At 44.1% G+C, this 288,358-nt stretch overlaps 3 protein-coding genes across 9 annotated transcripts; 1 reads left to right on the top strand and 2 right to left on the bottom strand.

Moving 5' to 3' along the window:
- Nucleotides 1–3,314: 3,314 nt before the first annotated feature.
- On the bottom strand, nt 3,315–14,297 carry prdm1b (PR domain containing 1b, with ZNF domain). Of its 2 annotated transcripts, XM_076105746.1 has the most exons (6): nt 14,127–14,297; nt 10,426–10,545; nt 8,694–8,934; nt 5,920–6,839; nt 5,670–5,798; nt 3,315–5,187 (listed from the first exon to the last, which is right to left on the bottom strand). In XM_076105746.1, exons 1-6 carry the CDS (start codon nt 14,295–14,297, stop codon nt 4,612–4,614), a joined length of 2,157 nt encoding a protein of 718 aa, XP_075961861.1. In that variant the 3' UTR covers nt 3,315–4,611. The 2 variants fall into 2 exon arrangements, with proteins under 2 accessions (XP_075961861.1, XP_075961862.1); XM_076105747.1 differs by lacking the exons at nt 10,426–10,545; nt 14,127–14,297 and adding an exon at nt 9,276–9,372.
- A 13,371-nt stretch (nt 14,298–27,668) lies between these two features.
- LOC142965046 (prolyl endopeptidase) lies at nt 27,669–39,160 on the top strand. 2 transcript variants are annotated; one of them, XM_076105744.1, is made up of 16 exons: nt 27,669–27,901; nt 29,129–29,203; nt 29,296–29,429; nt 29,541–29,671; nt 29,786–29,995; nt 30,117–30,238; nt 31,262–31,367; nt 32,485–32,676; nt 34,525–34,722; nt 35,239–35,342; nt 35,625–35,761; nt 36,128–36,222; nt 36,374–36,505; nt 37,584–37,740; nt 38,044–38,366; nt 38,996–39,160. In XM_076105744.1, exons 1-15 carry the CDS (start codon nt 27,860–27,862, stop codon nt 38,336–38,338), a joined length of 2,130 nt encoding a protein of 709 aa, XP_075961859.1. In that variant the 5' UTR covers nt 27,669–27,859; the 3' UTR covers nt 38,339–38,366; nt 38,996–39,160. The 2 variants fall into 2 exon arrangements, with proteins under 2 accessions (XP_075961859.1, XP_075961860.1); XM_076105745.1 differs by lacking the exon at nt 27,669–27,901 and adding an exon at nt 28,789–28,824.
- Nucleotides 39,161–48,439: 9,279 nt separating this feature from the next.
- Nucleotides 48,440–188,700, bottom strand: epha10 (EPH receptor A10). 5 transcript variants are annotated; one of them, XM_076105724.1, is made up of 20 exons: nt 188,618–188,700; nt 167,256–167,272; nt 153,011–153,075; nt 150,286–150,958; nt 100,443–100,598; nt 94,992–95,321; nt 77,806–77,930; nt 75,254–75,542; nt 73,062–73,170; nt 67,461–67,589; nt 63,944–63,999; nt 58,186–58,311; nt 57,239–57,424; nt 53,992–54,053; nt 53,312–53,428; nt 52,892–52,978; nt 51,787–51,939; nt 49,224–49,414; nt 48,954–49,118; nt 48,440–48,554 (listed from the first exon to the last, which is right to left on the bottom strand). In XM_076105724.1, exons 1-20 carry the CDS (start codon nt 188,698–188,700, stop codon nt 48,440–48,442), a joined length of 3,234 nt encoding a protein of 1,077 aa, XP_075961839.1. The 5 variants fall into 5 exon arrangements, with proteins under 5 accessions (XP_075961839.1, XP_075961840.1, XP_075961841.1 ...); XM_076105725.1 differs by lacking the exon at nt 167,256–167,272 and having other exon boundaries at nt 188,622–188,700; XM_076105726.1 differs by lacking the exons at nt 67,461–67,589; nt 167,256–167,272 and having other exon boundaries at nt 188,622–188,700.
- Nucleotides 188,701–288,358: the final 99,658 nt, after the last annotated feature.

Raw genomic sequence — 288,358 nt, 5'->3', positions numbered from 1 at the left:
GAATTGAAATTTCTATACATTTTGAAGATATTTCACCGAGTTGCTGGTGTATGATTTTAAATAATAAATTATTATTTCTATTTTCATTCATTTAAGGGTCATTATAACTGACAATAATAATGATAATAATGAGTGTGATATTTATGAAACAACAATTTCCTGAGCATAAATGACTTATAAACCCTGTTTGCTCCTTTCTTTTCTTTCTTTGTCTTTTGCCTTTGTGTCTCTCCTCCTCTCTCTGTTGCTGTCATAGAATGATTCACTTCAGTATAGTCATTATTTCTGAGAAACGGATCGGATATGATGTCTGGCAGGTGCTGATGTTGATTATGGCAATGCTTCTAAATATCCTGTTAACATAATGGTAATGACACATTGATCTGTCCGGAATTGGTGAATTGCAGTAGCATTAATTCAGTCTGATGAACTCCTCCTGCACTCCTCCTTATCAGTTGCAAAGTTCAAGCAGGTTGGACATTGGGCCACGCACCAGAATCAGGGATGTCGCCGTAGCATCCATTATATGTTAACAAAAAAATAAAATTGGGGACGGGGTTTAGTCTTCATGGAGCACAATACGCTCAATGTGGCTTGTGGCTGGACTGGACTGGACACATGCAAATGAGGAAAATGAGACTTAAAGCTCTCTGTGCGAGTGCCTTTTGCCCCGAAGTTGCATCGTTCTTTGGAATATTGAAAGCAAAAGAAATTACGCCAGTTGGACATGTCATCGTGCTGTAGAGCTGATGATGCTTCCTGTAAGGGATGTACTCAGGACTCTCAGAGTACATTTTCCTCAGAGAAACTGGAAACTTCATTGGAGTTATTAAGTGTCAAGAGAAGAAGCTCTTTACATGCAAATTAGATGCATGATGCGATCTGAGACCAGATAATGACTTCTCTGGAAATTTCCGTTGGCACCATCTAATGTGTACTCAAGTCAACTTCCTTGTGAAGAACACACCAGATAGACAGCACGGTGCATGCATACAACAGTCGACATCCCAGTGACTGTGAAATGTGAATTTGTGAAGAGATAACTCACAACATGTTTTTACATTTACTTGATTAACTGTCACAATAATGAGACATGCTTCGGCATTACACCAGCGCGTGTGTGTGTGTGTGTGTATGTTTTTCGGTGTGGTGTGTTTGGTGTGTTTCTTTAATTTTTGCCTGTCAACCTACCTATGTGGCAAGTTAAAGGATGTCCTGTTGTGATTCTCAGGGTCTGCGTGAATTACTGCAGAGAGGAACTATAGGCTGTCTGTTTTCGAAGAATAAGAGGAAGAAATTAAAAACAGGATGTCTGCTTTGCATTAGCCCTGTCCTCTCAACAACAGTTCTCCAATGGCCATGTTGTTTAATTACTGACAGTGTTTCTAATTTATTTGGTTTTGTCTAATTATGATCTTTTCTATTCGCCTTTTTTTGCTAATTCACATCAGTCTCTCCGCCCTGTACAACAGACACCAAACGGCATTCTTCTCCATGTTTCTCCCATGTTTTCTTTGTTGTTTAGTGCACCAATTTCCCTCCAAGGACAATAAAAATGTATTGAATTGATTTGAATTAGAGCTGAGTGGATTATTACGAGCAAGTGCTTATACGAGGCTGTCTGCAGTTTGAGTTTTTCTTCTGTTCTCTCCTGCACTTTATCAGAACAGCACACAGGTATTTGACAGTGTCTCTCACGCTCACCACGGCTTCTGCTTCTGTTGCTTGATTGCGCAATAGAGTGAACGTGTAGCTGGCAGTGCAACTGGCTGCCTGCCAGACATTGAGGATTTCCTGTCACCACTGCAGTTTGACTGTGCATTTGAAAGGTCTGAGGTGCCTTTATTCTGGTCAGAGGCGCGTAGGTGTTTGCTGTGGGGTTCTCCCCCACACAGCTCACAAAAGGAAACACTGCAGAATGAGAAGTTGTCGGCAAAAGGAAAGTGGTTAAGACAAGTAGAGAGAGAGGGAGACTGCGAGAGAATTACTGTAAAGAGCAAACCTTGCTGACAGTAACTTTGCTACAGATTTTGTAGATTGAAAGTGTGTCTCACTGTCATGGGACGACAATGATTAAGTTAGAATCATCTTTTGGGGTTTCATGTTCGTTTAGGTGCCTGCTGTGCCCGTAAATCCGTCACACTGTTGTTGAGAAACGCAAAGGATAAGATTCAGGTTTAAAATCTACAAAGGTCGGGTCTGAGAAGAAGGTGCTCTCGAGGCAATAATCCGTAACTTTGAGCGAATACGATTTCTGACCTCAGAGCAGTTCTTCCGATGGATGTCTTTTAATCAAACTCAAATCTGAAGCTGAAGTGTTAAAGAATCAAAACAGGTGATACAACCCAGCACCTGCTGTACGTAATGACGGAGTTGGTTAAACACTGCAAAGTTACTTGACATTTAAGTGACCACGGTGAAACAGCAGGATCTATTGTCACACTCATTGATTTTGTGAAATAAAAAATGATGTGACGTAAGCAGTGTTTTTTCTGAGTTTCATTGGTGACCGGCTAGTTTCATTTCCTGTATTTTCAAGGAAAGAGGGCCTGAAAAGTGAGCAAATCAGGGGAATGTAGCGTGGGACTTCCTAGAGTTTATTACCAGCAAGAGAGGGGTAGTAAGCAGGATGTCGCAAGGGCGTATGCATTGTGCTCCTGCCTACAATACACAGGTCCAGTAACTAGTTATTGTGTTCATGGAAAGAGCGTTTTGGTAGAATTTCCACATGCGTGAATATCTGGCTACTTTGTTATGAGATGTCGGTAATAGTCTCATATCAATTTACCAGATAATAAGAATTTAAAAAAGAAGACAAAGAAGAGACGAGGCTTTTACAACCTGGACTTTAACACGGTGGTTCTCAAAGTTTTGTTGACTAAGTGACAATTTAGGGAGTCAGCATATGATTGAGAGCCATGCAAGAAAAATGCACACATCAAACTGCAGAGTTGTCAGATCATAACAGTAACAGTAACAGTTTTTTGCATAATGCTGATGGAGGCGGCAGATAAAAAAAACAAAAAACTCTTTAGTGTGTCGTTCTGGGCGTGGACTAATAATGTATTTTGTCATTTAATTTGGAGGACTTGTGTTGCGGAGGGTTGATGATTTCTTTTCTGCCATCCCAGTTGCTATATTTCATCCCCTAATCAAATCTTATACCGGTATGAAAACACACGCAAAATACAGGATGTATAGAAACAATATCTTTAATATGCTACATCAAGTAAATATAAAAGTATCATCAAAATAGTCTCTCACATATAAATTCTTAACATCTCATATCATGTTTGCAAAAATAAACTACATATACAAAGTAAAAAAAACACTACCAAAATCATAAAAGAAGTACATCACTGACTCAGTAGTACAATTCTTAAGAACAGTACCTGCTGGTTTTGGGGAACAACCAAAAGCACACAGATCTTGGCATTTTTGTCCAGTGCCAAGTGAGAAAAATATTAACAATGTTAGAAAATTGTGCCCGTGTTGCTCGTTTTCGTCGGCCAAAACGTTCACAGTAAAGCTTTGTACGTAGGAAATATCTGAAACATTTGAATCCAGTAAAAGCTACACAGCGATCCACTTAATTTGTCAGTGCTGACATAAAAAACGTTGCAACAAGAAAGACTAAAAGACATTTTCAAAGGATTTTGTGTACATATTTCATTGTGATACTGTGATCACATTGGATTTGTTGTTTAGTTTCTTTTGGTGGTATTTGGTTTTGTTCAGCACAGTGTGTCTTTGATACATTGATATCTAAATTACCTGCGAGAAGTTGCTGAATAATTAAGAAAAAAGTCAAGGTTATGCTTTTTTTCTTAACCTCTTTCTTCACTAAGTTGAATAATGATCCAAAAAACATTACTACACATTCATGTTCTTTGATTGTAGTTTTGGCAATTGTTTATTATCACACAATTTGAAGAGACCTGATTTCTTTTCCCTTTTTAAAATCATAAATAAATAAAATAGTTGCAAACAGTTAAAGAGCAGGAATGTGGTTTGTGCCATCATCACTGTGCCCTGTCGTTCGTATAAACTTCCACTCGTTGTACGCATGCACCCAGCAGCTCAAACACGCTGTCACACAAAGCAAAACACTGCACAATTTAACAAGTGAAGACTCAATCCCGGGTTTGTGCCGCATCATTGTTCCTGAGTCTATTTGTGGTTTTCCTAAGAGATCACATCTCTGAAAGTGTCAACACACAGAAAAAAAAAACACTAACAGAAAAAAAACTATTATACAACTAAATAAATAAAGATGACTTCAATTTTAAGAAAAATAATAAGTTAAAGCACAATAAAAGCAAACAATTCTCTACCTGAGTGAAAAGAGTTTTCAATACTTCACAGTTTGACACTATCGTCCTCCATTTTCATTTTTTAAACTGAGTTTTGGGAGGAAGTACAATCACTGAATACCCTCGCCCAGTCTTTGGAATGCTCTTGTTTTGGTGCTGCGCTCATTTGATTATAAAAAGTTTCCCTTTAATGCCCTTCATGGACTATTTAGGGAGTTTTATTTGGCGAAACGTCTGTTTTCTTGGTTTCTGGTATGCTGTATGTCCTTTTCAAATTCCTCCCTCCCTCCATTCCTTCTCACTGTCCTTCTGACTTCACTGTTGGCCGTTGGTGGAGGTGAACAACGCTGGCCCTCTCCTGATAGGCCAGTGGAGGGCTGTGATGTGACGCGGGTGTTGCTGATTGGGCCATGGGCATAGCTGGCGAGTTAATAGCCGCCATCAGTGCTTTCAGCAGTAGGGTTGCCTCCTTCTGGTACTCCTTTCCCTCGCCCTCCAAGGTGCGCTCCAACCAACGCTCCACCGCTTCCTCCACCTGCGGTGCCGACGCCGCCTCTGTGAGCATGTCAGCCTCTTGGCTGGCGTCGAACCGCTCCACCATCTGTTTCATGTGTACGTTGACGGACGTGTTGGTGTTTGCCAGGCAGCAGCTGCACTGGTGGATGCCGAGGGAGAAGCGGTGGAAGAAGGCCTGGGCGCATAGCTGGCAGCGGTAGGGGCGGTCGCGGCTGCTGTGGAGGCGGCGGTGCAGTTTGAGGTGGATGTACTGGGTGAACTTGGTGTTGCACAGCTTGCACTGGTAGGGTTTCTCCCCGGAGTGGAGGCGGAGGTGTGTTTTCAAGTTGCTGGTGCTACTGAAGCATTTGTGACACACCTGGAAAGCATGAAGGGAAAGGTTAAGGCTTCTGTGAGCAACATTCACTTGGCTGATTATTAACACGTTTGGATTGTGTTTGGGATTATTCTGGAAAAACTGAGCAACACAGTATGATGTAATCTTGATGTGTCATGTACAGTATAGTATAAGGGTTGACCATGTTATTCCAGTTTTGTGGGGTACCTCCATAAAACATTTCTTTCTTTGTTCTGTCCTCACTCTCAACACTCACACCCACGGAGTCACACTATAGTCAACAATTACATGACCAAGTGGGTAATGGCTGACTGAACACTAAACAGACACTGCCTTACCAGGAAGGTATGTGAGTCAGAGAGCATTTGGGTGTATTGTGTTTACAGTGTGTTTCTATTTGTGTCTTACACCCTCTCGGTTTGACATTCATGTTCAGATCGGCTCGTAAGAAGCATGTAGTGCGAGAAGAGGACCCACACTTGTGATTGTGATTCTCAACATACCTGACATTCATGTGGCTTCTCCCCCGTGTGGACCAGGTGATGTTTCTGGAGGTGGGCCAGCTGAGTGAAGCTCTTTTTACATAGGTTACACTGGAACGGTCTCTCGCCACTGTGCACTCGAAGATGGACCTACAATTACAAACATCATACAAAAACAAAAATCATGAGCACTGGTGTCAACCGGTGTGGAAAAATTGGAACACAATGAATACAATTTTCAAGCACAAGATAGAGGAATTGAAGCCGTTACCTTGAGGTTTGACAGCTGTCCGAAAGTCTTCGAGCAGATATTACATTCATACTTGATCTTTCCGTTCTGCTTCTGCAGTGGGTAGGGCAGCGATTTGTGGCCGGGGCCATTGCGTGTCGCTGTTTTGCTTCTGATCGTAGCCAGGCTTAGATTCATGGCTTCCTCAAAACCAGAGGGAGACTGCTCGGCAGAATGGTGCTGACTGTCGGGCTTGGGGAGAGGGGAGAGCTCCGGGGTGGCTGGTGCGCCTCGTGGTGGCGACACGTTTGCTTTGAGTTCTTTCAGACCTCCCTGTAAAGACGGAGGGTAGGGGAGGGACACTGGCAGCAGATTAGGTGGGCCGATTGGTGGATACGGTAGGCCGTCGGTGCCCAGGTAGCTGCTGTATCGGAGGGATCCTCTTGAGGGCAGCATACCAGGAAAGGGAGGGGAGTACGAGGGGAGGAGGAGGCGAGGATAGTGCGGGCCGTAGGGAGGAAGGAGCTGGTAATTGGGCTGGAGGGGTCTGGATTGGGGGTAAATGGGGTAGGATGAAACACCTTCCCTGTAGAGGCCGTGGAGGTGAAGAGGGAGATTTCGGTGCTGTGATGGGAGCGGAGGATGGGGATCCGGTAAGTACCGGTGATTTAAGCCCAGACTAGGCTCTCTGTGTTCGGGCTTAGGGGAAGGAACGATCCCCCGGTCTTCTGGATCTCTATCGCTCTCCTCCTTCTCAACCTTTTTGCTGAAGTCCATGATCTGGTCATCAGGCGTGTCAGGCGGTGTGTCTCTCTCCAAAACCTCCACGTCGATATTCTCCTCTCCATCTTCTTCCCTCTCTTCTTTCACCTCCTCTTTTGTTCTGTCCGTAAGCCATGTCTGCTGAGGTAGGTGCTGTTTGGCGTACTCCGGCTCTTGGTCTTCATCCGAACTCATGTATTCTGTAAATAAATTAAATCAAAATTGAGTATTGTCGCAGAGTTTGATGTGTGAATAACAGCATCAAACAGGGGAAAAAAGCTCATTATAATATCTGGTTCAAATTAAAGTGCCTCACACACTCACACACCCATTACCCACAAACGGCACTCCCTCTTATGGTAAATGATAGTAGTTTCAGTTTGACTTGACGTGTAAATCATAAGGTATAGGTTTCTGTTTGTCAATCGCAGTAGTGATTTAGATGTGTGAGAATAAGTTAAGTGGTAAAGTGTGTGGGAGTCCATGTGTCATGTCAAGAGTTTCATTTGCGAAACCTTTTCTAGGTATAGCTGTCGTACTCGCCACAAGATAATGTGAAACGGCTCTTCCTTTTTCCCTTCTCTTTTTGTTCTCTTTTGAGAATTTGTCCCCATTACTGACTGTTTTTTCACGCATCATGTTATTGTACCGTGTTAAGTAGGTGAAAATTCACACAGGGTCATTTAAAAGGCTGTACCAGTGTTTTTGCACGGTTTAGCTCATCAACTACGATTGATTTGTACTTCATAGCTACAGTTGGTAACTTTAATAAAAACTACTTTTTGTCATATTTGCTCAAACTGTCACCATATCGTAATCTGTGAAAAAAAGCAAGTTCCTCCGTTTCCTTTTAATGCCCCTAATGGCAGTTGCAAGATTCCACAAAACAACCAATTACGAGCTTAACCAGCACCGATTGGCATTAGAGGCTCCTCAACGCTGTTTGAATATTATTAATATATACAATATTGCAAATGCCATTAGGGGCACTAAAGGAGGCAGAGAAACCATATTTTTTTTTCATAGATTATTTCCCTTATGTACCACTGTCAGGATCCAGTGACAGTTTGAGAAAAAAATGACAAAAGATTATTGTTATTTAAGTTACCAAATGGTTAGTTACCAAATAGCTTCAAATCACACGATAATGTAGTACATTTCTACATGCGATTTGAAATGCAGCCACTGGTTTCCTTTTTCCTCTAGCTGAATATTAAAATGAAGTTTTTAGTTTTTCTGGCTTTGTGCATACTAGCGCTGCCGCCCGAAGCTTTAACAGCCAGTAACTGAGTTCCCAAAGGAGACGTAGACGTAGATGTATCAGGAAATCAAACCCCGGGAGGTAAACAACGAGCATACCTGAACTTGAAAAGAATGCTAAAGCTTTAAAGATCCTAAACGTTGATAAAACGTAATGATACCGCCTTAGAATTAGTCACCAGGGTGAATGGCGAACCATCTGGTGTATCCAGTTGGTATGAGTCATCGGACTTTGTGGCAACAGACAATTGTTTAGGATGATGACTTGCCGTGCTAACAATGGCTGCAAACATATGACTCACAAAGATACTTTGACCAGGCATTATTCCTCTTAGATTTCTCCTCTCGCCTTGAAATCTTACGTCATTCACCACATCTACGGAGATTTGTTTGGTCTACGTGTCTTCCCCCATGATCTTGCATAGATATTTGCCTCTCTACAGTCAGCCAGACAGGAAGAAGTAGCATCAAACCAATTATCTCTACTGTTGGTAAAAGATAACATCAGGTCTTATTCACAAGAAGGAAGAATAACCGTGTCTTTATTCATCTTGAGGACATATCATTTTGCTGATAATAGATATCATCTCCTGACGCAGACTTTGTGCTATGTGTTTAGTCATGGCCACAGATGTAAATCTGTCACTTTGTCAGATCTAGTGTGGCATTGTTCTGCGCTACCTCTAAATCATTCCTTCCTCTGCCTCAAGATATTTGTTAAATCTTGCCGGGGAAAAAAGACCACCACATCCTGATACAAAACTAGCAACGCCTTCCCCTCCTGCTGCACTCACTCTGTTTGATGTCAACTTGCTGGCCGCAGAGTCTCTGGGCAAACTCCTGGCTGTACCACACCAGCACCTCCTGGTTGGGCTCCACCGGTCGGATGGTGTAGAAGTAGATGTCCCGGCCGTTCTGGCACGCCACCAGGTTCTGTTCGGCCAGAGAGCGGGCCGGGTTGACGTAACGCATCCAGTTGCTCCTGTGGACGTCATGGCCATCAATGAAGTTTTGGAGCTGCCCACTGCTGTAAATCTGCAGGACAAGAAAGAGAGAGACGATGGGATTAAAACATGTACATACTTGAAGCAACTGATTTGTGTGTAGTCCTTAAAATATTAAATTTCACATTTCACGTTTCACATTTAATATTATAAATAGCTCCATTAATTATATTGCTTGACCATCTGTTGTTCACATGGCAGTGGCCACATGCACCATTGATAAAGACATTGCAGCATGCGATGCTCGAATTTTTGAAATTTGACAAAAGCTGATTAAAATCCACATAAAATCATCATCTTCATCACATTTTTTTTTTAAACTACAGAATTTAAATAAATCAAGATTATCAAGGAAACAGTCAGAATGATCACCTCTGCCATGTACAGTTAAATATCCTTCAGCTGTCAGTCACAGTATATTGTTGCTCTTTTGGCCTGCTGCACCCAACAGCTCTGCTCTGTGTGTCCTGCGTGTGTGTTTGTGTCGGTGCGCACTGTATGCTTATGAGGATACATGCCTCACCGCCTACTTAGTAGGCGGTGAGGCATGGAGGCGTGGTCGATCACTCACCGCAGTGGCTGTCTCTTTCATTTCCTCTCTTTCCTCCTTTTCTCTTTCTCACTTCTTTGTTGGAGAATATTATTCTTGTTCCTGTGTTGTAATTTAGTTTAGTGCAAGTGGAACACTTAACTATGATCAAAAAAGTATGCCTTTGCTTATGAAAACAAAGAAGTTGTAATTGGTGGCTGTTTGCCAGCACCTGTCTGTCAGGCAGCCAAACACAATCGCAGGCATGCCTTTGGCAGCACGTCCCTCCACCTGTGTCATGAGGTCGAAACATAATCGCTCCCAGAGAACGTCACACTTTCACTATTGCACCGCTGCAACGCCCCTTGCACAGGTTTACAGGAAATACAGCCGGAAAGGAAATACGTACGATGGCAGAAAAAACTCCTTATTGGAATTGACTCAGCAAGAATAGAAAATTTCCTGAGTGACATAAGCTGTATCTGGATGAGAGAGAGAGAGAGAGAAAAGAAACAAGAGACTTGAAGACTAAACGGGGGGGGGGGGGGGGGGGGCGAGGGTAGTCTGAATGTGTGTCCGGGTATGTTGAACAATAGTCCCTTCCTTTGTGTATGTGACGGTAAGACTTTGATGACTGTGTGAGATTGAACCCTTTGTTACGTGCTAGCGACATTAACTTCCTCTGAAAGTTTGACCAAAATCCCTGTACGGCAGTGGAGTGCGCGAAAGCATTATCTTCCCCTTATTGACGTGTGGATCTGGACTTGATGGGAAACTTCTGAAAAACGGATGTCTCTCTTTTTTTTCTTCTTTGTCCCCAGTTGCTCCTCAACTGATCCCAGGGTCATTTTCTTACTCCAGATTTGAGACTTTCTCACGTTTTACGAGTATCACACTGAGCTGGGTGGCAGTATTGATGCATAAATGCGATTATGTATAGAGATTGCGTATATATTGTATATATATTTTCATGTCCGTGCGCGTTTCCCTTACCCGCCAGAAGTATTTCCTGTTGGCCTGTTTGGGAACGTTGTCTTTGGTGTAGATGACTCCTTGCAGAGGGCCAAAGCGAGTCCCCTGGGGAATGTACTCTTTGCTGAACACGCCCATCACCTGGAACACAGACCAAATACATCATTAGATTCATCCATTTCCCATCTTTCCCCTCTTGTGAGGAATATTACACATCAACACGTTTAAATCTACATATTGAATAGCGCAATACGTTTGTTCCTCCATTGTTTGTGTCCAGCAGGTCGTTGGCCTGAGCTGCAATCGTGGTGGCTTCGTCATGTTGACCCAGATAGCTCTTCATCCAGGTTAAAACCCACAAGGTGAGACACTTTCGACACTAACTAGCTAATCGAATGAAGAGAATTACACTTTCTCTGACCTACTCCACTGATCTCTGACCTGCGGTCGTCAGAAACTCCAGAGAGAGCAAGCCTTGTCACCTGTTTGTCTTGTGAACCTCGTGAATGCTGAGCTCTCATTTGTCAGGTGTTTTAGCGGTAATAAAGGACAATACTAGACTTTTGATTGTAAAACCACAAAGACGAAAGCATATGAAGCAATTAAAGGTAATAATATTGACTCTGCTTGCTCGTTAGACCGGTTGCATCAAAACCTAAAAGGCCTGATTATACAACGTGTACAATTAGTCACAGCTTTGTCTTTCGTAGGATACTCTGGAATAGGTGTTTCTAAGCATGCCCAAACAAAGCCTTGAAAAAAGAAAATGTGCCTGAGGAAGCCCATTTTTTTGTGTTAAGAGCAAAACCTGTCCTCTTCTGCAGGTGATTGAGTCATTTCTGACCTTTTGAGGGGAGTTGGAGAAGATAACCGTGTGCTGGCAAAACTAAGAAATCTAAAGCGAGGACGAAGAGGATATGTCAGTGTCCTCTTCGTTGTGCAGAACAGCTTCATGATTCACACTTTCATAGAAAGTGGACAGGCTTGGGGTCAACCCCTCTCAAAACGAACCCAAACACACACACACACACACACACACACACACACACACACAAGCCATCCGGCAGCAGCATCTGTGGCGTACGCACAGTCTCCGTGTCTTGAGGAGCTTTGTATTCAATCCTTAAATACCCCCCCCCCCCCCCCCGGCCTTTAACCGCCCCCCCCCCCCTACCATAAATAAACACACACTCTTTCTTCTTACCACTAAGGCATTGTAATTCAAACTGACCCTCAAAAGGATTAAAGGTCCTGTTTAAAGGTCAAACCTGAGCAAACAAAAATGGCAAACACCTGAACACCTAGCAATTGTTTATCAGACAACGATGGAAGGAGTCGGCTTTTGCAAATTATGTAAACGCAGTTCATTAGAAGAACAACAGGTCACGGAGGGCGGCAAGAGTGTATGTGTGTGTGTGTGTGTGTGTGTGTGTGTGTGTGTGTGTGTGTGTGTGTGTGTGTGTGTGTGCGTGTGTTTGGGGGGGTCGAGTGGCCATGGAGGCGAGTGAGGTGATTCCTGGATGCGATGAACCAGTGTGACAGGGACATTGTGCTTTGCTGGCGTTGCGTGACTAACGAGTCGCTGTGGCCGCCGCCGCAGCTTAACCGCTCAGTTCAGCCAGGTTGGGAAGATAGGAGAGAGAGGGAGGTTTGGGGTGAGGGGTGTGGCGGGGGATGCGTGTTGAAGAACGGAAGAAAGGAGGATGAGCATTCTTAAATGGACCCACTCTATCACACTTCTGAACGCCCTCCTTTTCTCCTGCCTTCCCCCAATCCCTTGTCTTTTCTTAACCCTCTCGAAATAGCTTGTGGGCCTGCCAGGTTGAGGCCCAGGCGGACGCACGAGCTGCCTGGCTGGCTGCCTGTCCCCAACGAAAGTTAATCATCTGGTTTTAACCTAAATCCCCCCCCCCCCCCCCCCCCCCCCCCCCCCCAGCACACCACCCTCCTCTCCCTAGCTCACCCCCCACAATCCATCCCCTGTGCTGCCCTCTCTCCCAGCTCACTGGCTAACAACCCCATCTGCCACGTGCCCCCTCCACCTTTCTTTGCATTTCCTGGCACGCTTCGGGATGAGAAAAAGGAGGTTTAGAAAAAGTGTGGCAACGTTACGGAATAGCAGGATGAATGGCATCCCTCCTGGTAGCCAAGCAGGTGCTGAAGTATGGATAGCGTGGGCATGTGCATGATGACATGTGTTGACTACGTTCTCAGTTTTAATACACTCTTTCAATTTGACTCATCTGCCAAACTGAAACAAGTGCATCAGACCTGTGTTTAAAAAAATCCCTTCCTAACCTTCCTGATAGCCACGTGAACTGTGCCTTACATTTAAGGTCAAACATGTACGTGCGCCTGTCCACACAAAGTAGCGGCTGTGTTTCATGGTCACTGCAGAAAATTTATTTCCCAACTTTAGCTTCAGCGAGTCGAGGAGAAGGATTCACACGAAACCGTCTTCAGTGAGGGAAACCACTCAATGAACAAGGGCAAGTTTAAGCAAAGCTGATTACCGGCAAGCATGTGAGTCTGTGCCTGTTTTCACATTATGCACACACCTACACCTAATTGCTTGATGTAGTACTGATGCATGTGAGCACAAACCAAATGGCGGCTGTCACTTTCGGCTGCGTCGAGTGCGAGTGTGTGAAGTGTTTGTAAGATGTGTTGGACGGTAAGCAAGGGCTGGGGTGTTTGAAAGCAGCTCTTAATTAAAGTGATTGTTATCACCTTAGCTTGCATGCTTTTCTCTTCCTGCAGCAGCAAATGCTGCACAGAAAGTAGGCAGAGAGAACTAGAGAAGGGGAACGACGGCAGAAAGTGTTGCCTGGGACAGGACAGAAAGAGGAAGGCGACAGCGAAGTCAACCGCAAACATCACAGTGTTGTCGCCAAAACAAGTGAGTGTGACATCTCTCTCTCACTCTCTGTCTTCCCTTTTAAAAAAGAGCATTCTCTCTTCAGTTACAGTACAAATTGTGCTTTTACAACCCTGCTTGAAGACATAATTGCGGTGCTTTACAGTAACACGTCCGGGCAGATGCCGGATCCTACTGCACTCCAAGCCAAACAGTCAGCTGATGGAAGTAGCTCAGGGGCCTTGCGTCTGCTCCTCCTAACTCACCTGAGCGGGAGAGGAGGACGTAGGAGGTAAATAGGAAAGGATGACGTGGCGGAAGCCAAGCTGATTCCTGGCAATTTACTCTGTGTCTACATGTGTGTATTCTGAGGAAGAGAGTGTCTGCATGCGTGAGACAGAAGTGCAAAGAAGCTGCACAATGGCTGAAACATTGGGGTGACGTAATGGAAGTTAAGGTGGCCAGGAGACATAAAAAGGCCTCTGACCTCAAGCTGCCAGTGGCCACGCCCCCACATACTCATTTGCGTGCTGTATGTGCGAAGAGCTCATTAGTCAGCAGATCTTTTGTTCCAAGGAGCCCAATGCAGATGGCCCAACAGAATCTTACACAACACAGAATTCATATTTTGAAAACTTTAATCTGACAAAACTGACCATTCAAGAACGGCATCTGGGATTGAGCGAAGGAGGGTTAAAGTTGTAGCGGTTTGTCAGATTAGAATATGAGCTTTTTCTTTATTCTATAGCATCAGTGGGCTGCTTGGCTGCCAGAAAATGATGTATATTGATTTTATGAGATTTGATTTTGTATTGTGATTACATTTATGAGTACTCTATTCTGTATCTCTTGTAATTGCTCTTACCTCATTATCTGTGCTGTGTTCAAAGGTGAGGTTGCGTGGGATGGAGGTCATGGCTTTGGGCAGGTTGAAACTGGGGTCCGACACCTGGTCCGGCACAATGTAGGTGCAGTTGAGGACAAAGTCCACCTCCCGCCACCCACTCATGTCTCCTGGTGTGCTTTCCAGCTTCATCTTGACAATATAGAATATACAGTAGCTGATGGACTCAGGCTTTATAGAGCTTTAGTTTGGTTGGGCTCGGTTTGGTCTTGGTTGCTTTGGTATAGAAGCACTTTGGTTTGGTCGGGTAGGTCCCTTGTCTTAGGTACGCTGGTTAAAGCTCAAGATCTTGAAAAGAAAGAGAGAGAAAGAGATTTTAGTGCCACAGAAATCAACTGTTATCAATTTGAGTTCGAGGCAAAGTACATGTTTGGATAGAATGAAAATATGCAGTGCAGGACTCTTCTTGTAAGGCCTGTTTAAGCCTTTTTATGTGACTTATTTCTATAAGTCAGACACAACTAGAGTAGGTTGAATACAAGTAATCTCAGTATCCAAAGTCAACTATAACTGTTTGAAATCCATGCAAATTGTTCAATATTTTATATTATTTAAAATGCCTCCTGGCAGCCATTCATTGTTCAGGCAGCCGGTTCCATTCATGAAAAGCCAAAGTTTATTGACACTTGTCCAACGTCCCATGCAGCACTCTTCATTCAGTTTAACCAGTCATTTCTTATGAAGCCAGCAGGTCATCTTGTCCTTTTCTGCTCATTCTGTATCATTGATCCATTTTGTTATCCCTGTCAGCAATAAAAATAAAAATAAAAAGGAGACGTGACTTACTTTCACACATTCCTTCAGCTGTAGGATCCTCATGTCTTTGGCTATGTCATCCCTTGACTGTTTTGTATCCGCTTCCTCCTCTTTATACTCTCTCTTCTTTCTCCCGTGTTTTCTTCAGGGATGCCTGTCAGTTAGATCCTCTGGGTATCCACTCTTGCTGCGGCCACTCTGTCACCATCACCAGAAACTCATGAGCCTGGATTGCGCCAACCTTTTTTAGCTCAACGCTCCGGCCAATCACGAGCCACTGTGGTCATGTGATTGTGCCATCTGACACACAACTGTTGGCTTTGGACAACAACATCAGTGACGTTGTACACTTGGCCAGCAAGTGGCTGTTGTGATGAATGCTTACACATTGATACACACCCACACACACACACGTCCACGCGCACACAAAGAAGACATGTTAATGAATGAATAAAGGGAGAGCAGATGGCTGGCCTGTTGCCACTGAAAAACACACTCATAGACTTTTGCTTGGTTTGGCACTTAATGAGCAATCTGCTGCCACTGTATCTCCTTGACCTACATCTCACTGTAGAACATCTTTAACTAAGAGTCTTAAGACTCCTGCAACACACACATGACAAAATGAATCCAGAACTTATACAAACACACACTGAACGCAATATTTTTTCTATATTTTGAATCAGGGAAAACGTAGAAATAAAAAGGTAAAACAAATAAGAATAATGTTTTCTTTTTCTTATGCAATGATACGTGCCCTGGGCTGGTTGGTGCGTTTGCTCATTCACAGGTACAGATGTAGGGCAGGTCATCCCCGCACGCAGGACTGACACGTGTCTAGTGAGCATCCCCTTTACTTTCAGACACACACTCACAGTCTAATAATACAGAGCTCTGGGTCACCTTACCTGGCGGCCTGCATATAGATAGCAAGGACAGGAGAGAGCAGTTGAAACATGTGGACTCTTCTATATTTGGCGATGCTGCCTGTTAAAGGGAGCACACGTATATATAGTATGTTTTCATTTGCGGAAATGCCACAAAAAATACAAATGTATCACAGGTGAAATAAATCTGTTTTTCTTGACATAAAAAACCATATGTGGAATCAAGTTTTCCACTTGTGATGTCTTGACATTTTACAAATAAAACGCCTGTAGCTATGACACACACAACTGTGAAGAACACAAGTAACTTCTCCATTTAGATTGTGCTACTGTAATTCACATTCAAATTAAATTATCAAATGTTACATAACCCGCAGGCTAAATGTTAAAAATGTCAAAATGACGGATGCAATGCTGGACTCAACTCCCAATTTCTTGTTCTTTGTTTTGTATAATATAACATTTACCACAAAAGCCACAAGATGTTTGACTTCAGGACTCACGTAATAGCTAAAGAGCAAAGGAAAATGTAGTTCACGAATATTGTTAAAGTGCAAAGAATAGAATATATATTTTTACATGGTTGTAGCCAAATATTTATTTAAACACCAACTATATTTGTGTCCGTCACAAATACCCCGCCTCCTCTCCCCCTTTCTTTCCTAACTTGGCTGGTGAAACAGTAAATTGGCTGCCATATGGCAAGAGTGGAGCTTTACTGCCCGGTGTGGCGTGGGGGTTCATGGTGATGGTAGGAGTGTGTGTGTGTGTGTGTGTGTGTGTGTGTGTGTGTGTGTGTGTGTGTGGAGAGGGAGGGTAAGGATTTGGGCTCTTTCACTGGCCTGCGCCTGGCTTGGCTAATTTCTCTAATTTGCAGACAGTCTGGGCTCAGGCTCAGGGCTCAGAGCCTAAAGACCCGGCACTCCAGGATAGCAGCCTAGTCGACTCATCTCACACTGGACACACATCACATCCGGGATATTAGATATTGTCAGACACACTTTTTTATTTTCCAGGGAGGGAAACCTCACATGCAGGGCATGCACAGAAGGGGAGGGAGAGAGATAACGGCACCAGGAGAGCCGAAAAGGCTAAGTGGAGGAAAGACCCGAGGTCGGCTATACTGAAGCTGTCTGAGTCAGAGAGAATGAGACAAAGTAATGTGGCCGAAGACGTGATACTACTTAGCTAATGTTACCTCGGTGTTTTGTAATAGTCTAGTATAAATGAACACCTGTTGCCATGCAATAGTCTAAGTCTGTACTGCTGTCCAGTAACCGTGCAGAGAAAGCTGCCACCTGTTAATGTTGATTATACAGTCAAGTTTTATTAACTGCTTGTTAAAAGAGGTGTTCGTTTAAAGTTTTCAAAATTGCTGTGGTAAAGGAGACACTGTAAAGTATTTCATTAGACTAAAGGTACATATACACAAAAGGTCGTTTGGGTTATCCAACAAGAGCAAATCAAAACCTACTGTGACTACTGCTAATGTAATAACATTTCATTTCTCATGTTTGGACAACCAACATAATGTGTTCTAGGGTCCAGTGAACCCATATGAATAGGGCTGGGCGATAATTCAATATAATAATTGATCGTCTTTCATTGGTGTCATATTTATTACGTCGTCTAAATTGATAATAACAAGCATATACTAACCTAAATTGGCAAAAATTCTTGATTAAATAACAAAATACTCAGTAGTTTTATTGTCATGCATTTAATTCACACAAGAGTTTACCAGCCCATGTGGTTTTTCATATTGACTAATCATTTATTGAATTACCAAGAACATTCAATATCCTTATCTATATTGTTATCGAGATGTGAAATGACCTATATCGTGATAGAAGATTGTGGCCATATCGCCCAGCCCTATATATGAATAAACATGATATACCATGTGAAATAATGTATTCATTATCATAGAACAACAAAGAACTAATGGTCCATTTGGGACGTAGTTCATCTGTGTCAATATGCTACAAGAAAGCAAATAGGGCAATTAGGAGTATAAAGTAAATAATCCTATTGTTTACCCATCAATAACCACGGATTCCACCAACTAGCAGCACCCTGAAGCCTCCGTCCACATGTACCCAAACCAATGGGCAACCAGCTCATAACATGTGTGTTGTGCAGCTGTACCTTTGCCTAATTGAATCCAAGTTTGATGGTGTCGTTTAAACACAATTCAAGATACAAGATCAAGATAAAATGAAGGAAATGACAAGGAAAGCTGAATATGCCCTATTACTTTAATTTTTGAAAATTACAACTGTATCTATATATCTAATCATAGGACTCCTTTGACAAAAACAGTCATTTTACCTGACGTTGGTGTTTTGAAGGGTCATACAACAACACACCAGCATTAGACCAGCAACTCCTGTATTCTGCGAGGTAAAAATACTGTTTTTGTCAAAAGGAGTCAGCAGCTTTTAAGACAGCGAAGAGTCAGAAAGGGCTGTGTGGCGGCAAGGTAAAGCAGAGAAAATGTTCCAAGTATAGCAAACAGTTAAACTGATATTGATTTGTTAGGCGAGAGTACATTTTTGCGGCTTCCCCAGTTGACAGGAGTAGATTGCTTTTCTCCAAGCTGAGGGCATGCTGACTACTATCTGCTGTGGGTAAGACACCAAGTACCTCATACAACCCCACTTCAATACATCAAAAACTATCCCTTTAAAGATATAAACCTTATGCTTTATTACATACTGTAAAGTTAACAGGTAATCTATAGTTTCAAGTCCAGGGACATGTTTGTCTTGGGGTGACAATGAAAGTGGAAGCAAACCAGTCATGCAAAGAAATGTGACTGCTCACGTTGTTCATTTACTTCTTGTTGCTTCTTGGCAATGAGTCAGTCCGTCTGTAGAGGAAACATGCCCCAATATACTGCATATATGAAACGTATGGATAGGTGACGACAATGCTAACATCCCTCACTCTATCTTCATTATGCTGTGTGGGCCCCAATCCTTCTTATTTTACTGGTGCTCCCCTCCCTTGGTGTTTTTCCACTTCCTCCATGGTAAACAGTAAACAGCTGAGCGGCAGAGGATTATTTGGCTGATAATGCATTGTTACTGTGCAACTGTAGATGTTGTCCCTAGCAACAATCACGTTGACTTTACAAGGAAATGGATGGCCTATAGGAAGTAGCCCTAGAAACATGACTTTTCAGGGGGTTGTTGTTTACTGAGCCTGGCCAGCTTAGTTTTACATGAGATCCCTTTAACCGGAGGGATTATCCCCGCTGGCTCAACCTTAAATATGTAAGATTACATTATTGCATTTCAATACCAACAAGCATGGGCAATTGTTTTCCTGGAGGCATCTTTGTTTTTTAATGGATAGAGGTCTTCAGCGATTGGAAGTCACGTTGTTATCAGTGGGTGAGTGGGATACCCTAAAGTCAGAGTTTGTCCCTGACATGCTTTTGTTTTCATGAATCATCTTTAAACTCTATTGTGCAACCAGAAGATGAATTTTCATATCGATTGTTTGTAATGTCAACAGAAAGTTTAAATGCTGTAGGGCAGGGGTCTCAAACTCAAGGCCCGCGAGCCGATTCCGGCCCGCCGCGTCATTTTATGTGGCCCGCGAATCCGCCAGCAAAAATTTAAAAAAAGTTTTAAAAAATAAAATAAAAAAATAAATTATGAGATAGAAAGTCGAAGTTATGAGATAGAAAGTCATAATTCTGAGATAGAAAGTCAAAATGATGAGATACTTAAACACACAGTCACAGAAGCAGCTCTTTGGCTGGTTACTGTACACTTGAAATGTAAATGTATTGTGAGTACATTGAAGACTACCTTAAACGTGGCTTTAAAACACATGAAATACTTCACGTGGGATTGTGCAAACGCACCCTTGAAAGGATTTTAAGCTTTGAACAAAGTTATTGTAATAACATCCATCAATTAATTCTGAACTTGTCCGACCTGCTTATGGCTCCAGGTGTTACAGGGAAATTCGCTGGAAGAAGCCTCTGTGCGGCAACAACAATACGTAGCGCTTCCCAAGCTTATGGAAGCAATCGTGTAAATATATGGGGGGGGGGGGGAAATCCTATGTGGCATCTATAGGTCAAAGGTTGTCAACATACATAATCCAGGTATGATTTGAAACACAAAAGCATGATATTAATCTTGAAGTATAATCTTTGTCAGTGGGCAACTCCGGTGTTCTAAGATGTGCTGTCAAATGCTTGTTTCCTTAAGGAGGTTAAAAAAACAAACAACAGACTAAAATCTTTTCTCCTTATCTCCTTATCCGTCTAAAGATTTGCGTAATGTGCTGGACATTGTTTTCGTCGGTCATAATCCACCTCATTGCCTTCTTCTGTTCTTTTTGTAATGATTGTTAAATTCTGTGGAACTATGCGTCACTCTTTGGAAACGCAACCAACAAAACAGTTGAAAAACGTCACACATTTGGAGCTACAGCTTTAACACGAGTATTTCATGTGAAAGCTGCAGCAATTGGTATACATGAAAAAAACTAAAACAGGTTTGTGGCATCGAAATGACTTAGACTTCTTGTCTTATTTCAACTTTCTTGAACTGATCGCTGCAATATTGACTCGGTGGTACAGTGATGAAGGGATGCACGGTACAGATTAGAGATGAAATTTACTTCTCGTCCGTGAGCCAAAGCGGGACTATTATTAGCCGACAACCATTGCATCACTCTGTTGCAGACACATTGCTTTGCAAATTGAGTTCCCGGCACTGGACATGCATTTGCTATGAAAACCCTTTCATCCACGACTCAAAGCTGAGAAAGATGACACTGCAAAAACTGAAATCCATTCTTCTATAACTGTGCATGCCAGACACACTATAACTCAGCCACAGCACAATCAGTCAAAATCAACACAAATTCAATAGAGGAGCATGTGAACTTAAATCAATAAATCAAACAAAAATACGTGCAACTCAAAGAGCTTTACAAGACGATTCGAAAACAAGACGAAAATGCAAAGAAGGTGAAGAGGCTAATGCACACCAAATAAAGTTAAGAGAAAAAAACTAACAAATGAAAATACAACACTGAATAAATTGATCATGGTAAAACAGTAAAAAAAAAGAAAAATGTCGTTGCCTGCCTTTTGCATGTCTGTTTATCCTAAAATACGTACGTGAAGTGAGAGCTCACACTTTCTCACCATCATCTGTTGCAATATGCCAATGTTTCTCAGAGGCTGACTCCGACAAACCAAAATAACACATCTCATTTTCACACCTCCTCTGGATTGCACGCCATCACAGAGGAGGAAGGAAGAAGACGGCCATAGGCCCCAACAAGCAACATCCTTATCTGCAATCATCATCAGTATCAGTCTGTTTACCGTGCATACAGTTTTGCCCACTTCTAATTCAACCTAACAGCAGAGTATATCTGGTATTTTGAAGAGGTGTTGTGAATTGTTTTCTATTTCGTCATCCACATTCTACATGAAATTGCTTCTAAAAGTAAATGTATATATTTTCTCTTGTCTTCCCACTCTGCTTTGAGGCTGTATAAAATCCATGCCCCACTGCAAACGCATCCTTGTATCTTTCCGTGATACCAGATGAGGCAATGAGCGAAATGCATTGCTCTTAAAATGTGCTCAGTGTCCGGCACTACCACAAACATTGGCGGATTATTTTTCTTTTCCAAGTAGTGATGTTCATCTTCCTGTTGTTACTGGCTACTCTTGTTCTGTGGCACAGTCTTCTTCTTCTTTTTCAGAAAACACAACGAGCCTTTTAGCGCTTGCCTTCTGTGCGTGTTATGCGTGTTATTTGTCGCTAAAATTTTTTTTTTAAAAAGACTCAACCAAAGGATGCATGTGAGACGTATCTCTAAGTTGATGCTGTGATTCTCTCAGTTTAGACATGTGAATGTTCACACTTGTAGCAGAAGGGGAAACACATGCATGGTGCAGCACAGGACCAGTTGGGGATATTTGCACACTATTTACAACACTTCTCTGTGAAAAGAAATGTATTTTACCAGCTTGTATGTTCTTTACCTGACGGGGTTGGATTGATTTTTATAACTGCATTCAAATGATCGTCATTGTATTAGATTAGATCAGATTGCAATCTTTGTTCCTCAAAAATGTGTGTCGAGTCAGACAAAAAAATGTAGCACAGTACAAACAAACGATGCAGACACTCTGTGTTGGACATCCAGGTACATATACACATATCACATTATTACACCTGGCCTACTGTAATGAGTGCCTGTTCTCTGAGTCATCACATTTGACTGACTGTAAAATGAATAAGCTCCAAGACCCCGTTCAACCTGTGGAACGTTGAATCTTCTGCTGTTCTTCCGTTACCTTGTTACATTATTATTTTGACATAAAGCATGATTTCTTTCTATTCTTAAACAAGTACTTTTGTTTTGTTTTGCCTAAACCTAAGCGTTGCACAGCACAGCACTACGTGTCATTGTGCATTTCTGCAAGCGTGATATGAGGCTGATGTGAATCGTATTATTCAAACGCCCGTGGTTTGAAGAAATGTACAATGCCGCTGTGAGGTTGCTCGATTTTTAACAATACCTTCTAATTCATATTGGGTTGCTTTAGCTTGTAATCTGTGATGTAGTATAAAAATAGAAGTAGTTGCAAATGGAAACACTCAAGTAGTCCAGGTCCCTCAAAACTTTCGGTACAGTATTGGAGTATTGGATTAGATTGGGGGGGGGGGGGATATGTATTGGTTTAAATATCTCTGTCTGATTGCTCCAGTTAACCTCAGTTAAAGGTAAATAACATATATTGTAACTTTCTGCAGACGTTATCCATTTCTGCTGCTAGGAACGGCAACTTACAAATGACGCCTGGTTTATTAGCCAGTGTATGGTGGCTAATTTGGGATTTTGAGAGCTTGCATATGAGACTCTAATAGCCTGAAACCCTAATTATTGCTAACTCTAGCCATGCCCTACACAGTATGTACAATTACTATCTAGCAGGCCCAAATTACAGGAGCTCCACCAACAGCAGAGTGAGGGGCTACAGCGGGTATTTGGAGACTTAAAGATGTTGTGATGGGGAGAATAGGGATAAGAAAGGGGCGATATAAGCGTGTAGCAAAATCTGCACGCTTCTGGCTTGTGGTCAACAGGTGGGCCAATGCACCCCCCCCCCCCCCTATCTCACAGAACACCTGCCAAAGAGGAAGACTTTAGCCAAGATCTGTCTGGCAGACAAAGAAGGGGATTTCAGGACCAAATCCAGCGGATCAATACAAAATGTCTGCTAATTAGGCCCTCCAGAAAAGGAGGTGGGGGGATGAGAGTGAGACAGACAAGGGAAAAGAAAAACATCAGATCAGCTAGTGCTGATTCAGAAGTCTAGACGGATAAGGAAAATCCCCAGACAGGCGTACCGCTGTGGAAATCAGGTGAGGCACACTAGGTGACGGATCACCTCGCTCTTTGGATCAAGCCAAGGTTGCCAGGAATCAGGCTGGCCCTCCCTCCCTCCCTCCCTCCCTCCATCACTCTCTTCCTCAGTCAGAGGCAACCTCCCAGGCTACAGCGATCAGTTTCTCTGACCCCAATCCTTCCTCCTCCTCCTCCTCCTCCTCCTCCCACCTTTTCCCTGCCCCTCCTCCTTCCTTCCTCTGGACATCACCGCTTTGACCTAAATCCCCTTATTTAATCTTCATCTTCTTCTCCTCGTCTTTTGGATAACAATCAACCCCCTAATTGTCTTAATCTCACTGGTCTTTTATTGTCCCCGGGGCGTCAAGCGTACTGCAGAACAAAAACATTAACGACAGATCAATACTTGGCATCAGGCTGCAACTTCCACCGCCGTCTTTATTGATTTTTTTCTTCTCACTAATTTAAGATTAGGCTGCACTGCTTATGGATTTAATTAAAACATAGAGGAGCTAGGGCATTTCAATTTTGATAGAGAAAATAATCTTTGTCTTTTGTCAACGAAAAATCTCATATATCTGAGAGGATCTGATATCATTCAGTGTTTCATGGAGAGCAAAGTTTAATAAAGAGATGAATCGCAGTAAGACCTGAGGTGAAGGACAATATATTTCAAATTTTGGAAATGTGAAGCTGATATCCACATTTTGTGCATCTGGGGATTAAATCCAGCTTGGAAGCAGCAGCACAAGCCAGCAATTGTAAACACCTTCAAATCTTCCCCAAGCCCTTTTGTTATGCTCTCTAAATAAAACAAATCGGAACATTGTCAATTTCTAAAATGAGAAGCTTATGGAATAGCACTCTCAGTTATATTACAATAAGGCTTTGGGCCCTGAGCCAAAGATATTAGCTTCAGAGCAGCGGTAAGCCCAGGATCAAGCGAAGGTTAGGCGGTGATTTGTGTGTGATTTTGAAATGACAACCGGGATGATAATCATAATATTCAGAATAATAACGGATTATCTGTTTCAGTGGCTACACTCTGCACCATCTGTGAAGGAGTGGGGCAGGGGGTGATTCAATGTGTGCACTTGTGTGTGTATGTGTGTTTACATGTAGGCACATGTACATTTTTTGTAATATGCATATGTGTGTAATTTTGGGTCCATTACAGTGTTTCAAGATGTTGTGTCCACTGAATAAGAATTCTCCTTTTTCTTTTACCCTCATGTATTTTCAACTCACTCCTTGGCACATAGTTTTTATTGTTTCGTTTTTTTAAATGTAGCCTCTAATAACACACCTTTATTAACACAGTTTTGTCATCGCCATCCTTGTTTCCCGTCTTACAACATCAACAGCTCAGCCCCTCCCTCCGCCTCTCCTCTGTCCCTCTCTCTCAGTGGGTGAGTCTGGAGCTGCGTAACAGTCAGATGACATGGTCTGACTCGGCTCTGCTGTAATCCGACATGGCTAATCTAATCTCTCTGTCTTCGCAGATTGGCAAACTACCTGGGTCTTTCCAGCCAATTATGGCCCATCTGTACAGCACGCCATGCAGGTCAAAGCCAGCCACCGCGGAGGCCCGGCAAGCCAAGATGGGCCGCTGCAGGGCTCAGGCTGTCTAGGGCCCAATATAGCTGCTTCCATAACAGCCCATCTGCACGTGGCTTGGCCTGGTCCACTTTCATCCCCTGTGGCCCAAAGGATTAGGGATCCTCCCCTAACTTAACTGCTAATTAAAGCACTTGTTGCCATACAGTTGTAAGGCAATTACCAAAGCAATGTTTCGTGGCTAAATGGGCTACTTTGGCACCAAATGTCTCCTTATCAATATTGCTTCTACAATTCAGAAAAGGTTCCTTTTCTACAAAGTAGGATAACATGACATTTCACAACGTGAACTTTTAGCATTTACATTTTTAGATGCAGAAAAAAACCATATAGCAGTACAGGTTCTTCAAACAACCTCAGACGGTCGGAAATAAGTAACAAGGTTTAAACTCATATATGCAAATTTTATCACAATCTATCATAACATGAATTAGGTGTGGCTATTATAAGTATTATTTTCATAATATTTGTATTCAACATTTTAAAGTCTATGACCTATTGAGCATGTAACATGCATTATCTCATTCTTTAGGACTGATAAAGATGCTTCTTTGCTTTTTTTATTTGTAAATAAAGTAGAAATAATGTGATCTAATAATTATTTCGATTTTTTACTTATAAAATAAATTGTATTGTCCGTGCATAAGTTGTAGATGTACTCGTTATTTTATATGGCGTCTGTCTGACGAGACGGAGAGGTAAATACACCGACACAAGGTCAGAGGCCTTCTAACAGCTTATTTTCTCATCAAGCCAGTCTCACTTAATCACCTTAGCTAAATTAGTTTGAAATTAGCCCTCTTTCTAACTCCCTGTCCTCCATCTTTCCCCTCCTTTCCACCCCAGTCATTTTTACAGCTTTATGGATTAGACAGATTACTCGTCTGAAACTCTGTTTTTGTTCTTTCTCTCTGTTTCAGTCCCCGTCTTTCCATCTCGAGGGGTGTTAAGCTAGGATGGAAATTGTCTCAACTTGTTGTTTTGCCTTGAAACCTGTTACAGATGAGTTTGTAACACATAACACGTGTCTCTTTGTGGTCATTTTGTGTCTGTTTGTAGTTGTTTTGTGTCACTCACTGAAATTGTATTGGACTTTTTATGTTTAGTTGTTTTGTGTGTCTTTGTGGTCATTTAGTGTCTCTTTGTAGTTTGTTTGCGTTTCTTTGTAGTTGCTTTGTCTCTCTTTGAAGTCATCTTGTGTCTCTTTGTGGTTGTTTTGCCCCTCTTTATAGTCATCGTGAGCTTCTTTGTGGTCTTCTTGTGTCTCATTGAGTTGTTTTATGTTTCTTTGTGGTCATTTAAGTATATCCCCGGTTGTGACAAGTCTCTTAGACTTACATTTGGCGATGCCCAGGGGGGTCCCCCCCCCGCGCTGGGCCTGTGCCCGGTGGTGCCCACTGGAATGACATGGGTTCATGTTTATGTTGTGAGACAAAGCTGCCACTATTTACCTCTACTGGGAAAGCAGATATGGAATAAGTGAAGCTCAACTGTGTAGCTACAGAACCTTTCAACTCGTTTGGGAATTATTTTCAGTGGTTTGACATTTAGGAGTGGCAAAGTGACAGACTCATCCGTACGACAACTAAATAACATGGAAATGCCATCATGGCACTGAAAATTTGTGGATGTTCCCCAACACAGGAACACATATGATTGTGGTTTTCAGGTTGTATGTGTTATTTTGTGTTCTATTGCCAGTTAATCCAGGTGTCACAAGGGCCTTCGTTTTGTTGTCAGATGACTACTCTATAAATATTGATTTGATTTGTCATCAGAAATACTACTCTAGGCTACCTTCCCGAAAGAAAAGAAGAAAGAAGCAGGGAAAAAAGAGAGACAGATGAGTAATCATCACATTATTTTTAATCACTCTACATGTTAATCACAGGTTGAAGTCATAATTAATCTGAAACACCTTTTACCAGGAAAACACATGACGTGTTCACTCTATCAAAGGAATAATGACAAAGCCTTTTTGTGAAAGCTCTAGAACTGCAATCGTTGTTTAGTCGGTTGTCTGGAAATAATCAACTCTTTTGACAATCAATAAATCATTGAAGTGAAATGTCAAGAAAGAGTGCCAAACATTTGGGAGCGGCTTCTCAAATGTGACGATATGCTGCTTTTCTGTGATTTCTGTCCATGTAAATGAAATATCTTAAGGTTCCAGACTGATGGTTGGACAAAGCAAGACATTTAAAAACGTCATCTTAGTATCTGGAAAATTGTGATGGGCATTTTTCCCTTTTTTTTTTTGAACATTTTCGAGATGAATTAAACAATCAGCAGAACATAGGTCCTAGACAACTTGCCAGGTTTTGAGAGACACTGGTTTACCAAATGTTTTCTGATGACTGGATTGTCAGTAAGTAGTCAGTAACTCTCATCTTACTTAGGATCCAACAGGCTCAAAGTGATTATGCCTTGTCACCACAAGCCTGTAGTTTCTTTTGTTTTAAATGTACAACTTCCTCTTGCTCACGCTCTGTCACCAGTGCTTGCATGCAGACCTGTTTGCAAACACATCCCCTTTTCTTCGTTCAGTTTAGACTCTCAGTTGATTTTAGTCAGTTTAGTGTAGATTGAGGCGTTTCTGCTGTGCCTTTTCTACATAAAAAAAAAAAAATGTTTTAGCAGTTCTACTTTTTTGGACACAAATTATATGGCTTGTGCATCCCCAAACGAAAACGAACTATTTTCCATATTATTATTTTTTTGGGGGGGTGGGGGATGTTATAAATTGCGGAAATGATCCTCTAAATAACAAATGCACGCGTGCATAGGTACTACGGCTGTGCCGATATGCCGGGACTTGTCTCGGATGATACATCATTTCCTGTTTGAAGAGCAAGCGCGAGCGGGTTGTACAAAGGCGTGTGTGGGTTCGTGAGTGAGAAAAGAATTCTTTCACTTTCACTTCAAGGCGCCATTGATTCGGTGGTGACGCTGCATTGAGAACAATTAAAAACAACACAAACAAACAAAGTAGCAACAGAAAATCAACTCAGGGAGACAGAGGAGCACATTAGGAAGATGGCGTTTGAGTACCCGGCTGCACGAAGAGATGAGAGTAAGGTCAGTGTCGAAGTCCTGCTGCTTTCTCTCTCTCTCTCTGTCTGTTCGTCTTTCCGTGAAATGATCTGGTGGAAGCGCACGAGCAAGAAAAGCGAGACCAGGAAGCGGCAGACACTGGGCTGAGGGTTAGAAAGGCCAATGGCGACTGACCGAGAGAGAATCAAAAACAAAACTTTGAGAAGTACCGTTAACTGTTTAATGTTGCCTCCTCGTGACAAATGAGTCAACATTAGCGCCCCACGAGACACTATCCCAGCGGACAAATGTGGTCATAATGCGAATACAAGACGGAGCTTCATTGAGGTGTGTCGCAGTTAAAGTAGCATATTGCTTTAGTCTTCCTAACAACTACTCTTCTCTGATAATGCACTTTTGCTTTGTATGCAGGGCTGTAGTCAGGACTTTGCCGAGTCACTGTTTCCAAACATCCCCAGCCACGTAAAAGCATTTCGATAAGGCCCCAAATAACAGAACAACACCATCCCCCTCAGCACCTGATTTACTTACTTATTTATTCTACTGATTAGCTTGGTTTTCTGAATTTGTATTATCTGCCAACAGGCTGGTTTAAAGGCTGTTTCAAAGAATGAATTACTGGTCTAAATATCTTTAATATGAATTCTGTAAAGATACTTAATTTGCTACCAAAGACAACTAAGAGCACCAGGGAAACAAAGAATGTTGGGCTCTTAAAAATTGCAGGAAAACAATTATAAAAAGTTGTTGCTTCTGCCAAAAATATTTTCAGCTCTAATTGAATGAATAAATGACTGATTATTGATATTTATAAATTTTTTTTTGCCTGTAATGGTTAACGCAAGAAACGGATCCTTTTCAAACCCACCATACTGTAAGTCACCTCACTTCTGTGTAACCGTAGAACGTACACTCCTCTGAAGGTGATGACTCCAGTGTCCTCAATGGTAAGTACGGCCCTGGATATATATACGTTTTTGTCTTATCTGACTGAAACCTGCCCCTTTGCCACAGCATTTTATTGGGTGGGCGTTCAGAGTACACCATTGTTGCAGCCCTAAGCCGACAAGCCACAATATCGATGAGACGGTTGACAGAAGTACGCATGCTCTTCAGTTCCGCACAAAATAGTTTTTGGAGGGAAGTTACAACCACTGCACAAGAGAATCCTCTCTGTCGAGGAAAGTCCAGTCTGAATGCTGAGGATTCAATGCAGCTGTTTTGTGTGCGTTGTTCTTGTCTAACTTGTAGGTGGATGACCACCATGGAACTAAGATCTGCGATCCCTACACATGGCTGGAAGACCCGGATAGTGCAGAAACAATGGTATGTATTGATCTCCTGCAGAAAGCTGAAGCTGTGTTTTTACCAAAATCTCTGCAAATCCCGTCGCTCCTCTCTCTCCTTCTGCATCTCAGGCCTTTGTTGAGGAGCAGAACAACCTGACCATGCCGTACCTGGAGCGGTGTGCTGTCCGGGCTCAGTTCCACCAGCGTCTCACCGAGCTCTACGACTATCCCAAATACAGCTGCCCTTACAAAAGAGGGAAGAGGTACTAGTTGAAATTGAAAGAATGGGCACTGCACGGACTGAAAAACACTTATGAGAGGGACTAACTTGAATTTGAAAAGAAAAGAAACTATACTTGTCATGTTATTTCCAGGTACTTCTACTTCCACAACAAAGGTCTCCAGAACCAGGATGTGCTGTATGTGCAGGACTCTCTGGATGGAGCTGCCACTGTATTCTTTGACCCCAATAAACTCTCTGAAGATGGCACTGTGGCACTGAAGAGTGAGTCAAACCGCAGAGCACACGTGCTGCACTTTATTGTGCACGGACGCAAAGAGTAAAGATGTTCAGTGCTGAATCCCTCCTCCTCCTCTTTGTCCCTCTCTCTTCACCCAGTGGGCCGTCTGTCAGAGGAGTGTGAATATTTTGCGTATGGTTTGAGCAGCAGTGGTTCAGACTGGGTGACGGTGAGTTTCATGAAGGCGGACGATCTCGCTCTGCTGCCCGATGTACTGGAGAGGGTTAAATTCAGCTGCTTGGCCTGGACTCACGATGCCAAGGGCATCTTTTACAACTGCTACTTACGCCAGGAAGGCAAAACTGACGGTTAGGAAGATTCACTGTACTCGCAAACGCATGCTCCATCCAGGAGACAACACCTTTGCTACAAGCCTATTACAAATGCATTCAAGACTTAACCCCTCCTTGTTTTTCCCCCCCACTAAAGGCACAGAGACCACCTGCAACATCAATCAGAAGCTCTTCTACCACGTCATCGGCACCAAGCAGTCGGAGGACATTCTGGTTGCAGAGTTCCCCGAACATCCCAAGTGGCACAGCTCAGTAACCGTAAGTCCATAGTAATCTTGAATCACTCATTATAATCACCCGTTTGTAATCAGGGCGGTGATGGATGAGGTTTTCAGATCATTTACTTAAGTATAACTACTAATACTACAGTGCTGCTTTCAAATATAATCAAAATAACTTCATTTATCCGATAGGAACTGCATATAAAACCGTCAAAGACGACAAAGAGTAGACGACACACAAGTGCAGCTTAAAACCGTTTATGATGTCCACTAGTAGGGCGCTTTAAATTCTGTATAAATGAATAATAAATAGGATCAAGCACACGAGTTATCTCGGGCATTAATGAGTGAGATGGAAGCTATTTGTAGTCCTTTCATCTGCTGTAGATGCTAATTAGTGGTTCTTGGTTACTGTAATGGTGACTTTCTAGATCTGACAGTGGATCAGATCGCTGCAGCTGATTCAGAATGACATCTTTACTCTTCCTAAAAGAGGGTGTATCCAATGTCTCTTTTTGCTTTCATTCAAAGCCCCTTTTGAGGTTTTTGAATGAAGCTTTGAATGTCTGACATCATATTTTATCACCATAGAAAATAAAAAAAAATGTAATGAAGTGATTCATCGTCTTTTTCTTATAACATCAACTTTTTTTAGTGAATATAACTCGTCAAATACGGACTGAAGCAGAATGTATCATTAGACATTTATCTTAAATACATTTTGACTTTTGGACTTTACAAAGCTCCGGAGTTATTTCAAATGTTTGACTCACACAAGTCAAACACATCTTACCCAGCCATAACTGGAATCTGATTCTAGAAATAGTATAATACGAATGATGTTAGTGTGGCCGAATATTTATCTGCAACCGTGCAGAAATAGTGCCTTTTGAACAAAAAAATTCCATCTGCACTTAAACAATTAGTCACTTTTGCACGTGTGCCATGTCCAGTAATAGTAGCTGTTAAAGTTAAAAGTTGTCATAGCAAAAGACTACATGCCTCTCTTTGTCTTTCTCTGCTTCCTTCTTTCCCGTCTTCATTCCTTCCCTTTTCCCAGATATCGGATGACGGCCGATACGCTGTTCTGTCCATCACTGAAGGCTGTGAACCTGTCAACCAGCTGTGGTACTGTGACCTTCAGCAGCTCCCCGATGGCATCGCAGGTCTGTGAACTTGTGACGCGCTCCCAACTGACAACAATTCACGTTATTTTCTAAGTGGGATCACAGCTGCAAGTTATCCTTAGGTCTGCTTTGGCATGATTGTGACTTCTGTCTACACGTATGATATAGTAAAATGCCCCATCTATTTACCCCAGCAATCCCCTCCCTGCTCACAAAAACAAAATATGGTTGTGACTCTTAAATTGATTTTAAGTTGATGTAAGCTGTCAACCAGGTCGTCAAAGTCCCCAAGTATTGATGAATATCGATCCCCAAATTAAGATATCTTTGTAGAATAAAGCATTTCGTGAGAAGTAAATGTCTCTGGAAAAAGGCATCATTATCAGAAGTATCTATTTATTTTAAAGGGCGTTCTTTTTTTTATTAATCTGCCAGTAAAATGTTTTGTCCAAAACCCAAAGTTATTCACTTCAACAATAATATATGTGAAATAAATAAATACAGCAAAACCTCTTCCACATCTAAGCTTGAACCAGGAAATGAGTGAATAATGAATTATCAAAATAGTTGGCGATTATTTCTCTGTCCATTAATTAATTCATTCATAAACTAGAATTCCAATTGTTTTTATTTCACTTGTTAGTAGCACCCGAGCTGCAGCATTAAAACAAAGTTATCTGTCAAGTTTGGGTCACTTTGATGTTGTTTTGCTATGAAGTATTATCGCATCCTGGATATGATTGAGTGCTGCTTCTCTTGAAAAGATTTGCAGAAAATAAGTGTAATTTCCCAAATTAAACATTCTTGGAAAACTACACCTACCGATTTCTAAGGTACCGTTTACCTCTGCAGCTTCAGGGCTCAACACAAGCGAGGCCGGTGACTCACCGGTTACTTCACCAGTTGTTGAGATTTCGAAATTCACTTTGCAAAATGTTTTCTGGTTTAAAAGACGATCTCCCACACGCAAAGCAATGTGGACACTTTCTAGTCTTTACACACCATCATAATTCAGATGGACAGGTGTGGGTTTTGGCTTTGCTAGAGGTTTAGATAACTGCAACTCATACCGGTCAAAGATAATAATGACAGGAACATCATGCATCTTTTATAATGGCGTTTTTGTTGTTGTTGTTTTATTCATCTTCTGCTCCAGGTCTGCTGCCATGGGTCAAACTTGTAGACAACTTTGACGCCCAATACTCGTACGTCACCAATGAGGGATCCGTGTTCACGTTCCGCTCCAACTTGGATGCTCCTCGGTACTGTCTCCTGAACATAGACGTCCAGAAACCAGACAGGCAGCACTGGACTACCCTCATTCCACAGCATGACAAGGATGTCCTGGGTGAGAGTGAGAGGAAACCTCCGTAGAATATGCTGTAGTGTAGACGACGTACGTCTTGAAGTCCAAACAGCAGTTTGGCGATTTTGTAAAAACAGACCTTCGTTGGCGCGACAGCTGTGGGCTTGTGTTAGAACTTCTGGGGAAAAAATCTTGCAAAATAGTTTTTCACAGAAGATCTGTCCTAATGTGATGACAGTCCAGCCACAACAACTGGGAAGTTCTGTGTCTGTGGTCAGAGACTGTCGTCAAAGGGATGTCTGCTCAAAAAGTGAAACTGGGCTTATGTGTCTTTGTCGTCATTTTTATTATTATTATGACTCATTTGAATGATGGTAACGTCACCAAGACATCACTGAAACTGCAGTAAATGTCCAAGTTTCCGCTAAAATATGTGCTACACACACACACACACACACACACACACACCATCAGAAATAACAAAAGGTACAAACTATGTTAAGGAAGATCATTTGAACGTTTGGGCAACACTCTATTTTAAGTCCCCCTGTTTATGATTTATAAACAGTGTTTAAACATTCAGTAGATGTTTTATAGCACACTAAGTATCATGATATCATATAATAAGCAATGAATGACTTCATCTGCGGCCACCAGTAAGTCTGGGCTGGTGTATAAACAGATACTGAATGGCACTTCTGTCTACATAGTATAATTTATAACTGCTGACGATCATTGTACTAATAAGCACTTAAAATGACCTACTAGCTACTTTATCATGTGCTATAAAGCATTCATTTAATTGAATGTTTGGATACTCTCTAAATGTGGTTAAGTGTAGCAGTAAAGTGTTGCATGTTAAGTGAATGATGGTGATATCAGTGATACGCAAGTTAATGATCTTTTCTCAAATTTCACTTTTTGACCAAGTTTTTAAATGAATAGGAATTGAATTATGTTCATATTCATATACAATCAATATTAATGTATAACATTTTGAAAAGTAGTAGTCCATTTACTGTTGTTTTTACGGCATGCACGTAAGCCACAGTAGGGAGTTGACAGTTGTGTCTGATAACATGTCCAGGCGATGGTGCGTTGAGAGTTTTGTCATCGGCGCCTTTCTGAACTGACAAGAGGGCTTTGTCTCCTCTGTCATAATATTGTCTTGGGCTCAGCCCCTACACTAGCCTTTTAACTGATCTAAAGTACGAAGTCACTGATTCATCAGTTCACTCTTCATTGTCCTCGTCTTGACACTGACGACTCTCAAAGGCAAAAGGCCATATATGGATGTGTGCTTGCTGTGTGTACTAAACATGGTAACCGAGAGGAGCTTGACGGCATGTGTAGCCCCACTGACTCCTACCGAGCAGTATGGCCCGACTTGAGCAGTATGGCCCGACTTGAGCAGTATGGCCTGACTTGAGCAGTATGGCCCGACTTGAGCAGTATGGCCTGACTTGAGCAGTATGGCCTGACTTGAGCAGTATGGCCTGACTTGAGCAGTATGGCCTGCATTTATTGTGTCTTAAGACTGCCTCCTGCTGGCAGTCGATGAGATTTCATCACAGTCCACAGTCCATACCTGTATTAACTCTTTGCTCTACCTGTGCAGTAACATCTGAATTAACTGAACTAATCAATTTGGTCATATTCAATGCATAGCCATTATATTTGTCTTCATCCCAGGATCATGAGAGTACTTCTTATTTTCGAGATATATCGGGATAATTAGCAGAGAGGAAGCGGACATCGGTAGTAACAGAGAAAGGAAAACAGACGACATGTAGACCGTTTCCCTTGGACACGGTGTTTTTAATAACACCAGGCAGCTTTCACATGTTATGTTCACTTTCGATCACTTCCTTTTTCATAATCCTTCTGCAGGCTTTGTCTCCTGTGTGAACCAGCACCACCTGGTGGTCAACTATCTGCATGACGTGAAGGACATCCTGCAGCTGTGTGAGCTGTCCACCGGCCTGGTGGTCAGGGACCTGCCGCTGGACGTCGGCTCAGTGGCCGGAGTGAGCTGCAAGAAGAACCACTCTGACTTCTTCTACAAGTTCACCTCCTTCACTACACCTGGTGACTCCTCTCTTTCCTTTCAGTCCATGAATTGTATTTTAGTTGTCTTCTATTAACAAAATGAGAGAATAAAAAAGTAGCGAGAAAGCTACGAATCCCACAACAGAACTGCAAAAACAATTACCATCAGTGCATACAAATAATTAGGGCGGCACTAATTATTTTGATTATTGATAAATAGGCTGATTCTTGTTTTGATTAGTTAGTTTTTCTACAAAAATGTTGAAAAATGGCCATGGGGCCTATTTTCAAATTTGTCGTTTTCTCCATCAAGCAATCGAAAATCCAAATAGTATTCAGTCTGCTAACATGTAAAATAAAGAATATTTGGAAAATTCTCACATTTGAGAAGCGGGAACCAGGGAATATTTTGCATTTCTGCTTGACAAACAGTTTTATTGTTTTCATCAAATGATCTCACTGCATACGAACTATCGGTTATTGAAATATCCCCATGCAATGAGTTAAACACACGGTGACCTCTAACCTGTGTGACCGTTGTTCCGTGGTGGCCAGGTATCATTTACCACTGTGATTTGAGCGAGTCCAACCCAGAGCCCAGCGTGTTCAGGGAGGTGGAGGTGAAGGGCATCAAGCAAGACGACTACGAGACCAGCCAGGTGACGCCCTGCTGTTTTATCTCTTCTACTTCTCCGTTACCCTTTATGTTGTATTGTTTCCCGTCATCTTACAGGTTATTCTTGTTTGTGTTGCTTCACTGCATATTTATATCATGATTCAGATTTCCCAGAATCCTGTTCACTGTGGTTGAGGAAGTGGTAAATGTTTTTTGTGCACAGCTCATCTTAGACTTAATTTGTATGAACTCTGTCATTTTATAACACTGACGTCAATTATGTTTAAAAGAAAATATCTATATATATATATTTTTGCATTTACAGGTATTTTATCCCGGTAAAGATGGAACCGAGATCCCCATGTTCTTAGTTCACGCCAAGGGCCTAAAGAAGGATGCCACTCGTCCCGTCTTTCTTTATGGCTACGGGGGCTTTGAGGCTTCCATCCAACCGTACTACAAGTAAGTACAACGGGACCACTCTCTTCTGTTTTTCACTGACACAGATGAACACTAATCCGTTCCAAAATACCTCAAGTGTGGTGTGTAACAGAGTAGAGGGTATACCAACTGTCTATAAAACAGAGCTGCCATGTTGGCTCTGCACAACCCTCCTCTGCTCTTCACCTGATCCTCTCTGCTGGCTTGTCACTTCCATGTTGTGTGTGATGTAGAATCAAACATTGTGATTTTAAAGTCATATTTTAATAGGTTTTACTGTATCCTACTTAAACTACATTTAATATTTTTCATTTATGCTGCTATTGTAACATTGATTGTACTTTCATGGCTGTATTTCCTCTGTCTGTCTGTCCTGTCTGTGCTCAGTGTTGCTTACCTGCTGTATGTGAGACACCTGGGAGGCATCCTGGCAGTGGCCAACATCAGAGGGGGAGGAGAGTACGGCCTCACCTGGTACAAAGGTACAGACATCCAAGGAATAAAGCCATCCCTACCTGGAACAGGCTGTGTGAAGGGGGCAGTAGCCGGTGTTTATTAATAAAAATAATTAAAGCTCTTCTAAAGTCTAATTCTGTGTTCGCTGAACTTCTGCTGATTATTGTGTTCGTGCAGCTGGTACATTGGGGAACAAGCAGAATTGCTTCGATGACTTCCAGTGTGCAGCAGAGTATCTAATCCAGGAGAAGTACACCACAGCCAGCCGCATCGCTATCAACGGAGCCTCTAATGGAGGACTGCTCGTGGGTGAGTACAGGACCAGCTGTGTGCCTCATGTGTTTGTGTATTTAGTGTGAAAGCCGGAGATGGAGAACAAGTAAAAGGGTTTTAAGGGTACATCCTGGAAACTATTATGCAGCCGCTGTACATCATGTGTTACATTTAGGGGTTGGGATTTTGAAAGTGGGGAAATCTTACTTTTTATGTTGTAAGTCTGCTCTTTAGTTTTACAGAATATGATTTCAGAGGGCAACATAAAATGTTCAGACAAAGGCTGTGATATGTGTAAATGATAAAATAATTATTCAACAATAGCATGTGTTGTCTTTAAGCTTTTTGGGTGTTATCTATGGTGATGCTCCAAAAATGTTTCTAAGTCCAAAAAACCTTTCTTGAGGGAGAGTTATCCTCCACAAACATAAAAAAAGCTTAATAATGAGCTAGAGAGGCAGAATGATTGCTTATTGCAAGATCCACCAGTTAAATAAGCAAAAAGTAATATAATATATGAGTGCGTCTATGGTCAGGCCGTGGTGGTGCTTTGTGTGTGCCGAGGGATAGATGTGGATGCTGCGTATATCGTTCTGCTTGTTGTCCCTTTGCCTTTCACATTCCTGCTCAATGGAGCTTTATTTCTACTTCCCCCTCATGTTAACAGCTCACCTCCCACATCCTATACACCTTCAAGGCTACTAACAACACTGCTACTGTACATGTCCATGTTTTTACAGTTTTATAAAAGCAAACTAAGAGCCAGCTGAGATCACTGGCCCATTGCAAGTCTCCGCTGCGTTGATCACAATGCGTGCTTTCTATTACATCTTTGGCATAATTAATAATGTAAAATGAATTCACCAGTAGTTAGCTGCTTAGCTTCAATTCATCTCGCTATTAAACAGCACATTAAACAGAGCTTTGTCACATCATTTACCAAAAGGCTGGCTGCCATATGGCGTCGCACAAACCCAACTAATGACTTCTCCCCTGGTGTGTAAGTGGCGATGTAGGAGTGATCGTGTCCTACCGTGTGAAGCAAAGGGGATGTGTGTGAATTTGAAAAGCAAAATGGAATGTTTTACGCAAATTTTGAAATGCACACACACAGCGGCATGCGTGAACCAGCGTCCAGAACTGTTCGGCTGTGCTGTGGCAGAGGTGGGGGTGATGGATATGCTGAAGTTCCACAAATTCACCATCGGCCACGCCTGGACCACCGACTACGGCTGTTCAGACGACCCGGAGCAGTTCAAGTGGCTCATCAAGTACGAAAAACACAGACGCAACACATCACTAGAACATACTGCTGCACGAGAACACGTTCCTCCGGGATCCTTCGGTCACTGCGCATGTACTAAATGTTAATAATTATACAACCGAAGTTCCGGAGCCCAAAATATGGTCTTCGGGACAGCCCTAATAATCTAAAACCTACCCACATAAGTAATAAAATAGCAGCAAAGCATCTGATTCACACATTTCAGCTCACAAATCACTCCCATATTCTCTCTTCTCTCGGATTCCCTTCCAGTTATCCTCCCAACCTGTCTTCCTCGCCCTCTCTCCAGGTATTCCCCTCTCCATAATCTGCCGCAGTCGCCTTACTCTGGCCCTCCCTACCCTGCCATCCTGCTCCTAACAGCAGATCACGATGACCGCGTGGTGCCTCTCCACACCCTGAAGTACTGTGCGGCCTTGCAGCGCGGAGTGGGCAGCAGCCCTGTGCAGCGTCAGCCTCTGATGGTCAGGGTAGACACCCGGAGCGGGCACGGTGCCGGGAAGCCCACCACCAAGGCCATCTTGGAGGAGGCGCACATCTTTTCCTTCATCGCTGAGACACTTGGGCTGAGCTGGATCGATTGAAGAGATGATGATGATGACGCACAATGAGGTGGGGCTTTTTAAAGGATGAATGATTTACTGTCTTATTTCTGTGGAAACATGCTTTTACTATTTAGTGAAAGACCGAGGAATGCACTGGTACAACTAGAGTAGACGGTTAGAGAAAGATGTAAGAACAACAGATGAATTAATATCACTGGAAAAATAATAACTACCAACTACTGAGATACTAACTATAATGCCTCTATTGAAACAACTCTTGTAGATCTGATTTGTTCAGCATCATTGGTGGAAGAAGTATTGAATAAAGTAAATGAAGCACTATCTCAACATCAAAATGTTTTTTTGTTTTTTTTCAATATAACATAAAAGATTGACTTACGAAAAAGGACAAAAGTTCATCAGAAGTTACTTTTAAGTATCAAAAGGTGCCGTGGTGACATCGGGGTTTTGGGTGCAGTCTATCTACTGCTACATCCCCTGTTTATTGCGTGACGTTCTCCACTTCAGTCAACTATCGAATGAAGGCGTAAAATGCCAAAAAATATATAACTAACTAAAATGGCCATTTTCCCCGAGTGTTATGTTGTATATTTGATTATATTGTTAGTGCTGAATTTGATTGTTGCAGCTGATTGAAGTAAAAAAATAATTGAAACTGCTTTCTTTATTTGCTAGGTGGTTTAATCTCCAGTAAATCTGAAAAGAATTAGACGAGACCACTCTCCACGAGACCCGACTGGCTTTGAACAGATCTTCTTATGAACGCAGTATATCTTGTTGAGTAAAATATCACCATTAAAAGAACCTGTGACCTGCTCAATAAACTGTTCCTCCACAAAACCCCTTGTGAAAAACAACCAATGATTTGTTGAATAATAATTTGCTTTGTATATGCAATGTCTATCTGTACAGTAACTTTAATTGTCAAATATATTAGGAGTTAAAAGTATAAAACTTCTCTGACATGTAACGCAAGTAGAAGTACCATAAAATTGAAAAACCAAAAATCAGGTAAAAGTACATTACTTGAGTGAATTTACTTGCCGCTGTTGACTCAAGTCATGTCTGTAGGGTGCAGTTCTCATATAGTTCAGCAGGTGGCAGTATGGGACCACACACAAACTCCCTGTAGGCGTCACTGTGTACCAAACACTTGAAGGTGAGTTTAGTGTCATTCTGCTTGAGGGCTAGATGCACTCTGCTAAGTCCTTCATGTGGTCGGTCTTCTGGTGGATTGAGACAAGTAGGATACGCCCGCATGAAACGACAGTAGTAGGACACACAAGAATGAGCGCTTGTATAAAGGGGTGGACCGGGGAGACGGAGAGAAGGATGGGTGGAAATCCTTTAACGTGTGCAGAAAAGCCGAGCGATGACAGACGGCAGATATATGGCGAGACAGTGAGAAGCAACAAGCGGAGAGAGACTGAAAGTGCACTTATGGAGAGTCTCGGGACAGACGGGTGTTTAAACTGTCAAAAAAAAAAAAAGATGGAAACACTCTGCCGGCCAATCACAGACGGTGAGGGAAGTTGTCCATTCGGTCACTCAGAGTTTAATCTCTGCTCAGTGGAAAGTTGTGATTTGGTCAGACTGAATCCCGGGCTTTATCTAAGTACCCTCTCAGTGGATAGATAGGATGGGAAAAGGAGAGAGGGAAAGCAGAGAAGGCTGCAGGAGGAGGATTTGCAGACAATGACTCTTTGCCACTGGGGCAAAGTGGTTGAATGAAGGCGGAAAAGACAAAGCCAGTAATAAGCTGGACATATGAGACACGGAGACAGAGGTTTAAGACCATGCAGGAACAAAAAAAAAGACTGGCGCTCTGCTCCCAGGAGTGTCCCAGAGGATTGAGCCGGCTTTTGCTGCTTCATTTCCTTCATTCACATCACTCCCCCCACCACCTCCCCGTTCACACATGTTACAAGCACATGCAGCGTTCACGGCTCTTTTTCTCTGGAGGAACACAAGCTCTTACCTACAAAAGCCCCACCGTCTCACACTCGCACGTCCCCATCCTGGCCTCCTGTTTGTTTACTTTACCCCCCCCATAATGCAGGGATTAATTTCCCAAAGCCGATTTGAGCTGCGGCACGCTTCGGCAAAGAGCGGAGAGCAGAACTTTTGTGCTGAGGGGAAGTTTCCCCTTCACACTAGCTTAGAGGTGGACTGCTCTCCCCTTTATGCCGCTCGCTTTAATCTTCACACGGAGCAGAGGGATAGAGGGAGGACAAGAAGGGGAGAGGGATAGAGGGAGGACAAGAAGGGGAGAGGGCTCTCAACACACAGCTGGGAATCACTAATGTTGTTACAGAGGTGTCGTCTGCTTTCCCATGTGCCTCTTTGAATCCTTCGGCTTCTTCCTGTTCCCTCTCTGGCATTTCTTCCGCTTACATTTCTGGACTCTCATTTGTTCTTTGCCTTTCCAACTTAGAAGGTTTCTTTTATTATGAGGTCGTGTCTTATAGAGCTAATGGCGGGTTGGCGTAATGCCCAGGGCATTATGTAGAGTGTATCAGGGAGTTACTGGTTTTACAGTTACTGGTTCCTAGAACCAAAGGTGACGTCTTTAAAAATGTTTTTCCAACCAACACTTCAAAATGTAATTGTTTCGATTAAACAAAAGGACATTTGGCATTCTTACTTGATAATTGACTCAAACATTTGATGAAAACTGATCAGTCGATCAACAGAAATATTTATCTGTACCAATTTGTCAACTGATCATTTCAGCTCTACCACAATTATTTGGCATTTCTGAAAAATCTGAATTGTCGATTAATAAAGTGTTTCAGCACTAGAGGTCTAGATTCTTGTTGTAGTATTCAAAAAGAAAAATGTAACGTTTTGATTCATGGTTAATATTTAGTTTACATCAACAATACAATATACTTTTGTCAACTGTATATGTCATTATATGCAAGTATTTAACATACACTGTAAGATAAAAGTACGTGTGTGTGTGTGTGTGTGTGTCGCGTCGCCAGGACAGGGCTCCATCTCTTAGTGGAGATGCATTTTCAGAGCCTTGATATGTATGTAATCCTCTCCATCTGACAAAGGGCCTGCACTTTTTGAGTCCATGCATTGTATGTGGGAGGGTCTGGGTTCAGCTATCTACTAGTAGTTGTACGCTTCAAGGTTGCTCTAAGTAATATATTTAAAAAGGTTTTTCTCGGCCCTCCCACCCAGGCCTTTAGGTGTGGAGTTTGACACTAACAGGAAATCTACCAGTTATTTGAAGGCCTTAAACACATCTTGAGTGTGGTCTTGATTCTGAAAAATACTATCTATATTTTGTAACACAATTTGCTTTAATCTCTTGGAAGAATCCCTGCCCGTCTCCCTGTCCCAGTCTCATTTACAGTGAATAAACAGGCAAATCTGATTGAAGATTTACACTCAAACCGTGAGAAGCCTGATCAAATGCCAACTAAAACAAACCCCCGACACCACTGAGAAGAGTTACTGCGAGTTATGTTGTTTGCATACTAAGATGTCACACTTAAACTAATGGCATTTATTATGTTATACCACAAGAGAGCAGAATGCAGAATGCTATTCACTTCATTTGGCATGTGTGCAGCTGCAAGATGGCTCATGACCCCAAAGCAGGCAGGAGTCAAGTGTCGAGGCTATTAAGATATCATGATGTATATTATGTAGATAAGAGCCGATGGCTTTATTTAAGACAAGGTTTTACATTTTATTTCCCAAATAGAATGGCACTGTGCAGCATTGCACTTACTACACTTTTGAATTCGTATCCACGTTTTATTAGTTCTAAATAAATACATAAACGTTCTTTAGAGCCGCACAGTTTCATTCTCATACACATAATCTTGATGAGCCTGACATGTAAGCTTCTTTTGTTTGTTTTCTCCTTCACATGTCTTGAAAGCATGCAAGAAATTCACGATAAGCTTCCGATAATGAATTATTAAAATCCGGTGTTACTGTAGCAGGAGTTCAACTGCTGCTTACCCGGGGTCTGCTAAGCAGCATCTGAAATAGGTGATGTTTGCTTGCGTGGGAGCTTTAGAAAGCTGTAGCCAGCGATGGCTCCGAGATGAAACTCATTAAGTCTCGAGCTCCAATCCTCAACTCCAATAAGAATTTAATATAAAAAGTATGGATTGCTGCTGCAACTGTATGAGATAAATAAAAAATCTCATTCTCAAATGCATGCCCATGGACTGTCATTAAACTTGAAGTACATTTGCACACGCATGATATGCACATACACACCTTATTGCGCACACACACACTGACTTGTGCGAGCAAGCACTGAGGCACATACGGCACACTCACTTCTACACACCCGCACAGTTGCCCACATCAAACCCAGGCTAAGTTAATTTGCATTTACAATAATTTCCCATACGCACAGTGCTAGTCTGAAGGTGGGCGTTTTGTAATAAATCCTGAGTAATATAACCTCAGTCCCAGAGAGAGAAACTTAAGTTCACACGAAGAGAGAGGAAAAACCACAAGCCTCAAAAGTAGGCTAGGAGCGAAAACCAGAAGTTCAATTCTGTTGTAAGAGGAAACATGCATTAACCTTGTACACGTAGATAAGTAAGTAGTACAAGATGCCCAGGTAGCCTTAAGGTTAGAGGACTAAGTGAGCTCTAAAGGCCGTCGGTTCATTTCTTTGCGCCAGAGGAGTTTGTTTTCAACCGCATTCACTTAGAATTTAGCTGCTGAATGCATCTACCCTGTTCCCTTTGGCAAGACACTGAAACCCAGAATCTACTGTGAATGTCTCTTTAAGGGAGGCACAAATCTCAGGTGGATAGCTCAAAACTTTGCGAACCTGAGCCGGATGGTGGCTAACTTTGGCGCTAACCCCCTCACTTTTATCAGCAGGTGACAAGAAAGACATGGAAAGTTGGCATGGGTCTTGAGGAGTTTTGTTTATTCACTGACAGCCTAAGTTGTACACACCTTGCACCACTACGTACACAGCAATTAAATTACTCACCCAACATCATACTCGCGCGACCGCAAACTGCCGTTTGCTAATGTAGTACAGTAGGTAGGGGTGGGGGAAAAAATCAATACAGCATAGTATCGCGATATTTTATCGATACACGGACGCCAAGTATCGATCTTTTATTATATAAACTATTCAATAGAAAAATCAAATCAATTACTTTTTCAGTCCACTAGATGGTGCTGAGTTATTTTCTGGTGAGGTCAGCAAAGGTCCCGGGTCAGCGTGAGAGAGACATCTGGCCTCACAACGGCGTTAAATCTGCCAACAGTAGCCAGGCTCATGGGGAGAGTGCAGCGCATAACTGTCTCTCTGCCCTCGACGTCCACGCATCGCAAGTTATACTGAGTTATACAACTCTTATATCCTACTTATATAAGTTATAGTTCATATCCTGAGTCCACATGTTTGCATTCAGTTAGGTTGGACTATGTAGTAATACAAACAGTTCAGTTTGTCAGGTTCATGCAACATTTATGACATTGTTGGTCAGTCTGTCTGCTTGACAATCCTATTTTGCTGCAATAAAAATGATTGAAGTGAGATGAACAGACTGAAAACTTTATCTTATTAGATAAAACATGTTGACACAGTTTTCCTTTGGGAACATAATTTGAAGTTGAAAAAAGTAATAAATCGCACTATAGGCCTATGGTATCGCAATACTCAGAATATCGCAGTATCGTGATAATATCGCAGTATCGTGACCCAAGTATCGTGATATCGTATCGCGGGACCTCTGGTGATTCCCACCCCTAACAGTAGGTAAAAAAAGTTATAGTATAGCATGTCTAAATAAAGTCATAAAAGAGTAATAGTATATATAGTACTTGGAAAAGTCATAGTATAGCATGTCGAAAAGTCATAGTATAGCATGTTGAAAAGTCATAGTATAGCATGTCGAAGAGTCATAGTATAGCATGTCGAAGAGTCATAGTATAGCATGTCGAAGAGTCATAGTATAGCATGTCGAAGAGTCATAGTATAGCATGTCGAAGAGTCATAGTATAGCATGTCGAAGAGTCATAGTATAGCATGTCGAGAAAAGTCATAGTATAGCATGTCGAGAAAAGTCATAGTATAGCATGTCGAAAAGTCATAGTATAGCATGTCGAAAAGTCATAGTATAGCATGTCGAGAAAAGTCATAGTATAGCATGTCGAGAAAAGTCATAGTATAGCATGTCGAAAAGTCATAGTATAGCATGTCGAAAAGTCATAGTATAGCATGTCGAAAAGTCATAGTATAGCATGTCGAAAAGTCATAGTATAGCATGTCGAAAAGTCATAGTATAGCATGTCGAAAAGTCATAGTATAGCATGTCGAAGAGTCATAGTATAGCATGTCGAAAAGTCATAGTATAGCATGTCGAAAAGTCATAGTATAGCATGTCGAAAAGTCATAGTATAGCATGTCGAAGTCATAGTATAGCATGTTGAGAAAAGTCATAGTATAGCATGTCGAGAAAAGTCATAGTATAGCATGTCGAAGTCATAGTATAGCATGTCGAGAAAAGTCATAGTATAGCATGTCGAGAAAAGTCATAGTATAGCATGTCGAAAAGTCATAGTATAGCATGTCGAAGTCATAGTATAGCATGTCGAAGTCATAGTATAGCATGTCGAAAAGTGTCATAGTATAGCATGTTGAGAAAAGTCATAGTATAGCATGTTGAGAAAAGTCATAGTATAGCATGTCGAGAAAAGTCATAGTATAGAATGTCGAGAAAAGTCATAGTATAGCATGTCGAGAAAAGTCATAGTATAGCATGTCGAAAAAAGTCATACAAAAGTCATAGTATAGCATGTATAGTATTTTGAAAAGGTCATGTAAAAATGTCATCGAATAGTACATTGAAAAAAACAAAGAAAAGTCATAGTATGGCGAATAACAGTATCGTAACCACCCAGGGATAGTATGTGCACTGTTCCATGTATTTGTGTATAATGCTCATGTTCTCTGTTGTGTTGTTGATCTCCCTCTCTGGTGTGTGATGTGCTGCAGGTGTGAGGTTGGCTGATGGGCTGAGTGGATGATTGTTCGTGTGTCGGTTGTTCCCAGGAGCGGATTGGTTCCAGCCTCCAAGCTTGAGGTTCAAGAGGCCGGCTTCCCTCAGCCCCTGCAGGACTCTTATCTTGTCTTCCAGCAAAAATGCCAGTCAGCATGTTCTCTGTGAAGTGTTCATAGTCTGTCAATTGACATAAACAGCCCAGGTTTCTGAGGGGTGGTTAGCATTTTGGCTAACCCCCTTTTCTCCTTTTAGGAGTTAGGTTAGCGACTTGTCTTGTTTCATATGTTTTGCTGTTGCATCACTCTGAAGCTGCAAGTTTTAAATATACTATTAAACACCTTCATATTCCTGGTTGCTGGTGGTTCTTGGAAACGGGGCAGAGGAGATTCTCATGTTGTGCCAGCTTTAACCCTAAGCTGGGTCGTAACAAATAGTATGTAGAAAAAAGTTTTAAAAAAAATCACAATATAGTATGGTGAAAAAGTCATACTATCTAAAAAAGATTAGTATAGTATGTCTGAAAATAAGTCACACAAAAGTCATATATAGCACGTCAAAAAAAGTTATGCAGTTATGTATAATTATTGCATTTTTTTTGAACCCTCAAATATCAGCCTCACATTTTGTATTGGTCGGGTTGTAGTATTGTGGATTTAGTTTCAAGGTTTACACTCAATCCTAAAATAGAAGACAAGGACAAAAAACATTTGCCTGGATTGGAGATTTTTTAATAACACGTTTCAATATTGCAACAGCCATCAGATTTTCTTTTAACAGGTAAAAATCATCAAAAAACTAACAAAAAGAAGATTTTTTTTTTCCACTTTTATATTCCAAACACCAGAGTTTCTTGGCTATGGCCCTAAATTCAAACAAAAAAAACCCTTACACAGTGAGCATATATTATATTCCAACACATTGTTCGTCAAACAAATTATAAAAATAGATTTCGCATTTTCAAATACATATTTACAGTATTAAACATATATCATAATGGTCACAGTAACAGAGGGGGGGGGGGGGAATAGAGATGTGAAAGTTTCATTCATCGTGGTGAGTGTCTTTGTAGTCTAGTGTGTGTGTGTGTGTGTGTCAAAGAGACCATCAGTGTTTCTTCAGATGTTAACATGTGCGTGATAACATCTATAAGGACATGAGTTTACTAATTTGACAAAACGGTTACAGCGAGGAGAGTACAAGGGGAACGAACAAAAACTGATTTTGCACCAAAGATAAAACGGTAACAATATTCCAGTCAAAAATGTATGTACCTTGTTTTGTGAAAATGTATGATGATAATCAAATAATGCCCCGATAAACGTCGTCCTTTAAGTCTCCAGTATAGAATTGGTCAGAGAAAGGGTGGGGGGGGGGGGGGGGGGGGCAGATCACTGTACAGAGAGTATTTTAGGAGTTATCTGGGGGAAAGTGCAACCATGTAGTATGACAGCATGATATTCACAGCAACATAGAATATAAAATTAAACATGATAATCTAACAGCTACAAAGAGAAAAAAAAAGTCCATTAGACATTCCTTAATACGGTGTCCTTACTGCAACACACACGCACACACACACACACCATAGTGTATACAGCAAATCCAATGATTATGGACCTAAACTTAACTGTACCAACTCCAGTGTTCAGGAAGAATACACAGATACTGTGTGCTGACAGTAAAAACCCTCCAGTGTTCCTCTCACTTCCTGTGTACAAACAACTAATTTGTTCAGATATAAACTCAGTCACATACAAATCAACTAAACAGAAACAAAACACGAGGCCATAACTCCTTTGCTTGACTTTTTTTTTTTTTCTTCTTCCAAATACCATAAGTTAAATAAACGCTCCTCACCTCTTTTCTGCAGAGCTGTGTGCTGCAGTCTGTAAACATAAATAAATATCTGAAGCAGGCCATCTTCCAGAGGTGGCCCGTGCTCAATGCAGAGTATTAAACATGGTCGTGAGAGAGGCTTTGGAGAGGAGGATTGTGTTACCCAGATGACATTCAGCAGGCTAAAGGGAACGGTAGATGTTTTAAATGCAAACAGAAACAACCGGATACAAAGGAAATAAGAAGATACAATGATGGAGTGTAGTGAAACAGACAACATACCACAAACTAATGACGATCAAACACACGTCCAACCTTTACAATTGTATCCTGCAGCAACCATCAGTAGCCCCAAAGAAGAAGAAGAACACACAGGTTGACATTCCTGAAAGTACAGTATATCATCCCCCATAAGCTACAGTAGCTTTGTCCATCACGTCAGCACACTTTATACACCGACTATAGGACTGTACTGGATGCTAGCCCCATTTCATTGAGCCTCATCCAACTCTCATCACCTCACTCTTGTCCCTTGACATGGGACAGCACAGTCTTCTTAAGCTACTGCAGCCATGTTTCAAACATGTCTCTTTACCATCTGATATGAGATCAGCTCTGACGTACAATGATATGATTCTGTATCCGCTTAGTAAATCACTTCCTGCTTGAATCAGCTGTGCCAGTTCTATGAGAGGAGAGTGATTTGATCCAGGACCAGTACAATCGCTCCTGGCTTTGGCGACTTGAAGTTTTTAGTGAATCAATGCTGTGATAAAGGGAAATTCCATCCAAAATGTTAACGTGTCTTTGAGCACCAGTCCATAACCGGCGTGTTTGCAGCGCACTGCATCCGTGCCCGCCTCCTGCTCAGAGGTCAGCTTCAGGCAGAGCCTCTCCTGCTTGAGACAACATTTCACGTGTCTTTACGCACTGATCCAGAGCCAGTGAGGTGGAGCTGACAGTTATTGAAATGCAGATAGAAGTCACAAAAAAAAAGGTCAGGCGACGTCACTCCTCTGCTATCCCTCAAACGCGACAGTAACGCCGCTCGTCTCTGAGGGGATTCATAGAAAAAAAGGAAGTAAGGAATCAAGGAAGGCATGAGGAAGCGTGGGAAGGAGGAGTAGATAGAGCGCAGTTGAGCTGGAAGATCTGCTCATCTTTCCTTCAGTTTGGAATAGGTCTCTCTCTCTCTCTTTCTCTCCCCCCCGTCATCCGTCTGTGCACATGAGTGGGTCTGCAGCAGCAGTGGCAGAGTAGGCATGTCGACTGCTTGTTAGACCTGCACACCGCGGCCGTGCATTTGGATCACCTGGGCTCTGAGGGTCTGGATGGCAGCCAGTATCAACTTCTGGTGCTCAAGGGAGGTGATGCCAAGACTCAATACATCTCTGTGGAGCAAAAAGAAGGAAGGAAGATAAACGGATTGGACTATATGTCATTGGCTGGTAAGACAGCCCAGCACAGGTATACAATTGGTGGTGTTGCAGTCAAGACCAAGACATTTTCTGTGAACAACAGTGATATCCTCTGTTACCCCCATGACCTCACCCAACAGTGATGTCATTGTGTACTGACACAACCAATCAATGATCTTGTTTAATATCTTTAATATAAGCAGATGTTACGCAGAGCCTTGACATCACGTCCGGGGGAAAATGTCAGTAAATTAGAGTAAAATACAGATTTCTACTCGAGGTCTACTGGTAATACTAGTCCATCTAAAGTTAGAGTTTCTCTAAAACAGGAAATGAAAGGTCACTGCTACACAGACACGTAAAGCCACTTACTGTACAGTCATTCGTGCCACAGACTCCAAGTAGCAGTATCCTGCAGCGGTGAAGTTGTCCTTGTACCGGCCCATGTCCACCGCGTCCAGCCACTCTCCCACCGAGTTAAAGGACGGGAAGGAGGGCAGAGGCCTCTCTGCTAGAGTAATGGATGAACTCAGGGTTCTGGAGAAGAAGAAACGGGGGTTTGGTTGCACGTTGATAGGAAATCTCTTGAAATGACCGCGCACAGCCATCCATTCACTGAGCCGATGCACTACCGGGCCGTACCTGCGTGCCAACGTGGAGGAGCCGATGCCGTCGGGGGAGCGAATGCTCTTGCTGAGGGCCGAGTGGATCTGGCTGAAGCTGGGCCTCTCTGTCCTCTCCTTCTGCCAACAGTCCAGCATCAGCTGATGGAGATGCGGAGGGCAGTTAACCGGAGCCGGCAGCCTGAAGCCGTCCTCGATGGCCTTGATCACCTACAGGACATGCAGACGAAGGCAAATAGTTATGTCAGGTTAGAAAATTTGAAATTAGTGTTGGGAATATCCAGTACTCATCATACTTGGAATTGGATAAATTCCCAAAGAGAATGTATGTGACTGGTAGAGTGAATAAGAATGTAAAAAGTGTTGTCCTACTTTAAAAAGTTGAGGACGGTATTTAAAACCTGATTTTTCGCCGTTTCAGAGGCTTAGTTGCCAAGAATAGAAGTCTTTGGACAGAACAGGATAAACAGGAGTAGAAAAGTGCTGGTGCTTTTGTTTCCTCCCGTCACTAACTGCACCACCTACAATGTTCCATTGCATTGTTTTGCTCTTCGTTAATTTAACTTATTTCGAGGCAGCATCCTTTAAGGTCACCTTGCGAGTCAGCACCAGCTGCAAAATAAACAGAATTTCACAGAGAGATACTGCTAATCTAAACAATATGAGCAGACTACAAATATGCAGCGATGTCTCGACTCAAAGCGACTCCTACAACAAAAGAAAAAACTAGAGCCGTACAGCGAGTGTGCAGCTGTTATCGGAGAGAGAGAAGAAAGGTATGCTGGCAAACTGACTGTCTGCGGATTGAAAGGTCACTTCACAGGATATTTGATGGGGTATCACAACAGCTGGGCTGCTATCAGCGGAACATTTTACTCCAACATTTTAATTTCCTATAATACCAGTTGTCTGCCAGTGGATGAAAAAAAACAAAAAAAACAGAAGAGAAATTAAAGAGACGAAACAAACCGACCACAAAAGCGATTATTTTCTTACCCCGGACCCACTCTAAGAGATAAGCTACTAAACACAACGAGGCAGACAAAATGATTCATCTCAGGTCAGCATTGTTAATCCAACCCCGTGAGACCTCACAGTCTTCAAATAGCAGAGCATGAAAAGCGTCCCTCCAGACTTCCTCACTCCTCCATCAAAACTAATGCTGTCCCCATTCAAAGCCCATTCACTGCAGCAACACCTCGCAGGAGACCTCCTCTCAGTGTATCCAGGGACGTGCGATACGTCCTCCCTCCTGCATCGCTCTAAGAGATACAATCTCCTGAAAGGAGGAAATAGTCGGAGCATAATCACAGAAATGACATCCATCAGCGGGCATTATTTCCTAAAACGCTCTTTCTTCTCTCTGCCCGCCCACGCGGCGCCCCACTCCACCACCGTCCTCTCAGCCCCTTAAGCTCCTCTCTCACTAAAGAGCAGTCATAAAAGCCTTTTCAGCATTTGACATTTTCCATTTAATCAAAGCCGGTAGGTAAAGGGCACGACGGATCACAGGTGGACGGGGCCGACCAACAATTCCGTTATGATATAATGTATCAATTTAAAGTGGACTAATATCCCCGGCGTTCTACAAGCTTGACCTTTGGCCTCTCAATTGGAAAGTTTGATAATATGAACCGGGCTGAGAGGAAAGTTTCTCCTGCCTGGTGAAAGGGCACCAGCGGGGGGGAAAAGGCAAAACAAACCAATCTTGTGCCTGCTGAATAACTCATGCATATCAATTTGGCACATTCAAAAAAGAAACATGCAAATAATCGGTTGCTTTTGAACTATGCACCTGTCTGCACAAAGAAGAGGCATTAGTTTCTGATGCCAGTCACTTGAGAGGGCATTGGCATGATGAAAGATAATTATCCTTAAAATGGTCCTTTTACTGCCCCGTGTACTGTCGGCTTAAATAAGAAGAAAAATAGTCTCAAAGAATAATCTGCTCTCTTGCCTCTTCAGCAGACTTGCATCACACTTTCAACTGCACTCTACAAGCATGACTTCCTGCACAAAGTCAAATAAAAAACACCTTTTTGTGAAGGACAAAGCGGTCGGAGTGACGACAGCAAAACCGAGCACCAACACACATCGACTTGGAAATCATAGGTTTCTGGTGACAAGCGGCAGGGTCCTGTCGACTGGTCGATCTCTCCAACCCTTCATATTTACATGAATGAGGAATCTTTTTTTCAGAGGGATTTTTAACACCAGGATGGCACTCTGGGACAGGCGGGGGGGGGGGGGCACTAGAAGGGGGTCAATGCGTCCTTAGGAGAAAACAGGATTGGTCATGGAGCTGACGCAGACTTAAAGAGGGGGACTTAGGCTCGGCAAAAGCTTTCAGAGGTACTGTGGCTCTTTGGCTTTCTTTTAATAACATCCAAGCTGGGCATGAATACGGAGTTCATTGAGAGAGGGAGGTGAAAGAGGGAGGGAGACTGCTAAAGTGCAGATATTCTCTAAAAAAGGAAGGGAGGGAGAAATATAAAGGACATGAATGGGAAGATTAATGGAAAAGCAGCCTCCTATCTCTAAGCTTTTCTCACACACACACACACACACACACACACACTTACGTCCTGGTTGCCCATATCCCAGTAGGGTCTCTCTCCATAGGACATGACCTCCCACATGACGATGCCGAAGCTCCAGACATCTGAGGCCGAGGAGAAGCGATGGTACTGGATGGCCTCGGGAGCGGTCCACAGCACCACGCTCTTCCCTCCGTGCTGCAGCAGAGAAGTAAGACGTGGCGTGAAAGGGTGTGGAGAGTTCGTAGAAATGAAGCTTTAATATTCTCTTTGAACAGCTTTTGAACATATTTTCAGCAGATCAAAAGACTCTTTAGAGGAGTTGGTTCACCTTAAGTGGAACCCAAAAACATCCGTGGAAATAAAGCACCCGAAAAAAAACGTTTTTCTTCCTGAGAGCTTAATTATATGACCTCAGCTGAACCAACTCTCATTTGGTCCAAGGCTCATTAAAAATATCAGCTGTACATGTGTGACCAACAGGCTTTGTGCCACTCTGAAGGTCATTAATTAGGAAAGTAGAATCTAACAACCTGAACCTAAAACGTTTCTTCCGTGATTTCTTTGGTATCACTTTCTAAGACACACTTATGATGCTTTATAATCTGCTTACTGTATAATCAAAGTTATCAGCACTCATAAATATCCATAATGCTTAATAACAACGACCATAGCACATACTAAAAGATTTCATCATGACTTATTAGGTCAAATATCACAATACTTTATCATTGCTGGTCACTCAGTGACACTGTTCAGGATCCTAGTGTGTTATAATACATTGTATTCTTTTTATAATGCATTATAATTACTATTATAACTGAAAATGAATTCTACATTTGTGTGTTGTTCATCTTTATTTAACGCAAACAATGACCACTTGGAGTTACTAATAATCATACTATAATAATTGTTATTATATTATTATAACAGTTATAATAATGTATTACAACTATGTGAATTATAAAACTATGATACTTCAAAAACAATGTCAGTGAGGGACCAATAGTTGATTATTGTCATAAAGTATGAATATTTATGAGGGCTTATAACTATGACCATACAATGCTATAAGCAGGTTATAACACATTATAAGTATAATGCACTTTACACATGAACTTGACAGAAAGTGTTACCGTTCTGTTCTTACCTGTGTGGTGTAGATGGCCTCTATCTTGTCCTCCTGAAGAGGTCTGAAGCCAGAAACCTTGCAGCCCAGGTTGGAGTTAACCAGCACCTGAGAGGGGCAGAACAAACTCATTAGCATCGGTTGCATTAGGAGAGCAAACGATCTCAGTGTGGGCAAAGCTCTTATCGCACCACGGACAATTGATTGTTTACGACAACAAATTGAGTTGTCCTTCATGTTTCTGCAACGTGACCACCGCCATCTGGAGGTCCGACAGACGGGCTCTTTTAGGGAAATGCCACACAGTGAAACCCGAATGTGACAAAACGATTTTCGACAGTGTTGTCTCATTTTCAGTTTTGCGCATTACTGTAACAAAAACCTACAGCCAAAAGTGATTGTCAAAGACGTTTGCATCACTCCTCCCACCTGCTCCCGTACCTTGTGTGCGGCCAGCCGTTTGTGGATGAAGCCCATATCGGTGAGGTACTTCATCCCCGATGCCACACCAGTCAGCAGATCCATCAGCTGCATTACACTCAACTGGCCTTCGTGCTTCTGAGGTTATTGTGAGGCGAAAGGAGAGGAAGAGAGGCGACGGAGAAGGGAAAGATGACCAGGGAGGAGGTGAATGGAAAAGGAATGAAAGAGGAAGAGAGGAGAGTTGAGAGGATATATAGTGTGGATACAGTGATCCGAAAAGGCGGCACATCTGTTACTACAGTACAATGATGTGCTCACTGGGCTAAATCCCTTTATTTGGAGGATAAAAAACAAATAGGCCATTAATTCATATCATTATACACCACGCCGCAGTGGTTCACAGAGCAGAGGGGCACAATAACAGTTTACAGAAGCTTACAGCAGAAACACTCCATTTGTGCTGTTAATTATGGTGCATTTCCCTATTACTGTAATAAGTGCAAGTACAGCTGCCCCAGGACTGCACTGTAATAATAGTGCATTTAGGATCATTAGAGCAAAATGCCTTGTTTGTAAAACGGCTCCGAAACGGAATAATGGCGGGGCTTCATTTTGTTATGCGACAATGAGCAAACACGTCTGCATAAGTGCGTTTAAGATAAACGCATAAACACGCATACAAATTGCGCAAAACTTACCCTCAGGAAGGAATCCAAGGCCCCGTTTGTCAGGCTCTCCACGATGATCATCATGGTGGTCCCTGGAGAAAGACAAGGAGAGCAGGACAGGAGGAGCAGATGAAGACGTGAAGTTGAGGTGAAATGGAAAGAATCAAGGGGGGGGGAAAGGAAAGTGAGAGAGAGGTAATAGAGACAGAGACACCGAGAGGGAGGGAGGGAATAAAGTAAGTCTAGTCCAGTTGGCAGCACGGCAGGCATTGTGCAAAGCCATTCCTCACCCAGTGAACTGTGGTGAAGCCAGGAGAACCTGTGTGCTGCCCTGGCTGTCTCAGCAAGTTTAACGACCCTCAAACACTCACTCGCACACAATCCGTGCACGCACGCACGCACGCACACACACACACACACACACACACACACACACACACACGCACGCGCACAGACCTATGTGGCCCGAGGCGTGCGCGTTCGTACACACCACACACACGCACGACAGATACATACGTACACACTGTGGCCAGGCACAGATGGCAGGGATCCAGCAGTGCTATGAAGTGCACAGAGGAGGAAAATGAGACTGCAGCAGTTGGAGTGGAGAGGAAACGAGGAGAAAGGGGGAGCAGATTACGGGTGCTTGAGAGAGTAAAATAAACCTTCACGGATATGTAAGCCGCTAAGAATACAAAGAGCTAGATATGTACAAAATAAATGTGATACGCAATCAGTCCTGGCAGTTTATGCAGGCACGTTACGAAAAACGATAACTTGGCATTGGGACATCCACAATTCACGGTTTGCCAGAATCACTGGGCTTTCAGGAAGCCATTTGGAAAAGGTTACCAACAACACGAGGGAGCTGTGAGTCGGCACAGAGACACTGCCACAATACGGCAGCCAATCACGTAATTAATGCGAGTTGGAGAGTGAATCGGGGGTTTAACTGTGTGTCGGTGGGTTGCTCAGGGCGGGAATGACAGATGCATTTAGCTACAAACGAGGAGCTACTTTAAAAAGGATTATACAATTTGTGTTACGTGATTACCTGCGAAAACACGTCGTGTTTCAGACCATGTCTGACAGAAATGCAGAGGGAGGAAAAATTGATTGTGTGACAGAAACAGGGAGCGGGTAATAAGCGCTTTCTGCTTCCTCTTACAAATACAAATTCAGACAAAGTCAAACTCACTTGTAAGTCATAATTTGAATACATATTGAAAAGCAAATCCTGCTTCAGAACAGCGTGCGGCAAAACTACATCTCGGCTCAATCAGGTTGCCAGAGGAGCCGAAGAAGATTGAAATATCCACTTGAGGCGAAAATATCCCATAAAAGAGGACAAACATCATCAGAGCCAATCACACTTGATAACGCTGCCTGGTAGACCCTGATCTTTATCACTATGCGCTGAAATAGCAACCACAGTGGATTGGATTCACAGCTCGGTGGACCTGCACACCGACGGTTGAGGGCAGGAGGTAAGAACAGTTCCTACCCTGAGATGTTGCGTGTGAAAACACTCCTGGTAGGTATCAAATCACCTTATTATACAATCAGTGGTGGAAAGTAACTTGAGACATTTGCTCTACTACTGTACTCCAATTTTAAGGTACTTCACTTGAGTATTTCCATTTTCTGTGACTTTATACTTCTATTCGGCTGCATTTCAGATGGAAATATTGTACTTTTTACGCCAGTACGTTTATCTGACAACTGGACCCACTGGTAACTTTATACATACAGATTATATATTAAAACGTATGTAAACCATGGCAAACTCACTATTCATATTTGTTAATACATATTTAGCAGTTTGAATAATGAATACTGGGCATTAGTAAGCTTTCAAAAGACATTTTAGTGACAATTGCAAATTACATATAATTGTCTTATGGTGTTAAAGACCCCCCCAAAAATGATGAGTTGATGGGACGCACCTATATTTTCACGTGGCCTTGAATTACGGCGAGAGGATGCGAAGATTAGTAAGGAGGCTGCCTGCAGGTGGGCGAGGTGTGGGGGAGGGGATGGGAGAGGGCTGATTGAGAATGTGGTGGGGGGGGGGGGGGGGGGGGGTAAGTGATGTAAAGCAGGTGATTTGTACCCTAACAGTGTGTGGGTGTGTGTGTGCATGCATGTGGGATTTCAAGCCAAGTGAGGAGGCAAGCAAGTGTGTGTGTGTCAATGAAAGAGAAAGTGAGCATACGGGACTGCCTTTGTATGTGTGTGAGGTAGCATGCACGTGAGTTGTCAATGTGTGTGTGTGTGTTTGCGCACGTGATGGTGGGAGAGATTGGAGTGGATCTCAGTGCCCCGCTGGGTCTCTAGCACCAATTACTGTACCCTGCACATCTGCTGCCATCCTACTGAGCACAGAGTGCGTTCGGGCACCGTGCCACCCACACACACACACACACACACACACACACACACACACACACACACACACACACACACACACACACACACACACACACACACACACACACACACACACACACACACACACACACACACACACACAATCACTGCGGCAGTAACAAAAACTTCACAAACTCTTTAAAGCTTCTCCCTTCACCTGCCATTCCCATTAACCTCTACCTCATCTTCTGCCTCTCACGTCTCTTTCCTCCGTTTCCTCCCTTCACATTCCCCCCCCCCCTCCCCTCCATCCCACTTCTTCCATCCTGTTTTCGCTCTAGGACCTCAATTGCTATCCGTCAGCGGAAAATGAGCCTCGATGTCGCTCAGCTGCTGGCGTATGGCATCCATCCCGCAACCCTTCTCTCTACTATTCAACCTTTTTCTTCTTTTCCATCCTCCCGTCCCGCCCTCTACGCTGTGAGCGTTGACCCGACCCCCCCCCCACGCGTGTGGTATTGAAGTAGAGTATCGCAGTGTTCATCCCGATCCTCTCTCCTCCTGTCCATGCTCCTATTCCTGTTTTTTTTCCCTTTCTCATCTCTCTCCATAGTTACCAGAAGTGGTAACCCCCTGAGCATGTGTGATGCTGAAATGGTCAAACTCCAATTCCTGTTCTGCTTCCCTACAGCCTCACTTCCCTTTCCCCACCCCTGCCTCCTCGGTAATGGAGGTGATGAACCCCCTTTATGATACTGGAAGTGGTCAAACTATTCCATTCCTCCTTTGATCCTTGGATACCTGGGATTTTTCCCCCTTCTGTGCTTCTTTTTCATCTTCACCCGCTCGCCTTCCTCACCAAGCTGCCTTTCGCGTTCTGCTTGATCTCCCTCCCCATCCTCCTTACCGGTGGTGATGACGCCCTCCAGCCGGATGATGTTGGCGTGGTCGAACTGCCCCAGGATGCCGGCCTCGCTGAGAAAGGAGCGCCGCTGTTTGTCAGAGCAGCCGGCCCGTAATGTCTTAATGGCCACCGGCAGCTCTCTCTTACTGGGGAGCTTCAGGCAGCCGCGACACACCTCCCCAAAGTCGCCTGTAGGGGGGAAACGGACAAACAGAGGACATGATCCCTCTATTGATGATTGATTGATGGGACATCAAGTACGGCCGAGGCAAACAGTGGAGCTGGATTCTGGCAGAGCAGTAAGTTGCCCGACTGATTGAACTGGTTTTTCCAATTTGTCTCAAGGCAGGTTGAGGTAAAGTGCAACTGCAGCTGTTGATGGTTCTCTACTCCGCTTGCTTCATTTGCCTCGTCTTTCCATATTTTACAATATAAATGGTTTTGCTTCTGGTGAAGAAAAAGGGAAATGCACAATTTCTGCTGTGCCATGCACTCATATTTATTGTATCTTTCTATACCCAATGCAGTGCTTAATATCCTGCTGTGAATTCAAAGGGGCAGAGTAGAAATTGTACACACCAAGTTTAAACTAGATCATTTTACTCGTCACAAGGAGTACTACTCAGCCAGTGAAAACTAGTGGAATGGCTTCTGTGTCTCTCTTTCTAAAGTCAGAAAAAAAACTGGATTGGGCTTGAAACTTCAGCTTTGTAACCTTGGGATGTGGAGTTTGAAAGACATGGGAATTCGCTACGCAGGGAGGGTCTAACGAAAGTTGCCTTCTGGGAAACATTAAGCGGAGTGTATTAGGAGCTTGACCCAATCAAGAAACTCAGGATATCTCATCTTTTGCTGCTTTGAATGCTGAATGTCGAAGTACCCCTTTAAAAAGAGCAACATCAGAGATTTGATCATGCGTTGTTACCGTACTGTACAGTACAATCACGTACCTGTGTGCACAATTCTCTCTATCTTGATGCTCGAGTTGTCCAGCTCTTTGGCAAAGGCATGCACGGCCTGCAGCAGGTCATCGCAGGTCTCTGGGTCAATGTAGGTCCTCCGTGTCGGGATCTTAACTGCACACACAAACATGCAATACGAGTCATTCCTCACAAAAATGAATTGCACTGGCGAGACAACATTAGGCTTGAACATCGGTGCCTCCAAAACCCAAGTGATGTGCATTATTGCCACTCCAGACGCACCATCCGATCACCTACCAAGTATCTTTCTGAAAGGGCCTCCCCTTCTCCAAACAGTGTCTAATGACGGTTCTGTGTAACAAACTATCTTACTAGTTTGGACTCCATCAGAAAAGAGGAATCGAGGTCGGCCCAGACGTGGACCGGACATGGACCGGACATGGGGCGAGGCAAAGCTTGCATTCCCCATCAGGGACGAAGAGGATTAAGAATAACAGAATGGTGAGGTCGTTCAATAGTCCATAAAAATCAACAAGGACAGCAACCCATGATTTGTGGTCCGCATGCTTGTCTGCACAAAGAAATACATTAAAAGATAAAAGTCGGCACTAGTCCCAGCGGCAAAACGTCCACATGAGGCACGATCCAGATAAAAGGAGCCACTCTCAGATTGAGATAGCATTAATACCATAAATACGGATAGCTGACCAAAGAGAGACGTCTGTTGCCTTGGCAGTGCCGCTCGCTCGACACAAAGCAAAACATTTCTCATGTCTGCATCGCTTTGTGCTCCATTGAGGCTACAGTCAGTGGAGAAATTGGTATCCCTGCCTCCTTCGATAAAGAATTCCTCTCTGTGTGTGATTGTTGAACATAAGACCCAAAATGTCCATGCTCTTTTTTTATCCAGAGACTGAAATCAATACCTCAGTTTTACCAATGATGTTTAAGACAGCTGTAACAAACCACGCTCTGACTGTAGGCCTACGTTAACCATCTCCGTTTGACACGTTTAGCCATTCATCTGTGATTATAATAAGTGAACATAATCCAAAATTAAAAATACTTTAAAACAGCTGATTTTTGGGTGACTTCTTTTTTTTCCATTTAAAAAGATACAAAATGCTCTCGTTTATGTTTTCATAACTTGACTAATTCTCTGTTTTTGTACGTTTTGACCTTGCACGTCTCCAGAGGGAGAGGAAAAAGCAAGATCAAAGGCTTTGAGTGTTCAAATCTGACTTTGGGTTTCCTCCATGCGGCTTTAGTCAGATCACAGGGCTCTTCCACCAGGCTTTTTGTCTTTCCTGCATGCTTCAAAATGTTATCTCACTAAACACACACACGTATGCAAAATAACAGGCCCAGACAAACGCAATATAATCTTCAGGCTAGACAGTCAAATTCTGAGGCTGAAAACCTTGAAAGTGCCACGGCACATAGGCTTGCTTCTTTGTTAATAGCATTACTCTGTGTCCTCTATCCATCATGTGACATTTGATGAGTAGCAAGTGATGAATTGTGGGCTGTACAACATGTTAACACACAACAAAAGGGTTTAAAATACAAACCTAGAGTCTTAAATTCTAAAAAGATGAATTATTTCATATTGCCTTATCCAATCCTCAAAGGAAAGAAAAGGCTATTATGAATGATTACCAGGGCTAATGTCTTCCAAGAACCTCTACAAAATCTCTTCCGTGACACTGATGAGACACAGCGATTGCAAATTTCGGCTGACATTTAAAACTGTAAGTGATATTGACCCCGACTGTTTGACTGTACACAACAAAACAAACGCACTACCGGATTCCTCCATTCGCCTCTGGGTTTCTTTATCAACTGCCAATTGTATTTACCGAATGCCAACAACTAGCAAATAAACTAGCCAGCAGATGGCCAATAACCATTAACCGGTGAACTACAGTTCTCAATTAGATGACCTTTGACCGTGGTTACGGCATGTTAAGGCTATCCTTCCAGGAAAAGGGCCGGTCATTTTCCAAAAAGCCGGGACGAAGCTCCGAAATGTGATTACAGCTCGAGATCGACTTGAGGGATATACTGGCTGCCTCATAACGGCTTATTGATCCAACACATACACACACACAGGTTTGCTTGTGTGTACACACACACACACACACACACACAGGTTTGCTTGTGTGTACACACACACACACACAGGTTTGCTTGTGTGTACACACACAGGTTTGCTTGTGTGTACACACACACACGTTTGCTTGTGTGTACACACACACACACACGTTTGCTTGTGTGCACACACACACACACGTTTGCTTGTGTGCACACACACACACACACACGTTTGCTTGTGTGCACACACACACACACACACGTTTGCTTGTGTGCACACACACACACACACACACGTTTGCTTGTGTGCACACACACACACACACACACGTTTGCTTGTGTGCACACACACACACACACACGTTTGCTTGTGTGCACACACACACACACACACGTTTGCTTGTGTGCACACACACACACACACGTTTGCTTGTGTGCACACACACACACACACGTTTGCTTGTGTGCACACACACACACACACACGTTTGCTTGTGTGCACACACACACACACACACGTTTGCTTGTGTGCACACACACACACACACACGTTTGCTTGTGTGCACACACACACACACACGTTTGCTTGTGTGCACACACACACACACACGTTTGCTTGTGTGCACACACACACACACACACGTTTGCTTGTGTGCACACACACACACACGTTTGCTTGTGTGCACACACACACACACACGTTTGCTTGTGTGCACACACACACACACACGTTTGCTTGTGTGCACACACACACACACACGTTTGCTTGTGTGCACACACACACACACGTTTGCTTGTGTGCACACACACACACACGTTTGCTTGTGTGCACACACACACACACGTTTGCTTGTGTGCACACACACACACACGTTTGCTTGTGTGCACACACACACACACACGTTTGCTTGTGTGCACACACACACGTTTGCTTGTGTGCACACACACACACGTTTGCTTGTGTGCACACACACACACGTTTGCTTGTGTGCGCACACACACACACGTTTGCTTGTGTGCGCACACACACACACGTTTGCTTGTGTGCGCACACACACACGTTTGCTTGTGTGCACACACACACACGTTTGCTTGTGTGCACACACACACGTTTGCTTGTGTGCACACACACACACGTTTGCTTGTGTGCACACACACACACGTTTGCTTGTGTGCACACACACGTTTGCTTGTGTGCACACACACACGTTTGCTTGTGTGCACACACACGTTTGCTTGTGTGCACACACACACACGTTTGCTTGTGTGCACACACACACACGTTTGCTTGTGTGCACACACACGTTTGCTTGTGTGCGCACACACACACACGTTTGCTTGTGTGCGCACACACACACACGTTTGCTTGTGTGCACACACACACACGTTTGCTTGTGTGCACACACACACACGTTTGCTTGTGTGCACACACACGTTTGCTTGTGTGCACACACACACACGTTTGCTTGTGTGCACACACACACACGTTTGCTTGTGTGTGCACACACAAGTTTGCTTGTGTGCACACACACGTTTGCTTGTGTGCACACACACACACGTTTGCTTGTGTGTGCACACACAAGTTTGCTTGTGTGCGCACACACACGTTTGCTTGTGTGCGCACACACACGTTTGCTTGTGTGCGCACACACACACACACACGTTTGCTTGTGTGCGCACACACACACACACAGTATGTTTGAGAGACGGACACTCACATACACAACGACAAATACAGTTCATTATGAGACAAATTAAACCTTTTCTATTCAAGGCAAGGTCTGAGTGAAGGATCCAAGACTCTTTTCTGTCAAACAGGGTTTTCAAACACACTGTTGTAGCTTACAACCAGCTGTGCAGTCCATACCTGCACACACACAGACAAGAGGGGGCGCTCACATGTCTCATATAGATGACCAATATCGGCTGAAAATGGCTACAAACGTTAAGATAAACGTATGACACACACACACACACACACACACACACACACACACACACACACACACACACACACACACACACACACACACACACACACACACACACACACACACACACACACACACACACACACACACACACACACCATTGGCTCTGTGGCTGATTAGTTTCAGGGTTAACTGTGTCACTGTCATGAGCGATTGAGGGGAAACTAAAGCATATTCACACTTGGCTGCATAAATCTTCAGTGGACCACAGAGTGAGCGTTTCCAGCCTCATATATTTTCATTCTAAACAAAAGGCCTTCATCACGCCTCGCTATCTCTCTCCATTCATTTCCCCGGACACGTCTCTCTCCGTCTGTCTCTTACATGATATCGAACTCTGGCTGCTATCTAAATGTGCTCTATTAACGGAGATTGCGGATGAGTCTTGATCCGTTCCTCCTCTGTAAATGGGGATGACTGTGTAGAAATGGCTGTAATTCCTAAACAGTTATTGTGATTTTTTAGTTGTATCCATTGAATTAAAGCTGAAAGTCTACACTTCAACCACATATTGACTGATTAGTTTCAAATCCACTGGAGTTGTGTAAAGAGGCAAGATTAGAAAAATTGTGTCTCAGTCCAAATGCTTACGGCCCTGACTGGATATGGTGAAGGGATGTGTTTTTAAGGGTCTAGCGGGCTAACAAATGGGAGGAGAATTTTTCACTACATGGTAGACCTGCAGCTCCGTGAGAGCCTGTTGCACTGAGTCATGGAACAGGAAGTGGACTCTAGAGAGTGTGTGCTGGATAGAGAGGACACAAAAAACATGTCTTTGTGCCTATTTATGTAAGTGTCCGTGTTCTACAAAAAAGTAGGCGTGTATGTTTGAAAAGCGGGCCAAAAATGAAAAAGCGTGTGTGTGTGTACATGTTTCTGTGTGTATTGCGTGCTTGTCAGCTGTTGACATGTCTTTGTTTGGGCAGATTTCATTCCCAGCCGCATGGCTCCGGCTCATTATTTATCAGGCATAGAGCTCCAAACCTCTCCAGAGGGCTCAGCATGCTGGGAGATTAAACAACGCAAATGAGCACGCACACACGAACACGCACACACGGGTACCCTCCCTTATATACACACACACACACACACACACACACACACACACGGGAACTCTAAAATAACACTTTCATCCACCACACTAGCAAAGCATTGGCACGCACACTTACACACAAACCGGAAGAGAGATGTCAAACTGCTTCCATTCTGTCGCTTTTAAACAAAAAAGCCTATTGAGAGCTTTGTGAGTGGAGTTAAACAACAACATGTACAACAACAACATTTAACGTCTGTATTGGAGGTGCAATCTCTGCCGCTGCCTGCCTTGTTCTGGAGCTTTAACCCGTCTTCTCCCCTCCCCCTTATCTCTCCTCTCCTCCCGATTTCAATCTCTCCCCATCAAACTCTGCCGCACACACACACACACACACACACACACACACACACACACACCATCTAATGGAGTGCGTCAGCGTGCTCAGAGTTGGCTGATCATGCACTCAGAATTAAGAATTAATGCCGTGGCACTTCTTAATGCCTCAGAAGTCAATGTGTAATGCACGCAAATGCGCGTGGTGACATGCATTCCAGCACGTGGAATAGGACAGATAAAGCATTTATTGACAGCTTTCACCCCCCGCCCCCGAACAAAAACACCCACAGTGTTATACAGTAACAGAGTGATCAGCGCTGTCACTTACACTGGAAGTAAAGTTCCTCGTCTCCCTCTTGAGAAGCTTTGCTGTAGCCGCATTGTCTGCAAAGAGAAACAAAGAAAGGCATCAGACAGAGTTCTTTTCCCACTAGATTGCAGACACAAACAAATACAAGCATCAGACGTTGTTTATCTGGCAACGCAACAGATTACATGAATGTGCAAAAACTGTGAGATGAGAGAAGACGAGAGTATTGACAGTGGAGATGGAGAGGATACGGAGAGGCGTTCCGAAAGACCCCCGATGCGACGGCGCTGATGAGCAACAGAAGGATCTGAGACTGAATAAGTGCAAATCCTGCCTGATTTGACTGAGCGAGTCACAGATACACACCGATAGGCCGCGAATTGATACGCCATTGTTGTTTCACCCTGATGGAGGTTTTAGGAAAAAGACGAACAAACACATGCACACAAACAGCGGCGCTTTCTACACGCATGTGCACACACAGTTATCTCTCATCCCTTGCCACCACATGGGGTCTAAAGAGGAAAGAGCTCTCTATGATCTGACTGCTGATGGCTTTTCGGCTTAGAGGGAAACTTGGCTTTTAACACACACACACACACACACACACACACACACACACACACACACACACACACACACACACACACACACACACACACACACACACACACACACACACACACACACACACACACACACACACACACACACACACACACACACAGTGAGAGATTAACAAGTGATGAACGGACACCATGCTTCCTTGGATTAGAGAGAGGGATGGAAAAACAAGACAAGAGGGTTGCAGTCAAGGAATTGAGTTTTTAGTGCATCAGAGGTTCTACTAACAAACGTGGCGCTGAAATATTTTCACAATACAGCCCAGATATATATGAACATAGAAGGTCAAAAACACTGTTTTTAATTTTTCTCTAGATACATTCAGAAAAACTTTGCAGCACTTGAGCATTTTAGTTTAAATAGTCTAGAGGTTAATGATATGTTTGTACATGGGTTTACATGGGTGTGATTTATGGTGGGACTGTGGGGGTACGTCCCTACCACATTTCTGAATACCAACAATTGTTCGCACCACTAGTATGATATTAATTGCAAAAGCATTTTAATCAAAAGATTAAACATTAAATAACATTAAATATGAAAAAGTGGATCTACAGGAGAATAAATATTTGAAATAATACAGAATGCCTGAGAACCATACTGTATTCCATTTCATTATACGATTACATTTTGTGTTTTCTTTTAGACAAATAAAGACATTTCCACCATTAATTGAGCCATTAAAAATCAAACCAATGCAGAAAATGATGTTTGATGTTCAAAATATCCCGGGGGAGGACCCACAGACCCCCCTCCATCCCCCCCCTCCATGTTGAAATGCCCCTGTGTGTATATAATTGCAAGCATCATATCAACAAGTGACCGTGTAACATAAATAGTTGTGGCTGGTTATGTTTTCAGGGATCGTAGACGACAGGCACAGTCTGGCAAGTGAGCTTTGACTGATGACATTGAGGTGCACAGTCCGTAAAGGGGGGAGTCAACGGGTGAGGTCGTCCATGCATGCGTCTACGGACCTGGATGTGTGTGTGTGTGTGTGTTCAATATAATATCTGCCCAGGGAGCCGTGCATTAATGCGACTGTCTGAGCACATCAGCACTTCACACAGAACCAGTGCACAGCTGAGAGGGAGTTCACAGAGAGCCCGATGCATGCGTCTACTTTACGAGTATGCACATGTGAGTAAATGCGCGCGGGGTTATGCACATGTACGCGCAAACGCTTGCGTTTGAAGGATTGGGTTGTTGTTGTTTTTTGCATTTGATGTGAGTGTTTGCATTGGGGGTACGTGATAGGCTGACACATCCCTCAGACTGTGCAGCAGCAGGGTCTGAGACAAGGTCAGGACCCTGTCTGTCAAAACACACCAGCAGACACATGCAGCACAGATCCTCAGGGCAGGAGATACCAGACAGGGGAGAGGAGACAAGAATGAATAGATAAGAGGGCACAGTGGTTAGGGGGGAGGGGGGTGGGGGTGGAGGGAGAAAGATGAGGATGGAGGGCATGGCGGTACCAGGAGAAACAAGATGCAAGAGACCAACTGGGGGAGAGATGTAAGGTAGTAAATGGTTAACATGACATGAGGATGAGGGCAAAGCAGGAGATAAATCATTGAGAAGAAATGCGAGGAAGTCGGGAGACGGAGAGGCAGAGGAAATGACAAGAAAATAGGAGGTTACGGATAAGAGGATAATTGGGCAGAAGGGTAGGAAGGAGACATAGTTGAAGAGGCACACAGAATAGCCCATAAAGTACACAGGGAGGGGCAGAGGAAGAAGCAGGGAGGGAGAGGAGGAAAGGATGGTAGTGCAGGGAAAGGGTGGATGCTGGAGATGAAGCAAGGGATGAGTTAGGTGGAGCTAAACAGCATGCAGAAGTAGAGAAATAGTAGATTTAAGGGGACAATTTCAAGTGACATGAAGGACGTGAGGGGACAAGGAGGCGACTAAGCCTTGGAGAAAGGAAAATAAGGGAGAGAAAAAAAATAATTGGCAGGGCTGAATGAAGGCAAAGTCACGTGACTTCATTTAATTTCTTCTTTTGAAATGTCACAGATTGAAATAGCAGATGCAAAGCAGGTATTTTTGGAGGGGGGCTCTTTTTGGGGTATGAATTCAACGGTAAGACTCTCCATCACATTTTCAAGATCATTCTGTGGTAGAGCACAGTACTGAGGAGATATATATATATATATACATATATATATATATATATACACATATACATATATATATATATATATATACACATATACATATATATATATATATATATACACATATACATATATATATATATATATATATATACACATATACATATATATATATATATATATATATATACACATATACATATATATATACATACATATATATATATATACACATATACATATATATATACATACATATATATATATATACACATATACACATATACATACATATATATATATATACACATATACATATATATATACATACATATATATATATATATATATATATACACATATACATATATATATACATACATATATATATATATACACATATACATATATATATACATACATATATATATATATACACATATACACATATACATACATATATATATATATACACATATACATATATATATACATACATATATATATATATATATATATATACACATATACATATATATATACAGTATATTAACATGGAATGGCCAAACGGCTCGACAAACGGCTCGACAAACGGCTCGACAAAAAGGGAAGGAAAAGGGGAACTGGGTTTGGCTTATTATCATTCTCTTGGTATGAAGAAAGCTCGAGGAAGAAGAAAGAGAAGCGCAGAGGTAGAGAAGAGATGGAAGGACAACTGGGAGGAAATGAAGAGAGTAGAAGAAAGGTTAGGGGAGGGAGGAGAGTAGGGGAGTGCAGGCATGCCAGTGTACCTGGGCATCAGCTGTGTGAAGGGAGGAAGAGGAGAAAGAAGAGGAGGAGGAGGAGGAAGAGTGGAGAAGGAGGTCGAAAGCAGCACCACGCTAGCAGGAGTTACATTGGAGGAGCTCGAGCAGACGCTGCTGGGAAAAAAACAAGGGGAGGGGAGGGGGAGGGCCAGTGTCAATTCTGGCTCCTCTCAATTCTTGAAAAAGATGGTCAGTCAACACAACTTTGGATTGATGAACAGAATCCTTTCTCCCAAATCATTCTAACCAGTGGAACATGATGGCTGCTGCCAAGAAAACAAGCAAAAACTATGAAAACATTGATTCTCTATTTTGAAAATATATCCTGTCATTTATTTTTTATAAAGTTTAATCACTTTCGCTGAATTGGCTTCCAATTTGATGCTCTTGACCAATTTGAATTTCACACTTCTGAAGAACCAGATGGCAGGAAGAAATGCAAAGACGCCAAAAACGCTGAAGATCCCGGCCAAATTCTGTCACTGTCAGCTCAGCCTCATCAAATGTTAAATTTGGCACGAATTGTCATCTTAGTATCGGTCTTTGTGCCTTAGAGAGTTTTGTAAGCGTATTTTATTTTGAATGCATAATTGTAATTATTGGGATCGGTAGATTTACAAAACATAAGAGGAACATTTTCCCTAAATAGCAATATTAAACAATAACGCAAGTCAAATTCTATATTTTTGTTAGCGTCAACAAATCCCATAGAAAGTTGCCATCATGGTTTGGGCTGACACAATTAGCTCGAGCTCTTTTCTACTTATACACGATGCATCTCAACGAGTGCAGGCACATTAAAGCAGAGAAAGGGAACGGATGCCATGTAGATGAAGCCTATTCACTGCCTGCTCTTTCCTACACCCGACCTCTCCTCCTCTAAAAATAAAGTGCAGTTATGGAAATAAAATGCATAATAGGTGAGACAGCGGGAATGGAATAGTAGATGACAGGTGAGAGTGAAGCAGAGAGGAATTAGGCCAGCAGAAAGGTATGTAGGGCAAAATACATGCAAAATTGGGGAATTTCACAAAACCACTAAGTTTTATTCCGTCATATGACTTCTGGTTTATAGGATTCAAAATGGTGACACTTTTGTTTTCTTTTATTACTTTGGGAGCTGCTGTGATCCCTGCTGAAGCACTTCCTCCCTTTTCTTGCACAAAAGGTAAAGACATCACAGCTTTAGCTTTGGCTTAAGAATCAACAACGATAAAGTGATCCCTTATTCATTCGTGACCTATGAATAATAACTGGCAACGTATTACCAAAAACTGACACAGAGGCCCTTTGGAATGACTGCTTTCACATTTAAAATGGAAAATGTCCGTGTCTGCTGGTGAGGGGCTTCTTGAAACACGGAAGCACTGATCTGTACGAGAAACACAGGAAACTACACCACAGTGCTCGAGACCTTTTCTCCTGGCATGCCCGTTTCTCCTTCGTCTCATTTCTTTCCTCTTCTGAACCCCACTGTTCTTTTTTCTTTGTCCCCGTGTCGCCAGGAGCGAGTGAATGGCCCTATGAAATGACCCTCTGCTTTACTTCCCGCCTCTATCTTTCTTCTTGATCTCCTCTCCATCTCCCGCTGATAACTTGTGTCTCACTCGCCAGACGCAGACATACAGGAAACCCACTCGATCAGAAGACGCACACACATGCTCGCCGGTGTGGCCGGTGAAGGGTGAACAATCCCCACACTGGCCAGTCAAGCCTGGGCTTCCTGGAGAATGTTTGGGCAATGCCCTGGAACTCTGGCTTTATCAAAGTCTGTCAGGCACCAATGGACTCTGTGTGCGCGTGTTTGTGTGTTTGTGTGTAAGTGATGGGACAAAGTGTCAAGATGAGATTTTTTTTTTTGTCCCATCGTAATTTTGCTCCACGTTTATTCCCAGAATGATTAAACGTTGGACGTGGCAGCTGTAGCATCAGAAGTGCAACGGCACTCCAACAATACACAACGTAGTATTTAGAAAGCTGCACTGGATGTTTTGGGTGTTAATCCTCTGGACTTCGAGTCAGAAGAGCCATTCCCTCAAGCTAAGAAAATGTCTTTAAATATTAGGGCTGCACAATTAATACAAATTTTGTTTTGAATCGCAGGGGCGTGATGATACTCGCTAAAGATAAAATGTGTGTCAAAATACCATTTAAAATCAAATATTGTGATGCTGCACAGATGTCCTGGCCTACACATCATATTCTAAAGACCTCCGCAAAACATCGCATCACGATTAACTTTTATGTTTTTCAATAAAAATAAGAATGTTGTTGTACAAATGATAATTCCCTCTAATATTGCAAATCATACCGCAATTGCAATATTAGTCATGAGCCATCGCAATCAAATTCGTTTAGCCCCGTTTCATATTATATCATTATAAGGCTGAGACTGGTGCCTTGTAAAGGTCTGGACACTGTCATACCTCAATAACTGTCCCCCTTGTCCACTATCACAGGTATGAGACCCAAGTAAAAGACATGATACTGCAGCACCAAGCAAGATAAGAAGTCAGTGCTGAAGCCCGGACGCACCAGCTGAAGAAGCATATCTGAAAAAGATGGCTACCGTTACTCCTCCGAATAGGACTACGGTGCATTCTGTCTCACAAGAGACAAGTAAGCTGCTGGTGTGTTTTGGACTACAGGGAGAGAAATGCTTAAAAAGGACGCAGAGCAAACCTGCCGCCGACGCAGACCTTCCATCAAAAGTGAGCCACATGAGCCAGCTTTACTGATGAAGTGTGGCTGCCGTCCATGCGAATGCATGCCTCTAAATGCGCGCGACCGCCCGTGTCCCCGCCTTCACGTGTGTGCTGAGGGGACTCATTTGCATGTGTCTGTGCGAGCGGGGCAGATGGATGTAACCGAGACCCCCCCAGCTGTGACCGGGGGCTGGCTGTCTTTGCAAACACCGGAGCATGGTAATTGAGGCATCAAGCCATTCCCTCTTTGTCTCTATGCAAAACATGACGAGTGAGTTAATGGTCCAGCAGGGATGAACAATGCCGACCGCTTTCAATGAACGCAGCGATGGAAATAAAGGAGGGAAAAGATAAGCATTATTATTCATCACTAGCCTGTGTGCAGGGGGTGACGCTGCCTTCCCACAAAGTGTGTTTAAATACTTCTGTGTGTGTGTGTGTGCCGAGAGTGAGCACATTTTTGCATATTCTGTGTATTTCTACTGCAATGCTGTTGCCTTCAGTGCTGCATGCGTGTACATGTATTCCCTTTTATTCCTTTGCAGATGCTTGACTGACAGCACTGGTTTGTATGGGGCTGCTGGTGGTGAATGGAACCAATTTCTACACCCGGTTGACTCCATCATCGGACCGTTTGTGTTTGTGTCGAATCGGTCTGCTGGTCTCTATATCGCAATCCCCTCTTTATAGAGGAAGGTAGGTGCACCCGTGGAATCGGCCTGCTTTGCTTCATCGGGATGAGAGTTGGCACCAATGTAGATCTGTGTGTGTGTGTGTGTGTGTGTGTGTGTGTGTGTGTGTGTGTGTGTGTGTGTGTGTGTGTGTGTGTAGAGGACAGAACAAGAGAATGCACACAAACTATGCAAACAAATGCTTTCACAATGTATCCGAAACATCTCCCATGACAGATATCAGTTGACCGTCAGCCAAAGGAAATGAAACAATGAAACAAACAAAAACAATTGTTTTCTGGCCATAACTGTGGGGGAGTAGCAGATATGTGCTCCTCACGTATGTGCTTGCATGTGTGATGGTGTGTACACCACATACTGTGCAAGTATGTGTGTGTGCGTGTGTGAGTGTGGGCGTGTGTGAGGCGAGCTGGCAGAATATAGAATTGGACAGGAGTCAGAGAGCAAAGTGGTTGGAACGGCGAGCAGAAATGCACTCCCACCCCGTTTATCTGCACGGCTGAATAAAACATGCAAGTATAGGGCAAGATATACTCAGGGCAATAAACAGGACAATAAAACATGCATTAAAGCGCCGGAGATTACGCTGAATGTCAGCATTGGATTGAAACGAGGAATATATTGAGTATCTGGTTGACTGATTGCATGTGACTTTCAATTTAGTAGGATCATAAACCTCAAAGACGGATTCTTTTATGTGATACTTGACACAAAGACCGACAGAAGTAAAAACAATTCGATTATCTGATCACTACCGGCACTGATTTGCAAGTTAGCCCCAACACAAACTTTCAAATTAGTGTAACATGGGTAAATGTTTAAATGTACCCACAGCTAATTCTACTAACCGAAAGGAGTCAAATTGTGTGTGGCTATTTAACCTTAATAACTGCTGGCCTGGAAGCCCTTTCAGGTGACACATTGTGATTCAAGGCTCTAGCTAGCTACAATATCGGCAAAGCGTTTCAGAGATGGAGCGAAAATGTTGCAAAAAGTTTAGTCTATTGCTAACTGTAGCCAAAGGATTAGCAACTTTTTCTGCTGAATCAGGCTTTCACCATCCGAAGCGCATCTGCGTTCGTAGAACAGCCAATAGCAACGCCCCTCGCTCTGAAGTGACCTGTGATTGGCCAAAGTGTTCCGTCACGGGCTAGACTTTTTAAAGCCAAGAGGAGGTGCAGAAGTCTACTTTTCTCTCAGATCCCTTTAATTACATTATGCTGAAATGTTGTTATGGAATTTTTGCCCAATGACGCCAAAAACAAACCGCCTCCCCCAGCTTAATAAAGCACCAGCCGAAATTCTGTCGGTTGTCTCTTTTGTGGTTGATTCCCTCTCTAGCAATGCAATTTAGTTATAAAATGTACCCAAATTGAAGTGCTGCCACTTAATAAAGAAAAGAAGCTTCTCGCACTTCCTGCCGCAGTCTCAACGGTCACTTCCTGCCACCACAAAACTCTCCCAATTGAAAGATTCGTGATTTGATAAGACCGAGCATTATGTTGAAAAATGAGGTCACATTAATAGTGGAGGAAGTCGTGGTTACATGCAACTCCAAGCATTTGCTTTCAGTTAAATGCTTTATCTGTCTCATCTTCTTAAGATCTTCTTTTTTTTTTTAATGGAGTGAAATAATGAATCTCTCCACTCTTATTGTAAGCAGCACAAACGCGTTTTGAAAGGCAAACATATTGGTCTGAGTAAACCATGCGTCAGCTGTTATGCAAGTGACACTGCTTTAACCTCTCTCTGATCCTCTTTGCAGTTTCACAATTCCCACTTATTTATGTGAAAACTAATGAGAGAGCAAAGAACTATGAACTCCTCGCCAAGAAAATGATCAAAGAAGTCTCTGACCCTGCCACAGACAGCACCATTATCGTGCGGACTTCTTTATGTCGCATATTAAACGACTTGTTATCGTGTAATTTCAGTCATTCTCTCGTCGCTACTGCAGATTCTTTTCACAGAGGGATTTCCTCCTGTCACTGGATTACTGTAATCTGGATTAGAACGGAGTATCATGTGACAGTTGACTGAATATGTGATTGAATCCGTGATCGAGTGTTTGCACACATGAGCGCGTCAGTGTGCGTTTGAGTAACGTGCCGAGGGAATTAGAAGTCGACTGAATGAATGAAGTGTAAGGTGGATAAAGCATGTTTTTACGTCCGTGTTTAAGTATCTACCTCCTCCAGATGAGCAGGCCAACTCCCATGGAGAGCAGCATGATGAGGGCGGCCACGGACACGACGACGATGATCACCACTGGACTCTGTTCACTGGACGCCAGCGCCACTGGAAATGACAAAACACACCGATTACAAATATGGGCAAAAACACACACCTTACCTGAAATGGGTGTGCAACAGTTAGCTGGGCAAAGAACCGCAGGCATCACACCATTAGAACATATTTTCTCACACCAGCATGCGGTGCACGTATGTTCAATTACTGTATATTCAGACCGTCCTTCCCAAAAAAAAAAAACACGGCTGCATAGGTCCTCTGTGCATGCAGATTTTTACGACCCCTATTTTCGTTAATTGATAAGCAGCTGAAGTACTTCCCTTACATCACGTACGTTATATAACTTACATACGTAACCGTACTTATGTAGCAAACACTTATTCACAGTCAAACAAAGGCAGGACTTTCACCCAGAAGACCACTGTTCGTGTCCCATGTTTCAATTTACGTAGGTAAATTTACTTGCGTTATGGACTTAACTTCCATCACTAATGTCACATGCGTAACATTACCTAAGTAATGTAACAAATGAACATATTTTAACCCAAACAATGATCTTTTCCTAAATTGAACCAAGTAGTTTTGTTTGAAATCCTAATGTTTGCCACGCGTATAAAAGTGAACCCTTTGAACAACGTGAGCCTTTAGCTGATGCTCTCTAACGGTCACACAACCTTGTCAAACAACCTGTTCTGTCATGTAGGTATGAAGACGTGTTGGTATATTAAATGCGAACAAGAACAGGAGATGAGATCAAATAATAAGGCGATGACCTGCAGGGTCGAATGAATTTCATAAGAAGTTGATTAGAGTGGAGGGTAAACTGATGCTTTCCAATTCTCAAAAGAGTCGCCGTCCCCAAGCATGATTAATATTAGACTTGACCCTCCTATATCACACCGTTTGCTTCACTAAAGACTCAAAGGAACAGAAATTACACAATAATATAAGACACCATTTGGTTCAGCAATGCAAATGATACTTTAATAGTCTAGTAATAGTCTAGTAATACTACTTTGAAAGACATTATCTTCATCAGCAGATGGCAGTTTTGCCAGTTGTCATAGTATTGTAGATTTTTTTACAAGCAATTCAAGGACTTGTCGTCCATGTTTGTTTAAAAATTACGGTTTTTGTTGACTTGCACAATTATTGAAAATAGCAATAGTTTTGTCATCTGCTGTTTCCAAGGTCAGAACTTAACTTTGAACTTCAACGGATCCGCAAAACTATACTATCTTGGCACACAGCACAGCATCCAGTGGCCATTTGATTTCTTCACAAAACTAAATATTAATCTTCAACCCCTCTGTATTGCAGCTGTACACCTGCCAACTCTTAGTGTTTCCTTACAATCAACCTAAAAATACCTATACTTGATGAATGCATTATTCACTTGACAGTTATATGTACCAATCACACGATTGTATTGTGAATGTTGCTTAAAATCTGTTTGCGTTTTGCACGCGGCCACTAGAGGCTGCTGTGTTGCTGCCTTGTGAGTGTGTCCGGTCATCATTTGACTCTTGATCCAGCCTGAGGGCGAATAAAGAAAACTGAATATGCATTGTCCAAAAAAAAAGTTATCTTGCAACTAAGAGCCCTCACCCTGAAGCAAAACAAAGAAATACGAGACGCCTTCTGCTTAAAAATGAATAAATAATCTTTGGTAGAGCTGGTCTTTGGCCAACTGTACAAGATGGTGGTCTCGGGCGAGTTACACTGTGAACAAATCCCTTTCCTGGGTAACTAAAACACTTTAAAACAAAAGGATTCATGAGAAGTACAAGGCTTGAAACCCAATTGCACACAAATAGACACACACACACACACGCGCAGAGTCCCAACCAGACCCAGAGGTACACGGCATCAACACGCACAAAGAAGAACCATTTCACAGTTTACTAGTAGAATCTTGCATCTTCACACATAATCTCAGACCGTCCCCTTCTCTCCCCATCTCTCTCACTCTAGCAGCACACTTTATTGTGTGGGCTGGCCAGGTGCCTGCACAACACAAACCCCCCCCCTATCCCATTGTGCCCGGCGGTGCTGAGAGGAGGGAGTGAAGAGAAAGTGAGGAGGAGAAGGGATGGGGGGGGGGGGGGGGGGCCGTAAAACGGCTACTCACATTCGCCAAGTGTCTGCAGCTCCAGGGGAGCGCTGTACGCTCCGTAGTCGATGGGTGGCGGAGAGGAGGAGGAGGACGACAACAAAGAGGAGGACAGCGACGAAGACGAGGAGGAAGTGGCGGAGGACGCAGAGGAGGATGATAGAGGGGAGGAAGACAGGGGTGAAGAGGGGGCCGGCGTGGAGAAAGGGCGGATGAGGAAGACATATGTGGTGCCAGGTTTGAGGTTGTTGACGCTGATCCGTGTGGCGGCCGTCTTCACAGTCGAATAACTCTGATCCTTTTGTTCCTGCGGAGACAGAAAGTGCAGTGAGAGGCAGAGAAAACTACAAAGAAAGAGAGGGGGGGGGGGGGGGGGGAGAACAGGAGGAGAAGTGAGACGAGTAGGTGGAATCCATTTGTGTGATGCCTTGTTCATTTCCATGGCACAGCATGTAGTGCTGGGAGCCGTGCGAGACAATTCTGTAACCGAATCAAGGGCTTTGGTAATGTTTCACTTATTGAGACAGCGGAACAGAGTTGCAAAGAGCCAGACAAAGTTTCCAGACAGTTTGCCAGGAGTGAGACTTCTTTAAATAAAGAAGTAACACGCTTTTGGAAATACACGATAGAGAAAACGGACTGTAATTAATGCACGGCTCTATTCATGAGAGAGATCTTAAGAAAATAAATCAAAGAAGGTGCTCGTTTGTTTCTCTCTGCGAGAATGACTCACTCACACAAGTGGACACGCTGGGGTCAAGAGAATAGACGACGCATCAACATAATTACTCCACTCGTTGTCTGATACGTTTGTGTTTGCACCGCTTCGGTGCAATCCGCCGCTTCCGTCTTTGCACGTCATAACTCTGCACGTCAATAAGATCACTCCAATTGAGCTTTGATGATAAATCAGATTTTTTTTTTTGGGGAGGGTGCACAATGCTACTTCCATGATCCTTTATGGCTTTAGGAACAGCACGGCACGAAGAAAGCAGAACGAACGAACGAACGAGAGAGAGAGATGCAGAGTGAGACAAAGAGAGATTTACTGAGAAAGTGAATGGCAGCTACTTTATAATGAGTGACTCCTGTGGAGTGAGCTAATATAATACGTGACACAGAGAAGAGACGGACAGGGGAGGATGGAGGGAAGCAACAACAGAGTCAGAGATGACACATTGTGATATCGCGTTATGAATGAACGGCGAGTGAATCGTCGTTAAGTCATCGTCGGTGCTGGTCACCACTGCCGTCGACAATGTGTGTGATCCCGATTAAAACACTGAATGTTTAACAAGGGGTTTTAGAAATATCAGTATTTGTGGGCCCATAAATAAATGATAAAAAAAGGAGGAAGAGAGAGGCAATACACGGACTAAGTAAAGCCATTTCATACTTTAATAGGCTCTTTGCTGCAGTGTAGTTGTATTGCCTTTTCATTTCATGGCCTGTCACCAATTTTCCTGTCTCACTCTGTTATTCTCCATCTATCCTTTGCTCCCTCTCTCCATTCGTCTGCCTCCCTCGTTCTGCTTTTCTCCTCCATCTAGCCTCTTCATTTCATTTCTCTCCATCACTCTGCTCTTACAAGCATCATTCCACCAAGTCATCTGTCCCTAATACCCTCTCTAACCTTTTCTCTCCCTCAGTTATCACACAGGAATCTACTGTATACCTCTTGTTATCTCTCCTCTCTCCTCGCCCCATCCCTCCTCTAAATCTTCCCCTATTTCATTATTATTTGTTTTTGTAAATCAGTGGGAGTAGAGCAGTGAGGAGCAGGGCTTTATTAAATATGGTGAAGCATAGAGAAGAGGAGGAGGTGTGAAAACGGGTGCGAGTGTGACACAGACAAATACAAAAGGCCTGGCGTCGCCAGAAAACGCAGCGTATGAAAATGTAGACGTGTGAGCGCGACAGCTGTGATTTACGTGCATGACAGATTTACTGTGAAGACTACGGCTTGTTGACGGGGAGGCCGCAATCCGACTAAGTGCTATGTTAACTTAGCGCAGTAAGGCCGATGAAATTACAGTGGTTATCCATAAAAGCAAAACTAAATGTGGCAGTAATATGAACTCAGGGTTTTACATAATTGGCCCTTGAAGCTTACGAAAATAATACAAGACTTTTTAAGCCGTTTGTCAGTAGTTGGCGGTTCAAGACAATTATTTAATCCCACGGGAAGGATTGTAAAAATACCACCTTCTCCAAAGTCACACAACAAGTCAGGATATCACATCCCGTAGTTCTCTTTGTGGTGAGTTTCTATTGTCCTAAAATGTATCATTTTCCAGTACATTAAGTATCACTCATTGCTCACTCGGTGCACCGAGGAAAAAGGAAACAAACGGATGATTTTGGCGTCTATGTGGTCACCACATGTGGAACCCGAATGATGGGTCTACAGGATTGTCAAGTCCGGTGCCGATACTGATAATTGAGAGTTAAAGAAAATATCAAATAACTATAAAAAAAAACAACATTGGATATTGTATTTAGAAGAGTTGGTTAGTGATAGAGCAATGAAAAACAATAATGTGGACTGACTGATGAACCAGCGGATTTACCTTCTCATAGTATTTGACCTCGTACTCAGTGCGGCTGCTGTTTGGGTAAGAAGGCGACCTCCACACCAACGTTATGCTCTTCTGCTCGATCTTCTCCGCTCGCAGCTCACTGATCAGAGACGGGGCTACAAAGAAGAGAAGAGAAGAGAGAGGGAGAACGAAGAGAGATGAGTTTGGGGATTCCAGTCTCATTCAATATGAATACAGGAGCATGAGGAGTTTCCTCAGGGGCATCGGAAACAGTCTTTACTCTCCTGTATTTCCAGTTTTCACACAAAGGGAGGGACGAATGCTGCAAATTGTCTTTCAAGGAGGACATTGGCAGACAGCAGGCATTGATATGTTGATAAATTCATATTTGCAGTATGCCATACTGTATTCATCTGGGGTGAGAGAGCAATAGAAGAAGAAGTGACAGCCTGGGGAAATCCAACAAGGCTGTTAGGAGAGGAGAGGAAGAAAGAGAGTGAATGAACAAGGACAGCAGTAGGTAGCAGAGAGATACCGCATTCATTATTGAAGCTGATCTGTGTCAGAGCAGACGGCTTCATCGCACTCCGTGAATGGACAAGTGCTGCGTACCTTCTTTGTCTGAGTGTGTGAGTGGCATTGACCAGTGCCCAGGTCGGTACGTTGGCACTGACAATAGATCAATACAGATATGGATTGACTGACAAGTCTATCTACACGAGACTGCGAACGGTTGGAGAAGCTCCTAATCTGGATTCCCCGTTTCCTCTCCGAGTCTCTCCAACCTCTGAACTTTTTCTGACTCAATCTAGGGGAGCCGCGGTGTAATTGAGCCCGACAGATATTTCATCTCTTATTGATCACAACAGAGGGAACAAAATTGAAGATGGATATTGCAGTGCGAAGCTTTCCATATTTAGATGCCGTGTGTGACGGCGTGGGCCTCGCTAAGCAAACAACTTAATTACCGGGGAGAAGACCAGTTCTTTGTTTCTCTGCCAACAAAAGACAGGCAGCCCCAAAGTATGATACTCAGCAAGCACCACCCACTCTTGACTAAGTGCTAATTATGCCATGTATAATTAAGTAGCAAAATGGGTTGTCACTCAAAAATACTAAGAACAACAAAGGGCTGTAGTTAGCTTAGTCAAAAGGCCTTTATGTCTGGGAGGAGCGCTGCCATTAAGGCCATTAGGGTTCAATTTAGTGGCATGGGAGTGTGAGGGGCGTTTCCTGTCTACAATTATCTCCACTAGGAGAATCATGCAGTCGCTCGCATTTGTGCGTGCGTTTGTGAGTGACTGTGCATCTCTCCGTCTGTCCACAGCTCATCTCGCATTCTGCTGCAACATACTGCTAAATATTTTTGGATAATATTATGGCTGCATGCTCAAGGACCACTCGTGGTTGCGGTGACATTTATTGCGTGTTTTATACTGCCGCTGACTGCTTGCTGACTCCTCACTCACTACTCTCAACCGGCCCGGTAGGGGCCGCTAGTGATAGCACAGCTGACTGCGTCACTGACACACAGCCACTGCTCTGCAGTCAGAGACACACTGGGGGAAAGGCGTTGACTGCATGTCTATGGGGAAAACAGTTTGTCCACTTATGTTGTTTTGAACGGTGTGTTTGAACAGCTGACTGAACTACCAGTACACACACTGTTGAGTGCATTGCCGCTGCTCAGCTGCTTCTCTGCAGCCAGAGACACAGTTATTCTGGGCCTTTTTATTGGTCATTGATCTCACATTTCAACGCGTACTGTCAAAAAAAAAAAATAGACTTGAAGCCTTGAAGGTGCCTACTCTTAACCAATCCCCAGCTGGTAGTGGTTGCTAGTGATAACAAAGCTGATTGCATCGCCCCCACTCAGCTGCTGCTCTGCGGCCAGAGACACAGTTATTCTGGGCCTTTTCATTGGGCATCAAACTCCTGTTTACACGCGTGCTAAATTTGAGAAAATTGACTATAAGCCAAAATAAACACTTCAAGTCGCAGTTACGACGTGGGACGAGCACATGCACAGACCAGGTGCCGACTGTATAGAATAAAATGAGAGCCTATCTGTTGAGTGAGACGTGCAAATGAAAAATGGCGGAAACATTTGCGGTCTAGGTGGGGGGACCAATTGTGGATTGTGTTCATTCAATCAAACATTACAGAAGTGGTTGCTGCGGACACTCAGCAGAGATCTGCACCCTACTGTCATTGCTGGTTTTTGACTTAAACACCTCAGGATTTTCTTTTGTGTGTTTTTCACTTCAAATAATTATACGGTTGCAGAGCACAGGAAATTTTTTTTGATAAAACAAAATAATCAACAAAACGGATTATATAAATATAAATTCATAAGATATAGTTGACAGTTGAACTGATAAATTCAAGTAAGAGGATACATTATACAAACAAAGAGAAACACTTGGGGGGCATAGATACACACACACATTTGTCTTATTGCCACATGTTAGAAATGTTGTATTGTAGACCCCACCCATTTATTCCCATCTTTCTTCAAATATATTAACTTGATTTTTAATTCTCATGGTTACTTTTTCCATTCCATATATTATTTACAAGACCTTTGATTGATTGATGATTTGTTTAACCCAATTCCTTGTAATTTACAGAGGATTCCTAGTACTAAAGGCACTCTGGATTCCTAGTACTAAAGGCACTCTGGATTCCTAGTACTAAAGGCACTCTGGATTCCTAGTACTAAAGGCACTCTGGATTCCTAGTACTAAAGGCACTCTGGATTCCTAGTACTAAAGGCACTCTGGATTCCTAGTACTAAAGGCACTCTGGATTCCTAGTACTAAAGGCACTCTGGATTCCTAGTACTAAAGGCACTCTGGATTCCTAGTACTAAAGGCACTCTGGATTCCTAGTACTAAAGGCACTCTGGATTCCTAGTACTAAAGGCACTCTGGATTCCTAGTACTAAAGGCACTCTGGATTCCTAGTACTAAAGGCACTCTGGATTCCTAGTACTAAAGGCACTCTGGATTCCTAGTACTAAAGGCACTCTGGATTCCTAGTACTAAAGGTACTCTGGATTCCTAGTACTAAAGGTACTCTGGATTCCTAGTACTAAAGGTACTCTGGATTCCTATTTAATTCCCCTTTTCCTAATTTCTTTCCATTTCTCTCTGTCCCTGATTTCGTTACTGTTTGTCTTCTATTTCCATTCCATCCGTTCTCCTTCTCCCCTCAGTCACCTCATCAGTTGACGGCTCCTCTTCCTTGCTCATCTCTTTCCTGACCTTTAAACATCAATTCATTTCTTTCCTCTGTGAAAACAGCCACTCTAATGAATATGTTGTGCCTGTCACTCACACATGAGTGAAACCAATGGGAGCACACATGAGTGAAACCATGGGAGCACACACACAAGTACTCCACATACACCCACACACACGCAAAGCATCTGTGCAGCTCCTTGAGTCCTCCTCTCCAACCGTGGGATAATGCAGTCATTTTAGGCAGCGGATCAAAGCCACACTCTGAGATCCTACTCTCACTGTGTGTGTCCATCTCCATCCGTCTGTTTTTTGATGTCGGAAAATACAGGTATTATCTATTATTCATGGTGACTTCTGTGAATGTCTGTATCATGGCATCCATCATTGCATTTTAGGTCTGTCCACTCAAGCTGAATGGAAGAAATTCCAGGCAGTATGATCAACCAGCGTGTGTGTGTGTGTGCGACTGTGTGTGATTGTCTCTCAACTTGTGTACAGTAGAAATGTAGCTCTGTCCTAAAATAAATATGACTATTTCCTTTGAGACAATGTAGAATCTAGTGGGCAGGTTAAAAATTCAACATGACATTTCTATTCAAAATAATGATCATAAATCCGTTAGATTCAATGAGCCTTTGCAGTTAGTCGTCATTGTGCCATTTATATTCTATTTTCGTACTAAATATGAAAAATTTAAATAAGGAAGAAACATTAGAATTAAATATAGACACAGCACCTAAGTAGACCGAATGGATCCCGAGTGGTTGGACATTTGTCCTGTGTTTCTTTGGTATTTCTCTCATCTTTTTGGTGCCCATTATAATTTACAGAAAATCTGAAATAAAATAGTATACACACACGTACAAATGAAATTGTGATACATTGCAATGAGGCCCATACAACCTCAGAAGATAATTGCTTTTGTTTAAGGTGGCCCAACAACAACATAAAAAGCTCTAAAACACACCAATTCAATTCCTGAATGTGAAAAAAGAATAGTAATTTGTTGTGTTTATTTTAAAGTGTTCAGAAGACGCTTCATGCCAATTAATTGCATTTTGAAAGTGTAAATACTTTGCTTTGAGGCATCAAGTCATTGTAATAACCCGACATAATGCAACATCAGCGACAGATGCTGTCGGTGAAAGTGAGAACGGCACTGAAGGAGAAGGACAGATGCTAATGAACAGCATACAGGAATGTAAATAAACACTCACAGAGAAATTACACTTAGTGATTAATAAATATATACAAGCATTAATTATATACCGTAGAGGAAATAAACTGCAGCCTGGCTCATTAGAAAATAAAGCAATTACTCCCACAGTACATGAGAAGCAGCCACCGGCTCAGATTAAAGTTATGAGTGAAAGAAAGTTCTAAGAGACACCCCACCTTCCTCAAAGTCCCTTCCACCCAAACACAAAGAGAGCATACTAAACCAAGAACAGTGTCAACTAGCCTTCTGCAGGCTATTGTTTGCTTTCCCCCCTTCCTTCTGTGCTAAATTATGCAGATAACTGGTGCCAAGCTCCAAACCAACCAAACATAACAGCTCAATCCAACACGTACAAAACAAGTAAGCAGGAGTTCTATATCTATATACACACACACACACACACACACAATCCCCTGAAGGCTCAAATATAAAAGTGCCGGTTAAAGAGATTGTTTCCACCTCTACAGCTAAAAAGAAGTGGGTTCAAACATGTGTTGCAAACAAACGAGCAGTGTCTGAACTGTTAAGATGTCTAAAGCTTTGAGGCGTTCACTATAAACTACGGTATGTGTATACGACGCAGTATGCAACATGTATAATAAATACGATGTATGACCTTTCCTAAGGCCTTTGTAGCTGCTTTAGCAAAGTGCACTCAGAGTGCAGATCTCCGCCAGGAGAGTCTGCAACAACCACTGCTGTATTGTTTGATTGAATAAATACAAACCATGATTGCCCCCCCCCCGTCTAGACCTTAAGTGTATCAGATGTGTTCTTCAGATACACTCATTTTAATCTATGCAGCTGTCTGTACAGGCTCCGTGCAGCTACACTGCTGCCGCAGTTCTCCGGCACCCTAGTGAAACTGTGGCACCGTCAGCCTCCGTGTGAATTCCGACTTGCTCCTAAAGTAGTGTTACGGTGTTACCACTTTTGCATTCAGCGGCTCACATTACTGCAGTCTTGGAAAAGGTAGGAGTTACTGGAGGCGTATTAAGCACACCGCAGGATTCTGCTGATATGTTAAAATTTTCCAAACAGCCATCGTCAGCCCAACAACTAGCGACCAAAAGGGAAGCGCTCTGTTGTAGTCAGTGCTCCGTTCAGTTTGTGATTTGCTATGTGATAGTTAAACATACATACATACAACTGTGTTACCGTGGCATAGAAATCAAGAGACGAAAAATGTCTAATCCGTAGCAGAAACAAGATTCCAAACCGAACCATGTGTTGATCACTTGCAGCACCTACCGAACAGTTTAGAGGGGTGAGGGGTCAACAGCCAATGACGGTACAAAACAGTGAATAAAATATGTTTTCAAAAAGTGTGAATTACCGCAACTACAAGAGGTCCAAGATCACACAGTTATAAATGAGCACAAAGAACATTAGGCTGATGGGTCCAGCAGTATGCACACTCACGCACCCACCAGACCGAATACATAATCTCCTGGCAGAGATACTGGAAACAAATACGCACTGTATCATCTCGAAAATGTCCTCTAGGAACAAGAAGTCACAAAGAATGATGAGAAAGGTTCGATGTTTTCAGGACCATCAACTACATTTCTGTCAGAATTTGCCTTTTACCATTCCACATTTCAAAAACAGTTTGTGTATCTATGGGGAATATGGAGACAACCATGGATAAATGGTCACTGTGTGGATATAATAGCTTCCAAGACATACTGACACGTTCAGCTGGCATAAGTGCAGATACTGTGCGCCCACCACTTCAACACACACTTGAGTGTATGGCAGCAAATGGCGGGTAGTGTTGGCTTTGGCGTTTGTATTTGAGAGGATGAAATCGATGCCGACTGCCGTCTGAAATGGCTTTTGTACTCACACATGTACACACACGGACACAAAAACACACACAATTGCGCAATGATTTTCACAAGTAATACAGGAGAGGTGATGGCCTTGTGGGCTATAAGCCTCTCCATCTCTGGAAGTACGCAGAAGACGTTTTCAAAGCCTCATCATACAGGAAAAAAAAAAAACACATGGCAGACACACTGATAGGCACTCGTCACGAAGACATACAGCTCCTGATAAGATCTAGTATGAAAGCTTTTCTGTACACATACCAATCACTGCCAGAGATAATGATCTACAGACTTCAAAGGGATGCTATGATGAGAGCGAAAAAGTGAGGCATGAGGGAAGTTATAATGGATGGAGTTTGGCACAAAATGGCAAACAGGCAGCACGCAGCTGTGCCTCTCAGTGATTAAACTTCCATAGGCTGTGAGCGCAGGCCAAGGCTGGGTATCATTTAGGTTTTATAGACTCCCGACTCTGCTCATGAGTTCCAGTATTTGTCGAATACGAACTGAGGATACATTTCTACACCCTTGAGACATTTGTCACAAACTCAAGGCCAGACAACTCTGGTCAACACGTCATTCAACTCATCAAATACCAACGCTTGGTCAGCGGCTTCAAACGTTGGCGCTCTAGTTACCCCGCTAGCGTCAGTTTTGGACTCAGGGACAGCGTGTCAAGTTAGATGCATTGAGTGCATTTTCAAAATAAACCTCCAATGTAGGTTTTACTTAGTTTTTAGGTTTTCTTTTGCCACAAACATACTTTTTTTTGGTTTGGGTTCAAATAAAGTAAGTAAAATAAGTTCTGATCCTTTTTTAGTTCATCCTTTTTCATGAATGATTTTATATTATAACAACTTGCTTGGTTAAAAGATATCATATTCTCTATCTTGCAAGACACTAGTTAAGTTTGGATGCACAGTTTGTCGATTGTGCTAAATCGTGACCATCACCGCATAAAGAAATGCTTACACCACACTGCAGTACATGCTGCAGTACGTTAGCACAGGTGGCCCTAAAAGCTTTATTGGAAAGCTTATTTCTTAACAAATCCTTAGGGTTCCTATGAGTTCCAAGTCAGACCCGATTCTCGATACCCAATCCTGCAGGCACTGGGGGATACGTGGCAGCTCGACGCTCAGGTCTCTATGGCAGGTGGATCTATGAATAGACTGTGGCACAAAATGGCAGCCCCTGCTGGAGGCTTTTGCATCCGTGTGCACAGAGGCGGCTGAGGTGCAACTGGCATCTCTGTGTCGTTATCAAAGGAGACAGGCACGGGGAGCTGCTCTCCCCAGGGGCGTCGGCACAAGCAGGGCTGAACATCTCGAAGTCATCCTTACTTTTTCCCTCTTCCTCTTCCTCACTTCTATGGGTCCTCTCTCGCTTTCTCCCGTCTCTGTTCTCGGGGGAATCCGCTGTTCCCCGCAGGCCTGTTTGTGCCTCTGCTGAGATGACATCCATCTTCTCAGGAGGGGGGTTTCATTGTTCTACTTCTCACCACGTTCGCCTCGCATTGCAACTTTTACACGCACCCGTGTGCCTTCGCATATTAAAGAGTGAGAGGCTGCATGCGTGTTCGGAATGAGGAGGCAAGACGGTAGAGTAGCTATAAGTCGTATAGGCGGGGAGGATTGAGAGAGCTGTATCTGTCAGGCCTGTTCTTGTTCAAAGGGTTAATGGGAAGCAAGAGTGTTGTTCCCTCTGGGCACGGCACCTGGGGTTAAACGGATAGTGACTGACGGCAGAGGAGAGGGAACATTTAGTTGCTTTTGGTGCGGCTGTCCCTGGGGCTTTTTATACACCTACTGCCACAAGCATTTCTGTCAGTGGTTCCAAAATCCCAGTGGAGCGTGCATTTACATGTGCAACACACTAATAAAGTCTTTAAAGTTTCAAACGGCCGAGAAGTTGGGTGGTTAACTTTTGCAAGTATTTTCTTCATATGTCATAAGTTGACAGTAACGTGTGTTGTGATCAGTGTAAACACTATGGTGACGCTGAGCACAGCAAATACACAAGCAAATGAAGACATCTTTACTTAACACATGAAAACATCAACTTCAAGACACACAAAAATACTTTTTTGTCAACTAATCTCCAATTGGAGGGTACCAATAGTAGTTTGAGAACTTTGCCTGTGTTTGAATTGGCAGTCTAACAATAAGCTAAAGGCTAACACTAGGTTAACAGCAGATCTGCAATCTTTCTAAATGCTACACATGGTGTTGTCAGATTGGTGAAGATATATCTTCATTTGCTGGTGTTGTGGCTATTTGCAGTGTGTTTAGCTCTCAGGACCACCATAAAGAAAAGCTAATCAGGAAATGAGTTATGCATCATTGCATTTATTTGCATTCCTCGCCGGATTCCACTGAGATTACAACTATTCAAATATCCTGCTGACAGACACGTGAAGCCAGAATACTGCTCCACACTTTCAACTATCATCTGTGCGGATACACACTGCAGTATCCTGTTCGATGGTAACCATAAAGCAATGCTTTCCTTGCACTGACTGAATTAAAAGCACACAGGTTATCAGCAGCTCTCTGATGTAAGAAAAAAAAGACGGGATTGCAGAAATACATCTGGCCGTCGCCATGAAATCACTAACAATAAAGAGTGAACATGCTTCAGATTCAAACAGCAAACAGTGAGAGTAAATACAATTTCGTAGCTTTAAATCGACCTATTGAGGCATTAAAGAACAGCTTTTTATCATCTTTCACAAAAACACACAGGTGACGTTTCTTTCTTTAAACTGAATCACTATGAGATCTGAAAGGGGGGGGGGGGGGGGGGGGGGGTGGCTAAAGTAAGGTGGCATGTATAAACATTTGGACGATTCCAACCGGTTCTGTTCAAAGTCTCAAGATCATTACGTCACGATTCACCAGGTGGTCATGTGTGCATGCATGTGATTGCACCCGAATCTAATGATGCTGTATACAGGAGCAGCTACCCCACCCAGGTCTCGCTATCTTGCAACGCGTCATGCCGGTTCAATCTATGGCTATCGCCCTGCCCCAGCAGCGGAGCGCTATCTGGCAACTTGCCCCCTACACGCCACTCAGTCTAATCTGCCCCATCAGCATCCAACCGCCTGGACGCCTCGTTCCAAATGCAAAATAGTACACACGATTATTCAGGTACTATATGCGGTTATTATCAGAAGGAAAGAATCCTTGTCTAGGTGAAACACGCACACACATTTTGATGCTTTTTGTCTGTAAGGGGGAGGAATGGTGCAGGAAAGACACCTGGATAGAGCACATTTCCATCTAAACCACAAGATTACATGTTGCAGGGACTTGATCCACCTCGGCGTGCGTGCATGTCTGCATGTGCGTGTCTGTGCAAAAAACAGAGGAGAGTCTCGCTGATGGAATGATTAAATGTGTCAGTCAGTTGGTGGGTGGGCGAGAGAAGGACCAGAACGGGGAGCGAACAAGCAAGCGAGACAAAGAGCCTCTCGCTGCATGACATATTCAAAAGGCCTCGATCAACATAATGCAGCTGTGCAAAAACACCAGGTCCTGAGTATCAGCTTTCAATGAAGAGGCAACACAATTCTGCTCATGCACACAATTAAAGTCAAATGAGAGGATGTCTGCTCATATTTGAGGCAGTGGTAGACCAGCAGCTTTCGTGTGCTGCGAGGTAAAATTGCTGTTTTTGTCCGAGGAGTCTCGTGTCTTTGAAGAGTGCGTAGATTCATTTCACAGCTTTATACCAACCACACTTAAAAAAAACAAAACTATCCCTTTAAGTTAGTATAGCAATACTGCCGTCAAAATAAATATCTCAATACTAGTAAGAGTTCCTTAGTAAAAATATCAGGTCAAAGTAAACAAGTACTAACAGTGTAATGTACTAAACACATCAAAAAAGTACTCATAATTCAGAACAATTTATGAAGAATAGGGGAAGAATAGAAGGGGGGGGGGGGGGGGGGGGGTGAGTACAAATACACAGTCTTGCACAAAAACATGCTGTATGTATTGTTTTGAAGACAGCTGATGAACGACAAAGAGGTGTGCTCGTGTCTGTGTGCGCGATGGTGGTCTGATGAGCTGAGCTGTCTGTCACCCTCCTACTGCTGTATCAGAGAGGAGTATGCTGTCATTCAGAAAGACAGCTGCATCTCTGCACTCCCCCCCCCCCCCCCCCCCCCCCCTTCTCTCTCTCTCTCGCACAGCATGGCGCCGCCAACCTCCCCTCCCCTCCGGCAACAAACCCCACAAACAGAAGATGGCACGCGCACACAAACACAGCCAAGCTCTCTCAACGGAGGCGCGATAAAGACCTCGCAGGGTAGAAAATGACAGATGAGAATGTATTTTGAAGTTTGAACTTCTTCTTTTCTAGTCTCTCCGCGACAATAAGAGTCCTGTTTTTCTCCCCTCCTGGGTTTGGCGAAAGAGGTTCATCAAAGACGGCCCTCAAGTCTTGTCCAGCACTCTGATTATGAGGATAACAGTGCGTGTGTGTATGTCATCAACTCCCTCAAAGCTTTGTTTTTGTTCCTAAGTGAACACCACGATTCCCCCAAACAACCACAACTGAAAATCCACATACAGAGCACACATACTAACGACCCTGAGAGTGCCTCTTCATAGACTCCAATTATAAGCCAAGAAGTAGGCAATTAAAATTCCCATCACAGGGTGAAAAAGCATCTTAAGTGGCTGGGCTATAGTCCTGAAAAGTAGCTTGATGACTCTATTCATTTGCTGCCTGCTGAAGCTTCACCTTCACATCACTTCTAATTAAGGAGGCAAAGAGGATCCAAACGGCTCTATGCAGAGGGCTGGAGGCGGGAGAAGGTGGAGCGGCGTGGGAGGGAAAAAAAAGAGGGTATTGGAAACGAAATGACAAAGAAGAAGAGTTCTGTACGGTTGATAGATGAGGAGCGCTCATTAAGTGGAGGAATGAAAAGAAAAAAAAATGTTACCTGACAGGGAAGATGCGATCCCAAATTTATTTACGCTCAAACTTATAAATATTCAAACAGTCAAACTGAAACGTGTACTCAGAAGTCAATCAGAGTTCTTAGAAAACCAACAGAGTCAGAGACGACATCGTTCTGTTTGGCCTCTCTTCTTACCATTCAAACACCCAAGAGTCTCTTTCCCTCGATGCCTTTGACTCTACAGAAAACAGCATAACAGGCGCTGGTGCAGAGTCAGTATATCTATGCAAATACTGTACAATAGTACAACATGTCATGTTTCAGATGCCTATGAGTTAACCCTCTCCAATATAAGAAGGAATAGAGACACACATTTCTCCTTTCCTACCCCATGATGACAACAATATAATAATGTGCCAATTTTCTTAAATTGTACTTTCTATTTTAAGTACATTTAGCTGATAATACTGTCCTTTTACTAGAAAAAACTTGCGTGTTTCCGAACACCAGAATCCCTTTAGAATACCTCTCATTTTACGGCAGCGGGGTCTGACAGTCTGCCCCGCACAGTTCTGGTTCTCCTGTGCCTCCCTTCCCTCCGGCGGGCCCAAAAATACAACCTTGGTGGCCAGATGCATTTAATTATGTAGGTCATGTAGAGGCATCGGTATTATTTGAGACAGTTTCATTACCAGTTAAAAGCTCCTCACAGTAACTTTCAGTTGGATTTTATAGTAAATGCAGGACTTTTACAGTACTTTTACTTCAGTAAGTGATCCGAGAAGTTCTTGATTCTACCACGTTCCCTCCAATGTCTGCTTCCCTCGACTTAACAGCTTCATTCTCCCGTATCCCTACACCGTACAGCCTCTGCAGCTCATCTCACTCTTCCTTGCTTCTTTCGTCTTCGACTCTTTATGCTCCTCTTCCATTTCCTTCCTTTCATCTCAAAACCTTCCTGTTCTCTCATCTCCTGTCTTAAATCCACACACAAAACAACTCTGTAAATATACATTACATTTGTTTAAAGCACCAGATAGTTCAGACCAAAAAAAAAAATGCTACTGTCTGCACAATATTTTTGAAGAAATACATGTATTCTCGCTTTTGATCTTCACCACGTGTTTCCCCTTCACCCAGAAGACATTCTGCTCACAATGCTACACCGCTCACCTTGCTCCATCTCTCCACTCCTATGCTCATCCCTCTCTCCTCTCCTCCCTTTATGCATCCACCTCTCAGGCCCATGTAACTCTGCGGGGACCAGCCATCTAAAGCCAGGCCAGTAATCCTCTCAGGATATTGAAATGCCAATCCTTCCTCCTCCCTGACCCGCACCTCCACAGCCTCCCCGCATCCCTCTCTTCTTCCCTGCCTCAGCTAAAGCGCTTTGGATGTACCACTGGGGGCCAAGACATTCAACCCGAGTGTGTCCTGATCGCTCACACACACACACACACACACACACACACACACACACACACACACACACACACACACACACACACACACACACACACACACACACACACACACACACACACACACACACACACACACACACACACACACACACACACACACAAAATATGCCATTATCGCATCCTTTCGTGCCCATACACAAATCAAGCATAAAGCACGCACATTGAGATGCCCCCATGCACCTATGGCCTGGTGCACGAAAGAGCAGACACTCACACATGCATCCCTAATCCACAGCTGGATAAGGGGCCCCATGAGCCCGGGAGCAAAAACTGATCCCCCATGCCCCGTCTCCTCACGCGACTCCAGTCATGTTTCTATCCCCCCCTCCTCCTCCTATTCCCATCCCTTTATCCATCCACCCATCCTTGACATGCAACACCCTCCCCCCCCCTTCCCCTTGGTGGCCTGGAGAGTCCTGATAAAACCCCATCTGTCTGGGAGCAATCCACTACCCCCCCTGTGCATGTGCAAGCATTTGGAAAAGAGAAGAATTCAATTTGTATTTGGTTAAAATGGAGGGCTTTTAATTTCCCTAGATTTAAAATGCTTTTCATCCACTAAGAAACAAAAAACTCATAGCATATGCATAGATGTAAATTGTCCCCGTGTCTGCGTTTCTTTTTGTTTTTTTTGGCCACAACATAGCACCCGTTAGCACCTTGGCTCCCCAACACAGGCTGTGCCCTTAAATCCTCGGGCTTTCTTGGCCCTCAGCTGCCAGCTAAACCGGGCCACCCGCTGCTAACAAGCTTACCGCGCCCAGAAAAACAAATACGGTACAGTAAGAGAAGATGGGGAGAGAGTTGAAGAGAGGATAGGGAGAGGTGAGGAGGAGGAAGAGGGTAGCTGTGATTATGTCAAGACAGGCGGCGAGATTTAAAAAAAAAAAAGGGGGATGATGGTGGTTTTGGATGGAGTGGCAGCATCAGGAGGGAGGGAGAGAAATGACCATCTAAGAATAGTGAGTTTAACAGGAAAGGATAAGGTCGGGGAAATGAGGAAGGAAATAGAAGGTATAAAAAAAAAAAGGAGATCGGAACACAGAGGGAACGAGGCGGTATGAGGGGAAAAAAAAAGGTAATAAAGAGATGATGAGGTGGCAAGAGAGAAAGGGAAAGTGAGAGAGCGTGTGTTAGCTTTGTTCCACATCCCTGCTGCAGTATTCATAAAGGTCAGTGAGTTTTGATGGTGTAAAGACTCGGTGTGGAGGCTGCACTCGCATGTACGGACACAAGGTTGAGGTTTGTCCACGGATGGTTTTATTTCTTTTCTTTTTTTTCAATTCTGTGCCTGACCTGGCTGCACAGGACTTTCTTTGACTGGGTGAGCTACAATGTTATCTATGGGGCTTATCCTGCAGCAACACTATGACACACATTTGAGGCAGTGGATCATAAAAAGGGAACAAAAACATTACGGGTCCATCACCGTTTCTCTGAGTTTTTCTCGTCTCCTGTGGCAACAGATAACCCAACGCTGAAACGTCAAGACTTAAGAGCGGAAGTGGTGTTAATGTTTATGATTTAGATATGGATTAAGATTGTTTACTCCTTTTTTAAATATATTTTTTATATTCTAACCGACTGCAAGACCAGTATAAATAGAAACAACAAGAAAGAGACCGGGAGATGAAGTGCGTTTCACGTGTGTGCACGGGCCACAGTCCTCTCTGGCGTCTGAGCATTAGTTATTAGAAAATGCATAGTTTTGTGTAGGTTATTAACATTAGCAGTGATGCAATAGTGCAAACATGTGATGCAGATAAGGCAACAGCGTTATAGTCTTAAACCTGCAGTGTTTTTGACGGATTGGTTCGACTTCACTTGGCCCGAGGGGAGAGGTGTCCATTGAAGAGAGCGGGCAAGAGGGCTCGGGTGACCTTTAGTCTGTTAGCTGTTGATCTGAACCATGCTCAGCCGGCATTGTGTGGAAACCACAGGGCGCTTTAACTAAAGCTGACGCGCGACTGGTTAAGTCAGGAGAGGTAAGACAAGATGCACGTAGTGTAATTCTAAAGCAAATACCTGTCTCCCTCACATTCTCACACACACACACACACACACACACACACAGCATTAAACCCCCCACACCAAATGTCAGGCTAAATCCTCCCTGACACAGAAAGTCTTCTGAAACCTCGGCAAACACACTCCCCTAACCCCTTGTCCAATCCCTCTGGATGACACGGTTAGAGGGACGACTCGCAGCCTAATACCCCATAATAACCACAAATCAACGCCGTGGCAACTGCTGACGAGACAGACGGACAGAGAAGAGGGGAGATAAAAGGGAGAAAGGTTGAAAGAAATGTGGGGATGGGAAAAAATAATCACCGCAGGTTTGTCCTTTTTCTCATACAGCGTCCCTAACCTTGGAGCTCGGAGGGTTTTTGGTCACCTAAATCCCCTCAGGGAGCTGGAGACTGCTGTGTTGGGGCTTTTTTGCCATGTTCGCGTCAGCCGGGCTATCGCACATTTCAAGTGATGTCACATAAAAGGTGTCAAGTATGACACATCTGGTAAAAGAAGCTTTTTCTCAGGATGTGGTGCACTAAACAAGACTCAAACGGAAAGTTCACACTGGATTGAAGGTAACAGGTGGACAGGAATACGACTAAAATAACATGACCATGATGTTCCTTGTCTGCTGGATGTGCAAGAAGGCAAATGTTCGCTAAAAAACCTTTTTGCGTTTTATAGTCTATTTTATCTCTAACCCCGACAAATATTGCTTAATGCAGCTTCAAGTTCTAAAACACTAAGTGGAATGCAAGCATACTGAAAGGGTGCACAGATTGTAAAGCCCTCTGAGGCGGATCACAGATTAGCTTAAGAGGGGTGATTTTGGACTATAAAAATAAATTGAATTGAATTGAATACGAGGTTGTTTCTGGTAAGGCTTTCTTTCATGTGTGGTGCTGTTGCAAATGGTCCACAATGCAAAACTTTTTCTTCAACACTCATGGTTGCACAAATACAGACTCAGTGCGCATCAAGTCTGGGACATTTGTCAAAATATGTCGGGGTATTTCACACACTGGGCACCAGCTAAAATCCTGCCTAGGGCACCACGTAGGTCTGCAGCGTGGCACAGAGATGCACATTAAGCCGTCTTCTTAGGCTCTCACTCACTCTATGTGGTCCTGATGTCCAGATGTTACTCTGACGTAACATTTACAGTTGGCCAACAAGAAAATCTGGGCCACTGGGAAGCACACTCATCCATTATAAATACGCCCAACATCAATCTCCATCTCCATCTCCAAAGCGGCCATCTTTGTAGCCAGCACAGAGAGGCACAATCTCAATCATGAACCCCACTTTCAACATCTGGAAAAACGCAATTTATGTTTTTTTACACATGCAAAACTCTTACTTCCTTACTGTAACAATGTGAGAGTTTATCGTAAACACAGTGTTATAGCTCAACTGAAACTAACCCGAGACCCACAGTGCTGCTTCCCCCTCATCACTCACATATGACTAACTGTTCTCCATTCATTATGCAGCTCATTTCTTCTCAGCTAATTCTCAATCAGTGGCAAAAACCCACACCGCCGTTCTCACTTTCTCATTGTTTCTCCGTCACCTGCTTCCACGTGCAGCACCTTTCAGTCCCTCTGCCCCCATACATGCCTCATTATGCCATCACTCCGGTCAGACTAATACTTATTTCAGCCAATAAGCAGTAAACAAGCTTTTAAACAAAAAATGCACATTAGGTACGACAGGTATTTGTGTATTAGAGAGTGTTTGTCAGCGTTCAAGCCCAAAATGTGTTCAGTGTGTGTGTTTGGTCTTTTCACACTTGAGCGCCTCCATATAGTGCCGTTGCAGAGCTGGTTGACAGGGCTAGTTGGCAAAGTGCTTTTCAAGCCCCTGGCTAATGGCCTGCTGAAGACTTCTGCTGATGAAAATGAGATCACCTCAACCGGGCGAGACATTTAGCTCCGTCTGCAATGGCGGGCAGAGTGTGGGGGAGGGCGCCTGCGTGCGTACACACAAACAAAGAGTCAGTCTGCTGGATGGACATTTGCATTTGTGAATGCCTCTCTGTATGTGTGAACAGGACCCACCCGCTGACGCATGCATGTTGAAAATCTACATGGATGACGAGCGTATTCAAAGGTCACCGTGTGTCTGAGAGTGTGCATGAATCTATTTATGAACAGAGGCGTACGCGGCACCTGCAAGTCTGCACATGCACCTGCGTGTGTGAGGCAGCCAATCCGAGCTGAGTTCCGCTGACGTTATAAGAAATGAATGTGCTTTTACGAAACAAAACCTTAAAAATCGTATTGCGAAGGTCATACATTTATTGTGTGAGGCTATTTTTATGTTTTATTTCTTTTTAGGCTGCCTTGTAACGGATCACAAAAGATTACATCCTGAAAGAACCAAACTCACTTGTGAAGTTAATATTTTTTAAAGATTAAGACTAAAGAATAAAATATGGTTCTCACCTTGCGCATGCTGTCATGTGCGGGTGTTATTAAAAGGTCTAACTGGCTAGTGACTCACCTGGCAGGCTTGTGGACACGTTGACCTGGGTGTAGAACCTCTTGCTGGGCAGCAGCTCCGACACGCCGTTCAAGGCCTCGACGGTGAACGTGTAGTTGGTGTTGGGGAGGAGGTTGACCACGGTCACCGTTCTTTCCGTCAGGCCGACCTGCTGGGGCACGAAGCCGACGCTCGCCCCGCACGGCTCGCACTGCCTGCCGACGCACCTCCGGCAGCCCACGCTGTAGGTCAGATCCACCCTGCCTCCTGCGTCGGACGGCGCGGCCCACTCCAAGATCAGCGTGGACTGCTTCAGGGTGTAGACCAAGTCTCTGGGCGGCGAGGGGGGCCCTGCAGAGACAAGAGTAAGAGAGTTGCATTTTGGTTCATTGTTCATGCATTGTTGCATCCCTCTTTTTTGAGGACAAACAAAGACAGAAACAGCTGTTATAAACATCAATACTTAATCAAACATATCCTCGCTTGTTACGCAACAATTGAAATTGACAAAAGGATTTTACTTTGTCTACTCATATCACGACTACACGCCATGCCTATTATACACACTGGAGCGATCACAGCAGCAGCCTTTCTTTACTCCCAAATGCTACACTCACTTCCCATCATCTACTTATTATAACCTCTGTAACTGTTAATGTAAAGCTGGGCATTTCTGGAAAAGGGGCTCGTATAAAACTTCCCAGGATAATTAAAAGCAATACCATATTTAACTGTAACATGCGCAGCATTTCCACAGCGTGGTACGATACTTTACTCAACTCAACCGGCTCTTTTTTTGTTTTTTCTTTGGCAAAGAGTTGTGGATAATACCTGGTACTCTTTTTTTGGTTCCAAGGTTCCAAGAGAGCTGAGTCGATACTACGAGGTGGAGATAAAAAAAAACTACTGATTGGTCAGAGAGAATCACTACTAGTGCGACATGGGAAATCCTGCCAAAAAGCCGCTGTTTTAAAAAAAAAGCCAAGCCACTATCAATAGCAACCGCAAGTGTGTTTATTCGCTCGAAACAGATATATATATATTTTTTTAAAAGGAAGTCGAGTTGAGCCATTCAATAGTCTACTCAAACATCATGTTGCTGAAGCGCGACGTCTCTTCTCATGACTGACGCCTTAAGTGCATTGGGTATTACGGGGTGATTGCATGGGCTCAGTTTGCACATCATGCTACGATAATCCTGCTCCATCCAGGATTTGGTGATGAGAAACAATTGGTTTGATGAAAACCATTTGACCCAAATGGGAGTAGGCGATTGGAAATGTGGAGTTGTTGCTGGGATACGACAGTGTATTGCTGCACTATGTTTGGTTTGGCGGTGGGAGGGAAAACATTTATTGGATTGGGCTTGAGGAGGGATTATTGATGATGCGGGGAAAACCACTTGGGAATGAGACGAGGACTAAATGCAGTAGCCGTGTGTTTCGATGGCTTAAGAGTACCTTTTGTCTGAACATGTGCGTGCGTGTGAGCATGGAGAACAAATTTGTCCATTATGTATTGTTCAACAGTGCTGCGTGGAACAAATCCTCCACTTACCATCAGTAAACAAAAAGGTGAGTGACCATGGAGAAGGCTTTTAGCTCTCCCAGAACATCGCTCTCATTTCATATGAGGATTGTGAAATGCCAGACGCATAACGAGAGTCTGAGCCGCTCACTGTAGAGGCTGTGTATGTCACGATGTGTGGTGGGTTTGCTGAAAAACATGGGACTATTCTATGAACACAACACTGCCTGATGCACAGGGCTTTGTGTGCAATTTAAAACCTCAAGTGTTTTAAAATCATCCACCACATGTGACGAGAGCTCAAATGTAAATATATAGTCCTGTATTTAAAAGGACTGTATCTCATCACTTAGTCAGCGTCCTGACTGACCTCTGCCTTCTCTTGCAGGTCCTTGCACATGCCGGCTGAATGAAGCTGAGGTCCATTAAAGGCCATGAATTTTATACGTGTCCCTGTGTGTGTGTGTGTGTGTGTGTGTGTGTGTGTGTGCATGTGCCGTGTAATGAATAAGTGAAGGTGTGCGTGCTGTCGAACGCGCCGCACGTTGCAGATGTGTCCCGCTCCCAGACACACATGGACTCACAGAGTTACATAAACCCGGAGAGCATTCGGCGTGTGAACACACCTACTCGCAGATGAAACGTAGACACAGCTGGGCCTTTCGCGCCTTCTCGGCCCTGTGCTCCCTCTTCCTCTTGAAGTTTCCCATTTTTCTCTCCGATCCTATTAAAACCTGACCTCCCAAACCATTTAGCTCCTCTCTTTCCCATCTTCTGCCCTCCTTCACTCTCCATCCGTCTTCAGAGTCCCCCTGTCCATCCGAATGACTCTTTGACTCCCGCTCCACTGCTCCTCCAACATACTGAATCACAGCAAATCAAAACTTGCTCTTGATGTTGTATTTAGAATAATGCCATTAAAGCCTATGAAGAGTCTGCATGTATGCATCTCTCTGAGCCACAAGCTAAAACAAAGTGGAAGATTTTAATGACTCAAAAAATGATGCCATTGTTGGACACCATTGTCCATGGGGGACAGTAAAAGTATGCGTTGTAGCAGTTGCGGTAGAGGGACAGTAAACCAGCAAAGTCAGTTTTTTACTGTGTACAAAAAGGATTGAATGCAGGTTTGGTTTGACTGGAGAAGTTTTGAGACGATATGAAAAACGATGTTTGTTTTGAACAAGCAAGAATATAATTGCAATATATCTATATATGTACTATGTTGGCTAGCATGGTTAGCTAGCTAACTTTAGCCAGAGACAGAGATTTCTTCAGTAGCCTGTATCTGCTCCCCCCTCTTAGAAAATAATTAGATCACAGACGTGTAAGATTTGTACCGTATTATAATGGAGTTAAGTATCATGACCAGAGATTCACATGTACAGTGAACAACATGTACAGTGAACACAGTGAACAACATGTTCATTCTAAATAAGTTCAAGTTTGCATTTCTCAAAGTCAAAAGTTAAAACTGTTATGCTGCAACTTTATTCTTCCTCCTGGAAGGCATCGGCTCCCACTGTTTTCAAAAATCCATTTGCAGACACGCACATTGACAAACATTATGCATTACTTGGATATATATATATATATATTTTTTTTCTTATAGTTATTATGCTACAATCATTACCACTGCGGCCCTGTCAGCGGTAGTTCCACTCTAAAAACAAAGACATGTTTCTGTGTCCCCAGTGACACGTTTTCTTTCACTGCTTCCAAAGTTGTACTTTGCCTCACCACTGCCACATCGAAAAATATCTAATGTGCTGTAATGGAACATTTGTAAATAGTCGTCATTAACAATGGTAATTAGTCATGTCGGGGAGTATTAAAAGCCGTATGTTTTTTCACCGGTTTCAAATAAAACCATTAAGAGTTTATTATTTCAAAGAGAGAGCCGACACCGTAGGATGTAGGTACTTCAAGGGCATTGATGGCAAAGGGAAAAGAATGAAACTACACCGGTATTATTCCTTAATTGCTGAGATCATAAAGTGTGCATATTAAACCTCATTCGTCTAACAAAGTCTCCCTTTTTCTTTCATTCTTCGAGCTCTAGATTCTTCCTCTCTCTTTTTACGTCCGTACCAGGCAGTGGATTAGCCAAATCTGGGGATGATCATAATTAGCGAATCAATAGTGTAATTAATGTGGTCATTAGGCTGCGATAAATGTTATCACACCGGGATCAGAGAGCTCGGCGATCAATATTGTAATTACACCTCCTCCAACGCAATTACCAAAAAAGACAGTATGACCACACACACACACACACACACACACACACACACATAAATATGTACACGCATGCGAGTGTGAATGCACACAAACACGCACGCACAGACCTTGTGACCCCACGGTTTTACTGCCCTGCTCACAGGCTATGGAGCCCATTATTCCTCCATCTAATTACTAAGCCATATCAATAGGCTGCTCTCCATGCAGGAATCAATAGGGCTACACCCTGCATGCTCTTTGTCTTATCGGCCTTGTAGTGCATCTTTATTGGTATGTGAGAAGGGGGGTGAGAAAAGGTAAGAGATGAGGGCTGGGCGGATAATGCGCGGACATTCAGAGGATGAGATCATGGAGTTTGTCGCTTGAGGAGAGAGGGACGAGATTTCCGTTTGACGGAGGGAAGAAGAATTGGGTGATAACACGCGCGGACGAAAAGCCTGAAGAGGGAGGGAAATGCAAAGAGCCAGTCGGCAGGAAGAGAGTGATGAGCGGTTAAGTAAAGATGGCAGATCGAGAGAGAGAGACGGCAGGGAAATGCGTGGTCAAGGGTCAAAAAAGAAGAGTGTGGGGGGGGGGTTTGAATAAGACGGGGTAGTCCGGTGGAGGGGGGGGATAATGGATGTACGGCAGAAAATGGGTCTGTAATGTCAGGGTGAAAATGCGGTGGAATATGGAGTGAATGTACAAGGTTGAGCAAAAAGATGGAGAAAACGCGGGTAATAGGCTTTTTGGACGAATACATAATGTGGACTAATGTTAAGAGGGATGGCAGGAGGGGTTGAATGATGGGCGGGTGCTAAAAGGGATAAAGGCTAAGAGGCAGTGGATGGACACATAATGTGTGTATACACTTAGATGAAAGCACAGGTCAAGAGGGGGGGGGGGAGTCCACCTTAAAATATGAAATAACGTGCACGATCATGAGGATGTTTCCCCTATGGAAGATCCACTCTGAAGATTTTGTCAAACAAGAACTGGATTTATCTGACATCCCAAAAATGTGCAACATCTGAGACCGATTACTCAAAATAAATCCCCACTTTTTAACTCTCGCTCAAACAGCAGCAAATGTTCTGTGTTTACTGATGCAATCAAGAGGAAATGAGAGGAAAAAAATCCTTTGAGCTTGTAGCTGTAAAAAAACTCTTTGAGCAACTCACAACTTTATCATCAATAGAGCAGCACAAGGCACGTCTCCTGTCTCTAGTTTTTGATTCCGGACTTGTTCCAGGGATGATTAAAGGAAGCAGCTGGCGTGTTTTTTGGGGTGGATTTTTCATCCTGAAAGGGATGCAATAGAGGAGAGGGTACGAGCGGAAGGAGAGGTGACGGTTGGGTGAGATGAGACATGGAAATGGGATGATGAGGACGAGCTGGAGAGATGGGAGGATGAGGATAGATGGCGAGACAGAGGACAGGGGAGGTGGGTGCAGGTCAGACGAAGAGGCGACGAGATGAAGAAAAGGGGGGGGGGGGGGGATAAAAGGATTCGGGGTGAAGGACGGGTAAAAGTGGTCTTTAAGGATAAAGAGGCAGACGACAAGGGCAGAGAGACGAGAGGCTGAACAGGTGGGCGTGATAATGATTGGCTCACAAACATGAAATTGCTCACTTAATGCAAAACATGTCTCGATGAAGGAGTGCGCGAGTGATGCGGTGCGATAGAGATCCACACACAAATATAAACACATATAATCTTCTTACTTGTGCATGGTGCCGAGGGGGTGTCCATGGGGGTTCTGAAGTGGTCCTCCTCACACACACACACCACAGATCCTTCCTCCTCTGAGACGCTGTTGGCCGGGCAGGGAAAACACTCCTGCTGCCTGGAGGACATCTTGTAGGAGCCACGGGGACACGCTGGTGAAAGAGCACACAGAAACACAGCACATTAGATGTGTGCAAAAAGAATGCGATTAATCGATGATTCCAGCTTCCCCGAAAGGGAAACCCATTGAAAGACATGTTTTCAGGAGATTTCTGCACAGGGGATGAACGCATTAATCACCCATTATTGTGTAAAAGAAATTTGAGACCATGAGATATTTCCGAATGTCCTGAGAGGAGTGTGAGAAAAAAATATTCTGGCGATCCATCTTCTAAGTGTGATCTAAATTGTTTCTCTTGATGACAAGTTAAAAAAAAAGCTTTGCAATGATAATCTTTTTAAGTAACTTATTTTCACCTGTTATTTTGTCAGGATAATGAGTTTGTTATTGTAATACAAATTTTCGGCCACAAGAGGCTGAAGTGCACCACTACCCAATGTTCTAAATTGGACGACAATAACTTTTAACACAGGGTGCATGTATTGTTCGATAGCAAGTTACGTAAATTTAAAATTGCATTTTTTTTCACCTTTTTTTTTTTTTATAGATGTCAAAAATGTATCCTGGCAATTTTTATTCTTTTTTAGCCGTTAAGAATTTAGCTCAGACTTGCAAAATGGATTTTTTTTTTTTTCCTCACTTGACCCTCGGGGCTTCCGTAGGTATATATCTCGACAGTACAGCCAACACTCATTCTCAACCTCTTTAAAAGAAAAATCCAAAGCATTTTTTATATAACTTGCATTTTCACTTCTTGGCACAGAAGCTCCAGCACAACACCAAGCACGGCAGCATTTTAAAGCCTCAGGAAAAAAATCTCACTTTCAATTCATGAGAGAGAAAATTAAGAATGAATGGGGAGGAAAGATAGAAAGCGAGTCCAGAGGGAGACGAGAAAAAAATGATTAGAGGAGAAAAGAAGTGGATACTTTGGCTGAACCCATGTGACAAACACAATTCTCACATTACGTGTGCAGCGGCCTGCCACTGGACTGAACCGGCGAGGCGAGCGAAAACAAGCGCAGGCAATTTGATTTGGGGTCAAATTTGATTTTCACATATCCAACTTTATTTGCCAGTTTTGAAAAGCATCTCCCTCTACAGCCATCAAACTAATCACCATGCAGTATGAGAGAGGACACGAACCGTGAGAATGTGGGCGGAGCAGATAAGCACTCGTGATCTTACATGTGCAGCACAAAGAATGCACACCGAGCAACAGAAGCCCCATCAGTGCATGCGTGACACGCTTACGTAAAAACACACTCACAAACAGGTTATTTTACACCCGCCCTCTACGCACTTTCATTCTGCGTTGGAGCAGGTGATAATGGGTGTGAAATCAGGCAGCCGAGGCTCTGTTCTCCTCTCTTCTGAGACTGTATTCTAAACAGCGGGGCTACATTAACAGCTCTGGTTTGCTCTCGCCCTCTTTGCCTTCCTCTCCTCGGATCTCTTTTCTATTCTGCCAATAGTCTCTCTTATCCCTTTCCCACTCTTAACACTTATTTTTCTCTTCTGATTGCATTCTATTTTTCTCTCCTCATCTGCACCGCTCTTTTTTTTTTGTTCACTCTCCGTCCTCTTAATAAAAACACACAACCTCCAACGAGCTTCCCTATCCGTGCAGATATCCAGGCATTTGATTGGCCATCTTGGCCATCAGGCATTTGATTGGCAATCATCTTTTGATTGGTTTTGTTACCATCTCATTATTCAGTCGTGGCTTCTTGTGAGGTGGTTTCTGTGACTTGGGCCTGATGCATCCTCTTAACAGAGACTAGGTTAGCGAGTTTACAGTTAGCGTGTTAACTTCATCAAGTTTATAAAGAACGACAGTTGGTAATGAGAATCCATGTTATTCACCAAAAGATAATTTGATTGTTAAATAAGTGACAATGCCCAATGAAGTGACGTGATATAAGAACTCAATAAATTAACGCAGAGTTGAAGACTTCTACAACACAAGAATCCATCTGTTCCCTCTGGGAGGACACCTCAAGGAGCAATCTCACTACTGGACACTTGGAACCAAAAGACAAAGAGAAGACAAATAATTAAAGGGCCAGTGTGAAGCATTTTAATGGCTCTATTTACAGAAATGGAATATAACATTCATAACTATGTTTTCATTAGTGGATAATCACCTGAAACTAAGAATGGTGTTTTCATTAGCTTAGAATAAGCCCTTCATATCAACACAAAGAGCTGGTGGAGTCTGCCTTGTTGCACCGCCATGTTTCTACAGTATCCCATAAGGGACAAACCAAACACGGGCTCTAGAAAGAGCCTTTCAATTTGTAGATCTCTGACACTCTTGTGAAACTGCGGTACTGAGAGCTGCAGAGCAACAAACTGTGGTTACCGCTGGACGCCTGACTTTCGTTATTAACGGTAAGGACGGCCTCTGAGCGAGGCAACGATGAGGCTGCCCCTTCCGGCTGGCTAATATCCGCAAGCTAGCCAACTGAGTTGCATAAATCATTAGCTAATGTTAGCAATGCGAGTCACCCATTTGAATTGTGTGACAGAATTTGAGGCGTGAGCAGAGATTTAGAGGTCTGGAACTTCGGCTAAACAGCGAGTGGAGTTTTGTGGAGAAAATATCTCTCCCACCGCTGGCGCCGTGTCACACTAGAGCACAGTCAATTATGCGGGGAGGAGACGAACAGAACAGTGTGTGAGACGGGACGGGTGAGGTATTCGCACCGGGTGTAAAGACGCACACAAAGCTGCTGTTGGCTTACGAACGTTCATCAAGACAAAAGGACAATAAGGAAGGGGGCCCTCTGTTATCCCATCTCCTTTACAGAACACACACACACACGCACAAAAGGCCTGCCATCACACATCGATTAGCAGGCCTCGTCAGCCTCTCCTGGCTCACAGTGCGTGTGCGAGTGTGTTTTATGCGCCCTGTGTACGTGTGCGTGCGCCTGCGTATCCGAGGCTGTAAGAACCTTGTAATCGACTTTCTAATGTCTGTCATTACACAGAGAAAAGCCTCTCGCTTTCAGCTCACAGCATAGCCAAGCATGGGGACATAACAGAAACACACACACACCCTGTGAAGCAGCAATGGAGTAGACTCGCTTTATTCCTGACCGTGCTGCCACTATCCTTCCCTCACCACGCCAAGGACATCAAGCGTGAATAGCGCCCGAATCAAGGCAGAATTATGCATAGATCTATGAGGACAGAAATGGGTTTTTACATTCCCTACCCATCATGCTTAAAAGCAGGCTATAGCTGGCCACGGTCCTGACTTATCTCTTCAATTCAGCATGGATACACGTTTAGCCAGCCCACCTTGGAAATGTGTGTCGAATGATAAGGGTGTATCAAGACAATATGTGCTGCTCAGATAACAAAAGGAGCTGGCTCCGCGCGCTGCCCATCACTCTCAGCGGCAACATTCGAAAGGCACGGCAACAGCCAGTGCCAGGCAAGGTCGCGTCAGTCAAAATGGGCCAGCGGCCGCCCGCCAACGGGAGGATCTCTCAAATGCGTCCAACAGAAGGAGGAAAAAGACGCTTGTAAGGGAGACCACTCCAATCATTCGTTCATCCCATCTTTGCGATTTCATTGCCAAGGTACGCGTACCAGGGAAACTGGAAGTGAGCGCGTCGGGGAGAGAAAGGGAGAGGGGGGGGGGGGGGGGTTAGAGAAATAGAGAGACAGAAGGAGAGATCTGCCAGGACAGCTGGCAAACCAACTGATCAATTTGTCCTATGTGCCAACAGGGAGCCTCGATTAAATGGAACATGGCAGCACACACATACACACACACAGACATATTTCTTCAAGGTGTAATAATGTAGATATGCGGCGACATGCCAAGTGCTATGGACTATACGGGTGGTGGGGGTGGAGAATGAGGCAGGAGACCAACTGGTGAGAGAGATAGTTAGGGGAGACGGCGACACCGACAGACAGACAGATGGTGTGTGAGAGACAAAGAGACGGTAGGCTACTTAATGTACGAAGAATGGACATCAAACAGGGAGGGGGGGGGGGGGGGGGGATGAACTCATTCGGCTTGACAGAAAGTCAGAGTCAGAAAACAGATAAGCGGTTAATTAAGACCTGAGACGCATACAGATGAGAAACACAGTTAGTAGCAGTGACGGTGAGTGAGACTGAGATCATCTATAGTGGGAACATATGCAACATTGTCCGGCATGTGTACTTGCCGAGAGACTGTGGGTGGCAGGATAAAATGAGAAAAATGAGACTTGGTATGGAATCTAATCAGATAAATGAATGTAAAATGCTCATGATCAAAATGACGCTTTGAGATATGCCAACAGCTTCACCAGCTAATGAATAAAAACGACTAAAAAAGGCCAAGGAATCCGCATTTCAATGAGCTCACAAATTACTTTAATAGACTTTTGTCTTTGCAGAGCAATCAATTTATGGTTTGCCCTTCCCTTACTTTCCCTTCCTTTTCTTTCCTCTAACCTTAAACATGCCCATTAATAAATCACCAAGCACTTAATACAATAAATGTGAGCAATGAATTGTTTCTTCGCCTCCCTGACAGCACACATTAATTAATATTAATAACACTAAAAGAGGTTTGCTTTAGACATTTGCACACACACACACTGAGGGATAAACACAAAGATGCATGCAAAACTTTTGCAAATACCAAAACACACAGACGATATAGTCCTTCATTGGTTTCTGGCTGCACTTTTTGTTCGTTTTTTTGCAGAGAAAAGAGGAAAGGAGAGAAAAAGAGGTGATAGCATGAAGGAGAGATACAATGGAGACGGGAAGTGATCCCAGTGGGTGGAAATCAATAATTCAGAGGGCTTTAATTCAGATCAGTGCCCTCTGCGTGAATGATGCTGATTCTGATGCTAATTCCTTCAGCTGGTAGGCAGCTTTAACATCCACAAAATGAATACTCATTACCATCAAACTGTTTGAAGGTCTCTTTCACACACACACACACACACACACACACACACACACACACACACACACACACACACACACACACACACACACACACACACACACACACACACACACACACACACACACACACACACACACACACACACACACACACACACACACACACACACACACACACACACACACCAGGTCAGATAAGTAGGCGGGTTGGAGAAAAATGCCTGATTGAAGTGTTTCAGGTTGGGTCAAATTATGAAACTGTGAAATGGTGAGATTATTGTGCCGAGATGAGTCTGACTGAATTGGACAAGTTGAAATTGGATTGAACTGGATGGATCCAGACCCAGCCAAAGTCCCAGTTCTAACAAATGGGACTTTGGCCGAAGAAGATTGGATTTGGACCACACTGGACGAGGAGACATAGTTAGATATTAAAGGCGGTAAATACGAGATCAGAAGCATATCTATTGCCTCTAAATGGCTCTCAACATGGCGACGGCTAAGCCAGCAGCTTACAACCAACGGTGCTAACAGTGGAAACGACGGCAACAGCGCTGACAGAGATAACAGTGTTTACCTGAGGGGGAACCGGAGGGTGGGTGCTACGTTTCCACGTCGATCAGCTATTGCTTCTATAGTGGCATTACAAGATAGGACAGGCTGGGGCTCATTTCAGTACACATCTGGACAAAGTTTTAGACTAAGATTCTGTCCGCATCTTAGACATTGCACCTTTAAAGTATTGTTATTTTCCAAAATGAAATGTACAGGACGTCAACGCATTTAAGTGTCGACAGGGGATCAGTTCGTTCTGTGGGAGACATCGATAAAAACCAACATGTCAACCTCATGGTGTCACTATGAAAAGTCAAGGGATCATGAAAGTCCGTAAGGCTTCGTTCTCTGGGGACAATGGGTGTCTCTACAATGACTCATGGCTCATTCAAAAGCATGCATCATTAAATTGAGAGCATGACTCACTTATTTCCCCCTCAATGACCCCTGCCAGGCTTCATACGAAACAGTGTACTTGGAAAAATGTTTCCAAGTCATTACAGTTTATATGTGGTTAAGTACCACATCACTCTTTGGTTTTCTAGTGCTACAGGCTGACATTAAGTGACTGATGAGAAAAAGCAACTGCCTTTTGAAGACAACTATTTTCTCCCGCCGCTACATGCAGTGTCAGAACCTGTCGGCGCGTCTCGCTGCTGTGAAGATACGACCAAGCCCTGAATTACAGCATAAATGCCTGTTATCAGCTCAAAGTAAAAGACCTCATTCAAGTCTACCCACTGACTGGCTGCTGCCTCACAGTGTAATCGGGGCGAAAGCTCTGAGCCATGCCATTCAGGTCAACGCTCTGCTTTATCATTTCATTCTCCCGTTCTGCCCTGGTTACCGCAGACTGACATCGCGCAGGGAACACAGGAGGATAACTAGCGAACAATGCCGCCAGGGGTATTAATGTCAGCGGTGCTGTGTGCGAGCTTAACGCCGGGGACCAGTGTAATTCTGCCAGCGCCCAACGTAGCACGTATCCACAGCGACAGCTACACCCACACACAATTATCGTGTGAATGTAAACACCCACAGATTCAGACGCTGGCGTTCTCACACAGGCGCACACTCAGACACAGTACATCTAAAAACGCCAGAGTGGTTACATCACAGAACAGACACAACAAAGAGCTGCTGTGTTACATCACAGCACCAAAGTGTAAGGTCTGTGCTGTGTTTTTTTTTAATAAATCAGACAGAAGGTGCAGACGGGAACAGACAGGCAACCACCCAGACAGAAGAACAAACACGAATGCACCTGAACCAGGTGAGGATCAAACACAAAACGCACTCAGCAGGATGCAGGCGTACATCAAACTTGTCCGGACGCACAAAAACAGACGAGCAACTGAGGGCACAGGAAATAACCAAAATACAGCACAACGCATCATTGGCTTTTGGGGTATTTGGTCATTAACCAAAGTATTGGTTCATCCTCTGGGGACCACGAACGTCTGTACAAGATGTCATGGCCGTCCATCCAATAACTGATGTTTTGCCACTCGCATGGCTATACTGTGTGTGTGTGTGTGTGTGTGTGTGTGTGTGTGTATATATATATGTATATATATATATATATATATATATATATATATATTATGGCATTATGATCAATATTATGCATTGATCTTTCTTTTGAATTTGAATGTCAATTGCCAGAAGTCTGACAGCTCCATACATGGTATGTATTGTATTAAAGTGGTATGAAAAAAATAAAGTATGTCTCATGTACTGTATATACTTGATGAGCGGAGGATGCGTCTCTGTATATTACCAACACACGCTCAGATTATACAAAACGCGACACACGCAAGCAAATACACACAGAAGTCGATCCCTGACTGTTGACAGAGCCTCGTCTTCCTTTTATCTTTTCGCCGTTCTCTCTAATACCCGTGTCACTGACGTTTACCTCTCTCTCTCATCTCATCTTCTCAAATGGCTCTTAGCTCTGCTCCCCGCCAAACACATGTCCACCCCCCCCCCTGTCCTCCCTCCGCCATGTTTGCTCTCTGCCATCCTCCCTCCCTTTCGGTCTATTATTCGCCATCCCTTCTTCTGCTCCAGCTATCACCTTCACAGGATTTATCAGAGGCCGTGGAACAAAAGATTGAGATGGAACAATTTAAGGATATTACCGCAGCCTCTGCCGACCTCACGGACACACACGTGCCCTGTTCGTTTACATTTCAAGTGTGTTCTTATCCAGAGTGAGCGTCAACGGGCTCATATGTTTGGGGGTTTGACCTTGAGACGAGGCTGACCTTTGTTCTTTCATTGTATGTCTCCTGCCCATTAACCTGTTATGCTTTCCTCACATGCTTTCCTCACATGCATGGGTTTTACCATCAATTTCAGACTCTTGGAACATCCTCCATATTAAAAAAGTTTGATTCCGTTCACCTCCACTGTATTGGAGGCTGAAATCTCAGCGACAGACATCTTCATAGACACAAAAGGGTTCAGCCTTCTGCTGATTGTAGTCATCGTGGCTGCTGCCCCGCAGCCTCAAACCTGCAGACTGACTTTGAAATCATCTTGAGACCCTTTTTGGTGGGAATAGTCACCCTTGTCCAGTGGTCGCGGCGTTGAAGTGCGCCGTGTTTTTGTTTCCCCGTGTGTGAGATTGATGGCTTCCATTTAGCTCAACCACGCAGGCGACACATATATGTCCGTGCCTGTCCTGGTGACATGGCACCTGCATGCAAGCACATCGCGTGTGTGGAAAAACAAACAAGACACATTTGGGTCGCACACTCACTCACATCACGTCTCAAAATACTAATGCGTGTACGCAGACACAAACACCCTGCAGACTGCACAGCAGCACCGGTGTCTAAAAATCCAACATCAAGTCCAAAGTGGAGCGACAAGACATGGCTCCTCTGGCTGAAGGACACCGATGAGGAACAGGTGAAAAGAGGTTTGGGAGAAAGACGGTAAAACGCTGTAAAAAAAACGAATTAAGCGCGGAACGGTGTGTGTTTGTGTGTGTGTGTTAGTGTGTGCACTTGAGCAAAAGTAGGGAGCGTCCCGGCCAGTTACATTATAACCACATCAGCTGCAAGTCAGCAAACATGTTTGCATGTGAATGTCAGGCAATTTAAGGTCGAGCGCTCGCAAAATGAGATTCAATGTTCTGCTCTTTTTGAACTGCCATGCTGTGTGTGTGTGTGTGTGTGTGTGTGTGTGTGTGTGTGCGCGTGTGCACGCATGTGTGCACACCGTCTCTCCCGCCTGTCATACTTCACCAAAAACACAATTCCTCCCTCAAACTGAGAGCGAAGATAAGCTTAGGTAAGAGAAGTAACATTGATTTGCAACACTGCTGAAGGTGATACTGTACACACGGCAGCCTTTTAGACACTTACATCTCTCCTCATTTGCAGTGGCAATATGTAATGTCATTCTTCACTACGTGCAATTTCTTTTCATGTTATAAAATGTCGACAGCACGTCTGCACTGCGAGTACAACCACAGTAATGAAAAATTGAATGAAAATGCTGTCAATGTGTGTGTTTTTATGAGGGATGCGAAATAAAAACTAGAACCCAGAGGGAGAGAAAACAAAAAAAGAAATGTGCTTGTTGCAGTCGAGTCAGATCATAATTCACTGTGACACGTACGCCTAGATCTTACATTCCCTAAACATCTGATAAAATATGCAAGTGGAAGCTAATCACATTCACTGGTGGAGGCATTAGGGAGGATATGGAGAGAAGGACATGTTTTTTGTTTTCTTGCAGACCCCTTATTTGTGTGTGTGTGTGTGTGTGTGTGTGTGTGTGTGTGTGTGTGTGTGTGTGTGTGCTGAATGTGGCCTGGTTATGGAAATTACCAAGCATAATCTCCAGCCCGCAGTCTGTTGTGACACGCCGATTTCATTTGATTCTTTAAAATAAAAATCTGCTATTCAAATCTGGGATGTGAACTTGAATGATTTGCGACTGCTAATGACGTTCCATTTTCATTTGCCTCATCCGAATCAGCCATTCTCACAAAGACCGTGACCCAGATATAGACAAAACGGCCTGATCAATTTCATTCCCAAGAGTGCAGATGGATGAGCGCTGCTGCGTATCCTTAAGTACAGCGCAGCGGAGGAGAACAGAGAGAGAGAGAGAAGTTCATTCAATCTAGTGTCTCGGCCAATTGTTAAACGACAGGAGGTCAAGGGTAATCGTATAGCTCCTCCACTCTGCAAGACACACCTATTAGAGTCACTTAGAGGGGGCCAGGATAGGGAGAGGTGTATATCTTTGTGTGCTTGTGCGGAGTAATTATGTATACGAGGGCGCTGTGCATCTTTTACAGCATATTAGTGCCAAATGTGTGAATGGAAGAAGTGTGCGCTTACGCCGGCACACCTACACACAGTAGCGAGGGGATTAGAGGTGCAAATTCTAGCAGCAAACGTTAGTCTTCCGACAGACTCTATGGAGAGCGAACCACCATCTGCTTATACTTGTAATGCGTTCCGATACAGCAGTCTTGCAATAAATACAACCTTGTGAAACTTACAGATTGTGTTTCTTGACACTGTCCTCTACAATTCTTTTGCATATCATGTTCTGCCGGTTTTTAATTATTTTGTAGGGTGTTTCTATCATTTTTGTTCTTCCAAATATGCAAATGAAGAATAGAACGTGTTAGAAACACGTTTTAAAGCGATGCAGTCCAATGCACATCATTCACAAAGTCACCCGCTTCGAAGTGGCCATCATCATGGGTTATCAGCCTCCTGATACGATTCAGAAGGGGCCTATTGATCACCTGTACGAATACAAGAAGACGACGTCAACCTCTATTGGTCGTACTGATTATGTTGGGAGCAAGGAAGGAAGTCAGTTTGTATCCCCTGTGAAGCCAAAAGCAGGCCTAGACTTATATTACCGTACTTTTGTTACGTTACTTACATACTTCACTAATGCCAACTCACATAGGTCGTGTAACAAGGATACTCATTTGAACTCAAACCACAATCTTTTCCTGACCAAGTCGTTTTGTTGTCTGAACCTAAAATCCTTTTGTTTCACTTTCACACCGTGCAGTTTGAAGCATCACAATGGTCGTGATGGCCGCTGATAACAGCCATTCAGTCGGCTGATCGCATTCAAAGTGGGTGACTATTTTGCAACCGGAAGTTACAATAGTTGGAAAACGGAGGAGTGACGTAGTGACGCCGTATACGGCTCTGGTAGCAGCAGCGACCTGTCAATCACAGTAAGCCCGCCCTAAAGCATCCCCTGCTTTATGGTCTGCTTGACTCTAAATGGACCATAATGTACTAAATGAACATCATGCTGTATTGAAGAAGACTTGAAACTAGAGATTGAGACCATAAACTCATGTTTACAATGTTTACTGAGGTAATAAATCAAGAGAGAAGTAGTCATTTTCTCATAGACTTCCACACAATCAGACTTCTTTGTGCAACCGGAGACATTGGAGACACTTCTGCATCGGCTTCACTCGACAGAAGCGGAGGTTGCCGCCCGTTCAAAAGGCACCAGTCAAGACAAACAAATAGTGGCAGTATTTAATGCAGAGCTATTGCATCGCATTGTGTTGCATCATAGGTGTTTATTTTTCCCGTCACTCAGTTTGAGTTTGCGTGACAAAGTGAGCATTCACCTCACTTCTCGGTCTACCTTTTTGTTTTTTGCTCTGCTCTGTCATGCACGCACTGGCAAACAAACGACTCACTCCATTCACCTGCCTGACCCTCATTCGACACCTGACCTGTATGTGTTAACCAAAGCCATGAGGTCAGAGTCTCCGAGAGTCGATCGTTTTTACATTTCATGCCTACACAAACAAGTTATTTCAGCAGGCATTGTGTTTGGTTTCTCAAATCATAGGATTTGTTCTATAAATGTCAAGTAGCATCAATTTCAAAATACTTTTTAAAGAAGTGAAGCCATAAAGAACGTAGGTTCTGCTCTCCTGAGGCATGTCAGAGGGTTTAGGGAAGAACGCATTAGAAGATATTTTACAATCTTGATTATGTGTGTTGGCGTTTGTCCCAAATAGCAATAGGGATCCTTCTTTACGCTAAACTGGCTAAAACACTGAATAACAGATCAGCACTCTAACGACATGAACTATTCATTTTAGATGTCACAGGCACACGTTTCGCCCGTTGTAAAACGTTATGTCCGTTCAGGTTTCCATGACTTCTGCACTGTGAAGTCCTGTGTTCAGCTGACCATCTAAGGCAGACCTAGTCCCTGATCATCACTCATTCCCTGCGACATTTGAGATCCAGCGTCCTGATCCAAAGTTATTAAAATGCTGAGCGGCTGCAGAGATGGATGGAGATAGCGGTAGGGGGGTCACTTGGACCATAAGGCTGATTAAGTGTCTTCACTGGAGTGGTGGTGGTGGTGGTGGTGGCGGGGGGGGGGGGGGGGGCGTCACGGTCAGAGCATACGACGGTTAAAATGTTTTTGGAGGGTGTGTGGATATATGTGTGTGTGCAAGACCCCATGTGATGAGGAACAGTTGGTCTATCAAGGAGAGCGATGAGGTGGGCCGATTGTCCGACCCCTCCCACTGGTTTCAATGGCCGAGCTTCATGACCGGGATCAAAACAGGCACACACAAACATGGACGACACACTTTAAGAGAGAGATCCCATCGTTTTTTGGCTTTTACCGACTTCCAGTGAACAATGGCCAAATCTAAATTGATTTTCACCTGCGTTGTTGGTCTCCCAGCATCCAAAAACGATTGTGTCGCTTGCTGCAAAAACAGTGATCACAGCAGTTTACAGGCAACAAGGTCTTCCTGTGACAATCACGGCTCAGAAAATACTTCCCCTGATAAAAAGGCGAGAAGAAATGCAAATGAGCCGCTGATTATGCACCAGAGTCCCTCTGAGAAAGTAAAAACAAACAAAGAAGAAAATCTGTTGTAATGTTTGCAATGCCAATTGTATCTCTAAAATCAAATTTTCACCTAGATTTCTTTATTATTGGTGTTTCTGTGCAAGTTTCAGCAAACATTATAATAATCAAAATAAACAGCCAGATTCTCAAATTCCAAAAAAAGGAGTTTGCTTGTGCATAAAGACATGCAAACACAAATAACACACACAGACACTTATGCACCTATTCTTTCCTTAAACAAATGATTGTGTCTATATGTACAATGTATCCAAACCCTGAATAATAAAATACACACTTGTTACAAACACAAACACACACACACACACACACAACGCAGTTTAGTCCGCTGTTTGAATTAAAAATGAGGGCCTGCAACACAATCAGGGGCCGCAATTAAGCTGTGAAGGTAAAGCGGCCTTGACCTTGTTGTGTAATTAACGGACTCTTCTTTCATTAATCCCAGCCCCCCCCCCCCCCCCCCCCCCTTCATTCACTCAATGCCTCCCTCCTTCTAAGCAGCCGTTTAATTAAGACATGCAAGATGGCGTCACGTGGAGTCAGGGGATGGACGTTAAGCAATTAAGGGACGGCGGGAAGTAGGGATGAAGAATGGGGGTGCAAGTTAACGAAAGAGGGGGGGATTAGAAAACGGGAGACGGACAGAAATTTAAATCTTTGTTCCTCTTTTTTTTTTCCTGTCAGCCTCGCCCCAACACATTCGCTTTTGTTTGGATTTTTTTTTTTGCATCTTGTTTGTTTTCCCCCCCCGACAGAAACTCTTTCCTGTCACAACACACTCTGTTCTGAACCCCACCCCCAAGTTCACAGAGGAGAAACTTCATCTAAAATATACATCTTTGAATGACTGTTTGTTTGTGCAATCTCCCTCCTGGCATGGGCGCAAACGCGTCCACACGTGCATACGCACACGACTCTCGGAATACTCCGCCGAGGTCTGAGCTGGGAATTATGGTCCAGACGCTGCAGCATGTGGAGACAGACTGAATCAGACAGTGCGTCATAGAGTAAAGTGACTCAAGAAGCATTACATCGCATGTGTGCATTCCTCCCGAGTGTGTGCTATTTGTAGAGGAGAGCGATGCTTACAGTCTGTGCTTTAAAAGAGGCCTCACTGCCCAAAAGCAACCGGTCAAACGGAGCAGAGAATCACGCTGAAGATGCAACAGACGTTGCGAGACTCGCTTTGCGGCGCTCCGTACCGCCCCGCTTAGCGCCGTCAACAGCCGTCGCCCGATACAGGCAGAGAGCTGCGGTGAGTCTCGGCTTGGAGCAGGTAGGCGAAGTAGACTAACAGGTGGCCGGAGACTTGCTGCACGGTCGGACTGTACTTAAAAAATGGTGGGCGAACAATCAAAAGGAAAGTGCTGAGGCTGTAAAGTTTGGATACAGCAGTCGTGAGTGCAGCGAGAGCGCATCAATCTTTTTTCGGTCCATAAAAGCTTTTTGGTTCATCATTTCTGTCATCGTGCCAGTGCAAAACCGGGGTGATCCATGATGAACACTATCCGACTCATTAGCTTCTTCTAATCAAGTGCCACAAATCCTTAATACCCTGGTCGATACATTTCAGAGACTTCAGTTTCAAACATAAGACTTGTCAGACAGCCCGCTGACAAGGCAGTCACTTAGAGGCATTAATGGCACAGTGGCTCATGTTACCATCCGCTGACCAGACAGCCACGCCGCTGTGGCTGTCGGCACCGGTTACAGTCAAACACGGACACGAGGCGCTCCGGTCAAACTGGCCTGTAACTCGTTCCTGCTGCACATCCACAACGCTGCCGTTACCACTTCGTTGGTAAAAGTGTTCCTCGACTGCCTCTGCTTCACTTCATTATAAGGTAATGTTCTCCATCAGGACCGCTAGGGATGACCCCAAATAGTCAACTATTCAAGGATTCGATCGAATGACCCCGACTTGATTTCCAATCTCACAGTCGAATCGCAGCGGTGGCGGAAAAGTTACGGTTCTGAAGAGAAGATCATTCCTACAGGGCTTTCTGGGGCTGCTGAATTGTTACCGATAAATCATGATGCACGGCCTCTTCTGGTTAGATACAATCTAGAAATGTTGAAATAGGCTGTTGAACAGCAGTCTATTAATAATACTATTTAATGAAAATAAGTCGTGCTTTTAATCAATCTCCTTTGTGTGCGTGAATAAATCACCATGTGGACTAAGTTGCACAACCCGAATTTGTGGGACCATCGGAGCAGCATCTTGGCCTGCAGCTTCTCTCTCCCCCTCCTTCTCTCCCTCCCTCTCACCCCTTCTCTCCCTCCACCTCCCTGTCGGGGTGGAAAAAATGGAATTAGGGCTGAAAGTTCACGTACAACCACGAGAAGCAAGAAGGCTAAGAAACAGTGTCTGTCACTCCGTTTCAGCACTTTGGACAGCGCTGTGTGTGTGTGTGTGTGTGTGTGGCGCTGTCCAAACCATGTCTGTTATTCTGAAACAACAGTTAGGCAATAGCCACATGTATCTCAGCCAATCGTACTACTTTTCGAAAAAAGGTAAAGCTTAAACGGAGAGGGAAAAAAACTAAACACGATGGCTACGAGTGAACGTTAAAATAATTTACCTTCGCTGGGGAGCGAAATCTTCCCAACTGTTTTTCCCGTTCAGAAACGTGCAAAGTCAGGAAGTAGACTTACAACAAATACAACTTACAATATTATACATCAGAATCAGGAGTTTTCAGTCTGAGCTGTGTCATGCAAGACTAATCATATTTTCCCATTTATCTTAATTAATCCGTACCTGTACGACTGTCAAGGTCTAGGCCGCTAACGAGAACAGCAACGTTTATGCCCGGCTTGTACTGTTAACAGCCCGCAGTGAAGTAAATAATCATTGGCATCGACTCATTTCAGGTATTTATTCATGAATAAATGACTGAAGGCAAATGACTGGAAAATCATGCGCATTTCCCAACTGGACAAATTGATGAGGGCTGTGTGAATGCACCATGAAAGTTCGGCCGTTGGAGTGGGACAGCATTGTAAACAGCAGCATTTTGATGCATTCAGTGTTCAACTACAGACTTGGTAAGGTTCAGACGCAGCAGCTGAAACACCAAGTTCCTCTCCGGCTGCCTCGTTGCTGGCAGCGTGAGGGGGGAAAAGGCTATTTATCTAAATAAACGCTGGCATACAGTCAAGTTTCTTTGCAACAGCCATTGGCCACGACTGGAGCTAAAACTGTCCAACACTTAAACATGCAGCTTTACTGTACCAGCATGTGCTGCAGAACCACCGACTGCTGTGTGTAATCGATACCGCACCTTTGACCTTCACATAGTGTCAAATGTGCTGCCGTATTGTGACGAAAGATGCGTTTCCCAGAGCAAACCATGTGCACACATCAACAGATTGAAAGTGTCAATTTTGAGCCAAAGAAAATAAAAAAGAGTCCTTCAGCAGTCTCACCAGCGAATTAAAAAAAAATGTAATAGTTAGAAAACACTCAGAAAAAATAACGTTTGGAAAACAAACTATTGTTTTAATTTTGCAAAACAAGAATAAACTCTTCCAGACAGCGTGTAAAAGATGACAGAGGTCACCGAGGGAGAAGGCAAGACAAACTAGCAGCATTATTTCGCTGCTGCGTGGGAGTGTTGTGTGTGCGCGAGCGTATCGATTTGTCCTCCCCCTGAAGCGCTGCAGCAAGCAGCCCTCCCTTTGCATTTGTTGTGCTTTCCTCTTCACTCCCCCCAGTCCCTGCTTTCCTGTTGGCTCGCACCCTCCACACTCGGAGCTCTCTATTGCTGGGAGGCGAGCCGAAGTGGACTGCGAGTGTAGGTGTGTGTGCAGAGTGGTTCGATATCTCCCTCTCTCTCTCCCTCCCTCTCCCTCTCTCTGTGTGTTTCTAAATAAGCCTCGCTGTGGGGGCACCGCTGGAAGAAAAGGCTACAGTGATTACTACACAGTTCAAGTCCTTGTTCTCCGTACAACCAAAACTGTATGTGGTATCGATCCGACACCGTGCTTCACGGTGATCTACTTTGGGATATTTCTGTGCTCAGTACAAAAATAACTTGATCATAAATGCAATACACAAAGTCGAGAGAAAAAGGCCCAAGAATTCAGCCAGGAGAAATCTTTTCATTGTTCTGACCTCAACGCTGACATGTTATATGCTATCTTGTAACTTTAGAAAGAGTTTTTTTCTTCCCCATCTTATAAGACACATGTTGATATTTTGAGACAATTACATCTGTGGTTTAGTTTTAGGAAAACAATGGAGCTCTATGGCAAAGAGGTATAAGACAGATCAGGATTTGGATAGAAATAAATCAATTCTTTGTTGGTTTTGGTCTTTCATGAGAGGTTTTGGTCATCAAACTTGTCTTTTGACATCATTTTAACTCGCGTGTCGTCTGTACTGACTCCGTTCTACAAGATCTGCTCTCTTCTGACTATCAAGACTAAAGAATAAGTCTGTTAGTGGACAAAGACAGCGTGTGCGGTAATTGGTCTTTGTGGGATTCAGTGATCTCAAGGTCTGTCCACACATTTCTTTTCCCAACAATTACGCACTCAAGTCATCCGGAAGCTGCACTTCTAAAGCCTCGGCTTCTTTTTCGGAATATTGTCTGGCCCTGTTCTTGGAACAAATGTCTGGAAAAAGAAGAAGTCCTGCGCTGCTGGTTTTGCATAGTCGATGCCTCTGTATGGTTGACTGAGCTCATTTAGAACCCCCCTTAACTTTACTGTTTTGGATCTCACACACACACACACACACACACACACACACACACACACACACACACACACACACACACACACACACACACACACACACACACACACACACACACACACACACACACACACACACACACACACACACACACACACACACACACACACACACACACACACACACACACACACACACACACACACACACACACACACACACACACACAATCTCTTTCTCCACCTCTCTCACTAACTTATTCCGTCTCTACTATTTTCTACTTTTACTGATAGGGGTCATGTATGGCCTGTATTAATTATCATCATAAAGGCAAAAGAGTGAAAGATGAGCACATGGAAGAGCAAGAGAGAGAACTATTTGAAACTGATTGAGAGGTCTGGAAAGAAGAAGCGAACGAAGACGCTGGAGAGACAGTGAGTGAGAGCGATTTTATTACAGAGATGAAACTACCGCATGATTGCTTTCTGGTGGGGCAGGATAGGTCATTACTGGCAGTTTCTGCGGTGGGCCAGTGGGGGGGAGGGGGCGGCATGCTTGCCAAAATACCTTCCCATCTGGATCTGAGCCTCCGTCTCCTCTGCCCCTCTTCTTGCCTGCTGTTGATCTGCATCGCTCTCGAAGCTGACCTCGTCCGCCCACTCTCCTCCATCCATCCATCCATCCATCCCCCCCCCCCCCCGTCACCTCTGTCCATCCATCTCTCCTCTCATTCTAACATGTTTTCTCCCGCCCGCTCGCTGTCTTTCCTCCCACCACTCTCTCCATTAATACCTCTCGCTGTCTCCGTGCCCCGAGGACAGAGCAGCAAGTGAGTGGGATCACTCCGCCTCTGTGAGGAGCGGCCACGATCCAAGTCAAAAATGAAAAACACACACACACACACACTGAGTTGGGACCCAGCACATGCACAAACACACATGCACACAGTCTTCCAGACACCCAGGAGCAGTAACACCCACCACATATCCTTCTACTACTTCATAATCTGCAGGCCTTCTCCAAATGTGGTTCTAGCGTTCTTGTTGGCTACTCTGAAAATATTCGGAGTTGGCAGTTTGCTTAATGTAATTTCCCTTTTGCTAGCTTGCAGCCCGTCCATTTCTATAAATTAGATGAAATAAGTATGCACGGTTTGGTGTCACGAATAATACACACTTTGATGGAATTGCAAGGGAAGTTTGTGAGTTTTACACATGTTGCAAAATAATAATGATCCCTGTTGAGCCTTGGGGGATTGTGTGCGGAGTGCAGTGAGCAGTTACCGTCGTAATGAGGGAATCAATCGCAGTGTTATGGCTAAAACTGTACAGGCCCTGAGCACAGATCATTTTAAAAGGGGCCGAAAGAGCAACTGAGCACAAGGAATGGTTTCATTGGACAGATGCTCAGTGAGTAACATCACACTAACCCTTTGAACTACAGGCTGGTATTCTTTTATTTACAGGCATCAGTATGCCAGATATTAATATGTCCAGGATATGTTTGACTACTCAGAAATGCTTTCCATTACCATGTCAGTGGTAGTATACATTTTCCATTTGCAAACAAGTTCCAGAACTCATGTGTTGGTGTCTTCTGCTCGTGACATTGATCCGTCACAGTGAACATATCCCGCTGCTATCGCATTAGTCCTAAATATCGTAAGCACTACGATCTCAAGCAGATACCACATTGCATCACAGCATGTTGTCGGAGGCAAACGGTTGTTCAGGACTATTTGTATTTCTATCATCAAACACTGCAAACCGGTCTGTAATTTGTGAATTACTGAAAGGATTTCTTTGGGTGAGTCTAAACCCTGTTCATGGTTTACTTTTCTGGATATTGGTAGTAACAAAATAACTGTCCTGTTGGAACTTTAATCACCGACTAATTGTTAAAATAGTGCTTTTGTTTTGTCTTGCACCACTTTTCACAAAGACGCATAACAAATGCTATGCTGTGGATTTCCCAGTGATATTTTATGAGATGTTAAAAAAATGTTTGTTTGCTCAAGAGTGCAATTAGCTTTCTGGAGAAACTCAATGTCATTGGGTTTTCTCATTCAATTCAACAATAATTCAATACAGATTGCTTTTCTGTACAACAAACTTATTTTTCTTTTATTTATGAGAAACATATTTACTCAAACGTACCAACATAATCTACTTTATTTATATTTGACTTTAAAGTTCATGTTTTGTCGTAATACATCTCAACTGCTTGAAAGTTGGAAGTCAGATATGCCCCTTTTGGTCAGTTTGTTATGTTTTGCAGATCACGGTCTTGTGCAAGAAATATATAACGTTTAGTGGGTATGAGTAATGTTTAAGCAGCGTTGTGCATGTGTTAAAATATGAAATGCTGCAAGGCGGTCTCCAATACTTGAACAATGTTAACAACACAATAAACCAGACTTGAAATGAATAGTTTGACATTATCAGAATAAAGCTTATTCTCTTTTTTATGCTTTTCAATATAAAGTTACGACCAGCAGCCAGTTAGCTTAGCATTAAGACTGGAAACAAGGGGAAAGAGCTAGCATGCTCTGTCCAAGGTAATTTGCTTATCAGCACCTCTAAAGCTAACTTAGCCACATAGTCAGAGGTGCTGGAAGAAGGATTAAGTAACGTTTGAACAGAGCTAAGCTAGCTGCTTCCCCCGTAGCCATTCTTTATGCTAAGCTAAGTTTAACGGTCTCCTGAGTCCAGCATTGTATAGAACACACATTTATTTACTCAAAGACGCAAAATATTGCGAAAAGCAATAGCCACCGTTTGTTTTCCCTCGGAAGAATCAGGCTGTGCAGGAATATAGCGCCCTTAACTAGCAGCCAACAACAACACAGCTGCAATAGCTAAGTCCAGCCAGTCCATTCCGGTGGTGTTGGGGGTGTCGAGAGAGCCGACCCCCAAAAAAAGATTTACTGCTGATTCGCTGCATGCATACATTTCTTTAACGCACACGGAAAGACCGATGGGAAATTTGCTGAGGTAGTCATGTCATTGTACATGCAAGCAGACGCAGAGACTAGACTAAATGACAACCATCATCGCCGTTTGACGTATGACAAACACATGAGCCCATGTTGTTCTTAAGATTTGTACTCAACTTTTCAATAAATCCCATTTTTTAGATCCTTTTTTTCCAAGTAATTTAGCAGTAGTAATGATACATAAGAGAAAGGGTTGCATGACAGAGGGATCAAATGCTATCAAATGTGAAGAAAAGAGAAAAAAAAAAAGAAAAATCAAAAGGCAATATATCTTCATTTGGGAGTATTACGTTCTGATATTTTGGCCATATGGTTTCCATCATTCTTTGGATCGTGGGCTACGCACCTGGGCCTTGCTTACAGTTTGGTGAATCTGCACCATGAAGGATAAAATCCATTTACCGGCTGTGTTCTGACACGGGCACATTTTTGACGTCAACAGGGGTATTGGGTAAATTCAAGAGTCAGAACAAGAAGTAAGTAAAGCATAGATGACCAGCTTTACTAGCTTTGATGTGCGACACTAAAGCTCGAGACTTGCTGAGTTTTCCGCACCTGACTTTGTGTCAGAACAAAGCGTGCCAGCATCGTCTGGAGCCTCAAGGCCACGCTGTTGTGTACAAATACTAACTCTGGCACACCAGCCCACACGGATATCCACGGCAAGCAAAGAAAAAGTTGTAATAGAGGCCGCTTTGTATGTGTGTGTGTGTGTGTGGACTGCAAGCCGAGTGTTCTAAACAAGTCAAAGAGGGATGCTGAGAGAGACAGAGACACAAATTGTTGGGAGCTCGATGCGACACGACCACAACATGACCAAAGGGAATTGAGCCGGTCTGGATCGAATCCCCCGCGGAGTTTAGCTGCATCTAGGAAAGAAGTGGTGGGCAGGCGGGCGGGTGGCTGGCTGGAGAGGAATACGGAACAGGAAGGAGGAGGTAATAAGAGGTTGGCTGAGGGAGGAAGTGTCGGAGCATGTAAGGATACCTATTATGAGTCCCTCCGGACGGTTTTCTTGTTTAGCTTGCAGAGTTTTATGGCATTTAATGTTTTCCTTTCTCCGTCTCGCCCCTTTGAATTTTTCGTTCTCTTAGTCACAGAGCAGTGAAAGCAGAGACAAGTACACCGCCTACAAGGACAATGCCAACCTTCATATGAAGGACTATTTTCTTCCCTGCCAAGTGCGAGACAGCAGTTTTGTCACCAAGTGTTCTTGTGTGGATTTCAGGGAACACACACACACACACACACACACACACACACACACACACACACACACACACACACACACACACACACACACACACACACACACACACACACACACACACACACACACACACACACACACACACACACACACACACACACACACACACACACACACACACACACTTCAGGTGGGTTGTAGGCACACAGGTTTTTTGCACTTTTGCAGACATCCTGCAGCGTGTATGAGGACAAAGTGAAACCAACAACAGTGATGTGAGAGCAGTAGCCCACGGGAAAGTTGAGGAGACACTCAAACTCAAAGTATCCCAGCATGCATACTCCATGTCTTCATCCCTTCTCACTGATGCGCCTGAATCCGTCCAACTGAAAGAGCCGAAACGGCAGTAAAAAGATTGTGAATGATGCTGGCACACACACTTGTTTACCTCCTCCCTGCAGGCAATAACAACAACCACAAAAGAAAAAATGTATACGAGAACTGCAATATCTCAAGGCTTGCGATAAAAACAAATTCAGAAAAAATGAATCTCATGTAACAACTATTAAAAAGCTCTGGAACAGGAAGAGATTGAATTAAAATATTATAGCTTCAAGAGATATATATATATATCTATATATATATAGATAGATATATAGTTTTACGCATTTGGCTAATAATCCCCCAAAAATTGTATATACACACACACTAGTGTTCATATTTATGTTTCATATTTAGTAATCTTATTTAAAAATTTCTAAAAAAAAATCTATTAGGTGTATTACACATTTTCATTTAAATTTCAATTACCTCCCGTGACGGTTATACGTCTTTGTTTTGCATTTGTTCCTTTTTTTTTTGCTGAGTTCATACTGACTCTATTCTGGATACAGTCTGGAAGCTTCTTATATTTTTACATTATACATTAATTTTGAAGTCATAAAGTCCACCAAATCTCCAAATCTGAGAGCATGAGAGTTTATAAGCAATAAAATGGTTGAGCTGAAGAATTGGTAGTTTGCTGCTCGACTGCATACAATAATAAAACGAAAATCTTAGTTAAAGGGGCACAGTCTTGGAAATTTGGTTGCAGACTGCAACCACACTGTTAAATCACACACTGTCCCTTTAAATCTTTGTCACTTACTAATAAACTGCTCTTCACATACACGGTCAAATATAAGGGAGTGGAGTCAGTGGGCTACCATTGGTCACAGTCAGTTACCAGTTGTTAAACAAGTGGGACTGAACCCGTATTTATAAATTGATCTATGAAGAGAGTCACAACGCTAGATTGCAATTTGAGAGATCAGCTGGCAGAGTTTGTGTGTGCCTCGATGACGTGAAGAGTTGGTTGTATTCCCGGGGCATTTTCTAAACCTTGGATCGAGATGACGGTGACGAATGACAAAGCACTCACAAAGACAGACTGTAATGGAGCTCAAAAGCCTGTGTGGCCTTTGATAAGTTGACAAACCAGCTGCCAGCAAAGATTGGATTCGCAATTAAGCTTTTAATAACTGGCCAGCGTCACATGATCACTTCAGCATCAAGTGCTAATGAAGCTTGACCGAGGATCTTTTTAGCATGCAGCATTGCTCTTAAAGAAATCAATAGGTAGCAAGACATGCAAAGTAGAATGCTGACCTTGCTGAGCTGGTGCTTTCACAGTTCCCTATTTGACCTACATATACAATATGTTGTAAGTTAATGTCTGGACTGGACGTTAGCATAGCCTTAATTCTAAAAATTAATTTAATTTGTAATTAAATTGAATTACTTGGATCATCATGATCATTCTTATCCTCAGATGAACAGAAAAAAATTAATTCAACATTTCCTCACATGCAAACATACTGCAAACATACTGTACACACACACACACACACACACACACACACACACACACACACACACACACACACACACACACACACACACACACACACACACACACACACACACACACACGATCCGACAGTGCCAGCTGGGCAGATTAGACGGCATGACAGTTTATTAGAGAGGAAGTGACACGAGCAAGACAGGAAACAGCGCAGACATCTCACACACACACACAGCCAGGTCCACTTCTGCTCAACGCAGAACATGCACACACACATGCACTCGCACACACACACACACACACTTCAAAAGATGTCAGCTCTGTTACACCCCAAACACACAGCGACTTCAGAGAATCCTGCAATATGTGCATCCCCACAAAGATGCGTCCATGTGACAATTTTCCAGTTTATGAAACATTTATACTTCTTAAGTATTTGAAACCTGTCTTGACAGTGTCCCATCTTTTCCACAAGTCATTCCACCGCAACGGTCTCCTTATCTCGTCTCTAAATCAACATTTCTATATGACCAGTAACAAATGCAAAAGTCGACTTTTAGTTCCACAAGAACAGCGGTGTCCTGGGTTTGTTTGAGCCATCCTTGCCCCGGACCGCAGGCTTCTTCAAACGCATATCTATGAGGCTGCTAACTGCCGATAACGTCCAATCAATCAGCTGGTAACCATCGCAGCGGGTGAAAGAGAGGTATCCAAGTGCAGACTGCAGAAACATTGCAGTGCAACAGCAATGGCCACTGAGCAACAGAAACATGGCAAAGGCAAAGAAAGTTGCTCTCTAAAAGATGTTTTTTTAAAACTAAGACGCGAAGTGAGGGTGACGGTACAGCGCTCCGAGGGCAGACGGAGGGCCATTCTATTATCGGGGAGGCGTGAGGATCAAAGCTGGGTGTCAGTGACCATTAGAAAGGAGTAGGGCCAGCCGAGCAGCTGGTAGGGGCAGAGCAGGGATCAAAGGCTGGTGTTCCGGTCTGGCCCGCAGGCCTGGAGCTACGGAGCTGCCTTGTACGCCAGCAGCGGGGTTTTGAGTTCACTCTCTCTGGCAGACAGCAGTGGGACTGAAGAAAGTGAGCGGCGCAGGAGAGATGTTTTCCTCCGGCCTCGGCGTATTACGTCACAGTTGGCCATAAGTGGAACCGGCAACAAACACAAACAATTAGCACGAGCGGTGTTGCTAGCAGAACACGTTACGGCAGATTAATTCAGACAAATTCAGTCCAACTTTTCCAAAACACCCACAGAGGAGCCCACAAACTGTAAAAACGTACATGATCATCAGTTATACATGATTAAACCCTTTCCAACAGCTAATACTTCGTTGAGGACTCATTGTTCGTTTATTGGATGAATGACTTCCAGAACTGCTGTCGCTATGTAATGAGTTGCTAACTGGAGTTGCTAATTCAATTTCAATTCACCCCAGCTATGCTACTCCGTGTACCAAAATCTTTCTTTCTGCTTGGTTGGTTTGCGCTGGGGCATGCGTGCGTCCCACTGTGCCTATGAAGAGTCCTCATTAGTATTTCCTCAAGACACTTGTTGTGCTACAATGATATCTACCACCGAGAGCCGGCATAATTGGACACTGCTATTCGAACGGGCCGAATGGGCCCCGCAACCGTAGTTACCAAGCTAAATGGCCACAAAGCCTGCTGGGTAGTATTCGAACAAAAAGAAGGCGCGCGTCGGTGATTGGATACAACAAGAGCAGCACCTTTTGTCTGAATTAGTCTGCTTGTTCTGCAGCCGACACGGGGCCAAGCTGACACGCAAGCACACACAAACGTGCCGAGCACAGCGCAAGAAAAGAACGGGGAATAGGGAAAAAATAGGAAATGCATCATATTGTATTCTCTCACTGACACGGCAAAATAATGCATGACCTTTGATTTGTTGCAAAACCACATCCACCCCCCCCCCCCCCACGCAAACACACAACCGCAGAAAGACAAAAGACCACAACATGCTGAGATATAATACACAGTGGTCAATAAATGACAAAAGCCATTCGTTCCTCCATCCTTCCTTTTATTTATACCTCTCATTGAGTGATTGGTTGCTGGTGGGGGGGGGGGGGGGGGGGGGGCTGAGCCAGACGGAGCTCGCCAATTAAATTGATCTTGGAATGAAGGGGTAAACAAAGGTTGTCAAGACAACAGTTGGCAGGGGGGATTGATAAAAAAAAAAACATGGAATCTATTGGAGTCTTTTTCACTCTGGTTAGAGGTATGAGGCCAGTCTGTGCTGGAGAACACACAAAGTACACACACACACACACACCGTTGAATCAATAACTGATTGAGATGCTGAACATTCTGATCAATGCACGGACAAGTGCAACCCCCGAAGCACGCTCTCGCACACAAAGCGCATCGCTGAGATCTGGAGATATGAGGCGGTGCGAGGAGGCCGAGTGTGTTTATGTCTACATTTCTAGCGTTACAGATGGGCCTGCAGGTAATCCATCAGCTCTTACTACGACAGAGCTCCAGCTCAGTGTGATAATGCCTCGAAAGTGTCTGCATACCTATCGATTCAGCACCGGCGCACAAACACGCGGCGGCAGAAGGAGACATGTCGATATACAATCTGGAGAATTCGCACCTAATTGTGTTTGATCGGTGGGCCGCTGCGGATCAATAACGGCAGACGCCAGCCACATGTGTTTGTACACACACATGCGCGGAGGGCAGGCAGACGACGGCACCCGTTATTGAGACGACACAGGAGCCTCTTTGATTAATCAATTAAACAAGTGGTCAATCACAATTTACCAGAGCCCGCGATGATTTCTTCGCATTGATTTGTTCGACCAGCGGTCCAAAAACCAAAGTTATTAGATCACAATGTGTGGAGCGAGAGCGAGCGAGACAGAAGCAAACGCTCAACTGTTAGAGGCTGAAAACCAGCAGATGTTTGGCATTACGGCTTGAAGAATTAACTTTCTGTCAATCACCTAATAACTAGACACGGTGAGATGAAGATTGAGTATCAACAAGAAATCATACAGCTAGTCTGAACATACGAAAAATGCGAACGCGACCGAGACAGAAAATGTGACCCGGAGGAGAAACTGACTTCAGAGAACCTTTAGACTAACTCGGGCACCATCCTCAACCTCCCCCACCACGCGTGTTCAACCATGCACGCATGCCGAGGCAATATACCTCAATGTACAGATGCTGCTGTGTGGAGCATCTAATGTGTGAGTGAAACATGCTGACATGGCGTGAGACTGATTGTAGGTTAGCGCCTAGCAGCAGGATCAGACAAGGACAGAGGACTGGGAATTGAGGGGGGGGGGGGGGGGGGGGGGGGGGCGCAAATGAGAGAGAACGAGAGTAAAGGAGAGAGGGAATAAACATGCTTCATGAATAATTCAATCTGGGCCATAGCCCTAGAGACATTGACTTTAAAACACACGCACACACGCGCACACACACACACACTCCCTTTGGGCGGGTCACTTGTAATGGAGGGATTACTGCGCTCTCGTGACAAGTCAGATCTGATCCAGAGGAGGCGGCCTCAGGCAGAGCAAAGGGGGCAGAAGGATGGAATTAAGAGGAGAGAGCGTGTGATTGTTTTGATGTCGTGCAACATGCAATTGTCTGAACTTGAGGGGCACCGCTTGTAACATCAGTCACTGGGGATGTGAGCGCTGACGTTGTGTTGTCCATCGCTAACCGCCAGCAAATCTGGTATTATGGTAATACGAGGGGCTGAAGTGCAACCAAAAAAAAGGATCTTTCATCTTCTTTCGGTACACATGGCGGCGAGCGACCCTGGCTCGGTCAGAGGCGCTCGGATCTGCTGGGACGGATATTTCATAGTCTGACAGCTACTTGAAAGTCAGATGACATTTCCGAAGCGTCCCCGTCTCTCCCGCCGGACTCCCTTCATCTCAGGGTGTTACACGGTCACTCGTGTTCCTCTCTTTTATCTGTCTACTTCAGTTCTCTAATAACAAACAGATCGTATTAAAAGGGGTTCATTTCAAGTGCGGCCCGAGCACAAACAGATGTTTGTGTGCTGCATGGACAAAGGGGGAGAAAGAGCACGCAATTAAAGAGGCTGGTTCAGTCGGGAGCAGCGGGGGGGCTTGTCTCGCTCGGTGGGAAAAAAATCGCTGCAATCTAACCGGCAGCACTCACAGGGAACCGGTTGAAGCACACACGTAAAAATCAATGAATCTGTCAATACACTACCAAAACCAACGCCCCTCTGCTGGTGTGTGGCCGACCCTGACCTTTGACCTCCCCGTGGAAGCCTGGGTGTAAACGGAAATGTGATCGATAAAGCGCCACATTGCGATTATTGTTATACGACCAACGCTAAACTGCCACCACCATCTGATCCATAACTGCTTATATGAAGTGTTTTCATGCATGCACAACTACAGAATGCATGTATAAATGAACTTACATCGTAGTGCTGGGTGGTATTCTGGTTCAAACAGTATACCGTGTTTCATTTACCGCCATTGCTGCGAAGAGCGCTACGGTCAGGGCAAGCTGTGAGTGGATGGAAATGCATGACGGTTACAACTTTATAACAGAACAATTAATAACTCATCTAAATCTCTCTTCAACAGGGAAAGAAAACATGGCACACAACAATTTCTGACACATGAGCAATTTGTAAAACTAGTAATTGCACATTTACAAATTCACACTGCCAAGCGGCATGCTGGGTAACATTACAGCGGCTAGCTAGCAGCATGCTAACCGCTGGGAGAGGCTCCATCGCGTTCGACGTGGTGGCGGGGATTTGTTGCCGTTCAGCCACGCGAGCACTAGTGAGAGTCAGACTCTGATGTTTCATCCCAAAGGTTTTCGATGGGGCTGAGATCAGAGCTTTGGGCTGTCCAAACTCAGAGCATTGTGAAACCAGAGGAAAGATTAGGAAAGAGAGAAGGACAGAGCCGATAAAAAAGAGAGTGAGAGAGAGAGAGAGAGGGATCAAAAGATGACAATGTGAGGTGGGTGTGCGGAGGGAGACAAATATGAGAGATGAAGCTAGAGCTAGACAGAGAAATCTATACAGGAGGAGGAAGACGGAGAGACGAGTGTGTCCTTGACTAGGGCCGCTGTAATCTTCACGCTGTATCAGCGCTGTGCTGACCTGTGCTGCAGAGGACAGACAGGCGGCCATACGACATGACTCTCATCCCAGGGACGTTATCGCGGTCTATAAACCTTGCGTTCACACAGCCGAGCCTATTCTCGTGCGGAGCCGGGCGCAAATGGCACCGCCGCCGATGACGACTCGATGCCGTCGCCTAGGCCGCTCCTTGCTTACTGATGAAATGCACGGTGAGCCACGGGGCGTAAGGCATTCCTTTTGTTGTCTCACAGTTGAGGATGGAAGCTCAGAGAGGGGGGGGGGGGGGGGGGGGATGATAATGATGCTGCTTTAATCAATTGAGAAGAGATCAGTGAGAGTTACAAGCATAGAATGGAACCCTCCGGCCACAACCCGAGCCCAGTGATGAGCTTTGTTGGCTGTTTTGCTCCTCAAATTGAGTGGAAAAGCAAATGCTAAAACCCACTTATTGTTCTCCCCCTCGCGGAGCGCTCCCGCGAGGAGCTAATGATGGTGTTTTTCCTGGGAAGATTTCACTGATGCCTGGGTGAAGGGATCGTGACGGGGCCCCATGCGCGGCTCCGAGGGGCCTACGAAGACGGGGTGGCGACACTGTGAATGCACGGCTGGATTGGGACTACAAGCGTGCCTTTTTATTGAATTAGATTTTTTTTCAAGTATGGATGAGCTGTGTAGCTGGATAATTGGCAGGCTACATGTAGAGGAGGTGGGGCGATTCCCTGTGCATGCTTGTATGCTGATCTGCAGCGCGTATACACCACATGCCATTTTGTGTCTGTTTTTTATGTAGCGTGTGGAATATGTATGTTGTGTATGTGTGTGCACAATTTTGCCCTTATGCTGCGCCTCGGGGAGGTTTTTTGCTATAGGAGGAGATCTAGGAGGATGTTAGTGTGTGTGTGTGTGTGTGTGTGTGTGTGTGTGTCCATTGGGGACTCAAGCTTGCCAAGGCCTCTTCCTTTCTTCCTCTTTTACAATTCCCACCTTCCCGCATTCCCCCCGATAGCCTGAAGCAGTGCACACACACACACACACACACACACCTCATCTTAATGTTAATGTATAAATGCTACACAAGCTCAAACACACAGTGATGAATTAAATATGTCATCTACTCTGGTAGGTGCATGGGAGGTAAGGGGTGCAATGAATTAGTGATGCCCAAAGTGCTGAGAGAGATAAAGAGCAAGAAACAGAGGGACAAAGATAGAAGAGGCGAATGAGGGAATTAAACTGGTGAGCGCGCTCAAACGACAAAAAAAAAGTATGTTTTCTCACACACCTCAGGTGATATTCAGCTATTCTGCCTCCAAAGGTTGCTGAACATTCGCGAGCAGTTTACCTGACATTGTAATCAAGCAAATATTGACAGTAATCATGTATCCTTTTTTGATTTAGTCGAATCAAGGGACCAGTATATTGTTATAATACACTACGAAACGGCCAAGTGTAACCAGCTTCACTGTCGCCAAGTCGCCATTGCCGCTCAAGCGCTCGGTGACGCGGCTATGTCGTTTAATATCACTGGGATCTGGCTAACGGCAAAACTTTTTTCCCATCTTTTAGACGTAACTGAACAGGAACTGGGAAGAGGGAAGGAAACTCCAAAATGGTGAAACAAAAAACATGCTCGGCCGCCTCACTGGAGCGCTGAGAAAAAGTTGGGGCCAAGTCAACTGTGATTGAGTGTCGGGCGTCAGTTAGTAGCTGCATGTCACCAGCTTCCATTGAAAGTGACTTGTCGCCTGTTGCTTCGCCGCTCGTAGTGTCAACACAGCATTAATCAAGCTAGCTATTGTAGCTTACTAGCTGTCTGAATACTACTGTTTTGAAATTCCTATGGGAACTTATCGTAGATTTGAAGTGGTGAAACTTTAAATTGAACCAATCTGACAGCTAGTCTACAATTATGTGAATCCGGTTTCATTGTAAATGTGCTAATATATATTTTTCCATACCTCTGGTCTAAGTTGTTTATGGTATGTTATCTTCTTCTCATTTATAACCACGATGTTATCTGCTTGTGTTTAATGGAGGTTCATTTAATTTAATTATTTTCGTAGGGAAAACTAAGAGGCATGTGCATTATCCAGTGAACCGCTGACACATGGTGGTAAATTTCTATAAATATTTTATTAATCACTTTGGGCCACAAATTATTCTACTCACATAAATTGTATATAGGAGTGGAGGCAGAATTACGTAAGCATGCTTTCTGACCTTGGGTAACTGCAAATGTGCCAGTTACTGGATGGAATACAGAACGCTGAGCATGATTGCGAGCATGGAAAGAGCTTGAGAATAAACTCGTGAAATACTGGAATGAAGGGCCGCAGCCCTGAGAGCCGGCGAACAGGGAGAGCTGGGGAGACCGCGATTATGTGGCGTTGGGAGGAGAGGCGAGGGGTGAAGTGTGAAGTAATGAGGCCAGAATGAGGGCTGCAGCTGTGGCGTGTCCAGGAGAACACACACACACACACACACACACACACACACACACACACACACACATGAGGGCAGCCAGCCGTGGGGACTCCAGAATGACAAATGACAAAGTGACAAATGTGTCTTTAGGGAGCAGGGCAGCAGGAATTGAGAGTTCTGCAGGGTTAGAGGAAAACACAAACGCCGCACAACACGAACGCAGATAGACAAGTAAGAGTCGACAGAGTGTGTCAAGACACGGAGAGAGTGATGGAGGGGCTGAGCGGCTGGTCACGCACACTGTGTGAATGTCCCGTTTTCTGCATGTGCAGCGTGTGTGTGTGTCTGTGTGTGTGTGCGTGATCTACATCTGTCAGACGTGTCGATGCATGTGATCGAGGAGTGACAACACGGACCCAAACAGCATTTGACAAACTGCTCTCACTCAAACACACACACACACACACACACACACACACTCTCCCGAGAGCTCGATCGTGTCAACCAACCGTGTTCTCTCTTTTATTGATTTGTTCTTTTTTCTCACTTTGTGTGTTTTGTTTGGTTCCTCTTACCAGGGGTGTTTATATGGCGTCCTCTGGACCAAAGACACACACGAGTGGAAGCAAGGGAAGAGACAGAGAGAGAGAGAGAGAGGGAAAAGATAAAGAGTGGAGGAAGAGAGGAGAGATAAGAGGTTTGCCACCAGGGGTTATTGCTTTTCTCACACTGTGTATTGACTCGCCCTATCGGGGGGGGGGTGGGCTTTTCTGGGTCGCCTTGTCGAAATACGCCCCCCCCCCCCCCCCAACACACACACACTAATCTTACTGACATTTTGCGGTTGTATGTTTGTTGCGGTTTACAGCGAGGAGCCGATCAAGCGGGAAGTCGTATGGAGCGCACGTCACACGGCGGCTGGCAGCCAAAAGTATTCCTGTGCCCCGAGCAGTAATTGGCATCTTCCTCCTGCGAGATGCAGGTAGGGCCTCGGACAGACGCGCACACGTACTGGCACGCACCGCGGCTGAAGGACACGGGGGCACGTGGGAAGGCCCAGGCGAGCGGGGAGAAAAGCGAAGAGGAAGCAAAGGTATCGATCAAAGAGAGGGAGCTGGTGTAAACCGGCGGAGAGCGAGACAGAGAGATTCAGGCGGTATCGGAGTGTCAGTTAGAGGGATGGGGGAGCGATGGGGATGCAGGGGGAAGACAAGTCAAGGGGAATGCGGAGAGAAGAGAGGCGTAATCCCCCCATGCGGAGTGAAATGGTTCGGCCCCAGCGGTCGAGGTCGCCGGCGGGAGGCCTGAAGACGGATCGATCCAATCCCTCAGACAAGGGGTGGAAAACTTTTCGTCTTTGAGAAAGAGCGGCTGAAGGGTGGAGGAGAGTGGTGAAAGTTGGTGCAAGGGTGAGCGAGCAACCATGCGAATAAGAGAAAGAGAGAGAAACGGTGGAAGAAAAAGTTGAAAGGACACTGGAGGTGAACAGTAAGGTGTGGTGGGAGTAATAGGAATTAGCTCTGTTATGCTGTTTGACCATGCAGAATGCCTGGGCGATGCAGAGAGCGAACACGCTGAGTGCGTCACACCAGAGGTCCAGTCAAACTGCAATTAGAGCTGCAGAGTTCACGCGTGCAGGAATAACCCCGTAGTGTGGGCTGACCCACCTCGCGTGGTTGTTGGAACCTATTTCAATGTAGTATTTTAGGGGATTCGAGGATAATTTCAACATGGGGTTGTGCGACAAAATGCCGTTGTAGCCCATTTGCTACACAAGTAAGACATGACAAAAGCAGCAGCTTATGTCAGCGTGTGTCGCTAGAATGCTTCAACGTTGTGATGTTTAAAGCTTAAACAAACTCAGCGTTAGAAGTAAAGGAGCTTGTGGTGGTCATGTGCACTAGACGGAGAGGAGCAGGAAATACTCCAAGGACTCTATGGAAGAACAGCCGCATGGCTATGATTATATTACAGCTTCCACTCATATTTAAAAAAAACTTTACAAAAGGCTTCACAATTTAGAACAAAATGGAAAGACTATTGATATTATTCTAAATCTACGATGAGATATGTCCACGGTGCGTGTATAGACGTTCCCATCGCGGTATACCAATCACAAAGAGGTTTGCAGTGAAGCATTTATTGACCAAACAGTTCGACACAAGCACGGGACGGTAAATCGACCAATGCCTCAACGAGTGATGAAAGCTGATCGTAGCCAAACAGATGCAGGGAACAACTAGCATCAATGAAGGGATGAGTTTATTGCATAGTTTATAATAAATAGGTGATGTACATATTATATTATGTACATCGTTGGTTGGTAGGTTGTTGAGTCTGGGACACAGTAGAAATGGAGACAGTAGTGGGACAGAAAGTGCAGGCCCTTATAACATGTGTATGACATCTGTGCATTCCATCTTGATAGAGTTGTGACTCTGAAAAGAAAGCAGGAGATACCCAATGCACAACGCTTCAACGGGGTGCTATGGTTTAATGGAGACGCTGCTCCCACAGCACACCTAATGGCAGTTTCTATCCCACGCAGAAGTTAAAACCACAAACGCACAACTAAACGGCATTCTCTCCCAGTGGATTCCAGCAACCCCGCCATCTTTCATTTACAGTCCTTTCCCTTTACGGATAACATTTCCCCCCATCCTACCCATCTTCCATCACTCACTTTTTACCCCCCCGGTGTAAATCACATCAGTGAGCAGAGCAGAGAAATCCCTTCTTTCTGAGGGTGGAGATTAGGAGTGGGCACAGACAACTGGATTTAAATAAAGATCGCCTTCCCTATGGGGCTCATCCCTAAACTGGGAGCGAGGACGGACCCACTGCGGACACTCGGTGTGTGTGTGTGTGTGTGTGTGTGTGTGTGTGTGTGTGTGTGTGTGTGTGAGGGAATAATAGTAAGAGAGGCAGAGGTGGAGAGAAAGTGCACGTGTACAAATGTGTGTGTCATGGTGATAACTGCATTATAAAAGCAATCTGCACGGAGCATCTCAACCGGAATATAAAATGAGAATTTCTTCAGAGAACAAATCACACGTGCACAAACACGACCCACACCGGCCCGATAAACATGCAAATACCGACAACCGAAGGTCGGCTGCGGCTCTGTCCCGCCGAGCTGTAATGCATTGTGGGAATGGGCGGATAATTTACCGTTTGGTCCCCGAGCTGGCCTTATCGGAGGCGTCACACGGAGTGAACTCCCACCCCCACTTTTCGCTATCTGGTGTGGCTGTAAATTTACCGCCTCCGTCCCCGCTCCCCCACCAACCTGAGCTCACGGTCATGCCTGTGTCATGACTGCCAACATGGCAGGTAACAAAAAAAATACCGGACCCTTTTATAGGGACATAAAGTGTCCAGGTGGCAGCGTAGTGTCTCATAAGAAGTGACCATGGCAGCAGAGACAACACACATGGATTCTTCCATGTGTCATCCCATTTGCATGAGTCAAGCAAAGAGGAGTTCAGCATCAAGCTACCTGCTGTACCTACCAGTGGCTGGTTATAGACGCCCTGCAGGCACATTTTACATTCATAAAAATACTTTTGAAAAGTTGTTGTTTTTTCCAAAGAAAGTTCAACTAACTAGTTAACAATTCAGGAAAAACCAATTCACTCCTTTCTCCTCATTAAAAAACAGAATCTATGAATATGCAAATATTCTATAGTCTCCTACTTCATTCAACCTAGTTGTCTCATCACAAAGTCATGCTCAAATGTACTGTACACATCTTAAAACTTATATTTGAAGTTTCTCTATATGGAACGTGAGCATATCTATTGCTCTATCTATTGGATGCCAACATGGCGACGACAGAAGCTATAACGGCGTTGTCAGTCGTAATCACAGAGTGAGTGCAGTGCAGTGCGGCGGCCATTAGCTAGCCACTGGAGCCCGCTCGCATGCACTAACAGGCACGCACAGCAAACAAACAAAAAACACTCCTATCCTGACTCACACAAACAAACACAACTAAAAACACCCAAACTTTGTACTCAGGGAGGGAACAAAGGACCAAACCGTGAGCTAAAATCAGAACACTTAACATGCATTATTGATCGTGTACATTGGTATTCCCCGGATTACAGGCCAGAACCCAAAATGAGTCCCAGGCCAGTTTTCGGGTGGATTGAATTCCTATCTTAAAGAGTATGTTTTCCATATGCACACATCTGCCTCAGCGTGGATGTCGTTGCATAAGATGATTTACAGTGTATCCCATATTTAAGTAGAATCCCTTATCTTTAATTAATCATTGAGGCAGTTTCTGCACGCATTTAGAGCCTTACTGCATACTTTTCTGAATGCCACCCTATTCATTCTGCTCTGTTTACATCGGCTTAATGAGCACAAGAGGCAATTTCTCATCCCGCAGTTCTCTCTGTGGTGGAGTTTTTTTGTTTTAATCCATTGTAAAATAATCTATCTAATTCATTTTTCGTGTCCCGGGGCAGAGCGGGCTTTGTCCCGACCCTTTCGGTGGTGGCAGTGTATTTGCCCGGGAAAGAGATGCATGTTTTTTTGATGAGACATTTCCTTCGTCTAGGGAGGTAGGGAAGGGTGTGTGGGGGGGTTGGGGGGTTGGTTGGAGCTGAAGCAGACCTGAAATGTTGAGGTCCCGGCCTCAATCAAAACGAGGCAGGTAAGAGGAGAGCAGTGGCTCGCCAGAGCTTAAAACCCTCATCTTGACTGAAGTGGTGGAGGAGCGATGGTTGGAAAAGGAGTTGGAGTGCAAGGGTTAAAAAAAAAAAAACCCATCTTGATTAAAAATGATACGACAGGAAGATTTGGGGAGCACATAGACACAAAGAGTGAGAAAATAAAAGCGCTGGTGAATACTGCTTCCTCGTGGACCTGCAGGCAGTAAACAAGAGCGAGCCCCGGAGGTTTTATCAGAGCGCCACGACTCCGGACGTGAAATAGAGGGGGAGAAGGGTTTATGCAGCGGAGGAACGAGGAGAGGGTGTTAAGTAAGTGAAGACCCACAGAGAAGCAGAGGAGGGGGACAAAAAAAGAAATAAGCGGAGAAGAAGGGGACGGATAGGAGGAGAAGGGTTGTTTTGCTCGCCGGCCCGGTCCTCCTCCGGCCCATGATTCATTGCAAATGAAATGTCACCCTGGCAGGCAGTAATGCAGGCCGGCCCCCCTCCCCTGCAGCCTAATTGAATTTTACAACCATATAAACAACAGTCAGCCAGCGGAGAGAGGGAGGGAGGGAGAGACAGAGAGAGAGGCAGAGGTTATTGATGCTTGTGTTTACAGGTGGAGGCTTCTGATGTGCCATCAGAGAGTGTGTAAGGGCCTCTGGGGAACCATAGCACAAAGCACACAGATGGAGGGGACGCCGAGCAGGCCCGCCACCAACACGACTCCCTCAAGACGCGAGCACAAATGCACATATAACCACGGCACTAAAGCCGTCTGCGCCTGGAGACGCAGGTTTGCTAAATGCAACGACACGCTTCCGCCACATTCTCCGGAGCCACTGGTCAAAGCTCGGCGACGAACGAGGATGCAGTTTGAATCCGCTGTGCTTCTCGTAAAAACACTTTATTCATGCGTTATTATATTTTGAATAACTTGCTGGAAAAGAGCAGATGTGTAAGGTTCGTTTTGTGCCATTATTCTGCACACAGCAGCTGAACATGCAAACATAAAAGAAAAATCAAGCATACAACTCAACGAAATGGAGAATAAAGTCTGAATGGATCCCAGTCCCTTTCCCCCCCCCCCCCCCCGAGTCAATAACAATTTGGCTGCTCTTTCAACGACGCACATTTAGTTTGTGTACCGTCTCTTTAAGAAAACATTTACATAGTTCTTTCCAGGAAAATGTGTTATTTTGGAATTAAAAAGACCCATGAAGAAGTTACCCACTTTATAATTTGACATTTGAGTGTAAACTAAGCTAGTGTGTCTCCTCCCTTGTCGGCTAAGTAAGATGTGCTGGCAGAGCTTCTTGTTTTTTTCTGCAGTTGACAGCCACTGAAGACGGTATAGGAAGAGTCAGCAGTGTCCACTCAGGCAGCCCCGGGGGCCAGGTCAATTTGTGCTATCCTGATAGAGGACATCACCTCGGTGACAGCCGGGCACGGAGAGGCATCTGCTGCACCGGTACGGACCGACTCCTGCAGCTCTCGACAATTTACTTACAATTAACAAATCAAATTGAGGAGATAGAAAGCAATTTCCTCTAATAGTGCTATTGAATATTGAGTAAATACAGGGCATGCTTGGAGTTTATTTCATCACTAAGGGGTATACCACTTTAATTTCACTGAAATCAACCTGCTTTGTTCATTCTGAAAAGTAGCAGTCCCTAAGGGTATACAGGATAATCACTTAAAATGTTTAAGCAATAAAGGCACAATTAATTCAGCGAGCTCAGCAAAGGCAAATGTATTTTGAGAACCGACAAGACAAAAAAATATATAATCTCTTTAGGAAAATTGTAAAAACTGACAATGGCACTAGTTGTTCCCACTGGAATATCAACTCCCGGGTCAGTTTCATCCCGAGGGATACGGGCGACTGGAGGATGAAGAGAATATAAAAGAGGACGAAGAGGGAACCTCCAGTTCATTTGTTGCCACCTACAGCTGTGACACAGATGCAGGCCTCCCTGACCAGCGCACCTACAGATACCTTACAGTGAAGCAGCCTTTCACAAAGCTGTAACTCTAAAGCTGTTCAGGAAATAGTGAGGGAACTCTGCCTTTAGTCACTGCCTGCCTGAGTGGGATTTTAACTGCACTTTTCCAGTCAAAAGAAAATGTAAAAAAAAAAACAGTGAACGCAGTGGGAGATGAGGAGAGACCAGTGGATTTTATGCCTGAAACCTCAAAACAAACAAATCTGCTATTTTTAGCGTTTAAAGCCGACCGTGCGATTGCTTCGGCCTCCAGAGTAGCTCCACTTTGAGATTTGGACGCGTAGCCAAAATTCCAACCTGCTTCCATTCCGTCTCCAACATGTCGTGCAACATCTTCCTCTTTCCATCACACAGCGAGCAGTCGTCTGTCCCTCCTCTGCCCATCTGTCTCTCCGTCTAATCGTTCACCGGCTGCTCCACCTCTCTCCGCCTTACAGTTGCTGCCTCATAAAGCGGGAGCAGATTTATCCTCGCGCCGAATGAGAATAACGACGCGGGGGAATAGATGAGGCTGGATGGATGAGATGGCACGGGGAGGGGGGGGGGGGGAGAAATAAAAACAGCGAGGAAGCACGGCCCGCTCGCATACCTGTGTGTGTGGGAGCGGTGCATTAGGACGGTGAAAGCCTGGAGGTATGAGCTGGCGAGTTCATCGGGGAGACAATAAGTGTCCATCACACGCCTTCGTAACGAGCTGACACCTCATGTCTTCTTAGTTTTATTTTCTGTTTGAAAAGGTAACTAATGCTCGTCAGTGAGTGACAGAAGATGTGGGACTATTTTCGGATAGAAAAAGCGGCCCGTGTGTGTGTGTTTGTGTTACGTGTCCCTGGCTCAGCAGGACTTGAAGCCTCCCTGCTGACTATGACCTTCCCTCCAAGCAGGCGGTCCTGTCCATCCCCCCCCATGCCGCTTCTCTCTCCATCCCTAGATCCCTCCGTTCTGCTGTCTCCTCTTTCCCTTCAGCCATCCATCCTTCCTCCATTCCCTCCATCCCCTCCATCCTTGCCTGTTGTCACGATGATCCACCCGTCCCTCTTTCAAAGTCTCACTGGATGATGCTCGCAGTCCTTGATCCAGCGCATGGAAAGGGGCTTTATAAATACGCCATCCATCAGCGTCAGCAGGTCCCGGTTAAAACCACACAATGCGCACAATATTGATTCGGCCTCTGTGTGTGTGTGTGTGTGTGTGTATTCTCGGCGCCACGACAACACATACACACATTTATACGGTTGAGACAAACAAAAAAGGCAAAGCACGAGCATTCATCTGTGCTTATGTACACACATCACTTGACTGGAGTTTCCATGTGTGATGAGAAGGAGCGTCCGTTGCTGGCAAACGGTGTGTTTGTGTGTTTCCATCCAGGTATCATACACGCACACAGAGACACAGCCCACTGCACCGCAGACATGCACGGATCCAAGCAAACGGACTACAGCTGGGAGGAGCCCAAACTGTGTCCACATGCATGTTGTGCATGAACAGGTCAAGCGATAATTCCTCGTTTCTGTGCACACACATGTGTATGTTTGCGTGTTGCCCGGCAAACAATGCACATGGGCAAGGCACGTGCGGACTCATGTTTTTTTCTTCCCCCCCGTGTCAGATTTTCCAATGTGTGCAAACACGGCGATGGTTCACTGCGCCGCACGGACTCAGTGTGCCCTGTGATGGATGATAGGGAGGGAAAATAACTAATTCAACAGTAGATTTACATTGTTCTGGATGGCGAGCTGACGCAACACCGCAGAGAAGCACACAGTGAGAGGGGGAAATAAGGGAGGAGGGGGAAGTCGAGCACATACGCCACCTACGGATGCAGCGGTTACACGCTGGTGTTTATTTGTGCGTTTTGCATCGCTTGAAGAATAAATGATGAAAATAGCGGTAAGGAAGAAAAACATGGTCTTTCACGTCACCCGCAGACATCTGGGGGGATGTTTTGAAGCCTCGATTTACTGGATCCAGAAGATCCACATCTGGAGCTGCTGCAGGTAGTGGGCCGATCACGTGTCGCGTCAAATCGAGGAACGCTTGCGGTAATTGTGTGTAAAACCACACAAATAGTAATTTTCTAGATCTGGGTAGAAATAGGATCGAATGCAGGTATCGTTTGACTGGAGAGGTGTCGATACTACTATAGTATTACATTGGGATATTTCAGTGGATACCATTGAGTATTGCATACCGGGGCTCCCCGGTATCTCTCCTGGTTGAGCGGGGGTCTTCTGTATGGGTTCAAATCTATACTACCGCCCTTCGCTGCATGTTGTCCCCTCTCTCCCTCTTCTGTCCTAAAAAAAAGGCTGCTAGGAAACAAGGCAATAACGTGTAATCTGTGTGGGCTGTTACAGTATATATATATATATATATATATATATATATATATATATATATATATATATATATATATATATATATATATATATATATATATATATATATATATATATATATATATATATATATATATATATATATATATATATATATATATATATATATATATATATATATATATATATATATATATATATATATATATATATATTTTAGCAGCAGTTTGTCATGCGTTTTAATAAGATCGTCAAGATCATTTAGAAATCAGATGAAGACAAACAGCGGGGGGGGGGGGGGGGGGGACACAGAGAACCACAAGAGAGATTCAGGCGCTAGGAGTTTGGTTTTATTTTTCTATTCTTTGGAGACACTTCTGAGAAGATTTGATCTTCTATTCACAGGCCAGTTTTCCTCTTTGTTGCTCAGCGTTGTTGGGACATCACAGGAAATTAAACCGCATAAATAGAGAGGCACGAAAGCTGTCATCTCTCAATTTATGTGCATTTGTGGGCAGTGCTGCTCTGCTATAGTCTCGAGAGAACCAGTTTAAAAACAGCTTCAAGGTAATCTAAGGAAGTCCCATGTGGTGTTGTGGCGATCCCTCGTCTTGTCATGATGAGTAGCTTTAAGGGTAAAATGTGTCTCTGCCCACATGCATGTACAGTATATGTGATAACCCATCTGTCTCTCTCTCTCTCTCTCTCTCACTAGCTCCCTCTCCGTCTGCACCCACCTAACGTCCCCCCTGTCCCTGTGGACCGGGGGCTCTGCAGGAAACCTCTATACCACAGCTCAGTGGAAATGTCAACCGCAACACTCGCCTCAGGATGCCAATCACTTCACACCGCTCCCCGCGGCGTGTGTGAGTGCATGAGAGAGGGAGAAAGGGAATGCACCAGAGAGAGAGACCAAGGGACACGTCCATGTGTGTAAAGAGAGCATGTAACGATTATTGATATAGTGTGCACACAAAATCCCCCACATCTCTACCGGATTTTTAAAAAAACAAGATTTAGCCAGAGTGTATGTGAAGATTTATGCCGACGGATTTGGGAGCGTTCCGAGGGCCTCTGTGTGCTAATGAGCCCGTCCATCCAAGGGGATTATGGGTTGTCTAGTCAATATGAGGACTACAGGTGTTTGTGGGACTATGCATGATTATACATCAAAACAATCAGAGTGTGTGTGTGTGTGTGTGTGTGTGTGTGTGTGCGTGCTGAGTGGTAGGCAGAAGACAGAAACAGATGGAGTGGGTTATGGACAAATAACACACATGAGCCTGTGAGCGAGTGGGAGTAAGCCTGTGTCTGAGCGTGCATATGTGGCGTTGGTTTGTTGCTGTGCGTGTGTGCGTGACCAAGAAGAGGTTGCGCGGTGTGCATTTACACGCATATGAGAAGGTGGGGAGGGGGAAGAGGGGCGGGGGATTTGGAGCACAGAGGCGCAGGTGTCCCCTTGGAAACGCCATCCCTTTTTCCATCGGGATGTGTGGATTCCGCTTTTGAATGTGTATCAACGTGTACGAAAGGGGGAGGGCGCGTGATGGGGGAGGGGGGGAGGGCGATGACAAATGACAACAAAATGAGGAAGGCAGGGGGATGGAAAGCCGAGCTGGCACAGGCTGGCGTGGCAAGCTCGCTGTGCAGCCAGAGGGGAAGGGGGGGGGGGGGGGAGGGGGGGGGGGAAGGCCCCTCAGCCGAGCTGTGGATACAGAGACAACAGCCGGCACACACACACACACACAGTCCATACGCAGAGTGGCAGCAAACAGTGATGGCATTGCAGCCTGTCACATGCAAACACAAACCTTTGTACAATTGCACAAATAATGGGGGACAGGTTTGTGATATCCAAGGTTTAGTTCTAATAAATGACAACTGCACAGTGCAATGACTCTTGTAATGACATGTGGACAATGTAAACTGGTTAAATGCCCAAAAAGTGGAACTGGTTGAGCTGGTCCAACGAGTTCAACAAAGAATCTTCAAGTCGAATTCTGCAAATCCATTCACCTTTGACTTCGCACTTCGAGACAAAATATCCCAATATTATTTTGTAATTTCCCTCCTGTGACCGCGGTGACACCTGCGTGGCAAAAATGATTACTGCTTCAATGCCATGCCTGTTAGGACGTACTTTTGAATGAGGGTGCGCGTGCGTGCATCGGCGTGCTCGTCGCCTTTTGAGCACTTCGAGCGGAATAAGTGCGTTTCTCCGGGGTTAAGTGGGGGCAGACAGATCTATACACTGATCCCACATCAATTTTGAGCAGATGGAAAGTTATTACTGGAGGCTGAATGGGGATGGAGAGAGGTGATTGCGGGACGGCGGGGCAATTGCTCGACAGTGCCCTCTCACCTAGAATATATCACTTTTAACAGGACGAGGGACGCACATGAATGGCAGCCAGGTGGCATGCAAACGTGTGGATCCGTTAGGGCTGCTCGATTATGAGAAAAATCATAATCAGGATTGTTTTGGTCAATTTTGAGATTACGGTTATTTTATTATATCATTATTATATTTTCTATGTTTTTAACAGCAGATTTCCTTGAAAATTAAAATATAAATGTAATTAAATGAGAAAGAAATATATACATGTATAATATAAAATAAATAAATTATAAATGAATTAATTTGATCACAATAGATGAACAACCTACTGAAAACACCCAGCCCTTTGTATCCGTGCATGCGTCTTCGGTGGAACTCCCAGTGTCCCCCCTCTGCTCCCATGCAGCCCGAGAAAGAGAACTACATGACACACTTTCTTGCACGCAAGAACCCAGAAACACTTGTAAGCCGTCTTGGGCACCGGCGTCGCTCTGCTGTGTCACTTCAGGACACAGCAGGGTAACACAGGGCGACAATATTCAGACTGAGAATGTACTTTCAGGCTCAGAGGCAGCGTGTCCTCACCCAAACCCTCGGAGTGGTTCACCCGTGATTCACAACCTGCGCCTCATCAGCAAGCCCGAAGTCACCAGTGTGAACGGTCATTTGACTCGACATGGGCTGAAATGAATGATCTCGTATCGGCCTTATCGAACTGCAACTATTGCACTTTTTACCCCCATCACCCTCCACCTTCATATGCCTTTACATCAACATGGATGTTGTCCCTCACTGTCCAGTGAGAACCACGTATTTACAAAGTCACCACTTTGTATCAGCTAAGAAAAAAAACCCTGTTTTTTCACATAATCCAACAGGTTTTTAAATGGTTTCGTAAAAACATGCACAGTATTGTTCAGTGAAAATGATCAGCAAAAGTCAGGTAAAATACCTCTCCTGTGATCTTCCGTCATTGTTCCATTTTGATTCACACGCTATTGTCCCCTCTGTATAGGACTTCTGTTTACTGCTGAATAACACAATTTCCCGACAGGGATGCGTCCACATTCCTCACAATGCTCGGTTACATTTGAGGTTTTTACCTGCTGATCAAATCAAAAGAAACTAAAATGAGAGCAAGTAATTTCAACTCCCCAACCACATGTGTTGGTTCATTGTGGCAGTATCGTAGCGCTCCTAGAAGGATTAAAAAAAAAAAAAGGGGAAAGAAAAGTCTGTCTCATCTCTTTTTACGCCTTCCTAACATCATACCCGTCACTTACTCAGCCCACAGAGCTCCTCTTTCAGGATATTTCCCCTCCTTAACTGAATGTTGGACTCAGCTCAGTGGTCGCGAGTGAGGCAGAGAGGAATGAGGCCGTCCTGTCGGATGAGTTAGCAACATGATTAAGCTGGATGCCAACCTTTTCCAACTTTGATGCGTTCGTGTCGGCTGTATTTAATTCATGAGTCTGGTGTGAGAGATTGAAAGTGGCGAGATGGAGGCAGCGAGGAGCGGGACGGACGGAGGTTGTAATTTGCGGGTTTATCCCACCGTCTCACTGACTCTGCCTGTGGCCAACCCCCCCCCCCCCTCATCCTTTTCTGTTCCTGGTTTTGCTTCCTTCTTCTCCATTCTCTGCTACTCCTCATAACCCCCCCGTGACTTGCACTTTTTCACTTTTTCCCCCGCATCCTTCAACTTCCTCAGTTTCTCGCTCCCAACCTCCCCATCTACATTACCCACACTCCCCTCTTTCTTCTCTCTCATCCACCTCCCCATCTCTCACAGCCATCTCTCCACACCACCATTGTGTGCGTTTGAAATCATCCTCCGCTTTTACAACTCATATTTTATGAGTTCGGCTCTTATGCGCAGCAAACTGACAAACAGCGACCACTGGAGTCCTCTGACTGCTCTTTTGTGCAACAGTGGGTGTCCCCTTCCTCCCTCATCTTCCTCTTATCGTGTTCGTTTCCTTCCATACCCAGAATGGACTCTTTTTTCCCTTTTGCAGCCGTCCTCCCTTTCCTTGCCTCATTCTCCCATAGGTGGAACAAGGCAGGGGGAAGGATGAATGGCGAACGCTTGGCCTCCCTCCAGCTCACATTTTCAATAACCGAGGGACATTTTAATGGTCCTTCTGCGAGTGAGCGCGCGTGTGCCAATGTTTGTTGGTCCGAGTGTGTATTCGCGCCGTCTCGACCGTGTTGGCCGGCTAAATAAATACGTCAGACGCCGGCCTCAAAGGAACACATTTGTCTCCCAGGAGAATGTGAATTATTTAAAATGCTGGGGAAAGAGATGACTAAGAGTAGCGGGTGACGTGGCTGGTGAGGAGAGAGAGAGATGGAGAGCAGGAGGGAGGGAGGGGGGAGGAGGACCAGATGGGCAGGGGTGGCACCGAACCAAGAGGAGCTGGTATAAAGTAAAAGGGGCACACAAAAAAAAAAAAAGGAGTGTGATAAAAGACAGAAGGGGCATGAAAGAGGAGCTGGAGAGGGAAGGTGGGGGGCGGTAGGTGATAGCGGCTTTGAGAGGCTGTCGTATATAAAAGAGGCATAAATCGGTTGGAGGGAAACGAGGAGAGGGAGGTTTAAGGAAATAAAAGTCAAGGGAGAAAAATAGGAGGAAATGTCTGTGAGACAAAAAAAGCGTGAGGGAGGGTTGATGAGGACATGACAAGAAGTGACAAAAGACGGAGGAGGGGAGGAAACGAGCGCGACAGAGGCAGCGACTTCAGAAAACATATGATTGGGTGCTGGGGCCAAATTTTGAGCACACGAATGCACACAGACACTCGCTCTCTCACACACACACACACACTGGATGAATCTCCAAGCTTCTCCAGCAGATTTCCGCCTGTATAGCCCGTCTCACCCCGACACATGGTCTCCGCAGGGGGGGGGGGGGGGGGGGGGGGCAGGGTGAGAGGGGTGGAGAGACAGATGCAGCGAGTTCGAGTGGATATCGAAAGTGAGGACGTAGAGGACAGGAGGAAGGAAGCAAACTAACAACAAGAGGTTTAGGAGGAAGTCATGAAGCACCGCTGAGATCGGTAGCATTAAAATTAAGCGCACACTTCTTCGTAGAATAAGGGAATGCATGGGGGGTAAATGGGTGAGGGAAATAAAGAAGAGGGGGGGGGGGGGAGTAAAGGGAAGAGAAGGGAGGCGTGGAGTAAATTACAGAGGGAAGGAGAGCAATAGGAAAGGAATAGCTGGGTGGCGAATGTGCCTGGAGCCCGGATTGTGGAGCAGCAAACAGCAGAGATAATAAGAGTCTGCTGCAGGCGCGCGCCACACGCGGTAATTATATAGAAAGAGCTGCCTGCCTTAATTAGAACAGGATGGAGCTCACGAGTGGGATCGAAAAAACACACACGCACAACCATGCATGAAACATAGCATTTGCGAGGTGAATTACTACATCATTTATTCCCCCATCGGCCTGTTCCTGCTGGCGGCGCTCCGTAATGAGACTGGAGAACATGCGCACGTGCGTGCGTGGTCACCGCTGCAAGTACGCGGTGCGCAAATTTGTGACTGCATTCGGGGTCGAGATGTATAGTAATGTATAGTTTCTTCTTTTTTTTTCGCTTCTCCACCTTTATTACACAAGAGGAAGCTGAGTGGGCGCATATGCTAATTTTCAATAACAGCCTCCTTCACATTTACCCTCCTCTTCACGTTCACAATTTGAATCTGGTCGAGTGCCGCCGCAGTCTCCTCAGCGACAGGGATTAAGTGTCTCATTCATTTTAGACGCCATGCTTTTATTTCTTTCTATAGTTTATGGAGGATTGAAAAGCTCATATTGCTCACAGACGTAAATCCAAAACCACTTACACTTTCAATGACATCCATGTCTGTAATGCATTATAATGTGATTAGAAGTTACTCTAACCGTTTGCTTCAAGTAAAGAGGAAATTCATTTTATAATGTTTTGTGTGGTTCTTGCATCGATTTCTTCACCTTAAAGTAAACAACGACCACTTAGAGTAACTCGTGATCACATTATAATGCTTGAGAACAACTTTATAATGTATTACAACCATGGGAATCATAACACTATGATCTTTGCAACAACAAGATGTCAGTGAGTGACCAGCAATAATGAAGTATTCAGATACATGACCTTATTATTCATTACAAACTTTTAAATCGTTTGTTATGAAGCAATATGAATAGTTATGAGTGATAATAAGTAGAATAGAGTGCTATAAGCTGATGACACATTATGAGTAGGTTTATAATGCATTGAAGATGTATAGAAAGTGTTACCCCTCTTTTTAATGTTTCTTGTGCAGGTTGTTTGTACCCAATGGTTACTACGCATTTGTGTTTGCGTCAGTTCTGCTTATTTATGAAGAACATAAACATGACGAGGCATGTGGGAAAGAATCCCAGCATATATCAGGGGAATGGATTTAGGATCGTGTTTGTTGTGCTCAACCAAAGTTCCACATTTCAAATCAGTTGTAATACAATTATTTATCCAGAGTGAAATGGGGTTCAAATGATTGTGCGGTGGCGCCCCCTTGCAATGTGTGTCGTATTTATATATTAAAATATTATATATGCTGAATTATCCCTGCCTGTGAATCCCATAAATATAGAGGCAGTGTAAAAACACATCTTTGAAAAACCTGAACAAAATATAGGAACATTTGTGCCTGTGAACTACAAAGTCATTCTTCAGCTTACTCCATACCACATAAATATGCAAAATAACATAAAACCATCATCTCATATTTACAACGTGGGAGTATTTGGGGAAGTATCACAAGCAAACACAGGCTTTGCCTGGACTTTCTGCTGTATCTGCTTGTTAAATTAAGCTAAGTCCAGTCAGTCAGCAATCGAACAATGATGCCTTTATCTGCATGAAAATAGCAGAAAAGGTCAGAGATGGTACAATACAGCAACAGATTCTGTAATCTGAAGTAATCCGGTGTTGCCTGGGTCTGGCGTGATCGTTACATGGCGTGTGGAAATAATCCTCTCCTCTCCTGCACGACACTATCTGCTTACACCATTATCAATAGCTACTCACCGGCCGCTCGATACCATCGACCTGCGCCGAGGCGCTTAGTGTATTTGCATTCACTCAACTTACACAATTAGCCCCGGGAGTAAATAAGACGTAGTTACGAACACACACACACACGCACAGGAATTAGCTGAACATTACGGGGTTATGTTATTGTGTCTCCAGAGGCGCGTACGCGAGCGTGATTGTGACACAACGTTCATAAAACACACCGCTGTTATCGCACTCAATGTCTTTCTTGTCCACACACAGGGTGAAATCAACCCGTGTGTGTGTGTGTGTGTGTGTGTGTGTGTGTACCGCAGAGCGCCACTGAATGTGTGCATGAGCAGTCCCAGCGCAATTCCTCAGTTTAGTGGAGCATTACGGCTGATCAATAGCTCTGGTGCAGTGGGAGATGTCGGGGTTGGGGCTGCATATTCATACCATTACGGCTGAACTGGGAAATGAGGCACCAAATGAGAAGTATGTGTGTATATATTAGTGTGTGTGTGTGTGTGTATATAGATCTTAGGGGGACAAGACAGGCCCTATCACCTAGGAGACCAGCCTGCTACTCGCTAAACGGGAAAGACGAGCACCAAAGATGCAGCATGAGATCACTTTCTCTCTCTTTCTCTCTCGACTTCCTGTCTTCATCGTTGCCGTCACAGGACTTTACCATCCTTGTCTGCTCGCTCCTTTGGCAACAAGCCCGGTCCGTCCTCTATTCCCCCTTTAGTCCTGCTTTTCCTATAAACGTTTTGCATTCTCCTGTCACCGTTAGAAATCACACAGTCTCCTCTCCTCACCTCCGTCCCTCCAGTGTTTCCTGATCGTTCCTCTGCTCTCAGCGTCTGTTGGTTCTGTCAGATGTTTATCGTGCCCAGCTCAGCTTTTATTGTAGACAACGCATTGTTGGGAATTACAAAAAGGATAGAGGCAGTTTCAATACAATGAACAGCGAAGAGGCAACTTTTTCTCTTTCCCTTGTTCTTCTTTCGTGTTTGAGACGCAGCGGGCTGTCAACTAACTCCAATGTAAACCCATCCACGTCACTATTAGACTAGAATAAACAGCGAGAAAGTTGTCGTAGGGCTATCCAGGGGGCTGGTTGGATGTATCAAACAAACACAGGACTTACACCCAGGAGACCGTGTTCGAGTCCCACGTGAAACCAAGTCATGTTGACGTATTTTACCGTACTTTTGTTATGCAACTTCCGGACTTTTACCAACGGCAGTTATGTAATAGTTATGTCATGCAGCAAACCCCAACCACAATCTTTTCTTTGGCTTAACCAAGTAGTTTTATTGTGTACGGAAACCTAAATCATTTCCAATAATAGCAATTAACCACAAGTCTGCTGTCCAGTGACCACAACACCCACGCTGCATTGCACAACAATTGCAAGATGGGGTGCGAAAGCTAACGGCAACAGTCAGGTGGTCAAACTGCTGCTGTATGAGCAATGGCTTGTGACAAAAGGTTTTCAAATAGCGTCCCTCTGTGTTTACGTCAGAGCGCGACACCCCCCGCCACCCACCGGCTGTACACAGACAATGCATCACGCAACTCTGTGTGTGTGTGTGTGTGTGTGTGTGTGTGTGTGTGTGTGTGTGTGTGTGTGTGTGTGTGTGTGTGTGTGTAGGTCATTCAGACTACATGCAAATGTTAGAGGAGAGACTGTGGTGTTAAACTCAATAGGGCACAGCCATCTGAAGGAAGAGTACATTAGTCACTGTGTTCACACTCACACACACCAAGGCGTTCAGACGTTGCAGCCTTTACGGTTCACACACACCATGCCTCACATGGCGATATGTGTGATAACACTTCTTTGGACGTACGCGTGAAACAAGGTAACATGGCGGACGGATCAAGGCCCTGAGCATTGATGTCATTGGCAGTGAGAGAGGCTTTTCTCTACTTCTATTGTCTGTCTTTTCAAAAGAAAAAGTGGAGGTCCACACTGCATCTTTCTCCTTGTCTCGACACTCTCTTACATGCAATCTCCTTCCCTCTTACAGTATCTGCTCCATCTCCACAGCTCAATCTTTCCTCTCTCTCGTCTTCCTTCTGTTCTTCTACTCACTCACAACGTGAACGACCTCACCTCTCATTTCCCACGTCTCTTCTGCTTCCCCTCCTTTCCCTCGCCCGTCTGCCTCTCCTCTGCTTCACTGCAAAAACCTCCATCTTATAAAGCAATTGTTGTCTGTCCTTTATTGGAGTTAGAAAGAAGTGATCATACGAAACCTCTCATTTCCACAAAAGTCTAAAACCGTTAACATGAAGATTTATCACACTGTGCTGGCAGATTTTTGCAAATGTTTCAAGAAAAAATTGAACTTCCCAGGCTCAAACACACAGCAGTTCATTTAAAAAGCTAGATATTTCTTCTCACTGTTCTCACTTCTGTCTCAAACCGGAGAAATTGTTCACAGTTTTCATTCTGGCAAAGAACTGAAAGACATCAACGGCACTCGATGTAGTGAAATCAACCGATTTCCTTTTCTTCCGCTACCTTCACATCTGCTTTGCAAACATTTTCTATTTGTTTTTTGAGTTCTCCTTTTCCTCACACAATCCCTTTTCACAATCCCCACCGTCTACTCGTTTCACTTCCTACCTTCACAGCTGCTGTGTCCCTCCTCGTAGCCGGCGCTGCAGCTGCACTTCCCAATGGGCACCAGCCACTCTCCCTCGGCGCTGCAGTGCATCCTGGGAGGGCTGTCGGCGTCAACCTCGGAGTTGTTGACGCAGGCGCCGCGCACCTCCACCAGCGTGGCGAAGGCCGCCTCGGCCACCGTGTCGGGGAACACCGCCAGGTTCTGGACGGTGGCGAGGCAGCGCTTGTAGTACACTCGCACGGCCACCAGGGCCACGCAGGCGCCCACGTCCTGGAAGGCCAGGTGGAAGCCCTTGCGGTTGAGGTGGCCGATCTCGCGCACCTCCGTGTTCAGCTTCATCTTCCGCTCGCCCAGGTCGCCCTGCGTGAAGCTCTCGTCCGCCGCGATGGTGTCGATCTTGGTGTAGCGGTCCTCGCGGGTCACGCCGCCGAGGTCCCGGTCCGTCTCCACGTAGAGGAGGTTGAAGGTCTCCTTGCACGTGCCCGCCACGCCGGGGATGCTGTTGCAGTCGCGCAGCGTGAACTGGAGCTCCACGAAAATGCGCTGGCCGCCGCGCCGCGCCACCCAGCCCGTCTGCAGCCAGTTGTTCTGCTGCGTGGGCTCCATCACGTTGCACACCTGGTACGTCCGGATTGGCTTGTACTTCTCATCTACGCCGCTTATTTCCTCCCACTAAAGAGATGGAGGCAGGGGCGGAAAAGAGGATTAAAAGGTGGAGGTGTAGTGAGGAGGATGAGAGAAAATATCCAAGAGGAAAGGAGAACGAGAGGTCGGGCGGATGGCCATAAAAGATGGTAAGGTTATATAATTTAAACAAGGAGGAAAAACAGTGAGTGCAGTAAAAATACGGGGGAGTGAAAAGGCAGAAAACAAAGTAAAGTGAGGTGGGCAGCAGGCAACGAAGATAATGAAAGAAAGTCAAAAGTCAGAGAAAGAAGGAACACAGTCAGCGCAGGTTAACAGTCTAATGACATAATCTGATGAGTGGGTGTCTGCAGAAGCATCGGCACTCAGATTCTTCGATATCGTCACAGAGAAACTGACCTCGGCCATTACATCAGCCTCGGAGTGCTGTGTCTGAAACTACGGGTCAGACCGTGGTCGCTTTTTCAGCCCGTGTCTTTTTATCTCCACCGCCTTTGTCACTGAAGGTAATGGCATTTGAGAGGAATGCTTTATATTCTATATTATAACATTTTCGCCTCCACGCTGATGCTTTCACTCCTTATAAATTGCCTTTGAATAAACATACAGCAAGAATGTTCCCATTTGCTCTGAAAATGGTTAATGAATAAAGAAGTTGTTTGAAAGTAAAATAAAATTGACGAATTTAGGATTCAGAGCAGCTGTAGCGTTCCCTCTAGATACATACAACAGTTAAGGGACTGTACATGAATGATTAAGAGGGGACTGGCTCAGAAAGGGGAGGGATTTATACAGAATGTTTATTTTTTAATGAATGGAGGGTAGTCGTACTTCTTTTTGGTTCGAGCACTTTTCATTTCAGATTTAGATTTTATTTCATTTCTCTCTTTTCTTTTCGCCACGGGTCATAAAGGTGTGTTTGGCCACAACAATCCAACAACAACAATCTTGTCATAGTTTTAACAATTGGCAGCTGTATGACAAATATTGTTTCATTAACATAATAAAGATTTAAAGTGGATTAGACCATCTTTAATTCTATGCCCTTTAAGCCATTCATAAAAAGTGAATTGTACCACTATTCTTATATTAGCTTAGGTTATCGGGAGAGGGTGTTACAATTGTTCTGTTATTCAAGGGAGGGTGGAGTAAATGTACTGAGGGCCTTGCTTTTTAAGTTCAGCACACCAGCCCCCGTCACCACGCAAATAATTGACTTACAGTCCCTAAGTATGTCCAACATGGCAGAGTTAATACGATTGATGTACTTTCAATCTGATATATTATTTGTTCAGTGGATGAATGATCACAACTGCATGTCACTTCTTGAATTACAGAGAATTACTCTGACTTGACAGAAGTCACTCTGATAATCTGTGTGTGCGTGCGTGCTTGTGACACACACACGCACGCACGCACGCACGCAGTGAAAATAGATTATCCGTGATGGTAATGTGATAAACTGCACTACTACCAAGATACAGTGTGTTCTCTCTCGGTTCTATTGGGGATCGTAGGTGAGTCACAAGTCCATTAATCTTAGATTTAGCTTTGCATGTGGTCTGACTGCCACCTCGAGCCGACTCAAACTATAAACTAAACAGTGCGTATGTGTACACTGCTGTTTATATAAATAGACACCTTGGGTGTGTTGTGCACGTAAAGGCCAGCCTCCAGGTGGGAAGTGGGTGACAAAGTGCTTTGGCAGAGTCTTTAGAAAAAGAAAAAAAAAGGGCTCCTGGCTTTGTCTTACAGTCATAACTTAGCGCTAAGCTTTTTTTTGTTTACGAGCGATCGATACTGAGAGGAATATCTGTGTGACTGGTTTGGACACCGCAGTAGCCTTGCCTGCATAAGCACCATCGATTAATGATAATGATGAGCTCTGGACTGGGAGAGAGGAGACGGTGTGAGAAAGGAAGGGAACGACGAGAAGAAGAAGTAAAAATAACAAGGGGGGGGGGGGGTGAGGTGGTGTGGGCCAGCTGTTAAGCAAGCAGCTGTGTTCTGTAGCCGAGCGCATGAACGAACAAACAAACATACAGACTGCAGGTGAAAAATGCAAGTAAGCACACTTACTCCGTTGGGGGGATAGGACGTCCAGCCCAGCTCCGCCTGAGTCTCTTTAGAATTCAGCAGCACCACTGCAGGAAATAAAGGGGGGGGGGGGGGGGGGGGGGGGGACACACAAACAGAAGCATAGAGGTCAGTTTTGGAAGGATTTAAGAGCCAGTCTGCATATATTTTCTCTCGTCAGTATAAATAACTTTGTCAACAGTGTGCCATGAGTGCATGTCAACAAAGCACGCTAAAGACTAACTCAGGCCTGTCAAAACCTGGCGTGGGTGAACGTGTCCTTTGATAAGTGCATTAATACCATCTGTTGAGGACTTAAGCTGGACAAAGAGCTTTCCATCATCCGCTGGCTTCGGCAGTAAAAACAGACCAGGGGCCGCAAGCAAAACACAACCGCGGAGCTTGCAAAACAAGTCGAAACAGTAACGGTACCCTCTGTTAGCTTTCAATTTGACAGGGAGCAGGCGTGAGCTTTGAGTCTGTTTTCAGGAGCATGGACAGGGAGCAAAAAGACAGATTGTGTCCATTTTCAGGACCATGGACAGGGAGCAAAAAGACAGATTGTGTCCGTTTTCAGGACCATGGACAGGGAGCAAAAAGACAGATTTGTGTCTATTTTCAGGACCATGGACAGGGAGCAAAAAGACAGATGTGTGTCTATTTTCAGGACCATGGACAGGGAGCAAAAAGACAGATTGTGTCCGTTTTCAGGACCATGGACAGGGAGCAAAAAGACAGATTGTGTCCGTTTTCAGGACCATGGACAGGGAGCAAAAAGACAGATTTGTGTCTATTTTCAGGACCATGGACAGGGAGCAAAAAGACAGATTGTGTCCTTTTCAGGACCATGGACAGGGAGCAAAAAGACAGATTGTGTCCTTTTCAGGACCATGGACAGGGAGCAAAAAGACAGATGTGTCTATTTTCAGGACCATGGACAGGGAGCAAAAAGACAGATTGTGTCCGTTTTCAGGACCATGGACAGGGAGCAAAAAGACAGATTTGTGTCTATTTTCAGGACCATGGACAGGGAGCAAAAAGACAGATTGTGTCCGTTTTCAGGACCATGGACAGGGAGCAAAAAGACAGATTGTGTCCTTTTCAGGACCATGGACAGGGAGCAAAAAGACAGATTGTGTCCGTTTTCAGGACCATGGACAGGGAGCAAAAAGACAGATTGTGTCCGTTTTCAGGACCATGGACAGGGAGCAAAAAGACAGATTGTGTCCGTTTTCAGGACCATGGACAGGGAGCAAAAAGACAGATTGTGTCCTTTTCAGGACCATGGACAGGGAGCAAAAATACAGATTGTGTCCTTTTCAGGACCATGGACAGGGAGCAAAAAGACAGATTGTGTCCTTTTCAGGACCATGGACAGGGAGCAAAAAGACAGATTGTGTCCTTTTCAGGACCATGGACAGGGAGCAAAAAGACAGATTGTGTCCGTTTTCAGGACCATGGACAGGGAGCAAAAAGACAGATTGTGTCCGTTTTCAGGACCATGGACAGGGAGCAAAAAGACAGATTGTGTCCGTTTTCAGGACCATGGACAGGGAGCAAAAAGACAGATTTGTGTCTATTTTCAGGACCATGGACAGGGAGCAAGAGGAAGTCGGTTTTCATAATTTTGTGACATTACATAGACAAGTGAATTATCTACATAATATAATAAAAACATTCAGTTATGTTGTAGTACTACTACTACTTCTACTTAAGTACAAGATCTGAATGCATCCACCACTGAAAAATGCATTGCAAATGATAACAGTAAGTACCGAGTACCTAAGCACCCTGTTCACACCAAACTAGGCATATCAACCAAGAAGCCACAGTTCAGCAGTCGGAGCGAGAATGGCCGTTGTTTCAAAGTCAGTAGTATACAGCGGGCGTACCTGAAAGTCTTCATCATCAGCACATTTATCCTAATCTAAAATGTAATATCAACATCTGTAGCGACATATGGTGAGCTGCATTACCGCCTCATGTTTTTAAAGGATTTTGCTGACATCAAAGTTACCCATGCTTTAAGATCGTCTGCTTAAAAAGACACACACACACACACACACACACACACACACACACACACACACACACACACACACACACACACACACACACACACACACACACACACACACACACACACACACACACACACACACACACACACACACACACACACACACACACACACACACACACACACACACACACACACACACACACACGAGGCTGTATGAGTCTGACAACCAGCCGAAACCTTTTTTTCCCAACACCCTGTGCAAAGACCCTTGAAAAGTGACACCTTCCCTCATGTACTTTAACTTTTGTTTTCTGCTTTGACTTTCAACCATGTGAGGAGCCTTGTGAGGTGCCATTACAAACAACCTGCGTGAGACAGTCTAGAGTAGACTCCTTGACAAGAAGCCATTTCTCCTAATCCTGAGCAATGCTGGCGTTCTTGAAAAAGACTTTGATTTCATACCGACCGCTACAAATACTTGGCCACATCGACATTAATAACCGGGCACATGGCCGCAAGGAGAAGAAACCTACGCAGCATGACTCATGCTGTAGGCCTTGAAAAAAAAAAGAAAAAAAAAAAAGAGCCTGTAACCTCACTGACTCATGCTCTGACAGGGAGGCTATGGACTCTGACACAACGATGTGCTGATGCACCCAAACGGGAGGGAAGATTTTTGATGTGTTACACTTGCACAGAGAAGCGAGTGTCGAAAACAAACCTGTCGATACATTGGATGAACTTTTCAAACAAAGCCGCGTTCTACTTTCAGCAAAAATAAACTGGGAAAACTATTTTCTTGGATGCGTTCTTTTACATCATTTTTTCATCCCGAGGCCACGGCTCCAGCCGCTCAGGGGAGGAATATTAATAACGTTACATAAACATTATTTTGAGATTCAAGAAAATTTGCTCTTCAGCGTCACCACAGTTTGGATGGCTAAATCCTTTAGCGGCCAATGAGAGGGAAGAGGGTCTTTTTTTGTTCTTCGTTTTCGGGCGTGAGACACAGGCACCTTGGCGTGACACGTGGGTGTAAGGAGGCCTCGCTGGACCATGAGAGGTCCTTTACTAAACACTTCACTTAAGTATTTTTGGGGTTAACACTGCCGGGTGCCCAAAGCATGTTCTGTGGTTCGCTGATAACATAGAGGCATTTGGAGGAGATTAGAGTGGGAGAGGCCAAGGGTGGTGGAGAGACGCTGAGAAAAGGCTGAGGGGGGAGGCGGAGGAGGGCGAAGAGAAGCAAGACAGAGAGCCAACTTGAAAGAGAGAAAAGACGAAAAATAAAAGTCGAGTTGACAAGAGAGAGACGGAGAAAAAAAAAAAAAAAAAAAAAAGGGCGAGAGAGAGAGGGGAGCACACAGTGCAAATAAATGAATACTCGGGGCAATACACAGAGGGATCAGTGTGCCTTAGTGAGCAGTCAGTCAGTCACAGAGAGAGACTCCGTGGACAATGTTGGCACTACGATCACACACTGAACACATAAGTCCTGTCATCACAGCCTAGTTAGACAGACTAATGGGCCTTTGGGGGGCACGGGGGGGGGGGGGGGGAATACAGAGAGAAAATAAAACCAAAGGAAGGGTCACTAAGAGAGAGAGAGGGGGGGGGGGGAGTAAGAGAAAGAACATGTGACAAAGAAACAAAAGCTCTCCCTCTCTGCAGCCCATGGCTCTGACTAATAGACGTGACACATGAGCTATAAACACCAAATTCAAAGCTTGTTTCATTAATAATTGGCCATCATTATACGGACAATGTGGATCTGTGAGCCAGGGTTTTTTTTAGGAATTTTTTTTTTTGTCCGTTTGGCCTCAGCCCAATTTAGGACAAGACGTGGCTGACTTTCATCACTAATAGATAACAGATGACAGACGATGCATAATGAGTACAAGACCACGGTCTACTTTCACATTAAATTGCGATCTTATGTAAAGAGAATATCAAAAGAAGAAGTGAACATCTAGACCCGCAATCACTCCTGACGTGCCAAGTTACCGCAGCAGTCTGATACGCACGTCTGTACGAGTCAACTAGTCGTAGTGTGCCGGAGGTGAGGATGGACGGGTCAAACAAGCACAAGACTTTCACCAAGGAGACCGCTGTTCTAGTCCTGTGTGAAACCAAGTCAACATTGACTTATTTGACCGTAGTCTTGTTATGGAACTTCTGGACTTTACAAACACCCGTTATGTAACAAACATAGTTATTTTACTTCACAAATGTACTTATTTTTAAACCAAACCTCAATGTTTTCCTGAGCCTAACCAAGTCAATGCACTGTGTAAGAAAACCTAAAAACTATGTCAACCTTTGTTGGAAATCTATTTTGAAAAGAGGAAAGTTGGCGTGCCCTCCATGAGTCCAGACTGAAGCTCGAGGGGAACCGAGAGCTTCACAGTGTGAAGCGCAGGGCAGCTGAACAAGGCCACGTGATGGCTTTGATGTAAAAATGAGAACATATGGGAGAGGATAAAAAAATATCAAAGAGCATGCTGAAAAGAGTAGACTATATAAAAAAAAAACTGAAAAAAAGAACTGGATCAATTACCACTAGAAAGCACAGAAACTGTCCCAGTAACTGAGAAAAGGCTATCTTGATGCCTTAAAATTCAAACCTTTCACTTTGGCAAACTCTCATAGTCTAGGAAGCACTCTGCTGGGAGAACAAGCATCCTAAAGCTGGCATACAAGAGCAACACCGAAAGAAACTTATTTTTCTTAAGAGTGGAAAACATCATCTGTGTTTTTCTCTTAGAAACGACTCCTTTATGGTTTTCAGGCTGCAGAATGCATAATGGGAAGAGTGAGTCTTTGACTTGAAAATGTCTATTTTTAAATCGAGTGTTGGTGCTGTGTGTGTGTCTGACTTCCTTCTTGTGTGTGAGGGCGCAGGAGGTGGAGTATTGTCTTCGTTTTGCATTGATGGGTCTCATCTAAAGTATATCTAAAAGTGTGAGCGTCCATTTCTACCTCCCTCCCTCCCTCCCTCGTCTCACCCACTGTCTCATCGTTCTCTGGTTCGTGTTATGTTCAGCCTTGCTTGATACACAAGGGTGGGGCACGGAGACAAAAAGGAGGACACTGAAGGAAGCGACTGCTTGACTCGGGTCAAGTATAGTGGTGGACGGCAGCACGAAGACATTTCATTCCGACTGCTAGAACTAAATGAGTCACTCCTGAACTGAGAGTAAAGGCAGACTTAGTGTACGACATCCTGTCACGGGCAAAGACATCCGTCTCTGCTGGAACGCGGCTCACTGATACACAATGTCGCACACAAGTATATCGCTACAAACACAGACGACTGAAATCCCCTCCCAGTGAGAGCGGCTTGGTCCGTAATTCGTCTTCGGGTTGGTTCTATAGCCTCCAGGCAGGATTAGCTCAGGCACTGGCTGTCCTCACAGAGACCTGCGGGGGCTACTCATCAGCCAGCCGACGTCAAGGCAGACCACAGGGGCTCAGGAGGCTCAACCTGCCCCGAAGACAGAGCACCAAGACGGGGATAAACCCAGGCCACTGATGCTCCACTAGGACAACCGTTGTCCAGCCATTATCCGTCTTATACAACAGGAGAGCGGAGGAGCAACGGAGACTTCAAGCGGCCTGGAGATAAGAATGACTGAGTGAGAAAGGAAGTATAAGACATAACAGGGACGGAACTCTGAGACTTTGGACTCCGATCAGATTAAGTCACAAAAAATTAGAGAATGGAGACTTGACTTTACATTTAAAACAAGACTTGAAAGTTAAAACATTAAAGTATCAAATAATAGCAAATAAGAGAGACAGTTACAGGCAGCCTTTGCAGAGCCATACAGCTAGAATATCCTTTGCATTAAAGGGACTTGATCGCACCTGCAGTGTGTGGAAACCACCATTAACACAGCTTTAATAAGAACATGTGTAATGAAGAGCTGAAGGACATGCATCCAGACTTTCAGTTTGCTGCTAAAGACATGCGACATGACTTGGTTTTGCCCTCAATGACCTGGGACTTGACCTTTCCCCAAACGAGAGACTTTGAGATCGAGTTTGATTTGTGGCAATGATTTCAGACTTGACCCCCGACAGCATGACTTCCGACTTTGCCTGGATTTGCCCTCAAGGACCTGAGCCTTGACTTGAGAGACTTCTTGACAGATTTGAGATTTGACTTGGATCTGTGTCAACAGACGTTGCCTCAGATTTATCTCAATGAAAGACTCAAGACTTGACTAGGATGCCTCAGTAATTAGAGACTGGCTTAGGAAGACTTGACACTTGATGGACCTGTCTATGTGACTTGAGTAGTGACTTGAGATGATGATGATGATGATGATGATGAAAGGACATCTAGGTAACTATCCAAGAGTGAAGAAAGAAGGGTTGAGGTCAGTTTAAAACTGCACGTAGCAAATGTAAAACACAGGTATGTCCACCTGTAGCAGAGATTTTCGGCATAGTGTTCTGATCCCCAAGGAGGGAGACTGGTTCTTCATTCCCCACTGCACTGAAATATGGAAGCAAGAGCACCCTCGAGGCTCACAGTCCTGCTCGAGGACACTAGAGCAGGGCGGGAACACGGGAGTTGGAGGGGCCCGAATCGCAAGCACTTCATATGAAAAACGATCTTCCCGTTTGCCGCACCACCCCGCTGCCCACGGACGTGGGAGGGAAGATGATGTATAGTTCGACAGAAGCAATACAGTAATGCTTCTGTAGGACAGATAAAAAAAGGATAAATGGATGGGGATATGAAGTGTCACATAAAAACACAAACAGGCACATAAAAGATAAATGCTGGGCATAAACGGACACAAACACACACACACAATTCAGGAACAAACAAACACCAGCTTCTTAGACAAATGGTGTCGGGGAACTCTTTGTCCCCGACACACACACACACACACACACACACACACAGAGAGAGAGAGAGCCAGCCAGTAATACCATAATAGCAGTTCCAACAGCAGAGCACATTAACTTCAAACTGGGCTCTCATTTTAACAGAGTCATTAAACTTTCAACTTGGGCAGTGCGACATACTGTAAAGAGACTGGGCTGTCAGCACTCTAAAGCCCGCCATGCAATTACTTACATGGTGCAAGACAATGGGGTTACCGGTTAAATGCTCTCACGTGTCCCTCATCTATACTCTATGCTAAAGTGAGCTGTCAGCGTAGACGCAGGGACGGCTACTCATGATCATTCAGTTAATGGATTCATTTGTTGATTTCAGGCGTTAATTGATAGTCTATTCAATTTGAGGAAGTGGTAAAAAAATGAATGAGCATTATAAGTTCCCAGAACCAAAGGGAACGCACTATAATAATGGGCTGGGGTTTTCAGCTTTGTGTGGAAGGTGTATAGTTTGAGCTGAGGATATTATATAAAAGGAGCTAATCCTCTCACAGCTTTACATGATGTGATAAAAGCCTGACAACAATGCTTGCAGGAGAAGCCAGTCTACTGATGTGACAACAGGTGTTTTATGTCAAAAACTTAGTTTTCTATTTTCAAAAAGAAGATTTTCTGTGACTATCTTACTGGGCTGAATGTTTCAACATCAGCAGCGTGAAGGAACAAGGTACATCAAGGCTGACTCTGCACGGAAGCAAAAGCACCAGGTGCTCTTACTGTACTACCTTGACGACGGCGACAACCATCATGAATTCAACCCTCGAGGCAAGGTAGAGTACGTCACATGGTACATAACGTCCACGTCCCTTTATGTCCCCAGCACGTCATTTCTCTTCCCAATCACTGTATCGCCTTATCCCCCCCCCCCTCTCTCTTCTCTCTACCTCTCCCGCAGCGTCGGTCTTGAATCTGAATGACCACCTGTTAAGACGAATCGCTTCCAGGAGGAATAAAGCGAGTGTGTGTATGCATGTTTGTGTGCGCTGGAGGGAATGAAAGAAAAGAGTCATTGAGTCAGAGGGACCGCGAAAGCGAGTGTCTGTTTAAGGAAGAAAAAAAGAAAAAAATGGTGGAGGAGGAAAAAGCTAAAATTCAGGCGGAGAGTGAGGACAGACAAAGAAAAGAGAACGACAGGTTGTGTTGCTGCTGGATAAACACACACCTGCGGGGCGTTTTTATTACAATATGTTGTTCACAAGCTCCACGGCGTAGATGTTTTTGTTTCCCAGACAGACACGGGAAGAGGAAGGTAGAATGATAGAAAAATTGGGGGCTGACGGAAGACGGAACAAACAAAAATAACGAGAGACGGAGAAAGAGATAAAGAGACCAGAGGCCAATGGAACTTATTTTCATTTGTAGGGTCTTGTAAGAGATTGTAATTGGTTGTCTGGATTGATAAAGTGAGAGCAGTGAGAGCGCTGTCAGGTCTTATTGTTGCCACAGAGGGGCTCCTCGGCACAGGCCTGAGAACAGCGCTTCACTGGAAAGCAGGCTGAAAGTCAAACATCTGTACATACACAGCAAATACTCAGAATAAATGAAAAGACAGATTTGGAAAGAGATGGAGCGATACATTAATGTCAGATTTAACTCTGAAGCAACTGCACTTATCAAAAGAGTGCGTCAGCTTACATTTAGGATGCAGAACTCCCCCAAAAAAAGAATAACCCTCTCCTCCGTGACTGTTGGCTCAGGCCGGAGAGCCACTTTAACCCTGTTTTTTAGAAAATGAAGGAGCTGTTTAAAGGAACGAGTGGACCATGCAAGCAGAACCTATTTAAAGGACGCACAGAGTGGTAAGAGAAGGAACAGTCACGGCACTAAAAGCCCCAAAAAAAAAAAAAAAGTGCTCGAAATAAAACGCTGGAATCTTTCCTGGGCAGAAATCAAGCGGGGGGGCGAAACATGTCGGTGAAAGAGACTCGCTGGTATATTAATAACAACTGAAGAGATGGACAACAGCGGGATGACGAAAGAGAGACTTAAGTAATAGACGAGGTGTGTCCACCACGCTGGAATGACTCAGCATCTCTGCTCTTTGGGTTCATGGCCTCGCTGCCAATAGAGACACAGGAGTCAGCAGGGCCGAGTGCTGCAATGAATACATCGGCTATGAATTATAAAATTGTGCTGCATCATCAAAACTTGCATATCTAAAGATGGTGACCGTTTGGGGACCATTCCAATAAACATTTTGGGTTAGCATGGAGAAATATTTGACTGCTGGGCCCTTTGGAGGGAAGGGAGGCACAGGAGGACCAGAACCAGGACTATCAGACTCTGCTACAGTTAAAATTAGTTTCCTATCAATACGCCGCTAGATGCCACGTAATCTTACACACTGTTCCTTTAAATAACCAAGAGGAAGAGGAACTGACAGTTGATTCTCATATCTTTGCTGCTTTATCATTTAAGGCGTTTAACCTGACACAAGTCCATTTCTAAAAAGAACAATTTGTGCGGCATCAGTAGATGCATGTGCTAGAGGCAGCGACGTGGAGCTCCATAGGGGCTTCATTCACTGAAAGCCTGTTCCAGGACGACATCCCACATAGCATGAAACAACCCGCCTGCAGCACTCGAATGGATTTTTAAGAGACACCGCTGCAGTATATGTTCAGTTTAAAGGCTTTGCACGGTGAGTACATCTGCCGCAGAAGAACCCCAGATGGTCTCCGAAGGGGAATTTTAACCCTTTATCACAGTCTGATAGCGAGAATGTAAATATCGATAACTTGTCAAAAAGTGCAACCTTGCTGCCTTGAAGTAAACAATTCTAAATATTTAATCAAAAGCATCTTAGAGACTTTTTCATTTTCATTCCACTGTACGACGAGGCCAATAAAAGAAAAGAGGCTTTTGGAAAATAAAAGCCTTCGAATTAAACTTAGTAAATAAAACAAAGGATGCTGAACTACTGCTACTCACTGTTCCCATGTAACACCCATTTAGCACGAGGACTTTTAAAAGAAGCAACCGTTTCCAGTTTGTGTGTGTTTATTGTGTAACAAGCATGACTTTGATTTCCTCTGGCTCTCATGCAACCGCATATCCATATGTCATGCTATGCATTGCCCTATTTAAGGACGTTAGGGCAAGAAGTGTGGCGCTCAGCGAGCCAGCTTTAAATGCGCTTGCATAATAGAGGCATCTCGCAGAGTTCATGGCTTCCCATGTTGGAGGAGGAGTGCACGTAGAAGCGGCATCTTACAGATTGTTACAGGCATGTCTGAGGGTTGGGAACGAGTTGAGGATGGAAACCCAGGAGGGATTTTTCGTGTGCAAACACGTGGACGGCTGCATCGGTACAGCCTGAATGCACAAAGCGGTTTTTTTTTGCACAACAAATAAAGAATGTTGCTTTATTCTGGCCCGCGCCAAATAAAAAATATCACGCTTGTTTGCCCGTAAATCAAAAAAGAAGAGAAAAAAGCTCTGGAAAAAACTAGACTGTAAATGTCACTGAAGACAGATTTAGTAGAGAGAAGCCAACTTCTCCCTCTTTTAATGACACTCGCAGACATAAACAGATAATTACATTCCCCTCGTGGCAGTGACGAGTTCCAACGTTAACCTTTTTAGGTGCGGAACACTGTTTCAAATGTCATTAAAACGCAGAGCGTGAAAAGCCAAAGTGGCACACACAAACATGCGCTTCCTCGGGTTAATATAGGCTGAATTTGTGCTTGCAGAATATAAGTGCACCTGCATCGGCATATGTCATGATCGCGCTCAAATCTTGGAATGCCAGCATTTATTGGATGTACATGTACGTGTGTGTATGTGTGTGTGTGTGTGTGTGCTGCCCGCCTGTGTCTTTAAATCCACACGTACGCTCTGAGCCCTGGTCTTCATTCTGGGAATGTCTCACTTGCGAGCCTTTCAGAGAACTGCTAAATAATACAAGTCCGTATCGTTGCACTGAGCCACTGCTTCCTCCATCCTCTCCCAGAGTCTCTCCTCGGTCCAGCCAGCCAGGCTACTGACAGGCTGCATTATTTAACTAGACACTCATTCAGGCCGCTATGTTGAATAGAGCCTGCCGGGGCCTTAAGAGTTTGGTGTCAGAGACAAAACATGACAGGGTGGAAAAAGAGAGAGGGAAGCAGTGTGTGTGACAAATAAAAGTAAAAAAAATAAAAATTTGGTTTGTCGTCGTCTCTTGCCAGGTTCATCCTTTAAAACCCCGCTCATCCTCTTTGTCCTCTCCCTTCTATACAACACTTACTGGAAGTGAACAACCCTCTATCCGGGGTTCAACGTGCAATGCTTTTTGAAATCTCTTCCTGAAACAAATTCCTTTATTTGTTCGCGGTTATCAAATAAGAAGAACATGACAGGCTGCGGTCATCAGTGTTGCCGTTTCCACTTATTTGCTTTCCAGAAACTTTACATGCCTTTAAAAAAAACTACATCCACGTTGCTCTCCAACGTGCAGCAAACTGAGCAATACCTAGTACAATACTACATATACAGTACATAGTTCAAATACATAGCTGTGCCGACATCCTCTAACAGCAGCTTTCCCCAAACTTGAATTCTGGGCACCAACTTTAAAAAAAAAAAATGCCAAACCATCGAGACCCAATTCAAAATTGGCTTCAACTATAAAGCTGACCCTAACAAAATCCCCTGCGGCCCACCAACCAGTCTTTGGTAATGACTGCTCTAAATGCCACCCAACTAAACTCCAGTTACAAGGACAATTGAAATGTTCGGTGGTCGGTACTGGGCATGTGCAGCTCTCAACGGAGATGAGAAAAGAAGCGAAACGGCTCGCTCATTAGCTACTTCACTCATCAGCTGCCGAAAACAAACAAAACAATGTGTTTGACTCTTTTGTAACACTTGCCCAATATGGCACTTTACTAGCCCCGACGTGGCATTTTACCTGGCCCTGCCAAGCAGGCTATCCTTATTGTTAAGCCTTGCATCTGTTCTCCAATTCCCTCCATTGTCCACTCACCTTTTCCCATTCTTTCTGCCCTCCTCTCTTTCCATTTCCCCTTCCTTGCTCCCTCCATCCCTCTGATCCATGAGTGAGGGATGAGAGGGGAGGGCAGAGCAGTTATAGAAGTGCAGAAGGTTTTATATATATATATATATTTTTTTTTTTTTTTGATCCCAAAATGTCAAAGGATGGTGTGACAGGTGTGTCGGATAGAAATGTATGACTTTTACCAACCTCACACTAACTGCACCAAAAACACAGACAACATGTCTTACGGTGCCGTTCACTCACTCACCTTTCTGAGGCTAGCCGTGTAAGATGGAACACGACGATGAGACTGAGAATAGATGGATAAGCTCCAATATATCTATATATGCAGGGTTTCTACTAAAACGTTGTCATCACGACACGCTGCTCTGAATAATCAATGCAAAGTGATGGTGTGATGCGTTCAATCCATCACCTGTCGCTACTAGGTTTAAATAATTACCTCACCTCATACATTCCCCCTAAAAGATGATGTATCACGGTTTGCTCTCCCTAAAGCTTATTACGCCTAATATTGCATTTCTTAGAATTGAATCATTTCCTCTGTTAAGCACAGGCGCTCTCTTTTTCCCAGGCTAGGCAGGGTTCCCCCAATAAAAAGTTTAGAAGGTAAAATAAAGTGAGCAGCTGCCGTGTAGACTGAGCAGGACACACAGGCAGATAGTAATGGTCAGTGTCTCTGAGCAGAGGTGTCCTTTACTGAAGGAGACACACTTCAGGTGAATAGGGTACAACATTTGTTTTTCAAAAAATGTATGTTCAAATATGCAAATGAGGCATTATCTTAAGTTTGAAATATAAAAACATTGCATAAAGCCAGGTTCAAAATGAGTGTTTCATTTTGTTGACATATTAGAGTCAAAGGTTTCTACAGAGGCACTTTTGGATATCTCATTGTATCACTCCATAAATCAGATAATACTGTGCATAGCCATTTACAAATCTATTTTTCCAGGTTTTTGGCAAAAACACGCTCAATAAATCAGGCTATGACTGATGTCTGAACAGACCCCTCTGTTAAAGTCTGAAAGAAGACGTATTATGGAAGCAAAATAGCCCAAAAGTGATTGAATTACTGTGATTGTTATTTGTGCCTCTGCCCCCCCCCCCCCCCCCTCCTCCTCAATCTGAAGCATTTAGCACCAGGATTGACTGCTTCCCTGCGCACATACACCGTGCTCACTGCGTATCATTGCCATGCTCTCAAACTCGTATCTTGTCTCACCCTCGTCCTCCCCTCCCCTCCCCTCCCGCCTTGAGCGGTAATGTAAAAGACATTTGCTTGTGTACGGGCAGGCCGCTGGGATGCCTTCCATCCTCCAACAGTCTCACATCAACTCATCTAAAAAAAATAAAAATAAAAATAACACTGTCTTACGGCCATGACAGCAGTGTAATGTTTTGAAAATGCAGCAGTTAAACTAGGTTAATACATATGCATTAGCCATCTGGTGAGGCTGTCAGTGAGAGCGGATTATTTCACATTCAAGAATGAGATGTTATGGGTTCGGGTTCAGCCCACTTAACTTTATGCTTAAACCTTGTGCATTTACATTTTTTAGGATGCGTGCTCCAGTGATGCAATGTTCCAAAGTACATAAAGAAACATGAATGCACATTAAAATAAAAAAAGATTCCGTAACAATAAATTGGAGTAAGACTCTCGGATTGCTTAAATCTAATGGACTCTTTGCTCCACAGAAACGTTTAAAAAGGCTCAGCTCACATCACTGAGGCCATGTTAATACATGTTAATGTCCCCAATGTAAGATGTAGGTTATCATGTTGCATTTGGCTTTTTTTATTTTTAATCCTTTCACCACCACAGAGAATACTCCATTCCCCTCAATTGTATTGGGTCTGACGGCAAACATACGGTACGTGTCAGAATCTCAGCAGATGAAACCAAAGTGGAAAGGCTCGATACCCACAGGGATAACAGACAATAACAGCTTTTTGTGATTTGGGTGAGCTAATCCTTTAAGCTTCAGAACAGTGCTAGATGCTCCTTTATGAATCCCAAACATACAACAATACAAGTCATATACTGACATATCTGCTGTGGGTGATTGTGTCACTACGTCCAGGCTACTGAAGGCTTTGAGCAGAGCTCTCTGGCTCTGGAGGTACATTAACCACTTCTTTGTCACTCAGTGACAGAATCCACAAAATAAAGTCAGCGCTCTGCCAGCTTCAGGGATCTACCAGCTCTCTCCTCTCTCATCGCCTTCTGTCGTTGTCTTTTTTTTTTTTTTTTTTTTTACCCAGAAGCCACCCCGTGTGTCTCATGGCTGCCCTCAGGCAGACACTCCTCACCCTGCCTCTCCTCTTTGATTCTCTCCGTGTTTCTCCTTGTCCTGTCTCCCCCCCCCCCCCCCTTCCTCCGCTTTACCTGGAGCGACACCGCCGCCTCACGTCACCCCCCTCCCCATCTATTCATCTTCACCCTCGCTTGCCATCATCCAAGTCGTGTCGGCGCCGCTCCCTGTGGACCCCGTACAGCCTTCTGCCCAGCTGCCCCCGCGGGCCCAGCGGCCATTATCCTCTGCATCGATCTCTGCAGCATCGATGAGCGATAGCGGCAAAGGACACAGAGGAGATAGAAAGAAAGAAGAGTGGATCGACGGAAAGCACAGATGAATGCGGCAAGTGGATTGAGGGGGGGGGGGGGGGGGGGGGGGTGGAGATGAAATGAGGTAAGTGATAGATAGTAAGGCGGATTGAGTGGAGAGAAGTAGGAAAATACGAGAGAGGTAAAAGGTGGAGGGAAGAGACGATGGAAGGAGGGAGGGATGGCGTTGTGGGACCATTCGTCAATGGCCAGCAGTGCGACTTTGGGGATCGATGGGGCCGACAGCCGATCAGTCAATAGGCTCCATAACTAGCTCAGCTAGGCAGGGAGAGAGGGGGGAGAGGGGGAGAGGACAAGACGGCTCGGTCATAGCAGTCAACAGGCCAGAAAAACAGACCGCCTGTCCGCTCTGACACAAGTCCAGAATAAATGGCACAAAAAACGGAGGAGGAGTGAAGGCTAAGAGGAATTGATAACATTCAGTGATTCAGAGACAAAGCCCTCTAAGCAGCTGTAGGAATAATAGAATAGTGTCCATCAGGAGCAGAGGACAAACCAGTGTGACGTAGTTATACAGCCACAAAGTTTGGAGAGGGGAGAGTTTGGAGGGGAATAGCTGATCACCCTATATACCAGATATTGTTCAAATTTCACAACGCCACTCAAATTGGCCACTCCCAAGTATGATCACGACTGTCCCTCAAACCTTAACGTGTGTGTCCAAACCTAAGCAAACCTTAATGACAGCGGTGTCCGATTAGAAACCGGCTTAAGAAGGTGACGGCATTGGATCTGAAAAGGCTTGAAAAATGCTTCCAATGGAAACAAGAAAGCCTTCCTGAACCATTCAGTCTAGCCCGACTTCTGTATGTGCCAACCAAAGAATCACCAGGATTGCAGAGATAACACGAACCAGAAACATAAAAGTGGGAAAGAACAGTGAGCCATAAGTTGAGTTCACCTGTTCATAAAGGGCGAATGAGAGGAGAGTTCTCCTAGTTCGCATTGTGCCTCAACCGGGTTGATATTCTTTAAGGAAAGGCCCGAGGTTTCTGCAGCAGAACAGTGCCATTCAGACAACCCCTTTAATGATCTGCCTGTGCAGCTGGCGATATTAGATTCATATCAGATGGGAGCTCATCAGCAAAATCGAGCCGGCTGCTCCACAAGAGACCTGCTGCAGTCACTCTGACACAAAGACACGACAAGAGGAAGAAAAGGGGACCTACGCAGAGCTGAAAGAAGGGAAGTGCCAGAATCTGTAGAAGCGCAGCAGCAAGCGATCACACACACACACACACACACACACACACACACGCACACACACCTTGGGAAGTCATGGTTATTAATTACCGAGCCGGGGTTTTAAATAAATAATGCAGAGTGGAGCGGTGGCAGTGCGCAGCGAGTGGTTAGAATGCCAGATTGTGCCAAAACAGCAGCAGCAGTCGGTAAGTAATTAATGAAATCAAAGAGCCGCTCTAATGAGAGACAAAGAGCACTTCCTTTACTGATGATGACCCCCCACCCTCTCACCCTCGGGTAAACAAGAACCCAATAGGGCAGAATGCAAAAACAGACGAGTGCACACAGATAGTTGCAAACACACACACGCATACGCAAATGAACGAAATCCTTCCAGTCCTGTGGGAGGGCACAGCCAGTTTATGCTCCTCATTTGTGCCACTACCCAGTCCTCCCCCCCCCCCCTCTCCTCCCACCAGCCATTATCCCATTTTATTCCACCGCAGCCAATTGTTTATTTGCTTATCGCCGCGCAGATAATAGAACAGAATTAATCTGCTAATTCCTCGGGTTTTTCTTCTTTTCAGCGGACTGATTCCGCTGTTTGTGTAAATGGGCAGAGTAGCAGGACTGGTTCTACCGACTGGAGGATTTAATTATCAGGGCTAATTACTTGTTTTCCTCTAACTGTTAACCACAGGGCCGCCACCGCCGCTACACTTCCATGGGCGCCAATGCCTGAGGCGGCCGCTTCATTCACTGGAGAGGACGGGGTGTAGAGAGAGCGCCGCGGGGAAACGTCTTTTCTCAGCTTGACATTTTATATCATCCTGTCGTGCGTCACAGTCGGGGTTTGTGACTTTGCTGTGAGAGCAGGTATTCTTTTGAGACAACAAAACTGCACATGAAAATATGTATGTGAACTATTATCATTCTGTTGACTATAGAATTGGACATTGGACACCGAGTTCTTTCAGTTTTCCCTTTAGCCAGTAGTAGCAGTGCTCCTTTGAATTTGTATAGTATATGACTAACTCATCCCTACTTGATTATATGCAAATGTAATTCAGAGGACAACTGGGTGTCTTCCTGGCGGTGCATTAGTACGGACGGGTTCATTTACAAATGAGTGGCCGGGTGGGGGGGGGGGGGGGGTGGGGGGGGGGGGGGGGGGGGGGGGGGGATGAGCATTGAAATCTAACCAATACCGTGTCCTCGAGACAGACGTGTAGTGAGCAAGAGAGGCAACATGTTGAGTGATAAAATGTGCAGATGGGGCTTTAGGTATTATAGAACGTCAATATGACAACTCAGCTCTGACTAATCATGCCGTTAATAAACACGCCATTACCTCAATAACAGCATTTTCATAATTACCACTGACTAATTGGGCCCAGATTTACAAAATAGCAAGGTTGGTTTTTTTTCCTCCAAAGTCTGTCATCTACAGAATTATGGGATCTTCAAAAGGAATATAGAAACCCCTATCCTACCTTTGCAGGTTATATTTAATGCGTTTTAATGGTCAACTTTTTACATTGAGAACATTATAGCTTGACCATGACGACGAAAGCTCCCCTATCCTTAAATGCTAAATGTCAAATTTTCTTTGCCGGCATTGGCAACATTGCAGTCAGCTTCAGCGTTCAGGAGGTTTTTATTTTCTGCAGAGGTCTCCTCCTCTCCAAAACAAACAGAACAGGTGAGTAAAACCTGTTAGAATCACTGTAGAGCAGTTTCACAGTAATACTCTGTGTTTCTCCGACGCTGGTCGGCGGACACAGGTGGCGAGCCGAGCTGCCGCTAATGTTTGCTCAGCTTGTTTCTCTGATGACTTACGATCCAGACGTTCGATGACTAAAGTCCTTCATCTGGTTAAAGTATAGAGGTAAAAAGGACCAAGATCTAAAAAGTGTATCGCAAAAATGTGGCTTGTAACTGGATGAAAAGTACATTTATGACAACCACAATGTTGGGGGATATGACGCCATTGACAGGTGACCAAATGAAACGGACCCCTCCCTTGATTAAAATGACGGATTTCTCTGGATTTGAAAACTGTTGGAAACATTTGGGATAATGTCAGTACAAAACTCAACTAAATAAAGATATAAACATAGCTGTTTGTAGACTATTCTAACCCAAACCGTGATCTTTCCCTAAACCCAACCAGGACATTTTCGTGCCTAAACATAACCAAAGCGCTGTCACATCATAACAGGGATTCCTCTATCAACAGTGATTGGTGGAGGACATTCTGGAGGGCATGGACAAACAAGACATGCTGTCGTTTAATTTTGAGGAACATTTTTGTCGCTTAACATCCAACACCACGTCTTGAGAGGTTGATTTTTGCCCTTCTGATCACAATAACGGAGATGTTTCAATGGAAGTGGTCAATGAACCCTGATCAGCCCTACATTTCTGCACCACTACATTGCAATCTCACACACACTCTTCCATAACTGACCCGACACACACGCAGCCCTTTCATGCCGATAGCTTCCTGCCCAGCAGTCGACTTGCTGACCCCTGCGGGTTAAAGGGTAAAGGTCATCTGGCTTGACCTCTACACCCGGACACCTTGTACGAAACAAACAGCCAGTGCAGAGCTCAAAAGGTCACATCCCCCGGAGGACTCGTCCTATCGAGCGAGGGGCTGCGTCGAAGCCGCCGGGCGGTGCAGGAACCAATCAGAGCCCCCGCAGCACCTTGTAGGGGGATTTAATCAGATGTATGTACGCCTCGTTTTACAACCAGAAAGCCTTCAGGCGTTTCGTACCCTCGTGTGCAAATCATAGATTGTGTATCGAGTGAGGCATTCGATCATGAGGTGCTTTTAGCCGCCGAATACAAAGGGTTTCGATATGCGGAGAAAAAACCAACACACTTTGGCCCCAATTATTGCGCGCGCACACACACACACACACACACACACACACAATTGGGTTAAACTTGCACTGCTCTGGACTCCAGGGAGCAGTCAGTTGTGTGAAGGAGGTCCTTCATCTGCCACAGACAGCTTATGGCCATGTTATAGACGACTAGAGCGAAAAGAACGGATGGTTGGAAGGTGGGAGATATCAAGGTAGGGGTGGGGGGTGGGGTGGGGGGGCACAGAGAGATAGGATGACAGAGGGTTGAGATGATGAGGTCAGAGCAGGGTCGTGATTCCATGACTGCCAGAGCCGCGCAGCGCGGCACACGGCATCGCGAATGAAATCTGTGTGTTCGCTCACCTGGCAATGAGAAACGGGTGGGGAGGTATAGGGCGGGGGGGGGGGGGGGGGGGGGATATATATATAGTAGGTGTGTGAGAAAGAAGTAAGAAGTGAAGTAAGGTGGAGGAGGACGGACACACAGAGACTGAGTGACAGAGGAAAGGAGGGAGGAAGACAATGAGAGGAAGCCTCATCTCCATACTCGGTGATAGCAGGCAGATTTGAATTTGGGGCCCGCCTCTCGCCGCCGCGCCCCTATAAATAGGGACGAGGAGCAAACACCGGGCAATTTCATCCACAACGCCAAACACAATGCCTGATTGAGGGCAAATTAAAATGCAAATGCAACACTTCCATTTTTCCAGATTTCACCTGCGAGATAAGCGAAGGACCTCTGTTCCTTTCATAAAGTGTCGGTGGGGGGGGGGGGGGTGTTTATGTGTGTGTGTGTATTTGTTTGTTTGGTTCGAAATGAGAGAGAGAGCGAAGGAGACGGGAGGGAGACTGGAGGTGAGGTTGAATAAACAGATTAGATTCAGTATTGTCCTCAGAGCTGCATTTCAACAGTCATGCCTTTCCTTCTGCCCTTGTCTGCTGGCAATTTCAACAGACCTTCTACAGACGTCAACATAATGAGAATTATACGAAAGAATAACACATTTTAAAAAATGGTAAATGGGATATTAGAAAACTATTTAAAAGCATAAAACTGCCACCGCTAAGATGCAACTTTTGGAAGCATTACGAGCCACTTTCACATTTTTAAAAGCCGGCATGAATCGGCTGGTGTGAGCACAAAGTGTTTAATGGTAAACTGATTCTGGTTCAGCCCGTTAATTGCTACTAAGCCACAGCTTCACCGTGGGATTTCAAACCCTTTCCAAGTCACGGGTCAGAAACCCATTCAACCGCCGCGGTCACATGGTCTCCGTGAGCAGAAGGTTAGCAGTTCAAGCCAAGCGCAGCGCAAATGTTGGCCGCAAAAGTGCTGCCCAGTGACCAATGGCGACACTGTTTGAATCATGACAGCGTCACAAAGAAGCCGCTTCCATTCGTCGGCCGGATACAGCGAGGTTTGAACCGTTCGGGGGGGGATGGAAGGGCAAGGGTGACGGAGAGCTAAGGGAGGAAAAGTGGACAGGAAATACGGGTGGAAATGAGAGCAGCCGCAACGACGAAGAGGAACACTAAATGATAGACGGGCAGATAGAGGAAGTAGAAAAGGAGAGCAGCTAAACCAAACAGCCTTTCCTTTGAGCCACTCTTTGACTAACTGAGCTGAATTTTTCATCAGCTTCCATTCTCAGGGGGGAGGGGGGGGGGCGGCTAAAAGCAAGCGTTCCCTTTACGCTTATGATGTATGTGTGTGTGTGTGTAGAGAGAGTGTGGAAAAAAAGAAGTGTGTAGGCATGTCACACGTGTCTGTTCTTTCCGCCTACATTAGGGTTCAGCATGGACGTTGCGATGTGCGCTTGATTACGTCATGCTACAACTTTTTTTGCTGCTTGACAGAAAAGGAAAACTTGCACTGTTGTCATTTTCTATGACTAATCCAGCATTTCCCATTAATTACCCCCCCCCCCCCCCCCCCCCCTCCCCCCTCTTTGACTGGCGTTTGTGTCGGCTTGGAAAGGCCCGGGGAGAAGGTCTTGATACACAGACCCTGTCTCACTTTCCATGCTTTGAGGGTGCGACTTTACCGTGTTGCCACAAATCACATCAATAGCCTAAAACCAATGTGTTTATGATTAAATTGGTTGGCAGAGCACACAGTTCTTCTCAGATCTAGCCAGTTCATTTTGCCTCGGTCCACCACTACGTGGCAGAAAAAAATCCATTACCGTGCAGCCCTGACACACATCTTCACAGACTCTCCGAATGTGCAAAAGAGAGAGAGAAGTGGAACTCAGTTTAACAAGGACATGCTAATATATTCACTATTAACTTTGACTCTCCGCTGTTGCGCATTTTCAAAGCTCTTGGCTGCTTTTCAGTCCCAGAGCAGACTTGGTGAGAAAAGAAGAAATGGTAAAAAGGGACAGCGAGCAACAAAGAAGGGGAAAGTTGAAATCTAGGGGAAAACTCAGGACTTCGCAGAAGAAAGGTTGAAACAGGATGTGTGGGGAGGTATGATTACATCATCATCTTATTTTATAATCTAAACTATTCAACTATTGATGTGGTGAGTTACTTTTTTGAAATGATTTCGCATGAGAGCGCATTTTCCACATTAAAGATTGTTACAACATGATCACAAGTTGGAATATTCAGCCAACAATCGCGTCTTTAAGAAACGGTTTCTCTCTGCAGCGACTCTCAAAACCGACGCTGGGAGGAAAGTAGCCCTCAGTCATCTCGGCCGGATGGATGGCGGCTTGTTCGTCGATTAACTCGGGGCCCTTTGTGGCGAGTCAGGCATCCGTGTGGTGGTGTCACTCTCCGTCATTATCAACATCCTCCGAAAAGTCTTACAAGGACACGAATAACGTGGAGAGCGCACACGTGTGGAGGTTGAAGGTTTTGCTGGAGAAGCTAAAGCGCTTGTCGTCAGCGCTGATAGTGGAGTGCCAGTGCTTACAGTCTGTGTGCTGCAGACAAATTCTTCAGCACGGAAAAACAATCACATTCTCCAAACTGGTTACCAATTTACATTCACATGCAAATCCGCGCAATCCCAACCGATGAATGGGCTTCATTGAGTGCTTTAGTGGCATTTAGTGATTTAGCGGCAGGCTCCTTCAAATGACCTTCCAGCAAAGTCCATTACTTTAACCACCCCCCCCCCCCCCATCACATCCAAACACACACACTCAAGACTTCTGAGAGGCAGGTAATTCGCCATTAAATCGAGCCACTCAATCCCTGAAACACTGCCAAGTTCAATTGTGCGAGCGAGTTCGATGGAGTACGAGAAGGCAGAAAGAGAATGAGAGAGAGAGGGAGAGACAGACAGATGGAAAGAGCAGTTGAGAGAGAGAGAGAGAGAGAGAGAGAGCGATGGTGTAAGTGAGAAAAAGGGCCGAGAGGGAGGACGGCGCTTTACTCCGCCACTTCCTGCACAAAAGCATCCCTTCCCATCTGCCCCGGAGAGAAGCGTCCCAGTCGACTCAGCCCCAAACCAGTCGGACCATCTGACCACTCCGGCGTTCACATCACCGCAGAGATATATCTGCACGGAGAGATTACACGCCTGCATGGACAGTAATGAATGCACACACAGTGTAATCCCCTCTGAATAGATGAGGGGGGAAAAAACACACGTACATAACTGGATGTGTTCACGTGCAAATTCAAGTGCAAAATCCAGATGTTTCAGTGAGTACACCAACAACAACAACACGCAACCACACAACAGAAAGATGCAGGGGAATTGCCTGCACCGCCATCAGCCTCTTAATAACCCTCGGTAACCCCATTAAAATCAATTCACCCATGGAAGGTGTACCCAACACACCCGCACAAACAGCGTTACGACGCACTAGCCGCACACAGCTAATGTGTTAAATGCGAGGGCAAACCAATTACAGCAACAACTCGCTCACACACACACACACACACACTGAGTGGAGCTGTAATAACCATAGCTGGTGTTTAGCTACAGGATAGATACTGGGAAAACCGTGGAATCATTTCAGAGCTTAAGCTGCAGAGGAAAAGAAAAGCTTTTCAATATTTCATATCTATCGCTCGTTTTTTTTCTTATGATTGCACGTCATATTTATGCCATGAGACCGGAATGGAATATGCACTTACACAGGTAATGTGTGTAATTAACAGCTCAACATGACATTGTACATCATGCACAGTGTGGCATGTACTTTTGGCCAAACCTGTGTAATGCAAGCCTGCACACGCATGAGACGGGGAGTAGGTTAGGCACTTTTTTTTCTTACGGAGGGGGTGACATGCAGCAAAGGGCAGTAAGGACTCTACTCTACCAGGTGAGCTACCTTTCATGCTACTGACGTTTAAAATCGCATTCATGTAAATGCCTCCACGTCAAGTGAGACAGACGCAGAAAGAAAGAGAAACGCAAGCAGATAAGGAGTGTGGCACTAAGAGAGCAGAGTAATACAATTAAAATGAACACTGAATGCAATCGCTCTGGTGGAAAAAGTCGCTGACAGCGCCAAACCTGCTGAGAATAAACACCAAACATCAATGGTTGAATCTCTTGTCTCTGATCAACCACATTTGAAACTGGAGGCGTTGGTTTCCATTAAACAAGCTCAACAGCTTCCAGACCACCAGAGAATCTCAAATCTGATCAGAGGATGCCCCAGTCAGAGCGGGTGCTTTAGGGTGCCAGAATGTGGATTAGACTTCCAGCTGAGGCGCACCATTTGGACTTGCAACAGTTGGTGAAGATTTATTGACGGGGGGGGTTTTTGTGTGCTCTTTTGGTGCTACAACTTGATTTGCATATTTTCTGAGCAAACAAAGCTTCTGAGGTCTTACTGTGGTGCCAAACGAGCAGGATTCACTTGCTTTGCTGAATCTGTGGCGTACTGCTTGAGGAACAATGTTTCCCTCCTGTGATATAGCATTGAGGATGATTGACGCTTTAGCGATGATGGTGCGTCGTGCGGGTTCAGAGTGACGGGACAAGTGAGTATTAACCTCATTGTGCACACAGCGCAGGGAGAATTTCCTTTGCTGCTCACACTGTTGACAATCACTGGCTATTCTCCTGAACGACTGATTCATCTAAAGCCGTGCTCTTTGATTGGCTGGCTGGACAACAAGACCAAATGCACTAACTGGATTCTGAGTTGAATAGTTTTCTGGTCGGCTTCCAGCTGCCTGACCGAAGGGCTTCCTGGCCGGGTGTCTTAGCGCTCGCTCGGTTGCCAGGTCACCGTGCTGGATGGCCGCTTGGTTAGCCGACTAGCTGATTGGCTGTTTCGGTGCACTGATTGGCTGGCGGACTAATTGACTTGCAAACAGGAAGGCAACATTTATAGCTGAGGGGGAAGCTGAGAAACAACAAGAGCAAGCTCCACCCAACTATCCTGCACTGATGACACTCCGATTGCAATCACGAACCAGACACACAAAGGAACAAATAACCCCCCCCACGTTCAGAAATACACTTATGGTTGCTACAACATGCAGAACAAGCAGCCGAGAGTGCGAACACACAAAGCCGACAGGAACGGCGTGCACATGTAAACAGAAACAAGTAGCAGACATTGGCTTACGCGGTTTGTTCTTACGACTCCTTTCTGCCCTCAGAAGCTTCAAAACATCAGTACCCTGTGGAGCTGTTGACCGTTAGTCGCGTTATGCAATGCTTTGTTTGTCTCACTCATGTGGACACGCATGCAAACACAAATGTTTTATGAGGAATAAAACGCACTCAACTCATTTTGTTGTACACACATGTGTTGCAGTGGGAAAGGCTGAATGTAAACTTCGCAGGGTACCTTTAACATTCAGGGAATATACGGTTTAGCATACAAATATTCCCAATATCTGCCTCCGTTCTTTATCTCATCTCTCCAATCTTCTGAAGACGTCACACACAGAGAGAGAGACAGCGAGAGCGAGAGAGAGACCCAGGATTCTCTGAGCTTCATCTCCTTTTCCCCCTTCCTAATTCGGACCTACCTCACACCGAGCAGAGTGAGCTCCATCCGTTCCCGCCCCACCACTTAGCCGGTTACAGCCTGTTCCGCTCTCCCTTGCACTTGTGATAAACTGAGCGGAGCAGGTCCCATGCTGTTATGTTAACTTCCCTTTCGACACTTGCCGCATTACATCCTCTGGCACCTAACAGAGCCTTCTCACTCCCCCGCCCCTCGCCGCCTGATAAAGTGAGAGGAGCAGGTCCCACGCTGGCGCATTAAACCTGCCTCACCCGCTCACCCCATTAGATCCGTCGCCATCTATAACGCGGCTCGCACTCGCGCTCCCTTGCCCTCGGCCCCAGTCGCTAACACCCTTTCATTACAGATACTCTTCTCTGCAGGGGGGGCTATCACTTCAAAGACACCCTGTGCTCCCTTTCCGTGTCTGTGTGGAGAGAGGGTGCAGATGACGGTAGGGGGGAGGGGGGGTGGTGGTAAAAGTGACTGAGCCGGAGCCGCGCGATTTATGTATTTATTCATCACCGAGGAAGCTGCGTATTAAAAGGTCGGGCAATTTTCCAGGTCATTGACCGAACCCACACAGTGAGGAAGCGTGGGGGGGGTAAAGAAAGAGAGAGAGAGAGAGAGAGAGAGACAGGGGCTAAGATGGCAAGCAGGTAAAGGCATATTGACACACATTCATACCTCACCTGTGTGTGTGTGTGTGTGTGTGTGTGTGTGTGCGCCGAGTTTGCCAAGCCCTCCTGCACACGCCGTTTGTTTGTGCACGAGAGGCGGAAAAATAAATAAAATATAATTACGTCTGCACACCGGCTGTGGTTAATGAGTTTGAAAGGTCAAACGCCTCTCGGAGAGATTAATGGGGTTTCCTGGGCACGGGGGTGACGGTTTACGAGGCCCGGCCGGACGCCTTTCCAACGTGACGGTCATTACCACAACGGAGCGGAGAGGGAGGGAGGGATTCACGGGCTGTGGGGCAGAGAACAGTGTCGCTCTGTCCACCTCATGTACGTGTGTCAATCATTCTTGTGCATGCTTGGTTATGTGCGTACAACCCCTGAGCCTTAGATAACAAAATTCCACTGGATATTTGATCTCATATGGATTGCAGGCGGCACAGTGTGGCTCTGAATAGATTTGACATAAAACGTATTCTCTACTACCATTGTCCAAATCTATAGTTTGACAAACTGCAACATATAACAGAAAAGAAGGCCAATTTATCATAAGAATAAATATAACGACAGGTTAAAGAATCCTCAACATCGAATCCCCTTTATTGATTGATACGACTTGGCGTGGTCATGCTTCAGGCTTATCTAATTTGTTGGTGATTAAAAAAAGTGTCTACTACAGGCTGCTGTGGGCATAGCAGACACATGTTGTACTGTGGTGCTTTCAGGTAGCGTGGGACACAAATTACAACACTCCACCAATTTTACACATAAAACCTTAATCCAGCAAAAACATTGCTGGATTACTCCTTTGATGAGACTATTTGGAAGCCAACGCTTGACCGTCAGATGTTGACGGCACCTGATTGCAACACATGTAGACAGAGTAGCCCGTGTTCAGTCCCTCCGTTTCATCTGAACGTGTGAACAAGTGCTGCAGCTTGATGACTGAGCAAAGTCAGTAAATTGCCAAAGTTTTCACAACCATTAGAGCAAGACTCTGGGGTGTTTCTAGAGGAGACTTAATGCAATTGTGCTCGAGTATGTGTGCAATGTTACATAAGACAGCTTTAGCAGTATGTATAGAAAATAATTAAACTTTCATCAACAACCCTACTGTGTCTATATTAGGAGGGGCTGAATATGGCAGAGAGTAACGCGAGAGGGGCATTGTAGCATTTAATCATGTGCAGCGAAGTAATGTGCAGTCTTTTTCTCCGCCTCTCCAGTTTCTCCTAAACCGGCGGACACGAAAAGCACATTAAGAGGCGGCGTTCACAGGTCAGCCGGCTTCAGCCAGAGCCAGCGAGGCGGACGGCGACACAGCAGAGCAAAGATGGCGGGGGGACGCTAATGGCAGAGGGATGGACTGAGCTCAGCTGCAGAGGTGTGTGTGTGTGTGTGTGTGTGTGTGTGTGTGTGTGTGTGTAGACGGTAAGAGAGCAAGACTGTTGGGAGAGCGTGCATGAATCTGTGAGTGCGAGTGCACGGCTACATATGTGGTTTCTCTGCTGCGCCTCGTGTTTCAACGAGATGAGAAGCCATCATCACTGTTACATGACTGGATCTGGACAACGTTGCCTCGGCTGCAGCCAATCACAAAAAGGTTCAAATGTTGTCGGACGACCTTGTGCCCAAGACCGCATCTCTCAGAGACCGTGGTAAACGTGTTGAATTGGGGAATTATCATACGCTAAATTAGACTGAACTCGTGGAAAAACAATAGCATTAATCTTCAGCTAGCGCCCCAAAATGACTGAGTACACGGTCCGTCATTCCAAAACCCCAATAGTCCAAATAATGTCCCATTGGACCAAAAAGCCTATTCCTCCAACAGCCCAAAATCAAATGCAGATCTTTCCAAAGGCCAATTGCTCCAAAAAAATACAAACTGCCCATGCAACAAACAGACGCACATGGGTGTAGATTATGCAAAATGATGTCATCGGACATCCAGATTCCCTAGAGGCAATGGTAATTGAGACGACAAAAAATTGTTTGCAATTATATCCCAAAAAAGGTGTTTCCAATCAGAATTCACACATTGTCTTAAAGACCATTTATAAAGTATGTTATTCTTCAAAGAAGCATGGGTAACTGCACATGTACAAGCTGTGCGAGTGTGCGTTTGCCTTTTTGTACATTCCAGGACCTCTGTCACCTCCGGGGCAGTGTAATGTGACCGCCTAAACCAGGCTCAATTGAGGCTGATGGTCTCTAAGCCAACATCTGAGAGGGAGAGGGAGGGCAACACATTTAACCTCTGCAAGAGCACTGCCTTTATACACACACACACGGTTACATTTCGTTTCCCAGCATTTTCCTCACAAAAGCCTCAATGCCGGTACTTGATTCAAAAGAAACTGATGCATCAGAGCGTGCACTGGTCAAAACTGCACAACGGCGAGCAAATTTGAGCCCAAATGGAGTCACACAGGGGGATTCGGTACTTGAAATTTGCAATAACAGATCCAGGATCAGTTGAGCAAAGACATAAGAAAAGCAGGACAAATGAAGAGTTTTCAGCTGTCATTGTATTTGACCAGTAGCTCCCGTGTGTCCGAGTCTTCTAAGTCCAAGCTTGCCTCAATAAATCTTTCCTCGTGGCTCTGTTTTTCAAACTTAAGCCAAAATGAGTGGGAGATTGGAAACCAAGGAAATGAAATGAAATGCTGGGAGTGTGATGGTGGTAGACTGACTGAGCTCCGTCGAGTTGTCAGTTCAATTCCCAGCGTGCCCGCCCACAACAAGCCTCGCATTAATGCAGTCAGTGTTTACTCTCAATGCAAAACAGAGCTGAGCAGAAATTTCTGCCAAGAGCTCGGCTCCAGCTCCGCACAAACACACACCAATGACATCCATCAACTTCAGACACCTCAGGACTGAGAAGCTTGCCAACAAATACTCCTCTAATCCATTAGTATCCCAACGAACGCAGCAAAGATGAATAATGTGTTTGAGGCATCCGTATGAAAATCGAGCAAAAAACACGTCTTAACTCCAGGATGCTGCTGGTGTGGGTGGTGGGGGACATTTGTGTTAAATATTTATTGAAATTTCTTCTTTCTTTTTTTGCATATAACCTTTGAAGAACCTTTAGAGAACAGTCCCTTGTGATAGTTACATAAAGCTATGGCATGACAGCACAAGCACTTTTTTCCTCTAATTTTTACATCGCCAACAATTATTCCAACTCATACGACCACAGAGGTCGTGTAGTTTCTAAAGCGTTTCCTAAACCGGTGGCAGGAGATCAATTCAGCTCCACAGCTAAACCTAACAGTCGTAGTTTTAAGCAAGTGGTGAACGGGTCGCAGATCATGGTTTGGGTTAAAATAAGTTCGTTACAAAACTTAAGATACCTAATGTAGATTAACTTGCGTACACAAGTTAAAATAACTACGTTGACTTTTGCTTTGACACAGGACACGAACAGCGGTCTCCTGGGTGAAAGTCCTGTGTTTGTTTGACCCAGCCATCCAACCCGACATTCCCCTTACGTGGACTTTCTTGCTCTTTAAACCACGTCACCTCACAAGTAACGCGCCTGTACAAACGACCTATGAGGTCGTTTTTTTTTTTTTTTTAAATGTAGGAATATAAAAAGGTCTGACAAGCTGAATACATAAACTGGATCACTAAGTAAACGGGATCAACTCCATTTGTAAAGCTGAACCATTAGACCAAATGACTAACCGACAAAATTAATCTGCACATTTATCGATGGTGAAAATAATCATTAGTTGCAGCCCTACTTTCTATGATTAAATGTGCGCATGTTCAGTGCCTCTAAATGACTAAAAACAATTTCCATTATCATGTAGTGTTTGATTAATCAGGTAATTGTTTCAGCTCAACCCAAGGTGACGTCTCCAAAACCAACAGCCATTCAATTCAATACAAAATAATAACAGAAGAAGAGCAGCAGGTCTTTCTATTTGAGAAGTGAATGTCGGACATTTTTACTTGACAAATAATATGAATGAACGTTAGTTTTATGCTCGAGCATTAACCTCTTTTTAAATTCGATTTTAGTGTCTCTCTCATTGCCACGGCACATTTTGAGCCTATGTTATCAGCTTCCTCTCCCGAGCTGAATTACTTTTTGCTGCTGCGATCATTTAATTACACAAATAAATAACATTTCATTCATTTCCATACAATTCACCATAACAACAACAAGTCGGTTAAGATGCAGCGAGCAGAGCGCAGTTCGTTTACACCGATTTAACTCTTCTCAAAGCTGCACAATGGTGCTTCTCAAAATAGACAAAAAGAGAAGGAAAAAAAAAAAGGCTGCAAGAGTCTGAGGTGGAAAAATTGGATGCGAGCAAAATGTGCACGAGTATGTGAAGAACACATCCGCACAGACGGCCGCTGAAGATGTTTCGGCACAGATCCATCAATAAAACCACCACACAAATGTGCAGTCCGTCAGCAATTTACCTTCATCTGTCACATGCAGCTGCGCAAAGCCGCTTCCTCACTGTCCAATATGGCTGAAACACCTGCTAACACCCCCCCTAGTCTTCCCTCCCACATGTGCACACACACTGCTCTTTCTCCCCCTCGCAAACATCCCTCCCACCCTTTCTGAAGGCTCATTCTTGCCGATCCAGCAGAAGCCCCGATGCTGTAGTAACGTCCTTACCCTGAACAAAATAAATCAGGTGACCCTATCGAGATCCAATAGACACGCACGCTCTCTCTCTCTGTCACACACACACACACACACCATATCAGCCTCAGTCAATGTGTTCCGGCGGAGTAGGAGGTAAACACAGATCTGGCTGAGCTTCTGCATTGACTTGTCAGAGGAACTCATGGTCTGTTTGATTACATGTAACATACAAGTGGCTGTGGAACAAAGCAGCGGTGGCAGCTTACAATTCCCTCGTCACCCGCTCCCTCCCACGCGCAGTTACACCCCTTCCAATTTCACTCCTGTCACTCCCTCATCCACCGCTCCTCCGCCTCTGCTTCACCTCAGCCTCCCTCTTTCCTCACCCCCTCGACCTGACACACCTCTTTCTCTTCTTCCCTCCCTCCGTTCATTAATTGATTAATATCCCCCGCGCACCTGAGCCTCTACCCCTTTCTCCTGAAAATGACAGCAGCCCCCCCCCCCCTCCCCTCCCCCAGGCCTCGACGGGAGAACGGCGCAGCGCTGCGCCTGCCGTCTTCACAAATCACTGGGACCTTTCACGCTCGCGGAGGTCGCGGTTCGTCTGATCCGACAGGTCCTTGCCAGCCGAAGATGGACCAGTGCATCGGGGCCCCGCCAGCGGGGCAGAAATAAGCCTGCATCCATCACAGACAATTAGTCCCAATTGATGCTTGGGAGGGTGGAGCGCTACTCCGCTGCCAATCTGGCAATTGCTGGTAAACCCCAAATTAGTCAGTCAGATTGCCGCTAAGTACTAATTTTCATTACTGATTCAGTAATCATATGATATAGGAGTGTGATTTAATAATGGATAGTCTCTTTAATTATGTTTTGTTCGAGTTAACAGCAAACAGAGGCTTTGTATCTCGCTGTAACAGGTTTTTAAAGTAGATGGCATATCATTGCAGAAATAGCAAGAACACTTAACAGTCCAGTGAAAGGGAACGTTTGAGCATGCATAGTTACATTAGAGATATCAATAAAATGCTTTGCATTTGATTGGACTGCTAAAAAGTGGGCTGGCTTAGAGTTTAGTGCTAGAGCTGCAAACACTCCTCCCTTGTTGCCAAGAGTTGCAGATTGATGGATGGATGTCATGCTATAACTGGTTTCAATCGATTGGTACGATGACATACTTCATATTTTGTTTTATGATTTTGATATATAAATACACAAAGAAATAAATTTTTTGTAATTTATTTGCGTACATTGTTAAATAGATGCACAAAATGTCCTGGGATGTGACCCAAAGGGGTTTAAAAAGTATTTTTCCACTTCATCTACAGTCTAAGTAAGCTTAAGGCCAGATGAGTTAAACCCATCTACAGATTGCCTCTGCCTCACCTTAAAACTAAAAAAAAAAAAAAAGGATTTTCAGGATTATTCTGCAAAACCCCAAATAAATCAATTAAATGGTTATGGAAACCAAAAGGCCTGGTTAAGCAAACGTTACTTGTAGCTCTGAAGGTTCGGACCGAACACAAGGCAGACCTGAGAGGTGGAGGCTTGAGAGTATAGTCCAGGGGTGTCAAAACTTCTTTCAAAGAGGGCCAGACTTGATAATGTGAAAATGCCCAAGGGCCAACAGTCCCTGCTGACATTATTTTAAACAATACAAGTAGCCTATACATACATTGTTGTTTAATCATTTTATTTTCAATGACAGCAAATAGCAATGTAACCAAATGTAAGCATTCATGTGTGAACACATCTCAACAACTAGTCTGCCTTTCTTTCACATCTTGAAAGTCAGATAACACAAAGAACGAGCCATCTAAAAGCTAATTACATAGAAACCGATCAATGTTCTCACCTCAAGACAATCTTAAATATGACTTAGTGAGGGTAATGAAAAGTTGTCTCACATTTAAGTTCAACACACATGAAACAGGCTAACGAAACAAATCAAGTTGTCTCTTAGTAACTGATGCTAGCTCTTCAGTGTTACGAGCCAGGCAAACATTAGCAAACTCTCTTCTTCTCGGGGCAATTATGTTTTCTGCTATTTTCATAACACAGTCTTTGATAAACTTTGTCATGTTTGTCATGTTTAGTAACTACCATGGCCACTTGGTAGCTTACTTTGATGATGTTTTCATGTGAAAAGGACCGCTGCTGTGAGGCCAAGTTATCTTGGAGTTGCTTCACTTTTCTAGCTCGGTCGCTCTGATAGCTTGTTGTAGCATTAGCATGTTTGGTCTCGTAGTGTCTCTTTACATTATATTCCTTAAACAAGGTAACAGTCTCATGACTAATGAGGCAGACAGTTGTTTCAGTTTTCGGTGAAAGCAATATTGCGATCTCCACCTCTCCTGGAAGCCGTGGCCCTCATTATCGACTTTACTTTTTTTACTTGCCGTAACAATTTCAAACAGCCAGACAGTTACAGAGTGGTGCTGCCACCATGAGGTAAAAAGAGGAATTGCATGTTGAATTTGTATGATTTATTCATTCCGTTTTGACTGTGCTGGCGGGCCATAAATAATGCATTTTAAGACAGAAGGTGCGGGCCATATAAAATCTGACCTCGGGCCGTGATTGGCCCGCGGGCCGGACTTTGGACATGCCTGGTATAGTCAATGAAAAGACTTGAGGTGACTTTTAAAAACACACACACCAACAGAGTCAATGGTTACGTTGTGACGGAATTAAAGCTGCAGTCTCAAAACATTGCACGGCCTTCCACCGACGGAAAACTTTACTTCTCGCTCTGCTGTGTAAGAGACTTCCTGCACTGACACGGGGCCTTGGCGGAGGAGTCCCTCTGTACTTTTAACCTTCAAGACAAGACGGACGCTGACAGAAACAGAAACGTACATGTATTTAACAGTGGCGCTATATTAGGAGTGGGCTTCTCAGCTTGTAGACCAGTCAGTGTGTTTCTGGCATGTTTCGTGGTGCGGACACGGGGACCTGAGAGGTTTTGAAGGCAGTGCTGCAGGTAAACAATAGGCCGAATGCCTGCCAAGAACACAGTGCGTTCTGACACGGCATCAAACAAAAAGCTCAGGGTGATCCCGCAGGTTAGGCCGACACTCAATCACTCCGCTGCTCCCCATCACTCTGCCTCTGTTGTTCTGTACCTAGCTCGTGCCCTCTCTCGGCTTGCTGCAGAATGGATGCATGCGGAGGGGAGGGAGGAGAGGGGGAAGTAAATGAGATCCCGATGAGATGCCAAGGTGTGTTAGCGGTGAGGTGTGGGGGAATGAGAAAAAGCGGCCTGAAGGAAGGGAGGGCGGGAGGGGCGAGTGGCTGGATTGACTGTGTGTGTGTGTGTGTGTGCGTGTGTGAGGGTGCCGGCGTGGGATAGCTTAGCTCCGGCTCTGCCTGCACGGAGAGGCGCCGGTCGTGTCTGTGTTTGCAAAGTCAGCTCAGGATGCATGTACATGGGAGGAGGAGAGGAAGAGGACAGGAAGGTGACATATGAGAGGACAGGAGAGTAGAACAAAGGAAAACAGGAAGCGCAAAGGAAAACACAAGTACAAGACAAGAATGCAGTCACGGGGAAACGCTGTTGGCACACGAGGAGAAATGAAACGAGAGCAAAGACAAACACGACATTTAAAGAAACTGTGACTAAAAGCCACTAAAGGGATTTGAATAAGAACAAGGACAGTCTGCAAAGTTCGTGAATAATGATCAAAGAGCAACATAAATACTGTAATATAACATAATAGGAGGTTTAAAAAGAAAACACAAAGAAGGGGAAGACTTGTGCACACGCTTCCTTTGTTAAAAACACAGCTCCCATGGCGTTTCACACATACACAGGCAGGTGAATCGCCTCATCCAATATGGATACAACAGAAGAGATTTTTTTTTTATTTATTTTTTTTTTTTTAAAGAGTAGGAATTCCCTCCAGTGTTTCCTCCATCTCCCAAATCTGCTCGAGCAGAAAAGAAGGATTCGCTGCCAATAGAAGCCTTCGGGAGCACATTGCTTTCACTGCAATTAATCTCCGTCACAACATCAATTAAACAAAAGCTAGCATCCAAATCTGGCTGCCCAGCATTCCAGGGATACAAATCAATCTGGCAAGGAGCGCTCGAGGGGGATAGTGTGCGTAAATGCAATATGTGTCTCCGTCTGTCCGCACGCACAAAAGGGGGCCCTTAAGTGGCAGCAAATGTCAAAGCCACTGCATGCGTTTCATGAGAGAGTTCACATCCGATCCGGAGTTGCGTGTGTGCCGCCAGTGCATTAATGTGTGTCAATGATGTATGGCTGTGAAGTGTGCCGCTCTGGACTATACGTGTATAGTGTACTGTATGGATCTAAAAAAATCCACTCAGCTATACCTTGCCAATAAAAGCCCCTCTTTAGAGAGAGAGAGAGAGAGAGAGCGAGAGAGAGAGAGAGCGAGAGAGAGAGAGAGAGAGAGCGAGAGAGCGAGAGAGGGCGAGAGAGCGAGCGAGAGAGAGAGCCTGGGGGTCTGAAGCCATTATGTTCTTTTCCACTTCAAAATCTCTGAACTGATTAAGAACCCTTCCATGGCTTCACCTGAGCCGGCCGGTTAGAAACACACACACACACTAGATGTGACATACTCTATGCTTTTTAGTTTCGACCAATACATGTTACATAGATCCACAGTATCTCGGCTGAAGGTATTTATCAGTGGAGACCCAGGCTGCAGGTAAACTGAGACCGCAGCAGCAGCTCCCTCACTCTCTGACACACTTCAGTGCAGCACGGGGGGCAATTAAACGAGCCAGCAATCCAAATCCGGATCATCAGCATTTAATCTCGATTAAAAAATATATATATATGTAAACCTCAGTGAATCGTATACACTCTTCTCCTGCATTACTGTTTCGATAATGAGTCTTTGTTTAGTGCTGACGGAAAGACAAGAAGAAAGTAACTTGAGAACAATAAAATGGCTGTTTTGTTAAGAGAAGAACTGTGCTGGAATATATAAAAGCAGAGTTGCATTCGGTGGGGATAAGCAGTGAGGCGGCAGCCTCGTAATGCATCCTGTCGTCCGTGGCCAGAGCATCAGTGACTGTCAAAGAGGAGCAAAAGACAAAGAAACCAGTTGCACAGAGATGCAATAAAAAATATCTAAGTCATTGTGACAACAGAGCGGGGATTTATTTATTTTTCTGGAGGAGCACGGTCGCCTGAAGGGAGCTGACTTTATACATGAGAAGCGGGATGTGGGAGCAGACAGTGGTCCTGCTGCGTGCCAACGGGGACAAGAGACTCCGTCTGTGTCTATAGAAACAAACCATTAAACAACTCATACAGTCATTTAGTTCACAATCCGCAACGCTGGAGTGGATGCTGTAAATCACAAACGATTGGGGTTTTTATTATATGCTATTGTACTTAAGTGTCTCTTTTTTTATTTATTTTTTTACAAGCAATTGAGTGACAAAACAAAAAGCTGACAATCTGAATAAACCCTATTTGTTGAGTTATTCAGGGGGACGCTTTGAGCATAAATGTGCCAGCTTCATGAGACGCGTCTCTCCACAACCTGCCATAAAAAAGATGTTCTCCTTCACGTGCGCGTCTGGTTTTAAAGCGATTTACAGGCAGTTTTAACTAAACTACTATCCGCGCCCTCATCAGCGGAACGACCTGCACCTGGTTCCGATCACAGGACAAACACCAAAACTATCTCCGCCGAGGACATCCGTCTGCCGATCAACGCTGTGGCGACCCGGTTTGGATACAAAACCAAAAAAACACACACATACCTTCCTCGGCGTGACAGTCTCCCTCAATGTTCAGCAATAATATCCAAATCATCGACACCAGCGTTTTACGGAGATCCATGTTTTTTCTGGCCAGTTCCGCGGGGCTCTTGTCATCTCTCTCCAGCCTGCGCGCGACGCACCGCAGCAGAGATGCACTCACGAGCGCTTCGAACGGAGCGGATTGCCGTCTGGGCAAATAGTGCGGGCGCTCCGGAGCCACGCGTCCTATTTGTTATCTCGGGGGAGGGTTTTGCAGACGTGATTGACACCGCGCGAGCGCAATGGCGGCGGGGTTGTCAGAGTCGGGGGTGGAGGGTGCACACGGGAAGGGTCGAACCTATCGTGGAGCTGCGACCTGAAATCTGCGCGTCAGGTGTTTCCCCGCTGTGGTCGTCAGAGTCCGACCCCTCAAGGAGTACTAACGGTCCTCTTATAGGACGCGGAGGGGGATCGGTAAATTAGGACGCATCACTCCGTCGGAGAGTTTAGAGTCCTGCGCTTGTTTTATCATCTAGAAGTGTGCGGTAAGGGTCTTAAAAGGGGGGTCCAGGTGGTCTTCAGTTTGTTTTCAATCAAGTGGTTTGCACTGAGGTCCAAAACAGAATTAAATAACACAGAAAATATATTTTGCACACCTTGGTTGAATCCAGTTAAACGCTGCTTTTCATTTTTGATGAGTTCCCAATTTTGTCAATTAAGTTAATTGTTGTTATTGTTTCTGTTGACAACATCCAACGAATCAGACTTCAAAGCCATTATTAGAGGTACAAAGTCCGACTAAGAAGGATGCAGTGATGATTGGCTATCCCTCAGGGACCTGACCCGGGAACAGTTATTTGTTTAATGGTTATTTTTAAAGGCACAAGTGGACCAATGCCAGACACCACAGCATTTATAGCAGAAGCTGTGGTTTGGCCATCCTTAGACAACTCAGTGCATATATACAAGACAATATACTAGACAAGAAGGACGCTCTGGGAGCGCAGACCTACGCCAAGGCCTTTATCTGCAAACATCATCATGCAGCACGACAACAGAACAAATGACACTCTAAAACAAAAGTGAAAATATAACATCTGCGTCAGTGTCCCCAAATCTGTAGCGCGAATACTTAAAAAGTCCCACTCGACATCTGCGTAATTGACATAGTTTAACACTCTTTTTCTTTCACACCTATAGTCCACAAATGGACTCGAGACAATTGTCTATAATGGAAATCCCCTCCCTCCTCTGGGGACTATTGATTTGATGCTATACTTAAAGTGAGGAGACGTGTTCATAGTGTTCGGCACCGAGCTAACATTATCGAGCTTTGCTACCTGGTTTGTTTGTGAATCTTCAGACGGCAGGAGAGCAAGAAGATGGGAAAAACCCTTGAGCAAGCTTCAAGGTTTTGCATCATTGTAACGCACAGACGGCACTTAAAGGTCCCTCGCTCGATGTCTGGTACAGCAAGTATGCACAAGAATGCAAGCAGTTTATTGCTGACTGACAAGCACGATGCACTTGGGTTGAATCTACAATCGGTTCAGTCTTTCCTGAAAGCTGATAAAAAAAATACCCAGCTCAGTGCACGACCAGCTCCTTTGATTGAACTAAGTTGCATTCAGAAATAAGTTCACATTCTTTTGCTTAAAGAACAATTCAGGCTAATTACTGTGTAATCATGTGTAATTACTGTATGTCCTCAAAAAAAAAGTCTTTGTATTGCGTGAAACAGACCTCGCTCTTTATGCACTCGGCTCTCTGTGTGAAACCTGAATGCAGAGTTTGGGTTCCATTTACTTTTAGTTCAAAGCTTAAAGCATGAGACTTCCTCAAAAACACAAACTGGCCGTAGAATTAATGATATCGAGTCTCCACTTGGCAGCTCCTCTGTATGTAACACCAGTGGTGTACAGTAACGAAGTAGAAATACTTCGTTACTGTACTTAAGTCGTTTTTTTGGATATCTGTACTTTACTTTACTATTCATATTTCTGTTGACTTTTACTTTTACTTCACTACATCTTGCAAAGAAAACTGATACTTTTACTCCGATACATTTCCCCTGAAACCTTCGTTACTCGCTACAAAATCAAATCTATCTTTAGAAACAAAATGAATCATGAGACCAGCGTCGGGGACTGTGGTGGAACAGAGACTGCAAGCAAGCAGGTTTGGTGAATCAGTGGTCCTAGCTTGTAAGTTAAACTCTCAAAGCCGCGGTGTTTTGATTCCCAGTGATGCCCAGGATGCTACATGCTATAGCTAGCGAGCGACTACACGAGTAGAATTCCACTCTACGATGACTGATTTCATGACGGAAGCAGAAATGGAAGCACCTGCTACTCCCGCAACAAACTACGGTGGTGACGAAGACCAACACCCGTGGATCGCTAGCGAGTTAGTGAGCTGAGGAAGTGTTGACAGTTGTGAGATTTTGTTGATTTGAGTCATCTTAGCTATAATCATTGCAGCACTAGTTGGCTAACGTTAGCTATAGCTAGCCACCACACCATAGGATTGACAGGAGCCGCGAGAGCGCAGCATTAGGGAAATCCTTCCCAGCTGTGCGCAAGCTGTCTGTGAAGCTGAACACACCTCTACCTGCCTCAGCGGCCTGTGAAAGACTATTTAGCATCGCAGGACTAGTCTTCAGCCCAAGAAGAGCGAGGCTGAATTCTCGCAATTTTGAAAACCAACTTCTTTTGAAGATGAACAGGACATTTTTCAGGTTCAAGTAATGACTGGGTTGTTACTTTCGGTGCTGCTTTAGTATTGATCATGTTTTGATATTTGAGTCATTTTGTGGATGATCAGATGGAGTTATGATGGTAGCAGTCGCCCAATTGCAGATTCAGCTTGAGCAAAACCTTTGCCTATTGTGTTCAAATCAGGCCCATAGGAGTTTACAAGGCAGGTGTCCTTTCTCACAACACTGACCTGATGCATCAAGTGGATATTTGTTGCTGAACAGAATATTATGCATTTGCCCTCTACATCCTCTAGTCGGAATGAGCATACTTATAAACACACTGTTACAACTCCTTCATAGTGTCATATTGCTTTTCGGAGAATTATGATGATAAGTTCATAGTAGATGCAAAAGTATACTTATGTACAATATATTATGTTGAACATTGTTGCTCCTGGATGGATCACAGCCAACCCAATTATTGTCAACACAGCTCCATGTCCTTGGTCATGGTGCCACAGCACTAAAAAGAATAAACTTCATAATTCTCAAAATTCTGACCCTTTGCTTTTTTATTAACAGCATTTACTTGTACTTTTACTTTCAATACTTAAGTACATTTAATATCAGAAAATTACTTTTGATACTTAAGTACAATAAATATCAGATACTTTAAGACTTTTACTCAAGTAGTATTCTAATAGGTGACTTTTACTTTTACTGGGGTCATTTTCCAGTAAGGTATCTTTACTTTGACTCAAGTATGGCTTTTGGGTACTTTATACACCACTGTGTAACACCAGCATCGACGATTTAGCTGCTTTTCAAACTTTAATGACGTGCTAATGAAAAGGCTGGTCAGCTCGTCCCGCTTTTCCTCTCAAGCGAGCCCCTGCTGCTGCCGGACATGAAATAGCTTTGTGACAAATGCAGTGAGTACTTTTACTCAAACTCACCCTCAAAGTGCAACAGTAGGAGCACGCGCAAAAAAACGCTGTAAACACTATACGCTCCACGATCAACGGTTAAGTCTCATTATCGCTGTCCGCCTCCTCTCCATCCCTGCTCTTTCTGCTCCACCACAGGCTCACACACACACACACACACACACACACACACACACACACACACACACACACACACACACACACACACACACACACGCACGCACACACTCACGCGCAGATTACGGGGCCATCAGTCTGACTGATCCTCCCCAGCAGGGGGGCTGGTAGCCTCGGCTCTGGGAGCTGATGAACATGATCATCTGTCCTCCTCTGTGGTCATTACTCACCAAGGACAGAGGCCAACAGCCCCCGCTCACTCACTCCGTGCTGCTCCCCTCACAGTCCATTACGCACTGCAACAGTCTCTCGGTCTCACGCCACATAAACGCCACTACCACATCTGCTCACAACATTTTTAAACATGTCAATTCTTATGGTCAAAGGATAAGGATGGTGTTTTTTTTTTACTGCTCAGCAGTTTTCTAAAACAGCTGGGCACTGTAGTTTTTACCAAACATGACTCAATCAGGACCAAATTGCTTATTTGCCAGGGACTATTTTAGACTGCGCATTAATACTCAGTAGTGAGTTCTTTTGGCAGCAGGACAGTAACAGTAAGAAAAACCTACAATGCCCACATGTATATTAATATAGTAATGTGTCAGCAGGTGCAACAGTGTGGGTCAACCTGGAAGTGTCCAGGGGAGGGGGGGGGGGCGTTGAAGCAGTAAATAGATGTCAATTCCAGCACAAGTCTCACACACATATATGTTCACGCAGCTCAGTTTTGCAGGTTCATTACCATGCGACAATTTCACGCTGATGCTCTCTGCTGGCCCCGCCCTCTCTGCTCCCCCTCCTCCTCACACATTAGAGGGAGAGAGGGAGAAGAGGCACTTGACCTTTTTGGTTGGCCGTTTCCCCGGTCATCCAAGCAGAACGACGGGGGAACAAAGAGATAATGGGAGGAGAGGTGTGTGTGTGAGCGCACGCACGAATACGGGCATGTCAGTGTACACACACTCTCAATCGCACAAGTGTGACTGTTTAAGAGTGCGTCCTCGCTAAGCTGGCTGAAATCAGAAAATTCTGATTGAAAAAACTACCTGAAATAAAGAGCGTTTTTTGTAAAGAACTCCGATCAGAAAGAAACATAAGCAAATAATGACCTTGTGTGGTAAGGAGAGGGACAGACCCGGGTACTCTGCTGAGTGTCAGCTGTTCTGGCAAGTCAAGGTGGCCTAAAGGGCTAACACGCGTACCATGTAAACCACAAAGGTCCCGGCTCGATTTCAGCTGGGGATCTTTGTTGCACTCTTCACATTTCGTACAAATAAATAAGGTAAAAATCTCCCAAGATTCCACTCCATCTCCACGATCCCCAACTGTGTACTGTTGGAGTAACATGTTGGAAAAGTCGTCGAACAAAGTAAACATGAATGGAGATAAATAACAGCTGTATTGTGTGTTTAGAAATGCTGACTTTTGAAATGAGTCAGATAGACACGACTGTTAGATTTAGGAAGCAGTTACTTTTTCCTTTTCTTTACAGACAGATGTGTTTCAGAGTGATCTGACTGACACCCAGGCCGGCACAATGACGCTGGTCAAACCCACGCCAGTGGTCTATCTGAATGGGTCGATGTGTGTCAGATGAACCCCTCCTCCCGACCGGGGCCGGACATGACGCGACTCGGCTTTAGATGAAAATTTGAACCCGATTTAAACGTAATTTAACCAAATGTCTTTTTTTTTCCAAAAGGAAAAAGATGGATGAGAAAGAGAGAAATAGAAAGTGTGAATGTGTGGCACTGGAGAGAAACTGTAGCTGGACTTTTATTTGTTGATCTTTGACTGTAATAAAGTGTAATTCTCTGGTTTATCAGGTACATGTACATAACTGCACTGCAGACTTTCTTGTGTGTTGGGCGGAGCTGTTTTATATGTCTGTATGAAAGGGGTTTTAGTGTGGACATGGTGCAAGTCACAATACCAAGAGGGTGAGCAGTTTCAGGGTTAACCCCCACTGCTGCCAGTCATTTCTTAACACCTCAGGGAGCAGGAGGAGTGAAGAGGGGCTGTGGTGGGAGGTGAAAAAAAGGGGAGGGGAGACGGAGGAGAGTTTATGGAGCGATGGAGGGAGGTGTTGGACAGAGCGGCTGTTTGATAACAGCAGCCGACAAGTCCCTGATGTATAGTACCATAGCTGTGTTATTCCCAGGACGGCACCCTGGGAACGCTGCCAAGTGAAAAGGTGTTAATGTGTCTTGGAGAGAGATATACGCCTACACACATATACGGTACACTCACACACACACACACACACACAGGGATGTCTTGCGTTAACACACACACACACACACGTAGCTGTGGTGACTATAAGAGATCCAGAGTGTTTTAAACGGGCGTCGCTCGTTGCTTTTGTTCGGATGGGTGCGTAGACAACCGTCGCTCCCTTCATGAGACGATTAGCTGCCCGGGCGTTAATCACGCCGCCATCTCGTAGCCAAATGAGATTACAGATAGATTTGAACAATATCTCCTTGACAGATTGTTTTTAATCGCCTTCATTAGTGTTTCTGTAATAGCCTATTTGTGATTTGTTAGTGGAATTATTGCGATCATGCTTTTCTTTTATTAATGCAAATGAGATAATAACCTTTACGTGTGGTTTGACTATGAATCAGAGTTTGGAGTGATCGCGGGACGTCACACTGAGAACATGAAGTGGAATGTAATTAGTCACAATGAGGCTTCAGCGAGGCGTCGTGGAGTCGCTTTTTTACCTTCACATCGGTGTCGTTTGAGAAGCAGGTCGCGCTGGGGTCCGGGCGGCTCGTCCGGGGGAGAAATGGGTAACGCAGCCCATGGGAGGACGACTGTCATTGGCTAATGAGTATACATGTTGCAATTAGTTCCGGGTACAAGAGTTTGCGGTGTCATCAAGGCCATTGGAAAGATTTGGGCTGCGGTCAAATGGTCGTTTCTGCTTAGGAAGGTTCCTAACTCAGTGAAATGACTATTAGAGCTGGTCAAATTCTTTAAATGATAAGGAAAGGTGCTTCAGTGCTTCCTTTCCTATCGCCTTTAGCATAGGGTACACTGGACCATCCTTTATGAAAGAAAAAGATAACGCTGTCCCACAATTCCTTGAGGCAGCAACATTTAAAGCGACGCACCATCCGGCCGCCAATAACATTCACTGGCGTTGTTTAATTGTACACTATGGATATTGAATTTCAATTGTACAGCATTGAGTTTGTAAGTTTGTATTTTGTGTAAATAAAGATAAACATCCATTGTATAAGTGCAGTCGGTTTGTCTTTACTTATGATTTCTCCGTCACATCTTTCCTTGACCTCATGCTGTTTTCCATCGAAGTCAAGTCAAAATGGTTCGGACAAGATATAGGACGTCTTTTTTTAATTCATTATTATTTGACAGCACCTTTGGAGTCGCATCTTTGACATGCGGTGGACTCAGTGGTGTGGAAGAAGTACGCAGATTCTTTACCTCAGTAAAAGTACCAATACAGTAATACTATATATAAAAGACAGAAAAAAATACTCCATTGCAAGTAAAAATCCTGCATTTAAAATCCTAATGAAGTAAGAGTACAGTAGTATTATAAGCAAAATGTACTATTACTACTATGATTTTTTAGATGGATCTATAGATGACATTAGACGATTGATAATACTGATGCAACAATGCGTACAGTATCATCTCACCGTTTCAGCTGGTCAAGGTGTAACTGGGTTATCTACTTTAGTTCAGTCCGATGGTTCACAAGATCCATTTTGGAGGTTGTAAGATGATTACAGGTGTCTTATCGTGGAGTTGATAGACACCACGATAAGACACCGCTTATTTTGTAAGCGGTCACAGGCCAATCAGGGTGGAAACCACTGGTTTAATCTTTAGAATGTTTATTTGAATGTAAAATTTGAATATGAAAAGTAGCTAGTAAATGTAGCACAATATTTACTTCTGGAATTTTGTGGCGTAGTATATAAGTAGAGTTAAATGGATATAGTCCCATTAAACTACAAACACCTGATATTTGTAGTTCTGTACAGTGCTTGCGTAAGTCTACGTTAAGTGACACCATATTTGTTATTTGGAAGCTCTAATCTTGAATGCACTGAATCAATTTCGAAGATTTCAGCATTTTATTTAAACCTTAAAATATTAATTTCAAAATATGGTTGATGAATAAGTATCTTAACTTACTTGAAGTCCCTTTTTCTCTAGACTTGGCTGGATGAAATTAATTGTCTTAAGAGTAGGTGGCACATATCACACTTTGGAAATAGACTCTTCAATTAGCAGGATCGCACTTCTCACGCACGCTGTGGCCAAAAAGAAAGGAATCTTGTGTAATTGAAGTGATGTTGCTTTTGAAGTGGAACTGTTTCCAGATGGATTTTTCTGACCTGACATTCTTTAGCTGAGCACTTTGGCAATTAGGATAACACGAAAGCACAGCGGAGGTTACATTTTTTCAATGCCAGTCTTACTCACACCATTCTTGGCAAACAAATCACCAGATTATATTGAGTATGACGTTATACTGAAAGGTATGAGGTCGCTTTTGACAGAAAAGATAAAAAAAACATGTTAAACAAATTCCTGCTCTGTTGTCACTGAGCAACTCTTTGCTCTGTGAAACTCATCTTTAAATGTTATTACCAGAGGGTGAAAAGAGAGAGCAGAACGACGGAAGACCAGGAGGGAAGATGGACACCAAGAAAGAAAAAGGTGTGGAGTAAAATGTAAATGTTTAAAAGGGAGCATGAGAAAAAGAGGGACGTTGAGGTAGAAAGGAGGACACAGTGAAATCAGGGCCAAGCCAACTGTCAAGTAGCCGTGTGGCAGTTTGCAGATAAGGCCCATGACTGAGTAATCAGGAATATACAGTGTGATCCGCTGCTCGCCGACACATTCCCGGATATGACAACATGCCCGGCGGCCTCATTTCTCTGCCACAGCAGGCCCGGGTCTGAGGCGACCCACTCGGCAGGAACTGAATCTGATATCGCTTTTTCCAAAAGGATTGTTATTCCGGCCGCCGCTGCCACTGCGCCGGTATTTTTTAAATATCAACACAGATAGCGCAAAGCTATCGTGACTTCAGATAAAGTTCAATTATGCAGTTTACACAAACGGCCTCGGTTCGTATGGAGTGTTCGTATGGTGTGTGTGTCTGTTCCTCTTTAGCAGGACGATCCTTTTATATTTAAATATGTGTGTGAGTGTGTGTGTGGTAGTCCGGGGCGGTTTATCAGACACTGAATACACTCTGTGCAGGTGATGGGGAGATTAGGGAACACGACTGTTTCCAATTTTTAGAGCCGACTTCAGACAGCCAGGGAAATGGAACAACTGTGACTTCTCTTGCTTCTTCCTCACCTCTATTTTCACTCCTTTAACCACCTTCTTTTTTTTTTTTTTTTTTGCTTCCTTTCCCTCCTCTCCTACATCAACATACCCTTCCTCCTCTTACTCATTTCAGTCTTCCTCTCGCGTCTTCTTTTCCTCTTTCTACCTGGCTGCTCCACGTTTTGCTGTCGTCTCAATCTATCTCTTGTAGTCACAATTCTGTTGCAGTGACATTGAATGCACAACGATGACTCTCTTTTCTGCTCTTTACTACGACTAAAAAACCGTATGACACAGTCGTGTGTTTTATAGATTCAGAGTTCTGGAAGATTAGAAAGTTAAAGGCAGAATGAGAAATATGCTTACATTTTTATATTTAAAATAAATGAATAAAACATATTTATGTTTATAATTGTGTGTACGGGTAAAGAAAATAAAAATAAAAGAAACAAAAATGACAATATTCATAATAAAAGCAATCCATATATTTCTTTTAATAATAATAAATAACTAGATGGTAATAATGAAGAATTAATAGTTTAATATTTAGAAATGCCAGCTATTGTAGTACGGCATGTGCTTCTGGACTAAAGTCTCACCAACAAAAATAGAAAAGCAAAAAAAAGATCCATCCATCCATCCATTTTCCACCGCTTATCCGGGGTCGGGTCGCGGTGGCAGCAGGGCAAGCAGGCCGACCCAGACCTCCCAGACCTCCCTCTTTTTTAAGACCTCCCTCTTAAAAAAAGATGTTTAAGGAAAACCTCTAGAGAAAGAAAAAGCTGCAGCGTGTTTCATCTTTACAGCAGAACAGCGGTGGGCCATGTTAGCAAATGTACCAAAAGTATGAACTATCAACACAGCTACACATGCAAACCAACTCTGCCGGCTCCAGCTGAGAAAATAAAGCACAGCGCGGTCGGTCGGTGCTGCAGCAGACAGAGACCCGAGGCATCACATTGTGTTCCTAATAACTGGAGTGATCCCAGCAGCCGCGAGCCACGTTTACGGGCTTTGTGCATTTCTTTTCTCCTCGTGGAGGAAAGGTGAGAGAAAAAAAAGGGCATAAAAAAATCAATTGAGTCAAGTATGAGGGAATAGAAAGAGAGAGAAAGGAAGAGAGAGAGAGAGAAAAAGCGGTGCACTGAGAGTGAAAAATGTGTTGGTTTGTCAGCGTGGGCTGGACGTCTCAGGAGACGCTGTTGGGAATTCATCACCACAGAAATTATATGGCAGTGGTATCCCTCTTTCCTCCGTCAGTGTGTGTGTGTGTGTGTGTGTGGCTAAACTTGTGCCCATCTACGTGCATCATAGGTCATCTCATGATTTTGTGTTCAAAAACTCGTTAGCATATGGACCAAGTCACACATGGTTACCTCCGAGCCTGCGCTGCACTATGAAAGTCATTACACTATTGACCGTTTAACCTTTTATATCAGCTATGAAGAGCATCACTGATGGACGTGGGACGTGTGCGTAGATAAATGCTTTTGTTGTTTGGTTTTGTACATCAAGGTTTGAACTCTATTACCAGATATCTTTATGTTAGTTAAAGGGGAGATATCATGCTCATTTTCAGGACTGTATTCTGGGTTTCTAACTACCGCCTTGCTGTTGTAAGCTTCCGCCAACCAGTCAAGTTGCAGTTTACGTCCATATTTGTCCAAAATGTCATCACTTCATCATTTAATACTATTTAACATGTGTGTAAAAATGTGTTTTGTTAGGTCAGTTAATCCTTAAATCCACATTTTAGGAAATTCTTTCAAATGTCATGTTTTTTGGCACTTTTTTTAGTCCCATTATATTGGAGAGAAGACAGACATCTCTCAGGCTGATATCTCCGACACTAGACGCCTCCCACCGAAACAATGTAGATTGATAAATACCTGCAGTGGCATGTGCGGCACACTGTAATTAAGCAGCTACCTAATACAGGCCACAGGGTGTGTAAATTAGATTACAGCTACGCAAATCAAAGGTAGTTTAATAATATCTCCTCTGCAGCAACTAAGATAACTTTCTGCTCACTGTAGTCATAGCGACATGACAGAAGATATCACACTCCTGCTGCTCCTCATAATGAGCATCAGTGGAAAATAATGCTCACGCCACAAAGAGCTGCTTGCACATCAGAGGGAAGGTAAATAAAGCACATTTTAGGAAAACGGTGAGAGATGATGTGATTGCAATTATATTGGAAGAGTTCAAATATTAAAATATACAGACGGTATTCAAAAAAACAGAAAATGAAAAAAAAATATATAAGGAATGAGATTTGACTGGAGGGCGTCCTCAGGGGTCCAGCAGTGGCTGTATAGCTGGCAGACACGAGGTTACTGAGAGGACAATAAAGAGAGAAATATGCGTGGCTATGAGAAGAGAAAGAGACGGCCATGCAGCCAGACTCCTGCATAGAAGTGAGGCGTTATAGAGGTCTGAGACCAGGGTCAAACTGCTTCTATCACCTCTATTACTCCCTTGGTGCAGGACGATGAGCACTTGAAATTGCACTAAGATTGGATCTTTTAGAAAAATGAATATGAATATAAGGGTTGCAGGCCGGCAACAACACCGGCCCATTTACAGCACAAACCAATCCCATATCAATACAATGCCATAGATTGGGCTGCAGCGAGAACGGAGGCGTTTTTCGCCGTTATCTCGAAGCTTAACAGACGGCAGATCTTCTTCTCTCTCTTTTTCCGGCCACTCTCAGAGAGAGAATCACCAGAGGTGGATTGCAGTTGATAGCTCGGTGCAGAAAAGAGCCTCTGTGGGTTGCATACGGAATCTCTGTCTGCAGGTATGTGAGCGTTTCCTTCACATAACTCAAGAACTGATCTACTTCACACTTGGCGGATGCATTGTTGGGGACTCAAGGACCTGCAGTGTTGGTGCAATGTGGACATGTGACACATTGAGTATCAATTAACTTTCAAGAAACAAGCGAAGAGCGCTCTGTGCAGCGGAGGGGGGCGGGGCTTCAGGGCTCTGCAGACTGAGTGGAGCATGTCGTCTGCAGCGGGCCTTTACAGGCGGCGCCTCATTGACTGCACTTCACTTTTTCCTGCATGATGCTGGATATACTAACATCACAACTGAACTCTTCTTCACTGAGTCGATGAGTGGCCGTGGGAAAAATCGCCCTGCTCTGAACGTCCACGAATACCGAATGGCCACACCCTCCCACAGGGTACGCCCCCCCCCCCCAACAAGGCGGCAAGCAGCAATACAAGGAGCCAAGCAATCAGCCTGTTCAGAACGGCCACGCGCTTTTCTACAACAGTTTGGATAGTCTTTCTGAAAATGATGCCTCAGCATATGTGCAGAAAAATAATAAAGCAATTTGAACTGTGAACTTTTTTAACATAAATAACTGCTCACAGAGGACTTCATCTGCCACTTCAGCAAACAGCTGCCATGCACGTCATGTTTAGGTCTGTCAATCCTCAAAAGGAAGTTGTTGAACCATAATGCATTGCTGTATTGACATTAGCCGACAACTTCCAATAAGCGCGGCTACTTGGCGCTTTGCTTTATTTACAAGTGCGGGGACAAGAAGGTGAGTCAACGTCCTTCAACTCATCTCCAGACGTCTCCGACGTGTGCTGACGGCGCTCAATTTTGCAAAGACAACAGCGCTATTTGCATAATTGATTACACCTGCAGCCTGTGGAGCAAGGTACAAGCGGGGCCAAAGGATGAGGAGCTAAGCACATGCAAATCCAAAGCAGAATATTCATGCTTCCCGATTGCGGTCCCTCTCTCCGGGATTTCTCAAGGCGTGTGAATGAAAAATTGTTCCTCAAACTTTGGTTGAACTTTCTTTACCCTCCGTTGGCATTAAATATGTAGAGCTGTGTTGCATAGAGCTAAGTGTGGACACAGAGTAATGAGACGTCTTTTCCATAGCAGTTTTTTATGAGCCGGCTAATTTTTGGCAAATTGTTTTTGTTTATATTTGCTTGTGTGACATGTGCTTCCACCTGCCTGTGTTTTTTTTTGTTATGTGGTTCCAAGATTATATTTGTGTTTGAGGCGTGTACATGACTGCGTGTTCATAATATGCATGTCAGTGCATGTAAAGGTTTTCCCGGGCTTTAAAAAAAACCTGCTTATATGCACTCATTTTGGTGGGAAAAGGGTATTAATCTGACCCCTGGAGCGTACGTTTTTTTTAAACATTTGCATTACCATATTTCTGTTCACATCTAGACATGAGGGACATAAAAACTCATTACAAACTGGGATTTTTGTTGTATGCGTTTTGCATACAGAGCACGACCTTGGATGTTCTTTTTCTTTGGCATCCTTACATCTGCGGTCTTGTGCTGGTGTGTTGATTGTGTGTGTGTGTGTGTGTGTGTGTGTGTGTGTGTACCTGGTCGTCATCGATTTTACCAGGTGCTTGTCATTGTGTTGTGCTTTTGTATTAAAGCACCGCAGTGCAGCTCGTGTGTTCTGGCATTGGATTCCCGGGCTCTACTGGTAACAGATCAATATAAGACAGGAGAGGAGAGGAAAAACCATCACATATTAGAAAAAACCCAGCAGCCCGCAAATCTAGGCCCTCTTCAGGATGGGACGAAATGCGTGACACCAGCAGTGTGTCAGATCAAAGTTAATCTCTACCAAACCCTTGCTTTTTGGAGGATGAATACCGAGCTTACCTTACCATCTACCGCTGGTCTACATCCTAATTATGTAAATTACACGGAAAAAGCTCTTTTTTTTTTTTTTGGGAGCTGTCTGATCGTTCCATGAAGGATGCTATCCCTCACTTTGGGACCCCATAAGCATAAAACACCCTGTAATTACTCTCCAAAGACACTGCGCCGATCTATAAACACAGCGATTTGTACGTGATTGGCTTCATTCATGGTGCGTCGCCAGTGCCTCTCAAATCACGGCCACATTGTGTTCCTCAGAAGAAGAGTGCATCCTCCAGTCTTTTGGGCCGAGGAGAGTGAAACACGAGGGCAGGCAACAAGAGACGACCACTCAGTCAATGTCCAGCACTGAAGTATTATGAAATGCTATATCCACAGTTAGTTACATGAAGCTCCCCGTGAGGGAGTCATTCAAATGTTTTGGTTTGCTCATTTATTTCTTAGGAAAAGAGCAAATATATCCCAAATGTTTAATGATTCCTTTACGTATTCCAGGTGATCTAATTGTTTCTCGTAATGAATTTATGTTTGTATAGATATTTATTATGAGTTTTTTTTATGTAACAAATCATCAGTAGCCTTTGTTGTCCAATAAATCAGGTGGAACTATAGAAGTACACGTTAAATCTGGATGCAAAGCAGGAATAATATCATTTGAATATGTATTTATAATGAACTCTTTCAATCCAACCTTCCACCCACTGCTGCCATATACAAATATCAAAAGAATATGATCTAATGATTCCTCACACACACACACACACACACACTTCTACAGTACGTGTGCATGTTTCCGCTGAAGCTCTGAAGAGCAAATATAAAGTTAAGCCTGTGAAGGGAGAAGAAATGACGTCACCTGAGGACAGCTCCTTGGAACAAAACCAGGCCGACTGAGTGTCCAGCCCACCGCACATCCCACCTGCCCCGTGGGCTGGTCGCCTTTATAGACCGCACGCACACACACACACACGCACACACACACACACACACACAGCCGCAAACACACTCATGCAGCCTCACTCGCAGCCTGCCTCTCTATCACATTACTCTTCCTCCCACGGGGGCCGAACCATGAATCTTCATTCTCAGAGATACGGACAAAGACGGAGGACGGCATCGAGGCTACACAACTACTGCACTGAGTCAGGGCTTGTAATGTGATTTGTCACTCCCTCTGCTCTCCCTCTGATGTGATTACGGGACGGGCTTTTGGGGGGGGGGGCCGGCCGTGTCAGATGAGATGGTGGCCTCCGATAGGAGAAGCAGAGCCGAAACCAGGAAGTGCTTGGCTTCGCCTGGGATCTGTCACTCCGGACCCCGAGGATACCGGACACGAGGACACGACGACGACCGCGGTCTGATTTGAATTGAATGGGCTTGACAGCGTTTGCTGCTCTCTCTTACACACAAAGACTGCCAACCAAACATAAATCTGTCTGCATCAGATACCCTGTTGTATTATCTCAGTGTCACACACAACATCTATTACTTTGTGTGTGTTCACAGGGTGTGTGTCTCTTTTACAGTTGTCCTGCTAGGCCTCTCAGCGTCGACCCTTTTATCAGCATCTTCCCACACTTTAATTTGGACTTTTGGTTCAGTTTGGAAATCCTGCACGATATTGGACAAAAACTGACATTGCAAAACTTTTTTTCTCTAACACATATTGCGTTATTACAAAATAAGGGATTTTTTTTACCAGATGACGACAAAGTACCTGTTTTAAGATGAAAAAATCTAGTGCATTTTGAGAGCAAAATTAAGAGGCTCGATAGGAAGAACTTTGTGTGCTCCTGTAAACAATGGTGATGACATGGTATGTGTGGGGCCGGGTGGTTTGCCGACACTGCCGCAAAACCCTGGCACTGAGGAGAGCCCGCCGAGGGCAAGATTGTGAAGCACAGGCACTGAGGAAATGTCCACGGTGAGGGCCACGATGCTGAAACGATATACTGCGCAGCCCTTATTCTGATCCAGGACCTCGGCTCTCTGAGGGAACGCCACCTGGACGGAGGTATTCTGAATCCAAGGGGTACACAAGAAGAGTATTCCTGGAGGCTATTAGACTCTTAAATTGTGCCCTTGGGGCACTTTAAGGTTTTTTGCTTATCTTTTATATCTATGGTATTTTATGTACAGTATATGCCATGTTGTCGAGGCAGGTTCCTAACAATTTTTTCTTTAATGGCAATAGAGTTGACTCAACGCAATACTGTAATAAAAAGTTTAAAGGAACTCCACACCATAAACTATTACTAATGGCAAATTCATTTGTTCTAATTGGTTTAACTCAAAAACAGGATTACACTTCATGTGACCCATGAACAGAGCCGGCCAATACAGGTGGGAGACACGGTACTTGTAAAGGGCGGCCATCGACATGTGTATTTGTCGGACTCGTGGTGATAAACACACACTTCCAATTACAGCTGATGCCGTAGAAACGACTGACTTTGAGGGCCGAACTGCATTTGTCAAAAGTCCATTTCCTGTTTTGTGTGGAAAATGGGATCAGTTTCACACACAAAACAAGTTATTTTAGAGTTTTGCATACTATAAACTATTACTAAGGAGGAATCTTTACTTTTCCAACATAAAAGAAGGAAAAAAAACACCAGTGGAAGTAATTTCTGTTTTCGCCGTCATAGGGTCTTTTCAGCTTGTTGTAATTGGCCGAGGGGAATCTTGGCATTTGGCTTCTTTGTCTTCTTCCACTGCTCTCCTGCCTGCAGCAGATTGTGACCAGTGTAATATTTAAGACGATCCATTGTTTGCGTATCTTCAGCAGGCAATTAGTACACATGAAGGAGCCCTGCAATGACCGCCGGTGAGACAACAATCAGAAGGCCTTGCGTGCATGCTTACCAGTAAAGCCACTGGGGCTAAAGCTCTCCCTCCCCTTTGGCCCCTCTCGCTAAAACACATCCTCTCTGATCTAACCTATTTTCTCTGTCAATCCTCTCTCTTTTTCTCTCAATCTCCCGCTTCTCCACGTCTCCTTTCATTTTCTCTGTAAAGCCTCATTATTGCCAATCCCTCGTATTTTGCCGGGGCTCTCGCGCGCTGAGCGCTCCCTCCCCCTCTTCATCTCCCTCTCTGACTGGCGGCTTAGGGGGGGGGGGGTAGTTGGCAGATGAGAGCGTGGTCGATTGGAAGGGGGCTGGTTATGGCTGGCACGGCTCTTCCACTTGGCGGGGGGGTAAATTGGAAAGGTAACCTGCACCCGCTGCCAGTGTTCAAGGTTAGACTGGCTCTGCATGGGTGAGTCCAATTGACCCCCATCTGTTCGGCAGGGGTACGTTGACCCGGTCCTGAAGCGCTAGTGCCTGACCGGAGGTTATAGAGGCGGTCGCACGCTCTCACAATCTACCACAAGACTTATATACTGCTTAGTAACCTGTTATGTCCACGCTTCAAGCCCGACACGCAGCCCGTCCGCAGTTCGCCTCGGAGAAGCCGGGTCTTGGTTTGCAGAGATCTAATTGCGTTGCACTCACTCACAGGGGATGGAAGTGGTGCGGTGGAGGTAGGTGGAAGTGGATGAATAAATTATGAATCTGCTTGAACGCTATCTTTAATCCCTGCAACCCCCCCAGTGAGCTGACCTCGGGAGGTAAAGGCACGCATAGCGGTCCAAGCTAAATATATACTCCATATCTCCCTCTCGCTCACTCATGCTGAGGTGCTGAAGCTGTGTGTGTGTTCTCTAACACACAGGCCCTTAGGACTCCACGCAAAATGGGATGTATAACGTGCAGCGCCGTACCTGGAACACTGGGTGTCCACCCAGCACTGCAACATCCTCGCGGTCCGCTTAAATATATGTGTAAAGTGGACCAGCCTACTCATCCTCTCTTGACTGCTCCCTGGTGATCAGAGGTGGCATACTGTCTGTATACTCAAGTAGAAGTCCTGCTCACTGCGTCCCTCTGCCCTACTCCTAATCACTCCGTCCCTCGGCCATGGTCCTGCTCATTCAGTCCTTCAGCCCGGCTCATGATCACCATGTCCCTCGGCCCTGCTCCATCTCACTCTGGGGCCTAGTAAGAGATGTGATTGGGCCAACCCAGTGTCAGTATAGAAAACGAACCAATGGGCTTTTTTTTTATGATTAAAAATGATAAATGAAATCATATCGGCCCTAAGGTGCGTCGTCCCAGAAAATTCCCAGTATGCCAGATTACAAGTCCAGCGCTGCCTATGGAGAACAAAGCTCAGTGCTCCGGCTAGCATGGGGCCAATATTCCAGACAGTATCTGCTGCTCTCTCTGTGGTGGAGAGATAATGCCCCGGTCAAACATTACAATCAACAAGCCAGAGAGGTCATAGCCTCGCCTAGGATAGCAGCTGCAGGAAAATGTTTATCTTTCACAATCAGCATGTCAGCCACCATCACCTCCTCCCCCATCCCCCTCCCCTCATCCCCCTCCTCCTCTCCCACCTTGCCCTCGGCCACCTTCTTCCCAGTTTTTTGCCCTCCATGAATGCAGGATGATTCTCAATCCTTGCGAAATGTAGTAGAAAAGAAAAGAGAGGGGGGCGGGGGTCCAATAAAATAACAGCAGAGGGAGAAATCCCATTTTCCACCTGCCATTCCCGGTGTTGGCAGGATAATAGCAGGCATCCCGGTGTTGGGATAAGCTGCGATAACAAATAGCTCAATCTGCTCTGTGTTTTCATCTGCTGTTCTATCTCTCTCACACACACACAAAGCACCAGAATTATGATGAATGGCCGGGGCAGAGGCCTGTACCAGCGCAGGTATGTGAGAGATGGTCCGCTTAAGATCCTCATACAGAACACCGTGGTGAGGTCATGTGGTGCTTGATGTCTAAGAAACTGTAGCAAAGGATGAGACAGTTTATTTTGAGATGTCAGCAGGGAGAGAAATTCACCGCTGTTGGTTTTTAGAGTAAGTGAAAATGGCCCGGAATGCCTCCTTAAATTGTCTGCATTTAACATGAGAAAAAAAAATTTAACAAAAGCAAAAGGTCTTTTTTTCTCCCCTGCCCCATTATGACTGATATAGATCCAGCGCCTGGTGTGACGCAGGCTGCTCTCCAGACTGCGAGCGGAGAAAGCGGTAATAACATTCTTCTAACAAGGCTTTTTTATTGCCTTCCTACTGTTTTCATCTCATTTCAGAGTCTCGCCTCACGCTCCTTAATGGCCTCGGATTCAAAATCACCGTAATTAGGCGGGGAAGGAGGAGAGGGAGGAGAGGGAGGGGAGGAGGAGCCAGTCTATTCACCACTTGAATAAAAGGTCAAGGCTTTCGAGACTGCGTATCCGATCACAGAGGACAGATTGGGTCATTCAGATAAGGACTCGTCATGAGGAGAATAACTACCTATAGGGCCGCTTGATTTAGTTTAGAAACATGAAAGAAAAGTGAGTCCTCCTGTGAGGTTAAGAGGGGGATTTGCGGAAAATTGCAAACATTCGCGGATTACGATGTCGCTATGGCTCTGCACGAATAATATATTTTGTTATGCACTAGCAAAATTGAGTTTATGACATTTAATAAGTCATCACACATCCACATGTCACGGAAACATTATCTGCAAAAGTAAAATGTCAGTGACAAAGTTAATTAAAGCCGCGAGGCCGGATGTTCTGTTGAACTCGTCCTGTGTTGACTGAGATGTGCAGGCACTCTGATGGACACGGACACGGAGCATTTGTCATCCATCAACTGGTGAGCACAGCCAGCTGTCATCACCTCACGGGACCCGTCGATTTCATTATTTCTCTCTCCGTCCGTCTCTCGCCCTCGCGCCTGTCTTTCATCTCGTCCTGCGCGTGGCGTCTCGCACTGACCTAAATATCTGCTGCGGCGCATTGATGACTTTACATCGCGGGGGGAGACGAAGGTCACAGAGGGATGTAGACGGGCACCAAAACTCAGACAGACACACACGCACACACTTTTTATCACACGTACGCGTTGCCGCCACAACACCACACACACACACACACGCACACACATTTGTGCGCCCACACGGGGCCACATCTCAGTGAAGTGCGGGGATGTTTGAGAGTGGAAGTAATCTCCCCGTGAATACTCCATCCCAGCAGCAGCGAGCCATTTTAATTATCAGCCCCTCCCAGGCCCTCCGTGAGGTCTGGCCCAGGTAAATTAGGCTTCGGCAAACACCCCGTCTCCGAGCCCACCGCATCCAGTATGATGTCAAATAGAGCTCAGCGGGCTCCGAGCACACGCCAAGCGCTGCTGGTGGCTCGTGTGACAGATGGGCAGGGAGCGAGAGAAAGCGACGCAGGGACCGTTGCTGTGTATCGTGAAAATGCGATGCAGAGAGGCGCGCACAACAGCACACGTGTGTCAGCGTGTAATGGCCATACTGTATATTTTACATGCAAATTAAGCTCACCGATAGTGTTGCCATAGCAGCACAAGTAATCTCATCCCGGAGCTCAGGCCTAATGAGCTCTAAAGAGTTTTCACCTCGTGTTTCTTTTATGCAAATACTTGTAAAATAAAATCACCAAGTTCATCTCATTATGACTTCTGATTTCCAAAGGCTATTTTTTTAAATGACTTGTACTTTAACTGTTCACAGCAGATCCATAGATTTGAAACATTAAAAGTACCTTTCAATAAAATAAACGCATTTGTTAGACACGCTACAGTCTGAACTTATGTAAAGATTGATACAGCAAATATACTATTACATTTAATATTTGGGTTTGTAGAAGAACTTTTATGTGCTCCTATAGATGTTAAAAAAAAGGTGTTGCATCATGTTTTATTGCCTCTACTTTACCATATTTGTTCTTTTTTTGTTTTCCTTTAATTAATATTCAGTAAATATCTCATTAGGATGAATACCTATCTGTTAAGAGACCCGGTCATGAAGCTGCAGCATAAAAGTGTTAGGAAGATAAATACAATACAGCAGACATCATAATCAAGAAGAAATGTCATATTAAGCAATAAAAGAGCAGAATAATATTCATTTAAAATGCACAGGACCCCAGACCCCCAAAAGCTCCAGCTGTGTTCAGCTGTGTTGATTAATTGCATATTTCTACTACTTAAGTACAATATCAACAAGGCTGATATGTTATAAAGGAGCTCTGTGTCACAATCTAGTTCTAACACATTCATTATTTCAGGTAATATTTTACTGACATGGTACAGATTCTTCATTAAAGTTGTTCGTTAAAAATTCTACAAACTGACTAAAAGTGAATATTATTCCAGCATAGGAGTGATGCTAGATGATTAAGTGTCAGGGTGTGTAATGAAGCTGCCATGTAGACTTTTGTTTGAGGGCGCTGAGTTAATGGAAGCATGGAGGCGACAGAGTCCAAACACAATGCAGAGGAGGGGGGGGGGGGGGGTTGGTTGGGTGGGTTAGCAGCAAGGCTAAGTACCCAAACAGGTTATTAATGCTGACCCGTCAAATACCGATGCTTGGTCAGTGCCCCTCGGCGTCCGATACCAACGCACAAACACAGACTTTCTCCCAGGAGACTGCTGTTCTTGTCCTGTAACCAAGTCAACGTTCACATATTTGACATATTTTGTTACATGTTATGGGCCACATACGATTGTCACGTAACAAGCGGTTTTTTTTTTTTTACGTACCAAACAGTTATTTTAACCCAAACCACAATCTTTTCCTCAGTCTAATGTAGTGGAAATAGAATATAATAAAAGATTTTTTTTAAATTAATTCACAGAGAGCATCTCTTCTTTGGAGTTTTATTGCAATAAATAAGTTTCATATTTGCAAGAGCGGATCTTCCTCCTCTCTGGGTTGGAAAGGGCGAGAGATAGTTCAGATAAGGATTATACATGTTCTCAGCCTTGGCAGTGGTCCTTAAACACGATGTGTTTGGTCTGCCGATCCATGACCTCATGTCTAGAGTGTCTCATTCTGCTTCTGTCTGATGGGATTTAAAAGTTGAAGGCTTAACTCTGACAGCATTGGCTTGGAAGCCGAGGCTGAATTGCATGGGAGGCGGAGAGAGACAAACTCTTGGGCAGATATGCCTAATATAAGACAGTTTGACACACTCATAAGTGAGTAAGGTTTTAACCTGACAATTCACCTAACCAAGTACTTCTGTTGCCGAAACCTAAACCAAGTAAACCTAAAAACTAAATAAGCCTACCCTGGCGTTTTATTTTGAAAAGACACTATGCATGTAACAAGAGGAAACTCTTCATTTCCTGGGAACATGGAAGTTTATTTTGAAAAGACGCGGACCAAGCGTCGGTGTTTGACGAGCTGGGTGTGAGAACATGTAGCCATGGTAATAAACTGTTGTTTTTCTCCATGTTTCCGTCATCTTCTTGATTTAAACTGGTGAAATTCAAAACCTCAGCGGATAAAGATTCAGTTGAAACCTTGCTTGCTCATTCCGAACTCTGAGCTCCCAGCGACATCAAAGTAACTCAGTTTGAAATTGGCTCAGGTCGGACTCAGGTGCTCCGGTAAAGATATCTATCATCTCTTATCTTCTTAATTAATGTTTAATCTACCCCAAAGCTTTCCTCACACTCTGGCTTGGCCGATGAAAGTAAATTGAGTGGAAGCAGGCCTTCTTCACACAAACACAATCTTCAATCCCCCTCCTCTCTCTCAGGAGTGATCACAGGGCCCCCTGACTGGTGCTACCACATTTAGACCCACTAATGATCCGCTACCCGGTTCTCTCGAGCTCTGCTGCACTTCTGATCGCAAGGACATCCACTGGCTGCTCTATAGAGACCTGCCTGCTTGGCAGTCGATTACCATAATCAGGACTCATAAGTATAGGTATTTAATTAGCCACCCTGAAAAAAACGTCGGCCTACAAGGGGGCCCGGCATGTGTCTCCGGTTCGCTTGGTGAAAGATTTACCACTGCATTTAATCCGCCTGCATGCGGGACGCCAGTTTTTTTTATCCGACATGGAGCGATGGTGAATATCATAATTCTAGGAAGTCCGGCTTTGACAAGCCCTGAAGCTTTGAGGGTCTACTGAATTCAAAAGTTGTCCAATAAAAAAGAGTGACGATCTAGGTGTCCTTTAGCTATAAATGTCTGTTTCATTCGTGGTGGAAGGTTTGCAAGGAGAGTGTTAACGTCTGGAGCAGAGAGCAGTTTTTACAGCTTTGGATTTCTTTCTTACCTGATCTCAGGTCACACCCTAAAACCTCCCTTCAAAACACAATTAATGGCTTTTTTGTAAAGTTTATTTTCATTGTTCACTTTTGAAGATTACAGCCCTCTTAAATATCATGCAACTGCTGCATTTTCTACATCCGGTTTTCAGAATAAGATGCCAACAAAGTATGAATTATATTCACATCAAGTATAAAACATGCTACCTGCATCTCGTGAACCAAATGTTATTGCCCTTTTGTTCATATAGCAGTACTTTTAAAATAAAAGTGCGCAATACACTACTTTTGAATTCATTATTGAACTTTGCCATAACAATGCGATTAATCGCGATTAATCGCAAAAAAATCCATGCGATTAATCGCGATTAAATATTTTAATCGTTGCCCAGCACTAATATATATATATATATATATATATATATATATATATATATACATAAAATATCCTCCTTCACATTACAACATCTGTGTACAGATTTCCACTATACATATTTTAATCAGCATATAAAATTAAATCATAAATTCCACATAATGTGTAAAGTGACTTTGGCTTCAGCTGTCATACACAATGAAGAAGCTTTAAATACAGATGGTGATTATCACACCTCAGCCTGCACGTGGGAGAGCTAATTGAGCAATGAGTCTAGTGTGTTGAATGCGTTTTTCATTGCATGCCACAGTTACAAATACTGCTTGCTGGGAGTAGGTCAAACAACCAGTTTTCTATTTCTCTGCTTTAATTGTGGTTAAAATATCCAATGTGAACCATGAACGGTACTCTTCGATAAGATTCACAGCTCCCCTGTCATGTGCTTTGTCTCTGAGACAGAAGATATTTATTGGTGCTCAACTTTAAATTTCAATATTTGGGTTCTCACAATGGACCTCATTCAAACATCTGTGCTTAAACTGTGCGTACAAAGGTTTTATGCACAAATCCATAATTCATCAATATCAATTTCTAACCTGAATTTGTTCGTAAAAATGATGAAGGCCCCTCTGTCTGTTAAAAAGATCCCAATAGCAGAAAAATGTTTGCACTTCCGGTTCCGGCTCGTCTGCAAGTCAATGGGGTTTTGGTTAGATAAAATAAGGCCTGTGGCTAACACAAGCTTAAGCTTCAATTGTGAAGCTTTAACATGTATTGTTGCTAACAAGTGGTTAAATGAGACCACAAAACGCTTTGTGGTGGTGACGTGAAGTCATGAAGTAAGAAATAATGATCAGTTCAGTTCGTGACAATGTGGGCTCCGTGGTGGCTCTGAAAGCTTCACGGAGCAGCAGCGTGGGGCGGGGCTTAGCGAATTGTAAATTTCCCAGTAAAATTGTTGAAAAGGTTATTGCCTGTAGTTAGAAGAGTTCATAGGTCATTACAGTCTTAACCATATTCAGTAATACATTGTACCTTTACTTAGTAAATAGTAATAAGTGGTGGAAATATGGACAAGGTATTTATATGAAAAAATCTGTTGCCTTTAAATTAAGAGAAATAAAAACAATTATATTTTAACAGCTGGTTTATTTTTAATGTTAGTTCGAAAAATGTATTGAATAATTGAATGTAGTGTGTCTGTGTTACTCTTAAACCTGTAAACCCGCTTTGACCTCATATCATTAATTAAATAATTAATAACCCGCTTCCTCCGTGATATACCTCTAGACAAACCTACGTCCTTATATGGAGAAAGGGGGGCGTGGCAGGATGCCCGAGGACGCATGTGCCTGTCAATTTACCATGATTGAGATTCACTATGCATGGAGGTAAAACAAAATTGGCTGGCGTGCACGATTCATGAATCCATAACTTATTTTGCAAAGTATTGTACCCACATGTCAATGAATGAGGCCCAGTGTCTTTTATGTTCGTCCCAAGTGTCAAAGTTGGTTTGTAATTCAGCTTAGTGTCATGTGAGACAGACAGGCAGATCAAAAACAAAGGTTTCATTCAAGAATCAGATGTTTCCTGTTTGAAGGACTTGACACCTTGACTCAGCACTTATCACGAGTACAAAGGCTTGAATGGAAATAATTTACCATCTTTATATTTGGCAACAATTTAAGTGATAGGTGATTAAGGAATGTATAAATAGCTGTTCTAATGTCACATATGGTAAAGGAGAGTTTGAGGTGTAAGTCATGAAGAGTATTATGTCATACTAATACATTCATAGTATTCTCACAGTATTCTTACATTTGTACACAAGTCAACTCATTATTTATATCGTATATTGTGTGCAAGTCAACTGCTACGAATACGAGCGCATGGGGGCATGCGTGTGTGTGCATGCATATGTATGGGAGCACATTGCCGTGTGTATCAGAGCGTAACCAATCCTCTTATAGTTCCACACATCGCTATGCATTAGTGTATGGGGTCGCACTATCTGCGTCTGTAGCTGACACATTCATACGATGTGTACGGCCCGTGTTCGTCATTCCTTCTGAGGGAGGGAATGATGAAATGGTCCAATGCAGCCGGTGCACAAAGACATGTATTAGTCAGCTCGGAGAATGCTGCTTTGCATAAAATACAGGAATTCTGACAACAAAATTACACTTGTTTTATTTATGTTTATCCATTATTCGTGCAGGGGTACTTTGTGACTTTTAATTATCTTAGTTAAGATGAATTCTTTGTTTTCCTGACTAAAAAGATTGTTCAATACAAAAAGAGGCAATAAACATATTGGTTCTAAATCTACGGCAAAGCAATCGTATGTTAAATTTGAAGTGGTTTTAAGCAAAAATGGGAGGTAGAGGAAATATTAGCTCAGTTTATATTCAATTTAGTTTACCGTGACTTTGGTTGCGTTCATTTAAATTCAGTTTAGTTTTTGCTTAGCTCAGTTTATTTGCGCAGGGATACAAAGAGGTGAGAAATGAAACAATGGTATGTAATAAAAACCTTGGAAAATAGATTTATCACTTCAACAGGAGAGAGAGACACACACAGAGAGGAGGCCTTAGTGGAAGTGCATTGTGTTTTCAAGTGTGGGGCAGCATCTTTCCTCTCTCTCTCTCTCTCTCTCTCTCACTCTCTCTCTCTCTCTCTCTCTCAGAGGAAACAGAAGAAGAGAACAGAAGAAGAGAAAAAGGGTGGGAGCATGAGAAAAGGGAGCTACTGATGGGAAAATTAGAGAGATAGAGAGAGATGAAGAGTTCAATGTCTCGTCTTTTCCGGCGTACAAGTCTCTCTCTCTCTCTCTCTCTCTCTCTCTCCCTCTCTCTCTCTCTCTATTCCTGCATAAATCAATCGAGTAGATTTGAGTTCACACGACTCAAGTGTGTTACAGTTGGCATGCAAACAGGAGCTGCCTCTGGTTGCCTGTGAGTGCATAGGATGCCTGAAGCAGATCTGCAGTGTTTGTGTGTGTGTGTGTGTGTGTGTGTGTGTGTGTGTGTGAGAGAGAGAGTACTGAAAGCATCTGTGCATAATGAACATAAATCCCTTCACACACAGTCACTCACATGTGTGCATCTCACCACTTGCATGCATGCACCACACTCGCAGCCCGTATGTGATGTGTGCGTCCTAAATATTGCAGCAGCAAACCCTTAAAAAAGAGATCACCTCTCCGACACGTCCCCCATGTGGCATGATGTGGAGTGAGACCCAGTTCTGTCCCCCCCTTCCCATAATCCTACTGTCACTTGCACTGTAGTAGACGAGTGCTGCATGTATTCATATGTATGCATATGTATTCTGCTACACTTTTCTTAATGCATGAGATAAATATAACTGAAAGGTGAATTTAAACTTGTTTCAACATGTCCCACAGAGTTGGAGAATGTAAAAATGTGGAAAGGTAAAGGGTGGAAAGCACAATATTGCCTTATATGAGGTTCCATGTTGACTACTATTCACGAGTCAAGTAAATAAGTTGTACTATATTTTCAATTAATTCAAAAGCGATACAAAAATAACAAAATAAAAGACAAACATATATATAAATATATAAAAAAGCCAATTTTTAACATTAAAAATAATAGCTTGACAAAACCCGAGACCATGAACAGAGACGGGGTGAAGCTTCTTCATTATTACTGAACAAACTGCTCTCAGTCGCTGCTCACTAGAAGTCATTTCAGGCCTCAGGTTTTCGTGAGATTCCATCTATCTGTGCTCGCCTATTTTGTATTATTATTGTTTTTTCCATTTAATATAATTGTGCATTTAAATGTGGGAGCATTTTCTATGTTCTTTCATCTTTTTATGTTCACTTTATTTAATAACTAATTGTAACGCACTCTTAATTAGTTTGGTTGTTTATTCTATTGTTCATTTTCACATTTTTTAATTATGTCTTATACTATTGCACTGTGTTTATTGTTATGCACCATTCACCAAGCCAAATACAAAATTCACTCAAATGTACATGGCAATAAACCAAATCTGATTCTGATTAAACGGCACTAGTTTACTTTTTAATTGTGTTTCTCTTGTATGAGTTGCTTCTACTTTTGCACAATTGTACCTTTGCTGTATTGGTATTACCCTGTAAAACCTGGTGTAAGAAATGTGCTGTACAAATAAAGCTGCCTTGCCTCTTGCAATGGGAGCTAGTCGCTGGACAATTCTTCATGTATCATCAAGAGAAAAGTTTCTGGTTGCAGAGGGGAATCAGAAGTCACAGGAAGAAGCCAGAAGTGGGATTGGAGCTCGAAGACGAGACTGTTTGGATAATCCAAGATAATCCCTCGGGCAGAATCTCGGTTAAAAAAAAACGCAACATATGGCGTTAGACAAAAAGAGTGTGAAGGCTAGCAGGGGGGCCGCAGTTCAGACTGGGACGGCTGAAATCAGCTGTCAGCTTTACGGGTCTGCAGCCAGTCAAATGTTCTCAAACCCCCGACTCATAGCAAAGCCAGCAGGGACAATTTAAAAGAAAGGAACTCACTGCTCCTTAGTTTAATTTATGCTTCCAAGTTTAGGCAAAAGGAAATCAAAAACTTTTCCCCCACATAAGTTCTTGCGTGTCAAGATAAAGTCGCTCTGGCGAACAAAAATCAAACACAAATAAATCTGTGATGAGGGAAAATGATGAGACTTCAGTGGTAATTGACTTGATTGATTAGTGGGATCCCACCGGTGAACGAGGTGGGAGCGACGGAACACCTGCAGCCAGAACGTCTCCATTTTTCATCAAGAGGAGAGAAAAAAGGACACCGCTTCATCTGTCAGGAAGCAGGCGGGCAGCATGGACAAAGACAAAGAGACGGCCACGGGACAGCTGGACTTGGACCTGAGAGAGAGGATGAAAGACGCTGAGACTTGAAAAGGCGGTGAGGAGCCTCCGTGAGGGATGAAGATTTCACTTTCTGTACGTTTTCTTCTTCTTCTTTTTTTTGAAACCAAGTGTGTGGGTGTGGAGTGTGCACACAACAACTGCCTCATTATTTGTCTCCCATCAGGCTACAGATACGGACTCCTTCCACCCACACATCTTCTAAAGTCATTAGCACAGAACATTGCACTACAACTAATTTACACCACACACACACACACACACACATATATATATATATATATATATATATATATATACTGTATATATATATAACATATATATATAACATATATATATAACTCTGCTTTTCACCTTTGTTGCTTTCTCCTTCCATTCCTTTCTCTCACGCCCTTCCTCCCGGAACGCCCTTCCCTCTGCTGACCCCGCGAACTGTTTCAAACCGCCCGACGCTCCGGTCCTCCTGCCTGAGATTAAGACGGCCCTTGTCTCATTAGTGCCTCATTAACACATCAGATAGCGGGTTTAACAGAGCGTCGGAGAGGAGTGATGGAGAGGAGGAGAACTTTCAAAAGAGGGGAGTGAAAAAGGGCTCATAAAGAGATGCATGCATCTGTTGCTAAATAAGAATGTTGCTTGAAGAGCCTTGTTATTCTCAGCATCCTTTATTGGGAGTTTGTAGCTGCGGAACCGCCAGCTTCAAACACCAACTCTGGCAGCGCCACCGGGAGAAACGCGATTAGCGACTATTAGCCAGAAGGGAGGGGATGTTGAGTGGATGTTGAGATATACCGTTGGTACGATTCTGAGACGGCCAAATACTTTGTAATGCTGCGTTCACACCAAACGCGAAGCAACTTTTTGGGTAGCCTTCCTCGTGGGAGTTTACCCGCGGGATCATGTGTTGATTCGCGTCATTCGCACCAGACAAGGGGAGTGGCTTATTTCCATGGAAACTGTTATCAACTAAGCCATTTATTTCCGCCATCAACCATGGAAGAAATAACCATTATTGCTGCTGTATATGTTGTGGAAGTCCAACATATGAGGCGATGGGTGAATTTCATCGAGCTGTATTCATTGTATCTAGCAAGCCACACGTCGGCTGGTTTACTACAGCTGTATGATCCCAAAATAAACAATTGTGCTGTGATTTAATTGCAATAAACGAATAAAAGGGATGCCAAATGATGCCGATTTGTAAAAAGTCTGAATGCATCTTTTGTTAATCCACAAGACAACAAGCAAATTACTTTTAAAATGTGCTCGGCTTTGCTAACATTGTAGCAGCGTGCCATCAACACTCAGTATAACCTCATGGGCGTAGAGTACGCGAATGAGGCGACTTACGAAATTCGCCTCATTCGCGTGTTGAACTATTTTTGCATTCGTGCCACCCGGCGTGATTTCAAGTTTACTCGCGTCCATTCTCGCCTTTGCATTGACTTTGTATGTAATCTAGTTGCGCGAAACCTTTGCGTCGCGTTTTGGTGTGAACACAGCATAAGAAGTGGATCAAGCAGGGAACCAGAGCTACGGCAGAAAACATGGGAAGCCTTACTGATGATGCAGGACGCACGACTCTGTCATTAGTCTGCATCCATCGTTCAGTCAATCAATAAGAACTCATTGTAACATCATTAATCATGTGTGTTTCCCAGTCATCTGGGGTCCCACAGCAATCAGTGGGTATGTTTACATGAAAGTAATTCAGGCACAAGTGGATTAGCTACCTGACATGATTGAACAGCGGTCACAGTTTTGCTTTGGATTAGCTGTCGGTGTGAAACATGGTCACCTTTACAAATCGCGTATTTGGGATGGACAGGAATTAAGATTACAGAAGAGATTGGGGTCAAATCATGGACTGTAAGATATGGACGTAGTCTCTGTGACGTCACCCATATGTTTCTGAAGAGCCGCATAGCTCATAGCTGCCTTCTCAGCAGTGCCGTAACACCCAGCTAATGAGGTGGATCGTTAGCTAGCAGCGTCCTGACACGGCACCCACCTGTCACTCAAAACGGCAACGCCCTCAATTATGCCTTTATTTAAGCCTTATTATGAGTTATAGTTATAGAAATATTCATCATCCGTACAGCTATGGAGACCAAAACCATTTTTTGTACCAGATTGTAAACATGTTAATTTCTGCTTTAAAGTTGGGCATTATAACATGGGGGTCTATGAGGATTGACTTTCTGACTTTTGATTTTCTTTTTTTTTTTGAGAGCCTGAAGGTTTGTATTATCATTTTGAAAATTATGTTACTGAGTGCAAAAAAAGGCTCCTTAGAGTGTTGATTATATCCTCCACTGAAGCAGACCACATTCAGAAAGATTACATATTCTGAAAACGTCTAAAGAAAACCTTCATCTGTGACAGATTCTTCCCAAAAACTAAAACATATTTTTTTAAATAGGTGCAAGTTCAAACAGTGGTGGCATCACGCTTGAATAAAGGCTGCGAGCATACTAATAACTTCTTAACTTGTTACGAGTCTGAAAATAAAAACAGGTCATATTTACTCAACTGTGCCAAGTCTGAACTCAAAGAAAAAGAGTGATGGGAGCTACAGCGGTGTGGGACATGTGATATCCATGAAGGGAGAAACTATCCCTGTGCCTGTTTTTTGTCAATGAAGCTCCTTAGCTACAGCCTATACTTCTCCACCTCCTCGACATATTCGGCTGGGCACCCCCCACCGAAGCCCTGCAGGCTTATTCCCTCCCAATTTAAACAAATCTTCCCCTCGTGCAATTAGTAGCAGAGGCCTAATCTCTGTGTCCTCAGCTCCCACTGCCAACGCATTAACCCTCGTCGGCCATCGCTGTGGCCGGCCCCAATAGAAGTCAGCAGGCTGCGGCCCGCGGGCTTAACGTACTGTAGAATGAATCCCCCACATATCAATGTGGTTTAATCTGAGCAGGCCGATATATCTGCTACAGCTACAGGGGGTCAGGCTGGGCTGGCGTGATGCCAGCTGGTACAGTCCAAACCACTAATGCAGAGGTCATGGAACACATGGTACATTCTCAGGCAATGCCAGTGTAGGATTTCATAACCGCCATAGTACTGACAACTAGTTAATTGACGGTTTGCTAAACACTAGGCCTGGGAGGTGTTAGGGTATTAATGTATGGCAGGATATTTAGATATCCTTTGAGAGAATCGCTTTGGCCAACATGGAACAGGTAACAGATACAAAACTAGCAATGAGGTCAACTTGAACGTGCGACAGGCATTATCACCATTTCATGACATCTTATAAGCTGTTTAATATGGTGTATGCTTATCTACATTTGATTAAAGCCATTCTTTAATCCAAGTGCACTTTCTGCAGATTCCATGTTGTGTCTGCCCAAGTTGCCAAAGACAAATGCCACCGTGCACCACTTCCCCGATAAAGCGCTGCCAACTTTTCTCATTATCTAGGACTGCGGAACACTCTTTTTCTTATTAAACCGAAGTAGTTACTCAAACCGAAGGACACCCCCGGTTCTCTGCACTCCCGGTCAGACAAACAACTCACGTTAACGCTGGTTCTAAAGGACAGGGCAGCGAAGTAAATCACAGCGAATAATCACATGGCGCCGGCAGCGGTACAATAACTGCCACGCCGCCTTGATTTCTGCTGCACATGTTATTGAATAATGACAGAACTAAACGCAGGTTCTACACCGGCTGCGATTCATCACCGGTCATCGACAGCCAGCTCACAGATATATATGAGAGAGAGAGAGAGAGAGAGAGACGGGAAAGAGGGAAAGAGGGACAAAGAGTGAAAGGAGAGGAAGGTGAAGAGAGAGATGCAGAGGCATGAATAATGGAGGGAGTGTGGTGTGTGTATTCCCAGCACTCACAGAATTACTCTCACTTTGCAGCATTTAATCAATGACTCGCTCTCTATATTTTAAATCCCTCTCTCCTTTCCTCCCTCCATTACCCCTTCTATAACAGTTTTCATTTCATTTGTGTAGCAATATGCTGTAATATAACCTTCACACATATACAGCTGTGCACAAACTCACACTTGTTGTGAGAGAGCAGGGGAGGGGGGTAACGACATCTTAAGTTTGAAAGCTGAGTTAGGAGTTTCTGCTTCTTAGAAGTCATCAAACGAAACTCTCTCCCCTTTCCACCGTATCTTATGGAATGGGAAAACCCCCTTTAGAGAGGATCATTACCTCTGCAAGGAGATTATGTCTTGGGTTGTGCGTGTGCATGTGTGAGTGTGTGCATCTCTGTGTCTGTCTGTCCGAGGCTTATCTCGCATACTGCTGAACCCATCAGCCTAAAATGTCTGCGCTCGTTTATGATTGTTTGCTCAAGTACCTCTCGTGGTTGCAGTAATTCAACATTTGTTTATTGACAACATATTATTCATTCCGCCATTGACTGCTGACCCCTCACTACCTTTAACTGGCCAGTAGGGGCAAGTAAGTCAACAACAGCTTCAGTTTTGAATCTTGTTTCCGCTACGTCTTACGAATTGTTTTCCTCTTGAATTGAACTATCCCTTAGCTAATAACAAACGAGCCGAGCGCTGACTACAACAGAGCACGTCTTCTCATGTCTGTAGGATGAGAGCTAGTTAGCTATTAGCAGCCAGCGGGCAGCTAGGTGAGTGCTGCGGTGTGTTTGGCTAACAGAGCTAACAGCTAACGGGGGTAAACACATAGCAGGATTGACAGTTTCTGTTCAGAGTAAGCGTTAAACAGTCGCCATGAAGAGTCAAACACAGCTTGGCTTACGTTAGCCGGCATATGCCGTTATCATGTGTAGTTGTCTGGCAGATGAAGTTATCAATGGCCAAAATGTCTTTTGGGAAATATGTCAAATAAATAAATTCATTGTATATCAAATAGCCTATTCAAAAAGCTTGGCGCGATGCAGTGCCGACAGCACTAAGTGGGGACGGTGTGTTGAAATTCATCAGGACATTTAGGGGAAGTCTATCCTGACCGGGCAAAGCTGGGAAAGTTTGCCAGCACAATTCCTCTATCCAGTGCAGAGCATGTGGGTGGTGAGAATTTCCCCTTTACACTCATGTATTTGTTAGTTCCCTCCGTGCGCGAATTGGGGGGCTGTGTCTGACAATTTCTGTATCTTCCCAAAACCGACAATCCAACATTCACACCCACTTCACTCCGTGATTGGCCAGCTGTGCGAAGGTCAGAAAAGAGCCAGGGTGTGAACTTCTCTCTCTCTCTTTTTCATCCTTTACACGACTAATTATGTCACTTTACGTTTGAACAACACAAACACTACGAATGTCTTCAAGGAGGGACTGAAAAATCCACTTGCCACACTCGTGCCATAACAGCGACATTCCCAAAATATTACAACAAAGAAGCCTGACCCGTGCATAAATCTCTCCCTGCTTGCACTGTGCCGACTGGGACGAGGCCACGTAGAGTTCAGGGGAAGAGCCGGCTGCTGCAGCTGCAGCTGGGTTTTCTTGGCAAGACGGAGATCTTCTGGATTGCCAGGGACTAAATTAACAAGGCCTCCCGTAATTAAGCAACTTTATTGGCCCCTGGGGAGTCGCTTCTCCTCACACAATTCCCATTCAGCCTTGTTTATATGCCTTTCTTCTTCCTCCATTTCCTTCAACCGGGGACTGTGCGGCCTTTTTTTTTTTTCATGATTACAAATAAATAAGTGCTTTTTGTGTGCACGCTGCTACACGTGCGAGAACAAGTACAAAGATCCAACGCACACACAGGAAACGCTACTTAATCGTGCAAGACGCTCGGAATCACATATCAGTGCAAATGCACACAAATTTGTTTGCTCAAAAAATCCAAGACAAACATGCCTAGATGATGAAAAGCACGCTGGCACGGCAGTCGTCAAATACTCTGTCCACACAGTCCTTTTGTGCGTACACACACTGATTACACACGCATATGTGCGGGTACGCATGGGCGAGATGGGGAAACGTCGGCTAATGATGTGCATCAGATCGCCTCAAAGGCTTCGGACTCACACACCTGTCATCCCACACGTCTGTTTCTCTTCCCCCTTCAGTTATATATTAATCTTTGTAGTGGCTGAGTGATGCGTTGAGCCCTGATCTGCTTCTGATCCCAGCCCAGATCCGACAGAAATAGAACATCTTTCTTAACCCCTCTTTTTTCCCTCCCCCGTCCCCCGTCCCCCGTCCCCTTGAGGCTTATGTAAATACCTTTTCCTGTGATTCTCACTTCCTTGGTCAGGCACAGTGCTTTTTCCTCCCTCGATTCTGTTGGTGACAAGATGACAGGTTGAAAACGGGTAAACAACCGGGAAAAATACAACCCAACTAAACAAACGCATGCGTGTGAGCGGGAGAAAGAAATGTGTTGAAGAGAAGAGTGTTGACGACGAGACTGGAGCTCACAGAGGAGGAAGCACATCAAGGGAGGTGTCGCGCTTTAGCTGGAGGTTGATTCGATGTTTGCAATATTGCTTTTACTGATTTTGTTCTTATGTAAGTGGATCCTCTTGGGGTGGAGTGATGAGACTCATTGCATGGATCCAAATATATGAAGTGAAAATCTAAATTAAATCAGATTGTTGTTTTTTTCTTTGCTATGACAGTCTTGTAAAATAAGAAAATGAGTCCGTAGTAAGGATTGACTGATCCTTCAGAGGCTAGACAATGGTGGTGATGGGGCAGTGACGGCCAATGGCTGAACATGTGAATGGATGTGATTTGGAGGCCGATTTCCAATGGGTTCATTAGAAGGACTCATTGAACAGCTGATTGTGATGAAAACTGGAGCTGAATGGGGTGGAATTAGGTCACATCAGTTGGACGCTAAAATGACAGCTGACAGCAGAAGAGAGAAGAAGAGGTTTCAAGGTTTGACAGCAAAGAGATGATTGGCTGGCGGAGGCGGTGGCAGGCTCTGACTGGACAGGCTCAGTCAGCTGATTGAGCCGCAGACGGTAAAGACATCTGTATAAATACATTTCAGTTATAATCCTTAGGGGTGTCATGAAATCAAACCACATTTGAATACAATGTATGGTCTGCATTTTCCTGCAATAACCATCTGAAGTATTTGCATTCAGTAATTATCTCTGGTGATGATTTATGTGGCAGCTTCAGATTGCCTCCCTAAGCACTCGAGATCCACAGGAAAACAATGCATGTATGTAATCCAGTCCAGTTGTATCTATTTGAGAACATCTTACCGGTGCTGCTTCACAGCGAAAGTGCCAGCAGGCACATGAAACATGATGTGTTTGTCGGTGCGAAAACCGCTGACCACGGCGATGTAATAAACGAGACAAAGGTCATTTCCTGCATGTTTTTGCCAGTGGACCAGTTTACTGCTGGAGTAATGAAACAAGAAGGAGCTGCGACAGTGAGCTCTGGGATGAAGAGTCCTCCATTGATGTTGGCTTTCAATGTGGTGAGTCCCAGGAGAGTGAGCTAGTGGCCGGTAAAATGTGTGTTTTATGACTAATTGTAGTGTAAAACTCCAGTGTAAAAACGGTGCATCCTCTGGACAGAAAAGCATTATTGAAATGAAACATGTACGGTGAGGATGCAGGGGCATTAAGTCTCTTCCGCCATGATTAAGAATATGAACACGGGATCTATAGTTTGCCCAAGACAGATGCTCAGACAGTAACAAAATAGTGAGCGGGAGGTGGATGGCTTTTTTTTCCGAGTGAGGTTTTGTTTAATTAATTTTTATTATTTCTATGAGTTTTAACACAGGAGAGACTTGACTAAGAACTAACTAACTCTAGAGACTAAGACTTGACTCCACAATTTATTATTTGGTGTCTATGTTTAAAAAAAGCACAATTTCACTTCATGATTTTTTTCTTCAAAAAGCACAAATTGACTTTGTGAAAACATTGTAATTTCTGTAAATTGTCTATTTATTACTAGCATCAGTAATACCGTTACCGTGAACAACTTAGTTGGTTATGAAACAGTCTCAATTTAATACTGATTCCTCTAAATGACCAACATAAGCAAACCAGACCATCAGTGAGAAGATTGTCTTTTTCTATATAGTTATTTTTAAGTGCTTGTCATCGGTGCCACCCAGGTCGGATTCCGGCGAAATCAGATGAAATCATTCACCAGAAACTCTTTCAGCTCAGACTCCAGGAGACCCTCCGACAGTGACTAGCCCACCTGGGATAGACCCGGATCCGGCTTCGCTGTGTCCTTCAACCTGCAGTCAGAAGCTCTGGCGGGAGGAGGAGAGCTCGACACCTGGCAGCAGCGACTCGTCCTCAGGCCAGAAGCGGAGCTTCTCCTCACTCATCCGCCGGTCCCCACTGGGAGTCAACACCAACACCCTGCTGCTGGAGACCCAAGCCGTCTTGCTGGGCCCGCTGGAGGGAAGGGAGGCACTGGAGAACCAGCACAAGGACTGCGCGTCGCAGACTGTCAGACCCTGCTGCACTAAAATGAGAGGTTTTCTAAAGGGAGTCTGGTGCTCGGAAACACTACCCGCTTCGTCCACAGGATTCCAACTGTTATTTATATTTATGTAACATGTGTCATTTTGTGGTATACAGGTATGTCTAACAAGGAACAAGGAATTCTACGCAGAAACTGACGTACAGCAACACAGACAGCTAATTTGTTAATGAATAAAACTGAGGAAAAACACGATACAGAGGAAGTGTTAATTGGCACTGACAGCACCTGAAGACAGAGTGAAGCGGGTGGCAGCTTTCACACACACAAACAAGCTTAAACACGTATTCATCAGCTGTCGCGCACATTTTGATACAATCACGCTCGCTCACACTTTTCTTTTACCAACCCATCATTTACTCGCACACATACAGGCCCAAAGCACTCGGGGCAAACGCGCCTCACAACACGGTCCCAACCGACTCCGATTAGTCGGTGACAGGGACGGAGAGCAGACTCACAGAGAGGCACAGACCAGCTGAAGAGGAGACAGAGGAAGACGGAGAGAGCGGGAACAGAGTGAAAACAGAGTGCAGAAGAGAAACAAGAAAAAGAGAAAAGGGAGCGCCACAGGCTACGTGGCATCCTCATCCTGAGGATTAGTGCACATCTGACAGGTCGCCGTGAAAACAGAGCTGCGACTGCAGCGGGCAGAATTAAACAGAAAAACAAGTGCGGGGGCCCCGGGAACAATACACTGCCAGCCAGACGAAACACACACACACACACACACACACACACACACACACACACACACACACACACACACACACACACACACACACACACACGCGTCAGCTAAAGACATGTCAAATGAGTATTGCCATATAGCTGTAGTACATTCTAAACCCCTAAAAGGCATGTCGCAGAGCAGACAAGATGGAAATATTTTCAGTTATAGAGCAGGAGTGCGTGTTATTTTGTGTGTGTGTGTGTGTGTGTGTGTTGGCTGTAGACTGAGGCCAGGTGCAGGGCCTAAAGGAGTGGATGTTGGGGACCTCAAAAGGACAAAACATGCTTTGTGCATGTGCTCTCATCGCTTTGCGTTTGAGAACAGCACTGAAATCTATCAATGTTCTGTATTCTTCTTTTTTTCCAGACCACACTTCTCCCGCCGCTTTTAGTCTTAGCCTTCTGTGCTGCACCGCTCTGCTACTTTAATCCGTTTGTGCAAAACCCACCAGAGCGGTTTGAAATTCGTTCCTTCTCATTTCATAAGAGGATGTGCGTTCTGATGCACGTAAGTGCTGTGTCAGCGTGAAAGACGTCAGCTATGCTTTGTTGCTCTGGTCATGTTGCGGGCCCTTCAGACGCCATTAGAGGTGTTCAGCACACACACAAGCTCATCTTTAACGTGGAACACACTCAGCAGTACTGAAGGTTCAATGTCACTGACTGAAACCATAGTTTTAGAAAGGCACATCTCCTTCCAACCTCTCCGGGTAGCGAGTATCACAATTACACAATGCTTAACTATGACAAGCTCCAAATCCGCTAAACAAGCCTGAAAATGAAAGAAAAAAAAACCCGGTAACATCTGCTCATAGTTGCCATACCCTGATCGAGCGCTGGTCGAGCGCTACACTATGATTGGCCAGTCGGCGTTAGAGAGGCGGGGCTTTGCAAAAGCTCAATTAGGGTACGAAAAATGAGCTGAGAGAAGTAGTGCCACATTTTGGGAAATAGACGGAGAATGACACCATGTCTACACAGCCTGCATAGCAAAACAGCACGTTAGCACAGCAGCTGCTTCAGTCCTCTGTCTGTGGGATGCGTTCAGGTACAGAGTGTAGTTCACACACACACACACATGAGCAGCACCCAACAATCAGTCACTGCAGTGAAGCACATACTGTAAAAAAGGAAGAAAACACGACTTTTGGTTTCGTTTGAATATAGTGTTCAGTAAAAAGGAATGTGAGAACAGCTTTCTGTGGTTCTGGGGTTGGGAGTGAAATATGTCTTGACGAAAACAGTTTTAGTTGCCTGGCAACCTCATTGTCATGACAAAACTCTGGAAAGTCACACCCAGCTGTTTCTCCTGACGATGAATATTTGAAACGATTGTAAATGGGCGTCCAGCTGTGTGTGTTCCTGCCTCCACCACTTCCTCACCCCGCCCTCTCTCTGCGACTCCGTCTCGCCTACAACCCTCTCTTACGCCAGCTAATCGTTTAAAGGGGATCCAAAAAAAGTACGTCTGAAAAGTTCCTGCAGCAGCATGACAAACCGACAAGAGAAGAAAACATATCTGAGATGAAACTAATTCGAAACGACAACAGTGATAATTGGGTGAGTCCCAAACACAAGCATGGGAATTTGTGTCTGTGTATCTGTGTCGCTCGGGGCTAGATGAGGAGGAAGAGGTGAGGAAGAGGTGAGGAGGAGGTTAGGAAACGGGTTTTTTTTGTTGGCGGATAAAAATGAGATAAATGCTCCTTGCTGAGGGAGGGATGAGTTTACAGAGCATACGTGGAGATAAAGGTTTCCTCTCATCTGTCTTGGCAGTTTCTCCCCCCTACTTTTTTCTACTTTTCTCCTCCTGACTTTTTGGTGAACTCTCTCTGCTCCCTCCCGTCTTTTAAAAGTGGAGGACTCTGCATTTCGGAGAAAAAAAAGAAGGAGATAAGGCTTTTTAGACTCTCCAGTGTTTCATTCTTCTTCAAATTCATTTCTGATCCTCTCCCAGGCGAGGCTCGCTTTCCCTCGCCACGCGGGACGGGGTCTTGTCTCTTCCCTCCTCCTAATCTATGATACCCTCCTCTTTACTCCCCCCTCCCCCCCCCTTATCTCCTTTCGCTTCCCTCTTTCTTCTCCACTTCACTCACTTCCTCCTCTCGTTGCTCACCTCCTCGCTCAGAGGATGTGCCTGAAAAGAAACGAGATGATGTAAGAAAACCCTCTGCTTTTGCAAGAGCAGACCTGGAGCCAGACAGCGATCATAATATTTCATTATCCAGTCTAGACCTCCTTTGCGTGTATATAGAACCGGGATCAGGGAAAAGTAAAAAGCACGAGAGAGCGACGGCGGCGCGTTATTAACTTCTACGGGTATACCTCGAAATACCCCACGAGCCGCCGCTGCGATGCGTTCAAAGATCAATTGATCGCAGCTTCTCTCTACACACCTGATGTGTGAGGAAAGTGAGTTGATCACCTGAGAGATCAGTTACATCCTCGTTGTGGATATACGTTGAGAATCAGAGGAGATTTGCTCCCTCGGTTCTCAGGAGTTATCCATGAGGCTTTCACGTTCCCAAGTCCTGACACAACTGCAGCTGATTAGCAGCACAATATCACTTCGCTGCTGTATATGCTGTATATCCTCAGAGACTTGACTATTGGCAATGGCCAAGATTATTAAATAAATAAATTGTGTCAGTGAGGAACACATGATGAAATAGCGCTTTTTATCCGGCGCCCGCCTGCTGTCGCTGTACAGCCGAAGCTGAGATGGTTTCACTGGAAAATGAGGCGTCTCTAATGCCGGCTAAGCTCATTTCTGACGCTTCCGTTACCTTGCTTCTCTCGCTCTCTCTTGTGCTTTTGTTCTTTTCCTGTCTCCGCTCACTTCTTCTCTCTCTCCTTCCTCCCCCTCTCCTTCCCGGCCTGCTATCTGTAGTGTTGCATTGTCGCTGCCGGGCGGTGGGAGTTCGATGAGAGGGCCACGGTCAGGCTGAGGCAGCCATCCGCACAGAGCGGCGGCCGAATAAAGCTGCTTTTTGCTAAAAGTCCCCAGACCTCGGCTTTCGGAGGCTCCGGATCTTTTGTGCGGATCTTCATCGACTTCTTTTATTCCCCAACAAACGCTGCCTGACTTAACTAGGTCATGTTGCAGTGCAGCCGAATTATGTCCTCGTGAGATTGTGTTAGTCAGAGAAGAGAGACAACAGCACGTTCAGTGGGGAGAAAGTTCCCGCCGATCTAGAGGCCACGCTGTCATAAAAGACGGTTTGTAGTTGGGTTTAGTCCCCGAAATTTCAACTGCGGTGTCTTTCTGCCAGATAAACAGAAAACACGATAAGCGGGACGTTTGGTTATGTTCATTTACAGCTCTCATGCTCCTGTTTACAGTTGTGTAACATCTGAACCGAATGCAGCCGAGTGTCACCGAGAAAGCAACGACTACTTTGGGAGCTGTTCGCTGCAAAAAATACAAATGAGTTGACCTTTAACCCTGTTTTCTGCTGAGCTTTTAAAGTTGGTCATACAGATTTCAGCTGACCGAGAAACACGAGGCAGCATCTCTGAATTATATCTACATATAATAGTCACATTTACAAATAAGTTGGATTTGACGTCTTATTGGACGGATTGGCTTCGACTCTGCGCTCAACCTGGCAGCTAATAAAGCTCAGACTCCTCATCATGTGGGGACAGTAAAAAAAGAATTAAATTGTAACATCTATTTCTCCACTTTGTTTGAGTTTATACCACTACATTTATTACATATTATTAAAGTAACATGATATGTAGATGACTGTAGGACAATGATTGGTGTGGGACAGGGGGCTGGACCTTGTGTTTCAGGCCCTCCTTGACTTACTGAGTTGGTACAAACCTTCAGCGGTATGAATGTTTGTGTGTATGTAGGTGCGTCCTTCGCATATCTTAAGAACCGTTTATCTACTTCACACTTGGCAGGTGTGTTGCTCAGGACCCAAGGACGTGCAGTGTTGAAGTTGGTTCAATTTAGACAAGCGATACGTTTAATAATAATAATACACTTTGAATAAATATGCGGTAGTGCTCTGTGCGGGGGCGGGGCTTCAGGGCTCTGCTGACGGGGTGGAGCATCACGTCTGCCTTTAAAGGCCGCGACTCATTGACTCCAGTTCACTTTTGCTGCTGGATGCTTGATAATCATAATGTTTTAACCTTCAAGCTATTTCCCTTCACTTCACCGGAATCAACGAGCGATGAGCCGTTCTGGAAAACGCTGCAGGCGGCAGATCCTCCGTTTCAGAACAGCCACGCCACTATCAGACACTCCACTATTACTAATTATCAAAAAACTGGAAATGATGTACTCTACTTTAAACCTCACTATGTATATTGAATAATACTTTTCCCAATAACCACCAAAACCTCAGGAAGATCTTTTTTTAGAATAAAAAAAGGAAGGCTACAATAACATAAATCTTAACAAATAAAAATGAATTGACCCTCCCCTCATCAGCTAAATAAAACATTTAAATAGCCCCTTTTGCAGACGCTCCCCTCACAAATTTTCAAACGTGTGGAGTGTGAAGTGTGTGTCCAGGTATAAGACGTGTGAAGGAGATGTGTCACCGGCAGGCTGAAAAACCGGGAACAGGACGAGCAAAACGGGCGGGTAGGTAGAAAACAAACAATGATCTGGCAGTGAGTGAGTGAAAGACAGGGGTTTAAATAGTGACTAGAACAGGTGAGGAGAGTTGTGCTGATGAGGGAGAGTGTGACTGGCAGGTGCACTGAATGAACTAATTAGGGACAAGTGAAGGAAGTGAGGAGCTACAGAAAACTACACACAAAACACCCAAGGCAAAGCCTGATTGTGACAAGATGTGGAGAATAGGATGGAGGGAACAAAAAAAACTCCCAGTAAATTGACTGGAGTTGAAAGCGATAGACTCCAACTTCAGGATGAGAAAGTCCTTTTCATGTGACAGTGTTTCATTTCCTTTCAGACACAACAAAGCATCGGCAGAGAGAGGATAAGGACGGAGAGGCAGGAATGTGAATAAAAATGAGTGGACATGTTAAGGAGAGGAAGGTGTTTTATCACAAGTTCTCCCGAGGGTTCTTCTCTTCTATTTTCCTCTGTCGCTTGCCAGCGTGGCGCACCGCTGCCTCATGGCCGAGTGAGGGAATTTTAGTGAGCTCTGGTGGGAATGCACACACACACACACACACACACACACACACACACACACAGGAAAGAGATAACATAGAGCACTCGGAGAAGAGCAGAATACCGTTCAAAGGCTCCATATGATTCTCCTTCACACGGGATCGGCGTTGGAAAAGGAGAGCGGCCGGAGAGCCTCAAAGCTCTCTCCGCCCCCCCCCCCCCTTCCCCCCAGAGGAGCTGAATAGATGGACGGATGGAAGGACAGAGAGGGAGATGAAAGTGGGATAAAGACAAACAGAGGGAGGACGGGAGCATCAAACTGTGGCGGGCCGGTGATGCGAGGTGCATGGGAATTTAGGCGCTGAAAGAGAGAGGTCAAGACAGGGAGAAACGGGCGTGTTGGTGTTAGCATGGAAACAAAGGGAGACAGACTCAAGGGGACATGAGCTACAGTGTTTATCTCATGTAGCAGTCATGAGATACCAGAGAAATTAGCAAAAAAACACAAAAGTAGATTCCGGTTTCAGTGAGTAAAAAAGCTTCCCAGGGGACAAAAACTAATATTTCAAGAATATATTATTATCCGTCTAACTGTCAAACTGTGCTTTCGTGTCTCCTCGTGTATTTTATATTTCAAATATATATATATATTTATATTGCTGTCAAAAAGCGGTAACAAAGAACAGTTGATTCCTCAAATGCAGGAACGTTGGCAGGAAAACCAGATTGGGGTTTACGAAGCAGTGGCCGTGTGTGAGACACATCTCAAGCCAAAGCACTTCTGAGCTGCTTCAAAATGCAACTTTAACAATCTTCATCATCACACTCCCACAGGTGGGTTCTTAATTCACCGCGACACATTTTGCTTTCATGCATATTACGGAACAAAGATTTCTTTAAAAGAGTGTGAAAACTTTTTGTTGCTTTTGCCATTTCCGTTCAGCTTCTCTTATTTAATAATTTCCCAAAAAATAATTGGATGGAGCTATACTGAGATAAAGTGAAAATAAATAAAAAAAGAGCAGCTAATGTCTTCTGGCTGAGGAAGGGGAGCCGGAGATTAGCTGAAATCAACAGGAATATGGCTGAACTCTGAGTGAACCCCGACAGTATTGAGGCTGCTCCAGTGCTTTTCAAACATCCACTCTCGGGACCCAAATATCAAAAAGAGTTCTTCTCACGCCTCAAACTGCTTTGCATCTTTTATTTCCATCTTCCTATCTTCTCCAAACACCTGTAACGGGCCGCGCACGCGCACACAAACACAAACACACTCGGAGAAAAGACGGGACACGACTACGTGAACTTTTAGTGAACCTCAGACAGGCAGACAGGCTGACACAGTTGAGCGGGATTAGATCAGCTCTTTCTTTGAAATTCACCGCAGGGTTCAAAAAGAATTTTAAATGATTTTCTCCCCCCCCCCCCCCCCCCCCCCCTTTCACTCAAAACTATTTTATTGTCTTCTTTTCCGACCCGTCAAAACATCTCCAGCAGAGAGTCAGCTGGAGACGAGCAAACGCTGAGCTCCCTGTACACACACACACACACACACACACACACACACACACACACACACACACACACACACACACACACACACACACACACACACCTGCTCCTCTGACCTCTAACCGTATCGGACAAGTAACAGCTGGTTTGAGACAAACCGCTTTCCTCCGCGGGGGAGCGAGGGCTAACTGGAGTAAATGAAGAGGATGGGTTGTGTTTTGTCAGCACAGCGACAATTAATGCCGTCAATAGTCATGAAAGTCCTGCTCCTCCTGGAACCTAACACCAAAACATTTACATGATACCTAATCCCGCATGGGCCACGCATTCAGTCACACACACACACACACACACACGGCCAAACATTACTATATCCCACAGGCCACGCATGAACATGAACAGCTCCCAGCCTGGGAAAGCCAAACTAAAATATGTGATTCCCTCACTGTGGTGTGGCCTGGTGATGTAGGAGATGAATGTAAACTTTTTATTACACCTATCAGCTGCTACAAAATGTTGTTATGCTGAAACTGCTCGCAACGCTGGTTTGATTTGTCGTTGTTTGCGTCTTTTAATGACATTTTTAAAGTCCTCCTTCACTCAAAAAAAAGTGTTTTCCTTTAAGCTCCACTGTGCAGAAGGATGTATGAGTTTGATAGTGTTTTCACATTTATCTGCTGACAGACGCAACTTTCTCAGGCGGGAATCAGGCAGACGGCAAAGCAGGTATCGTGTTAGTGAACGAGAGCAGGACGGTAAAACAAGGAGAGGCCGCCAGAGAATACAAGCCACTGTAACTGTAATCGGCCTCGCTGACCAAAGTTAAAATATTGTAACTTTTTATTGTTTAAAAGGAACATTTTTAAAATACACATCATAGATTCTGTAAAGACCATCAACTAAACAAAAAGCACATTGTTTTGACGGTTGGTGCTGGCTGACTTACTCATTGTTTATATTTAATTTACCCCCTTTTCTTGTTTTGGTTTTACCTGCTGCCTTTTTTATTGTTACTATAAATAGTTAATTCAACGTCAACTTGAAAATAAGGGATTTTTGTCCCTGCACAAATAAGATGAAATGAAAAAATGTAATAATTGGACGAACACACCCCGTGCTGGGCTGTGAGGACACTTTGCTGCTGATTTTCAATTTGGAGAAACATGGCAGCTGTTCTGAAACATCAAATTTCCCTCAAAATATTCACCTAAATCAGCATCTGAATACATTTTGAGCAAGTAAAATAGGCCGTGCCGTTGCAGAATCATGATTTCATTTAAATAATAACTACGCTTGTTTTTAATGTTTTCTAACGAAGCCAGCGAACGACAGAGAGTCACGTTAATATGAAATGTTTGCTGATCGAATAGATCTAACTCTCTAAATTATGTTTTCAGGATTTGATCTCATAATATTATGTTATTAGCTGTTTGAGGCAGCTTATTACCCAATTAAAGAAACACATGCATGCATAAACACATACTCAAAAGAACATGGGTCCAAACAATTTAGCATATACGATCCCTAGGCTATCAAGCTAATGGGCGTCCTCAGGCTCCTCTACAAGCTGTCTTTCTTTTGCTGCCATGAGACATGATTAGCACACACACAAACACACACACACACACACACACACAGACACACACACACACAGACACACACACACACACACACACACACACACACACACACACACAGACACACACACACACACACACACACAGACACACACACACACACACACACACACACACACACACAAACACACACACACACACACACACACACACACACACAGACACACACACACACACACACACACACACACACACACACACACACAGACACACACACACACACACACACACACACACACACACACACACACTCCGCAGGGTCTAAATGCCAAGTCACCTTGCTAACCACGCAGCACTAACACTCCGCACACCTACCCACAACCAAAGAGCATTCAAACTCCACTCTCTTTCTGCGTGTGTTCAGGTACGTAAAGTGTGTCTACAGAGATACAACAGAGAGATTGAAACACATCGCAATCGAGGCCAGAGCGTGTGCATGTGCAGCTCACTGCGTGTGCATGACGCGTGTGCTGGGATGAATTACAGCAGTCCAGCAGGCTTCGGGCCAAAGGACGGAGCCTCACTGAGCCCGCCTGTGTGTGTGTGTGTGTGTGTGTGTGTGTGTGTGTGAGTGGATGTGAGAGCACAGGGCAGCAGCAAGGCAGTCTGCAGGAGGAGAAGTGTGAGTCTGCGTGTGCCTGAGTCGGGGACTACTTTATCGGAATATTGCTGTATTCCAACCCGAGTACTCGACAATGGTTCAATGAAACATCATCACGTGATTTTTGAGGTGTTAATTTACCTGGTATTTGAATGCCAGCCTGTCAACCTGGCTCATATTCACACATTTCTTTTCCGTCACGACTATTGGTTAAAATCCCATTTTCTTACTGCCTTCATTGTAGAGAAAAGCAGAGAGACATTTGGCTAATTAAATTGGAACTGCTGTATGGTTTGCTACAGCTAGAGATAAATCAAAGGGACAACGCTCTGGATTCACTTTATTCTCTATGAAGTATTTCAGGTCATTTCTATTCAAATTAATCGCTTTTGGAAAGCTATAGACTCACGCTCCTTGCCCTGTTATCTCCGCAAGGCACAGGCAACAACCTCCGGGTTTGAAAAGTGAAGCTAATGTGGAAGCGCCTTAAACGTGCATTCTGTCTAATGTCCATCAGGGGGCGACTCCGCTGGTTGCACGAAGAAGTCAGATTGTGTAGAAGTCTATGAGAAAATGACTCTACTTCTCTCTTGATTTATTCCCTCAGTAAACATTGTGAACATGAGTTTATGGTCTCAATCTGTAGTTTCAAGTCTTCTTCAATACAGCATGATGTTCATTTAGTACATTATGCTCCATTTAGAGTAAAATAGACCATAAAGCAGAGTATGCTTTAGGGCGGGGCTACCTTGTGATCGACAGGATGCTTGAGCGTTGTCTGGTCTGGGAGTCTGGATGTTTAAGGTGTGGGACTCCACTGACGAGATCTCTGGAAAGACAGAACAATTAAATAGACATTTTGGTTAGAATCTGTCAGTGTGAAGGAAAATGATGATGGAAGGTTATTTAAATTCATGGCATGGTTCGGGCTAACCCTTGAAATACAACTAGCTGTATTGTGCAAGAGCGAAATGTTGATTTGTACTCCGCTCACTTCTCTCCGGGGGCAGCAACACCACGGCGTCGGCAACAGTAAAAGTATTTCAAGCCTGGCTCTGAAACGGAGCGGGGAAATGAATCGTCGAGGCCCAGATTCATAAATAAGTTCTTTGCGATCAACGTCTGTAGACAAACACGCCATTTTATCACAAGCCTCATCTTTATGAATGAGGCCTCTGGCGCCCGAGTGTGAGACTCGTTCCTAATGAGTCATAATGAGTGTAGTGAATCCAAATGTGAGTAACGCAACATAATACCAGCTATTTAGTGGAGGCTTTTATCCAAAGCGCCTTGCTTTACAGCGAGAATAAATATTGGTTGCATGAGTGGCCCCAGTGGGAATTAAAAAGGACCATTAAGAATGTGGGTCAGTGTTTGTTTTTCACGTGAATCCTTTTGATCTGAGATAGAAGGCAGAAATGAAACAGAAGTTAGTATTTAAGACCTTTTTCATGGTGCTACATTCTGTTATTATTAAGCATGCTGTGTGAAGATTATTTATTTTCTACAAAGATGTTTGTCTCATAGTGTTCCCACCCCCCTTACCTTTACCCTCATCCTCACCCAACATTAACACATTAAAGGGACCCTGTGGAGCTCTCTAAACAAACACAGCTGGGTTCACTGTTTATTGCCTCAATGCATGTGCATCACAAAGGCGTTGAATATTTGAAAACATATGAATGAATAAATATACACAGCTTTAAATATACATAATAATAATAATAATAATATATAGGGATGACAAGATTATTTTGTTATGTACAATATCAATATTTGAGGTCTGTTCAAATGTTTTATTTAAAAGCAAAATTGCCCGAAAATGATTTAAACGTGAATATTTTACCATTTTTTGTCTTCAATAAAGTTATACTAAATCTCTTTTGATGGTCAGACAAAAGCTATTTTTTTGAATTCATATATTAATCAAAAGATGAATTGATAATGAACAAATTGTTACTGATACATGTGAGTTTATTTTACCTTCCAGTCATTGGTCAGTCCATTTGTGTTTCTGATAAGTTTCACCCGTTAGCCGTCGTCGTGTTTTATGGCTCGGTTTCACAAAATATTTAAATTGTCACCGTCTGCATTCAGCGCTTCACCTCCATGCTGTTACGTGCATATATGTGCAGATTTACTGAAAATATGCCTTTCATATCCTTTATTCTATCTCAGTCCTTCTCCTCTCTTTCGTTTTTTATCCATCCATCTCTAACCAAGTCGGAGGCAGTTATATATATCATACTCTACTTGTCATCTGCCATCATACTGGAAGCATCTGCTGCCGATTTGTTATGTGGGAGTCATCTGGCGTGCTGTTCAAAGGCCACCTCTCCTTGGCTGATCGTCGGGCACACAGTGACAAATGTCTTCCATGTGCATATGTTCTCGTCTATCAAAGCACTGGGAGTTTTTCTACTTCACAGAGAACGCAAGAGCGTTCATCTTTTTGCTCTATTCTGGCACGCACTTCATTAGTGCCAAAATGGCAACTTTACCATCGCGATATTTAATTATGTATCATGCAGATTCAATTTGCTGGGCCAATATAGTTTTTGACAAAGTGCCACCAGGACAAGCTTAAACTTTTTAGTCCTACTACAAACCGGAAAGGCTTTCAGACACCGGGCTTGTGATGAAACTGACACAAAAATGATTAATATTCACCTGCGAATCTTTCATATTAAAACTATTCATTCTGGCAGCGAAGCAGCAGTTGAAACACTTTTTAAATAAAAGGTCTGAATAGATTCACGCAGGCAGAGGACACACACTACCAGGATCCTAGTGTCCTTGGCAGTCTAGCCTAAGCTAATGTAAGCTGTTTTATTGAGTTTCCTTTGAGCGAAAACCTACCCAGTGTATATGTCTAGGGCTTTTATTCTGAAAGGTAAGAACAGAGGAGTGTATCTGGTATGAGTTGCCTTTGTCAAGGTTGGTCAAAGGAATAATAAAGTGTTGTTATAGTGTATGTTTTCAATATGTCCGTTAAACACAACGTGATTGGTTGATGGGTTGACAAATGTACCTTGCTTTGTAAAAAAATCCATAATATTCTGTGTGAGTACCAATGACAAAAATATTGACTTGACAAACGCCCCCCATGTGTAACATTCTTAAGGTGGTATGAATAATTGAAGGATAACAAAAAAGCCAGTGAGGTCTGCTTGCAGGTAAACAAGAAAATAGGAAGAAGTAAGCTGCACATTCATGAGTCGGATACATTCCTTTTTCCTATTTTTATAAAATCGGGATGTTCAAGGTCAAGACGTCAAAACTTTGATTTGCAAACCTAGAACTAAACAGGTGGCAGCAGAGTTTTGCGTTTGAGCTTCTCACCATCTCACTCTGAAGGTTGTACAAACAGGAAGATCTTTTTGGAATGTTATGTGTCCTGTGCAGTGCTGCTAAACTGTTGCTCTAAGCGCTTAATGTTTGGTTTAATAAGCCTCGGGACCAAAGCACCAGCAGCTCGGTCCTGCTATTTTCACAGGCCTTTGGAGAACAGGTGCCGATGTAAAGAGACCACGGCGGCTGTGATTAGGGACTTTTTAGCATCAGATGTGGGATCCAAATCACCAGACAGCCACCCCTTTAGGAGGAAACTGTGGTGAACTGTAGATTGCTTGTAGGCTGCGAGCCAAACAACGCTGATGAGGCAGATGCTGGGAGAGAGCAGTGTGTGTGTGTGTGTGACGGAAGAAAAAAGAGAGTATTATATGTTCCCTGAACACTGGGGAGAGGCCTGCCAGGCTAATGTACAACACCAGACACAATCCAATCCCAAAATTGCATATATATAGACTCATAAAACCTTTATAAAAATGCCAACGGAAACACATGATTTCCTTCTTTTTGCAATTAAGCCTTGTGCCTCAAACCCTGTGGCGGTTTGCCACCACTTGAAGCAGCAGCAGCACCTCGGAGGAAAGTCTGTTGAAATAAAGATGAACAGCGTCCAGTTGGAAGAAAACGGGAATCTAGGATGGGAAAGTTAACGGGAATACGCGAAGAGTCGCATGTTTTCTGTGAATATCGCGATCATTTGCTAGTGTGAGATCTTTCTAACTGGAATAAACCTGTAATCTGTGCAAGTCAACATTTTGGGACAAAATATTTCCATCCCTCCTGAACAGCGACTCAGTCTGCGCAGCTGTAACACGGGCAGCTGGATTGTCTGCTTCTCACTGGTCTGATAGACACGACACACATTAACGCGCCCGCTCACACAGATACAGTGCTGGCAAACACGGACAAATCCATACACAATTACACGAGTCACCTTTTTCCCCCTCACGCTCACACATGTCACACACACCTCCGCGTGCGTGGCTTCCGGACCCCATGCCAGGTGCAGCTGTGCTTTCACAGAGGAACAGCAGGACCGGAGCGGGGCTGTTTTCGAGCTGTGGCGGCCAGATTGAATTAAAGCCGGATTAATCCCTGCAGAATTTGTGTCATTCTTCCAAGCAACACTAAATCCAAATCAAATTATACAACCCGTCCCCCCCCTCCCCCAGTCCCACTGCCACTGCCACCACCACCATCATCCATCCATCCATCCATGGTACTGTAGTCAGCCTCAAGTGTGCGCTTGTGTGTATACATCACTGTCTCTTTCCTCTCCTTTGCTTTCCTCCTCTAGTTTTCCAACCACATGATCTATGTGTCCCCCGCTCTCCCCTCAGCCAACCTCTCGCTCCTCTCCAGCTGTGACTGATGAGAGGGAAGTTAATTGATAGCGACAGGCCCTAAATCCAGCGGAGGAATCGTTAAATGAAAGAGGACTTTGGGACGGTCATTGAGTTCAGTCAACTTAGTTCTTTTTTTTTTTTTTTGCCTGGTGCTGGCACCACTGAAAACCGTCACTTGTTACAATTAATCATGCAGAAACGGACACAAAGACAAATCATGTAGAGCAACATGACTTCTGGATTTTGGCCATGTGGCACTGCTCCATCTGACATCTAATAGAAAAACAAGTGTTGGGGAGAATGAGACAGAAATAGACACTGAGTACATCTTTATATGGCCTTTACTTTACATCATATTGACTGCTTGTGGTCAAACGTTTCAACGTGATAATTGCCAGCAGCTGTGAAACTTAATGATGTTATGTGCTACAGGTCTGAAGCCCAGTTTCAGCTTGGTGTGTGCTGTGGGTTTGGATCAGGTTTTAGCCTAAAACATAAATAGTACTATTAAAAACATTTCGTATTACTTTCAATATGAATTAGTTTTGAGCTAGAGCTCAGGCTGGAGTGATCCGGGCCGTGTCTGCCTCAGGCCAAAATATCCTGCTTGAGGTTGGAGTTAAAGTTCTCTGTTACATCAAATATGATACTAAAGAAGCAAACCACGTTTAACTATAAGTGGACACTTTTTCTCTGTTCCTGCATGTGCAAAGCCTGGATTTCATAAATACTGAGGTCATATATCAAAAAAATATGTTATTTATTCAACTGCTTGATTATAGTTTTGTAAATCTGAATTCTCATCATGAAGATCTAAATGAGTTTCTAAGGCTGGTCCTTGCTGCTATGAATGAAAGTCTGGTGATGAAATACTGAATCCTCTCCTGTCGACTTGACTTTAATAACAAAAAAACAATGTAGGTACATTCAATATCGAAATACATGCAATCAAAACACCAACACGTGTTAGTTGTGTTATATAGTGTAGAATGTAAATTCCCAGAAAAAAAAGCAAATCCTGTCAGACATTTTTGATGAAGTAGAATGGCCTACTACCTAAATGTAGGTCAAATTATGTGCTGTCCTCTGGAATATGTAAATGTTTGCCTCTGAAACACACTGCACACGCCCACACGTAGTGTTGGTAGGTCATTCTGAGCGGTAGCACCGGCACACATTTTACTCTTTGGCTCACCGATACTCTTTTTGACAACAATGGGTGATTCATAATGGCACTAAATAAAGTGCATTCCCCAGGGGGCAGTGGGAGGACTACGTGACACTCACCTGTTCGCGTTCTCGCCAGCCTGTTTTTTTGTCTGTCCGCAGCTAGTCTAAGTAACGTTACATTAGCCTTACAATAATGTTGGCGAACGCGTGCCAGAAGGTGGCACAACAGAGTTTCAAAAGTCAAATCCTACGCCACTAAACGCAGGCGGGGAGCAGCAAGCTATACGGTTAGCTCCACTCATAGCAGTGAAGAGCCTTCTGATGGAACGTTAGCACCAGTGAATCAACCGGTGACTTCCACCGCCGCTACTGCAGCCAACTACGACGTTAACAAGAACAAGATTAAGGCCTCCGCTGTTGGGCGAAAGATCAAATGCTGTATTTTTGCTCATTGTCAAAGATTGAAACGCACGCCAATATGCAAAATATTTGTTGTCCACTTTAAGCCCTGTCCTCTCCAGTGACATTTGTGTTTTTCCCATAGAAATGAATGAGGCACACTGTGGATGAGAATGCGTTACAAAAGAATACTTGTTCCACATCAACTGTATTGAGTCAATGATATTTCTCTACATATGTGGAGGAAGAAAGAGGAAGAGAGAGAGAAAGTAAGCGAGCCATCAGCAGGGGACTGTGTCGACTCAGTTTGTCCTGGAGCAGGTCGTGATGGGGTTTGCACTTAAGTCACTAGTAACCCACTGCACCGCTCTAATCTGGCAAATGTTAATCTGCAATTCCCTGAACCACTTTGTAAATCTCCTGTTGAGAACTCAAGAACCACATTTTTTTAAAATATATATCTCGAACACACAAACCTACTCAGATCTGCACTGTTTCTACGTTTGATTTGTCGAATAAAAAAAAAAAGGATTTGTGTGAGTTGAGTAACACGCGATGTGTGAGTGGTCATGTTTGTACGTGAGCGTGTGTGTAAATTTGTTCTCCCTTTCTCTGTTTGATGGACATACAGGAGCTATGGAGGGAGGAGGGAAGATGCGTGAGCGAGGGGAACTGGGAGTGGAGAGAAAAGCAGCAGCCGGTGGCTGACGTGCTCAGCTAACAGTCGGAAATCTTCACTTTCTCTCTCTTACACACACACACACACACACACACACACACACACACACACACACACACACACACACACACAGCCAAACTCATCATCACTCATGCATAATTACACATTGTATTGAGCAAAATCGTTTTCATCTTAAACTTTTTTCAACCATGCACAATGCACACATGCCGACTGATGGCACGTAATGAAGATTGAGATTAGTTTGAGAGCTGAAGGAAGAGTGCTCGTCAAATTAAAACAAAGCAGTCTCCCTCTGTTCGGTCCTAAAGTTATCGTGGAACACATTCAAATAAAGAAAAAACATGCTTTTACTTAAAAACATGCTTTTTTCTTTCTCAACGTTAGTGACCCAACATTAAACGAGACTGTATAGGTGGGTTTTCGTCCACATGTTATTATGTGCATTTTCAATTTGCATAAAAAAAACCTGAGTGAAAATGCCCCAAAAAAAGAAAGAAAAAAAAATATTTACGCTTGGCTCCTCATTGCTCCACATATATATATATCCATACATAGATGTCATCTTCTTCTGCAATGGTAGCAACGACTTGAGAATTGGCACCACCTACTGCTTATCTCGATGTAACAAGTTGCATTTTCTTTTATCCATTTTCTCCAAAAAATGTGCGATACACTTTGGTTGGAAACCTGTTTTATGTGGTGCGTAAAATGACAGAATGTCCTTAAAATGTCCTGTTATTTGTACGCCTTCATATCAGGTTGGATCACCAAAGTAAGCTGGCTTCATTATTTGGAAACCATTAATATGTGTCCAAAACCACATGTCAATCAATGCGCTAGTTATTGAGATACTTCAGTGTAGACTGAAAGCGCTGGACCGATTGGCCAACAGACTGACTCTGCCATCCATGCCGCTAGCATTCAGCCCTGCACTCAGGGCTGTATTTGAACCCCATGCAGACTCTTGTTTGTTGCCTCGGGCTTTACACGGCTGTAGCGCCAAACAAAGAGCAAAGAGACGTGATGATAAACAGAGGAACAGAAGAAGAGAAAAAGGGAGCTACTGATGGGAAAATTAGAGAGATAGAGAGAGATGAAGAGTTCAATGTCTCGTCTTTTCCGGCGTACAAATCTCTCTGTCTCTCTCTCTCTCTCTCTCTCTCTCTCTCTCTGTGTGGCTAAAGACTCCTCATTTTGTTAATTTCCTGGCGTGGGAGATAAAGGTAGGAGGTGGTGCAAAAAGATGTGCAGGGGAGACAAGAGGAGCAAGAACAAAAAGGGAGATGAATCAGTCAGACGAGGAGACTGAGGGCTATTGTTTTTGTGGAGCACGGGTTAAAAAAACAAACAAAGGAGGCAAAGGAGAGGAACCCCAGAAAGAGAGAGAATGAAAAATAGAGGAGGAGATCAAGAAATATTGCAACATGTTATGATGGTCCGAGCCACAGCGTGGTGTCTGACACTCCCTCTCTCTTTGAAATGCTGCCCGTCTCTCGTGGGCAAGCTGGCAAGAAGGGAGTGAGAGATGTAGGAAGTGAAACAGGAGAAAAGAAAGATGAGAAGAAGACAAAAGAGGTGAAGATATCAAGAAGAAGAAAAAAGGTATGCAGAACAAGGGGAGAGGAGGTGGCAATGCAACTCATCAAACAACCACCTTGCCTCTCTTCCTATCATCCTATCTCCCCCTGAAGGAGCCGAGCAGAATGAAAAAACGAGGGAAACATGATGGGGGGGGAGATGTTGCAGGGTGAGGAAGCAGCGAGGTGAGTTTGACCATACTGTATTACTTTCCCACACCAGGTGAATCCTGGGAGAAGAAGAGAACCCTCTTCCATCTACCTGTTTTTTGGGGAAGCCCTATTCTGTCTTTCACTTTGAGATTTTCTTTTGTTGTAATAAAACCTTACAGGCCTTTAAGCGCTCAGTCAGAATAAATGGCGGTTATCGTTTGTGCTCCGCTCCCGATTTGCTTTTATGATTATGGTTTCTCCGATTCCCATTGCAACACAATTTAGACGTTAATAACCTGCAAAAAGTAACATCAGTTATCGCAGTAAAATTCAGTTTTACAGCACCTTTCTTAACAGCGTTACAAAGTGTTGTTCAATGAAATGGAGCTACAAGAGACGCTTTAAATAAGACGCACCAAATACAGGAGAGGGAGAATGAAGGCCGCCGGCAAAATGGGATGAAACGGGGAAACAGGACACGAAGAGTAAACAGACGAAGCTACTCGGTAAACTAAGAGCACAAAAGCTCAATTTGCAGGTCATCTTATTGGAATCGCACAATACATTTTAATGGATTGTGCATGTAAACCTTCAGCTCGGGCAAAAGAGAAAACATGACACTTCAGAAAATACATAAAACTAAGAGACCTCTCAAGAGAGTCAGGTATTTATTGAGATGTGGCAGGTTGTTTATCATGGCAGGCAAATAGGCTTTTAAATCCAGAGAAAACCAAGGTCGCATACGCGCAGTACTCCCGTCTCGAAAAACACTCGTGGCTATTCAATGAGATGTCAACGCGTCTTTCTTTCCGCCCGCGTGAGCTCGTGCAGACAAAACACAGGAAGAAAGGAGAGGAGGAGGAGGAGGAGGAGGAGGGATGTAATGTCACAAAAAGAAATGAGAGAGAGAGAGAAAGAAGTGTGTAATCCATGTGGCTACTTTATAATTAGCTGACAAGAAGCCCAGCGAGTGACTGAAGCATTAGATTAAACAACGCTCTGTATTTAAGAGCCACGACCGCACGCTCCAGTGCTCGGGGAGCGCAATCAGAGCACCTCGCACACGCTCACACGCGTGTCAGACGAGTACGTAGGCGCGCGCACACACACACACACACACCCCCACCCCACCCCACCCTAAACCCTCCGCGGCTGCCACGGCGCGGCACCACCACTGGCTCTTGACAACAGTCTAATTGGTAATTATTCACATGCCCCCCTCCTGGGAACCAGCGCTCCTAATGAAACTGCTTCGGTGTCTGGTGCGCAGACAGGTCTTTAGTGCGCACACACCCACGAGGAAACGCACACTAAAGGGGCCTAAACACACACACACACACAAACACACAGCAAAACCTCGTGGTGCGTCAGAGGTGAAGGTCAAAGGTTAAGGATGGATGAAAATCAGACCACAAGTGAAGGATAATTAACTTGACCCTGGGAGCTATCATTGGCCCTGCTCACAGGGAGCGTATCAGTGAGACATTGTTGGTGACTAATAGAAGATGATTGGTTGCATGAACTCGGCGCAAATGACGCTGTAATTACATGTTTGGTGATTTACAGAAAACCTCACATCTCCATGTTTTTCCATTTCGGGATTGTGAAAAAAATGATTATTCTCAAACGTAACAAAAACAAATGTGCCTCCGTGGTAAAGTCCATTTAGCTGCTGTTAAAGCCAAGATTAAATGAAAAATTGATTTTTAATCCTTTTAGATCACAACCCGGGTCATACTGTCACAAATTTAACCATGTATGCAAAAAGAAATGACAAAAAAATATTTTTCCTCGCCAAAAACCCAATTATCTTTTCTTCCTGTAAAACAAAATATGTCGTGTGCTTACATAAGCCAGAACCAACCAAGTTCAAATAATGTTAATAATAATAATATTACTGAACATAACCAACTCTTGCCAAAAATCCCCAAAACCTAAATTTGTCATCAAGCATCAAGTGTGAAGCTGCTCCATAAACAAATGGACTGTGAAAGACTCCCGTCTGAGACTTGGAACTCTAAATTTAGATGGTATTCCTCTTTAAGGCTGATATGGATTATACACATCTTTCAAGTGTATGCTGAATGTTGAGTCATAAACACACTTTATGACTCACTCCATTTCACTAATGCCTGGTTTTAGTGTCATCTCTGCAGCATGCGCGACAGTTGGCAGACATTTTTAGTTCCAATACGGTGGCCAACCGCTGATTGCCGTCGCGTTATTATCAACTCATCTGCATATCGTCACATTTGATGAGGTAGATTAGTTGGCACGGAATTCTGTGACTTCTAATATCAGGGTGGATGATGGAGAAGAAGAGCCAGAAAGAGAGGATGAGATTTGGCAGAATGACAGCTGGGAGGAAAACAGCCGGGGAAGGAAAGTAGAAAAGTAGACTCTTAACTTCTCAAAGACGAGCCGACATTCATTCGGCCGTCACTCGGGAGAGACCAGAGGTCAGTGTGGAATCAGAATTATCAATCACAATGAAGGAACGTACGACTCTCAGCAGTATGAAGGAATTATAAAAGGTAAAACTGTGCACACACCGTTCCAGCTGACAGATGCACTTCCCGATGATTTGTTTTTATACCAAGTCTCAAGAACAAAATGTGTTCTTGCTCGCTTGTCATGAGTTTGTGACAACATATTCTTCGACACGTGTGCCTTTTGTTTGGGGGAAGTAACATCTTTAAATGTGAAGGTGGCACTTATTCACGGCAATGACGAATGAATGCATTTTAATTACTTCCGCTACATAAATCACTGGACTTAAATAGCAAATATGTGTTTGAGCTCATGTTCAAAACGTTCTGCGCATTCAAAACGCATCCCACATGCCTGAGATTTTGAGAAAAGATAGTTGTAATATTTTGAGAAACATTACAATAATAAAGTGGTAATTTCATTCAAATAAAGTCACTATATTTCAAGAAATATATGTTATTATTATGTTATTACTGCATAACAGAACACAGAACCCCTTTGGGACTCTGGTCTGTGCATGAGAGTGTAACTTAGAGAAGTGGCTGTGTGCTCTTTATCTCTTTACCTTTGTGTGGCTCACTGTCCACACAAATGTTAACTTCACCACCTCCGATAAAGACCGGCTCACAGCCGCTTCCCTCCGCTCTCCAGTGTCTGGAGACAGTCCCAGAAATAAAAGCCGGAACGCATCAACCTCCCATTGAATCCAATTTGGGGGATTTAATTGGATTAATCCATTAAGTTTGAAGTCAAAATTCTAACATTTAACGAAGTATCCTCATTTTTGTTAGCCCCAACTCAAACCAAGAAGAAAAAAAAGCCTCAGCCTCAAAATCCTTTCACTGAGCAGAGTTTCCTCGTCTGGTTTGGCAGGTAAATGTCTGTAAATGAGCAACCCTGTCTCCTCCAAAATTACATTCCCAGACGGTTAAACTACGTAATCAATAACATTTCAAGGGACATGTATCTCCCACCCTGAATTACGGTCGCAGTTTTAAACAAGTGGCTGACGATGTAAACTGAAACAAAACAGAAACGCAACAAAACTACTTGGTTAGGTTTCGTAAAACATGATAGTTTGTTTTGTAATGTAAGTGACGGACGTGAATTAAAATAAGTCGGCTTTAACACGGGACACGAACACTGGTCTCCTGGGTTCTAGCTCCACCTCCTACCCTATGCCGACTTACGCAGATTATGATTGGACACTCATTTCTAAAGCGTCAAAAACAAACGCAATCTGGGAGAAACGATTGATTGACAAGGCGGTTTCTTTGTATGGGAGCCTATAAGTTTTAGGAGACCGGGGCTGAAATGAGAACAGCGGTGAATACCTGGGGGTGCCAGAGCTCAAGTCCGCTTCACAACCTTTGTCACACCGCCCCCCTCTCTCCCTTCCATAACGTCATTGAGCGTAGGCCTACTGTATGGTAAGATTAAATGAGTCATTATACCTACAGTATTCCTGACGTTTAGCCCTGCCTAATTCTAGACGAGGCTTCGGAGAGGAGAGTGTATGGGACAAACAATAGGAGTTCATGAATAATATAGGAGCCTATAGGCAGCCTGCAAAAGACAAATGAAAACCCGTATGAAGAGGGGGAGGTGAGAAACTGAAAAAAGAAGGAACATAATGGAGAGACAAGAGAGGAGAGGGAGTAAAGCAGAACTAATATCAGAATGCCTGCTTTGACTTTGTTCACCAATGAAATGTTGGGTGTTAATGAAACACCGTGACACGGCAACAAGAGACCCAACCGCCGCTGAGATCAGACGAATAGCGTGACCGGGGCGAAACATCTGGCCTTCCTCTGACTGGCAGAGGACTGAAACTCCGTGGCAGCTCGCAGATGACTGCGCGTCTATAAGTCGCACGCGCCCCAAACAGATGAATCACTGTGTCATTCATCGCACCTCAGGGTGCCATCCTCTGCACCGCGGAAATGTGGCGGATTCCCTTCTTTAATAAATGTGGCGGCTGCTGCCATTAATATATATATATATGTGCTTATGCACCTTGTTGAAAGCACATCCAGGGAGATTTCAAGCTATACGAGCTTATTTCTTATCTACTAAGACAACTGAGCATGAACCCCCTCCCCTTCCTCCCCCAACATCTATCCCCCCCCCCCCCCCCACTCTTTTCCTCTATGCTCATCTCCTTCCCTCAAATTTTTTTTTTGTTCCGTTTCTCCACACTGTAGAAATGGGATTTGAGCATTCGGGGTTCACGCGGCGGGCAACGAGTCTTGAGGACTGAAAGTTTCTGTTCCGTTTCAATCGTTTAGTTTTGGGAAAGTTTGAGCGAACCCACTCACAGCCTGGAGACACAATATGATAAGAAGGCTGGCTCATATCTGATAACCAGTTGCATAAACACAGAGCGAGGAGAGGACAGCCTACGCTGGCTGATGCAACAGAAATAAAGCCAGTTGTGTGTACAGCATCTTTTATCGCAGCCTTGTGTTGGTACATATAACACCACTTCATTTTCCTACTGACCAAGCGGAGAGACGTGCACGTATGCCCACGCTGCCGCTCCCTCTCTGTAGCTCGTCTTCTTCCTCTCTCGCTCTGAAAAAGTTGCAGAAGTATCACGAAGTACCTGAGGAGTTTGTACCAGCGTGGTCACCGAGAGTTTCCGTGTCTTACCCGAGAGCAAGAGAAAACCGGAGCCAGCAGGTTTTCGGTTCTGTGAATTCAGCAAACAACCCGGTAATATTAATGCGGTAATCTGAGGTTGTTACTTTGACGATTCTGCTTTTGCTTTGGATTTGTCACACGATGATTACGATTGAATTTGCAAAAGAGTCTAGTCCCAACTATCCATTTCAGAAAGTAGAGAGGAGTGAAAAAGAATTGCAGTGGGCGGTTGGTCATGGAGTAGGTCAATTTTGAGGTTTAGGGCATATTTATTCATGCATTTTCTGTGTTATTTGATTTATTTATTCTGGTTTTCGGCATCTTGGTGTTGCTCATATTTTATACCATCTTTGGTTGGATGAATTCAGTGTGAGAGATATTTTTTGTTTGTGTGTGGTTGTGTTCTTTTTTTATTTTGAGAAATATTTGCTCTTAACTTTTGGATATTTAAATTTTCATGTGTTGATTTTTTATTATTTTTTGTTGTATGAAACCAGATATTCCCTCCCTAGTTACATAGTTAAGAGAAATCTGTCTGCTACTTCGCCACCATGGGTTCATCAACACACAGCACCATCAGTGCTACTGATTCTACAGAGCTGTGGTCGCAGAAACAGATTCTAAGTTGCCCAAAAAGATCAATGAGTCAGGCAGAGTAGACTAAGATATTCTGCCCCTGCACTCTCTCTGCTACTAGGGGATGGATGTCAGGATAACATGGGCATGCATTTTGGTCATTAACAGGGGGGGTGCCCCCCCTCATCCCCCCCTCATATCGCCATGCTACATGATCAAATACCTGAAAAATGAATGACATCGCCATCAGCCTCGGAAGCAGCTCGTGTTCAGTGCCAATATCAAAATGCTAAACTAAGATGCTGAACATAGTCAACATTATACCTGCTAAACATCAGCATGTTAGCATTGTTATTGTGAGCATGTTAGAATGCTGATGCTAACATTAGCACGCTAGCTTTCAGCTCAGTACAACCTCCCTGTTGATTGCAGACTCTTGGTCTTGATTCTGGTATTAAATGACCTTTCCTTATGCGATAGAAAAACCTCTTTTTTGTGGATCTGCTTTGTTTTCCGTTCTGAGCCGTTTCTGTTCTTAATTTAAGATTTAAGACAAAAAGATGCATTCTCATGACTTGATCTGCCATGTGAATTCCTATTTGCATGACATCAGACATTGTTGTGAACAGGTTTTGTACTACAGTAGTGTGTTAGGAAGCACCTTTATCATCCTGTACACCTAATCTAAAAGCATCTTCAGACCAACTTCAGCACCTTCACCACGTCCGTCTGCACTGTCTGGATTACCGCCAGCGTTTCTAAGGCTGTCGGGTTTCTTCGGTTGTTATGAAAGAGGGTGACATGGAGGTGAGGCTGAGGTAGGCTTTGTTTGTGTTCATGTGTGTGAATCTGTATGCGTGTACCCAGCAGAGTGACATTTACTCAGGAAATTCCTGGGAGACGAGTGCACGGTGGCGTTGCTCCGGCGCCTTCCTGTCATGGGAATTATGCCAGATGTGGTTTGTTAAGATCAAAGGGAGGGAGAAGAGATGATCTCTAGTGCCCGAGGGGGGAAAGAGGAAGCTGAGAAAGAGACAGAGAGAGTCATGCCTCATCACTGCTCTGTTTTATGTGCCTGCTTTTGAATAACGTTGAATTAAATAATGGAATGTATACTCAATACTGTTCTTAAGATACTGGTATTTGCTTTTCAGTACTTATATTTTATACTTACATACTATGTCATTTTTACTCTTTTCTTTTGCAGATTAAGATTTTACATAGAAATGTATGAATGAGTTTATGAAATAAGATGCATTGCTGTAGATTAAACTTCCCAACATTATAACTCCAACCTCTCCAGCTACAACACAAAAACAGAGTTTACACATTCACGCATCAGTGATGATGATATAAAACACCGGCACGGCCGTTACGCCTGCATTTCTGTATTTTTGGTAGATGATTTGTAATGGGAGATTTTCCCTCATAACGTTGTTTTACATTGAAGGTAAGGACATGAATACCTCTTCCACCGCTGATGAATACATTTTTCCGTCCTGGAGTTCGTAGTGAGTAGATTTTCAGGCAGACTCCGGACTTCATCTCTCGTCTCACTGTGGAGAGGAGGGAAGTGAAACATCCATCTTTAGTATAATCAATGGTGGTTGGCTTTAAGTAGCTTTCTATTTCAGCCGGACTTCATAGCCTGCATGCAGCCGTCTCCCACACATACTGCACAAACAAAAACATTCACCAGTTGGTGACGAGCACAAAAGCAGGAAGACGCCACATCTTCGGAGTGAGCTCATCTGTCATCATGACGCAAGTTCTCCACAGAAATATATCTCTTGTGCAACCATGTGAGGGGCAGGAATGGTGGGGTGCGGAGACACACTGAACGGTGACAGTACAGGGGTGAATGAGAGTGCATTACAATAACGGATACCCAGCATGCAACGGGATGAGCTGCAGAAGTTTTCGGTCTGGAAAAGCAGTGAGTCACGTAAATGAACACACCAGTTTTGACTCTGGAACTTGTTTGTGTGCGCATGTTAAAACACTACTATTACCCTGTACGCTTTCAGGAGACGTGTTGTGATGTGTGATGATTTTTTTTCTAGTTCTTTGAATAGCAGCCAGGCAGGAAAAGCCTGCAATAAAGAGAAGACACCCGCAGATTTGACTTGTCATTTGCCCAAAAAAAACAAGCAAAGTTTGGTGTAGTCATTTTTGTAAGTCATTTTATCTAACATGTAGTCTTAGAATGTGTTTCCACAATTTCTTTTTCATTCAAGGGCTCGCTGTATGCATATAGGATGCTGAATGGCAGCGGCGAGGAAGGTGCAACAGAGGGAGCTAATGACACTTTAAGGTTTCACCACATGGGGTTTTGCTCACCGCTGGCTGCCTGACATGTCCACTGCTCTGCCCTCCCTAACACGTGTGTGTGTGTGTGTGTGTGTGCGTGCGTCTCCCTCGGGGTGCCAGTGGGGAGCGGAAGGTAGAATATATTCTGAATATCGATCGTCTCCGTGGGTGTTCTGTGCTGTGGCGTTGGGTTAGGGAGCAGAGATCGATGCCGTGTCAGTTTGTTGTCGCGGAGAGGAGAGGAAGGGCTGTCAATGTGACATAAATCTACAGCAGAGGGGTCACAAGGGGGGCAGAGGAAGAAATACAGACATTTGTTGTTGACTAATTTGTTGCCATGCTTGTTCTCAAGTTTGTAACACTAATGAAGTGGACCCTCAGCAGGCGCAGTCGTGGGGAAGAGGCCATGAAGTGACTTTATGTTGATATTAGACAAGCTATTATGCAAAAGACACTTGTTGTTTGAGCTGCAAAGTGTGCAGGCTCAGTTTTGTTGACACATGTAGTCGTTTCAGTGCTAATATCAATCTTCAAAAATGATGGAGGACCTCAGATAAGTCGTTTCTCAAACAGAATCCCTTTTTTAGCTGAGAAACTGTTGAGATACTTTCTTTTTTCTCATATCGTAGTGATCCTGAAAGTGTAACATACATTTTGAGCCCAAAATACGTTCTCCAAATAACTTAACTGCTTATCTCAAACGACAGCTCCGACGTGCAACAGATGACAGTCTGTTGCACGTCGCAGCTCCCCGTCCACCGCCACAAATGAATTCTCAACCTCTCTGAAACACTGTGAATTTAAGACAAAAGCAGAAGCAAAGCGACAGAATATGAACATTAGCATACAATTGGAGCAATATTTCAGATGACTTTGTCAGAGGTCTGTTTACGCCACGTTACCAGCTCCTTCTGAACAGATGTGCTGCGCTTTCATGTTCACTTCATTCAGTTTCTCAACAGACTAAGGAGGGCGACAAACAACAGACGCTTCATTAAATTCAAAGAGCTTCCCTCACAGTTGTGTTGACACACCTCAGTAGCTGCAGCCTAAATACATACATCATTTATTGAAACTGTCTCTTAGATATATTTTGTGACTGTGCATATTGTCTATTGTCATTTGGGCTTTTAGGAAAGGTGCCTTATCCGTTCACACCTGGTTACGTTGTAATGCACGGGATCTCCGAACCAAAATCGCTTACATTTAAAGATGTACCCAACAGCCCCCTCATCACATGTTGGTCACATCTGTGCTAGCATGAGAGCAGCCTCTCCTGGCTGATGGCACAGTGGAAGCAGGCCGTGGAGAGAGCACTCACTGGCATGAGGAGGGCGCAAATAGCAGGAGAGAGCTGGAGTTGGTTGCTCAGATGTACTATACATACACAGCTGTCACTTTCACCCTGAATTAAAAAAAAAAATTGCCAGTAAAGCCGAGCATGTAAACGTATTGATTTATTCAGCAGGGCGGAGGTCGATGGGAGCCGAGGGAATGACTAAGAGGGGTCGGGGCAGTGGTTAGAAGAGTGTTTTGGATTCTTGGTAATGCATCTAAATGTGAGTCAGTTCTTGCAGCAAATACTACGTTACACACATCTTTTGCAAACTGGCTTGTGAAACACAAAAAAAGGCATACACATAAACGCATGTAAGCGTTGGCAGACTTTAAAGGAAAAGTACGGTTCATTGTCTCTGCCAGGAGATCATGTATTCAGTTGTTTCTGTGTGTGTGTGTGTGTGTGTGCTTCTCTTTCTGTCTGTCTGCCCATGGCTAATCTTGCATACTGTTGAATTCCCAACTTTTGAAAACACGTTTTATAAGAAACAGAATTCGTTATTTTCCATCCGGAGATCAAAATGAAGGCTCAGTTCGAAGGTGGGTGTGGTCCGAGCAAGGGCGCTGGAAATAGGGGGCTGGGAAGTCGGGAAGGAGCCATTGGCCTCGTCTAGTTATATTCTGTCACCATCTTTTGTATTTTACATTTGTCCATGTCATTTCAGACACCATGCTGATGTCTTAAGAGCTGAAGTAAAGAGATATAAAGGAGGCAACATACACATATCAAAAGACACACACTCCGGTAGGTGATCAGGTTCTTGCACTCTTTCCTCTGTCTCCTATCACCCTCAGCCCCCGGTGTGTTAATCTGTGATTCTTAAGATGTGATTTTATGGGGTTCATCATAAATTACTCATGAGTGAGCTGGGACAGCAGGTTGGAGAAAAGACACACACAGCGGCAGGGGTCCTGCTGTGGCTGATCACTGGGCTGAATACCATCATCAAGGTTTCACATGTGACCAGCAGCATCATGGGTATTTAATGTGGACCCCACACTCACCTATCCTCTCTGCCTTCATCGAGTGCTTCGCTGTCATCTAAACCTGTTTATTTAAAAGATTCAAAGGACACCTCCTGCTGTCCTTTTACTTACTTCCTACTGTGATTATTGCTAATGAAAAGTGTTCATTTTATTGCAGCCCTGCTCTACCACCTAGTAGTGTGCTCATGTCGTTTTTCAAAAGTCCATTAAAAATCGCTGGCTTAGCTACTGTAATGTAATATATCATGCTGATTAGCACTTGTATAGCCATTTCTACTAATTAGGTAGTTAATTACGATTTAAATGCAGTTATTGCATTAATGCACACACTGCCGCGTGCATAAGGTAGTAATAAAATACAACTGGTCCCCTCTTCTCACTGTGGGTTTACCAAGGAGATGCATTTACTGATCTCTTTAGCTTTATTTGTGGCCAAATATACTTTATGTGATAAAGTATAGCAGGAAAAGCAACTTAAACCATTAATGACGGCTCCATTACGTTTAAATGTTTAACAAAGACATGAGCCAGAATGCACAATAGATATATGAACTTATATCACAGTAGCAAAAGCACAGGTGTTGCTCATTTAAGAGGCACAGAAATAAAAGCAACAGAAAACTGACAGTATCCTATAATTGTAGAAAGCATTTTTAATTAAATTTGTCAGAGTTTTTTTTTGACTCTACATTTGCAGCTCCTTCTGAACAGATGTGCTGTGCTATCCTATCCACTAGAGTTCTTTCCAACACCGACACCAGTAACAGGAAATGGCTGCATTATAGCCTGAATTGCTGGTAGGAGAGCGAGTTAACGTTAGCCGTTAGCAGCCGGTGGGCAGCACAGTCCTGCTTGGCTGAATAACGGAGCGAACAGCTAACTTTAATGGAGCTTTCAGAGCCACTTTTTAAAGAATTTACAATTACAATTATAGTGCGGTAACATGCGCAAAGTGCTTAACACAGACAAGTGACGACATAAAACGCATTCAAATATGTGCAGCAGAGCCCCTCATTTCACATCCTCCTTATGTCCTGAGTTTAGGATGTTTACTGATGGCGGGATGAAATAGTTGTTACAACTATTCAGGCATATTCTCCGGTATAGCGTCTACCTGATGGGAGCCGTGTGTATTCTGAGTACAGGACATGGGAGTGGGTCCGTGATCATTTTCGTGGCCTGCTAAACTATAGTCTTCCCAAAGAGCATGATTTCATTGCTGTGTGGAGCAGGCTTATTGTTTGTGATTTTAACTGATATACTACCAAACCAAGCTGAAACTCCGTAGTGTAATATACTCTCTATCACAGCGTGATAGAATAACATCATTACCCTCTGTACAACCCCAAACACCCTGGGTCTGTGCAAAAAGGTTTAGTCGCAGTTGAACCGTAGCATACAGAATTCATATGGACACCCCAAGACAGTCAATATGTACACCCAGGTATTTGTAAGTGTGCACGTAGGTAACGTTGTGGACCAATAGTAAAGAATGATCCCCCAAGGGATGGATGCCCTGGATCAATATAGTAAGTGTACCTTTAGTTAGTTCAAGACTGAATTTCATTGTTAAGCCAACATGGGCGAGATGTCCTCAAAATGCTATGAGCTCGAGTAACAATAATTACATATCCATGACAACCGACAGATGAAGACCGTGTGATGTGGTTGAAAGCTCCAGAAAAACAGCGAGTGGACCTCGAGTTGGGATTACTTTGTCAGACTATAATTAAAGTAATTTAGTCTGTGTTGTCAATGAGGCTTTAAGTCTCTCAAATGTGATAACAATACATTTTGTAGGTAGTGCTCCAGCAGCACAACAGCATCCCTGCTAATGGAGTGTTAACCAAACAGTTATTGGTGCTGACAGTGTTGAAAATCACAAGTGTCTGCCTTTAATTGAAAAGGTGCCATCAGGGGGTAAATATCTGTTTATTTTGCTATTCATCGCCTTGCAGCTCACAGGCTGGTGCTTGACATAGCCTTTAACAATAGGAGCCAATCATGAATGATTTCAATTGGGGCTCCTTGGAGACTGATGATCTGTCATTTTGTGTGTGTGTGTGTGTGTGTGAGGGGATCATCAATTTTTTCTGTCATCATGCTGGCCAAGAATAATAGCGAGAGTGTCTTGATCAATGCTAATGGTTTGTGTTTGTGTGTGTGTGTCTGTGTGTGTGTGTAAGTGTGCATGTTTTGCACCATAAGGGTTTGGAGCCCTTCATTCAAGGAAATTGCTATTGATGAGCATGAACGCAGCGAAGGACCCCGAGCAGTTTTAATGGCAGTGCGCCGCATTAATGTCATGTTGTCCATTTATTTCCTGAGGAATCTTCACAAACACATCTCAGGTTTGGTGGTTTATGAGGACCTTCTTTAACCGGTGCTACACAAGAATATGGAGACACATGCATAAATATTTGAATTCAGTTCAGGTATAAATTAAATGTCTGTTGAAAATACTTGCAGCAACCTAATATATCAATTCAAGTGAAAATATGTTAGATGCATATTACCAGTGTGTGTTTGATAAAGTATCCCCTGCCTCCCCTATCCAATGAATACATTTGGTGTTTGATCTTCCAGCAACCCGAGCCTCTACTTCATACATGTCTTTTTGTGGTGCTACATGTAAAATGAATGACCCCCCCCTGTTTTGAGAGACATGAGGTGAGAGTAACTTCTGCACGAAGCTTTCTGTCATGTGAATGCACTCGGGAATTCCCCGAAATATGAAAAGAATTCAATAATTCACCATCTTTGAATTCAGCTGTCGGTAGACTGAAACACTAATCGGCTCTCCAGAAAACCCAAAACAATGTAACTGCGCAGCCTCGAGTCCTCATTAAAAGCACGAGTCACAATGTCTATCTAAAGAGGTTAGGTGTGTGTGTGTGTGTGTGTGTGTGAATGTGCGCCCGCAGTCATGTTTCATGCCCGTGTGTTGTATTGAAGACCGTAGATCCATGTGAGACCAGGAGGAAAAAACAAATCAGGTGTTTGTATTCTAAACACAGAATCATGCAATCCCGTTGTAAGTGTGTACTTGGACAAGGTTACAAGTCAGATGTCAGAATATTATCAGCCCTCAGTATGGATTTGAAGTGAAAAGAAATGCACTATTTCTCACCTAATTTACATGGATTTCAACCTCTGCAACAGGTGACCCCAGAAGTAACACACACATTTGACCTCTGATTATTTATTTTTTCCCTTTTCAGGCAACGTTTACTTCATTCATTTTCCGAAAGAGCCTGAAGGAAAACAATTTCCATTGTTTCCGTGTGATTATTTGAAATACATGTTTTCACTTCCTTTGAGTCACCTCGTGACCTCTCCAAAGCTTCCTTGAGGGATCCAATAGCTTGAGGAACAACTCAATCAATATTTGGTAATACGAATCTATTTCTTAATCATTTATTGTGAATTTACGATATCTACACCTTGAAACAGACAAAAGAGGAGATAATAAGAGCAGCCTTGAAGTGATGGCGACACATCATTTGTAAGTGTGTATGCATTTGCTTCTTTTGCTGCTGGAATGAAAAGGAGAAAAATGACAGGAAGAGGAGGGGAATAGAGGATAGGGGTGAGATAAAGCATGCATGTTGTAATGAGCCAAAACCAAAATCCTACCACCAATCCACAATCCTGCTAACCTTCCATTTCCTGGAAAATCCCCCCCCCCCCCCCCCCCTGTTGTCAGAGAGGCTGTCCTGTAAGCCGGGCCTCTGCAGGGTGCTCTGCGTGAAACTGTGAATCCTGAACGGCTTGTCTGACACCGATTGTAAAGAGCACTGTCTGTCAAGGGTTTGAATTAAAAGTGTTCTAAATAATGTAAGCGTGATTCACTGATGGATTGATTGTGTACACTGGTGACGGACACTGTTATTGAGCTGAGGGCTGGAGGAGACAGTGAGAAAGTGGTTTATGGTGGCAGTAGGTTGCATCCAATCAGAGCTGTGAGCTCGTGACGAGGGGGGGGGGGGGGGGGGGGGAGGTCGAGGAGTGAGACAGGAAGACAGACAGGTAGAGGTCATCAGTTACACTGCATCAGCTAACTGTAATCTCAGTCGTGGGGGAGGGAATGGGTTTATTTTTAGCCAAATACCACACCTGGAAGAGAGGGATGGAGGCTCTTTTCAGGATTAAACAGATCACTTGGCACGTCCATCCCAACATTACAATTATGGATGGAAGTGCCACTAGGGTTGGGCGAACTTTTCTATTAATTTATTGTCCAATCGTCAATACTCAAGATCACGTATCACGATATACGTGTCACGATACATCCCGATGTATTGCGGTACGATGTTATACGATTCGATACAATACGTATTGCAATATATTGCAATCGTACATTATCAACACCTTATATTGACACCAAATTTGATTTAAAACTTCTTCAAAAGGTATTTGCATTGCTCATAGTCATTGAGCAGGGAAAAAATATATGAAAATAAAGTGCATATTGTATTCTCATTGTGTCACTACAGTGCTACATCCATCATGTGTCGGCAGGTCGGGATCACATAGCTCCACAGTATACGGTGGCTTGCTTGTGAGACGCCATGTTGTGATACTGGCCGGATCATGTGACAGGCCGGGAGGTCACTGGGCTCAGCTATGAAGGCAAAAGACAGCGACATCTAGCGTTACAGGAGCGGAGGAGGAGGAGGTTTGAAACACACAGCGATATGAGGCATTTGAAAAGGGACATTTTAAATCCTTTAAAAAAAAGATTTATTTATTTTATAAATGTATCGATACTAGTCGCGGACATATCGAAAAAACATTGCGATAGTCAGCTATATCGATATTTTTGCACAGCCCTAATGACAACAGACATTTTAAGCTTCATTTGAAAACCTCAATCAAACCTTTGATGAGAAGGCCTAACGAAATGAACGGGACTCAGTGGGCAGACATGCCGCTCTACTAGAAACATCTCGCAGATTTTAGAGATTATTTTTATAACATCTTAGTTCTGATGGTAAGTTAGTTAAAATAACCTTAATATCGGCAGAGGAAAAAACAATCGTCGATCATCCGTCAACTAAAAAAGTAATTAACATTACTTTAAAAGCAAATCATTTGTCACATTAATTGTTTTGTTGTTGATTCCTGAATGTAGACTAACCAGAAGCTAACGTTAGCAAGCCAGCTAAGAACGCAAAACGTGTAACAAACTGTCATTATCAGGAAGAGCATTTCTCGTGTCTTTGGTGGGGGGTTAACCGCCTCCCTCCACACCCAGAACCAGTCTCTCTACTAAGCACACAAAGAAGAAATTGAAAAAATCATGATAAAACAGCAAGCGAGCCTACCCCAAAATGAGCTTCCACACGTGTGTAATACACATACAGTGCATATGTATACTATAGACTAGCTACCACTGTCATATACAGAGTAACTAGGTCCACAGACCTTCAAAATAAAATTCACCGGAGAGCTAAAACAATAAATAAATACAGTGCTGGCACCAACACTACAATAGTGACACATGAGCGCCAGCTCAAATTGAATGAAATCAGACGTATTAGTGATGGCAGTTACAATGAGATTAGATAACAAAAGAAAGAGAGCTACAGCGCACACCCATTAACACACAAATGGTGATACAGTCAGAACAGAGGGATCAAGATTAGACCCATGATCAGTAGGCTGATAACGGGGAGAATGAGTAGATTGTTGCATGTTTTGAAGTCGACCTGAGGACACACAATCCCTCTATGAAAATACTGACGTTAACTCTCCTGGAAAAGCCATGTGAGGTATTATCACCCCACATCAAGCAGGTGAGGTGTAAGATACACTGCGCACTGTAATCCAGTACGTTCGTGTTTTGTGCATGTGAAGCACAGCGTCACTTCTTTTAACATAACTTTGTGCTTTAATGTGACATTTGCTCCTCTATTTCTATCCCTACATTTCAAACTGTGCATCTTTTTAGTGTGTAACTTTTTGTGCACACTGAGGCTAAACTTGTTAAGACAAAGTAATGATTCTGCAGATAGAATAACTACACTCTGTTGCTAGTAGCAACCACTACAGGCACAGTTGAATAGAAGTTTAACTGACATTGTTACATCCAGCCTCTGTGACCGAGCAAATATCAACACAGGCATCTTTTATCCACTCCAAAAAAGCACTTGTTAGGGCGTTATTGGCCGTGATGGCGTGTGGCTGGTAATGTGTGTGTGTGTGTGTGTGTGTGTGTCATCTAGGCTGGTGGTTTTCAACCTGGGTGTCTGCATCCCCAAGAGGACTGTGCGATGATTTCAGGGGGGTCATCATGTATTCAATTTGTTACATTTCGTTTTACAAATTTAGGAAAGCAATGTTTCAAAGTTCAGTTTTCTGCCCCCACCCTAGGCGTAGAATATTTAGGGTGACACTGAGGAAGCCCATCCAGTTAGGATGATTTGGGTCCAAAACTGCCTGTTTTTGCATCTTGTAGATCTGATTTTTTCTCCCTCCCAGTGTTTTTTTTTGCTCAGTCTTTATAGTTGCAGCATATTTGAAATATCTCTTTCTAAACGTTATTGAATGTGAAAAATAAAAAAGATGAAACTCCTTGTCAAGAGGTCTAAAGGTACTAAGAGGTCCAGAAGTACGAGGGTTATGAGTAGGCCTACCGCTGAGGGGATTTTGTACTAAGGCCACTCTTTAGTTCACACAGGGAAAAGTTATTGCTGTGGCAACAATCTATTCTTGTATTGAAAACATTATGAAATGGCAGTTTTGATCATGAGACTGGTTTTGCTGTATTTAGCTATAAGGGCCGGAGTGAATCAGGCAAAGAGCCTTGGACTGAAAGGATTTAAATAGCCATTGTCTGACCACGTACTTCTCCCCCAGGCTGTTGCTATAGATAAAGAATATGTTCTTAGTCAACTTGCTTTGTTATGTAAAGGTCAAAAAATACACTTTTCTCTGAGTGAGTCGGACGTGGTTGTGGAGGAGTTATTCACCCTGATCCTTTTTACCATGATGCTTGGTTTAGCAACTGGGATGCAACCGGCAATATACACTGTGCAGCAACAAACTAAGTTTCAAGAGTGACAGCAGGGCCGACCTTTGACAGCTATCATTGAATCACAATCCAGTATTAACATAATTATGTTAAATAAGAGACCTCATATGGATATCCTGGTTGTATTAAGTTTTTTTTTTTTTTTTTTTAAATCTTTTAAAAGCTACACTTTGCAATGCAGTGATGGGGACATTGCATGCCTGATAGGTTGCTACAGTGCAGGCGAGCATCAGCGCTCATCCTTTGGAAAGCAGTGAAGTGTAAATGCCACAGGATGTTGTTAGCTCTTGATAGCACCGGTGGCACCTATAACTCTGGCACCCAAAGGATCTTCAAAACATCCTGGAAATGGAACAGAACACTATCTCTGCTGACAACTGTCATCTATATTTCAGACGGGAGTTTAATGACTGTATTAAAAGCCCTATTAATCTTTAGTAATGATACTGTATGGTTATTACCTTGGTGCACCCAGTGTGAATGGTGGTTTTGTGCCGGAGGAGATAGATCAAACAAATCATTTTTATTGTGAGCTGCCACACTGAAGTGGGGCATTTGTTAACATTTGGAAATGACACTTAATTAGTGGAGACAGTGTTGTGGGTTAAATGACAGCTACTTGACCAAATGTGAGCCTCTAATCTCATACATACAGGGTTCATCCTACTGTTCTGTACAAACATCCTGGAAGCAGAAAGAAAATCTATTTGTCTGTATTTCAAGCAGGGACATTTACTTCTCGTCTCCAACGTACTGCTCTGTCCAATTCAGACCTTGTCATCAATTTCCCCCCCCCCCCTCGAAGCCAGCTCACAGTCTTCGCTGTTACACCACCAGAAAATTTGGGAACTCTCATGTGAAGAGAAGCGTTGGATTTCCTTTCGCGCGTCACCTGCACTGAGGTGTCTGCGAGTCAGATAAAGGGCATCTCATTATTGGATTTGATATTTAAATAGGTATCGCCGCTCGGCTCCACCCGCACTCTGAAAACGTGTTTGAAATGAGCCAGACTGTTGCTCGCTCGCAGGCTCCAAGTCACAGAGATGTCCTACACGGACGAAAACAGACAGAAGAGATGAAACAAGCGGAGGTTGGTGGAAAAAGACAGAGGGCGAGAGTATAAGGCAGAGGGAGAGGACCGTGGCTGTTAAAGATGACGAGGGATGGAGGCATTCCACGCTGAAGGACAAAGAGAAAGAACAGAGGGGCTTTCACGTGTTCTGCAATTGAGCTTGAAAATCGCCCCAATATTCTAACTTAACGGCAAACTTTTATTCCCCTCCCCATTTCTCATTTGCTGCCTTTATCTCCGTCTCTCTCATATCTCCCTCCCCCTCCCCCCCCCTCCCTCCCGCCCCGGCCTTCCTCTCTTGTTTCCTTGTGCACATGAAAGCGACAGGCCTGTCTGGTCCCAGGTTATGAATATTATATGGGTATTAAACTCCTGCCTCCATACTTTTGTTTATGCCAGGCCATTTGAGGGCACGTCCACTCCTTTTTTGTCTCCCTTCCTCTGTCCTCCACCCTCCACCCTGCACCCTCACCCCGGCTACTCATCTCTTTATTAATAACCTCATATTGTATCTTATATGATCCTCCAGGCTAAAGCGAGCACCCTTCTCCTCAAGTCTGATCCCTCCCTGTGGCAGTATGCGTTATTGGATAATATTAAACCCTTTCTTTTTGTTCTTTACTCCCTATAGGCGCAGATGTCTTTATGTTTGCCTTTGTCATTATGCGAGTGTCTGCGAGAGGGTGCTTTGCATGCCTACCAGGCGGTGTCGGAGAGTTATTTTGGTGTGGCAGCCGAGGCCCCAGGTGTGAGGAAGATATTGGAAAAGGCTCTTATTGAGCCAGTTCGAATTAGACACAGTTTAGGAGACTGCATTTTGTCGCGGCTGTTCGCTCAGCTTCAATTTATTTCGTTTTGGTCGGGGGGCTGCTTGTAATCTCTTTTGGATCCAAGATAAAATATATCGTGTAAAAAAAGCAGATCAGTAACTTTTAACTCATTTGAACTAAGTAACAAATGTGACTCGTGACCACGTCGCCCGCTCACATTGATTACTATGTTTCCATCCTGCATGTTGCAGTAAATAATAGCATGACACAGCATGAATGAGGCAGTGAAAGGAGTGTGTGTGCGTGTGTGTGTGTGTGTGTGTGTGTGTGTGTGTGTGTGTGTGTGCGTGTGTGTGTGTGTGTGAGTGTGTGTGTGTGTGTGTGTGTGTGTGCATGCATGTTGTGTACCAAAAAGCCGTTTGGTAAATTGCGAGTACTATGTTCTGAGCTATGAATTTCCCATCTCATTCTGGGAACTCTGCCGCAACCCTCTTTGCATGGAAATTGCAGCGTAACTCCAGGCATCATGGCTTGGCTTCTCCAAGTCGGACACACACACACACACACACGCTAAAAATAAAAACCAGTGGAGCATGTGGAGGTTTACAGAGCAGAACTCATGGAATAAAAACCAGAGATAGATCTTGGATTTATAAATGTGGAGGGAAGATTAGAGGATCAGAGAATCGGAGCCTTTCTGGCTCGCTGATCTGAACTCTCGGCATGTTGTACGAGCGCACGATGATGGACTTAATTCAGCTGAAACACAGCGGGACAGGGGGACGTGGATCCAAGTTTGATCAGGTACGATAAGGGTTTTTAATATTCCCTAAATGTGCCGAGATCAAATAAAGTGGTGAATAAGCAAGTATCATTAATACATTGGAGTTACCTGCTTGTAATATGCAACAGCCCTGTGAGTGATGCAGTAAACACTCTTTCTTGTGAAAAATTGACACACAAACATGAATACAATGCGTGCATCTCAGGCTACTTGAAATGTTTACTGTTATGTTGAACATCGTGTTTCCCAGCAGCGCTATTATCGACATGCATCTCTATTTATAAAAGAGGGCACGATTGTTTGTGGTGTTTATTGATCTCTTTTCTGTTCATGTGTGTGATGTCTTTATTTAAAGTAAGGCTGGGCAACCGGCTAACATCTTCTACCACCATATAGGACATTTCATATCTGGATGTCGATTTATATCATGGCATGTTTTTAAGAAATAAATAGTCTGTGTGAAATAAACACATGGTTTTTATACTCACGTGTGAATTAAATACCGGACAAATGGAAAGTATTTTCTCATTTAATTAACAACTTTAGTGCAAAGATGATAAATTATCATTTTGAATTATCGCCCAGCACGAATCTAAAGATCTGAATTCGATATTCACAGCATGTATACTGCATCCACATGGCTCGCAACACGGCGACAGCTGACGGTGCTAACGGTGCTGATAGAGCTAACAGTGTTTACCTGGAGAGTGGGTTCTACGCTCCCGCAACGACGCCATCAGTCGGGACGCCGTCATCAGCTGTAACCGCAGTATGAGAGCGGTGCAGAGCGGCGGCCGTCAGCTAACCCGTGTGGCACGAACCCGCGTGGCACTCTCACATGCACTAAAAGGCACGCGCTGCCAGCCCGGCTATGTCAACAAAGCAGAGAGGAGCTATATTAATGCTCTGAATATCACATAGAGAACGTTGAGGGTTCAGCAGACCATCCATGCTGTCAGCTTTAGGTAGCTCTGCTCTGTAAAGAAGCATCTGCATCCCAGCTACAAACACAAAGGTAAGAACACATGAAAGCCCACACCTTAAAGACACACGTAATAACAACACATGCCTTCAAAGCATATAAGCCACGGCAGGAACAGACATCATAAGGTACTTCATACTTTCATTGCACATATTAAGCAATTTCTAAGAAAAAAATAATCAGCAAAATAATCAGTGTGTCTCCAGCTGGTGCTGTGCGGATATTATGTCATGACAATATAAAGAGGGCATAAAAAGATTACAAAGTTAAAAGAGCACTCTGCATTTGTGGCACATTATGGCACGTCATAGCTGCCTCTCAACTACTTTCTTTTTATTACAGAAATGTAGAGATTTCTGGTGGAGTGGACGCATGCCACTGTGGGGCGGCAATGTGACAATGCTGCATGTACAAAGGAAGACGGGGTGAAAAGTGCTGCGTCAGTGCCTTTGGCTTCTACCAGGTCAGGCGTATAGCATGGACCAGTTCCACATACTGCAGCTTTTACAGCTTAAACTACCACAGGGTCTAAGATGCAGCCCACATCAGTCTTCAAAGGCAGATTTAAAACACCTCTTCGATTCTGCTGCCTTCCAATGTTGTGTTAACCGCTTAAGCTTTTTATTATTATTATTTCTTTTTTGCATCAGTAGTGCCTCCGAATTGGTTTTAATGTTTGAAACTGCTTTGTGTGTGAATTGTGTCGAGTAAAAAAATAAAAATAAAAAAATTGCGTAGCCAGATGGGCCTTTATACAAACACACAAAACTCAACAAGAAAATACATAAAAACGAAGCCAAACACGAATAACACAATAAAATCCCCATCCATTTCCAGACTTAATAGCATCTTCTCATCCTCACTCATGACTAAAGCTGAACTACAGCTAATGCACGTGAATAGTAAAGTACATCTGAAGCTTTCTGTCGGCCAGTCTGAATTGAGACAGAACATCATAGGAGGCAGCGGGCATGTGGTCAAGAACTGGAACCAATTCTGTACAGTGACACACAGGCAAACGCATAGTGTGTATCGGCCGCACACACACACACACACACACACACACACACACAAACAAGTGTGTGCAGCAGGAGCGAGGCCAGGGGAGATAGCGGTGTGGTGTAACTAAACACAATGATTATGCTGCCCACACAGCCTCTGGTTCCTCTCCCATTATTGGCTTGTACATGAAATCGAGGTCCATTGATCACCCGGCCTGAGACTCCACTACTGCTCAGGTGTGTGTGTGTGTGTGTGTGTGTGTGTGTGTGTGTGTGTGTGTCAGTCATCGTGTTGAGCGTGGTGTGCATTACGCGTGGCACCGTCCTGGTTCTGAGGGACTTGAGCACACGGGTGTGGTTGTGGTTGTGATCACATTGTGATGTCTATTTGTATGCTTCTGAGGGCTCACATGCTTCATCAGCCTGTTTAAATGCGTGTTTACTGTTTATGTTTAGGTGTGTATCCGGGAACGAAGCCCACTCCCCTCTGAGCGAGAGCTTCCTAGAGGTCTGAGCGGGAGGTATGAAGTGAGCACGCGCGCGCACTTCATACACACACACACACACACACACACACACACACACACACACACACACACAGACTAATCTGCCACACTTCCTCGGGGCGTAGGATGAAAAGAATTTTTAAACACAGCGCTGTCTGAAGGACCCTCATACATATTTCATCTTGCTGAGCTCATCCTGCTATCATAAAGCAGATTAATTGGACATTTATACTGGCATCAATCGATTCAGAAAATATATCAGTGTTATGTTCTCACTTCCCCGCCCACGCTCACTCAGGTTCTCTGTTGCTCTTATGTTTCTATCATCCCGTGTGCTCTCCCTGGGGTTTCGTGAAGCGGCGGCCTGGAGTGGCCATTACGACTGTGTCAGACCTGGGCGATCTTGTCAGCCTGAGGAAGTGCTCTCTGTGTGTGTGTGTGTGTGTGTGTGTGTGTGTGTGTGTGTGTGTGTGTTATCACATTCATCCTTACAGCAGTCACTCAGCACTCACACCGGTTGAGTCATAGCAACTTGTTGTAACCGTACATTATTCTAAGCAGGGGTGTTTTTCTCAGAGAATGGCACAACCAATCACAGCGGTGGGGTGCTACAAGGAGAGGTCGGCACTCAACCCCTGTTACTAACCTGCTAAATGTGTGGGCTCGACGTCAAACCTGCTGCAGCATTGCTATCCCATGGCGTGTTGGAAAAAGGCTTATTGCTTAATGGAGCGGATCTTTTTTAGATGATCTTAACTCTTAGTTTTGCATTACCGCACACCTACAATGTGTTAGGTTTACCGCTGTAAGAAGATTTATCATAACTAAACAAGGTCTTCTTGATCCTCTTGACTTAAACACAGATAATCTGGCAATTATAACAAGTAAAGAGAAATATGGGGTTGAATTACGGGCTTATTGTCAAAGTCCATCTGTTATTAAATATGTTATTTTATCATTAGTTTGGTTTATATGAAATACTTAGTTAAAAAATGATATATAAAATATAGCTATAGAGGCAATAACAATTCAGATTCATTAACTATTTAACAAAATATGATAATCATCAGTTGCAGCTTTGTAATAGTTTTAGACTGTTTACAAGCAATTTCTTAAAGGTTTCCAAATCATTGGATAACCATCGACAAATACTTTACATAGTATATAAAATGATGTGATTTGTGCAACAATAAACTTTTAATGTAACATAAATTACAGCATTACCTATAATTAGAAAACATTCATTTTCATGTCATTGTTTCTTAACAGTACATAACTATTAAATTAAGTTATTAAATATCAGTTTACCGTTCATCAATGATGGTTATCATAAAGTAATGCTTATACATTTTTGTTTTTTAAAAGGGAAGACTGATGTTTTTCTACATTTTGTTGAATACATTCTATGAAAAATCATGAAGTACAACATGAAGTACCAAAGAAAGGTCCGGCTCCACACGTTATCATTCTGTTGAAGGTAAAGACCTTTACACCGATGCAGCTATCTGAAAAGATGGAGGATGCAGCGCGAGATAAGCGGCCAATGGCAGGTTTGTACCCTCAGTCTGAAATGAAGCAGTTCCCAGTGGGAAGACAGTCTTTCCCTCCCGCTGGAGTGTGTTCTACCCAGGAAGCGTAAGTGTTGCTTGAAGTTGCTCTCCCCAGTCTGAATGTGTCAGACGCAGTGAGCAGGAGTGGAGTCTCTATCCAGCGTGCGCTCTGGGAGGGAGGAGAGGATAAAACTCCCAGTCTGAAGCTGTGTGGGTGTCAAGTGGAGATATCTTACACGTGTATGCATGTGCCACATGACACACACATGATTAACTGTGCTTCAGCTGTACAAGTGATGTCAGTCGGAGGAAGCAAACGAGCGCGTGCTGCCTTTTGCAGAGGAGTGTGTGTGTGTGTGTGTGAGTGGCTGTGAGTGTGTCAGCCTGTTAGTGCGTCTGCCTGCTGTCTCAGCCAATAGTCTGAAGGAACAGGGGCACAGAATCTCAGCTGACAACCCAGTGGCTCGAAAGTAACTCGGAAATCGCTCTCACCCATCTGTGCCTATTGCACCTGCTTTCACTTAAGCACGGCGCTTCAGTCGCTGCACTCGAGAATTAAACACATTACAAAAGCCAGATTACTTTTGTTGATGAACTGCCTTCAGTAGACTGATGATATACAAAGGAAAAAACAAGAGGATCAAATGTACTTCTGACAGGAAACTGCTTAATAGAAGAACAGACACGCAGGGCGGGTGGTGCATTCATTTTGTTTAGAAAAACAGCTGATTTACCTGTAATCAAGTAGCTTGTGAATCCTCTCTTTGCTCAGCGCTGAGCTTTGTCTGCACTTCGGTCATAAATTACTGTCGTATTGTCGACCACCTCCGGCACATTAAGGCAGGGATGACAAGTCTGCGGGAGAATAGTCGCTCAAGGATGCACAAAGTATTTTCACATGGCGGGACAACGGCGATGTTACAGCGGTACTCGATCATTGAGCCTGCATTAATACTGCAGACGCGCTGTCCTTGGTCTTATATACAGCAGACGGTGGGAAGTGCATACTGTCACAGGAAGATCTGATGTCCTTCACACAACTTGTTACCAGACAAGACGGCAAACTTTTCCAAGCGGTTCATCGGGAATTAAAAAATGTGATGCTTGATTGATAGAATTAATCACAGCGTAAAGTAGGTGTTTCAAGCGTCCGTCTTCATGCCGATTGTTGCAATAATAGGACTAATAATGAGCATTTATCATGATCTCTTCTGAAATATGAATGGACAGCATCCAAGCAAACCAAAGAATATACGTCTAATTTCATATTATAATTGATCACTGCTGCTCACGGTCATTAGCTGTGAGTGAAAGCCCAGTCGCACCAGCATTTAAAGTGGCACAACTTCATTTGAATGAACTAAACACAATCAGTGAATTTGCTCGAGGGACGACTTCAAATCCTGCAAATGGCCGATCGCAAAGCATCTTAACAGTGCTGACCTGAGAGGGAACGTGGAACCAATACGTGGCAGAAGCTCATTGTAGCTTATAGACCTTTTTACAGTCTGGCAACAGAAGCACAGCGGAGTGCGGTAGCTTGTCAAGCTATGCAAGGGCATTAACCACCAAAGATGGAGAGTGCAACCTGAACTGTGTGCTATTAGTGAGTAAGTAGAATACAATAGCAAGATATTTAGTGGACGGATCTGTACACGTATTTGTTGGAGAAACCTAGCGTGTAACGTTTCACCACCTAGAAATTCCGAGCATTGAGGTCATGTACATGTCAAATATCACGGCCAAACTACGCAAAGACGCATTGGATGGATTTTGCGGTGCCACTTTGTGTTGTAACCGGGCTTTAAGGTTTAACCTGACACTTAAAAACTGCAGAGCGCCGAACCAGCGTATGCCAGTTGTTTCCTCAACCCTGTAATAGCTGACTCTGCTCTAATTGTGCTTCTCTGTCCAATCCAATTTGTCTCTGGAGGGTTTTGTCTGTTGAGCACATTAACTCATACAAACCTAACCAAGAGCCTCCATCTGACATTCAATGACATGCTCTATTTCTAGAGTTGCGGCTCCACATATATTATTACCTTTTGCCTCCTATAGATGGTAAATGGACTTGTACTTGTATCGTGCTTCTCTAGCGCCATTCAAACCCAATCATCCACTGATGGCAGTTACGGCATTTAGACAGAAAGCGTTTGTATTCGTCATACGATGGCCATCTCATCCGTCAGGCCTTTTTCTTCCCTCGTTCTCTTGCACGAATACACACGCAATACTTCGACAGTCCTAGTAGTGTTGCGTGTCCCATTATTTCTGCCGAGAACTAATTTTCTCATAAACAATCCGGTTGTGACTCTTTTCACCCATCAAACTGTCATGTTTGTTATTGTCTTCATTCCATCGCATTTTGAAATCTTCCAGTTAATTCATTGGATTCAATAAAACTGTCACAAGCATTGACCTCTACTGTAAATAAGAGATGAAGAAACAAGTAAATACTCAGAAATGATTCCTCATTTTGCTAGAAGCAGCCAACACCTTCCAGTTTGTTTTTTGTGCATGTGTGTGTGTGTGTTGCTTTATTCATTTGTAGGAGACAAACGGTACACAGGGCTTATTTTATTGTGATCTAAATACTTAGTCAATTATTTTAGATTTATAATTAATCTGCCCTGCGGGGATTTTAAATCAACAATGTGTTTATTATTACTGAGACTAGAGTTTCTGTGAACGGTGCATGGAGGGCATATGTATTTTTAGATGTAGGATAGATGATTGTTGCACGATGTGTGTTTGTTTGTTTTGTCCTTTGATGTCATGTACAGTACACTGTGATGAAGGCTTCACTGTGAAATGCTTCAGCAGATTTGCCAGTCCATTAGTCGGAAAGAAAAATGATCCAAAAACAATCAAGGTGACTGTTTGATTACTGCCTACTTAACCCTTTGGGGGGAACAAAACACTTTGAAGCATTTAAAGCATCAAACCAAGATTCAGTGCAAGACAAAGAGGTTTTCACACAATGTTCCTCCAGTGCTTGCTCACATGCTGTATTGCATGCTGTGCTGCTGTTTTTGCACCTTTTTCCAATCTTCACATGATATCTTCAGTGAGGCTGCAAACCAGGAACGAGTAGGAACGCTGGGTGGGGGGTGTCCCTCCAGCCGTGTTACAGCTACAAAAAAACAACGATTTAGCTACACTAGCGTCTTTATTCCGATACCTGAACTTGCATATTTTACTAAATAGAGCACGAACACATCATAATGGTACTCAATGTAACCTCCATTAACGTTAGCTGTTATTTACCAGAGCAAGGACTGTGGTGCCCACCGGCTGCTAACGGCTAACGTTAACTAGCTCTCCTCAGGCCGATTTCAGCACAGTTGATGTTCACAATGCGGCATAAAGTACGGTTCACCACAGGCGTGTAGTGCTAGTTTCAGATGTGCAGTGGCGATCGGGTAGGATGTACAGATAGAGAGCGATAGACAAGTGTTGTTGTTCCTGTGTAGCGTAAATTAGCTGATAAATGACATGATGGGTCGGTGCATAGACTGCATCAGAGTATTAATTATCTATCATATATTTGTTGTTTCCCGCTGATGATCTACCGCTTTTCCAGCTGATTTCTAACTCTAGCAACCGCTCACTACGCTCAACTCTGATAAACGTCTGACCTCGCCTTCTGTGATTTAAGATGCAGCCACGCACAGTGCCGTCTTTAACATCTTTTACAGGATTGTTTGATAATGTCGATATTTACTTCTCTACGCAGTTCTTGCACATTCATTTCAGATACTAACCTTGAAAGTCTGGAGTTGTCAATTTCCAATTGAACTCCTGTTTGACATTCTCTAATTCCTCTTGAGCTCATGTATAGAAATCTACTTACCAGTAGCTGATAAAGCTTTGCTGTGCACTTGATTTCTTCAAGTCGTTCAAAACATTAAAGGAGTTGCCATAGCAATTTGCAGTGTGGTGACGTCAGTAAATACCCAGCCAGAATTCCACGCAACTTTAACCAGAGAACAGAGTATATTATATCCATATCTATTTGTTCTGTGAGTAGAATAGACTTGGCTGGCTTGATTCACAGCAGCAGCAGCCGAGCCCCTGAGATGAGTCCTCCGGATAAAATGAACTTAGACAGGTGATGATAAATGCTTTAGAACATGAGCCTCTCAAGACAGGGGGAGAGATGATGGGATAAAAAGTGGGATTTGGAAAGCACAGTGAGAGAGAAATGGCGGTGATGCGAGGAGGAAACCTGGAGTGAGAAAGAAGGCGAGGGGAGTGGAAAAGAGGGATGAGAAAGATGCCGAAGGAAAGCGGCGGATAAAGAGCGGGTGAGCTACGGGTGCCAGAGCCAACGGCCTGTTCTCCTCGCATTCATCAGTCCCCATCTTTTCCACATCTTTGTCAACAGCCACTCCGCTCACGCCGCCCATCTATATAACGTGCGAGCACCTTTCAATCAGCACTTCCGCTATGCATTGCTCGTCGTGATGCGATGCATGAATTATGTAGATTGCCGGAACATTTGGCTTTCGGAAAGAGGGATTTCACGGAGCCTCGGTAAACTTTAATGTGGCATTTCTGCGGCGCACACGCAGTGCAGCGTTGTGTTTGTGTGATTGAAAATGGAAAGATGATAAGCTGCAATGAGAATTGCTCTCTTGGTGAAGATATGTTATTGTCTTTTCAAATGCATATGCAATAATGTGAGAGAATCTACTTTGACTGAGGGGAGCTGACTTCAACCAGAAGTGCAGAGAGAGACGGAGACGTGAGAGGTGAGAGAATAAGAGAGAAGGAGCGAAGTGACAAAAGGAAATGAGGGAACTGGCTGAAGGGTGTTTGGAGGGTAGAGCAGGTAGAGAGGGAGGAAAGGGAAGGGAAGGAGAGGGAGGCGGGCGGGAAGTGTAGAATAAGATGTGATATTGTTAGTGCTACAGTAAATTAATATTCGCGTGAGGTCATCCATCAGGAGGAGAGCAGGCGAGCCGTGAGAAACATGATAATGGAACCTGTCATCGGGGAGGGAGAGGGGGGAGAAAGAGAGAGAGAGAGAGAGAGAGAGAGAGAGAGAGAGAGAGAGAGAGAGAGAGAGAGGAAGGGAAGGAGAAAGGAGTAAAGGATGTATAGGTAGGGAAAGACGGACGAAAGTATAGCCGAGAGAGGAGGGCTAAGAAGAGGAAAGAGGGAGTAAAGGAAGAAAAAGAAAAGTGAAGTAAGCAAGAGAAGAGGAAGATAACGATTAAAAGGAGAACGATGGAGGGAAGAAAGAAGTAGAGATATAAGACGAGGCAGGAAAAGAAAGAGAAAGAGATATGGACACAAGAAGAGGAGAAGGAGGTAAGTAGCAGAGGGATGCCTGAGGTGGAGGAGAGCAGAGAAATAAAGAGACAGAGAGACGACGGTGTGTGTGTGTGTGTGTGTGTGTATGTGTGTGTGTGTGTGTGTGTGTGTGTGTGTGTGTGTGTGTGATGAGGGAGGTAGCCATGCAGAATTAATCTACAAATTACAATGAATAATTAAGGCCCGGGAATCCCATGGGAATAAGGTGGAACAGGGAGGAAAACGGAGAGAGGAGGGAGGAGGGAAAGGCTGAGGGAGAGGAAGGTAAGGAGGTAGGGAGCGCCCTGATGGGATAGCTTCCTCAAGCAGCTACCGACTCGGAGTCGTCAGGGAAGCACAGAGTGAGCGAAGCAGGAGTCAAAAGACGGAAAGAAAAGAGAAGGTTGGAGGGTTGTTTTGTCTAGAAGCAGTCGGCGTCTTGGAGGATGTGAAGGGTGAGAAAGGGAGCAAAAGTGAGGAGTGAAGGGGGGCACGCTGACAGAAACAGAAAGGTAGAGGGGTGGTGGGGGATGCACCTTTAGCCACATGGAGGGAGAAAACACAGGGACACGTGGAGAAGCAACAAACAAAGAGGAGCGGTAGAAGTCGGCGGGGAGTTTTCTGTCCTCGGCACAGTTGCCGCGGGCGTCGCTGTGAATCTGGCCTCCAGCTGTGACGCTGTGCTACAGACGTGGCCTCACGCACCGCACAAAGAGTCTCCGAACTCTACATGTGTTGCCAGGTTCAAAGATACAAAGGGGTGGGATGACAGAGTTCACATTAAAGGAGAGATTTGGACTCTTCAAGTCCGTCTTAATAAGCATCTGCATGATCATTTGGACATTGAAAGCTTTATTGATCGATGTGAACATTCCTCCTCTACGTGATGACAGCAAAGAAACTGCTGAATAAACAAAAAGTAAACCGACACAGGGCAGAGGATGTAGAGATGGAGGGGAGTCACCATTTGTTCCATCTTTCATTTTCAGAGGGGATTTTCCACTATAAAGGAACATCAGTATGAAGGATCACTCCTCCCTGTGCACTGCTCTGCTCCATTTCTGCATTTCCCCAGAAAGACATTCACTATTGTCTTCCAGTTCATTAGGGTATTTTAATGGGATATTTTGCATTCGATTTGAATTTCCACAGTTAAAGACGGCATACTAATGCGCCACATTTACTTCCCCCAACTTGATCCATCTCTCTGGAGGCTGCGGGCCTTACCTATTCTTTATCTGCGCTATTGCACTCAGCTGTAATTAACATACAAGTGATGGCTTAGTGACAGCTTTGTATTTTAAATCTCATATTTAATATGCATATAACCTCTATAAAAAGATACCTGCATATGAATGATGTACCTGTCTGATGCATTCTGGTATTCCGTTCGTACCACTGAACAAGTTACTAAAATGCTGAGATGCGCCAAGGGGTTAGCAACAGATTTATTTGGCAAACATGTTAGCAAAGAGTAGCTTTTTTTTACCGTACACGTCCCGCAGGTGGAGCAACATCAGCATGTATTTGTTGGTGTTTTTGTCTTATTGAATGTAACTCCAATATTCACTCTTCTTTGAGCTCCGTTTTTGGAGCGTACAGCGGCTGGTAGCGTACTGTGTTCTGTCCAAATGTGGAGCCGTTACCTCACCTACTTTCACTCTCATTGGCCTTTTCTCTCCTATTCCTCATCTTCACCTCTCCACGCTCGTGTCCACTCGCCCTCCGTTTTCGCATTTCCTCATTTGCCCCCTCATTCTTAGTCCACCGGGCTACTGTTTGTCACGGTATTTTAAGTATTACTTTTTTTTTTTTAATCAATACGAAAGCAATAAGGAGGACTAAATGTGCTGCATGAGAGGAGGGATGAAAGGACAAGAGGGACGACAAACAATTAGGAGAAGATGAAAGAGTATGAGTGGAAGGAGGAAAAAAAAAAACAGACTATTGGAAGATGTCCTCTGTGTGTGAGTGGACTCATTGATTTTGCCGAGCACAGACGACTTTCAGCCTGCTGGACATCGATAGGTACAGCTGTAGGACGCGGTGTTCAACACGCTGAGACGCACACACTCAGAGAAAGACTTGCAGACGCCTATGAAGGAAACGCATGTTTACATGTATATGTAGGGAGAGATGGAAACACACACCAAGCAGGAGGGGGCTGCATCTCTTTATGCACTATGTGCCAATCTCACTTACAGGTCTGTGTGCTGGGTCTTTATCAGCCCTTCCAGGAGACTTGTAAAGATAACAATAGGCCAATTACTGCCTAATTACTACAGATAACTGGTTCAATAAATTCTTCTGGTCCAATTTCACTTTAATTGTCTCAATTAGATTCAATTAGATCGAGCTAGTATAAAGAGGACAGTTCGAATGGATGCTCTGGCACCACTGGGTGTATTACCAGAGTCCCAACATCCCACATGTAGTTTCACTACATGCATGAATGCCCATAAAAACACACTTACACACACTTTCTCGTCCAATATGACAACACGCAGACACAAACATGTATGTGAGCTAATAGCAGGTGAAGATGCCTCATGTGTGTTCAGCAGAATCATGGTATAGGGTTGCCGAGGCAACTCAGGGTCCCAAGAGCTCTGCATGATGAAAACAGAGCGCGGGTGTACACCGGGGCGTCCAGCAGGAGTGGAGCTTCAACCAACCTCGTTTTCCCTCCGTAGGCGGAAGGGTGTGATGTCAGGAAGTCAGTGTTTTGCATGCGGTTTTGCACAGTCCAGTACATAAGCTTTGAATAAAGACGGAGGTTGTGTTTCTTCTCCGGCAACGCGATCAGGCAACAAAACTACTGTGTGGTTTAGATTCAAATAAGCATGTTTGTTACTTTCCTCACGTAGTTAAAGGAATACTTTACAACATCACCGCCTGTTACTTTGAAGAGTTTTTCTTGCATGCCTCCACGGTGAACGTTGAATCTGAAAACGGAGTAAATCCTTGATTTGACAACAAGAAGTCTTGTTTATCTGGCCGTATGCATAAACTTCCTCCACCACCGTCTCCTGCTTGCTGCGGTCTCCTGGGTGAAAGTCCTTCCAGCCTGACCATCCCTCTACTCTGTCGCTCTCCACACTACGTCACCTGCTCTGCACATCCTGGCTGGAGTCCCGCGGGTTACATAGGAATTACAGCGCATTACTCTTTCTAGTAAAGTAGGAACAGTGAATAAAAACAGCCTCCAGGTAGACTAAGGGAGCACACGGGGGAAAAGACCGCTAACACCTTGTCTAGTGGCGTCTGTACGTTTCTCCCAAATTCACCAAAAGTTAGCATTAGTTTAAAACATTTCTGAAACTTGTACTAGAAAAAAATAATTGCTTTAATCGAACTAAACAATGGAATGGCATCTATTTGTTACATTTTTTACCCTATTCACAGTCTCCCCTTAAATATTCTATAAGTGTCACATTGATGTGTCTCTGGCTGTCATGTATTCATTCATTTATATATTTACATACAGTGACATATTTACTCTTAGTGTGTATTATATAACAAACAAGCCCTACTTTGAATCACTGAATCTCTCTCTCTAAACTTCCCTCCCTCGTCTCTGTCTCACCTCGTCCTCTTTCATCTCCCGTCTTTCCTTCATGCCCACTGCCTCAGGGAAAAGTGCTTCTCCGACTCTCTCCCGGCACGACAACAGACGGCACCTTGGCTCGGTTTGCCGACGGTGATAAACGGGATGGCTAATTAAAAGGCTCTCTGATAGCTCTCCTCTGCCTTTTTAATTTCCCCTTCCTCAACTACTACTCCCGTTTACACCTCCCCCTCCCTTGTCTGTTTCTCTCTTTTTTTTCTGATAGTGTTATCTGTCTATCTCTGCACATCCCTCACACACACACACACACACACACTAAAGTTCAGCTCTTTTCCCCCATTTCTCTCTCGATAAAACAGAGCAAACAACATGAAAAATAAACACAAACACAACAAATAACAGCTCAAACAGGCAAACCACCGAGAGACGGTAGTGCTTTGTAGGGAGAGTTGTTGTCGGGCGATTCCTGGCGGCGAGGAAGAAAGAGACAAGCGAGAGGATTTGTGAATATGTTTGCAAGTGTGCGTCTCGCGGAGACACGGCGGATGTAGCGAAAGAGCAAACCATTAATAAAACGCCTCTGCTGACGGTGGAGGGTTGTGTTTGTTTTGGCTGACATTCACTTTGTGAGCTCATCTGATGCTCCAACATGTCCAGGAGATTAGGAAACGAAGGTGTGTGTGTGTGTGTGTGTGTGTGTGTGTGTGTGTGTGTGTGTGTGTGTGTGTGAATGTGTCTGTGGTGTGTGTGTTGAGTGGCGGGTTTGAGCGTGTAAAGAGAGACAAAAGGGAAGATGAAAGGCGAAATGAGAAAAAAAAAAAAGAGGCAAAAATTGGGCGAAAGAGGAATGTGGGAGGCGAGACGAGACGAGAGATAGAGAGAGAAGCGGTTCTCTACGGGAGAGAAAACAGGAAAGTGAAACGGATAATTACGGAAGTATGAGAGACTCCTTTCCTTCCCCGGTGAACTTCATTTCACCTCTCGTTCCGCTGCCAAATCCACTCGTTCTCTCTCTCTGTCCTTTCATCTCTCCTCCCCACCCCCCCACCCTCTTCAGATCCTCTTTCAGTTTGGCTTTTTTTTTTTTACCCCCTTATGTTGCCTTATCCGCTGCCTCCCTCTCTTCACCCCAGATACAAGTGGTCTACCCCTTCCTCTCGAGTCTCCTCTTCATCTTTTATCTCTTTTTGCTCCCTTTCTCTCCTTGAGTCCAATCAATAGCGGTTGAGAGAGGAGATACCTCACAGTTGACTCTTTGACACCTATCAAAGCTGACACCCTGTAACCCGATTTCGCTCGCTCCACACATCTTTCTGCGTTTGTTTTTGCGATGATGAAACTCCACTGACTTACATCCATTATATGAACACCAAATCGAGCCGTGACCCCTCGCCGCTCCGCGCTGACGCTTTATTCTCACCAATCGTGGGCGTGCAAGAGGCTCCGATTGCATCTTTGTCGTGTACTTGGACATAAATGTTTTTTAAGCATTACTTGGATCTTTCATACTATTTCTTTACTTAGACTTACAGAGCTCACAGCGCCCAATTAAAAAGCAATATTTTAAAAGATACCAGAAAAAAATCAATAAAAGCCTTTCAGTAATTTCCAATTAACTGAACCAATGGATGCAATCAATAAGAAGTAGTTTGGAGTTATTACGCCTTCAGACTCAGCTGTACAAGTGGGCAGGTTTGAATTGCTGCCATTAAATTCTCCATTATGCACCTGCCAGAGCAATTCATAAGACAACATTACCTCAAGAGGGAAACATGGCCATTAATTAGGCTGACAACTGTAAAAACTTCAGCCACAGAAAATTCAGTTGAACTCTTTAAAGTGTTTTCTCTCAAGATATTGCTTTGACAAAAATGTCTAGTTTATTTCAATTTGTAGAGAAACAACAGGGTATTAAGCGGGAATTTCGGGGTACATTTCGGAACTTCACAGTACTGCAACATATTCAGGGTGTGAGTGCTGTTAAAACAGAGTTGTAGAAGTTTGAACAACTTTCTGCACTGCATTCATTTGTAAAGAAGGACCTGCCTGTGGGTCCAGCAGGGTGTAACATTAGAAAATACACTGATTTAACCTCAATCATATTTCACATAAACCCTTATTACAAACTACATATTTCAACTTCTTTGTCTCTATAGAGACTACAATTAAAAGTTGCTGTGTCTTATGGTTCTGCAACCAAATTCAGAAGAATTAGGAGAAGCCTGAGGTGGCACAGATAAGAGCTACAGACAGTAGAGGTTTATCTGGGAGCACTGATGGACAAAGTAAGGCTACAAGAACTAGGAGGTCGTGTAGGTTAGTCAACCGCGTGAGCGCAGAGCTGCAGCAGCACAGCATTCTGCCGACTCAGCGTTTCCCCTGGGCCGAAGTGACTCAGCATTTTTAATGAGCTTTTGGCTGTGTGGTTTCCGTTGCGGCTCGCAGTACTTAAATCAAATGAGGGATAAAGACTTTTTCCGCCTCATGAATATTCCCTTTAAGACAATAACTCAAGCAATTGGAACGCGGTGTTAATTCTAAATAATTGCATCATCACGCGAAGGGGGGAAAAGAAACGCAGAAAACGCAGAGGCCAATGGGATTGAATGTGAAACTCACACATCAATAGATAAAATACACATTTCTATGAAAAATACAGAGAAAAAAAAATGTCGTGCATCTCCTTGTTGACCTTGCTGATCTTAATATCTATTCTAATCTCCTCCTAACCTTTAGTTAACCCTTTATTCAACTTCAAATATCAAAGAGATGACAATTAAACAAACACTTTCCCAAAAAATGACACTTTTTAAAGCCTGAAACCAAAAGATGGCGGAACGAGGGCACACTGAAAAGCCAAAACCTCAACGGCGAGAAAAGCTTATGTATCGCAATTTATCATCACAAAAACAAACAGTGGGAAGATTTAGGATCCTCTGGCAGAGTCGCTCACTGCTCAGTTTCAACACTATTTATGATAATGCTTTCAGCACTGAGCTCCGAGCTACCCTTCACACTGTGTTTGCACCGCTGCCCGGGATTTGTCTATACGTTAAGTCTCCCAGGGGCCGTTTAACTATGCGGCCACATGTCCACCGGCTTACATAGCCAATCTATACATATGTACGCACATGAACAAGAACGTACGGGTGAGGAAGAAAGCAGGGTTTTGGTGAAGGAGAGACAGTCGGTGTGTGGTGTTCTCACAGGGTTTTAACGGGCACCGACGCAGCCAGATTCAACCCGCTTCAAAACAGACCCCTCTCTCTTTCATTCAACCTTCCTCCTCGTTACTTCATTATCTGTGCATTTGCAAGATCAGGCTGTTTTATCTCTATAAATTAGCCAAAGCAACCTAGCGTACGGAACAATGAGGACGCATTCATCATGAGAGATTAGGTCATGAAGATGAAAAATGCTCTGCAGAGGAGACGCTATGTCATTACTTTATATAGTGAAACATGCATACACTGACCGAGAGACATGCATGTGTAGTGCTCTCTTTGTGGGGGACATTCCGCTGTTTTTTTCACTGATTCATTTCAAAGGACATTCTGTATTTTTTTTGTTTAAACCTGGAGCTGAACACAAAGTTCAGTGTTCTGTCTTTAGATATGTTTTAGGACAAATATAAATACTCTGCTTTGAATGATGATAAGTTGTGCGTGATACGGTTTTCAAAGAAACTTCTCATTTCAAACGTTTTAACTGCTGTAAGCAAGACGTCTCCTACTTCACTGAATAGTCCGGTCCTCTGTGTGTGTGTGTATGTGTGCGCACTGAAGGTTGCATCACCTGTTGTCTTATGCACAACAATTACAGGAAATTTGACCAATACGTACAACAAAGAACAGACCCTATACAGAACATTTAGGGGCGACGGGGGAGTGTGAATATAGAAGTGTATGCACGTACTGTAGGGTGGGGAAGAGGAAGTGTTAGAGAAGGAAGGTAGGAGGATGGAGAGGGCTGCATGGGGACCCCAAAGGGATGGAAGCCACATGCCAAAGCGGTGTGGAGTCTGGAAGACCTGGGCTTTAACCAGGTTTGTAACTTGTACCTTTTGAGTTACATAAAGGACATTGTAGCATCCAGTGTCTCTGGAGCTCGACACAGAAGAGGGGCTAAAAGTCATGATATTTCCACCTCTGCTCCGTCAACTTTGCTCTCTTTTGTATATTCTGTCTCTTGTGAGTCCCCTAATGCAAGCATGGAATGTATAATTTACTTTTTTCAGAATCAGATCATTTATATAATAGATCCTTCATAAAGTTTAGATCATCAGTGTGTGTTCTCGCCAGATTTGCTTGCGTAAATAATAGACCGGACAGACGGCGAAACTTTCCCTGCAGATCTTGAGCCGTCAGCGGAGCTCCTCACGCCTGTTCAGACAGGACACGCCTCCAGGCCCGCTGTGTGCCTGTGTGCGCGTGTGTCTCCAGCTGTGTTGCTCCTAGAGCAAATTATGGTGTTTTCACATATAGTCCTAAAAACTAACAAAACTCAGTCCTCTTAAAGTGGACCAAAAAGTGAGCCAACAGAAAAGGGCCTCTTCTTTTCTTTTTGTTCTATTGTAGTGTTCACATAAGCGCAAAAACAGCTGACTCATCGCTCTGATCTGACCCCATCAGTCTCTCCTGACTGACCTTCACCCCGTGGCGTTTTCCCGGCCCCCGCCTGTCACCACCTCCTCTTTCCTAACTAGAAGCTGGGTTCACTCCTGATTAACTGGATTGGCCAGCAGCACATTGAAACTAGGTTACTAGCTAACTAGCCGGCTAGCACGGATGCAACAGACAATAGCTAGCAACCTAGCATGCTTATGAACAAAGCGGGCTAACGCCAGCTAGCTCAATGAATCAAACTTGCAAGCTAAGATACTAATGTTTGCCAAACAATGACTCCATTGAGACCAGTCCACGCTGACGAGTGCCGTCTTACTTTTAGTTGTAACAACAACAATGTTGTCGGTCTGATAGAAATGGTAACAAAAGCTAGACAAATGAGGTGTTAGTTGTATTAAGCCAAAAATCTTCCCTTTACCCCGACATTAAACTACTTGGTGCCCTTTGATCTGCAAAATGAGTTTGGAGGATTATTGGTTCTCATAATGATAAAAGGGCAGGAACACCTACACACACACACACACACACACACTCTCACATATATCACTGCCCTAGAAAAGTTTATCATCTCCTTTTGTTCTAAAATGATGCTGCAGCTTTCACAACCATCTGGCCACTGACAGCATTTAACACACACACACACACACACACACACACACACACACACACACACACACACACACACACTCACACACACACACACACACAGTCTTTGTGAAAAACACACATTCACACACTCTCTCCTTCACACACTCAAACACAAATATGCATACAAATGCACACTCCATCTTTTCTCTCTGTCACAAACAAACAACCACAGCATGTGCACACCTGAACGCAGCCCATAACACACACACACACACACACACACACACACACACACACACACACACACACACACACACACCACTAGCATTAATGGGATGTTTGGTCTCTTGTGTGCGAGTGTGTGTGTGTGTGTCTGGTGGGATGCAACACTAGCCATACGGGGGCCGGTGGAAAACTGCAGACTAGAATACAAACAGCCTGCAGAGATGGAGCGATGCACACAAACACACACTCTCACATGGCATAAACACAGACACACACATCATCTGCCTCTCTCTGTCGTTGCACAGCACACAAGGGAGGATATGGGGAGAAGGGGGAGACAAAGGAGGAAGGTGAGATGCGGCGGGAGGTAAACTCTGTTTGCCGTCTCCATATCCATCAGGAAATGTCAGGATGCTGTTATAGGAGGACTGTCAGGCATGTTGTGTGTGGCAGGAATAACTGGAGCATATACAATATATATGAATGTCTAAGAAAGGTAAAACAGGGGTGAGGAAATATAGGAAGAGCAGGAAGGTATAGAATGGAAAGAAATGCGTATGGATGGGTGAATTTTGCAATAGAATAAACAGGGATTGGAGGAAAACAGACACGCTGCAGAACAAAAAGGTGGTCGTCTTTGAAGTAACTACATCACAACAACTAAGGCATTGAAAACAAGGAAACATTGCAGAGTTGCTAATTAGTGTTAGCTTTAAAAGTCTTAAAACACTTCGATTGGTAACATTCGTTCCATTTACCTTGGAAATTAAGATCAGGAGCTGGGAATGACGTCACACCGGAGTTGACTACATTCCAATCCAACAAGTCGGAAATTTTAGCTATTTTTAGTGATACCAGTTGGTATTTTGCGCATAGAAACCGTAGAGACATGTCCACAGATATGAGTTAGACAGTACTGTATGTATCACTGGTTTAATGAGGCACATGTAAGACAGAAGCTTTTTTTAGTGTTGATGAATGGAGCAGCCATCTTGGATTTTGAGGTCGGGGTTGGTGGGGTTTGTCCGACTATCCAGGTCAGAAATCCAACTTCAGGCGGTGTTCCAGTTGACATGAATTGCAAAATTCAGACTTCCCAGTTCAAATGGAATGCAGCATTAACACCAGGCACATTTGATTAATAACACACTGTTCTGATTAACCACAGTGTTGGATTAATTAACACCTCTGAGGAAACAACAAAGACCTTGTTACACAGGGTTTCCAGTCAGAAACCATTTACTTCTGAGTCAAGGCCGACAAAAAAAAAACATACTGTGTGGACCTCACTGTAACTATAACTATATTTATGCACATGTTTAAATTACATATTGTCATATGCTGTCTCAGCTGTTGCCCCCCCCCCCCCCCCCCCCCGCCTGCCACAACCTCCTCTTTCCCAATAGAAGCTGGGTTCAGCATCCAGTCTGGTTCTGTCCTGATCAACCGGATTGGCCAGCAGCACACTGAAACTAGCTTACCATCTAACTAGCATGTATGCTACAGACCAATGATAGCAACCTGGCGTGCTAAACCAAGTGGACAAACGCCAGCTAGCTCAATGAGTCAAACTTGCAAGCTAAGATACTAGTGGTATCAGCGATCCCAAACATTGACTCGTATTAGACCACAGTCCCCTCTGGCGGTTCATCAAATATCACCACACAGAGTCTGTGAAGCACATTCCTAAACGGGCAACCAGAGAATCAACAATTTGAAATGGCTCTTATAATAAACTCAATATTTTTTCAGACAATATAGATGAAATTGTGTTCAAATTTAAGTTTTCTGAATTTTAGTTGACTAGTCGATGTTTAATTTTCCGTTTAGACTGCAGGGAAATTAGTCATTAGTAACATCCCTAGCTGTTATAGCTAACATGTTACTTTTCACATTATTTACATCAGCAATTAGCTCATTTCTAATTTCTGCATTTGTCATTTGATCAATGGTTAATCTAAAATTGCAATATCATATTTTTCACCTCTTGGGGGTAGCAGACAGATAACATTATCATCTTATATGCTGATATGGCGAACGTGTGAAGAAACATTCATTTGGAGTCGTGTTTCTGGCCACTCCTGAGGGAAATATCTGGTGCTTAAGCTTGTAAATCCACTATGTTCACCAAGTAGTCTGTGGGCAAAGAAAGCACAAAACAATGATCCAAAAATAGACTAAATGGCTTCATCAAGCTGTGCAGACATGCAGGTGGTAAAGCTCTGTGGGTTTGTCACTAGAGACGACTACTGTTGCATCACACAAGTTATCTTAATGCAGAAAAATATTCTTCAGTACAGCTGGGCCTGTTGCAACTTTTACATAATCGTCTGATTGCGATGATTTGAGCTGGTCGCAATCATTTTTTCATAATCAATGGATTCTACAATCATGGGAATTTAAAGGCAATGTTGCAAATGTGGCAACAAATAAAAAGTGAAATTGGAGTGAATTAGTCTGCTGGGTAAATAAAGTGTCTACCAGAGCACGAGGGTCCAATGTCAGGGGAAAAACAACATGGAAAAAGAGAGCTTGGCTGTCTAGATCTTACTACTGGTGGACTTCTGGTTCAGCTCATATGAGACTGCATTTGCTGAGAAAGCAATTTGATGATGAATGAGAGTTGCTCTCGATTTATTGTGAGAGTCTCCCCTATAGGTGCAGCAGTGTTTGACAGCTCTGGGGAGCCTCCATCCAGCTATGGTAATTGGAGAATTCACATGAAAATGTTTGGATGGAAACGTGTTTTAAGAATTGTTCAGAAGTCACCCATTGGTTTGCGGACTGCCGTTTTGAAGCCTTGAGTTTTTGTATTTTGGCCATCGCCATCTTGGATTTTGGCTGTCGCAGTTTTGGCTTTTTGCAACCAGAAGTGACAACAACCAAACGCTGAATGAGACCTTTATAGGTGACCAAAACAGTTACAATTAACGTTCACAAACTGAAGACACACTGTGAAAGGGCTCCCAGACCAGACAACGCTGTGGTAGCGACTTGTCAATCACAAGGTAGCCCCGCCCTAAAACATACCCTGCTTTATGGTCTATTTGACTGTAAATGGGAGCATCATTTATTTAATAAACTGTGTGATGTATTGAAGAAGCCTTGAAACTAGCGATCGAGACCATAAACTCTTGTTTACAATGTTTACAGAGGTAATAAATCAAGTGAGGAGTCATTTTCTATAGACTTCTATATGAGGAAAAACAGTATATAGGTCTTGGTGAACTCACAAAAGTTAGAAAATTTGCTCTAGTGTGGGAGTTCAAGTGATCACGAAGGAAAATGTGAAAGCAACAGATTTTCTCTGAAGACAGGAAGAAACAGAGACAAGTTATCGGTCTCAATCTTTGTTTTCAGTCTCTTGTCTGCCTGCGCTGGCAGACTTTTCAGATTTTTTCTTCCTCTGTTTGGCCTTTCTATTTTTATTCCCCTCCCCCCCGTCTTGCCAGCCTTTTTGACATTTCATCTGTGTGCCTGACTGTCTGTCTTTACTCCCGGTCCTTCTCAGCTTCTCTCTGCTTCTCTCTCTCTCTCTCTCATCCACCTGCTTTCTATCCCTCTCTCCCTCCCTCTCTCTGCCTCTTTCCATCTTTGCCTCTATTTATCGCAGTGGGAGCTAATGTGACCTTTATATGCTGTCAGCTCGCTGCGTGGCCGTCAATCATCATCTGCTCCCATTAGAACAGCTCTATCAGGAGCTGTCAGCACCACAGGGCTGCCAACCCGCTCCTCCATCTACGTACGCCACCCGCCACCCACCGGATGAGAGGTAGAAAGATGGGGATGAAACCGAAAGTGGCGCTGAGAAAACGAGACAGAAAGCCGAAGAAAGTGAAGAGAAACGGTCCGACAAAACACGATACGTCCCGTGTCCGCTGCTCCATCCATCTCCCTCCTCCATCATCCCTCATTAATCGTGTTTACTCCTGTAGAGACCTGTGCTTTGGTCTTCGAGGACCCGACGTAGTTAGCATCCCAACCAGCCAGACAGGAAGAGAGAGACCCTATCTTTTCTTATTCTCTCCATCCCTCAACACCTTCCCAACTGTCACTCATTATAACTTTTTAGTCCCGCTGGAGGAGGTGTACTATCTCTTCTTCTTCTCTTCCTCTCCATGTCGGTGTTTACCTGCTGTGGGAGCTCACTATCTCTTCCTCTCACCTTTTTCTTTCCCTCCCTCCTTCCTCCTCCCTGTTCCCTTCCCTTCCAGCACTGTTTGTTTAGCGTGATGCCTCCTTCATTCCTCCATCCCTTATTCCCCTTCTGCTCCTCTTTGTCTCGCTTCTGTCCTGCTCTCTTGTCTTACTTTCACCCGCTTACTCTTCTTTTCTTCTTCTACTTTTCAGTCTCACTTTTCGTATTAGCGCCCTGCTTGATATCCATCGGTTTTTCTTCCCTCATTTTTTTTCCCCCTCCGCAGAGTGTAAACCTCTTTTTTTATTGTTCAGAAACGACAATCCACACTCGGCAGCAATGACATGCAAATGTGAGTCAAAAGACTTACAGTTTACCTCGCACACATCATCACAAAATTAAATTCAAGGAGGAGGAACAGCTGCTGTGCGAGCGCGTGTCTGTCGGCCAGTTAACCGTGTTCCTGCACGCACACACACCTGCTTCTCTTCTCGTGAGTTCAGAAAGCACATTTAAAAAGATTCAATAGTGTGAGTAAAGTCGCCAACTACGCCGCCCTTTTCCACTTTGACTGGTACTTTTAACATTCAGCCAAGGTAGGACTCATGTAAATGCATCTCAGGATTTAATACTCACTTTCCTCAACCAATCGATGGAGATATGAGAAAGAGAAGTAGGAGGAAGAGAAATAGTATTATCCTTTGGTACAGACGAGCTTTATCTTTGCTATGGGCAACCATCACATAATAATGTAAATAAACACCTCACCTCAATTGACTCCCCCTCGTGAGGATCCTGTATTTTCAGAAGGGGTTTTCAAGAGCAACTTCATGAAAATGTGTCACAGTCAGGCAAAAGCCACGTTGTGCAAAACACTTTTTAGCTTTTGGAGTCCAGTGTTGTAATTTAGTAGGATATTTTAAAGGCTTGCTGTGCAATCGTCGGTTATTGTTTGTTGAACACGACATTCAATGTTGGCCCCTCCTCCCTGACCGCAGTTACCAGAACATAGCCTAGTGTACCACCTGCAGCATCACATACAGCAGTGGAAATGAAAGCCAACCCCAGATTCACTCTGCGTTTTGGAAAGAGCTTTGAGCGCTTTGCGTTTTCGGCACTGTTTCTGCCGTTTACCTAGCTTCCTCATGCTTGTATTGAATTTTCCTTCCGACTGATAGAGGACCCTCTTTAACCGATCATTAACCAATAATCGACAGGATTAGTGTCTTTCACGCATGGGTGCTGTGTTTGGAGTGCCTAACAAGCCGCCCAGCTGCAACAACAACTGATTGCCAGCTGCAGTTTTTGCGCAAAAGAGGCCGCTAAGATGTTGCGTGCATTTTTGTGGACACATGCAGCCACTTTCCCAATAAGTCTCCACTGCATCAATTAGTTTAGCTGCAGGGTTTCCCCCAGTGTGTCGCAAGCCCGACGTAACGAGAGTGAGAGCGTGTGAGTGACGAATAGTATGAAGCAGAAACGTTACAGCTGTGAACGTAGCAGTGCGGTTTGTGTACAGTTTATTTGTCATAAATGGCACTACTCACAACAAGAACCAGGCCTACCAGGCCAACTGTTTAACTGATAGCATTAATCGGTCAAATATTGGTTTATTAACATCCCTAGTGCTTGCACAAGCTTGGAGGCTGACGCCCAGAAACATCCTGAACACAGCAAACTAAGAAAGGCGCAAATTCGCAGTAGCTGCAACAGTGTACGCGTATGCATTCACACGTTCATGTTGGCTCAAAAGTTGAGATTGAAAGGAGCTTTCAGACAAATCTTCCTCAGAATCTTAAACAGATAATACCTGAATAATTATTCCTCAAATAAATATGTTTCTCTACTAGCTGCCCGCCCCCTGTTCGGTTTGTTTAACTGGTCTGATGACAGGATCCTCGGGGCATTCAGAATGTATTTTGACTCGTGTTTTTGCTCACTCTGAATCGGATCACTGAGGGCCATGTTAATGCCAAATTCACATGTGAGAACTTGACACAACAGATGTGTTATCAGTGCTGGAACTACATGGAGTTTTAGTTGTGATTGAAGACAGTCAGAACCAGGTGGAAGGCTGGCTTTACCTAACACATGGTTTCTCTCAGTCTCGCACAAACACAAATGTGGACTCTGATGCCTGCGGTATCTAGCGGAGAAATTAAAACCTGTGTGTGGGTGATGTCTGCCAGCATGGCAGGGAGCAGCTGTGTAATGTTTCTCTTTGGCACGCAAAGGTCGGTTAGCGTTGCAAAATGGGCCGGCGATCGCGGAGAGTTAATAAGCACGACAGACAGGCAGGCATGAGAGTGTGTGTGTGTGTGTGTGTGTGGGGGGAGGAAATCACACTAAGAGCTTGATTTGATGATTTGTATAGCAGAGAAAAAGTGACCTGCAGACAGGTGAGGCAGGT

The sequence above is a fragment of the Anarhichas minor genome, unplaced genomic scaffold (genome assembly GCF_050575085.1).
Source record: "Anarhichas minor isolate MPS153535 unplaced genomic scaffold, ASM5057508v1 ptg000033l, whole genome shotgun sequence".
In the NCBI taxonomy this organism is placed as follows: Eukaryota; Metazoa; Chordata; class Actinopteri; order Perciformes; family Anarhichadidae; genus Anarhichas; species Anarhichas minor.
The sequence above is the reverse complement of the archived record's forward strand: the minus strand, read 5'-3'. Positions and strand labels throughout refer to the sequence as shown.

Coding starts and splice junctions, on each gene's coding strand:
- prdm1b (XM_076105746.1), bottom strand. CDS start 14,297: ATGAAGCTGGAAAGCACACCAGGAGACATGAGTGGGTGGCGGGAGGTG. Junction 8,935..10,425: donor ACAGGAAATACTTCTGGCGG/GTAAGGGAAACG, acceptor CTTGTCCTGCAG/ATTTACAGCAGTGGGCAGCT. Junction 6,840..8,693: donor GCAAGTTGACATCAAACAGA/GTGAGTGCAGCA, acceptor ATTTATTTACAG/AATACATGAGTTCGGATGAA.
- LOC142965046 (XM_076105744.1), top strand. CDS start 27,860: ATGGCGTTTGAGTACCCGGCTGCACGAAGAGATGAGAGTAAG. Junction 29,672..29,785: donor TGGCACTGTGGCACTGAAGA/GTGAGTCAAACC, acceptor CTCTTCACCCAG/TGGGCCGTCTGTCAGAGGAG. Junction 36,506..37,583: donor TAATGGAGGACTGCTCGTGG/GTGAGTACAGGA, acceptor GCACACACACAG/CGGCATGCGTGAACCAGCGT.
- epha10 (XM_076105724.1), bottom strand. CDS start 188,700: ATGGATCTCCGTAAAACGCTGGTGTCGATGATTTGGATATTATTGCTG. Junction 73,171..75,253: donor GCTGCAGACACTTGGCGAAT/GTGAGTAGCCGT, acceptor TGTCATTTCCAG/TGGCGCTGGCGTCCAGTGAA. Junction 54,054..57,238: donor GGAGGGCGTCATCACCACCG/GTAAGGAGGATG, acceptor GTCTTTCTCCAG/GGACCACCATGATGATCATC.